This window comes from Pseudorca crassidens, chromosome 2 (genome assembly GCF_039906515.1).
Source record: "Pseudorca crassidens isolate mPseCra1 chromosome 2, mPseCra1.hap1, whole genome shotgun sequence".
NCBI lineage: Eukaryota > Metazoa > Chordata > Mammalia > Artiodactyla > Delphinidae > Pseudorca > Pseudorca crassidens.
Window position 1 is genome coordinate 119,918,125 of NC_090297.1, and position 256,607 is coordinate 120,174,731.

General features: G+C 45.5%; 2 protein-coding genes, 1 non-coding gene and 1 pseudogene across 3 annotated transcripts; 2 read left to right on the forward strand and 2 right to left on the reverse strand.

Moving 5' to 3' along the window:
- Positions 1–57,738: 57,738 nt before the first annotated feature.
- On the reverse strand, positions 57,739–68,897 carry LOC137211629 (LIM homeobox transcription factor 1-alpha). Its single transcript, XM_067714191.1, has 5 exons — positions 68,737–68,897; positions 65,754–65,831; positions 64,252–64,321; positions 62,141–62,311; positions 57,739–60,176 (listed from the first exon to the last, which is right to left on the reverse strand). The coding sequence occupies exons 3-5, from the start codon at positions 64,319–64,321 to the stop codon at positions 60,016–60,018; spliced, it is 402 nt and encodes a 133-aa protein (XP_067570292.1). The 5' UTR covers positions 65,754–65,831; positions 68,737–68,897; the 3' UTR covers positions 57,739–60,015.
- A 6,278-nt stretch (positions 68,898–75,175) lies between these two features.
- Positions 75,176–75,305, forward strand: LOC137220359 (small nucleolar RNA SNORA33). The gene has a single exon (XR_010941659.1). It is a non-coding gene; the product is annotated as a small nucleolar RNA SNORA33 (small nucleolar RNA).
- A 17,931-nt stretch (positions 75,306–93,236) lies between these two features.
- Positions 93,237–209,967, reverse strand: LOC137209286 (LIM homeobox transcription factor 1-alpha-like). The gene is made up of 4 exons (XM_067710793.1): positions 209,873–209,967; positions 207,433–207,619; positions 106,499–106,731; positions 93,237–93,352 (listed from the first exon to the last, which is right to left on the reverse strand). Exons 1-4 carry the CDS (start codon positions 209,946–209,948, stop codon positions 93,237–93,239), a joined length of 612 nt encoding a protein of 203 aa, XP_067566894.1. The 5' UTR covers positions 209,949–209,967.
- On the forward strand, positions 135,390–135,769 carry LOC137218477 (small ribosomal subunit protein uS10-like; annotated as a pseudogene).
- Positions 209,968–256,607: the final 46,640 nt, after the last annotated feature.

Consider the following 256,607-nt stretch of genomic DNA (forward strand, 5'->3'; position numbering starts at 1 on the left):
ACTAAGTGCCGAGGGTACAAGCATGAATAATAGACTTCAGCTGAACAGTTCAATACACTCTAAGTTCTATCTGGAACAAAATGGGATCAAATAAAGCCCAATGGTATCCAATAAACCCAACAGAGCATTTGGGGAATCAGTAGAGTGGGTTTGCAACTTTAACAAAAAGAAGTAAAGGTATCTTGTATCTATCATTAAGAATAGATGGAACATGCAGTTTACGAAGGGAATTTGGCAGAGAAAGGATTAGTCTGTTAAAAAACATTTTTTTAAGACAGAGGCAAAATGGCTGTGCATATCTAGAAGACACAATGTGGAATGGAAATCCATGAAACTGAGGGCGAGGAAGGGTGGATGAATATGAAAGGAAAGAGGGAAAGAAGTAGAGTCATTGTCAATGGCACAATTAGGTGGAGGAAATAGACAAAGTAATTCTGATTCCATTTTCCATTGGAGTCTGACTTAGGCACCTGTGAAAGAGAGAAGTCCCTGGGGGTCTTTCAAGCCTTCCTCTTCCACGCTGTTTCACCTTCTCTCACTTCCTCAGATACTCAACACACCGCTGTAGCTTCCGTAAGTTATCTAGGGCAGCTGAGGCAGAAGAGGAAAACTACTCTCAAACTGGAAATGACTTGATTGCTCCAAGTCTTCCTTTTCTGAGCTGGCCTCATTCATCATTCAGTAGCAGCCCTGAGCATCTCCTGAGTTCCCAGTAATGCGATGGGCTCAGAGTGGGTGAGCTCTACCCTCAAAAGCATGTGACATGATCGCTGTCTTCAGGAAGCTTCCAGGAGACAAGAAGGCACTCTTAAGAAGTTATTTTTCATTGACTAGCAATTTTAAAACTATTGTAAGAGATGCTACAAGCTATATGTGATTAAGGGCCCTGTGAGTAATTCAGAGTAGGAAAGTAGGGCTGTAGAAGACTGAACAGTCTCCACTAAGGAGCAAGATGGGAACTCAGAGTAAAACATGTGTAGATATTATACAGTTGGAGAGGGTAAAAGGGCAGAGAGAAAGAAAGGAAGAAAGAAAGAAAGAAAGAAAGAAAGAAAGAAAGAAAGAAAGAAAGAAAGAAAGAAAGAAAGAAAGAAAGAAAGAAAGAAAGAAAGAAAGGAAGAGAGAAAGAAAGGAAGAGAGAGAGAAAGAAAGTGGGAGGCAAGAAGGGGAGGGAGGAAAGGAGGGAGGGAGGGAGGGAGGGAGGGAGGGAGGAAGTAAAGGAGGTGGGAGTGTATATAGTACACTGAAGGGCAACACAGTTTATCTTGGCTGAATCAGAGGGTTTGTCTCAGGTTGAGAAGAGACCTAGCAAAGTACTGCAGGCTGTCCTAAGGAATTCTGACATTATTTTCCAGATAATAGGAGATCAGTCATGCATTTCATTCATTCATCTATCTAATCCACACTTATGGAGCCCATACTGTGGGCCAAGAACAGAGTTCACTTGCAGGCTTAGAAATCGGTAAGACTAATCCTTGCCCTTTAAGTGTTCACTGGCCAGTAGGGAGACTCCATGGAATAAGATAATAACACAAAGCAGCAGCTATAAGGAGGGAAGTTTGAACAAGGACAATGAAAATCAGAGGAGGCAGCAGGTGACTCTCCTTGGGAGCACTTCGGAGAAGCTTCTCAAGACCTAACTCCTTGAACTGGAACTTGAAAATGAACAGACAGCCTGAAGACGGGCAGCAAAAGCAATCATCACTTCTCATTGTGGTCATCTAAGTCTGCTTCCTACTTTTCTCACCCACCAATCCTGTGTCATGAGTGAATGAAGGAATAAATGAAGGAGGGAAGGAAGGGAGGGAATGAGGGAAGAAGGATGGCACAGGCTACAAGAGGGGAGGACAGCAGAAGGACATTTAGAAGGGGTGACAGGGATGTCAGCCGAACATCATGGTGTGCACGTGACAGCCCTAGAAGGAGCTCATGAGGGGTGCCCAGCACTGCAGCTATCAGGTGACAGCAGAAAGACATTCTTTCAGCGCAGGGAAAATTCCCATATTTTTCCAAGCACACCGTGTATGGCTGACCATCTGCCTGGTTCTCTTTCTACTCAGGGACAAATGTCCCCTAGTTGTGAGAGAGGATAGCTGATTGGTCTCTGCTCTGGCTTGAGGCACCCAAAGTCCCCTCATCTGTGCTGCCTCCACTCCACCAGGTTGGTGTGTGAATTCACTCCCATAACAGGCTTCGTGCATGGGTTAGGAAAAGATCAGAACTCCTTTTCAGAAGGCCACAATTAAGAGGAGAATGTGTCGGCCAGAAGCGCCGTCACCCCTTTTCCAGAGCTTATTAGCTAGCTTCTATAAAGTGAAAGGAAGGAGCTTTGAAAGGGGAGCCCCATAAGGAAATGGATCCTATCCTGCTATGAAAGCTAACCTAGGACCACCCTGCCAGTGAGTAACAGGAAGACTAATTTTTTCAAAGCACCACTGTCTCAAAGCCCAGCAAACAATCTATCTGAATAGATCATTTATGTGAAAAGCAAACTTTCAACAGCTAGAAGATCAAAGGAGTGATTCCAGTTCAGAAATGGATTTCAACTTTCTTTTGTCATTGGTTTATTCCATTAAGCATCATTCTTCAATCTCTTACGACCTTCAGTCTCTTACGACCCACTCCTCCCCCTTCCCTAAGTGGAATTCTACCTAAGAGAGGAGTTGTACTAGTCCGGGACTCTGAATTAAGGTAACTTGGGGGTTACGTGGCCTAAGCGCCCTCCACAAGCAATTTTCCCCGTCAGTCAATTTCTTCCTATTAGTGAGAAGGACCCCCAGTATGGCTGCTCCTGTGGTTGGATTCCAGGTCACTGCTGTGCCCCATGTAATTTAGGAACCTCTTTGATTATGCAGGTGAATAGCTCTACTTGTTTCCCCAGCAGATGTTTGGTTGAAGTTCCTTCCCTGTGATTATGATTTTCTTTGGTCAAAAGAAGAGTAACTTGAGAAAGCTGGTCCAGGAATGAAGGACAGGGAGGCAGCCACAAGATGAATTTTTGAACTCTCCAGACTGCATTTTTGACTATACAATCCCTGAACCAACCTTATTATTAAGTGTAATTACCAGCCCCAAGCACAAGCTCCAGGACCGCTACAGAGGATCTGAGCTTGCTGCTGTAGGTACCACCCAGGTAAGCTATACTCTTTCATGCACAATCATCTTACCAATTGAGGGATTATGAACTCGTGGGTGATCATTGGGTCAAGGAGGCTCCAAATGCCCAAAAACCCTGATAGGATCCTAAAGAATGTAAAAACATCCATCATTAGAACCTTAAAAGCTAAGCACACCCAGGCCCCACTTAAAAACACTAAAGATACGTTTAATGCAACATTCTTTCCCAATATTAATTATTGCAAAATAATTAAAGCTTCTCCCTGTCCCTAAAAAAAAAGACGTATATCAACTCCAGGCTTGTTCATTTGTTAATGCTCCTGGGAGATGGGAATAGGTGTTGGTTTAAGGATTACTAGGCCCTATTTCATAGGAGCCACAGTCACTAATCAAATAAATTGTTGGCAATGGGCCACTCTTTTTCACATTGTGATTGTGAAAAGCATGCAGATATCTACAGTAGCACATATTATCTCAATAATGCACCTCAGATTATTCCAGTGAAATATTCAAAGAGCAGAAGAGAGTGAGAACATGTACCTCTGGGGGACGAGAAGAATGCCAGGAGCCTGGGAATGTAGGCTGAGCCAGTCCCCACAAGTAAGACGTTTCTGTGAAGATTAATACTTGATCTTGAAAATTTATGAGGATATTACAGTCTACTTCTTAATATATCTGTGCTCCTCTTCCAACAATGACTTAAATTACTTATACCCCGAAAATTGATGCTCCAGGAAGGTTTGCAATGTTCATTCTGGAGCTAATCTTCTGTACCCCAGAGGACTGGTCCTCTGGCTCAGGAAACAAGGTCACGAAGGACACAATGTCTTGGTGAGAAGACGGGCCACCAGCCCCATTCTTCTTCGGGGTAAGAGACCAGCCCAGGAAACTTTGACCTACGGAGACCCCCTAGTAGATATCGTAGCTGATCTTAGACAATTGGGGCCCCAGTCACTGTCTATTGAGGACAGATCACCTAGCCTCATTCTTACTGTTTGGGGAGGCAGATGTAATAAAGTGATATTACCTTATTATATAAATCAGAGATGCAATGGGTTTTGGGGGGGGCGGTTTTTGTCTGCGCCAAGCGGCTCGCGGGATCTTTATTCCCCGACGAGGGACTATACCCTGGGTCGCAGCAGCGGAAACTCGGAGTCCTAACTCCTGGACTACCAGGGAACTCCCTCAATGGTTCTAAAGGGTGCTGAGAAGTTGAAAAGTTGAGAAGTGCGTGTGTATACTAAATATGAAATCAGTCCCAGCAGTGCATTAATGTACCACGTGGTAAGAAATCAGTGGAGAACCTGAAGGAACCAGGAATCCTGAGCAAAGCGGTGAAGGAACGAGGTGTAACCGAGGCGGAGTCAAGAGCGCCATCTAGAGGCAGAAAATGGCAGGTCAGACGGGTCAAGCTGGGTAGGAATGAAGTGGAAGGAATAAGGGTCAACAGTGCGTTTCCCGGGCTGAGATGACGCACAGAGCACAGGGGATGAGGCACGACCTCCAAAGGAAAAGTTATAACAAGAAGTTGTATTTACTGAGCACTTTTCAAATGAGATAGGTATGATTCTTAATCCCATTTTTCAGATGAGACAACTGGGATTTAAGGGAGATTAGCTCATTTGCCAAATTTCCTTTTTTTTCTTCCTCCCTTTCTTCTTCACTTCTTTTCTTTACATTCTGTGTGTCAGTCACTGTTCTAGGCACAACAGAAAACAAAAAGACAGTTCTGGCCCCTATGGAGCTCACAGTCTAGTGGAGTAATAATATAACTTTATATAGAAGGTAATATGTATAGCATACTTCCAGGTAATGAGAGCTATAGAGAGTCATAACGACTGAGAGAGGGAGAGAGAGCGATGATGGTGGTGAAAGAGCATCCATTAATACAGATGCTCAGGAGAAGCTTCTCTGATAAGGTGACATTTGAGCAGCGACCTGAATGAAGGGCAGGAGGGAATCATTAACATATATACACTACTATATGTAAAATAGATAACCATCAAAGACCTACTGTATAGCACAGAGAAATGTACTCGATATTTTGTAATAACCTATAAGGCAAAAGAATCTGAAAAGAATACATATACATATATAAAACACTGAATCACTGTGCTGTACACCTGAAAGTAACATATTGTAAATCCACTATACTTCAATAAAAAAAACTTTACAAAGAAAAGGTATCTTTGGAAAGAGTATCCTAGACAAAGAGGATAGCAAGTTCACAATGCACTTGTGGGTTGGAGGAAGACTGAAGAAGCTGCTGCATCTGGAGCAGAGAGCAGGAAGGATCAATGATAAGAGATGAGGATGGAGAGTAACCGGAGCACATACATACATTTGCCACATCCATGGCAACGACCTGGGAATTTAAGAGCAATGAGAATATATCAGGTTGCTGGGGCAGAATAGACTGCAAACGGACAATAGTGGAAAGTGATGGGGGTGTGATGGTGATTCAAGTGGAAAGCAGTATACTAGGCTTGGTAATGATGGAGGTAGAGAGGACTGGCTGGATCCAGGTTATATCTGAACGTAGGACCAATAGGATTGGCTTTAGGATACAGCGAAGTCTAGTTTTAAACCTAGGTAGGTGAGCCCACACCCAGAGCCCACACTCTGGCCAATACAGTAGGCCAGTCTCACTGCATCAACCACCTCCATCCTCCGTTTCCTCCTATTGCCTCCCTGCTCTCAGCTGCCATCCAGCATTCACATGCTGCCTCAGAAGCTCCCCAGCTTGCCCTGAGTGGGGTGCCCATCAAATGTTTATGAACAAAATGTCACCTCTCTGGGCCTCTGTTTCTTCATCTGTAACCTGCCAAGGCTGGGATAATTGTCCTCTAAGGTCACTTTCAATCCTGATTTTCTTTGACCTGTGATCTAATTCCCTATAATGCAGAGAGGACAGAAAAAGCTAAGATTGTGGATATTTATGGAATTTTTTTTCTCTGCATGAGTATGTTTTAAAATATTGCCTGGATAGTTCTTAAGCGTCCTGCTCTATTGCACAAAAAGAATCAAGGTGCTGTAGAATCATTAGGGCTTTTGAAAAGTTGGAATTGAAATGATTTAATTATTGTTTAATTAAAATGATATGAAACTAAAAGTTCACCTCTTAGAAAACAATTGGGTGGGTTCTCAAATAGTTAAATACAGGATTGCCATATGACCCAGCAATTCCACTCCTAAGTATGTATCCAAAGAAATTGAGAACAGGTATTTGAACAGATCCTTGTACACGAATATTCATAGAAGCACTGTTTACAATAGCTACAAGTTGGAGCAATACAAACATCCATCAATGGATGAAATGATAAATAAAATGTGGTACATACACTTAAAAGACTATTACTCACCCATCAAAAGGTTAGAGGTCCTGATGCACGCTACAACACGGACGAGCTTTAAAAACATGCTGAGTGAAAGAAGCCAGTCACACAAAGTCCTGTATCGTGGGATTCCTTTTCTATGGAATATCCAGATTAGATAATCCGTAGAGACAGAAAGCAGACTGGTGCTTGACAAGGACTGAGGGGAGGGTGGAAATGGAGAGCCACTGCTTAATACATACTGGATTGTCTTTTGAGGTGACGAAAATATTTTAGAACTAGATAGAGGTGGTGGTGGCACAGTGGACTAAAAGCCACTGAATTGCACAATTTAAAATTATTAATTTTATGTTATATGAATTTCACCTCAATAAAAAATAAAGCAGTTCCTCAAGTGCTCAGTAGCTACGTTCAAGGGCTCAGTAGCTAGGGGCTACCATGCTGGGCAGCCCAGCTAAACTGAATATTTCCATCACTGTAGAAAGTTCTATTGGACAGCTATGATTTAGACAATGCATGGTTTCTGAAACGATTGTGGAGAGACCGCAGGCGTGGAGAAGAATAGGGAGAGCTGGATCCCATTGTCTTTGGCCCCTGCTCTTCACACAAGTTCCATGCGTGTCTGTCCTCCATCGCAGAGCATCCTCAGCTCAACATTTCCAGCCAAATGCCCACCAGAGGGCACTCACATACCCCAGAAAACAAGGCTGAAAGAAGAACGCAAGGATCCAAGTATATTTTTAGCATCCAAGGCTGAGTCACTGAATGCTAAACAGGGAGTAACAGAAATGTGTGGAAACAAAGATTTATATGACAGATTCCATGTGAACTATCCTATTCCCACTTGTGAAATTGTTCATAATTGGGGGAAATTTCCCTTCTTGGTCATCTTGGATCTCAGCACATTTATGTGCGGATATATACAGGCACACACTTAAAGCAGATTAATGTGTATATACAGAGATATCATGCAAATGTAAAAGCTGACGTCCTATGGCACAGAAATTGTCCATCCCTGCCCTCCACCAGTAAATATAGTAAACCGAAACACCATGCTTCACAAGCATTTCAGAGAGATAACCCTCTAATTAAGGCAGCAGGCTCTTAGTGAACACATTATCCATCCGGGATAGGAACTATACCAAAAACATTTGAAAATCACCATCCCTTCTGGGACATTAGTCAGTGAGAGCATTTATGTTTCACTGTTTGAGCTTTCACGTGAATCCTCTCACATGAAAAGCTGTTGTAATCTGAAAGTTGACCATTATCGTAGTTGGGTGCAGGCATTGCTGTCATTTTGCAAATCTCAATGTGAGAAACCAATCTGTCAATTTTACACTTGCAGAATAACTTTGTACAGGACACATCTATTGCCTCTACCATTTGGCACTTGGAGGAACTAAGATAAAATCCCTCCATTCCTGAATGTGGAAATGTTTTGGGTTAAAGATATAAACTCACAGGCTTCTGGAAGTGGAAGCCCCTCAGGACAGGGGTGTAAGTGTAACTTGCCCTTACAGTGGTTGGTTGTTTTGTCCCATGATCATCAGTTTGGGTTTTCTTCCCTCCCGTCCTCCCATTCTCCTTCCCTTCTACTCTCTTTCCTTCAATCTGAGGTTGATTTCTCAAAATCGGAACAGTCTCTCCTAATTCTCAGCTCTCCAGAAAAAGTGGACAAAGCCAGACTTCAGCCTTGGATTAATGGCAGTCAGTGGTATAACAAAGAGAAAAAGTTACTAGACCTTCCTCAGCTGGATACTTAGAAATGAAAGATCTTTTAAATATCCTGTTATGTAGTACTTTATAATTTTTAATTTCGTGTATGTATAAAAATTTTATATCTACCTATTTTGTTGATACACATGTTCTTTAGGTCTTTGAAATCCAAGACCAAAATGCCATTGAAATTCCGCAGGACCATCACTCCCTCACTTTCCTCAGGTAACCTTAAATATCTTCCATCCTCAAAAGTATTCAATATTACCTAAAATCAACCACATGCAGGCTAATCAGTTGGAAAGTACTGTAAATTAGGGAATTATTGGCCAACCCAAACCTATTTACACAATCTTAATCTTATGTCTCCCTAAACCCTTAGAATTTGCAAGAGAGAGCAAAATGTAAGCAGCATTTCCCAAAGAATGTTTCACAGAAAACCAGTAAGAGAAGCACTGAGGAGAACAAAATGGACTTCCTGGCCAAATAAATTTGGAAAACATTGAGCGTTTGATCTTTCTCCTGACTTTTCACAATTTATATCAATGTACTACAGTAAAGGCTTTGAGGAGCTGCATTGTCAGTGCTCTATCCAGACCTCCAAGATTTCTTTACAGTACTTCATACTCATCGCCAGCCTCTGTGTCCCCCACAGGTTTCTTCAGAGAACTGATAGGGGCCCTGAGAGCTGGAGTACTGAGTTCACATTCCCCTGGGAGGCTCATGGCCAGTGATGACTGGGGCAGGAGTTTGGAAGCCTAGCTCCTTGCCTTGGAGTAGGACAAATTCTGCCAAGTAACGTAAGCCTCAGAGTTTCCTGGGGTTGAGACTGAGGCTGAGACATAATCTGAAACTATACTCTGCCTCACTTCTTCCACTTCTGTCCTGTCTCCTGTCTCACTTACTGCCTTCTGCAGGGAGCACTTCCTTCATAAATCCCTGCCCATATGGCCTCACCTCAGGGTCTGCTTCTGGGGCAACTGACCCACCATACCACTTAACTCTGTTTCGCTCAGGATTTTGTTTATTGATACATTCATTCAACAATATTTTACTGAGTTTCTATCATGTGTCACCATTTCCTAAAAGTCCTTGATCATGAGTGGCTGGCTAATGGTTGGCTGGTTTGTGTCACCAAGTACATAAGTGGGTGAGCTTTGCCATCCAAAAGAATGAAATAATGCCATTTGCAGCAACATGAATGGACCTACGGATTATCATACTAAGTGAAGTAAGTCAGACAGAGAAAGGCAAATAAATACCACATGATATCACTTATATGTGGAATCTAAAATACTCCACATAAAATACGAATCTAAAATGAACATATCTACAAAACAGGAACAGAATCACAGACATAGAGAACAGACTTGTAGTTGCCAACGGGGATGGAGGGTGGGGAGGGAAGTACTGGGAGTTTGGGATTAGCCAGAAGCAACCTATGATATATAGGATGGATAAGCAATAAGGTCCTACTGTATAGCGCAAGGAACTATATTTAATATCCTGTGACAAACCATAATGGAAGAGAATATATATGTATGTATATCTGAGTCACTTTGCTATACAGAAGAAATTAACACAGCATTGTAAATCAACTATACTTCAATAATTTTTTTTAAATGAATAAATGGGTGAGTTTTCCCTCCCATGTAGCATCTGTCAGATTTCTGGGAAATTAGAATGCCAAGGAACTTACTTTAGAAAATGCTGACACACAGAATTAGACATGGCACACACAAATCTCCCTCTCAAACAGCATTGTACATTCCTCAAGGCATAACTGTAGGGTATATTTCTTTGTATCCACGTTATTATTGTTCATTCTGCATTGTGCCCTGAAAATACTCTGGACATGGAGTCAGAAGCCCTGAATTCTTACTCATCCTCATGAAATGAGGAGAAGCAGGAGGAGACAACCTGTTGATAAGATGTAACACTGGTAAATATGGGGGCGGGGGGTTAACACCAATTTTGTAGGATGAATAAAATTTTGGGCACCTGGCAAATCTGGACAAGATTTTCAAAAGAGTGTTGGGTAATCATTTCTCCCAAGAAGCTCCAAGTTCATTCCCAGATAGGGTGTAATCTATCTCCAAACATCCCTAGGAAATAGGAAGTACTTCAGAAGCTCACAGTATAATTTTTAAAGTTATGTCTGCCCAGTATTGAAACATTTAATCAATTCATAGAACTCAGCATTCAATTTTGGTACTTGGCATCACAGAGGAAAATGATCCAGGTGTTCTGAGGCTGGACTGAATGAGTAGAAAAGAATCTGGTGGTGAAAATTGAGTCAGGAGACATGCTTTCTGTCTCTACCTTTTATCTGCCCACCTTTCTCAAGTGAACAAAGAATTCAATATTTCATAGAAGCCCAGTAGGATGGGATAGTGGCTAAACCAGGGTCCATCAAGAACGAAGCTTGGTCAGGGACAAGCAGAAGAGGGCGACCTGCTGGCTGCTTCTAGGGCGAACACAATGCACACGATGCCCAGTGCTGTGGCCTGAAGCCAAGCACTGGGATTCTTTGTACTTAGTCAGGTAAGATGGTTAAAAAAAACAAAAACAACAAACAAATCACCACCTGTGCCTAATACTCCTATTAGAACCGAGTAAGAAAAAGGAGGTGATTGAAATTACAAATAAAAAGGTATATGTGCGTGTCTGCATCCTGGTCACAGCCTCAAAGGTTAAGAAGGCTGGCTTCAGGTAAATGGTGGAGGAAAAAGCCTGGGAACAGGTAATAAGTGATCAGAATTAAATGAGGGGCTCAGACGATCAGAGGGTTAAATATTCAGAACAGGAAGACACCGTGGAACAGGCTGGACCATGAATGGCTATACAGAGAAATCAAGGCTTGCAATAAGCCTCAGTGGAGTTAAATCTGGGGAGTTTGGTTACAAGTTTATAAAGTCTTATCCCAGGACACTCCCTGCCTCCTTTAGAACTGAGAGAAAGCCCTTTGAAATTCTAATCTTGACTCTTCTGAACAAAAGAGTCTAGAACTATAGCATGAACATTTTCAAGACCTGCACTTTTAACCAATCCCCAAGGCCCATTGTTGACTTTTCCACTGGCTCACCTTCTGTCCATACTATAATACCTGTCCACATGCCTAGGACCCTTCCTCAGTGGCAGAGTTTTATTACTTGAGATCGAACAATTTGAAAGGAAGGAGCCATAGAATTTAAGAAGCTCAATGTATCCCAAGCTGCTAGTCTTTTACTTAATAGACAGCAAAAAGGTGTGGGCATGTATGAGGGGAAAGGGACCTGAATCTGTACGTATAGTAAAGTCCAGCCTCTGATACTGGTATGACCACCTACAAGACAATTATTAAATAGCACAATGCATATGACACTGTGCTACACTGTGGGAAGATCTCATCCAAGACAGATGCAGCGACACAGGGCAGAGTGTCCAAACATCATCACAGTCTAATCATTGCCCTCCATGCCTGATGGGTAGGGAGCATGCACGCTGCTGAGGTCAAAGGCATGACCTCGGTGCAGCGAGGAAAACTGGGTACTAAAAGTTAGAGTGCCTGGGTCCAACTTTGAGTTGGACCTCGGCACTTTCTAGTTCTGTGACGCTGAGAAACGCACTTAAGTTATCTAACTTGGGTTTCCTGTAAAATACCTGCCTTGCTTACTTCAAAAGACGGTTGTGAGGAAGTCAAATTTATCCCGTTTTGTCATAGCTCTAGGAAAAGGTTTACAGAAGAGTAAGGTAATTCAAGACTGACCAGAGGAAAGAGTTGAAAATCTGTGAGATGTTTCCTGTGGAAAATGCATACTTCAAAGGAAGTATGATTGGTTTACTGTTTTCATCTACCGTAAAAAAAAGTGACATTTATGCCTAGTTCAAGCATCATGTTTTTATATAATAACTACTAAGCAATCAAACCAGAAATCTCATCACTTATGTCAAAACCTTCATATCAAATTTATCACATTTATGTCAAAGAGACTACAAAATTCACATATAAAAGGATGCTGTTTTGCTAAAAACATAAAATAAAATTCAGTACCAGGACAAAAGACAAAAAAAAGACTGTTGAGAGAATCAGATGAAGGAACAAATGTGAAAGCATGTTGCACATGCAGAAATAGAATACAAATGGAAATTCTTTTAATGTAATCAATATTTAATTCTCCCCAAGCCAGTGCAAGATGGCGCAAGGATAATCATCATCATAATAGTTAAAATTTATCTCTTTTATGTCATAACTCTTTTATTTGATATAATTTCAAATTACAGAAAAGTTATAAGGAAGTACAAAGAAAGCTGTATGTCCTTTACCCAGATGTACAATTGGTAATAATTTGCCACATTTGCTTTCTCTCTCTCGTGTCTCTCTGTCTCTCTGTGTCTCTCTCGTTGCAGACATCATGTCCCTTTAGCCCTAAATAACTTACTGTATATTTCCCAAGAACATTCTCTTATATCACCCCAGTACAATAACCAAAATCAGCAGATTCAACCAACTGCAGATTGTATAGTTCTGTAGTATGTATTTATTGAAAAAAATCTGTATATAAGTGAACCTGCACAGTTCAAACCTGTGGTGTCCAAGGGTAAGCTGTGTATATATTAAGCATAGTATACATATAGAGAAAACATGAGTTTATACTGGTACTTCCATTCAAATCAATACTACCAGTGCATTCTAGCCCTTCCCCTGCCCATATTTGTAACTTTCTTCTCTGACAGTGAGTAACCTGGCTTCCATTCACAAAATACTTATTTGCCCAATCTTGAAACACTCACACAGTAGTTTCAAAATTGCTAACCCTGTGTTACTTCACTTAGTATGATAAATATCATATGATATCGCTTATATCTGGAATCTAAATAATCATACAAATGAACTTGTTTACAAAACAGAAATAGACCCACAGACATAGAAAACAAACTTATGGTTACCAAAGGGGGAAGGGAGGGGAGGGATAAATTAGGAGTTTGGGAGTAACATATACACACTACTATACATAAAATAGATAACCAGTATTATGTTAGTTTATACTGTATGGCAAAGTGAATCAGCTATACGTATACATATATCCCCTCTTTTTTGGATTTCCTTCTCATTTAGGTCACCACAGAGCACTGAGTAGAGTTCCCTGTGCTATACAGTAGGTTCTCATTAGTTATCTATTTTATACATAGTGTCAATAGTGTATATATGTCAATCCCAATCTCCCAATTCATTCCACCACCACCCCCTTTCCCCCTTGGTATTCATATGTTTGTTCTCTACGTCTGTGTCTCTATTTCTGCTTTGTAAATAAGATCGTCTACACCAGTTTTTCCAGATTCCACTTATATGCATTCATATACGATATTTGTTTTTCTCTTTCTGACTTACTTCACTCTGTATAAGAGTCTCTAGGTCCATCCATGTCTCTACAAAAAAGAAAAAAGAAAAAAAGGAAAAAAAATGGGCCTGAATATTTGTATTTGTGGATGTATTTGAGGCAAGAAATTTTGAAATTTTTGAGTACAGAATCAATTATCTTAAAGTAATTGCTTAATAAAAGCTTCAAACTCTTCGTGTTAAAAAAAAAGATACAATGGCATGCAACGAAACAAACAAATCTTGTGTGATAGTCTGATGCATTTTGACAAACATTCAAGACAAGGAACATTGCCGTAACTCTAGAAAGTTCCCTGAGCCCCTTTCCTGTTAATTGCCCTCCTCCACAAAAGCAACCATCATTCTGATATCTAACCCGATAGACTAGTTTTGCCTCTTCTTGAACTTCATAAATATGGAATCATACAGTATAAAAAAAATAGATAACCAACGAGGACCTACTATATAGCACAGGGAAATATACTCAAAATTTTGTAATAACCTATAAGGGAAAAGAATCTGAAAAAGAAGATATACACAACTGAATCACTTTGCTGTACACCTGAAACTAACACAGCATTGTAAATCAACTATACTTCAATTTTAAAAAAAGAAAAAAATTGCTAACCCACACCACTATGAAAAACAAACCTGCTAAGTAGAGTTCAATATTTATTTCTCATTCTTTTTTACTTTAGATTGAGGTTATATAGTGAAAATACTGTGGTCAAATGTCACTTGGATTAGTTTTATTTCCTCCTTTGGTGTGATTATGTTTTTCATACGAAATGTAAATAGACCCATTTGTTTCTGTTTGTATTCCATTTTATTCCGTTTCTTCTTCGTCCTTCCTGATTAACTTTTTTGCGTAGTAAAACGTTGACCTGGTTCCAAAAGTTATCATACAAAAAGGTATTTTTAAATTGTCCTTCCCCAATTCTTTGCACTCCATTCCCACCACTCCCTGCAAATAACTAATCTCATGAGTTTGAGGTTTACTCTTTCTGTGTTTCTTTTGGCAAAAAAATAAGCAGATGCATGTATATTTCCTTAGAAAAATTAATAGCAGGATTATTACTGGCTTACAGGAAAGACACAATCGGTACACACCATATAGTCAGTCCATCAGATCAGGTTGCATTTCCTACTGACTCAGAGGAACCTGCAGGGGTCAGCAGGGGACACAGAGCCAGCTCTCGTGAGCTGAGTGGATATTACAAGTTCACTGCAGTCTGAACCCACATCCATCAACTGGCTGCTAATCCTTCTTGACAGACATCCCAGAAGAAACTTGATGTGTTAACTAGTTCCAGAGTTTAACGAGTGTGAAAGCCAAGGTTTGTGTTTGAGAAGCTGGAAGTAAAGTGATTTATTTCTACATTTGACTGACCATGAGAAGTCACTCAGAAAGTGGCTAGACTCAGTTGTTTCAGTGCTCTTCCACCTCTCCACCCCAAGAAAAAGAGCCTACATTTTTAGGGTTCTCCATAGGGCTGTGCTTAGGAGACCCAAGAGTCTCAAGTCCCAAGCCCTTCTTAAGATGCATTTGATATACCACCCTGTGCAGGCGACAATAGCAGGTCTGTCTGCCCGCCTGTCAGTGGGGCCTCTCAGCCCCACAGGTGAAGAAAAAGGACGGTGGCTCCACCTGAGTGCACCTGTGCTCACCTGAGCGGAGTCAAGAATGTGAACAATTCAAGTATTCTCCAGCCGAGAAACTCAGCTGCGAGGCTGAGAGACTCTGGATGCACTTTTCTCTTGGGGAATTTCTCCTTTGCCACCATTGCTTTTCTCAGCAGGACACAGTCTGTGCTGCATGGCAGGCAGAGAGCCTCAGATGGCTGTCTTGGCTCAGGCAAGCAGCGCTACAGCAAAGGAGGCAGTTTCAGCTGTTCTGTACAGCCAGGAGCGATATAAGCCCACCTGGGCATGAGGGAACGCCCCCCCAGCTCTGCCGAGCGTGCAGAGGGGCAAAGCTTTCTCCTCCATCTCCAGCTCTCCTTGTTTTCTCATTCAGTCCATCTTACTTTCCCATTTCAGTACACTCAGTTGAGAAGTGTAAAGAGATACATACCCTTAGGGCACCGAAAAGATAAATCCTGCCCCTTCCTGATCCCATCGTAAACCCTCTTCAGGTTGACAGCAGCTCCCCTCTAGCCCCATGAGGCAGAGAATAGGGAATTATGTGTTGATGGATGGTAAGATATATGCTAGTACACTAATGTTCTACTACTGTGGCTCTTTCATAGAATCTTGGATTTGGAAGGACCTTGAGGTCACCCAGGCCAGTCGCCCACCTCCCCAGGAATCCCTCTGCAACACCTTTGACAGGCGGCCATTCAGTCTCTGTCTGAACCCTTCCAGTGATAAGGCACTCGGTACCACTGAATAGCAGACTGCTACTCATCCTTCAAGACCCTGATCAAGTGTCATCTGCTTGGTAAAACTTCTCCCAACTCCCCCAGGCAGATCAGTTACTTCATAATTTGTGATCCTTCAGCACTTTCCCTTCAGTCCATCAGAGCCTATTGCATTGGAATTTATCTGTTTACATTCATATCTGTCTCTCCTATTGGTCTCTGAGAGAGTGAGCTCTGCATATTATTCATCATTGTATCCTCAACTCTTAATACAACACCTGACACTTAGATGATGTTCCAGTAATTGTCGTTGACTATGAAGACGAATGCATTCCCCTAAAATAGCTCATACCATATTTAAACAGCTATAATTATTTAAAAATCCATCCTTATGTTGAGCCCATGTCTTCTTTCCTGCATTTTCCACGCAGTGATCCTTATTCTGCCCCTGGGCAAAGGGACAACAGGAAACTAGAGCTGATCAAATTTCCACTATTTGCTAGACGCTCTGCTGGACAACTTTAAGTAAAATCCATTTATTCTTTCATTAACCATCCTTCTGATATTTGCAGTCCTCATGGCTCCCGTGATGCTCTCCTGTTTAGGTTAACCCTCCCTGGTTAGCTGATGTGGCTTTAGGACATCAGCTCTCCATTTGCCCAGTTCTGCATAGATTTACTTTGGAGAAGCTAAGGAAACTCAGAACCATGTGGTGAGTTCTATTATCTGTCCTTGGAATGCAATGGCTCACCAGATAGCATGTGACAGCTGCTCAATCTTACAGAGGGCAGATACAGAGGCTTAGGAAAAGAGGTCAACACTTTTCCTAAGTGCCAGCCACAGTACTTTGGTAGGACGTCTGATTTTCCTTCAAGCCAATCTCAAGGGAAGATCTTATTTTCTCCCAGCTAATGAAACATTAAACCTCTTTTTAAGATTTCCTTTCCATTTAGGTCACCACAGAGCACTGAGTAGAGTTCCCTGCTCTATACAGTAGGTTCTCATTAGTTATCTATTTTATACATAGTAGTATATCTCTGTCAATCCCAATCTCCCAATTCATCCCACATATGTATACATGTAACTGATTCACTTTGCTGTACAGCAGAAACTAACACAACATTGTAAAGCAACTATACTCCAATAAAAATTAAAAAATAAATTAAAAAAAATTAACTCTGAGACCAAAGGGCCATACACCCCATCCTCAGAAGATTATTGTCACTAGTGTTGAATCCTCAGGCCCAGGTTTTTATTTGTAGGTCAATCAGCATTTTTTTCGAGTCCTGCCTGGATCTATGTTCTATTATGGTTTCAGTTATTTTCAAGTAGGAATCTTCTCTGCAAAATGCTGCCAGAACGTGAACATATCTGTGCATCTCTCGTATCAGGTCTCTTTGCTCTGCAGAACACCAAGAGATCTCCGGGGGGAGGTGGAATGGGAGGGGGAAATGACACAGAAAGCAAAGACATGCGTATCCAGATCAAACCTGATTTCGTGGATTCAGCCCCCTCTCCACTTCCACCAAAATGCACCGAAATAGCCAAGTGCTTCCCTTCCTTGCCATCTCCAAAGACAAATCTCTGAAGATGATGTATTTGATTTTAGTCACTCTCTTCAAAGCTGAAAATATAGTGCCCAGCCACCCCTTAACCATGTAACTTTCTTTTCAAAAACCACCCCAGGATTCCTTCCTCACTCCACATCATATTAGGCTCATTTTACTGATAACAGTTTTCAAAACACAATTGTTCCCCTCAGCTTAAATCACTTCTGTGCCTTACTGTACCCCAAGGGACCACCACTTCTACCCTGGGGTCTGCACTGCATCTTTGTAGAAGCTTCCAACCTAACACATGATTAAAGTTATTTGTTTATACAAATGTCTCCCACAGTAATCGTCTCTGAGCTTCCCGAGGGCAGGAACTCTGTCAGTCTTTGTGTTTCCAGGATCCAGCATAATCTCTGACATGTAGGAAGTACTCATTTGGCACTAATGAACTCTTTTGCAACAGTCCCCAAATTGCTGTGTCAGTGTGTGACCTTAATCACTCCTCACACTAGTGGCTTTGAATCCCAGCTGGAGAGTTTGTTAGAAATGCACACCACAGAGCTGTTGACTCTTTTATTGGTGGGGTCAGGAAACTTGCATTTTTAGATAAGCACCGCAGGTGAATCTGATGTTGGTGTTCCTCATACCACACTTTAATGAACAGTGACTAACCTGCAACCTTCTTTCCCGTCATGCTCTCCGTTCAGGGTAATTTGCCATTTCACACCCAGAAAATTATTAGCCTGGTAGATCAGTGACAAATTATAAATATCATATATCTGGTGTTCAGCAAGGCAAATGTCAAAATCTCTTATTAACACAACTAGGTAAATTAATAGCTGGTTAGACACTATCAGTCAACACAGGAGAGGGTAGACTCCAGTAACAATTAACCATGAAATCCCAGTGACTTAATGTTGCAGAAGTGTACTTCTTCCTCAATGGACTTGGCAGGGAACTTGGTTCATTTGTGCAGCCAGGCTGATAGAAGTTCTATATTAAAATATGCTTCCAGAGACCCACAGCAAGGAGAAAAGGTGGCAAGTCTTGCAGTGGTCCCATGGCTTTGGCCTAGCAGTGACACCTGATCACGTTTCATTAGGTGAAGCAAATCCAATGACCACACCCAAACTCCATGGGGACGTTTGATCCTACTATATGTTTGGGAGAAGAGGAGAACCTAAACATTAATGAATAGCAATAATGACTACCCAAATACTCACTCACACCTAATATCGAAGTAGGGAGAGGGTGTCAGAGAGGCTGGCACAAAGTACGTGCTCAATAAATATTTATCAGATAAATAAAATGAGAAAATGTAGCACCCATGTAGGGAAACTACTGTCATTATCTTTCTACTTGCAAAGCTAGTTATATTCTGGTTTAGTATATATTAAAATGCATGTTCTATGCTATTGAGTGGGGGACCAGTAGATTACAGAACATCTGTTTGGTATGATTATGATCTCATTACCCAAAGTTATGGATGTACACATCACACCAGATATAGTTATATGTTATACAATGAGAAATAAATGTCTGGAATGGTGTTCCACCAAAAGTTATTAGTGGGTGATTTCAGTCTGGTGAGTTTTTATGTTTTCAAATTTTATTTTCCTATTTTGTTTGACACATTTTCAGTAAGCATGAAAATCAGAAACAATAAAGCAACTTTTGTTCTGAAAGAAAAAACACAGATGCTCATTGTAAGGGAATGAAGTAGACAATACTAATAAAAAGCATGCATGGGAGAAAAATTAAAAGAAAATAGTCAGTATATGTTCTGAAATAAGAGCAAGTTTAACAAATGGCCTAAGATACAAAGACGTCTGTTCAAGGATAATCAGTAGAGCACTTATGATAGTGGACAATTGGAAATGTCCATTAGAAAATAAGTGCGAGCTCCAAGAATAGTATGGACTTGTGAAAAGGACACAGGGGCCAGCTGGAAGGGGCTCCCAATGGCCAAATCCAGGACAACATGAACCTTAAAATTAATAATAATAGTAATGAGTTATAATCCATTGAATAAACTAAGAACCAGAGAAGCTCTTGGAGGCTCCTTCACCCTCAGCACTCACTACAGCTGTAGGCACATGGTCAGTTCTCAGCCCTCATATTACTTGATTCAGAAGCAGCATTCAACACAGTTGATTCCTCCCTCCTCCTCTAAACATTTAAAACACTTTCTGACCTCCAGGACACAACACTCTCCTGGCTTTCCTTCTACTTCGTTGCTTCCTCCTTCTCAGGCTCCTTTATGCTTTCTTCCTCTTCTACCTCAAACTCTCAACATTGGAGTCCCCCAGGATTCAACCCTAGTTCTCTTCTCTACTTGTTGTACTTGCTCTCCTCTGGTGATCTCAGGCAGGTGCATCACTTTAAGTACCACGTATATGTTGATAACTCCCGTTGTCTGTCTCTCCCCCTGGCCCCACTCTCACTCCTGGACTACAGAGTGTACATCCAACATCTTCAGCTGGTTGCCCAGTAGACCATTGCAGATCCAATATGTCAGAAACTGACCACGGATCTTTCCCCCAGAACTTATTCTACCTCAACCTTCCCCCATTTCCGTTGATGTCTTCTCCAAACGTCCATTTGCTGACACCAAAACCCTGGGATCTTCCATGATGGCTTTTTTTCTCTCATGCCTCCCCGTTTGATCTGTCAGAAAATCCTGCTGGTTTTGCTTTCACACATATACAGAAACCAATCACGTTCTGCCCCTTCTTACGCCACCACTGATTGTTTTCCCCACCTGGAATGCTCAGACAGCCACAGTCTAAATCTCTCACCTCCTTCAAGTCTTTGCTCAAATGCCATCTTCTCAATAAGGTCTTTGGTTTAAAATGTAACCCAAATGCTGCTCTATTTTCTTTTTGAAGGCACATATCATCTTTTTAGAGACTATATGACTTGCTTTTCATTTTGCTTATTGTTGGTTGCATGGCACAACACAGTGTGAACTCCATAAGAAGTATGATTTTCATTTGTTTACGTCCATGATGTATCACGTGACACATAATAGATATTCAAGAAAATTTGTTGAATTAAAAATTGCCATTTAAATTTATTCATAATATATCGTTGTGGGAAAAAAGCCAGTTACAAAACCAGAAAAGCAACATGATGTTATTTGGGGGAAAATAGTGCATATATGTAATAAAATATACATAATAGAATGGAAGGGACATATAACAAAATGTTTACAATGGCTTTCTCTAGGAAATGGGTCTAAATAATTTCCATTTTCTTCTTCTGGCTTTTTAGATTTGCATTTTTTAAAAAACATAAATATTATGCATTTATTATTTTCATAATCAAAGAAAATTCTTTATTTTCCTTTTATGGAAAGAGTTGTAAAAATAAAATGTCACCCAGAAGCCTACAGAGGCGAAAAAGAAATCTAATGTATGTTTATGGCAAATTCCTAATGAGAGGGAGGGTAGTGAGGATGCCGTAGCATCATGGCTATGAATTTGGGGTTTACATCCAGATAAACCTAGGCATTATTCTGATCTTAAGTGGTTCCCTCATCCATAAAACTCAAATTCACAAGGTTAAATGAAAAACGCATGAAAACCATTTAACCCAGTACCTAAATTAGTACAGTAAGTACCAGCTGTTATCACTTATCTCATTTAATCCTCCCAACAAGCTAATTAGGAAGCATCATTATTCCCATTTCCTAGAAGACAAGTCTAAGAGGAGTTAAGTGCTTTTCCCCAGTAAGAGGTCAGTCCAAGATTTTCACCTGAGTTTGCCTGATAGGCGAGTCCACACTCACGGCACTACGCTGCACTTCAACTCAAATCTGCACAAACACTGCAAATGTCACTATTTCATTATTGGGTAAGGAAGAAGCAACAAAAATTAGAGCATTCCTTCTCTGCTTTTAATTTTAAGATTGATGAAGGGGATGTCTAGAATCACAGGAAGACAGAGCTGCAAGAGTGTTTAGAGACCTTAAAAATAAGGAAATCCAGATCTGGGAATGTTAACGGAAGTTGCCAATGTTCGGTGGCTGGAACTAGACCTGGCTGCCTGTCCAGCCTCATTTCCACCTCACCCACCAAGTCAAGGCCTCATCAGGTACCTTGCCATGCGCCTAGGCAGCCCTGTTGGATCGCCTCCTCCAGGCTCCCCTCTCCCTGGGGCAAAGTGCACCAATTCTTTCCATTTTCTTTTAGGGCGCTTATCCAAGCCTTTCATCATCTCCACAGGTCTCTCTGTATTTTTTTTGTTTTTTTATCTTTAGTCTCTGAAGCTCAACTAAGGAACAGTTTCATATAAAGAGTGATTCTTGAGTTAGGAGAGAAATAAACATGCATCTGCTCGTGGGCAGCTGTAGTGAGGGAAGAGGGAAACGCATGCTAGCTGCCTCCCTGCAGGTCATCTCTCCTGGTAAGGATCAGTGGGCATGAGGGCTGGCCAGCCAGGGGGAGTGAGAGAAGAAATGAAATCTTAATTTCCGAAGAGCCTGGGGAATAAAGCTGCTGGGAAGAAAAAAAATGTGATCCTTGCAAAGATAAGACAGGCAGGGAAGAATCAATAAAATTACCAGCTTAACTATGAAAACATTTGACTACTCTGTTCTCTATACTGTCTCCTCCCAACACACATTCATGTACCCCCCGCCCCTCCCCCCGACACACACCAGCAGCTGACATTACTGTCATCATAACAGCATGTTTCAACTCAAAGTATTTGAGGATCGCTCTCAGCATGCTGAGTTCCGCTTGGCATACGTTCGTGTCTGAAGGACACCTCTACACATATTTTCCCCCTATTCCTACAGTTTTCCTTATCTCACCCCCAGTGGAAAACCAATTGTTAATGAAGATGAAAAGTTAGGTTGAATTAAACCAAAGATAAATTGATGTAATGGTTGAATGGTTAGTAGAAAGATCCTTGAACTGGAAATCACAAGATTCAAGTTTTATTTCCTCATGTCCTAAAATACTGTGACCTCAAGACTCTACCATAAAATAAGGATCACACCTCTCCAGGTCTCACCTTCCTCTACCAGAAAATAAGGATGACAATGAAAATTATCCTATCTGATGGCAGGTGACTATGTCAAATAGATGGTTTTATGAATCCCTTCCAGTTCCACAGTTCATTTATTTCTTTCTATATCTAATTTTTATTCTTTTTAACAGGCTCATTGAGATATGACTGGCATACAATAAATTGTAGATATTTAAAGAAAACAATTTGATAAGTTTGACACATGCATACAGCCAAGAAACCAGCACCACCATTAACATAATGAACACATCCGACACCCTCAAACTTTCCTCTTCACACTTGGTAGTCTCTTCCTCCTGTCCCCATACATTATTTTACATTTCCTAGAACTTTCCATGATAGAACCACATAGTACATACTCATTATTGTCTGGACATAATTTATTTATTTAGTCACAAGTATTTCCCAAACTTCTATAGCTCCAGACAGTCTTATCCTCAAGGTGGTTGGTGAGTGCTAGAAGGAAAAAATGAGCAGGAAAGAGGATAAGGATGCTATTCTTGGTAAGGTGGTCACTCTAGAGCCACGTGGATGCCTGGGGGAAAGGCAATCCAGGAAGCAGGAAGAACAGTACTTTCTCTGAATCCATGAACTGCATTCTGTACACATTTCCAAAGGGGCTAAAAGTCCTCCCAAAGTCTGCTTCCTTCAGAAACGTTAGAAGTGTGAAGGCCTGGCCAGCTCTGTCTTGGAAAGGCCAAGTATTGAGAGTTAGGAAAACGGGACCCCTTTTCTTCTTCCTCATGCCTTCCAGGACCAGCTGGAACGTAGCCACCTGTCTGTGAGCAGCGATTTTTCAAGAGTACTGCTGCAAACAGGCCCTCAGTTCCAGCGGATCTCTCGTGCAGAGCCCTTGTTAACAGCCCCCCCGTCCCCTTCCAGCTCCTAGGAGGACAATGACACTTCTCCCAAAGCAATCTAGGAAAGCAAGCTTCCCGCTGGCTCCTCCCCTCTCGGTTCAGGGGCCACGTTCTCTCACTCTCAGGCAACCCTGAAGCTCTTCTCCTCAAGTGGCACTTATAAGGCAGAGCATTGGTGTGATGGGAGGAAATAAACAAGCAAAAAAACCTGCCCCGAACTACTGCACAGGCCTCCCTATGAGGATGCCGGAAATTTCCACCAGGTAGCATTCTTTCAAATTAAAATAGTAAAGTGTCACTTTAAAAAATGCAAACATGGCGCAGTGTTGATAACCCTTTAGTGTATTATCTGCTTTTTGCGCGTGTTGTGGGTTGAATCATGGCCCCCCAAAATGTACGTTCATGTCCTAACTCCAGAACTTGTGACTAGAACTAGTGCCCCTATAAGAGAGAGAAGGGGAGAAAACAAACACACAGGGGAGAAGGCCAGGTGAATACAAAGGCAGAGAGGGAGTGACACGGCCACAAAGCAAGGACTGCCCAGAGCCCCCAGACGCTGGAAGAGGCAAGGAAGGACCCTCCTCTGGAGCTTTGGGGAATGTCAGCCCCGGCCAGCACCTTGATTTTGGACTTCTGCCCTCCAGAATTGTGAGAGAATAGGATTTTTTTGTTTTAAACTACCGAGTTTGTGGTAATTTGTTTTGGCAATCCCGGGAAACTCACATGACGCCTCAGCATTAGATTTCATATTTAGCATTATATTTATTAGATTTGCTTCTTCTGGCCCTCAAAGCTCTGAGACGTGGGACATTTTCGTGTTTCACAGGGAAGGGAAATGGAGCATTAGGAAATGTTGGTGAAGGGGATTGTGACCAGCAGACCCGGGGAGGGCACAGAATGTGGCAGATGGGTCACACCAGAATACCCTGGGGAACAGGAGGACATGGGCACCTGGGGTGAGAGGTGACAAGAAGGGGTCGGCAGGGCCTGGGCCTTGAGGGGTGATGACAGCTAACCCCACAGCCTACACATTTTTTTTTTCACACTGAGGAAATGACAGCCTTTTTATTTTTATTTTCTTATTTATTTAATTTTTGCATTCCAAGAGACCCTGATGAATTTTACTAGTGTACAAAGCATATTGCGTGAATTTACCAGGGGTCTTTATTCAGACCTCACATATGTTCTACAAAGCTGGGTTTTTTTTGTTTCTACATACACGTATATCTATTCTTTTTCAAATTATTTTCTCATTTAGGTTATTACAGAATATTGAGCAGAGTTCCCTGTGCTATACAGTAGGTCCTTGTTGGTTATCTATTTTAAATATAGTAGTGTGTATAGTAGTCAGTCCCAGACTCCCAATTTATCTGCACTCCCCTTCCCCTTTTGTAACCATAAGTTTGTTTTCTAAGTCCCCATGGCCTGCACTCGATATTCCCGCAGTTTTATGTCACTGCAGCTTCTAGCCCAAAGCTCAGAGAATGGACCTCATTCCCAGGAAGGACTCCGGCTCTCCCCAAACGAGCTGTTGATCCAACTCAGTCTCCTTGGAATAGGCCCTGGGCTGAGCAAAATGATTTATGAAAAGCGTTCTCAGCCTGCATTCATCTGAAGTGAAAGCTTGAAGAACCATCTGACTGGTGCTCGAAGGCAAAAAAAAACGGCTGCTGGCTTCAGATGAAGAAGTCGCAGGCAACCCAACCCTAGTTTGGAAGCCAGTTCGCCTGTGATTTGTCACACGGAGAAGGCTCCAGGGACTAAGGAGAAGCGGCTGATTTAGCAAGCTGGCACACATCCAGCTGTGGGTAGGAGCACATGCACCCACCCAAAGCAGCTGACAGCTGAAACATCTTTGCCCAAATTCCTTTTCTCGGCTGAGTTTGATGGCAATGATCGAACAGCCTCCTTGGGAAGCACCTTGAGGATACAGAGGGGAAGAAAGCTTCCTTTGGGGTTTCCAAAACACTCCCCTTTCATGCTTGTTTTTACTTAGTCATTGCTTCCCTCCTGGCCTCCGGCACCGAGCCTGCATCCTGCCTGCCCCAGGTAACCAGAGCCCTGAAAATACACAAAGCTCCACTATGCCAGAGTGATGTTATCAGGCGGGCCTGGCCTGCTCCACACGCTAAGACAGCGGCCGAGCCAGGGTGGCCAGACCCGGAGCTGAAACAGGATTCCCATGCGGCCGGCCGAGGACAGAGTGGCCTTTGTGAGGGACAAATCATATTTAGGCTGGTTCCTTATTAACATTGCAGTCATTAGAGCATTTTCTTTCCTGACTTCCAGCGCCAAAACCCTGTATAGGCTTCTGTAGGATGAGGATCAACCCTGGAGTTGACATTGGACGGAAAAGATGATGTGGCTTTATTTGTCTTCAGTCTCTGTGGGCCCATCAGGACCCTTAGCACACCATAATCCGTGATGCAGAGCAAACCTTGTGTGGACGAACCACAGGACTGAAGGCTTGATAGAGCAGGGCTAGACCAGAAAAGATTTGGTCATCATAGAGGGAAATAGTGTCTTTTATAGGAAAGAGGGCAGATTTGGAACTATATAACCTTGGATTATTTAGCCTTAGACCACCTTTCCCACTTAAAGCAGCACTGAAGGTCCTACTGACAAAGATGACCAGCCGTTGGCTTCCATTCTATGTGTGAGGAAAGCCGAGACATTCACATGGCGTATGGATAAAAGACTCACTATCTCCTTATGGCTATGTTGGACTATGCTGGCTGTTTAGAATCCCCTTCTTTCTGTAGGATCCTCTTACGGTTCTACAAAATGGTCTCATGGCTAAAACTCACTGGTACATAACTGGTTAGGACATTTAACAGAAAATTTCATCCTTCATCAAAGCCCAGCTCAAACAACACCTCCTCAGCCAGAGCTTCAACTCCCCCGGACCATAATAGCCCAGTGTTTACACAATACATGTAGCCAGAGCAGATCAGATTATACGGTTTAGGATAGGTGGAGGGAAGGGAGGGGCTTTGTAAAAGAAAGAACACAAAATAATAATTCAAATTTGATAGGAAAGTAAATATTTATATAGAATGAAAAAAGAAATAACGAATTATAAAATTTTAAAAGCTGGCAGGTACAACAAACATTGCAAAATCCAGAAAAAAACGTATTTTTTGTGAATGAACTGCCTGATACATTTTTATATGTTCCCTACATTTTTAGCTACATACTATTTTGTATGCATACATATTTTTGTAACGTTTTCTACCAAACAGAATAAAAAGATACTTTCATCTTTCTTTTAACATGGTTAATTAAACTTTGTTACTATTGATAGGTGGGATGCATAAAACATAAACACACAGAGATTTACTCAGTATTGTACTACCACTACAGTTTGTTCCTACAAACACAGGAATCAGGAATTCTGATAGATTCTATATCATGTAATTCTCATTACACACCCACATACCCACGCACCCACACTTTCTACCTAGGTATGTATAACGGGTGTGGGTGTATTTATAATTGCATGTATTCCATCCTTAAGTATGTTCCTGACCTGAGGAAAATTACATTTTGATTAGTCATTGACGAAAACCAAATCCCCCACTTCCAATTTGATGTTTGGAAGGATTTTCCAAAGACTAGTTTCTGGGTCCATATATTTCAAGTCTTCTTTCACTCCTATGAGCTACACAGTTCTGGCGCCAGGTGTGATGTGATCTCTGGCCCTGCATCTTCATTTCATCAGTGAACTGGAATGTGGGTAGTAGGCGTATTAGTGGGAGCCATTTCTGTACCAGCTTGGCTAGAGTAACTGTACACAGAAGTGACCACAGAAAGAACTAATCCCCAAACAACTGTAATCCCAAATCCACTGCTCCTTAACCAAACCTCAAAATTGCTCTTGTAGCACCACCCAACACTGAGGGAGATGGGATGGAAAGAAAGGCAGAGAGAAGAGAAGGTCTTAACTGATTCCATTTAATTCCATTTCATTGTACAAATTTTACAAAAGCCCATGACCGGGCTTCCCTGGTGGCACAGTGGTTGAGAGCCCGCCTGCCGATGCAGGGGACACGGGTTCGTGCCCCCGTCCAGGAAGATCCCACATGCCGCAGAGCGGCTGGGCCCGTGAGCCATGGCTGCTGAGCCTGCGCGTCCGGAGCCTGTGCTCCGCAACGGGAGAGGCCACACAGTGAGAGGCCCGTGTACCGCAAAAAAAAAGAAAAAAGAAAAAAAAAAAGCCCATGACCACTTGAACACATTCCTAGAACTTCTCCAAGGCTCTTTGAAGGTGCCCATGGAAGTGAGCTGTATTAAGATTGCAGATTCATTAGTTTCACAGGAACTCTGCCCCCTTTATATTACCTTTCTTGATTAACCTATTATATTGTTGCTTACCATTATCCTGCATTTATGTCCTGTCTTTACCACTCACTACCTATGTGATTTGAGTCATGTCTATTAACCTTGCTGAGTTGCAGTTTGAAAATCTGTAAAGTGAGGGTGAAACAGAGAACGTTCCTGGGGCTCTTGGGAGAATGGTGTGAAGTGATGGCTGGGAAGGTTCTTGAAAACCAGCAAACAGTCGCCATGCCCATGGCAGATCTGGTGATGGAAGTGGCAGTGGATGTGTCCTTCACACTCATTGGTTATGACATAGGGGACAAAGAAGCAGGTGAGTCTCTGAACGGACCTTGGACCCTCAGAATAGCAGTCAATTTTTAAACAAACTTATGAGACCCTTTATGGGCTGGCCCTGCTTATCTCTCCCACCTTACTTCACCTCTAAAACTTTTCTCTCCAACACCCCCCCCACTCCATTCTTGCTGCTGAACCACTAGGGAATTTCTCCACCATGCAACACTTCTCTGGCCTTTGGGCCTTTTCTCATGCTAATCCCTCTGTCTGGAAGACTCCTATCCCCACAATCCCCCTGTTTGCTTCACTACCTTTTTTTTTTTTTTTTTAATTTTTTCCTTAAAGTTATTTTATTTATTTATTTTTGACTGCATTGGGTCTTCTTTGCTGCGCGTGGGCTTTCTCTAGTTGTGGCAAGTGGGGGGTACTCTTGGTTACGGTGTGCAGGCTTCTCGTTGCAGTGGCTTCTCTCATTGAGGACCATGGGCTCTAGGCGCACGGGCTTCAGTAGTTGTGGCACGTGGGCTCAGTAGTTGCAGCACACAGGCTTAGTTGCTCCGTGGTATGTGGGATCTTCCTGGACCAGGGCTCTAACCCGTGTCCCCTGCATTGGCAGGTGGATTCTTAACCACTGCGCCACCAGGGAAGCTCACTACGTTTTGATGGTCCTGCAGGATGCAGCTTAGCTGACGCCTCCTCCAGGACATTGTCTCTGAAGCCCTGGTCTGTGTCCTACGTGTTTCCTGGTCCCCAGTACACCTCACCCTGACATGTCCCAGCGCATCCTGCTCTTCCTCTACCTCTGCACTTGGCGCACTGATTATAACTTCCTGCTCGTTTATCTGTCTTCCCCCACTAGCAGGTGGGTTCCTCAAGGACTCAGTGTACTTAGTGCCATGACTAGCAAACACTAGGTGTTCAATAACTATTTGTCAATGAATATACAGGTGAAAATAAGAAAAAAAGCTGACCCTGCAATCCCTTAGTGGCATCTGGAAGAAGCAGCATAAGGCAGCATCCTCTGGGATGTAACTTTGGGCAGTCAGCTGGCTTAAGAGCAAAGTAAACTTTCTCCTATCAAATGACAGAGGGTGAAAGCCTCACTCCCTAAAAGCACCTCTTCAAGGAGCATGGATACCATTTGCTAGAGTCATTGATCCCAGACCTCAAAAGGTTTGCAGAAGTTGTTGGACTAAATGAAGGAACCTTCTACAGGTCAGGGACAGGTGCCCTGAAAACATAGGCCTCCCTGATTGCTGGGTAACCAGCCACATAAAGGAGTTGTTGGTGGCTGTATGAGGTGTGGTGCTCACTCAGTGGCCAGCCTAGGGCTACTCTGAACAGGAAGAAGGACTCTGCCTTGCTGTGGGAGCACAGGAATAGAAGTGGAGGAAAGAAATGGGTCATTAATCAGAAGATAATGGCCTGAGGTCAGGCTTCTTTCAACCCCAAAATTCATCTCTCAGGCTCAGGGTGTTGCCAACAAATCAACTTTTCTTTGGAGAAGTGTCTAACCTGTGCTTGAATAAAGCCCCGTTCTCCTATGCGTAGGCAGAAGCAGAGCAGGAAACCTCTGTCGTGGGATTTTTTCTTTTAGATGCAATGGGGAAGCCACTTTACTCGCTCCTAATTTTCCTTTATGGCCTGAAATTCCACAGTTAGACATGCATTCCTTTGGCTTAGTATTTCCTTCCTTGTTAAAATACAAATATCCTTGGCAGCCTGTGTTTTGAACCGTATCCATCATTTAATCCACTCCTGACCTCAGGATAATCCACTCCTGACCTCAGGATTTGCTACCTGAGTCAGGGGAGTTGGGAGTACTCTAACGAGGATTTCAAGCCCCAAAGTCAATGTCCCCTCCTTTTCAGTTTTTCCAAGTGCCTTTGTCCCTGCCCCAACTAGAAATATTAGTAATCCTATGATACTCTTCACCATGGATACTGTTTTCTTTCTCTGCATTTTCTACTTCTCTCCCTCCATTATTTCTCTTCTTTCATTCAATTTCTTCTCTTCTTTTCTCTCTAATCCATCTACCCCAAGCCTGGAGAAACATCCATACATATGTTCACGGGCATTCTTTAACATAGTGGCAGTGTGGTATATGAGGAAGAGCACAAAAGCTTTGTTTTTCTAGCTTCTATTGTTTAGTACATATGTGACTTTGGACAAGTCATTAGTCTTATTTTTTCCTTTGGAAAGTGGGAATAATAAGTTATATCAACCTAGCAGAGAGCTGTCAAGACTCAATGTAGCCTGGCTGATATGGTTGGGTCACAGCAAACCGTTTCTGCTTTCCCCTCTATCTCTATCTGGGCCTAACAAGAGCCCTCAGTGAACCCGTGGGCATCGCTCAGCTATGGGGACTGGAGATCATTAATCTCTCTTGTCAGCCACTTTTACTATTATCTTTTCATTTTCCCTTTACTCTTCCCCCTATAATAGTGTTCTTAATTAGGTTGCAATAAGTCTGTAACATGGCAGCCTGGTATTGTAAACACAGGTGCTTTTCCTGATCAATTTCAATGGAAATTCCACAACTTTAGAACAATGCTTCCAAAAGCATGGTATTCAGTCTAGCTGTATCAGAATCTCTAGGAGCGTTTGCTAAAACTGCAGATTCTTGGGCCCTATCCCAGAGTTCTTAAATAGAGATCTCTGGAAATGTGGTCTGGAAGCCAATGTTTGCCAAGCACTCCAGGTGATTCTCATGACAGCTATTGTCTTACAGGTTAAACTTAGTCTTACAGGTTAAGCTTAGTACCTACACTGACTATTGCAACAAAGGGAAAAGCATTCATAAGCTCTTACTGACTCTTCATAGCAGTAAGATAACCTTTTTCCGCCTGCCATTAAGACCCAAGAAATGACTTGCCAGGAGGCTCACAGCTGGTTAGTGACAGAGAAGGAAGGAAACCCAATTCCCTGCTAGGAGGTTCAGGTCTGTCTCTACTGCACCATGCTGTCTGACCCTCCAACCACCATCAATCCTTCTTTCAAAGAGTTCTCACCACTGAAGAAAATAGTTCCAGAATCTTCAGGGAAAAGAAGTAAAATAAGTGTGCATGTGTGTGTGTGTGTGTGAGAGAGAGAGATACAGAGACAGAGATAGACAGACACAGAGCACAGAGACAGAGAGACAGAAACAGAGAAAGAGAGGGAGAGAGAGAGATGTCTCTCTTTTACTACCTAGCTCATTACATTTTCTCTTATTTTCAAATTCATCATGAGGGTTAAATGCTTGATATGTTCTTTTTAAATTCTTGAAAATTCAATTTCAGGTGAGTATAATCATAATTAAATTTCATTATGGAGAAGGAATTTAGATGGCTAATGGCATTTTTGTCTTAATACTGAGATTTGATCTATATGTCCATTTAAGTATCTTATGTTCTTCCTTATAGTTGGGAGCTGTTCTATCAAGTTTCATGCTTCCACCTGATAAAAGATTTTTGGACTAAGGTAATCATTTAAAACATAGCTATTATCTGGCAGAGAAATTAATTTAATGATGTCTCAGGAAGAGTGAAGTTGAAAGAGCAATGGTCTGAATGTCAGCAGATTTGAGGTTCCAGCCCAAAGAATGAGATTGGAACCCTGGGTAAGTCACTCATCCTCCCAGGTCTCAGTTCCCTCATTGGAAAAATAAGATAGAAAATTTGAATGCTTCATGCACTGTGCTCTGCACAGTGATGTGCCTTGATATGTTAATGATCATTCATGGGAAATGCTGCCATACACCACATCCCATCCCAGAGAACCTTGACATATATTCTTGTAATACAGGCTGTGAGAAATTCTGAAGGAAAGAATTTAGTCTAACTTTTCTCAACCCAACTTTTCCCAAGCCCATTTCATTCTCCATTCAAAAATTATTGATTGTGTATCTACTTTGTATAAGGCAGTGTTCCAGGAGCTAGGGATTAAGCAGGAAAAAAAACACACTGAAATGCCTTCCCGCAAGAAACTTACATTTTAATGGGGGAGACACTAAAAGCAACATAAAAAATTGAAAAGTATATAGGATATTAGATGATGAAAGTGTTATGAAATAAAATAAACCAGGGAAGAGAGTTGGTAGAAGGGAGGTATGAGTGACCAATATTCTTTAAGAATAATTCTTATTAATATCTCTGGACCTGATGTTGTGCAAAAATATAACCTGGGCGCCCCTCTACTGGAAAGTGTCTAAAGGCTTATCTGCTCTTAAAGTCATCTGTTTTGCTATGAAAGATCATACTGAGAATCTCGCTGGTACGTAGGGAAAGATAGAGTTGGTCTTTGGCACCATAACTGATTATATAGTCAGATAACTCCCATGATGTCACCTAGAGAGTAACTCAGTCCACCTACCCTTTGTTCGCCTAGCACTACACTGGGTGCTATTAGGAGACACTAAAGTAGAAACCATTGCCCTGACCCTAAGGCAGTTGAGCGTCTTACTGGATAAAATAACTGAGAGAGTAATTCCAGGTCAATGTCTGCAGTGCAGTTGAATACAGGGAAAGATATTAGACAGAGAATCATGAGGTTTGTTACCTACAGGACATTCTGCCCCTAGTCAGTGGTTTTGTACCGTCACTTCACCAATCTCGGCTCAATTTTGTTACATTTAAAATGCAGATGTTGGACCAGATGACCTCCAAGTTGCTTATACTGGTGAAATGTTATTTTATATACTTGTATGAGGTAGATTTATGCATTCACTTAATAAACATCTATTGAGTTCCCAGTGATACTTGGCTCTGGAGTCAAGGTAAATGATGCAAGAAACCTTCTTTGAAAAACTCTCACATTTAGTAATGCTTTTTTGACTAACGTTTGCTGAGCACTTACTATGTGCCAAGAACTATTCTGAATGCTTTTCATATATAATTCACAACCTTTTGAGGAAGATACTGTTTTTTGCCCCATTGTGGGAAGCAGAATTCTAAGAGAACCCCAATGACTCTTGACCTTGTAGGATGCCCTCCTGTTGAATGTGGGTGGAACCTGTGAATCTGATGAGATGTCACTTCTGTGATTAAGTTATATTATATGACAAAAGGGATTTGCAGATGGAGTCAAAGTCCCTAATCAGAAGAAGGGGTGATGTATTTTATATGTAGCAGTGTGTATGTGTCAATCCCAATCTTCCAATTTATCCCTCCCCTGCCCTTACCCCCAGTAACCATAAGTTGGTACTCCTTAAACTAACACAACATTGTAAATCAACTATACTCCAATGAAATTTTTAAAAAAATAAAAATGAAAAAATAAATTAGAAAAAGAAGGAGTAATGTCAACAAGATGGAGATATAGGAGTTTCCACATTCATCTTCTCACAAAAACATCAGTTTGAACAACTAACCATGCCCAAAAATATCGTCACAAGAGCTAAGGATTCCAGATGAGGGATTACAGCACATGGGTGGAGCACAGAAATAAGAAAAGACAATTCAAGAGGTTAGAAAGGACAGTATCACATTACACTCATCACCCCTCCTGCAAGCCTGGGCAGTGCACTACAGAGACAGACACCCACCCCATGGGAGAAAGAGAGTGCAGTGAGCACCCAACTTCACTGGGGACCCCAGCATGAGGTCCCCATCACCCCAGGCACCCACAGACCCAGTCTCCAGACCCACCCCTGCATCAGGACAGACTCTGCAGTTCCAGGCTCTAGGCTAGCCCCAGCACCAGGCTGGTTCCCATGGATCCAAGCTCCAGGCAAGTTCCCATGGCTCCAGGCTCCTTTCCTGCCCAAGTATCAGTCCAGCACTCACAGACCATGCCTCCAAGCCAGCCCCTGTGGCCCCAGGGTCTAGGCCTTCCCTAGTGCCAGACCTTCCCCTGCACTCTCAGGCTCTAGGGGAACAAGGGTCCAGGCATGCCCCAGCAGACCTCAAGGCTAGGCTGGTCCCCACTGACCCAGGCTCCAGGCCTGCCCAGGACCAGGCCAGCCCTCATGAACCCAGGCTCCAGGTCAGCCCACATAGACATAGGCTTCAGGCCTACCTCCACAGACCCAGGGTCCAGACCTGCCTCGGTGGGCCCAGTCTCCAGGCTCACCCCAGTACTCCCTGGTGCCTAGTTGCCCCCTGCAGACCCAGGCACCAGACTGGCCCATTTGAGAACTTCAAGCGGCAAGCACGTCATGGATACCACCAGGTGAACATCTGGACAGGCTGACTGGTAAAGGGATTTCCCTGCCAAAGACAGTGTGTAAAGACCGGAAGAGATGCCTACTTCTTCAAAAGCACAGACCTCAACGCAAGGCTATGAGTCATGAAAAATCAAGGAATTAGGTCACCACCAAGGGAATCAAATAAAGCACAAGTAACCAGCCCTAAAAACGTGGAGATCTACAAACTGCCTCACAATTCAAAATAATTAGTTTGAAGATCAGTGATGCAGACAGTTAAACGAAATCAGGAAAACAATATATAAACAAAATGAGAAGTTTAACAATGAGATATAAACCATAAAAAGAACCAAATAGAAATTCTGGTGGTGAAGAACACATATGGTGGGACTGAAACATTTCATGGAGAACCTCAATAGCGACTCAATTATCAGAATAGATAGAGCTCAAAACATTACATTTGAAATTACTCAACAAGAAAAACGAAAAGAAAAAAGAATGAAAAAGAATAAAGAAAGCCTATGGAAATCATGGCGTATGATCAAGCAAAACAGTGTACTCATTCTGGAAACCCCAGGGGAGCAGTGGGCAGAAAGCTTATTTAAGGAAATAATGACAGAAAACTTTCCTAATCTGAAAAGGGAGAAAAGCATCCAGATCTGTGAAACCCAAAACCTCAAATAGATTAAATATAAAGAGAACATTGCCAAGAAACTTTAAAATCAAATTCTCAAAAGTCAAAGACAAAGAGAGAATTCTGTCGAGAGCCCGTGGTAAGATATTCAGGACTTTTGCTACCTGGTTGTTATACTATCGGCAGCTTGAAGGGCCATAATGGAAGTATTTACCTCATGGAAATCAGCAAGCACTACAAATCAGGGTTTTCTGTTTGTTTGTTTGTTTTTTTAAAGGGACAGTAGGTTAACCAGCTTTACGACTGAACTGATGGTTCCTCAGACACAGTATAGAGACCGAACATCTATCAAGTATGGCCGGTATTCAGAGAAAAGGAAGAATCATTGCATGATGAGGTCCGAGTAGGACAGCATCATGAAAAGTAAGAGTCTGTAGGTGGTTCAGGAAATACGGCAGAGACTGTGGGAAGCGCATTTCAAATGGAGGGGCAGCACATTTGAAGCGCGGCACAGAGGTGGCAAGGAATGTCGTGTGTGCGCACCTGGAACGGAGGGCCATGCTGGGCACATCATTCTCCATCATGAGAGGCTGGCACGGGATGGCATCCTGAGAGCAAAGTGTGCTCTGCAAGGGAGGGGTCTGGATGGATCCCAGCAACCTACCAGATGGGCTGGGGGTGGGGCACTCACAACTGTCCATCAGGCACGACCCAGAGGCCCAGGGCACAGTATACTGGAATGGGAAGGCGGAGACCAGGGCCCCATCAAGAAAGAAGAGTGCTAATATGAACCCAGCGTGAAACCAACTCAAATCAGCTGGCGCTGCACTGGGTGTAGCCACTTAATAGAACAGACACATTCACTGGACAATAGAGGCAAGAATGGCCTTAAGGAGTTTGATTTAGTTTCAGTACTAAGTAAAAAAAATACAAATGTATCAACATTTAGTTGCGTACATTTTCTCAGAGCCCTACTATGCAGTGTCAAAAGAACTGGTTGAAAAGAAAACATTCCATCCTTTTAACCCAGATGCCTTGCGGTCCTGGGTACAATAAAAACATTTACTGGTATGTGTGTTTAATGCCCTCTGTTGGACACCCCCTTTAGCCTCTCTTCAGACCCTCTTCCCTAACTGCTGCAACCGGCTTCATGGAGGTCTGACTGGACAGCCCTCACCTCAGACTTCACCACTCACCTCCCAGCTCCTTCTTTGTTGATGCTGTGCTTTGGGTCACCTGTATTGGTGACCAGCTGACTCCACTCGTGCTTAACTCTGCTTGTGCTTCACTCCTGCTTCCTGCTTCTTTTCTTCTCCTCTGTTAAATCTTTCACTCAGTTCTGCTGTCTGAGGAAACCAAGAGGAGACTGTACTAACCGAATGACTTAGTATCTTGTAGACGTAAATAAGAACAACAGAGATCTTAATGACTGACCTACCTACCAGGAATAGATTGATGGATAGAAAACTTTCTTAGTGAAAAGCCACAAGTAGTAGGTTTGTTCTGATCCTCAGATTTCCAAATTCCCCCAACCCAGACCTATGTGCTAAAGTTTGGATAACATGCAACATACTCACCATAATTTGGAAGAGAGAAAATTTCAAAGTTTGTTGGTTAAGATGTACAAGATGTTGGTTAAGATGTTTTAGTGGGTATAAAAAATATCTTGTTTGGGGTATATTGGTAACAATTTGCTCAGAGCTGAGGCACAAATACCATTGGAAGGAGGAAAATAGTTACATCACCAAACACAATGCCTGGAAATCTCTGACATCACTAGTCTAAGTAAGTCTAAGAATTACTTGCTTATTTTCTATTGAATTTCATGGGTAACTCTTTTTCCACACTGCTTCAGAAGTATACACATTTAAAGTTTAATAAGTAACTTTTTGGAGGGTATTTTTTAATGCTCTCTGCACAATTTAAAGTGCTTTAACGGATTGTCAGTTTTAAGGTTCACAACTCTGATGTGAGTACAGTATTATTACTATTACCCATTTTATAGTTAAGAAAGCTGATATCCAGAGACATAAAATAACTTCCTGAAGGTCATACAGCCCTTTAACAATATAGAATAGAGCTGGGAATTTAGGTCCAGTGGGGGCTGACTCCAAAGCTTGACTCCTAACCCAGTCAACACACTGTCCCACATTTTGATGCCCTGCTATGTTCAGATAGAAAAGTGAAAGATTGTGCAAATATTTGGTGAGTTGGGAATGTGGTAAAACATCAACGGATAGCTCAGAGCCTTACTGCACTTGGGCCAACGTGACACCAAGTTAATGGATGAAAGTGAGGAATAAAATCCAAACAGGGCACTGTTTGGTACCCAGATGGGCTTCCCACTGAGTTAAGGTGAATCAGTTTGACTTCGTTTTGTTTCTCATGGATTGAAACAATCAACCAGTTGTCAGGGTTTATACTGATACCAATCAATTTGATTTTAAAATGCACTAAGTCCATTTATGAATGTTCCTAACCAAACTTTTGGCATTTTAATCAATTATTTGACCTGATTAGGATGCAGAAAGAAACCAATTACTATTTATAATTTATCTCAGCTTCTTGTCTAAACTGTTCTAAAATGGTTACTTGATGGCAAGAGCTGCACAGAACTGAGAAAAGGGTCCAGTAACTTATGCCTAAATCACATTAATTTGAGTATTCTTACTTTTGGAAATTATTTTGTTTCTGTCTAAAAAATTGAGTTCCTAGGCAGATCGTGTTCTACTTCTGCAACTGAACTGCCTCTACGTAGGACCATGTACGTACGGAAAGTTCAAAGACTAGATCTAGAGAATGTTAGAAAAAATTAATCTCTCTCCATTTGTAAGAGTAGGAGAACTGAGGAATCTCACAATCCCTTTTTCTTAATCTTCTCAAAGAGCTGAGATTCAAGAACCTGTGGTTTTTCTTAGTTCTGAGAACACCTAACATTTGAACACCGGGCCTCTTATGTCACAGATCTAGTGAGGGGAGGGGGCCCCAGCTGTAAACCTAATTGCTCAATAAAATGTAGAAGAAAGGGCTGCAAGATTCCTGACTTTATGACGTGACAATGAGCAAACCACGTAACTTCCCTGAGCATCACTTCTCCTCATGTATGAAGTGACACAAGGTTGTCGTGGAGATGGAATGAGATGATACATGTGAACACTGTCCAGGGCTGTACACCTGCAAGAGGAAGATTTTATGTTATCCTCCTGTGCCCAGGAGAGGTGATGTACCCAGATAGGAGGCACTTTGGAGGGCACAGTATGCTGAATAATGGCCCCAAATATATCCACACCCTAAGTACCTGGAACCCGTAAATGTTACCATATATGGCAAAAGAGCCTTTGTTTAAGGTCAGGATCTTGAGATGGGAAGATTGTCCTCTATAACCAGGTGGATCCTAAATGTAAATCATAAGGTCCTTACAAGAGGGAGCAAAGGGAAACTTGGCTACCTACATAAGAGATGTGACAAGGGAAGTGATGGACTGGAGTGATGTGATGAATAAAGGATCGCCAAGGAATCATGGCAGCCTCTAGAAGGTGGAATGAGGCAAGAGACAGATTCTCTCCTGGAGCCTCCTGGAAGGAAGCATCCCTGCTGATGCCTTGATTTTAGCCCTAGAAGACTCATTTCAGACTTCTGACTGCCAGAACTGCTAGAGAATAAACTTGTGTAGTTTTAAGCCACTAAGTTTGTGATCAATGGTTACAGAAGCAACAGGAAACTAATACAGGAACCAGGGATCTGGTTCCCTGTCGCTATTGCTGCTTTCCTGCCTGCCTGCCAAAATGGGATACCCTGCTCTCACGTGCCTTCCAAACATGGAGCTCATGTCATGCTTCCAAGCACACCTTTCTGGATATTGTAGGGTTTTTCTAAGGAAAGTCATTATTCCATTTAACACTAACAGTGCATACAAGAATCCAGCCCAGTTTCTCTCAGGCAAAGGGAATTTACAACAGGTGTAAAGAGGAGACACAGTTAAGAAAAATCCTAAAGTGCTGCCTGTAATACAGGTGGCCGGACCAAACAAATATTCAACCAATTACCCATCCATTGGTCAACATGTTTGAGCAGTTGTATGTGTAGACAGTCACCGTGCAAGTTAACAAAAGAGAGCACAGGTTTTCTGAAGAAGGAAGTAGTGTGGGTTAACAGGAAAAATATAGCGAAAAGAAGTCTTGCCTCTAACCCATCAGGAGGCTTTAACTAGTCACAACCTCTCTGAATCTTGGTTTCCTCTTAAGAGTAGGGGTTACACTGTAGGCAATGTTTGTGCTTTTTAAGTGCCTTGCTTGCTATATGAACTTCCCTGAATACCCACAACAATACTATAAGTGAAGTATTGCTATTTCCATTTCAGTGTGAAGAGCCAAGCCCTAAGTTCACCACACCCTCCAACATCGGTACAAGTCTGACGGCAGACGCCACGCTCCTCTCACTGCATCACGGTGCAAAACCATACTCAGCCTTCAAGCTCCCTCTCACCTTTAATGTTCTGCACCTGTCCCTGCCTTTGCCCAAGTAGTTTGTTCCCTCTGCCTAAAATGTACTTACCGGGCTTCCCTGGTGGGCAGTGGTTGAGAGTCCGCCTGCCGATACAGGGGACACGGGTTCGTGCCCCGGTCCGGGAGGATCCCACATGCTGCGGAGCGGCTGGGCCCGTGAGCCATGGCCGCTGAGCCTGCGCGTCCGGAGCCTGTGCTCCGCAACGCAACGGGAGAGGCCACAACAGTGAGAGGCCCGCGTACCGCAAAAAAATAATAATAATAAATAAAATAAAATGTACTTACCTAACCATTGTTTATCGAAACCCATCATTTAAGACCCAGTTGAAATACCATCCTGTCACTTGGAATGAATTCTCCCTTTGTCACATCTCATAAAAACTTGCATGACGTTTGTGACAACATGGATGGACCTGGAGGACATTGTGCTAAATGAAATAAGTCAGATGGAAAAAGACAAATATCATATGATCTCACTTATATGTAGAAATAAATAATAAACACAACAGCAAACCAAGTTCATAGATAGAGAACATATTGGTGGTTGTCAGAAGTGGGGAGAGGGGGTGGGAGAAATGGGTGAAGGAGGGTCCAAAGGCCCAGACTTCCAGTTATAAAATAATTAAGGTATGGGGATGTAATGTACAGTGTGGTGGCTATAGTTATAATAATGTATTGCGTATTTGAAAATTGCTAAGAGATTAGATCTTAAAAGTCTTCATCACAAGAAAAAAATGTTTTGTAACTATGTATGATGATGGATGTTAACTAGACTTACTGTGGTGATCATTCTGCAATATATAGAAATACTGAATCATTATGTTGTACCCTGAAACTCATATAATGTTATATGTCAATAGTATCTCAAATTTTGAAAAGCGTGTCAACATTTTCCATTTTGTGCTCTTTATGAACAAAAGCAATGGTGAGAGCCTTGTTCACCATTGAGAAGTCTGGAAAACTAAAATGTGATTGTATGTTATAAAGATGGAGATATTCTGAAAAGTGAGGCAAAGCAAGAATTTTGACAAGGGACAGTGTCTCTGGGAGGGTGAAATGATGTTAACTGAGAACTCAAGGGAAACCTTGAGGAGAGCCACCTTGCGTTCTGACTCAATTTCTCCCGCACTCTTGGTGGGAATGTAGAACGGTAGAGCCACTATAGAAGACAATTTCAAGGCGCCTCAAAAACTTAAAAATAGAACTACCCATATGACAGCAATCCTGCTTCTGGGTGTGTATCCAAAAGAATTGAAATTGAGATCTTAAGAAATATTTGTACTCCCAAGTTCATTGCAGCATTATTCACAATTGCCGAGAGATGTAAAGAACCCAAATGTCCATCAACAGATAAATGGATAAAGAAAATGTAGTATATATATATATATATATATATATATATATATATATATATATATATATATATATATATATATATACACACACACGCACACAATGGAATATTATTCAGCCTTAAAAATTAAGGAAATTCTACCTTTTGCAACAATGTGGATGAAACTGGAGGACATTATGCTCAGTGAAATAAGCCAGTAACAGAAGGACAAATACTGCATGATTCCACTTATATGAGTTATCTAAAATAGTCAAAAGTATAGAAGTAGAAAATAGAAAGGTGGTTACCAGGAGCGGGGCTGGGGAGAATAAGGAGTTGTGCAGTGGATGTAAGGCTAAAGTTACACAAGATGAAGAAGTTCGAGAGATCTGCCTTATAACATAGTATCTCTAGCTGACAATACAGGGTTGTGCGCCAAAAAAATTTAAGAGGGTAAATCCCATGTTGAATGTTCTTACAACACACACACACACACACACACACACACACACACAAAGGGGCACAAGGAAACTTTTAGAGGTGATAGATGTTTATTACCTTGATTCTGGTAATGATGTCTGGTGGTGTGTACAAATGTCCAACCTCATTAAGTTGTATACATTAAATATGTGTGTTTTTTTTGGTTTTCAGTTATACCTCAATAAAGCTGTAGAATAATTAAAAATTTTTGTTCATCTGTAGGATTGAGAGTGAAAAGAAAACCACAAAACTGGGAGAATATATTTGCAATGTATATAAGCAAAGGATTATATCCAGATGACTAACAGTACTCTATATATCAGTACAAAACAATCTTTAAAAAGGATCACTCACCTGGGCACTTCACAGATGAAACAGAAACAGCTGACACACACGTGAACATTATGCTTAAGCACATTAGTGATCAGAGAAATGCAAATGAAAATCACAACCAAAAACTCCAATTTTTAAAAAAATTAGCATTCTGAATAAGATACATGTAACTTGTAAAATGCAAATGGCATGTATAATTATGTTGGGAAATACTTTTACTTTCCCAAATGGAATTCTCAAGGGGTTCCCTGCCACCACTGAGAACTTCTACACAGTAAACTCCATGAAAGGGATGGTGGTTTTTTTCTCCTCATTATATTCTCAGCACCTATAATGCCTGGCACTTAGCATATACTCATTAAATATTTGATGGAAGGGAGAGAGAAAGGAAGGGAGGAAGGGAGGAAAGACTGAGAGCACAGATTATGTCCTAGGTGCTTGCACGTTTAGGGCCTTAAATCTCAAATCTGTAGTTTGTGGAGATGAAATCCTGAGACTAAGTCCAGGCCCTAAATTTCAGAACCTTCGGCAAGTCAATTAAGCAGCGGGAATCCATTTCCCCAGTTTAAAGGGAACAGGCCCCATCACATGGTGGTGGTGAGGATCAAGGGCAGCTTTGCTTGGAAAGCGGCTGGTCACCTACTAAAGGTCCCCAAATGCTTTGGCCCCAAGGTCTTAGACCTCCCTGTAAACATGTTTCTGGATCATTTGCCTCTGGAGGCCTCTAGGGCTATAAACCCCTCCCCTCCTTCTGGCTACTGTCTGTACCTCTTGAATGGCAGACAAAATCTTTCTCCTGCAAAGATAAGGATGCAGAAAGGGTGTTGACAATAAGCTTCACCGGCCTCATGGGAGCAGGCAGGTCCTGTATCGCTGAATGAACGTGAATGAAGACTGTGATGGGGCAGAGATACCTGTTTCCCTTGGGGGCAGAGTCAGGTCATGCACGGGCCCAGGTCAAGAAACTGAGAGGGCCTTCGGGGCTGGGGGTGGGCTGCAATCTAAACCCATTGTTCACCTTAGGGGAAAGGCCTTCCCTTTCTGACTCTCCCCCTCCCAACCCAGTCTAAAAGGTTGGAGGTTTAGGAATGTTATCCAACCTGGGCTTAGCTACAGTAGCAGGCAGCTGGACCACTAGGGACACAAGGACAGGAAGATGGCCTTTCCATCCATACATGTCAGAAGAATTGGGGCAGCCCTCCCAGGGCCACAACAGCAGGAGAAGCCCACATGCCCCAAGGCGGTCTACCTGAGACCAGTGGCTGGCAGAGACACTGCTGGAACACCGGTCCCACCACCCCTCCGCGCTAGCAGGCGGCACCTGTCCCAGGTCAGCACGTGTGCTTCAGACCCAAAGGGCCGGGAACTGGGACAGGGCTGAGAGACTTTTAGGATCAATCGGACTCAGGCTGCCGTGGGTGGCACAGCAACAACTGCTGTAGCCAAAAGTCCCCAGGAGGGTGGGATATAGTGACACTTAGAGGGGGGAGTCAGCCATTGAGTGCACTGAAGGGTCAAAAAGAGATAGCAGTGACGGATAATAACAAAAAGATGAGAACCACACTTTCTTGGACGATCATTATGTGCCTGGCATGTTACATGCTTGTGTTCTTAATCCTTGCAGTCACCTTAGGTACAGAAACTGGCATTATGACCGCTCTGCTGAGGCCTAGTCTCACAAGGTCACACGAGAGTCCAGTCCAGAGCCAGTCTTATGAGCTCAGGCTGTCTGACTCTCTACTGCTCACTCCCTACTGCTCTTATGCCCACTGAGAACAGAAATCTGTTTCTGTGGTTGGTTTTCTGATCTGAGACCACTGTGTGTCAGGCCCTGAGCTCTTACGAAGCCAAGGCCAAGGCAGAGCTGGAAGAGAGACAGGCCAAACCCTTTCATTTTGGCATATATTAACCCCTATAAGTCCTGGCACCAGCTAGGGGTCAGACGTACAAAAGTGGAGGACAGACCGGGTCGCACCTCCTGTAGCCCATGACGCAGTCCAGTGGAGGCTCCAAGAGCCTGAAAAAGGGCAGAGGCCTGGATGTGGAAGGAGGGGCAGTGGACCTCCTGGAGGACATGATATCTAATTTGAAACCTGAAGGATGAGTAAGTTAGTCAGGTGTGCGGTGGTGGTAGGATGCTGTACGACAAATAACCTAGGCCAAAACCTGGAGACGGGAGAAGGTGCAGCAGGCTGGGTGATTGGAGGTCTGGGGACGAGAACTTGGAGGGCACAGGGAAGGGGGAGAAGACAAGGCTGTGGATGCTGAAAGCCACAGCGATGGTGTCCAGTTTGCCTTTAGAAAGATCACTCTGGCTTCAGGGCACACATAGGGAAAGAGCAGCCTTCCCTGCTTGCATGGACAGTGGGATAAACACCATTGTTATTATGGATGCAGGGGTGGGGCTTAAAAGTAGAGTCTGGGAAGGGTCTAGAACAGCAGTCCCCAACCTTTTTGCCATCAGCGACTGGTTTTGTGGAAGACAATTCTTCCACGGACGGTGGGGTGCGGGGGGAATTGTTCAGGCCGTAATGAGAACGATGGGGAGCGATGGGGAGCGGCAGATGAAGCTATGCTCGCTCGCCCAACACTCACCTCCTGCTGTGTGGCCTGGTGCCTAACAGAGGGGCTGGGGACCCCCTGCTCTAGAGAAGCCTGACAGAGCCTCCTTCTACTGCACTGCAGGACGCACCAAGGCCCTAGAGCACACTGCTTGGAGAAAGATGGACCAGGGCTTTTGGCTAGAGGCGCAAGGGGCAAGAACCCACAACCTGCCTTGTATTGACCCATGTGCCCTTGACAGAAGCATCCACAGGCAGACACCACCCTGGGGCTGGCAGGTCCAACCAGGGCAGGGGGCAAGCCCGGAGCAGTTGTTGGGACAGCTGTGTCTCGTGTCACTTTCCCTCCAATCCATCCTCCCCACTGCTGTCAGAGGTATCTGGTATAAAACATAGCCCCTTATGTCACTGGTCTGCTTAGTGCTCTTAAAGAAATGGTTGGTAACACCGCTGAAGCCTTCACCTGATTCAAGGAAGTAGCCCCACATTGAACTAGTAGTCATTGCATTCTTCACTTCCTCACACTCCCATTTATTTAAAAGCCACTTTCATTTAAGAACGTTATAGATGAGGGACTTCCCTGGTGGCACAGGGGTTAAGAATCCGCCTGCCAATGCAGGAGACACGCGCTCAAGCCCTGGTCTGGGAGAATCCACGTGTCGTGGAGCAACAAAGCCCTGCGCCACAACTACTGAGCCTGTGACCTAGAGCCCGCGAGCCACAACTACTGAGCCCGCATACCTAGAGCCCATGCTCTGCAACAAGAGAAGCCACCGCAATGAGAAGCCTGCGCACCACAACGAGTAGCCCCCGCTCGCCGCAACTAAAATCGTACATGCAGCCACGAAGACCCAACGCAGCCAAAAATAAATAAATAAACTAATTAATTTTTTTAAAAAAGTTGATGATTTCATCTAACAGATATTTAACAACAAAAAAAAAGGATGTAATAGATGAGCCAGTAAAAATGGTTAATTTTATTAAATCTCAGCCCTTGAATACAGGTCTTTTTAAAGATTTGGTGTGATGCTATGGGAAGTACACACAAAGTGCTGCAGCTGCTTACTGATGGATGACGTTGCATCGCACAAAGCTCTTATGTGATTGTTCAAGGTGCGAGCTGAACAAGCTGCTCTTCCTGCAGGATACCATTTTTACTTGAAAAAGTGACTGACAAACAATGGTTATGCCAATTTAGGTATTTGTTAGACATTTTCTCAAAAATGAGCAAAGTGAATTTTTCAATTCAAGGGGAACAAACTGACAATTTTTGTTGCCAATAATAAAATTCGAGCGTTCAAAAGAAAATGAGACCCTTGAAAACTCCCATGTACTTGAGAGCTTGACAGCTCCCCAGTCCTCAAAGACTGCTCTGATGAGATCGGTGGTGATGTTAACAAAGGTGATGTTGAGTATGGTGTAATGAAATGTGTCAACGCTGGAAAGAGTTGTCTTGCTCAGAGAATCAATAGTTTCCAAAAGACCAAGGAACGATGTCACAAAATGAACCATGGATTTAAAAAATCTATTCAAAGTGCAAGATTGACCCTTGAATTTTTAAAAATAAACTTTTTTTTTTAAAGTTTGTTTCCCTGAAGTATAGTTGATTTACAGTGTTGTGTTAGTTTATGCTATAGAACAAATTGATTCAGTTATATATATATATATATATATATATTTCATATTCTTTTCCATTATGGCTTATTACAGGATACTGAATATAGTTCCCTGTGCTATATAGTAGGACCTTGTTGTTTATCCATTCTATATATAATAGTTTGCATCTGCTAATCCCAAACTCCCAATCCATCCCTCCCCCACCCCCTCTCTCCCTTGGCAACCACAAGTCTGTTCTCTATGTCTAAAAAAAAACTTCATTTTTGATAACAGTTTTAGATTTAAAGAAAAATTATGAACTCAGCGAGTTCCTATATAACCTGTGCCCAATTTCCCCTATTATTAACATCTTGTATTAGCATAGTACATTTGTTGTGATTAATGAACCAATATAGACACATGATTATCAACTAAAGTCCATTCTTTATTCAGATTTCTAGAGTTTTCACCTAATTAACTTTTTCCGTTCCAGGACCCCATGCAGGATATCACATTACATTTCATCACTACGGCTCCCCTTGCTCTGACGACTCCTCAGACTCGCCTTGTTTTTGATGACGTTGATAGTTTTGAAGAACATCGGTCAGGTATTTTGCAGAATGTTCCTCAGTTAATTTGTCTGACATTTTTCTCATGATTCGACTGGGGTTATGGGTTTGGGGATAAAGACCACAGAAGTGGTATTTTCATCACATCATATCAAAGGTGTATACTGTCAACCTGATGTGTGACTGTTAGGTTCGTTTTAGTCACCTGGCTGAGGTAGTGTTTGTAAGGTTTCTCCACCATTGAGTTACTCTTTTCTCTATTTTCATACTGTACTTATTGGAAGGAAATCGTTAACTGCAGCCCACACTTAAGGAGTGGGGAGTTAAGTTCCCCCTCCCAGCAGGCAGGGTACGCATATAAATTATTTGAAATTGTTCACACGGGAGATTTCTCTTTTCTCCTCCATTTATTTGTTTATTCAATCATTCGTGTATATATATCAATATGGATTCATACTTATTTTATACTTTGGGTTATAATCCAATACTTCTTTATTAACTTTGCTGCTTAAGTTTTTCTAGCTTTGGCCACTGGCAGCTCTTTCAGTTGACTCCCGTGTCCCTTTGATGTACCCCCATCATTGTGTGTGTGTGTGTGTATGTGTTAAGTAAGGATCATCTTGTAGATATCCTGCCCCAGTCCTACTAGAATCGGTCATTTCTCCTAGGATCCCCAGTTCCTTGTATTAGAGAATGGTATTAGAAACCAAGATCTAGGTCCTAGGTACTAATGGATTTTAACGTAACAGACAGCATGGTTTCAGATTCAAATAACCTTTAAGGAACTACAACTTGTCAAGTTTGGGAGTAACAGGAAAGAAGAATAGCCACATAATCTTAAAAAGGCTATTAAAATACTCCTCCCTACAAACACATATTGATGTATCTGCATGAAGCCAGATTTAACAGACTGAATGCAGAAGCAGATATGAGAGTCCAGCTGTCACTGTGAAGCCAGACGTTAAAGAGATGTGAAGAGTGTAAAACAAAGGTAACGGCAAATTATTTTTCTTTTGGAAAATATAGTTATTTATTTTTGTGGTATTTATGTTAACGTGTAATAGTTTATTATGATTATTTTAAAGCAGCTAATAAATATGTTACATTTTTCTTGGTTTAAATTTCTAAGATGGTAAATCCCAATACATACAGTCACATAAACAAAAGTTCTTTGAGTTTCTTAATAATTTTTAAAAGTGTAAATGGGCTCTGAGACAAAAAGGTTTGAAAGCTGCTGGCCTAGCCACAGCAGATAATTGTCATCTCTCTCGAGCCTCTTTCACCTTCCCTGCACCCTTGCCTACCTCTGATCACGCTGGTGCTTAAACCCAGAACACCATTCCTCTCCTGGTCTCCAGGCCAACTCCCTCTCACCTCCCAAGACACAGCTTGAATATCTTATGCAAAGCATTCTCCGAGTCCCCAAGCAGATTTAAGTCTGCCCTCTCCTATATTCCCACGCTCCTTGGTACAAATTTCTATTTCAATGTGTGTCTTGTACTGATTGTAATTTTGTGTACCCGCTTCTCTTTTGAACAAGGGCAGGGGCTCATGTGATTCATCATTATACACTGATGCAGAATGTAATGCCAGGCACATATTTGGAGCTCAGATATGTTTGCTGAAGGAATAAATGAACAGCTGACCCAGTGACACCCATCTCTTCTGGTGACTGAGCAGGCCCCCCTGCTGGCTTTACATCTGAATGAAATATATCTTTCCCCATTTTTCTAGGGCAAAGGCCAAGTGTTTACATCTTGCAAATTTCATTTAATTCAGCGAATAGTTTTCAAATGTCTGGTGTATTCCAGGCACTGTGCTAGGAATTAGAGGTAAGAGGTGTGGAGATGATGTCTAGCAGGAAATAACTGGTCATTTTGATGTTTGTCCCTGATATGTCTTCCCTAGTTAAGGGCATCCAGGACCAGTTGACATAGAACAGTCAGCTGCATAAATAGGCCAAGGAGCAAGCAATTACCCAGTCAATTCAAAAACTGTAGGTGGCTACCCTAAGGAGGGAAGTGTAGAAAAGATTTTATACCGGCTGGCGGTCACATTTATCCAGATTCAACAACTGTGTGCTATGATTCCTCTTGAATAATGATACACAAACATGACCAAGTCCTTGTTCTCTCAATATTTTAGCATTTTCTTTTTGGCAAATATGGGGTAAAAGGAGGTAGAAAGAAGAAAAGAGAGAGATGATGCAAGAAAATTAGAGAATTCAACTGACGGTGCCCTTAGCCAGTAACACGAGGGAAATGCTAACACGTTGCATTTGCAATGGAACAGCATTTTCAGATATTTCAAGCTAGAACTGCAGCATCTTCCTTTTTGCCACTCACTGGGTATTAGAAATTTTTTTGGCCCAAATTATCTACATGTGTGTTGTCTGATACAGTAGACACTACCCACATGTGGCTATCAACGAGCCGAAACGTGGCTAGTGGGACATGTTGAAAAATAATATTTTGAATATATGGGATTTAATAAAATATATGATTAAAATTAATATCACCCATTACTTCTTACTTTTCTTTTAAACATGGCTAATGGAAAATTTTAAAACCCACGAGTGGCTCATATTATATTCCTAGTGGACACTGCAGTATACTGTAGCCTCACTTCACCGTCTGATGTTCAGGTTAGCAGAGGCCCTGGTTCGAGTCATTTCTCTGCCCCATAATGACTGTTCACTTGGCTAGAAACCCCTCCATTTAACTCCAAGCCAAGGTCTCTGCCTGCCTTTGCAAAGTGAGGTAATTAACATAAGATCACTCAGAGCAGACTCTTGCCCTCTCCTGATAATATCACGTGGAACTCCCCACCTGAAAGATAATCTCCCAGCAAATCTCAGCCTGGCCATCGGGCAAGATCTGAGGACAAAAGAGGGGTTGTTGATGGAATGTCCCAATCCCCAGAGGAAGGTCAATTCCGAATTCATCCTTTCTCCTCGCTGCACCCTCCTGCACCTGAGGAGACCTTCATTTCCCTTGGAATCTCCCCCCAGAAGACCCCCACCTCTGAGCCTGTCCAGCTTACTGCTCTGCAGTAACAGTTGTCAGCGGCAGCCCTGGAATCACGGCAGGCATGGAGCAGCCTCCCTGGAGAAACTCCCTCTGAGCCGTTCCCCTGGCCGGGCTGGATCCCAGACGTGAGCCTGACATCTCACAAAGGCTGGTTCGAACCCAGTTCCGTGTTCTGTGTTTGTATTCATCAAAGGCAATCTTCCTCCACAAAGGAAGATGGGACGTGGTAAGATCTACTTGGTGTTGCCGATTTTAAAAGGCATCCCCATGTTTCTAGTCACTCAGGTCCAAAAGGTGTTTAATCTCTCTCTCTTCTTCCCTTGTCTGATCAGTGATCAAGTCCTGTGACGTCCGCCACGAAATCCTTCCCCCGATTAGTACCCTTTCTGCCCTTTCCCATCCCCCTACACCAGGCCATTACTTTGCCCAGAGTGACCACAATAATTGCCCCCAGATTAAATGCTGCTACTGATCTCATGCTTCTACGCCTCATACCAATCTGGCAACCGGGCATCTTTATCCCCATTGAGTGATAAGAAACAGGTTTGAGGGGGAAAACGTGTGGCTGAAAGTGGCAGAATGACAAAGCAAGCATATCTGAATCCAAAGTGCTCTTGTGCTCTTTCTACACTGGTTTCCCCATCACCGTGGAATGAGAAAGAGAGAACCGAGGTCATATCTGTCTAAGTTGTGTCTGTTTCTCCATTGGTCAATGTCTGAATGAAAAGTGAAAAGTTCAATCCATCACCCTAGGTCTTCCGAACATCTGACTGTTGGGGGTTGTAGGGACCCAGCTGGCTGACATGTTTGGAGTCCTGACTTGTTGGGATCTATACTTTAGGTCTCTGTTTTGTATTGCTGACTGTATTTTGTTTTGTATCTATTTGTCTCATATAGATTGTTAAATAAACTGTCAAATATTTTCCTAAATAAATATACTAAAAATACTTAATAATATGCCATGCCTCCTTACTAACCTTTAAACTTTATGAGAATGGAAGCTGTGTCTATCTTTATGGCATCCCATAGCAGTGTCTCTTTCTCGTAGATGCTCAGGAGATGTTTGTTTGAATTGAAAAATTTCTAATGCCTGGTAGATGAGGTCCCAACCGCTAAGGAAGCATCTGAGGTCCTTCCCAGCCCGCAAGGCCATAATTTAATTTCACAGCCTTGGGTCAGCCATTCCCCAACCCCTCTTCCCCTGCCTGCAGTGTTCTAGCCACAATAGAGTTCCCCCCAACACTGTATTCTGCTCTTTCTGGATTGTCCTCCCCTCTATTCCTGGCATTCCCCTCATCTTCCAAGGTCCCAATTAGATATCACCTCCACCGTGATGTCATTGCTAACCCTCCTTCTTCACTTTGCCTCTGTGGAACTCTGCACACACCCTTGCGAAAAGTCCAATTATATCATACGGATTTATTTACAAACCTTTTCTCACCAGCTAGAATTATGCTCTGTGGGGAAGGATTAATTATTTCCAGAACCTAGTGAGGCAGGAAAATATGTGACTCTAAAATATTATTTTATTCTATTGCAGCAGAATTAAATAAAGGCAAATGAGTAAGGATTCAGGACATGGGGGGGAAATGTCTTGATTGAAAACATAATGAAGAAAAGCTTTTTCTCATATTAAAAAGGGATCCCTGAGAGAGAGGCGAGAGGGAGGAGATACAGGCATGTATGTATATGTATAGCTGATTCACTTTGTTATACAGCAGAAACTAACACATCCTTGTAAAGCAATTATACTCCAATAAAGATGTTAAAAAAAAAAAAAAGGGATCCCTGGCTTGATTAGGAGAAGGAAAAGGGTGGGATACCACATAGGTTTCCTAGTAATGTTATCAGAAGACCCAACAGAAATCACTGCAAGGTGGGTCAGGACCCTGACAGCTATGAAAAAGGTAGATGGCATTGACCATGGTGATGGGCGCCTTGGGATGACAGCCAACACCAGATGGGCCCCTTTCTCTTAATCTTTGGCTACACTGACCCTGCCCAAGACACAAGACTATAATATGGCCAAGGAGAGGGAAACCCAACCTAGAGGAAAAGGGATTGAAGCTAGACTAGGTTGCCATATAGAAAATAAGACAGATATTCTTCTTATAAAGCTGAGTTTTCAAATTAAAATTCATACTCACTATTCTAGCCTAGTGACTGGCACAGAGATAGCTCTGAAAAAGTTTGCCTAAAATGTTGAGTGGATGAATGAATAAATTTATTTAAATTTGCCATGCAATTGCTAAACTTTTATGGTAGGTCTAATGGGTATTTAATTGTTGGAGTTTGGGGGAATAATAAATAACATGATTGGTTCTGTTTCCCAAGTTTGTGACTAACCAGCAAATATTACAAAGGAATCCGCCAAATGGAGATTTTTTTTAAAATCAGCTTTATTAGTAAATCTAATTAAAGGATGAAGTTTAGATCTGCAGCCACATTCAAGATCCATAACACAATCGCCTTAAATGGAACTGTTCCCCCAACTGCATTTCTGTCCCAGGAACCTTCCACATGGATGAACCAGGAATACCTAATGCTGAGTCCAGGCCACAGAGAGACGCCAAAGACTCACAGACTCAGCAGGGCTGGGCCATGCATGCTCAGCTCCTTTCCCCAAACCACCATTCAGATATTTATGCAACTCCTTCAGGGAGAAGGAAGTTAGAGGGGAGGAGAGAGGCCAGAAGTGTTTCTCCAGTGGAATTCTCCTCACAGAAACATGAGACAAAGGGAGCAAAGTTTCCTCTCTAAAATCAATAAATTGTTTGTTATTGGCATGATGTATGATTTGTGATCAATCAACTCCACTTGGCCTCCCAAGTGCCTTAATTCTCTTCCAATCATATTAGATTGGTCCTCCACCCAGGCCTATCTGTTCAAGGCAGAATAAGGTAGACCAGATGCCTTAGGTGTCTTTACGTCCTTTTTCCTACTTCAGAGTAGGAGCAAATTTCCTTAGACTAATTAGTTCAGCCTCCTGTTTTCTGCTTTCTCACCCAGATTATAGCAGATGGTTGGAGGAAGCAGTTTGTGTATCACAGGAAATTAAAAGAGCATTTTGCTTCTTTTCAACTCTCACGTCTTCTGGGTCCCCAATACACACAGATATAACCATTCTTAGGATTTGTCCAAATTCTAGTTTAGGGCTAGGATTAAGAGAAAATACCTGGCCAGCCACGAGAGTGTGTGATTTCTGGCCAAATCTCCTCATAAATATGTGTTATATGTGTGTGTGTATACATATTATGTACATACATATGCATATGTAAATACAGGTATTTATACATATATATGCATGTATGTATACACATATATGTGAATAATTTAAATCATGAATACGAATGTATATAAATGATTTTTACAGCTACACTGGTGGCTAAAACTGGGGTATGTAGGAAACAGTGTATAGAATTGCCTGTTCATTCTCTTTCAGGAGGCTGGGTAATCTGAACAAGTTCCACATTGGTTGTAGATGCCCAAATATATGTAAGATATTTAGAGAAATTTGTGATGAGGTGAGCAGATAAAAAAGCCACCGTGACATCCCTTTCTTCAAGGGACAAGAAGACCCAGCTCTAAAGTCTCTGCTTTTTAGATCATCTGTATATTCTAAAATCATAAGACTATCATTCCACCATCTATTTGCCTTGCCTCAGTTGACTCCCATTACCTAGGAATATATTGTCTGGACATTTCACTTTTTATCTACAGAAGGGGAACAAAATGAGCCTAGATTTCTTCCTAAATGGGTTAGGATTAGACTTAACTATGAGTCAAAGAAACACAAAACAACAGTAACTTAAAAAAAGAAAGTTTATTTTTCTCTCATATATACGTGAGAACATAGATAGTTCAGGGTTAGAATGGCAGTGTGTCTCTCAGAAGTCCTCAGGAATCCAGGTTCTTTCTACCTTGTTGTGTCACCATGTGTGGCCTCCATTCACAAATTCATCTCACAACCTCAAGACAGTTGCTCCAGTTCCAGCCATTATATCTGCATTCCAGGCAGGAAGAAGACAGTGACACAGAAGAAGAGGGGAAGGGCACATACCAGTTGTCTTTTAAGAAAGTTACCTCAAAGATGCCATATGACACTTCTGCCTATCTCACTGGTCAAGACTTAACCAAATGAACACACTTAACTGAACTGGATTTTGAGAAATGTAGGCTTTATTCCAAGTTACCTTGTACCAGCTAGAAATGGAAGGTATTGCTTTAGGAGAGAATAGATGAAGGGAAATGACTAGCAGCCCCAGCCACACCTTGAAATGGGATATCTTTGATCTGTGTTAGTAAATCACTGGCAACAAGCTCCTGTCACCAACAGCTTCACCATCAACCTCATTCAATGCCTCAAATTCCACCATCAGTCACCCCTCCACTCCAACCAGAATGGCCTCTATGCATCTGTACTTGAACACACCTTGCATCCTTTCCTCTGTACTAGTACCCACTCTGGTCCTTTTGTTTAGAATGTCCTCCCTCTTTCTTGCTACCTTTCTAAATTCTATCCATCTTTGAAGGCTCAGTGCAAGCCCTACCTTCTTGGTAAAGCCTCTTCTCTCCTTACCTTTTCCCAATAACTTCTCTCTTTTCAGAATGCCCAAAGCACACATTACCTATGCCAGTAACCTGACACCTGGAATATATAGGCATATATGTTGAGTTTGTTTGCACATCTTTTACTTTCAACTAGATTGTAGGCTCCTTGTAGGAGGAAAGGTATCATAACTTCTCTGTACCTCTCACCATCCCTGGCATGCATGTGCTTCTAAACTTCTGAGTATCTTGACACTTAGAAGTCAGGGCTGGGGGAACAACAGAAAACTGAAATCTTGGAGAAATAAATTAGAAAATGCACTCCGACCCTAACTAGCTCTACAACCTTGGACTTAATTTCTCTGAGCTACAGGTTTCTCATCTATAAAAGGAAGGAAGTAACACCAGCCCAGGCTAATCCAGAGGGTTGTGGTAAGGACCTCACACACACACACCCTTTGTACAAGGCAAAACACCACACAAATTGTAGGTATGCAGCTTTGTCAGGGCTTTTTGACTGCAAGCAACTGAAACCAACTCAGGCTAACCTGGGCAAAAAGGGTCTTTATTGGAAGAGCAGGAAAGATTGTTCACAGAATCATAAGGTATCTGGAACTCAGTCTCGGCAACTGTTGGGGAGCAGGGCAACTCTGGGAACCAGACAACAGGAACTGTTTGGCCATCTCATCAGGAGCACCTTCAGAAATGAACTAACTCCAAACAAGTTTCCAACTCTGTGCCACTCTCTCAGATGTCAATCCTGGGAGGAAACTGTTGGCTTAGCTTTGATTATATGTCCCTGCTTCTTGGTTACAGCAACCCAAGTCACCCTGATGGAGAAAGGTCAAAGTCCTGAAGGAAATCAGTGATGTTATCAGTAGAGTGAATGGAGGCTGGATAGCCAAAAAGCAGCAAATGTCCACCATCAGCTTAATAACAGTGTTGATTGAGTGACAGTGGTCCATTCCTTTGACTCTGAAGACATTTTGCATTAAAGATACCATAAGCAACTTCTTTAGGCCTTATCAGTGAACACCTTGGAGGGCATTAGTTCATCAGATTCTTTCCACGCATGGTAGTTAGAATAAGACCTTACAGAAAGGAGATGCAGAACTACATACTTGATGGGGGGAAGGCGCTAGGAGAGATGAAAAAAGACTCAGCTCTATCATCACTGGCTCACAGAAGCCTTCTCTGACCTTCCTGACTAGGTCACACCTCCCTGCATTCTGCTCTCTTATAGCTCTTAGTGTTCTTGGTAGCTCCTGATACTATGCAAGTTAAATTTATTAGCATTTTTGATTATTGATTCTTTCCTCCACTAAGCTGTAAGCTCCACGAGGGCAGGGCCAATGTCTCTTTCTGCTCACCTCTATTTCTATGACCCATCCCAGAGCCTGGCACATTCTAGATGCTCAGTAAATACTTACTGAAGGAATTAAATACATGAATAAATAAGGTGCTAAAAAGGCCAGAGTGATCAGCTGCACAACTATCTAGGGAGGGTCATTCCCACCACAAATCAGGGGAGGTTCCATCTTTCCCGTCCTAGGCACACGGGGTGATGGGGGGGGAGATTAAAAATAGTGACAGATTAGCTAATGCACCATCCATTAGGGGCTGGGCCACCCTAGTTTTTTTTTTTTTCCAGAATCCACCCTTGGAGGGGAGAAGGCCCATCAGGCAGTGGCAGAGGTAATCCACAGCTTCTGAGAGAGGAAATAAGATATTCTCACTCTGATCCTACATTCACTGTCTGATAACATCACCCTGATTTCCTTCCGGGCCATTTCACAAGCAGAAGCACTGCTCCCCTGGATGCCATGATCCCCAGGTGGTCCATCTGCAGGTGCCTCCTGAGACAAGATATTAAGAAGCCCTCCTGTTTGTACAGCACTGTGGTCTACAAAGAGCTTTCGTAATTACTTCCTTTGATGCTCACCGTGACCAACCTGTAAGACAGGCAAGTGTCACTGGCGCTATTTTACAGATGAAGAAATGCAGGCTCAGAGCCCCGCTCAAGGTTATTTAGGGAACTTCAAATATGGCATAAACTTCAAGGTTAGGGAATCGCCCATTGTCCACATCATCCACGTGTAGAGGGACTGTATTTTTAGCAAAAATGTCTCAAGGCCTTTTTCTTGAGCCCTAAAGATAGCTCTCCCCTTCTTGTCATTGAACAGAATGTTGCAACATGGAAAACAAAGGGATGCAGGAAAACAAGGTATTAACTTGGTTTTTATTCTAGTGAAATCATGTCAGTTTGCAGGTCAACTTGGATTGACTGGATATATTTGGATTTGTATGTGAGGAGATGGGAGAGGGGAGAGAAGGAGAGAAGTACTTTGATTTTACTGGAGGTTCAGTTAAAAATTTATTTTGTCTTTGAGTTTGGAATTGACAAATTCATTCCACTTTCTTCTCATTTTCACTCATGCTAGGTCAACTCAGAACTCTCTTATTCAGCCTGTGGCTCTGGGCTCTCGCTCACATCTCAGCCCTAATGTCTAAGGAAGGCCCCAGGTGACAGATGGCTGGAGAAATCACCTATGACCTGACTGCTTCTCCTTGGGGGTCAGAGTTCTTAATGTGTCTTTGGAATTGGAATTTTATCCTCACGCTTCGAAAAAACAAAACAAAACAAAACAAAACAACAAACCACTCCCCGACAACCGTAAGTCAGGCTATAGAAGACCCACACTGAGATTTTTGTGTGTGTGTGTGGTACGCGGGCCTCTCACTGTTGTGGCCTCTGCCGTTGTGGCGCACAGGCTCCGGACGCACAGGCTCAGCGGCCATGGCTCACGGGCCCAGCTGCTCCATGGCATGTGGGATCCTCCCAGACTGGGGCACGAACCCGTGTCCCCTGAATCGGCAGGCGGACTCCCAACCACCGCGCCACCAGGGACGCCCCCACACTGAGATTTAAAGGAGCTCCGGTGAGGCTTGACTAGGAGCCTTCCTCTCAAGTGAAACTGGATGTGTTCTTCTTCTTCCTCAAATGTGGTCTGAGACTCCCAGAAGCCTTTCATCAGTGACCAAACCCCGAGTGCAGAGTCTGGTCCCTGGCACAGCAGCTAACACGTGGGGCACTCACCATGGGCCCAGTGCAAGGCTAAGTGCTTTGCGTGTGTTTTCTCACTCGTCCTCAACACCCCTCTGAGGTAGCTAGTGACAAGGACCCTGCCTGTCCTTTGGATGAGCAGTCAGAGGCTCAGCAAGGGGAAGTAACTTGCCCAAAGCCACGCAGTTAGTAAGGGGACGAGCTGGATTTGGATCTAGACACACCCACTTTCAGCTGGAAGGGGAGAGAAAAGAAGAACGGAAACAACCATTCCCCAGCGAAATCCTGGATGGAAGAAAGGTGGCCTTCTCACACGAACTCCCTCCCAGGCCTTTCATGTGAGCACAAATAGAAATTTCTCTTGTGTTGGAGCTATTATAAAATTGGGAGGAGTGATCACAGCAGGTAGCATCAGCCCGGTTCCTCCACACAGGTACTGAACCCAGCCCTGCAGACTCCTTTGAGAAGTCTGTCAAGTCTAGGCTGATGCTAAAGGAGAAGTAGTTGTCAGGTAGGCACATATGAGGGGTGAAGGTCTCATCCCTAAGCTCTGTCTGGAAAGCTGGAGATGAAACCAGGGCTGGCCTAGTGGAGGTCAGTCTGAGAGAGAGGCCTCCTAAGTGGGTTCCACCTGCCCACATCTCTCTCCTTCCAGGCCCTCGTGAGAAGCAGGGCCAGCTTCTACCATGGGGTGGATGAGCCAGGGACAGGGGTGGAAGGGCTGAACAACTGCAGGCGGGTGACCGAACATGCTGGTGCCTCCCCTCTGAGTGTGTCTTCTGGTCTTCCAGCCACACTGTTTCCTGACTCCTTTCCTCCATGAGCATAATCTTTGCCTATCCACACATCGCACTGAAACTTGTTGAGAATGTTGGGAGAATCTATCAGGGGAGCACACTGTCTGTTGCTCTGACCCTGTCCCTGGCAAGGCACCTGCCTTCAGTCCTGTGTGGAGAATCTTTCTCCTGCCCCGTGACTCTGCTCTGACTTCCAAGTAAATGCTCCCACAATGCGAACCACAGCTGCTCTGCCTCGAGTGAACTTGCTGGTGAGGGTGGAGTGTTGCCAGTGCCTCCTTCTGGAGGGGTGTCTGTAAAGAGTGAGGTCTCTGAGTCCATCTTGGCAGGAGGGTAAAAGCCGCTTTCTCCTTCTGTTTTGCTGTCGTCACTTAGTCACGCTTTCCTTTCATGCAAAGCTTCCCCCGCTGTTGACAAAACATCCTGGTCCCCCAACCCCCAGCCCATCACCCCTGCCCCTGAATAAACACCAGCTCATTTGTAAGAGGTTTTTAATTTCACCTTGGTATGCCATTAAGGAGTGGAATAAGGATCTCTATTCATTTTCCCTCACAAAATATCTGCTACTTTTCTCCAACTGATCCTCTCACCATGGAAGCCTGCGGAGCCATATAGCATCTGCATGATTTTCACTCAACAGACTGGTTTGGGTTTCTGGGTGGTTTGCATAAATTATAAAAAAGAGCACAAAAATCATACAACATCGACTCTACCATAAGGGGGCGTGTTCCCTCTGGCCGTGCAGAGAGTGATGGAGACAAGTAGCTGTGTCCGAAGCTCTGATGACTGGTGACATCTCTAGGAGTGAGGCCAAACCTGTCCCAGCCTCTCTTGGAGGAGTCCTCCGTCTTCCCCATCAACTCATTCTGGTTTCTCAGGAAGCCTCCTATCACAGAAGTAGCCCATCCTAGCACCACAATTGGAGGACAGGGTGTGGAACTGTCCCTGTGTACAATGGCAACTGGGTCTTCTGTGCTCGGCGGCCCGGAAAGTGAGCCGGAAGGAGGAGCCCTGTCTTTCCAACTGGACCCCCTCCGCCTCTGCGAACTCCAAGAGGTTGTTAGCAAACAGAGCGTCTGGAAAAGGAGTCAGCACAACTTCTTATGAAAAGAGCCAGACAGGACAGATAGGAACTATTTCAGGCTTTCTGGTCCACATACAGTCTATTGCATATTCTTCTCCTCTTTGCTTTTTACAACCCTTTAAAAATGTAAAAACTCTTCTTAGGAGGCAGGCCATAAAACACAGGCCTGCGGGCTGTGGTTTGCCAGCTCCTGGTCTAGAACATGACGATGCCCTGTCCAACCCATCCGTCACAGCCTCCTTCCCATCGAAGGCCTCTGGCATCCCCCCAAGCTGCCCTGAGCTGGTATCTGCAGTGCAGCCTTTGCAGAAGGGACCGTGGCAGGCAGAGTTGCCCTCAGGTTCCTGCTCTGCAGCCCCAGGTATCCTCCTTTGCCAAGTGGCTGGTCTGGTTGTATTTTAAGCAAATATCAGATATTAGTCTCAGCCCTGCTCATGTGTCCTGGGGTTGAATGAAGCCTCAGCGTCCCCAGTGAGGTAGGTACATACTATCAGCCTCGTCTCACACTTGCAGATGGTGAAGTTCAAGAGCAGAAGTGACTTTCCCAGCACTGCCCATCAGCCACATGTCTGAATTTCAAAGAAAGCCGAAGAATCTAGGCTTTACATTTTCTAAGGACATGATCAGGGATTGTTCTGTCCCACCCAAGCCCAGTGATTCCACCACAAACAGCGCAAGTCCAGAATCCACCAGTGAATACTGTCAGCCACACAGAGCTGCTCTCCAGACCTCAGTGACACTCTCTGAAAACAGAACGAACTCAAGCACTCAAAGCTACGGGGCCTCGGTGGAGCAGCGCTCTCTGCCCTGCCTACAAGTCTCTTCAAACTCAAAATAAAGTTTATAAAAGTAAATTATCTCATTTTATAACTTAAGTGCATCAAGCATTTCCTTAAATATAGTTCACACTGAAAATAAAGTTACTTTTTGCTGTACAGTTGGTGTCTGTTATAATTAGGAATAAACTTTGATGATAAAGTATGAAAGGTTACACACTCACGCACACATCTATCTACCTGTCTGTCTGTCTGTCTGTGGGTGTGTGGATGGGTAGACATATGCACCTCTTGAAAAGAGCTTCCCCAAAAATGGCGGGAAGTTGTTAGGGGTCTCTAGGTATCTAGTTTGCATGAAAATGCCTATATTTAAAATCCCTGTCCTTAACGATAAACACATCTTCATACCTAACACTAAGACTCTTATTAGAAACATTAAACTATGCAATCCGTAATGTATTCAGTCTTTGGAAATGCCGAGCTACACCATATCATTATACAACAGCATCCCGGACAAAACTCCCTCCCCAACCCACCTCTTCCCTGCCTCCCCATCCTAAAGCCAGCTGACCCCTCATGTAATGCGGTTGTTCCAGAATGGGAGCCTAGCCGGAGAACTCGAGGGGTGAACTCAAGAGGTGAAGTAAGAATTCTGCATGGAATACAGGTGGTCAATGGGGTTTCCCACTCTGGACTGCAGGGGCCCGGCTTCTGAGGTTGCTAGGAAGCAGTCACCCAGGTTACTGAGAGAGGTGTCATCACTGTCCAGGTCGTGGAAAAGGGGCTCAGCACCTGAAATGGAGAGGAAACACTGGCATGAGGGTCTGGAAGGAGGGACTCATTCAGTGCTGGGAAATTCAGCGGAATTCAGCCAGCGTGGTCTGAGCACGTCCCCCAGGGGGCGCTTTCTACTGGGTGCTGGGGAGGGGGTGGGGGAGGGTAGAGCTACATAGAAGAGTAGGAGCGGGCATAATCCCTGTCCACAAAAGATCTCCTTAGGGGGGCTCACGTCTACAACCGAAAATAATATGAACTAGGATATAACAAAGTGCTAAACTGAGTGCAGCATAAGCAAATGTCAGAATGTCTAGACGGTGAGGGTGGGAAGTGGGCAAGACATAGCACCACAGGCTGGAGAGACAGGGGCAAGGGCTTCTGGAGGACTTTGGCCACAAAACTGGTTCTTGAAGGAGGGATGGTAAGAAAACAAACATCAGCTCTGAGAGTGATGCACACGAAATCTCCGGTGATAACACCTGTCCTTTCAGATAGCACAAGTATACTGAGTGCCGGCTGTTTCCCCAGATTTGTACTGCAAAGGAAAGGGAGGTTAGGTGCCCAGACTCAACTAATTTACATCTTTGACCAAAAAAAAAAAAAAAAAAAAACAGGAGGGCAAACTGAGCAACAGCTGGGGGACCACTGTGACCGGAACCTTGAGGATGTATGTTTCACCTCTACTTCAAGTAAACGGGAAAGATGAAAACTGCAGTTTATAAAAATGGTCATGTGGCTTTACTTATTCATTTTACGGAAGGATTCATCACAGGAGTCCTTTATGTAACAAGACCCCCAGGACTCTGAAAATGTAAGAATTTGCAAAAAAACCCAAAAAGTCATTTGCCCTGATTTTGCATAGTGGTGAAGACAGGTACAGACCTTACCTGAGTCTTCTAAGGGAGCAAAGAGAATGGTGGTCACTGGAGCATGCATATACATATATCTATGTGTGTATGAATGAATGAGGTTGGTCAATGACGTTCCTGCACATGGCTGGATCTTGATAAGTGTTTGCTGAATGCATCACATGGGAAGATAGGGCTGATTTTAACATTATAGATAATTTTTTTTTAATGAAGGCAAAAAAGAAGTTGATAATCTGTGCACTGAGGCATATATCTCTGATACTAATGTTTTGAAGGCTTGCGGAATAAAACATTATTTTTAGCTATCAGGGTTAACAATTGCAGATTTCACAGTACAGATGAATGTATTACATAGGCCACTTACCTTCTCTGTATAAAAATGCAGTGGCCTATGTTTGGCACTGAGATTGAACTTCAGCCTTCCACTCCAGAGCTTGCCCATCCCATCAGGGTGCCCAGGCCCCAGCTTCTGTACATCAGCTTAAGCAGCAAACTGGGAAAATGGGGGAGTCTCAGCTGTCCCCATTCCCTGTGTTTAAAGCAGCTCTGTTTTGGCTGGGGTGAGACCGGGAGGAGATATTTTTCACTTCACAAGTCAGTTTATGTTTCAGGAATTACATTAGAACACCTACTAGTATCTATAATAGGAGAGTCCAATTCAAACATCTGTTTTCTGTGCTTTTCAATATATTTTTTTCTTATGTGAGAGTTCTCATAATTAAGGCCTCTGCCTATATCACTGCTGATAATGCTTATGAACATGTAAGTGTGGTACCTGGCATGAAATGAAAGACTTGGGAAGTTCAATCCCAACAAACAGGTCTACAATGAAAACCCAACCTCCTATTCAAACTAACAAATAAGAAGCTTCGGGGAAAAAAAAAGAAGCTTTGAAAAGGAGAATAAATGGAAGCGTGACTAATGTGTACATGTGCTGGTCTTTCTTCTGGAGCCATCAGTTGGGTGATTCTAGCAGTATTTTGTGGGACACTCCTTCTGCTTTGGAACTTTAATGAGCATCTAGGAACTGTGTAGAGGTGTCTGGGAGGGGATGAAAAACTCACGCAAGCAAGTTGTGTGAGGTCCCTGCACGGCTTGAGTCCCTCTTACCATAGGGGTGCATGTGGTCTCCAGGCATCTGGGGTGGGGTGAGACCCTGTCGGAAGGGATCTGAGCTGTAGACGCTCTGCTCGATGGCCAGGAGCTGCTGTGGGGTGGGCAGAGCGGTGTAGGGGTTCATGATCCCTTCCATCCCAGCGCTCCCGCCACCATTTGTCTGAGCTGTGGGACAAAGAAGAAGACAGATGATTCTCCATGTGCAGGCCAGCATCACACGCTGGGAGGGAGGGAGGGCCACAGAACAAGCTCTGAACTTCACATGCCCCACTGGCTTGTGACCACACAAGTTGTCTGACCATGGCTACATCATTTTACTTCCTGGATCTTGGTTTCCTCATTTATAGAACGGAAGGGTTGAGGTGACATCAGTGGCTCCCAGTCTGTGCCCTGCCAAGGGCCATCAGGGATTGCCTTGAAGGATAGGCATGGCGGGTGTTGTACTTGGAGAGCTTCCTTGAACTCCATCACTAAAACAAAGGCGTTTGATGCTACACACAGGCTTGGCAGCCAATGGAGTGGATGCATCTAAAGAGGCTTCCAGCATTACCCCACTAGGAGTCCGTCCGTCAAGTGGGGTTCACGACACCGGCCCAGCGGACCTCGTGTAGCTGATACAAAGACTCCATGAGATCGTGTGTATGTGCTTTGGAATGACAACTCGCTACACTCGTGGACAGAATTTTATCAGAAAAGGAGGACTCTGTTCCGGCCTCCACATCCTGCTGTGGTTCTCTGAACACAGTGCCATTAACTCTCAGGGACTCAATCTGCCACCTTCTTAAGTCTACCCTAGGAGCTGCCCATAGAATTCTTCAAAGTTCCAAGCACTAGGAGTTTGTGTTCTCATAATGCCTTGATGAGTTCTCCTCCCTTTGAGCGTGTTGACCTATATGGAGTCAACTTACATGGGTCCTCTTAAAGCCCTCTGACACCTGTGACCCTTTCTGAGGTGCACAGTGCCGTGTGATAGGACTAGCAGGCCCCATTCCCCTACCCTAGGGATGTGAGCCTGAGGTGCAAAGAGACAGAAAGACAGGTCCCAGATCTCCAAACAGCATTGGGAGGTGGAACTGGGGCAGATTCAGGTCTTCTGACCAGCTCGCGGCTCCACCCTGCCCCAGGGCCCATGCCCTTGCTTCACTTCTCTCCCAGAGCATCTATCTTGCCATTAAGATACTGTCTGGCCTAGAAGGTCAAAAGCAAAAAGAACCCTTGACTGCAAGAGTCAAATTCTCGTTGGAGCCTAGCCCAGGTATCAAGCACAGGTAAGGTCCGTGCAAGGACAAGGGGCTCTGTTTAGAGGTCAGACAACCAATGTCACATTCCACAGCCTTCCAAGTGTGGTCCAAGGCTGGCAGCAATGAGAGCTTGTTAAACACGCAGACTCTCTGGGCCCACCAAGACCTTAAGAATCAGAACCTACACATTACCAAATACCAGGTGATTTAGGTGCATGTTAAAGGGTGAGAATCCTTGCTCTAGGGTACAAAGAGACCACTCAGGTAACGCTGCTGGACAGCTGAGATGGGGAGGGGGCAGCGCATATCCCTTTAAGAATGACATTGTTCTAATATAGTTATTCTTGCTTTTTTTCTCTTAACTTCCTTGAAGGGTCCCACAACCTGTCCCTCTTCACACCCTCCTCAGTCCCCACACCACCCCTATTAAAAACAACAACAACAAATGGAGGTAAGTGTGAGTTAAGGCAGCGTGGCCGAGCAGAACTCAGAATCAGAGAGACAGGTTCCAGCCCCAGTTCCATCTCTCATTGGTCTAGGACCGTGGTTGCCTGGAAGGAGGAGGGCCACGTGGGATGAGAAACTGGGCATGTCTTTGACCCTGTAGGTAGGCCTGACACAGTGCCCTGACACTGCAGCAGGGCCGGGCAAAGGGGCTTTGCATGAGGGTAGGGCCACCTCCAATCCGCAGTTCTGGACCTGCAGAACCCTCTCACAGTCCTGATGGTTTGGTCCTCCCTGGAAGGTCCCATCTCCCAAGCAGGTGTGGACTGGGCTTCACGGAGCTCAGAAATGTCACTCCGAGGGCTGAGTGGTTGGAGGCGTCTGGCAGGAGAGGCCTGGCCGGGAGAGGCTCCAGCTTACCGGAGCTCAGCCTCTGGGTGTTCTGTTGATCTTGCTGTTGCTGCTGCTGCCGCCGGGCCAGCTTCTTCATCTGATGAGGGGAGGACCACAGGATTAGAAGTCAGGGGGCCTGCAGCAGGTTCCTGCGGCTAGGCCAGGGGGAAATGGCTCGTGGGTAAAGCAGAGGGACCCCTTCCCCTGCTTTTACTCAGGAAAGGAGCCACACTTCAGGAACAGCGCCTGGAGCCCGCCCGATGCGTGGTGGCTGAGGGCTTTTTACACCGCAGCCGTGGAAAGACAGCTGGCTGGGAAGCAACAGTGTGGCTGGTCTTAGCAGGAAGAGGGATTTCCTCTCAGTGCTTATGTTGTGACAGTTATATGTGAGGGGATGTAGGGTCTTCAGCCCAGCTTAGATGTGCAGCAAGGGCCTGCTGACAGGGTATGATTTGGGATGAGGCTGGTCCCCCTAGTCCCCTATCTGCTGGTCCTTGTGGCAGAGACTCCTACCAGGAGATGCACGCCTCTAGGTAAGGAGCTTGACTCCCAAAGCAACCTGTTAACACACAGACTTCCCAGAAGGAACAATGTAACCCAATGTTTCTCAAACATTGGAACATTAGGGTTCCATGAGACATTAGCATACATTTTGAGTGAGTGTGTGTGTGTGTGTGTGTGTGTGTGTGTGTAGGGAACACTAGATTTTTTTAAATCTAGTGTTGTTGTTTTTTTTTTAAATTCTTTACTGTGAGATTTCTCAGACCTTCAAATATGCTCTCTGCTTATGAATCCATAGGCTATAGGTCCTCTCAAACCTACGGAACCATGAAATCCTCTCATAGAAAGGACCATGGACTACACACCAGCAGCCCTGGTGTGAGGAATTCAGTGAGGGAAATGATATCTTAACCAATCATTTCACCCACTAAAGATCAGGGCTGTAGAGAACTGGGCCACTAACTCATGCATGTACACAGGTAGGAGAATAAATAAGTAAAGGTCTAAAATAAGTAAAAGACCACGGCAGGGGGATGCAGACCTTGGTAGGATCCAGCAGACAATAGGATGGTTTGGGCCTATATCAGGGAAGGGTGGGGCACTGGGAAAGGTGAGTCAGGGCGTCCATTCCATGCGCCATAATGTTGTCTTAGACCTATCATGTGGGTGCTATGTAGGTTTCCCTCTGAAGCTTCAAAGGAACTCTGGTATCTGTGTTAAATGAATGGGAATTAAAGAACCTGCTTTTACCAAAAGACACAGAAAGGCATTTCTTCATGCAGATGGCTGTCCAGATTCACAGTCACAGCCACTAGGAAAATAAAGGCCATCTCACTAAAACAACTGCCCCGTCTCTCCCCCTTCTGCAGGGCTGCTATAGCTGAAATGACTGCTGAGCACAAAATTTCTGAATCAAGAGAACTATTCTATCCAATGAGTTGAGGTTAGAAAATCTGCTGGCAAAAACAATGTCCTACTATTGTTTCAGGAAACCGGCCCCACAGAGACAGAAGTAAGAAGCAGATTACCTTAGCTCTCTGGTTCTGGAACCACACCTGAACGACACGGACGCTCAGCCCTGTCTCTGCAGCCAGAGTCTCCCTCACCTTGAAAAAATGGAACGTTAGAAATATAGAAACATTGGCACCTCAGAGTAGAAAGCAGAACGTTCCCTACGTGGTGCACGAGGAGGCCAACAGGCTGCATCTTCCGTAGGAGCTGGCGAGTGTTCAGTGTTCAGCGAAATCCCAAACACAAGAACATTGCTCTCCTTCAGGCGGACAGAAGGTCCTTACCCAGGTAAATGAAGAGAAGAATAAGCATTAATTTTGATGTGCATTCCAAGAGGTGTTCCTGGGTTTCTCTTCCTCTGGAAACTAGGCCTTCAGGTGGTTCTTAGATATTAGCAAAATCTATTGCTGTGTTTTTAGCTGTATGCCAGGCATATGCATTAACCTACTTAAGGAGAACTGAGGGTGAAAACGACTTTGCAAAAACAAATGGTTCTCTCTTGCTCTCTTCTCCTGTCTACATTCAGACTTAAATTTTTGGTTTTGTCTCTCATAGCTTTAGGTCACTTTGGGTGTTTCATGAATATTCATATTCACTGTGAGCCTTGCCCGAAGGAAGTAAGTCAAGAGCCATCTGGGATCCGACAGAGCAAGAGAGACAGTGCTGATGCGGGGACATGTCCTGGGACTGTGAAGAGACAGGACCATCAGGGTCCCTATTATGAAGACTCGTGTTTCAACATCTGCCCTCTATACAGGCATTTGGTGAGGGGCTGGCAGAGTGGCTAGAAGGGAAGGGGGAAGAAGCACAGATTTCCCAAGAGTGGTCCTGAGAGACACCGCCCCCTCTTGGTTAGATTCTGAGGAGATGAGATGGTAGGAGCTCCTTGAATAAACACAGAAGTCGAGCAAGCTGGAGCCCTTGGGAAGTGCTCATCTTTATCATGCCACTGGGGGTGAGGCTTAGAAGCAGGATAATTAGAGAAGATTTTACAGGCACATCCTTCTGCAACGCCAACTGAAACAGCAGTATGCCCAGGGGCCCACGTCCACCTGCTGAAACCCTATCCATCCTTCAGAGGCCCAGCTCAAAACCCACCTGTTCCACAAAGCCTTGCCTGACCCCCCAGACAGAGGCGGCCTTTCTCTTCTGGCAGCTCCTGGCTGCCCCTCTGTTCTGGTCCTCAGAGCGTTCTCCCCAGTGTTCCAGTGTACACATCTCCTCCCCTCTGGTGGCCTAGACGCTGCCCGGGAACAAGCACTGGGCACAGGCCATACAGAGGCTAGGAGTCCAGTACATGTAGAACAAGTAAACCAACGAGGAAGTGGGAACTGGTCCTTGCGCAGGTCTACCTTGGAGCTGTTGCCACTTTCTACCAGCTCTTCTCCCAGAGCTTAGAGGGCGGTGAGGGCAGGGAAAGGAAGTCTTCTGCAGGTGGGAGAACATTTTTCAAAAGGCAGAAGTGGTGGGAGACTGTATTATCGTTCCTCCCCGCCCCTCCTCCATGGAGGGGTGTACGCCTCCCCCTGTACTCACAGTGGCTTAGCCACATGACTTGCTTTGGCCCATGGAATGTAAGTGGATGTGAAGTTGGTGATATTCAAGGAGAGCCATTCAGTGGGACTGCCCACTGTGACTTGGCCTCTTGCTTTCTGCCGTCGTCATGAGACCCGTGTGCCCCAGGTGGCCACTGCCCTGGACTCTTTAATGAGAGACCGGTGGGGCAGGCCTGAACCTGAGCCCAGCTGGGTCACAGCCAACCCACAGCCCAGGGGCAGGAAATAAATGTTTGCCGGGAGCCGCTAAGATTTTGTTTGTTATTGCAGCAAAAGCCCATTCATACAGAGAGGGAGGCGTGCTAAGGGATGGGATGCTAGCGATGGATGCTAAGAAATTTAAAATGTCTTTCTTCTATGAATTTCAATTCAATTTCAAGAAAGCTTTCTTTTCTTATTTTTATTGCATAAAAGACAGTACCCAGCATACGGCAGGGAGTCCATAAATGGTGGGTACTTAATAAGCGGACACAGTTATTTGTGGCAGAGACTACTAATTGTCTCCAATATCCATTCTCTCCTTCCTCCTCTTAGCAATGTTATCCCCAAGTTTTAGCAAGGCACACGGACACCCAGATAGACTCATTTCCCAAGTCCCCTTGCAAGAAGTACAACCTCAGGATTAAACCCTAGCCAACACACATGAGTGAACGTGATGCAAAAAATCCCAGGGTATGTCCCTAAAAGGGCAGCTGCTTGCCCCGACTTTCTCTTTCTCCACCATGGTAGCTGGAAGAAATGGTGACACCTGGAGCAGCCCCTTGGACCCATGGGATGGATAACAGAGCTTCTCGGCCAGTCTTGGATTGCTTATCTCTGGACTGTGATGTAAGAAAGACATACACTCCTATCTCATTAAGTCACTGTATTATTATTATTTTTTTACGTAACTCTTCACAGCAGCCCTATCTGTAACAGCCCCGAGCTGGAAACAACTCACATGCCCATCAACAGGTGAATGGTCAAACAGCCCATGGTATAGCCATGGAATACTATGCAACAACAAAAATGGATGAACCACAACACAGATGAATGTCACAATCACCACCTCAAGCAGAACAAACTGGACCGAAAAAGAATACATGCTACAAGCCACTGTATTTTTACTGTGTTGTAACATTTCGATCTATATCCCAACTGGAACCTCTTATTGTTATTCTCCCCATTGCTCTCCATGAAATGAAAGGTATGAGCAAGTAGCCAGTTGGAGTGGGTATGCATACCCCAAAGCACAGGGAGATTCTACCATGACCCCGGCCACAGCTGCAGTGATCCCTGGAGTCTCCAACGGGGCTCAAGGCCACATGCCCAGACTCTGTCTGAACAGCATCTCCCACCCTGACCCCCAGGTGCACAGTGACACCCCAGAGGAGTCCAGGGTGCACACAGAGAAGAGGAGCCTCGTCCCCTTTCCTCCCTTCTTCCCCCCTCCCCACAACCATACCTTCCTGCACGGCTTGGAGGATACTTCAAACGAGGCCTTGAATGCTCTCCTCTGTTGGGTTGTCAAGATGGTTCTGGGACGTTTAGGGCGCTTATGGTCCTTGCCATCCTCAGTGGCTCCTTTCCCTGCCCCATGGGCTGACTTGCAAAGACTTTCTTCATCATCACTTTTGCCTGAAAGAAGCAGAAAATAACGTGTTGAGTCCCTTAAGGCCACTTCCTGGAGTTGTCTGTTATTCCATAACAAGACACTTGGGTCCACGTTCCAAGGATGACTTAAGACATGAATGCAACACCCTGTGTGATACTGATCCCAAAGCCCCCAGGAAGGGCTAAGGAAAAACTTCTAAAACGTGGAGACAGGAACCAGGAAGTCCACGATCACAGCTCAGGATTTTCTCTCGGGAGGCTCTCCTAGCTCCACGTTTACTAGTTGTGTGACCTTGGGCAAGTGACTTAACTCTCTGTGGCTCAATTTCCTTATCTGCAAAATTGAGATATAGGAGTACCTACTTCATTGGGGTTGTTGTGAGGATTAAATGAGTTTATCAAGAAGGCACTTAGAAGGCTGCTTAGCATATAATAAATGCCCAGTAAGTGTTGGTGGTTAATATTTCTTAAATGTCATTTTTCAACTCTAGACCTGGATAAGTTATATATAACTTCCTAGATACTATGTCTGAAATTCTAGCCACTGCCAGGATGTAGAAAACAATACTGTTTAAAAGGCCACAGAAGACCAACATTAGACTACGTGCAGGTACAGATAACACAGACAGTTAGTCAAAACTGCCTGTCTATAAAATAAATAACTCTCTATTAAAGTGACTGTATTTATCTATATTTACGTGAATTATTTCAACTCTATAAGCAGTGATCAATACAAGCAGTAACTTGAAGGAAATAAAGCCTTCAGTATATATGACATTCTTTCTCAGGCTACCTCTTGTATCCCACAGACTTCACACTCCTAAGAAGGTGCTTCTAGGATCTGGGAAATACCCATGTGAGAGAGACTCCTTACTACTTTCAGCATTAAAAGTCATAGGCAGTTGTGTGCCCACATTACCCTAATGAGACCCTCATTTCTCTCTGGGTCTTTACAGAGCTCAGCTGCCCTCTTTCCTCCAGTAAAAACCTTTGTCCCAAGAGCTTCCCCAGCTCCAGTCCCCTGATTCTGATCCCCTTCTGGACACTTCAAGAAATCCAAGATGGGCTTCCCTGGTGGCGCAGTGGTTGAGAGTCCGCCTGCCGATGCAGGGGACACGGGTTCGTGCCCCAGTCCGGGAGGATCCCACATGCCGCGGAGTGGCTGGGCCCGTGAGCCATGGCTGCTGGGCCTGCGCGTCCGGAGCCTGTGCTCCGCAACGGGAGAGGCCACAGCAGTGAGAGGCCCACGTACCGCAAAAAAAAAAAAAAAAAAAAAATTCTTCATCCCACCCTCCTCTGGAAAGATGCTCTTTGCATATAATGTTTTAGTTTAGACTTTAGTTGAGTTCTAATTTTTGGCTCTACCAGAGACAAAAAACCTTGTTTTATCTGAAAAAACAATGGCTAAGATTCTTTTCTCTATGAACTTTTAGGCATACAATTTGAACGTGAAGGAAGACGAACCTCTGAGTTCCTTGAGGGCACAAGCCTTGCAATATAATTGAACAGGGTCTGACATAGGCAGACCTAGGTCTCCATCCAGCTCTATCCCTTGTTTTAAGTACAGCCCTGTGCAAGGGACATCCTGCACTGAGCCTGCACTGGAGACAAGAATACCCACCAGCGGGTGGCATAGGAGTAGTGCTGCTGTGTGCAAAGCAACTAACACAGAGGCACAGAGGAGGCTCTTATTAGATGTTGTGGGAAGGATGTCTTTTCCCCTCTGCCTCACTCCCCTTGAGAGTACAGACAAAAAAACCCACAAGATGAATGAAGAAGAGATTAAAGAAGAATCCTCCTGACAAGGAGTGGCCACTCTGGCATCTTCAATTCTTAGGCTGCTCTGTCCTTGATGGGAGTGGGGGGGATTCAGTAAGCTGATCTCAGTCAGACCTCCGTATTGAAGGGTATTTAGGATCTTTCTAGAGGGAGGTTTTCAGAATGGCAAGGAAAGAATAAGCATGTAAGAACTAAAGCCTTAGGGAACTAAGAAGACCCCACAAGAGAAGAAAGGTAGAAAAAAGGAGGCCATTGACTATGCAGATTCATCCTTGCTGGGCCCTACCTCATGCTGCTCAGAGAACCCCCCACCCCCAGAGCCCAGTCTTTAGTGACGTCAGTAATTCTCTCTGTTGGTGGATTCTTTGGGGTCAAAAGGATGCTCCTCTGGTACTGGTGATGCCTTCAGTAATATTTCTGAGGAAACGTGGCTGACACCCCATGCCAAGGATTGTGTAGATCTCCTGCAAGGCAGGTGATTACAAGGAACTGAGTCTAGAACAAATAAGTGAGAAGTCCAAAGCACAGAATTTACTTTAAAATGCAATTGTGGGCTTCCCTGGTGGCGCAGTGGTTGAGAGTCCGCCTGCCGATGCAGGGGATGCGGGTTCGTGCCCCGGTCCGGGAAGATCCCACATGCCGCGGAGCGACTGGGCCCGTGAGCCATGGCCACTGAGCCTGCGCGTCCGGAGCCTGTGCTCCGCAACGGGAGAGGCCACAACAGTGAGAGGCCCACGTACCGCAAAAAAAAAAAAGTGCAATTGTATCATCTTCAGAAACCACTTGTCTTATACCAGTTTTGTCCTTGAAATGGTATCTGCAAACATCTCACGGGGTCAGTCTGATTCTTTTACAGTCACATAGCTTGATGCAAATGTATATTGATGACTAGGGTGATGTAACTAATGAAAATGCAAAATCTAAAATAATGTGGATTCCATGGTAATGGCTCATATATGTTGACGACATTCAGGAAAACAAGATGGCACAGTGTCCACAGCATGGGCTCTGGAGCCGTACTAACTCGGGTTTCAATTCTGGCCTTGCCGGTTATGATGTGTGATTCTGAACAAATCCCCAAGACTCAATTTTCTCATCGGAGAAAGTAACAGTGTTGTTGGAATTACATCAGATGATGCATGGAAAGGGTTCAGCGCTGTCTAGAGTGTGATAGATGTTTATTAAATCATCATCATCATCATTTCAAAAGAAGGCATCTTAATCTGAGACCCATGTTTTCTGTTATTAACAGTTGCACATTGATGGGGGTTGGAGTTAAGGTTTTACACTACAAGCGTTCATTCCTCTCTCTTTGCAGATATGACCCTAGCTCACACTAAGGGTTGGTTTTATAGAAAGTGTGTGTGTGAGTGCTTGTGGGAAAGAAGGGGGGGTGGTAGTCGGGGGGCTGGTTCCAGAAGGAAGATGTGATTGCTGAAGTTTGGTCGGAGCCCTAGAAGTGGATGGCTGAGGTCCCTGATGTCTTCGTACTGCCTCTGGACTTACCCCAGCCTAAGATACATGCACATTCCCCAAGACCTGCTATCCCATCCTAGAACAGCAGAAAGGACCAGTGGGGGAAAGAGCCATCTCCTAGGGCAGCCCTTGGTGCCCATCTTGGGAGGATGTAAAGAGCATCACAGGCGACTGCTCATTCATTCTCTCTACATCCCTGTGAGAAGAGACAAAAACATCTGTTTTCAGAAGAAGAGGGAGGGGCGGAAGTGGGAGCAGAGGGAGGACGAGATTAAGATTTGTCTCTGGAGTGTTTCTATCGTTTTTGGGGGTGCATTTTCTTCTTCTGATTCCTCCTTTTTGCTGTTCAATATCTCTCTCTTCTGTCTGCTAAGGGCCCCATGTTGCCTTCCAAGAAGCCCTAGATGCTCTAGACCAGGCATCTACAAACTTGTTTTGTAAAAGGCCAGAGAGTAAAATATTTTACTCTTTGCAGGCCTTATGGCCTCTAGGGCAACCACTCAACTCTGCCACTGTAGTACGGAAGCAGCCGCAGACAGGACGAATAGGTATGGCTGGGCTCCAGTAAAACTCTATTTCACAAGCAGGCACCAGGCCGGATTTGGCCTGCATACCATAGTTTGCCGGCCCCTGCCCTAGACCTCTCCTGACCCGTTCTCCATCAAAACTTACATATCCTGTGTTCCAGGCTTTCACGCTCTGACTCTGGGGCAGGAAGCACTGCTCATCTGCTACACTGAGTCAGGGATTAGCAGGGTCTGAAGTGTCCTCTCCCACAGTCAATAACACATAGACATGGAATGCCTCCAACCAAACAGTCACCACCATGGAATTTCAGGTGTCCTGGCAGATCTGAGCAAGAGAAACTCTGAAGACAGAGGAATGGAAGGCCTTTGGGCATTTCCCAAAGTGCAGACAGATGTCACGACCCAGCTGCCAAGGGGAATGCAGACCATCGCTAACCGTCACCCAGCTTCCGTCTGCCGGGTCGTAAATATTACGAGCATAGCAGTGCCCTCTGACTCCCTCGGGGAACTTCCAGACTGTTCAGGGAGGCTCCCATCTCCTCGTTCGGCAGGGGCAGGGCTGCCTGACTCTGATGCCAACTTCTCCATGAAAGCAGGCAGTGCCTGAAATATACACTTACTGATTTGTCCAAGAGAAAGGAAAGTTCTAAACGAGCCAGGAGATCTCTCCCAGGGCCAGCAGGAGTACTGGTGAGCAGGAGATGCAGAAAAACCTTCCAACAGCAGAGACATCTCGGAAGCGGAAGGAGGGGCAGCCCCTCGGCATTGCCAGAGGCTCCCACACCCAGATGCAGGCCAGAGCGATCCCTCATAATTTAAGCTGACACCCCTCAGCGGAGATGAAAGGAACACCACTTGCTGTCTCCAGCAACAAATGTCAGCATCCCTGGAGGCCATTTAGACACAAACGCAGCATAAATCTGACTCCTAGAGGGGAAGTCCAGAGATTAAGTCTCCACGCACAGCCTACCAGGGTGAAATGAATTTGCTTGGCACAAAGTTGGAACATGTTTCTCAGGGCCTTTCTTTCCCATCTCTTGTAAAAAAAAAAATCTGGAATGGCTCGGGGGCTGTTGCTTCCCGCTTGCCTGGTCCCCCCACTCATTTATGACATAAGCAATGGCAGATGAAAGACCCAGCCATGGTTTATGGCCCCGAGACAGGCTGTACTACCTGTGGGGCCTCACAGATTCATTTCAGGTTGTTGGAAAAATCCCAACAGCTCATAAACAGGGCAAGAGATATCAGAGCTTGGCCCAGGAGGCGACGGTGAAGGAGGAGGGCCAGAGACCCTCGTGCTAGGAAAGGGAGAGGCAGGAACAGGCCTCACATGCTTCCCACGTGATGGGCCTCATAAATGTCCTTCAGGCCGGGGGAGTAAGAGGAAGGGTCTGGGACTTGTGGTGGGTGGAGGGGGGAGGGAAAGAAGTAAGGGAGGAATTTATGAAGACAGAATATGTAGGAAACTATTTCAGTCGCTGCCCTGCACTGAATGGATCAGAATTCCATTCTCCCGGAGCATAACTGGATGCAAGGCAGCATTTCACATTCAAGAGGCAGTAGGTAAAGTTCCCTAGAATAGCAAAGTCCCTGCAGCTACTGTTTTGAAACTGCCTCACACAGAGTTCTTCAAGGAGGTCTCAACTCAGACCCAAATCAAGTTCCCGGAAAAGATTTGCCTTGCACCTGTTCACGTAATCACCCGTTCAGTAAGCATTTATCGTGGGCTCGTGTATCACGCACTGAACAAGGACAGTTCTGGGCTACAGAGATGATTAAGACTTGCCCTCTGTTCTCACAGATCCCAGATTAATAGGGGAGAAGGCTACAATGCCAAAATAATAGCTCTGCTTAGAGGACTTGGAGGAGGGAACTGGGAAGGTGACACAGTACAGGTGTCACTCGAGGTGAAAATGAATGACAATGAACAGAAGTTGCCAGGCAGGAAAGGGCAGAGAGGGCGTTTTAGGTCCAGAGAGAACTTCTAACAGCATGGGAGCAAGACCTTGACCCGGGAAGCGAGGCTCATCCAATAGATGAGGTACATCCAATAGTACCTTGCATGTCATTAGGTACTCAGCACCCTGCACTGCATCGCAAGGGGATGAGTGAGATCTGAGATGACCCCTTGCTCTCAAGGAACAGAAAACTGTGTTAGAGTTAGCACGTGTGAAACAATAAATATAAAATAGTATTTGGTTATGCTCTTTAGGCACGGTATATATAGACAGGGAAAGGGGGGCAAGGATAAATTAGGAGTTAGGGATTAGCAGATACGCACTACTATATATAAAAGAGATAAACAACAAGGTCTTACTATATGGCACAAAGAACTATAAATTCAATATCTTGTAATAACCTACAATGGAAATGAATCTGTAGAAGTATATATATATATATATATATATATATATATATATATATAAAACACTGAATCACTTTGCTATACACCTGAAACTAACACAACATTTTAAATCAACTATACTTCAATTTAAAAATGTAGGCATAAAGCCAGCCAATGAATCTGCTTACCTGAATGTGTTTCTGCAGAAATTTAGAAAATGCTGGCAATAGGAAAGCCGTGTTACGAGCCTTAAAGACACTGACGTCTTTAAGGTCCCTGAAAATGGCTACAAGACAAAAAAAAAAAAAAAAAAAAAAAATGTAGGCATATAGGAAAGAGAGGTGTCAAAGTGCCAGAGGAGCTAGTAAAGGCAGGAGCCTACATGCAAGGCAGGAGGGAGGCGTGGATCTGGAAAAGCAGAGGGGAGAGGGCAGGGGTTCTGAGAATGGCTCAGCCTTGAACTGGAGAAAAGGGGAGAGAATGGGCATGAGGGAGACCTCAAGGCCCTGGCAGAGGGTGCACTTCTGAGGGGAGAAGAAATGCAAGGTGGAGAGGCCACGTGGAGCTTACTGAAGGGGTCCTGATGTTCCAGAGCCGATGCTGTTAGCAATGGTGAGACATGGGGGGAGTTCTGTGTCTGGAGCTACACAGGAAAATTGTGGACCCAGAGCGCAGGGCACCATGGACCGGGAAAGCACAGACACCAGCTGCTAGACTGCTGTGTCCATGTGTGGGTGACACCACCAGGCCACCAGGTCCACTTTGCAGACTGGGGTGAGGGAGTCTCTCAGGTCTCAGCGCTAGACAAGGGCCCTGAAAAAGAAGAAGCAAATGCCCACATCCCAACCACGAGCTGTGTGCCAGGCCCCGTGTCCAGGGTAAACATTTCATCTCATCTCTGTGGCAACACAGCATGGCAGGCACTGGCGGAACTCCTCTCCTACCTAAGGAATAAACACAGTCTCAGAGAGTTTCAGGAACCTCCCCCAACACACAGGGCCTAGGTGGGATGGCCAGGTTTCACGCAAAGCTTGTCTGCTTCCAAGCCCAGGCCTGAGACACTCCTACAGGGAGCAGAGAAACAGGCTTTTTAACCAGCAAACCAGGCATAAGCAAATGACAGTCACCTGTGCACGTCCCAGCCCAAGAGTGGAGGCAATCTAGATGCTAGGTTGCCAAAGACCACGAAAAGATCACTCTTTATATCCAAAGAACATATGGAGTGGTGGAAAGTAACTTTAGCCATGAAATACGAGACTTGGACCCTAGTTCTAATTTTGCTACTAAGCTGTATACCCCTAAATGAAATTCCTCACGTTTCTGAGACTCAATTTCTTCATCTACAAGATGAAATAAAAAGCCCTTTCCCTTAGCTAATAGTTGACTGGGCTTCTTCACTTTACAATTGCATTATTTCATTGTTTCTATTCGAACAGTAGGAGGCAGGAAATGTGTTATTATGCAACCCCCCCCCTTTTTTTTTTTACCACAGATGAGAGATGAGTCAACCAGGCCCCACGGACATGGGTGATGTTTGCCCAAGGGCACACAGCTGGGATGCTCCGTCTTCCACTCCCACTTCCCCTCTCCTGCCTAAGCTGCCTCTGGGGTTGCTGGATCTGAAGATCCAAGGATACCTGTGACTTGCAGAACATCAGGTGAGGCCCAACGGCAGGCAGCATCACTGTTATTAAAGAGTGAGGAAAGAAAAGGGAAGGCTTTCTGAGGGGTACGGATCATCCACTCACACTCTTGAGCTCCTGCTGGAAAAGCCATTCTTTTCAGTCCAAAAGGGACAGAGCTTAGTTTAAATCCAGGTTCCCCCCACTCCTACCCACCCTCCCCAGGCACCCCCTGCCACTGCGACCCCACTCAGGGACAGGGCACTAGGCATTTCAAGAGCAGGGCAGACAGAAGCCGAGCTGCTCTCCTGAGTCAGGCTGTGGGTAAAGGGTCCCAAGAAAGACACCTTTGTTCAGCGATGCCCACTGTGGATGGAGACTCCTGTGCCAGGCAGAGGGAGGGGAAGGCAGGTCAGAGCAAGGGCATCCAGCTCCGACATCCAGGCAGCCCCTCGAGGGGAGCTGGGTCTTCACTCTGGGAGTGCTGGCGCCTGCCACAGCCTGGACCCCTCTCCTTTCGCTTTTCTCTGCTGGCTGGTGCTCCTGAAAGGGAAACCTTGTGCCTGGGAGGTTTGTAGGGAAAAGAGACAGTATTGGTACTGACTGGTGGAATTACTGTGAATTTGCATCAGTTTGGGGTCTTTTCGCATTCAAAAAGGATTTGTGCTGGCATCTGCCGTGCCTCACTCCCTCCCCCCTTCTACACAGACACACACACTCTGCATCTTTTCTTCTCTTAGTTTTTCCGTCTCTTTCTCCTCCCCTTCCTAAGGAAAACGTGGCCACGTGCAACCCAAACTGCTAAGCAGAGGTGTACATGCTCAAAGCACCTATGCATAGATAGCTTTGTCATATACTGGAAATCCTGGTAATCGAGATATCAGCAGACACCTCTACCCCTACATCACTGTATTCCAATCAAGCATGGACGCATATACTAAATAAAAACCATAACTTGTTCGTTTGGATTCGGCCAGCCCCAGAGAAGGAGACTGGGAATCTCATAACAAGATGAATCAGACGTTCGGGGCTCTGCTCTCAGGCTCAATAAAAGCTCATTAATCCGCCAGCCCGATGGTTCACTAGGCACGGGTGTGACATGCATGACATTATATTCAGTTCATATTAATGAGGTTGGAGTGTGTTTGCTCCGATTTACGAACTGACTTAAGTGGATCAATACCATATCTCTTTGGAATAGTCCAATTTTGCTGCATTAATCACTAGTCTTCAGGAGGATAAAATGATCTGGGATGGGAGACAAAGGGTTAATTTTCTTTCCCAAGTAAAAAAGACCCAAACGAACAATCTTCTAGGTCAGCAGCAGTCCCCAGCCTTTTTGGCATCACGGACCAGTTTCGGGGAAGACAACTTTTGCACGGACGGGGCGGGGGTGGGGGGTGGGGGGAGTGTGTTGGGGGGAGAGCAGGATGGTTCAGGCGGTATGAGCGACGGGGAGTGGCAGACGGCTCCTTGCCCGCTCACCTCCTGCTGTGCAGCCTGGTTCCTAACAGGCCCCGGACCGGCCTGGGTCTTGGGGACCCCCTGCTCTAGGTTACTGCGGAGCTGGGGTGAATTGGCTCACACTCTAAATGTTATCACAGAAGTGAGTCCTCCCTGGACAAATTCACTTTGGACTTGACCACAGAGAGAATTTGCCCAGAGGACCACAGCTGATCTGAATGCCTGCCCCCTTGGTGGAGACGTCCTGGTTCTGCAGGCCCTCTGCTGGTTTGGAACGGCAGCCGAGGCCAATACCCAGCCAAGTCTGTGCCTTCAGACTCTAGACCATTCCACAAACTGCTGATAGGCTCAAAAGAGAAGGGAAAAGTGAAGTCAGACACCTAGTGAAGTCAGACACCTAGCCTCTGTTCTTATGTCCACCACTCACTCACCTGCTGTGTGACCTAAAGCAAATGACCTAACCTCTCTGAACCCCACCTTCCTAATTTGTAAAATCAGGGGAATAAAGATCTGCCAAGCTACCCTGATAGGATTATGAACTCAATAGTAGGAGTAAGTAAAAGCACTTTGAAAAAATTTTGTAAAATAGCATAAAAATGTAAGATTTTTAAATATTTTTATTCTCTTTATGCATCTTGAGTGTTCATGAACTTACTGTATGTTTCCACTGACTGTGAAACTCACACTCCTCATACGGAACCCCTGTCATTCAACAACTACATCATGAGTGTGCCTACTACGTACAGGCACCTTTCTAGACACAGGATAAGGAGTGAACAAGGTCCAGACAGCCTCTGCTCTCCTACCTCTAGCGGGAGAAGAGAGACAAGGAATAAAGAAACACATAATTTATTCTTTAACAATGTTAAATGCTAATAAAATAAAATCGAGCAATGTGTCAAAGAATGATTGGGGGCAGTGGGAGAAGCTTCTTTCGGTTCCATAATTCTGTACCACCAAGAAGATCCAAATCTATCTTCTCCTGAAGCCTCCGTCAACTCCTTCGCATGTCAATTTCTTCCCTTTCCACACACCTGGAGCACGTGTTTGTCTACCTCCACTGTTTTCATTACTCAAGTATATGCAAATTAGAAGACAATTTTATATGTTGCCTTACATTATTCTCCAACTATTTTAGCCAAAGACAATATTGCAAGTGCTAAGATTTTTTGAAAAAAAAAATTGCACTGGACTAATATAGAAATTCCGTTATGACGTACTCCCGGAGGCGCTACAGCAGAGTGGTTAAGAGCAGTGCTTTGGGCTTAAATATCAACATTTGCTCCATCACTTATTAGCTAGTAGTCTGGGCCAAGTTGCCTCTGCATTAAGTCTTGGTTTCCCATCTGTCCAATGGGGTTAATAGCACCTACCCAATAGGATAATTATAATAATGATATAGACAATTTATGTGCAGTATTTATGGCACTAAGCTCATGATAAGAACTTCACAAATGCTGTCTAACTATCATCATTATAATTTTGTGTACCTTCTATATAACCAGAATAAGCTTCTAGAAAACAAAGATCAAATCTAAATCATCTTTGTATCCTCCACATACAATACCATGCTGAACACTCAGGAGATTAATAGTTTTAGTAGTTGGTGTCCAGTTAATACAGAATGAAGTGACGCACTGCACTAACAGGCGTGCTGCAGAGTCTTCCCTGTGTTTCCATTTTTCACAGATTTGTCAATGCCAACCAACTTCCAGGGGTTACAGAAATTATTATAGAATTACAAGCTACTTCCATACTTGGGGCTCAGCTGGAATGAAATTTACTTCCCTTAAACTACAATCTGTATTTCTCTTTCATGTTGATATTGATTCCACTGATGGCCCAGTTTCATCAGTACCCATCCAGTTATGCTTCCACAAGGAGAACAGGAAAGTGAGCCATGAAAAAGAAAAACCCAAAATACAATAACGAAGGATAGAAAGGGGAAGGAAGGAAACTAAAGAAAAGAAAATGGAAATGGGACAGAGGGAGGACAACGCTGTGGGGCAGGTACCATGCAATTTGTCCTCCCGCCATTCCTTAGGGGACCGGAAGGCACAGTCTCCAAGGGCAGCTGTGGGAAGGATGGGGCCCTAGGGCAGGAGGCCCTCAGCCCCTTCCAGCTGGGCTGTCTTTCCTAACTGAGAGAGCTTCAACAGACATTTCCATAGCCGTGATTTTTCACGGGTAAGAACACAGATTGGGTGAGGAAAACAAATATTTATCACAGGAAGAGCTTTCCCTAAATTAACTATCAACTGAGTATAACTGTGTGCAGTGAACTCCATTACAACAATCTGCAGAGTAGTTATGATTATTACCCGTAAGTGACGTTGTGTGTCCCAAGATGGTTTTGATATTGATGAAATCATTGCTAATAGCACCATCACGAATGCTTCGTGTAATTAGTTAGCCTTGAATTTCTTTTTTTTTTTTTAAAGAAGATGTTGGGGGTAGGAGTTTATTTATTTATTTTTGCTGTGTTGGGTCTTTGTTTCTGTGCCAGGGCTTTCTCTAGTTGTGGCAAGCGGGGGCCACTCTTCATCGCAGTGCGCGGGCCTCTCACTATCACGGCCTCTCTTGTTGCGGAGCACAGGCTCCAGACGCGGAGGCTCAGTAGTTGTGGCTCACGGGCCTAGTTGCTCCGTGGCCTGTGGGATCCTCCCAGACCAGGGCTCGAACCTGTGTTCCCTGCATTAGCAGGCAGATTCTCAACCACTGCGCCACCAGGGAAGCCCCAGCCTTGAATTTCTAACCCTAAAAACTCTTTTTGCAATCCCGTCATTACTTGTAAAGTATGGAGTTTACTGTTGATATGAGGATGGGAGGAAGAATACTGTTATTCTGAACCTAAGACCACTGGAATTCAAGTCTAAACTTGGTTCTCAAATCTGAGCACACCTCAGAATCATCTGGAAGGCTGGTTAGACGCAGACTGCTGGCTCCACACCCAGAGTCTCTGATTCAGTAGGTCTGGGATGGAGTCTGTGACTTTTCATTTCTAATGATTTCCCAGGTGATGCTGATACTTCTGGTCCAGGAATCACACTTTGAAAATCACTGATCTAGAACATTCCTCCTTACCCCTACCCCTACCCTTGCACGCATACACAGGGAGGTCTGGCAATCATAACACATTCTTACTTTCAGCTAACGGAGGCCTTCAAATCTTTTCAATTACTCCAAATCTTCAGAGTAATTCCTGCCAGTTTTGATAATTAGGGGAGAATAAAATTATGATTAAAAATGTTTCCCTCTTTAAAAATAATGGTGTGCGAGTGTAAACCAGAAGTTGCAAACTAGCTACTTCGGCCTTGACAGTGTTGGCCCTCAAAGTATTTTTGCTTTTAAGTTGTTACATGAATTGGCAACATTAAGAACGACCAGATATTCAAATAGGGAGTAGAAAAGTGGTTGCCAAGGGGCTGGGAGTGGGGGAAATAGGGTGAGCCCCGTAAAAGGGTAGAAACTTCCAGATGAATAAGGTTTGAGGATCTAACATATAACATGGTGACTAGAGTTAATAACACAGTATTTTATAACTGAATCTTGCTAAGAGAGTTAAACTTAAACGATCTCACAAAAACAAATTTTTAAAATAATAATGGTGCACACAGAGGAAAGGTGGGGTTGAGTGTGCAGTGACTTAAGGTTGACATGAGCAGGGACAGCCCTTGGTATGCATCGTCTTGAAGTACCCTACCAAGCGTGGGGGTCAGATCTGCCTCTTTGTCAAGTGTCACGGCCACTAAACACCAAAGCCAGGGACACCTAAGCTGGTAAGAGAGCAGTGAGCCCCTACAAGGACTCGGGGATGATTCAGCTCTCCCTCACCCTCGTGTGGAGTTGCTCTCTTCCGCTCTATTTAGGATCGCCTCTTCCAGGATTGAAGCAAAGGGTCGGGCGGCCCTTCTTCTTGCCTCACCCAAATGATTGAAAGCTATGCACTGCTCACAAAAACACGGATGTCATCAGATGTGTCCATTTAGCTTAGTGTCCTAGACCAAGTCTTAAAATGAGTCTTCCCTTGCAGTCAGCTGTTTCATCTCTACTGATGCCAGTGAGAGCCGGGGCAAGAGGTTATCAGGAAGCTTGGCAATGTGGAAATACCCTACCATTACAGATACAGCTGAGCTTCAGGAAAATGTAGGTGGCTAATGGGCTGTAAAAGCAGCTGCAGTTTAACCTTGCTATCGGGTTCTAAGCTAATATAGCTCCTCTTTATATCACACATCTTGTTCTACAGAATGAATGCACACCTAAGAAGTTGTGCATGGATCAAACTCTTTATGCAAAGCTGAATTTTATCCTCTCAGTGAAGAAGAGTTCTTAGTTTCATAGATTCTTTATTTTAAGGAATAAATATTTTTCAATATACAGGGGGATCCTAATACTTCAATCATTCATGCATTCACCTAAAAATTTTAATTAAAAAATTTTTAATTGAAATATAATTGACATACAACACTGTGTAAATTTAAGGTGCACAAAAATATGAGTACCACAGTAGCATTAGCTGACACCTCTATCATGTTGCATAACTATCATTTCTTTTTTGTGGTGGAAACAAGATGCAGTCTGTGAGCAACTCTGAAGTTTATGATACAGTGTTGTTGTCTATAATCACTATGCTGGGCATTCCACCTCCAGGATTTATTTATCTCCTAGTTCCCAGTTTGTACCCTTAAATGATATCTCCCCAAATCCCCCACCACCCAGCCTCTGGTAACCAGCATTCTACTCTCTATTTTTAAAATATTTACTTTGCAAAGTACTTAGCATACATCCATGAACAAGACAGAGTCCTGGCTCAAAAAATGTACAGGCTAGTGGAGGAGACAGCGGGTGAGCAGGCATTTACAAAGCAGCAGGAGAAGTGTTTTGATGGGGAGAATTCCCCATCACAGTGTGATGCTGGGAAGAATTCCGTGGAGGGGCAGCAAATGTGGTCACTGGGGATCAGGGTGGGATTACTCAAGAAGACTGTGGAAAGAATAGGCTGGATTTAACAAAAATAAATTTAAAATAAAAGAGGAAGAGGCAAGGATATTCTAGACACAAGAGAGAGAGCAGAGCATGGACAGTGAAGGAGTAAGTGGAGCTGATCAAGAAGGCTCTTGCATTTTAGTTTTCTAAAACGTAGAAGCAACACAGTGAAATGATTCAGAGTAGGGGCTTTGAAATCAAAGAGACCTAGGTTCAATGCTGGCTCCTTTGGAAGCAAATTACTTAATTTCTCCAAATCTCAGTTTTCTGTACTGGGCACAGAATAAACATTTAAGAAATTTAAAATGTTAATTTTCTCAGTTACAACTACGTAATCATAAAGTAATATCATATACTCTATCCAAGAGGGTCTTACTAACATGAGGAATGGCCAAAATTTTTTGCTGTTTTAAAAACAAAAAAAAAGGAAGGAAGAATGGGCTTCCCTGGTGGCACAGTGGTTGAGAGTCCGCCTGCCGATGCAGGGGACACAGGTTCATGCCCCGGTCCGGGAGGATCCCACATGCCGCAGAGCGGCTGTGCCCGTGAGCCATGGCCGCTGAGCCTGTGCGTCCGGAGCCTGTGCGTCCGAAGCCTGTGCGTCCGGAGCCTGTGCTCCGCAACGGGAGAGGCCGCAGTGGTGAGAGGCCCGCGTACCACAAAAAAAAAAAAAAAAAAAAAAAAAGGAAGGAAGGAAAGGGGAAAAACACTTTAGTCTCAAACTAAGGAGACCGTCATACAAGCAGCTAATTTCAATGTCATTTAAAGGCATTCTTTGGTTCACTACTCCGGCAAACATGTATTGACGCCACACAATGTTTTGGCCACTGTTGTTCTAGGTTTGGGGACTACAGTGGGGACGAAGACAGATGAGACTCCTTCCTTTTGGGGAACCTACCTATCTTTGGGGAAAACATATCAAATCAGAATGAAATAGATCATTCCAGAATTTAAATAGTGAAAAGTAATGAAAAGAGATTTACAACAGGGTGACTGTGATGGAGAAGTCCACGGTTAAGGATGACATTTTAGATAGAGTGGTCCTGGACATTTAGATAGAGGAGCTCCTGCTGAGAAAGTGACATTTGAAGGTGACAAGAAAGAGCAAGCCACGTGAGAGCTCAGGGCAGAATGTCCCCAGCAGAGGAGCAGAATGGGCCAGGTGGACTCAGCTGTTAGGGCCATGTCCTAGTCCCTGAAGAGGAGAGAGGTAGAAGATGAGGTGAGGAAGCAGGGGCAGGCCAGGTTAGGGTACACAGGCCATGACGGAGACTCTGGATTTGTTCTCAGTACTATGGGAAGCCAAAGCAAGTCAGTGGCAAAGGCTGAAGTAGAGTTACCGTCCCCATCCCTTACCTTCCTAGTTCAGGGCTTTTTTCTATACTTTGCTCCCTGTCTCTAGGAAGTCAAGGACATGCCTTTCCTCAACACAAAAGAAGGCCTCCACTTTTGTGAACACATACTTATTTTTAAATTTTCTTTCCACCATTTTAGATGTCTCTAATTTTCTTCTTCATCTGTTTTACACAGGTTAAGTGCAATTCCTTGGCACTCAGATTTCTTCCTTGCCTCTCCTCTATGTCCTATGTATCACCTGGGGGCTGACCCTTGCAGGCTGCTACATCTGCCTGGGTCCAGCCAACGGGAGGCATTTACAAGGAAAACAGAGGAAAGGGAGAAACCAAGGTGTTCCCTCAACCCCCTTCTGCCTTGGGTGGTTTCTGGTAGCTATTGCATCTCCTGCACGGCTCCAAGGCACACCTAAGAATCCCACTGTAGTTTTTGTTTCCACCAGATGTCCACAGAAGTCACATCACCTGTCACTCTGAGGCTTCTCTCCTTTGCAAATTTGTAGATTGTCTCACCACCCCGAACTGTTTGCATCCCAGCAATCTCATCACCGTGTAACCAATTCTCTGTATTAAACTCTGTTTGAAATGCTGACAGTTGGTTCTGTCCTCCTGGCTGGTCCCTGGCTGATACAGATCTCGAGATTGACGAGGGATTTCACAGGTTTGGCAACTGTCCCTCCATCTGCCAGGTGAGTATCTCCAGACACTCGATTTCACTAGCCATACTGAAACCTAAGGTAGCTCAAATCACCCTCTCACTTCCTTTGTTATTTTCCTTGGAACTACTTTTGAAGGCTTTTGCCAAAGTAGAATTAAGTAACAAGACATGGCAATTATTTGCCCCAGGATTTAGATTTTAGGTACAGGATTTGCTGGAAATCAGTAGTAAAGGTCTATGAGCAGTCAGCACCATGGCCAGATCCAAAAGGCCACAGACAAAAACTGGAGGCCAGAAATGACTTCAATGGAACTTTATTCCAGGGACAAGAGAGAGAAATTGGGCAGCTTATCATTTTTACTGGTAGAGCCTCCCTTCAGTTTGTCTCCAATACCTGTACCACTGTGTCACATTGAGACCAAGTAATTAAAAGGACAGGTTTTGCCACATGCTGCAACACCTTTAGGGATAGATAAAACTGAAATGATCTCTACAACCTGTCCTGGAAGTTATCTACCATATTTCATCAAATATAAGATGCTTTTAATCAGAAAACATGTCATTGTTTTATGGACCACCAAGGAAGAAAATGTGACAAATGAAACTTTGATACAATGCTTTCTCATCACATCAACTGTGAGTCACGTCCCAATTAGGGATATGTTAAAATGCAGCCAGTAAAAGTGTCTTAGAATATGAAATACAGCATTGGCCCTCCTTAGACACCTAAGTTTTCTTACCAGATAAACTGGTTAAAGAACTGGTTATTCTTGAAAACCCTCAGGCTCAGGACTTTGAGGAGGGCATCCATTAATAGAAGTTATAGACAGCCCTCCAGTCATTTCAATTATTGGTCCCAAACATCTCTTTGACCATGTCAATGGGTGAACCCTGCAGTGGGTGAGAGACAGCCTAATACTAAACATGCCTCCTTCAATAATTACAGTGCCTTGGATGAGTCACTTAACCTCAGTTTCCTCAACTATGAAGTGATGTCTTAGATTCCTTTCAACACAATCTTCTCTGTTTTTAAACGAAAAAGAAAATATTAGCAAACCTGCTATCTGGTTATGATCACTCAACTGACCAGTGGTTCTCAATCAGGAATGTTTGGTCCCACAGTGTCATCTGCAAATGTACAGTTTTTTCCTGGTTGTGACAACTGGTGGCCTTATTGGCATTTAAGGCATGGAGGTCATAGATGCAAAATAGTAAACGGTCACACCCAAAATGCCAATAGAGCTCACATCGAAAAATGCTGACTGAGACCTTCTGAGATGGTGTTTATGATGGTGAAAAAAACCTCTGTGCTTATGTTCTGTTTCCATTGTGATTTTTTTCTAATTTTATTATAATGACTTAATATCAATAGCTATAGAAGGGAGAAAGCAAGACTGTCACTTAGGCAATGCCTAAGGACTACACCCGCCAATTTTCTCTCTAGATGACAATCTAAATCTTAACATTCTCCCACGAACTTTTCAAGTTTCACTTTCCCTGGTGATGGGATCAGCCCTACATATAAGGCGATAAGTCCCTGCATGAGTTAAGTGAAATCAACAGGTTTCCACTGCCATGTCACATTGTTCACAATTCAGCACATAAACACAGCTTTATCACTTACCTTCCAGCTGCCCCTTGTTGGAACATGCTGAGAAACAGGTCGTCATCAAAGAATAAAGGAACCTGGAGAACATCCAGATCAATGACTTCACATTACAGCTGAAGAAACTGAGCCCCAGTTAGGTGAAGGAGCGTGTCCAAGATCATACACCTAGTAGGAGCAGCCCGCATTACAGGCTCCCAGTCTCCTGGCTCAGTCTTCCTCACACCAAGTATCCATCATAGGTAGTGAGAGGAGCAAAGTCCTCGACAGTTCTGAGTCAGGCTCCTGCTCAGCTGATAAGGTGAACACCTCAGCATAAAACTTTGTTGACCCACTGCCCAGGGAATGGGCTACTGTTTTTTTCCCCCTCTAAATACTTAAATATTTCCTAAGAATCGTGATATCTTTGCATAACCACAGTACAATTGTCAGAATTAGAAAGTGACATTAATGCAATACAAATTTGAATCTTCATTCAAATTTTGCTAATTGTCCTTCTGACGGCCTCCTGCTGGTCCACAACCCAACCCAGGAAGCCACACTGAAATTGGTTGCTGTGCTGCCATAACCTTTCCCAATCTGGGACAGCTCCTCAACCCTTGACTTTCGTGAGGCTCCACTCGTGAAAAGTACAGGCCAGATATTCTATAGAAAGTCTATCAGTTTGAGTTTGGCTGCTGTTTCCTCATTATTTGTTTTAAATTGTGGATTTGGGGGCAGGAACCCCAGGACTGATGTTGTAGAAAAGTGCTATTCTTGTTAACGCCATGTGCTCAGACTGAAGGGTTGAGCACCAACACGCCTAACATCTGTTGATATAAAGTTTTCTAATGTAAATTATTCCATCTTTCTGCTTCACTAAGGTTATAGACCGAATTAGTCTTTTCTGTATGGTTCTCAATTTTTGAGTAAGTCCTGAAGGATACTGTTTTAAGCATAAACAATTGCTTTATACACCTGCAAGGGTAGAAAGTCTAGAAGATTGGGCTGAGTGGGGACTAACTCTGGAAAAACACTTTTTCAAGGTTGTTGCTTGACATAAATCTTTAATATCCATTTATTTTCTGATTGATTCACTCTTTATACCACAGGAGGACTTCAAATGACATTCTGCTTCATTGAGAGTTCAAGTTAGTTGGGTGACATGAACCTATGTTTGATGCAAAATTTTAACCATTGTTATTATATCTGAATAATCCTTCCCCCCCTACTTACACTAATGTAATAGGCATTTTAACCTGTTCTGAAAATCATAAATTCTAGAGCTTATAACTTGAGAATTCTAGCCTTTGAGATACAAGTTTCACCCAACTTTCTGGAACCTTAAGGATTATAGATCTGTTGTTATAGGGAACTTGCCCACATAGACTATCCAAATGCATTAGGGCATTACAGTGACTGAAACCAGTCTGTCGTATGCATTTGACTAAGTACTCTCAAGGACAAGCTCTCAAACAAGGAGAAGGAAAAACCTCCTTCTGGCCCTTGGGCACACCCAAAGTCAAAGAAAATGAACACCGTGGGGAACACTCTGTAAAACCTGCCTCCATGGTTCATGGTGTAGGGACAGCTGGGGGAATGCCCCTGTGCTAGGGCAGCAAAGGCTCCAGCTGAGGGTGTGCAGAGGCCTGTGGGAGCCTTGACACTCTGGGGAGAGGTCCAGCCCTGCACTGAGCCCTTCGCATTGGCAATTACTGTGTCCTGGCTCAAAGACCCAGGGTTCATCAAAGAGAGGGAGGCCTTTCCGTTCCCTTTCTCAACCCAGGAAAAGCACCGGAAAAATTCCAGTGCATGGTTCTACCAGCCTTTTGGAGGGAAAACCCAGTCTCCATGGATCTCTCTTACAGGTAGTATGGAGTAGGCTTACAGCATCCCAGAGAACCAGGAGACACGAGCAAAGGAAGGAGTGATGGAGAGTGAACACTTCCCTGTACTTTTTTCAGGGTAGGAAACGTCTGATATCATTGCCTCATCTGCGCTGGGGGAGGCACATACTTCTGCAAAGGTGAGAAGCTTCCCAAGTTGTAGTTCGTTTATGAAGAAAATCAACACTATTCAAACCAGACTGCCCCATATACATGAATCTAAACGAATTCTTGGGGAAAGTGCTAGAATCAATGTCACACTCCCTTTGGCACGTTCCACTTTGCAGGGATCATGTCTGGTGTCCTTTGTCCCTCCTTTGAGGGCCTGAATTCCCTCTCATCACACCCCAGCTGTTAGATGAGGTAATGCCAGCTGTGGTTCCTCGAATCACTGTCAGGCCGCCTAACACACAGCTTCTCAACCATGTGAAAAGGGCACCGTGGTGAGTCGGAAGATGTCCTTGGAATGTTATCACTTCTTGGATTTCCTCACTCTCCTTTGCCAGTGTATGAATAGGATGTCAAAACGACAAGCAAAAGTCCCCCGTGCATATATACAACGACACATTCTCTTTATTGAGCACTTACTGTGTGCCAGACACCCCAATAAACACTTTATACATATTATCCTGTACAAGCCTCACAACAGCCCATTTTACAAGCCAGGAAAGGGAAGCTCCCACTGCTTACCCCAGGTCACCAGCTAGCAAGTGGAAGAACTAGAAATTAAATCCAGGTGTGCACAGCCTCTGTTTTAAAACAATGCATTAACTGGATCACTGACTACTCCCGTCCTCATCAACTTCTCTCTTCTCTAAAATCATTCAAACCCCTAGAACATACATCAAATCACTGTCAATTTATTCAGACGATAATGTATTATTTGCTGGTCAGTTCGAGTGTGTTGAGGCCCATCTGGACCACGGAGGTGGTGGTTTTTGAATCTTTTATGTTCCCTGAGTGACCAGTCTGAGGCTGGTCACAGAGGATGGGTTCAAGTGTTGCCTGAATGAATCACATTGGAGGTGACGGTAATAAAGAGGGACTTGTAGAATGGTTGTGTGTGTGTGTGTGTGTGTGTGTGTGTGTGTGTGTGTGAGCATCATTCATACCATAGAATCAGAGTTAAAAGGAATTTCAGAAACGGTTTTGTCAAGCCTTATCTGATGCCTAGGTCCTTTCATTCATAGTATGGTTGAGGATATAATAAAAACATGGACAAACAGAAGACTGCATTCATCAGAATCTGAGGTGAATGAGACAGGGTAGAAGCCCCACAATACCACAGATTACACTAGAATGAAAAAAGAAGCTGGAATCAAGGCATAACACTTCAGGATGTAAATTAACATCTGTGTCCACATGTTCCCTGGGGGAATCAGAACAACCCACAGGTGTCCTGGATGTAGACGCATCCGTTTCTGTAGACAGTAGTCCTAACAAGTACTGCTCATGCGTGAGCTACAGTCATCATGGCTTGTATCTGGTAGGCTGTATGGGCTGCTCTAGTTCAGTAGTTCTCAAATTTTACAGGGCAACAGCCTCACAGATTTCTGACCCCACCCCTAGGGCGTCTGATTCAGGAGGTCTGAGTAGGGTCTAAGAATTCACATTTCTGACAAGTTCCCAGGAGATGCTGATGCAGCTGGTCCTGGGATATATTTACTTTGAGAACCACTGTTGTACTTGATGTCTGTTGTTATTGTTTTGTTGTTTGTTTTCCCATAGCCATGCAGACTCAAACAACTGCATCGGTGGAGACACTGGTGAAAAACTACCTAGTTTTAAACCCTCAGCTTTTCTGTGATCCTCAAATCCACACCTGACCTCCCTCTTGAATCCCAGAGATGTGTTCAACTGCCCACATGCACGTGGTCCACAAAAACCTTCAAATTCAACACGACCCACCTGAGTTCACTACCTAGATCTTTCCTTCTTTTCTGAACTTTCTAGCTCTGCTTGTGATAACAACATTCCTTCAATTTAGAAACCTCAAAGTCACCCTCAACTTCAGCTTTTCTTCCTATACTTAACATCATTTAATTCTAGAATTTAAGCTCCCCAATGGTGGATATTGGCCTGTTTTGTTTACCATTATGTCCCCAGCACTTAGAATGATGCCTGGCACATAGTAGAGATTCACTTGGTATTGAATAAATAAATGAAGGAAAGAATTCTCTGAAACCTCTCTCTAATCTGTGCCTTGGTTCAAGCCTTATCCCTCACCTGTAACATGGTAATAACCTCCTGCCCAGCTTCCCTGACTGCAGTCATACCTCAACTCCAACCCACCCTCCATACTTCTATGTTGAAAGCACAGATTGAGTAACGTCACTGCTGTGTTTACAAAGTTCTGATCAGACTTTAAATGACCATCAGGATAAGATAAGATGCTACACAAAACACTTCACATTTTGGCATCACTCTTGCCATTCACCAACACCAGGATCTCAGACCCCCAGAGCAGGGGTCCCCAACCCCTGGGCTTTGGACCACTGCTGGTCAGAGGCCTGTCAGGAACCAGGCCACACCTGTCAGGAACCAGGCCAAGACTCCCCATCACTCCCCCTTGCTCACATTACCTCCTGAACCATCCCCCCGCCCCCCACCGCTGCCCTGTCCGTGGAAAAATTGTCTTCCACAAAACCAGTCCCTGGTGCCAAAAAGGCTGGGGACCACTACCACAGAGGAACCCTACATTCCAGCCCTCCTCTCATGCCAGATACATTCCTATTTCTGCAACTCTGTACGTGCAAAGCTATACCATTCTAACAATGTACTCATCTGCCTTTCATCACCTGAAAATGACGTACTCTGTCAAAACCACTCTACTATGTCACATCCATTGTGAGCATTTTTAAAAACAGTCCCCTGGGGCTTCCTTGGTGGCGCAGTGGTTGAGAGTCCACCTGCCGATGCAAGGGACACAGGTTCGTGCCCCGGTCCGGGAAGATCCCATATGCCATGCCGCGGAGCGGCTGCGCCCGTGAGCCATGGCCGCTGAGCCTGCGCGTCCGGAGCCTGTGCTCCGCAAGGCAACGGGAGAGGCCACAACAGTGAGAGGCCGCGTACCGCAAATAAACAAACAAAAAACAGTCCCCTGATCCCTCTGCCCCAATAACGTATAAACACTCCAAGAGGAATTACTGATCCCATCTCTACGATCACAGCACTTTGTACCTCCACTATAACATACACACATATTATATTTTACTGTAATTATTTTGTTACTGGAGTTTCTTATCCACAGAGGAACCTGAGAGCTTGCAACACAGAGGTTGTTTCCCTTCCTCTTGTAATCACTAGTATCTAACCCAGAGTCTGACAGATAGATAGGTCCTCAAAATGTTTGCTGAACTGGCCTCAATTTAATTTAGTTAGCATCAATCAGAGAGTAAGGAATAAACAAACAGTCATGGACTTAGCTAGACTAATTCTCTGAGGTCTTCACCACCAAGGCCAAGCTGAAAACTAAAGTAATTACTTGGGTCGTTAATTCATGAAAGAAGGAAAACCATTTGCATTTGAATGATCTACTGAGGCTTTTCTGCTTGTTGATGTTTCTGGAATTTTTCAGATAATGGTTTCAATTCTTTGATTCTTTCATGGCATAGAGAGCAGGCCAGAAAGTTAATCTAGCAATCACTCTCCCATCTGAAACCAGGCAACTTTCAACCAGTTGTGCTGAACAGAAAGCATCCATAGAGACCAGGTTTTTAGAATGCCGTGATGTAGAGGCTGAAGGACCTGCAAGGTTCAGATTCAGCACTCCAAAGAGCTCCTAAAGAAGGCCAGTTGGTGTTAAGTTGCTTTCCTGCTATTTAAATAAGCTCAGATCTGGCCACCATTTATTTATGCTCTTAGAATTCTCAAGGTTGGGGCATGAAAGGGGTGGGGGGAGACAAATCAGTAAGTGATATCTGCAGCCCAGTGTGCAGGAGTCCTGAGTCCCAGGAACAAAATCCAATCCAGGATGCGTAGGTCCCCTGGGAGCCAAAAGGAAAGCCCAGTTCAGGTGGCATGTGTCTGTGCCTCTGTCTGTCCCCATCCGAGTGCACGTGCAGGGGTGGAGGCACGGGGTGAGGGGGGAAAGGTCATCTCAGCCTCCAAAACTCAACAACACGTCCCTCCCTCTTAAAACAAACACACACACACACACACTCACGCACGCAAATCCCCAGCACCTGCTTCGGAAAGCCCTCCCTCCAAGGCTGGCCCGCGGGCGAAGGCGGCTCCACCAGAAGAGAGCGGTGGATTTACCGTGGCATTACTTTTAATTAACTCTGCGGCGGGCGCGGGGAGCGCAGGGTGGGCCCTAATCCCGGGCCCGCCTGACGTCACCTGGGAACGCGGTGGCGCGGGGCGGCGGGGACCGGCGACGACCTCGCCGCGACCCGGGCGCGCCTCCGCCCGCGCGGGGCTTTGCTCGGCGGGAATTAAGGGAAGGAGAAATGTTAGTACACTTTTAATTGGAAACCGAGTTCTGCTTTCAGAGCGGCTTGTTTACTCAGGACCGGGCATTAGAACTCAGGGGAGGCTCTAATTGAAGTGACGGCTTTGGAGATTATGGGGAACATATGGCCCTACCGCCGGGCTCTTTATCTGCATTTTTCTCATAAAACTGCCGTCCGTGTGTGTTTCTGCGCTCGTCCTTGTATATTTCTAAAGGGCCTCAGAGGAGCGGGTGAATGCGGTGCCCGGATGTGCTGGGGCGCCCGGCACCTCGCTCTCCCTCCCGGCCTGATGGCACGGGGAGCCCCGCCTCGGCTCGCTGGCTCAGCCTGAGCGCTGGGAGCGAAAACGAGAGCGAGAAAGAAAAGAAATCGGACTGGTGAGCGCCTAGCAGGAGCGTCATTCAAAGGGTTGTGAACTGACTGCAGGAGGGAGTTGCCAAGGTAACGGGAGATTCCCACTCGCCGCCTTTCTCTAAGGCCCAAGAGAGGGAGCCTCCTCGTGCCTGTCTGGGGCCAAACCCGCACACGTAAGGGAAATGGGAACTCGGGTGTCTTGAGACAGGATTACATTTCTCCCTATCTAGCTAGCATCAACCAACCAGTCAATCAATCATCTGTTTATACACCTGTGCAGGCTCCAGCACCAATCACCACCCTATTGGTTACACCCGCTCCCCACTAGATGCTCACTGTATCTACAGGTGCCAGATAAAATACAGGACACAGAGTTGAATTTGAATTTCTGGTAAACAATAACTTTGTATGGCATAGGATATAGTTATACCAAAAAAATTATTCACTATTTATGGGAAATTCAAATTTAACCGGATTTTTCTTTGCTAAATCTCACCACCCTTCTCACTCTAATGAAAAAGCTGCCTTCTGTCTTAATTCTAGAATCTCTTTGGTTCAGCACCAAAGCTCTGCAGTTGGGAAAAACAGCTGATTGAGGTGCCCCAACTCTGTCCCCCTGAGCTTCACCTTCGACTAGATCAGTGGTTTTCAACCCTGGCTGCACATCAGAGTCAACCACGGATCTTCCAAAGAATCCCTGAAGCCCAGGCTGTACCCCCAGACCCATTAAATCCTCAAGGCCCATTCCACAGGAGTCCACAGTATTTTTTAAAATACATACGTAGAATAAGTTTTATAGGGTGACTACTTTGAAGAGTAACTCTCATTTGAACATACAATCTCATTTATCTATTTATTTGGCCATTGACTGTCTCCCTCCATTAGAGTATGTTTCATAAGAGCAGAGCTTTCACTCAACCACCTATAATAGGCCAGCTACACAGTCTGTGCTCTAAAATATTTGCTCATCAGCCAAACCTCATATACTTCTACTTGTTCCCCCCCATGCCCCAAACCCAGTCCTTGCCCGATGCAGGCACTCAGCAAATTTCTATGGATGGAACGAATGTTGAGTTGGTTCAGTCACTGCTTCCACCCCGCCCCCACTTATGATTCCTAAGAAGGAATACCTGGACATTCACTTCGAACACCAGCTTGGTCCACTGATCCTACCCAATGCACACATGCACATGCTACTCAAATCCCCAAGAAGAGAAAAGCACAGCTCTGGATCCCAATGTGCAAACCTGGATTTGGACCACTAAGAATCCAAATGGTTCTTAAATTACTCAGTCTTCCATATACTCTTACAGCATCAAATATCAAAGTGCTCAGAGGAAGCCAGAACCTGGTTTGCCACCAATCCTTAGTAAACTGGACTTTGGGTTTTTCCTAGGTCACTGACACCAGGACACAGGGAACTACTGGGGGTGATTCTTCCTTTTGCTCCATATACTGTCTAAAGTTCTTTAGACCCATCATGAAAACTCTTGGTAGGAAATCTAAAAGTTGATAGACTTGGCTGGAAAGTCTATGTAAGAAAACTGGCGTCTTTTCTGCACCTCCTACCCCATCTTTACTACATGATAGTAAAGGAAAGTGAGTCTCTGATTATTTAGCTCAGGTCATGAAAGGTCAAAGTCATGGGTTGGCTCTGCATGGCCAGAGACTTCACTCCTAACACTCACCAGTCACACTGCAAAGCCCTGCCCTTGTACCCAAAGAGGATCCGATACGAAGATGGATAGACAGAAGCACAAATTTCATCACCGCCGCCGGAAAAACTAATCTGAGTGCATTTCTCCTGAGAGTGGGGTTATAGCAGACGGCAGGACATTCCAGGTCAGCCTGTTAGAAAAAGTTTTTATAGGTACTGATTTACTCCACCGTTGTACTTTTATCCATTTAATTAACGAGGACTGTGGTTTGGATGGCTCTACCTCTCATCTGGACAAAGAGAGCAACTGTTTTTTCCTGGTGCCATCAAATAAGCCATAGGGAGCAGAACAGAAGTTTGTTGAGTAGTTGTAAAAACAAAACAAAACAACAAAAAACAATAATAGTACCTTATGCATACTTTTAAAGTACTTTCACATTCATACATCATGTCGGCTTTGGACCCTTGAAAGCCTCCTACTTCCTTATAAAAGGTGTGCATGTGAAGTATAGTGATAGTTATTAATTATATTAATTATTAAGGAGAAACCTTAAGGAGGTTAGAACAGAAGGCAAACTTGTGATTGATTTGAAAGGGAGTGGAGACTCAGTTCAAATCACCTTGTTTTCATTGCTTTAATTGTACGTGAAAAGATTTTTCAGTTGGGGTCTCTCAGGTAGTAAGTCTGACAGAGTACCTGGAGCCCTGCCATAACTAGCAGGGAGAGCTGTCAGTGAAATACGAGAACAAAACGTGAGGTCAATTTTTTTTTTTTTTTTTTTTTTTTGCGGTAAGCGGGCCTCTCACTGTTGTGGCCTCTCCCGTTGCGGGGAACAGGCTCCAGATGCGCAGGCCCAGCGGCCATGGCTCACGGGCCCAGCCGCTCCGCGGCATGTGGGATCCTCCCAGACCAGGGCACGAACCCGTGTCCCCTGCATCGGCAGGCGGACCCTCAACCACTGCGCCACCAGGGAAGCCCCGTGAGGTCAATTTTAATACACGTGTACATTTTTATCAACTAGGCAATACAGCCTAGTTATTAACGAATCAGACTGCAGCTGAACTGCCTGCGTTTGAATGCTGGCTCTTTTCATTACTAGCTGTAGGACTTTAAGCAAATTAATACTTTGTCCATGTTCATCTTCCTAATCTGTAGAATGGGAATTATCATAACGTTGCCTTCCTCACCAGCTTGATATAAAGGTTAAGTTAGTTCACTCATGTAAAGTGCTTAAGGCAATGCTTTGTGCAGAGTGAGGGCTCCATAATTGTTAACATCATCTTCATCATGCAAAGATCACAATGATCAATTGTCCACTTGACCAATTTTTTTTTTCTTACAGGTATTGTGCAAAGAAATGAACGCACACAACACACTATTATAGATTAAATATGCTCTGAAGCCGTTGCACTAGTTTTAAATTTTGGTTTTTATCAAAATTAAGTGTGAGCACATATCCAAAATTAAATTACAGTTCAGCAGAAAAGAGATAATGCATAATCTGTATTTTGCCTGTAACATTTCAAGCACCAAAGATAAACTCTACCCAACTCATAATTACAGCAAAGGCTGAGTATCAAGTATCCTGACTCGGTAATTGGTAGAATTAAGTTCTTATTCTGGCTTATCCCCGACTCAAGTATCCTGTGTCCTTATTTTTCCATCTATAACACGAAGACAAAACAAATACACTAGAAGACAAAGGTTCAGAAGAGACAAGAAGCTCTGAGCCTCAGGCTGAGGGCAACAAATAATTCTGGGCATCAATTTCATGGCTGTGATACTAACAAAAGACAAAACTTGATTTTGGAAAAAAACTTTTGAGAGGCTCAGGCAATTATAACTGCCTCTTGCCTACTATCCAGAGATGCCAGATTAGTAAATCAAAAAATGTCCACAAAGACCTTTGTGCTAGTCATGATATAAATATGTGTGCTCTTCATGTCTCCTTAATAATACCAACAAAGATGAGAACAGATAACAGTAATTGCGTGTTTACGCACGGCATTGAGCCAAGTCTTTGGGGCCAGACGATATCTTCTGAGTCTTTGGTGTTAGTCGCAGCACCTGACACAGTGTGGGTATATGCAGAAGATTAGAACATATTCATTAGCTTGAAATTTGAGGAATTTATAATTCCAAAACCTGGGGATAGGGTTGAAAGTAACTGCCCTTTGAAGCAGTATTTTTCAAACTTTAGGCCATGATCCACCAATGGATTATGAAATTAATAGAGTGGCTAAGACTAGAATTAAAAAATAAATATAATGGATAATATCAGCATGTAGATTAAGCAGTAAATCAATATAACTGTTGAAGTTTTTTTCATATACACATATAAATGTGTATGCTAGGGCATAATTTAAAAAACATATTTTTACTGAGCTGCAGTTAAAATTTTCTGGACAATGCTCTTGTAGAGGAGTCTTGAACACACTGCTTTAGAAGAAAATATAAAATAGAATTTAAATGGTTTCTTAACAACTATAATGTTTATCTAAGTATTTTAATATCTACTCAAGGTTTTTTGTTTTTGTATTTGTTTTTATAATAGCTCACCCCCTTGTTTCTTAAAGGAAAGGATGACAAGGCTGATCTCCAGGCTATGTCTCTTTTCCTAGCTCTCAGCCCCTTTATATCAACTAGGTTGGCCTCACTGTTCCCCCTGATATTAGGAGGCTGGCTTTGTGATGTTTTTCTGATCTGAGTTGCTCAGTATTCTCTAACTCCTCTGCCCTTCTTTTTCTGCAACTAAAACACAGCATTTAGCACAGAGCCTGACACGGGGTAGGCGTCTGTAAGAAATATCTCTCGGATTAAAGGTTGGTTAGGTGGCTGCTTGGAAGGACAGAAATAGATCATGGCATGTGACAGAGCAATGCTGAGGCCTCTGCTGGAATACAGTGCATTATCTAACAGGTAACTGTCAGGTTCAGTGTCCTTCCTGAACTCAAAGATGAGTGTTGCAGAAGAGAACAGCAGCTAAGTTCAACACATCCTTTCCATTCTTGCTTGAAATTCCTATTGAGTCCCAGAAGCGACTGCAAGACCTCCTGGTCTTCTGCACTGACTTTCCAGGGCGCAATGCTAGCTCTAATGTTCAAAGCCTGGAGAGTACCTTTGAGACACGCAGGCCCATGGAGTGAATCGACCCCTCTCCAGCCCATCATCCTAGCCACCCCAAATGAGAGGCCCTCTGTACTACCCTGAGATGCCCTCGGGTCAGCTATCCAGAAGCATCTAAAATAGAAGCACAAAGACAGAAGATGAGATGTCTGTGAAATGATAGATCTTTGGAGAAATAAGCTTATGAGCCATGAGCTATCCAGAAGTATGCTAGCCTCTGCACCAGGAGATAATAATGACACCTGCCATTCACTGGGCATCCAACAAATTTCAGGCCCTTGATACGCATTACCTCTCTGCATTCTTACAGCAACCCACAAAAGAAGTGTTATGATCCACTCTTTACGGATTAAGAAAGAGAGTCCTGGAGATGAGAAGTACAGGCAGACCTCATTCCATTGTGTACCACTTTACTGCGCTTTGCAGATGCTGCATTTTTTTTTACAGATGGAAGGTTTGTGGCAACCCTGCACTGAGCAAGTCTGTCGGCGCTGTATTGGCCATAGCATTTGCTCCCTTCATGTCTCTGTCACGTTTTGGTACTTCTCGCAATATTTCAAATTTTTGCATCATTATTATATTTGTTATGCTGATCTGGGATCAGTGATCTTTGATGTTACTATTGTAACTGTTTTGGCATTTTTTTAAAGCAGTAAAGTATTTTTTAATTAAGGTATGTATATTGTGTTTTTAGATATAATGCCATTGCACACTTAATAGACTAGAGTGTAGCGTGAACATAACTTTTATACCCATTAAGAGACTAAAAATGGCTTCCCTGGTGGCGCAGTGGTTGAGAGTCCGCCTGCCGATGCAGGGGACATGGGTTCGTGCCCCAGTCCGGGAGGATCCCACATGCCGCAGAGCGACTGGGCCCGTGAGCCATGGCCGCTGAGCTGTGCGTCCGGAGCCTGTGCTCTGCAACGGGAGAGGCCACAGCAGTGAGAGGCCCGCGTACCGCAAAAAAAGAAAAAAAAAAAAAAAAAGAGAGAGACTAAAAAATCCTTGTGAGTTGCTTTATAGAGATAGTCTCTCTGTTAAGGTGGTCTGGAACCAAACCCAACATCTCCAAGGTGTGCCTGTAACTTTTCCCAAGATCACGCTGCTTCTGAGTGCAGGCAAGACTCAAGTTCAGATCTGTCTAACTTTAGATCCCAAGCCCTTTGTACTACCAGGTGGAGAATAAGACTTCCTCATACCTCCTGCTGACTTCTCCTTGCATTTTAAAATTCATGACTATGAGCTGACAAGATAATCCCGCAGGACAGTCAACTATTTTCCAGAGCTCATGAGGTAACTGCTGCCTCTCTATTCTAATTTATCGAAGAACAAGAAGAGTTCCAAGATAGGCTGAATTATTTCTGTAATGAATACAAAAAAATCAGTTCCAAGGTTGTAGAAGGAAATGAAAACCAGTATCTAAATATCAGTGGTAATGAAAAGAGGAGGAGAGAGAGATGTATTACACAAGGAGAACAAGAGAGTCATCTGGATCGTTCAAAGCAGCAATATCCCACATCCTAAGAAAAATTAAGAAGGAAGAAGGATTCGTAAACTCTGGGATGTGTGAATAATCTTCATTCCTGCTCCGGTAAGAAGAAAGTCATACTTCTGGTTGGTGTTTCTCTGCTGAGGACCACAGAGGCTAACGTGAACAGGTATTCACACAATCAGCAAACATTTACTGAGTGCCTACTGCATGCCAGACACTGTGCGAGGGCCAGGGGAGTGCAGACCATTAGGAGAGAAGCAGCATAAGCCTTTCAGTGCTGTCCAGACAACCCGATAAACAGAGGCCACCAAATTGCTGTAGTCATCCAAAACATAATACCTCCTTTGCAGAAAGGCTACTCACGATGGGACTTCATGACCCAGGTCCTTCTGGGAAAATCCCTCTACAAAAGCAGAGCATCAGAAAGAATCCTGCCTTAGGCTGCTGACAGTTTTAACTCTAAGAAGATAAAGGAAGAAATGCAAGACCAGCTATTCTTGGACTTTGGTCTGACCAAGGAAGAGCTGGTACCAGAGGATGTAACCCTGGGAGAAGATCATAGCCAAGGAATACACCCTGGGCACGATCTAAAATGCATTCCCTTCTTCAGTTAAGAAAATCTTAAAATGATAAACAAACGAACCCCAAAACAAATAAGCAAAAAACAGATGGATCCTATGGTGAGAGATGCTAAAAGGAAATAAAACATAACAGATACTGCTGGGGGAGAGGCAAAAATGAAATTCTGACTAGGCATTTCTAGTGATCCCAAAAATGAAGAAAAAAGGCAATTTAACATAAATATAACATAAAACTAAATGCAACATGGTATCCTAGATTGGATCCTGGAATGGATAGAGATATTAGTAGAAAATCTCCTGAAACTGAATAAAGTCTATAGTTTGGTTAACAGAGCTGTACCAATGTTAATTTGGTACGTTTATCAAAATGTATATTTAAATGTAAAATGTTGACATTAGGAGGAGCTGAGTGAAGGGTATATGGGAAAGTCTGTCCCACTTTGCACCTGCTCTATAAATCTAAAATTTTATTTCAAAATTTTAAAAGTTTTTTTTATTTTTTAAAATTTTTTTTAGCTGTACGCGGGCCTCTCACTGTTGTGGCCTCTCCCGTTGCGGAGCACAGGCTCCGGACGCGCATGCTCAGCGGCCATAGCTCACGGACCCAGCTGCTCCGTGGCATGTGGGATCTTCCCGGACCAGGGCACGAACCCGTGTCCCCTGCATCGGCAAGCGGACTCCCAACCACTGCACCACCAGGGAAGCCCAAAATTTTAAAAGTTTTTAAAAATCACTACACAAGACATTCTTAGACAAACTCTGATGTTAAAAGAAAATGTGAAAATAAGAGGGCTAGGTAATTAAGAAATGCAACATGGACGAGCCAGAAGCCCTGATGGCCTATAGTCAGCCCCCAAGTCTCCACCCCCTTCCCCAGGTCAAAAAAGCTAATGACATCAATAGAATACGATGTCCATGACAGGTAGTAATAATAACATGGTGCTAGTTCAGACCACATATGGAAGATTTTATCCCCTTCTGGGTGGTACATTCTAAAGAGAATATAGGATTTTTGTAGATAGAGCAAAGAGTCTCTTCTAAGGAATAGCTGGAGGAAAGAGGAAGAACTAGAAAGGAAAAGAGAAGACTTAGGGAGCATAAGGGATTCTGTCTCTAACTCGAAGGGCTACCACATGTCAGGGAGACGGATATATTTTGTGAGTTCCTGAAAGCTGAACCAAGGCCAAGGCTGAGGTTACACATGGAAATAGATATTGGGGCTCAATTCAACAGTTCTGACAATCCACACTCAGAATGTGAGGTCAAGAGCTCCCCATGGTCAGACAGGTTCAAACAGAGGCTGGATGAGCTCCTGGTGGGAGTCTGAACCAGATAACCTCTAATGTGCCTACCAATTATTGTCAGAGCCCAGGATTCTCTGATCAAGAAAGCACAGGCATGAATGTTGCCAGGTCTATACTGGAGGCCCTCGGCATCCAAGTTGCCCAATAAACCCAAAGAAAACGGTCTGACTCTGGCTACAAATACAATTCCACTGCTTGGGAGGGTCCTTCAAGGCCACTGGCAAAGCAGGAACCAGGACAAAGGAGGATTTTCTGGCCACACAAGAAAAGAACATCCAGCACCCGAGTATCTCCTGAGTTCGGTGTCCCATATAGCTCTAAACATGTCACATGCTTTTGTGTAAGTTGGAACAGTCAGCAGCATATATTCTAAAATCCTAGATTTAAGCAGCCCTAGAGGTCACTAACCCAGTCACCCACCCACTGTAATTAAAATGTTAAAAGACAAGCAGGTTTATTCCCCATGAAGGGAGTCTAGTCTGCACCCTTTTTGGACACAGTTCTATCCTATATTGAACCAAAATCTGTCATTTCACTCCCAGTACATGGGTCTACACCCTTGGGTGTGACTCTCATATCTCCTTAGTCTTATTTTTACAAAACTAAATATACTGAGTTTCTTTAGATATGTATCATTTAACGAGCCAATCGCTCTCCTCAAGACTTTCTCTAATTGGTTTGTGACCTCCTAAAATGCATCGTTTAAACCTAGACCAAAAATCCTAAACGTACTCTGACCAATGCAAAAAAAAAAAAAAAAAAAAAAAATGGAACTGTAATTACATGTTAGGGACATCACAGTTCTAGTAATGCAGTATATGGCCTTTTGGTTCCTACTGACTTTATGATCAACTAAAACCCCACGTGAAATTCCATGAAAAGAGGCCCCACTGCATATAATTACTGTTGAATTTGGGAACCCAATGGCTAGATCTCATCTTGCTGACTTTGTACTGTTCTGTTAGCTTGTCAAAATCTTATTGAACATCGCGAATATCAGCGGCCACACCAGCACTCCCTGCCAGGTTTGTGTCATCTGCAAATCGAATAATCCTGCTTTCGGTGTCTTCATCCAAACCATTGATAAAAACGTTAAAGATGACAAGTCATTCAATCATTCACTCAACAAATATTTAATCAAGCACCTACAATATGTAAAACACTCAGGACAGAAATGAGAGGAAAAATTGTATCTGTATTGGGACAGATCCTAAAATTGTTTGCTTTCTGTAAATATGAGGTGGACTTCTTTTCTTGAAGATTTAACTCAACTCATTAGGTACTTATTGATCACTTACTCTTCTCTTGGCATCATGCTAAGCTTTGTTAAAGGAACAAAGGAATTAAAAGCTACAACCCTATTCTCTAGAAGCTGTTCCTCTCATTAGTGACAATGGCACACAAAACATTTCATGTTGCAACATTTATGTAATTGACAAAATTAGTGATACAGACAACATATTTGATTCTGATTGAGACTTTGTCATTTCGTTTAAAGCTGCAAAAACAATGATAGATTTTAGAGCTGAAGGGGGCAACAGAGGTCTTCTGGCACCATCCTCCCCTCCCACCTCGCCAATATTACTTACAACAATTGGGTATCTCCTGAGTAGTTACACTGTGTTAGACCTTATAATTAGAATAACATCGTAACATCCCCTATGTTGAGTCAAAATTACTTCCCTTTGCCTTTTCATCTATAGTATAAATACTCAATGATTTTGTTAAAGAATTGAATGAATTCTAATTCTTCTCTCTGAAGCTAGAAAAAAAAACAGGTCGGGTCCAACCATTTGAAGGCAATAATTATGTCCTTATTTAGTCTTTACTTTTCTAGCCTAAATATCTCCAGTTCCTTCATCTGACGTGGGTTGGAGACCTCCCCACCCCCATGCCATTCTTGTCATTCATAGCCTGACACCATGCCTGGCATAAAGCAAGCACTCAAGATACGTCTACTGAACAAATGAATACATGAATAAGCGAACTGGAAAGCTCCAGTTTGTGAATATCAGCCTCAGAAAGAAATGCCTGGAACTACAAAACGTATCGCTGAAAATGTGGTTGGAAAAGTGGACCCACTGCAGTTTGCTTACTCTGAACATTATACTTTTTTTAAAATTGAAGTATAGTAGATTTACAATGTTGTGTTAATTTCTGCTGTACAACAAAGTGATTCAGTTATACATATACATACATTCTTTTAAAAATTCTTTTCCATTATAGTTTATCACAGGATATTGAATACAGTTCCCTGTGCTATACAGTAGGACCTTGTTGTTTATCCATTCTATATATAATAGTTTCTGGGTTTTTTTGTTTGTTGGTTTGGTTTTTTTTTGCAGTATGCGGGCCTCTCACCGTTGTGGCCTCTCCCGTTGCAGAGCACAGGCTCCGGCCGCGCAGGCTCAGTGGCCATGGCTCACGGGCCCAGCCGCTCCGCAGCATTTGGGATCTTCCCGGACCGGGGCACGAACCTGTGTCCCCTGCATCGGCAGGCGGACTCTCAACCACTGCGCCACCAGGGAAGCCCAATATATATAATAGTTTGTATCTGCTAATCTCAAACTCCCAATCCCTCCGTTCTCCAGTCCCCACCCCCTTGGCAACAACAAGTCTTTGAACATTATACTTTTAACACTCCTTAGATCCAACTTCTTTTTGTCTTTGCACATGGGGAGAGGGCAATACACTAGTGACTCATACTGTCTGTAGCCAATTAAAATCTGTAACTGGAAAACACTGGTCAAGACCCACACAATTTCTAGCAAGAAAAACTAGACCACAGCATTTATTTCCATGTGAGAAAGAATGGTATGTCCTTCTGTGTCTGCATGTCTTTCTGAGGTCATGCTGGTATTTTGATCACCGTAGCACCTAAGCCCCTCGGGAATTTGAAGATTGCGCAATATTCTGCAGAAGAGACCTAGTGAGTGGGTACAGCATGACACCGAAAGGAAAAGTAGGATGAGATAACCTACTAAGTGGAGGCCATGAAGCTCAGTTTAGGATGGGCCCAGTTACCCAAGAGTGAGACGTTGAATATTTCAGTGGCAGTGTAACCGACAAGGAGAAATTTCCCTCAGATTAAAACATCCAGGAAAATTTAAGTCTAATGAATCCAATAGAAGTTGGGATTGCCCTGGTGTCAGCTTACTTGTGGCTGCAAGCGGAGTCAGGCAAGAAGAACCAGCTGGGAGGTAAAGGAAGCAAAACACAACTGCGATGAAGATGCCAACACCAGCAGGCACTTGGTAAATAAGCACCAGCACTTACATACATTTATCTTTTATTGCCCCAAATAAAATGATTAGGTGGGCACAATGTTCACCATTTTACAGCCGTGGAGGCTGAGGCTGAGAGAGGTTCCGAAACATGCCCAAAGTCACACAGATCTAAGTGGTGCAGTCAGAATGCCCACCTGACTACCTCCAAAGCTCTCGGACTCAAGCATCGCGCCGTAGGACTTCCGTTCCATGTGTTTATTCATCCTTTAACACAGATTTTGTCAAGCACCCTCAGCGTTCCAGGCGTGTGCTAAGCCCCGTGGATACAGTGGTAAAAAAGACACACACGGTCCCTCATGGGGCTTAGCACTCCGGCAAGGACAACAAACAGCTAGGCAAGCGACTCCAATCAAGTAGGATCCATCTCACGGCAGGAGAGGTGAAGGGTAAACTCACCCGGCACATGGGAATAGCAGTCTTCCTCGATGAAGCAGGCCTTAGAAAGAGGCTTAAAAGATATGCAAGCAAGACAAAAGAGTGAGGGAAAGAGGCAGAGAGGGAAGAAACGTTTACGATGTGGAAGTGAGTGGAGACACTGATGTCTGCTGAGTGTAGAGGGGAGGGCTCAGGGGCTCCCACGAGGTTGGAGAGCTGGGCAGAGTGAGATTCCAGGGGCCTTGTAAGCCATAGGAAGGTGTTTGGAACTGGACTGTAATTGGCAGTGGCAAAAACCAGTAAGTTTACATGGATATCACCTAATTGGATCTCCAGATTCTTCCAGGAAAACGGAGGCCAGGCTAAGACACACGCTGCCCTGTGGGACAGACACCCTGGGAAGGCATTCCATGCTTCACCTGGGCCGTTTTAATTTCTCTGGCCTTGTAATACCTGCTCTAAAAGGACTCTGAACCTCTGCCATCTCCTCTCTTTTCCCTCTCCAGGGAGGGTGGGTGGGTCTTGGGTGAGTGGAACAAGTGTCTTCTAGATGCTTTCTTTATGTGACCCACCAAGCCTTAGAGATTCCAGCTTTCCCACTTGACAGATGAGGAAACAAAGGCGAGAGTAGTTCAGTGACTGCGGCAGATGGAATTATTGGTTCCAATCCATCATTCTCTTTAATAGTTTTAATGAATCTTTACCCTGTCAGGGCCTCGCAGTATATGCAGTGTATTTCCCCTCCCTGGACTTTGGGTTTCATCTTCTGATTTGATTTGGCCAGTGAAATATTAGCAGCCATGATATGAGCAGAGGTTTGAAATGTGCTTGCATGGTTGAGCATGCCTTCCTGCACTTTTGCCACTGCCAGGAAATTATGCCCCAGCATAGCTGCTGTTTCTCAAGCCTGGACCCCAGCATGAACCACACAGAGTAGACTTGAACCTGGTCTACAGCCTAGAGCTAAGCTCGGCTGAGATCAGCAGATCCCAGGTGACGTGAAGACCTTCAGTGTGAAGCAAGGTCACTTCCATTAACCCAGAGACTTGTGGATGTGTGAATAAGTATTTCTGGTCATACACCATAGAATTCGGGGGTAATTTGTTATGCAGCATCATCATGGCAATAGCTGACTGATAAGAGCTTACTCCAAGCTCACAAAGAAACTTCCTGGAATGCACAGCACTGCTCTGCCATGGGACCAGGGTGCCCTGGTGGCTGGCCCTCTAAAAGAGAAAGCAATGCAGACTGCCACCGCACCCCACTCTCCCACACCGCCCCCTGCCCACCGCACGGCACTCACCTGAGTCTGAGGCTGCCGGGCTCACCAGGCTGAGCAGCTCCCTCTCCTTCTCATAGTCCCCTTTGCAGAGCAGCTGCCCCTCCTTCAGGACAAACTCATCGCCCTTCTGGAGCTGCCGCTCGCAGACACAACAGCAGAAGCAGCTCAGGTGGTACACGCTCTTCTGGGCCCGCATCACAAACTCGTTGGGCGCGATGGCCTCAAAGCAGCCCCCGCATTTGACAGCAAACAGCCTGGCATCATGGGAGAAAGCAAAGCAAGGTCGGTGAGAAAGGTGGCTGGGTCCCAGGTCTCCTCTCAAGTCAACAGCGAAAGGAACTTCAAGAGCTGGGACAAAGAGGCTTGGAATGGAATAGGTTTTAAATCCAGATGATTTCTTCCCTGAGGAGGTTGCACCAAAGAATTCAGTTAAGTTACTCTCTCAAAGGCTTAAGAAAAGCAGGCTGAGAGGTGCTGGAAGAAGGGTGAGCTGAAGCCCAGCGTGTATTTGGTGTGGTCCATGGCCCAGTGTTCCCAAAGGATGCCCTACAGGCTGGTGTCAGGCAGGCTGCCCAGAATCCCCAGGGGGGTGATTATGGAAACAAAATAACAATAACAAAAAGGTCCAGGCCCACTCCAATCAGTATGCAAAAGGATGGGCCCCAGAATGTGAATTTTTAACAAGCTCCCCAGGGCATTCTGAGGTGTAATCTAGTTGAGAGATAAACTACATCCCAACTTCCCAGCCTGACGTTCAGTGCATTCAGCCCAGCTCTCGGGACTTAACTCTCATCTCATTTCACTTACTTTCAACCAATCACGAAGAGGGTGTCTATCTATGCCAGGCGGATGCAGTAGGTACTAGTGATATTAAGGTGAATAAAAGAAAATCCCTTCCAGAAATGAGCTCAGGCTAATGGGAGAGACAAACATGTGCAAATAACTAGAGGGTCCCGGGAACACAGAAGAGAGGACAACTGTCAGGGAGTCAGCAGGGGGATTTGCATTTTATTACCCATTCAATAAATCTTGGTCAAACGGAAGACAGGAAGGTGGGCAGGCAGTAGGCCTGAAGGGGTTGGGGAGTGGATTCCCCACAGAAGGAACAGCCTGGGCAAAGGCCTGACGTCCTGCAAGTACATGCTGTGGTGGGAGCATGCTGTGTCCTCCACCAGGTTGGAGGCTGGGGGCCTGGAGAAGGGTGACAGGTGAGGCAAGTCATGACCGAATTGCACACTGGGGCTGGACAGCATCTGACAAGCAACCAGAAGCCTTTGAACAATTTTAACATGCTAAGAGCCTGTTTTAGAAAAGGAGCTCTTTGCATTGTGAAAGGTGGAGGGGAATTGGGGTTGGAGAGATGAGTGAGGGAGAGCAGCTGAGTGGTGACAAGGGGCGGCACTAAGGCAGCAGCAGGGAAGCCAGACAGGAGGGGACAGATCCAGGGCTTGGAGACTGGGAAGTGTGGGGTCGGCTCCCAGGCTCCTGGCGGCCAGAGCTGGAGGATGGTGATATGTCACCACACCTGCGCACAACGTTCCTGATTTCCTACCTCTGGGCCTTGTTATGCCTTGCCGCCCTCCTGCAAAGCCCTTTCTTCTCTGTTTAATCTACCTGAATACAACACACCCTTCAGGACACAACTGCTCCCACCTTCTCCCTGAATCCTGCCCGGACCTCCCCTACACCCCTCCGGAGTGACCGCACCTCCTCTGAACACTTTCACCATGACCTGTCTGTGCTGGTCACTGGGCAGTTATCTGGAGATGCTTCAAGACACAAGAATAGCCGATCTGGAAGCCTGGGCTCTGCCGCCCGCTCTGCAGACAGCTGTCTGCAAAACCTTGCTATTGTTAAAGATGTGAGGCCACACAATCTCTTCCAGCTCCCAAAGTCCCAAGAGCATTGCTTCCTAATGCTGACTTAAAATATCTTAATCTTGCCTTATTATTTAATTTTCCCATGTTTATAACTTATCTTGCCAACAGCCTGTATTCCAAGAACTAGGCCTATGGAATATTTATATGCCCTACAACCTCTTGCACATGGTGGGTACTCAATAAAAGTTGATTTGATTTGACCTGTTGATTTCACCTGCTCACCCTCTTCTGAAATAAGATGTGCAAAGAGCCTGGCCTCAGAGCTGACCCACAGTAGGTTCCCAGTAAAGGTGGCCCATCTCTTCCCAGTCACCCCAGATCAGTAAGAGTTCAGGGCAGTCTATGAAAGATTAAAATCTAAAGTAGATTTCTCCGTTTCTCTTTCTCTTTTTTAAATTGCCTCATGATAACATAATTGCCTTTGTCAAAGCCTTGGGTATAAGCACAGAGATAACAGACGCTAAAAATATCTCTGGGATTCATTCATTATAGCATTCATTTTTCTATTTCCAAAATAAAGAGTTATTTTCTTTTTTAAAGTAGTAGCGCAATGCGGGGGGGGGGGGAATCTCTCTCAAAAACACTGTTTGTCTCCACATACCAGAGGGGTCACTAGACATGGGAAGGTCAGATGGTATAAGGGAGAGGATGGTGCCAAGCGGAGACAAAATGGGCAGAGTGAATTCACAGAACTCCAAACACCCCTCCTCTCATCACAAAGGCAGACACAAGCTGACTCAGAGGATATCAGGGGGCTGAAGACACCCTGCTCTGCTCATGAGCCCTACCTCGGCAGGAGACAAGGAAACATAAATAACTGAAGAGCATTTTTCTATAGACAGGCCATCCGCCATGATGGCTTAAGTATGGCCAATCCCATCTCAAAAGCTCATTCATACATTCACTCGCTCATTTAGTCTTCATTCATTCTCTCATTGATTCAGAAGCAACCACTGTGCACTACACAAGACACTGTGTCTTAACAGGGAGGTGGGGAAAGAAAGCCCCACCCAGCAACATTCATGTTCATAAACCAGCCTACGTGGAGTGTCTGTTACACGTCAGGCACTATCGTGGGCACAGATGATAGAAAACAAAGTCGCCGTACTCCATGGAGCTCATATGATAGTGAGAGAAACAGCAAACAAAGAAACAAACAGATAAATAATGTCTACCCAGAGGGACTGACCTTTGGGAAACAGAATATAAGAATGATACAAAGCAATGTTTCATGAATACAAAACAGAGTGGCATAAAGCCATAGTCTGTTTATAATATTTAATCACTTCTCAGCTCTAAAGCTGTACTAGTTGATGCCTAAGTCTATACACGTGCGTTTATCTTGGAAGCTTCCTGGATGAAGGAAAGAGTTTTGAGGGTAGAGTGGAAAAGCAGGTAAGGAGGAATTCCCAAGGAGGGAACTGGTACAAGAAAGAGGGAGGCCATTCAAACTCTTTGAGTGAAGGAAGCCAAGGCTTGGAGAAGGGATTGAAGCCGCCTCCCATGAATCTACTAGGGAACAGCCTCCCTGGACAGAGGCCAGCTTGCAGGTGACTCCAGCACAGCTCGGGATGAGAAGTGCATGTGTGGTCTCACTCTTAACCCGGACCTTGGGCCCCAACACCCATCCTCCCTGCCCTTGGCCATCAGAAACACATTAGAAACACCCATCCTGATATACCCTCCCTCTGCCTCTCAGCTTCAGAAAGGGGGATGAGGTTGGGAGACAGTTCAAGGGCTGGTGCGGCTCTTTCACCACCACCAAGGTATGTGACAGCCCCCAAAACAGAAGTCCAGGTACCAGCAGTCCTGCCCCTGCCCCCTCCCTTCCCCCAGCTGCCTGGGGTGGTTTTGCTCTCCGTGTGTGAACCTCAGGGCGCCTCAGGCCCTTGAACAACTGCCTTTACTCCCCTCCCCCCATGCTGGATGTTGTGCATCGGACAGAAAACCCACCCGGTTCATCCCTGGCCCGGAGTCCCTAGACACTGTTTGCCAACCTGAGCAAACGAATCAGTACTTTAACAGGAGCCGGTCAAAGGCCCTTTGTCCCCAAGCCCTCCTTCCTTCTCCTCCCCTTCCCCAGGAATGAACTGTTAAACAGACTCAAGGCAAACGCTCCCAGGAGTCAACAAGCTCTTGAGAATCCACAGCCGCAGGTGGTGGCATCTGTGCTTGTCTAACTTCCACCCTGTTAATCTCCTCCTCCCTTCTTAATTTCATCCCCCACTCCAAAAATTTCCCCCAAGTTGGAGAAGGGAGGGTTAGGGTGAGCTCAACAAAGAAATCCCACCATGTTGACTCAGGAACGGCCAGAGGAAGTGGCAGGATTGTCTGGGCTCAGATTGTGAAATGGTCATGATTGCGCGAGGGGTGGGATACAGACCCAGAAGAGGGGGGCAGTCCCATTTCTCTCCATTCTCTGCATTGGCTGCCCCGTTCTGGGTAAAGACCAGGTTGACCTCACCTTACTGCTCTGGCTCTTGTTACCCTCACTAACCCCAGGGCAACCCAAGGAGAAAAGGCACACGCAGTCCACCACCTGTGTGCCAGATGTGTACACAGCTGTATGGGTACCACTGTGGACCCAGCTGCCGACTACACACTTCCCACAAGTTGTTTTCTCTAAGGCTCAGACAAGCAGAGAAAAGGATTTGTTCAAAAGTCCAGGTCGTAATTAAAACACAGCCTGTCTCTTCCCAATGCCCTGGATGGCGGCCCCCACAGTGACTTTGGCCTCTGAATGCTAATGAGACCTCTCTCTGGGTTCAGAGCCTGGCAGCCTGCCTGTGCCCTAGAAAGCTAAGCAGGGTTTCCAGAAATGCCCAGCTCTTCTGGGCATACACAACAACTCTCAACTTTGCCCACTGTTAGAAATTCACCCACCCCTGAAATCTCTCCAGATGATTCTTTATCTCTTTGCTGCATCTGATCCCCTCACCTGTAAAATGGGGATAACAGGATCCAGCGGGGGGAGAAGCGTCCAGAGCCCAAGCTCCCTAATACTGCTCTCCTTCCTCTGCCGAGCAGTCTCCGTGGGGCAGGCGTAGGGATGGAGTGCTAGACAAGGCTGCCCTGTCCTCAGGGAGCTCACATTCTCCAACAGGCAGCGGGCTTTCAGCCAATGACCATAGGAGGGTGTGTTTGGGGTACGTAGCAGAGGATTAGCCAGAATGGCCCAAAGCAGAGCCCCATCCCCCTGGCTTGGGCTAGAGGTGACCGAATCTTCTTTCTCTTCCTTCCCTCCCTCCCTCTACACCTATTTATTCTCTTCTTCCCTCTGGCCCTTCCCCACTCCCTCTACCAGGCAGAGAAACAGAGGCTGGCTGAAATTCCATTCTATGCCTTGCCTACGTCTCTCCCAGTACAGCCACAAGCTCTAAGATGCACAACTTGTAGTTTTGGTGAGAGAGCCGGAATCGGCAGGCTCTGCCACTTCCAAGCGGTCAGTGGGACTCGGAGCTCATCACTTAATCTTTGGCAGTCTCAGTCTGCTCAGATGGAAGAGGCAATGATGACGCTGACACTCCTGGATTACTGAGGACTAAATGAAAACAGGTATAAGGACTTTGTGACCTATAAGGAAGAGCACAATTTTTAGTTCTTTTTATTTGCCCGGCCTCTGTCTTTTGACCTTTGTGGATTGTGTTTTTTTTTTTTTTTTTTTTAACCCCGAAGGTGGCTCTCTGTGCTCAAAAGTTTCCTGAGCCCTACACTGAGAGAACACTTCTTCCTCAGCAGCCGGAGTCCTGCTGACTTCTCCCAGCTTTGACATTGGCATGACTTCCTCTCCAAAGAGTGTGGCACTGACCCAGGAGATGGACCCGGGGATGCCCAGCTGGCAGGGCTGCCACACAGAGCACACGCCTTAGACAAGGCACAACCTCCCACCACAATGTGCCAAGACAATGCAAGGGAAACAGTGTTTCTTGTATTAGGGGCCACGGAGGGTAGCAAAGAAGAAAAGAAAAGGTGACCTGATTCATGGAAAGAGCACAGGATTTGATGTAGGAAGATCTGGGCTCACGGGTTCTTCTTTTACCAAGAGGCCTCAGAAAAGCCACCATCTTTTCCTGGGCCGCAGTTTTCTTATCTTTTTTTTTTTTTTTTTTTTGAGAAGGGGCAGACAGCTTATTTATTTATTTATTTTTGGCTGTGTTGGGTCTTCGTTTCTGTGCGAGGGCTTTCTCTAGTTGCGGCGAGCGGGGGCCTCTCTTCATCGTGGTGCGCTGGCCTCTCACTATCGTGGCCTCTCTTGTTGCAGAGCACAGGCTCCAGACGCGCAGGCTCAGTAGTTGTGGCTCACAGGCCCAGTTGCTCCGCGGCATGTGGGATCTTCCCAGACCAGGGCTCGAACCCGTGTCCCCTGCATTGGCAGGCAGATTCTCAACCACGGCGCCACCAGGGAAGCCCCAGTTTTCTTATCTTTAATGGAAAAGTACTGCCCTAGATCAGTGTGTTACGTCAAGAATTTAGAGGCTGTGGAAGGGGAGAGTCTTTATTCCGCGTACCTCCTTTCAACCAGAGAAGCCCACTCTGCCGCACCTAAATCCAGGTCTCCAGATGGTGTTTCAGCATGACAGGGCCTTGCTATGGTAATTCTCCAAACAAGGTATTTTCCAGAACCATATCATTCACAGATACACCTATATATATATATGCATATATATACATATATGGAACAGGTAAGGCCAAATGAGGTTATGTATGAATGGACACACAAACACACAAAACATACATACACACACACCAGCTAAAACCAACAACTCATTCCCATAGTCTCTTTCTTCCTATCTGTATGGTACAAATATATACGTACTTCCAGAAAGGATTTATATTACATACGTATATAGATATATGTATATATAGATATATTTTATATAAATATACAAGAAGAAATCAATTTGCTCCTAAGGCGTGTTTGAAACCCATTAGGCGGGATAATTTCTTTTTATTTTTTTTAATTTTTTTTTTTTTTTTTGCGGTACGCGGGCCTCTCACTGTTGCGGCCTCTCCCGTTGAGGAGCACAGGCTCTGGACACGCAGGCTCAGCGGCCATGGCTCACGGGCCCAACCGCTCCGCGGCATGTGGGATCTTCCCAGGCCGGGGCACGAACCCATATCCCCTGCATTGGCAGGCGGACTCTCAACCAATGCACCACCAGGGAAGCCCTCTTTTTTTAAAAAAAACTAATTTATTTATTTATTTTTGGCTGCGTTGGGTCTTCGTTGCTGTACGTGGGCTTTCTCTAGTGGTGGCGAGCAGGGGCTACTCTTTGTTGCAGTGCGCAGGCTTCTCATTGCGGTGGCTTCTTTTGTTGCGGACCATGGGCTCTACGGTGCGCGGGCTTCAGTAGTTGTGGTGCACGGGCTCAGTAGTTGTGGCTTGCAGGCTCTAGAGTGCAGGCTCAGTAGTTGTGCACACGGGCTTAGTTGCGCCGTGGCATGTGGGCTCTTCCTGGACCAGGGCTCGAACCAGTGTCCCCTGCATTGGCAGGTGGATTCTTAACCACTGCACCACCACGGAAGCCCATAGGCTGCATACTTTTTAAATTCACTCCCATTTTTATGATTCATGCTTTTATTATAGGGTTGGGGATCCTGCTCTGTAGCTAAGGAGATAAGAATGTTTCCAAAGCAGATATGAAGGCTTGACACTTGAGAAACTCCTAGAGAACATGTCTAAGGCAATCAAGACAGAGGCCAGACCTCTGGGAAGCAACAGCACACCCTGCGCACTGTAGGAGTTACAGCAGAAAGACGACCACGTGCCAGGACCCCTTGTGGACACCTGGACTTTGATGCTGGTTACATGAGCTAAAGAAAATCATTCCACATTCAGAATATTGGGGTCCTAATGGCTAGAATATATTTCATCCCCCAAATTATTTTACTACAAAGAAAAAGCAGCTTGTAGAAGATAGGAAAAAAGGAAATTGGTCTTCATTGAATAGTCACTTGTTGCCAAGAACTCTGGTGCTTCTTATATTCATTACCTCACTAAATTTATGGGGGAAGAGCAAACAGGACTATTTTATGAACTCAGAGAGAGCTTGTCATATTTCAGCTCAGCTTGGTTCACGATGCCTCTCTTCCACAAGACAGACAGACTCTGGGAGGGCCGATCCATAGGTCCTTCTCTATACATTCTCTCTAGCACTCTTTTCACAGGAGAAATAAGTGAAAAGATCAAGCAGCTCAGACGGAGGCCTGAGCTCCCGCCAAGTTTCCTGGGTGGGCCCATGGCTTTGTGGGAGGTCCTGAGACCCTGCTGCCCACATGCAGGTGAAAGGCAGGAGTTAGGAACCAACTTGATTCCTTCAAGCTACTCATCTCTTGGGCCCCAAAGTATCTGAAGGGATCCCCCAAAGAGCTCTCTCCTCTGTGGATTTACGTTAAGAACAAACAGTGTCCAGTAGATGCTTAGACCCAACACCACCACGCCCAAGAGTCTACTCTGATTGCAAAAAGATGGGGAAACAAGAGAATTCCTGTTGGAATCCCAGTCACTGGGGGATTTGGTGGGTCACTGTTTTCAGAATACAGGCAGAAATGTAGGCCATGGGGGTTGGACCCAGAAAGACCCAAGAAAGCCCAGCCAGAAAGACTGAGCTGTAGAAATAGCAGGACAAGGAGGCAACATGGTATTCATCAAATAAACTTAGGTCCAAGTCCCTGCTCCTCCACTTATTAGCTATGTGATCTTGATCAGGCTATGGCGGCATTAGTTTACTCATCTATAAAATGGAAATAATAAAGGGACTTACCTCAGAGAGACACGATAAGAATTAATTGAACGGACACATTAGAACTGCTTAGCAGAGTGCTTGGCACATGGTAAATCCTCAGTAAAAGGGTAACCCTTGGGCTTCCCTGGTGGCGCAGTGGTTGAGAGTCCACCTGCCGATGCAGGGGATGCGGGTTCGTGCCCCGGTCCGGGAAGATCCCACATGCAGCGGAGCGGCTGGGCCCGTGAGTCATGGCCGCTGAGCCTGCGCGTCCGGAGCCTGTGCTCCGCAACGGGAGAGGCCGCAACAGTGAGAGGCCCGCGTACGGAATACTAAAGAACATGGCAGCCTCATGCAAACCCAGATCTATCCCAGGGTAAGGGCTTTGAGACTCATGAAGGCTGAGCAGAAATATAAGGGGAGCCCCCATTATGATACTGTAGAAGGTTCCTAAATCAAGAGTACGTTTGGAAAGACTGAGACCTTCATTAACCTTGACCCAGAGTACTGCATACCTCAAAGGGAGCCTCTCAAAGCCTCCGCACCATAGACAATTAAGTGGAAGGATGGAAAACAAAATAAATACACGAAAAACCCTAATGCCAACTTAAGGCCAACTGACGGGATACTGTTTTTTCCCACCAAAATAAGAAATCAGAGCCACTTTTAGCCTTGGACAGCAGACAACTACAGATCATGCAGCCTTTCCACAGACAGACACTGACAACACTATTTTTAATCAGATATATGAACACTTTGGTCTAGAAAGTAGGAGGGGGTTTTTGTACAGCTCTTTAACAAGAACACAATAATCTGCCTATCACTCAGTTTCCACCCTCTCCACCAGGGGGCAGCATAGCAGCATGCATTAACTGCCATGTTGACTTGGTAACTGAGGTCATCCAGGCACCGAGACAGCGATTGGCCATATGCCAAAACTGTCTGTCGGGAAAATCTGCCGCTGGGAGTCTGGGAGACCATGTGGCTAAAAAGAAGGAGAGATGGTGAGAGAGAAGAGTATTCAAAAGTACTGGGAACCAAAAGCATGGCTTGTGGCCTTAGAAGTAGTGACACAAGCAACCTTGTCAGCTGGCTCAAGGTCTCTGTCCTTGAGGCTGAGCCAACACCACCACAATAAGCAATGGAGCCCGTGGTCCTGGGGCGGTGGGAAAGTCTGCAGGGACAATAGGAGTGGCAGGATCTTCTATAGGAGACAGTCTCAAGACTCTGCAGTGGGGAGAAAATGGAAAACAATAAGTGGCCGGCAGAGCCAATCAGAGTCTCTGTCTCCCTGGGGCTCCTGGGGAGCTGTAAGAAGGACCATACAATGGGATGAGAACTGCTAAGTGTGATGTCTGCACGTCCCAGAGGCTCCGTGAGGCTCTGGCTTCACCGAGAAGTGCAGGATAACACAAACAGCTCATCACTGATGGCAAATGTTGCTGGCAATGGGCAGCTTTTACCTCGAAATGGTGGACGGAGTACTTTTCTTGTTCTCACAAAGCATCTGTTCCAGAACCAGCCAGGCAGAGTGGGAAGAGCCTGGCTTTTGAAGTCTGATAGAACCTGGATTCAAGTCTTGATTCCACCTTTGAGAACTTGAGCAAGCTACAGACTCCTTCGGAGCCTCAGTTTCTTTATCTATAAAATGAGATCATAACTATCCCACAAGATGTTCTGGAGCTTAAATAAGATAATGTATCAGAAGGATCTGATACACACTAGCTGCTCTCAGTAAGTGGCAGCTCTTAACTCCCTTTACTGAAATCAATTTAACATATCTGCCCATGTACGTATTTGTATAAGATCATTTATTTCAAGACAGCCAACGGAGCCAAAAATAGAACTTCATGAGCATCTCAAGGCTCTGTTCTTCATTACTATAACAAATTAAATCAAACTTCAACAAGCCTTTCATATGTTATCAGAGAAAAGACAAACGGACAAATATGAAAGGACAAATACTCGAGAGGAAACAGGGTGCATTTCATTCAGGCAACCATGGCTATGGTCTACCCTAACCCAAAGTCAATATTGACATTAGCCAACCAGTGGCGACCAACACCCACTTTCATTGCCCAACACCCAACATATGTTCAGGAAGTTGGCAGCTCCATGTTTGACCAACCAGAGCCAACAGTTGCTATTTGGTTAATGCTGACATTATCTGACAAATGTTTGGAACAGACCCTTTGCCTGTATCACTTCAGTTCTCAGATGACTGCCTCTCATGGAGGCTGCTGACCACTGTATGGACCTACACTGAGATGCCCATATTCTTGCCTTGTGCCCCTAACTGTCAGACCCCCCACCCCAAGATTAGTCCACCTCCCCCCTCATTTTATAAATGGAAAGAAAGCAAGGCCAGAGAAGGAGCAGTGACTACCCCTGACCACAGAGAAAGTTCAGATTATTGACGCTCGGTTAACAATCAAGAAATAAGAGAGGTTATAACATGGCCCAGCTAGGGATGGAAACGTGTCCCCCAGGCTCTTAAGCAGTGCCCTAACCAGCTGAATGAGCAGACAGTGTACGTCAGTGAGCCTCTCCTGCTTAGAAGCTCTCGCTTTCCCCTCTCCCTCGTCTTTGCCGAAACCTGGGAAGCTGACTACCAGTCAGGCCATGGAGCAAAAGACTGCGGTGAAAGCATGGATTCCAATAACCCAAGCCAAGGTGGCACGATTTATATTACAGACTTTCCATATTGTCACACAGACATGCAAAATGGCAAGAAACATAAAACAGACATACAGAAAATACATGTTTCCTTTTTAGGGAATTAAAGGTTTGGTTTCCTTTGAAAAATGTCAGTTTTCCTTTCCCTTCATCCTCATTAGCCTCCTGGGACACTCTTAAACATACCCAGCAAAGAACAGAGCAGAGGGAATGAGGTATTTTTAGCTGATATTCTGGGCACAGATTCCTATTGTTCCACAATTTTTGGCTTGACTGGATGGCACGTGGCCAATATAATGTATACGCTTACAAAGAATGTATGTTTCCTGGGCTCTGTGTGTGTGTGTGTGTGTGTGTGTGTGTGTGTGTGTGTGTGTGTGTGTGTGTATTAATAGTAAGAAGGACAAGGACATTATTGATGATGTTTTGATGGGAAATATTCTGAGATCCCAGCAGGGGTAACACCGAGCTCTCCATGAATCCCATTTGCTTTTTGTCACCATCACTTTTCATTATTACCGCTGTGCTATATGTCCAAAAAAAAAAGAAAAAGCCATGTTGTCACAATCCAAAGCTCCTCACAGAACCAACTGATATCAACTGCACTATATTAGGAACTAGATGGATTCTGAAGACGAGTGATGACTCGTTCTAAATCATCTGGTGCAGTGACCAGCACACGATAATGTTTAAAACCGTGGTCCCCAACCTTTTTGGCACCAGGGACCAGTTTCATGGAAGACAATTTTTCCTCGGACGGGGTTGGGGGGGATAGGGTTCAGGCGGTGATGTGAGCAATGGGGGCAATGGCGAGCGGCAGGTGATGCTTCGCTCACTTACCCGTCGCTCACCTCCTGTTGTGTGGCATGGTTCCTAACGGGCCGGGGACCAGCACTGATCCGTGGTCCGGGGATTGGGGGTGACCCCTGGTTTAAAACATTACCAGTCACTACTATCCTTCTCCTCAGTTGTAATACTTCTCCTCAAGGATCACCCACTCTTGGGCGAAGGGGAGACAAGGAAAGACAAACACTGACTGACCATCTGAGTAAAAATCTCCCACTGTGGCATAAAAGCCAAAGGGAGCACCACGTAGGACTTTCCCTTTCCATGTGAGGGGTGGAAAATATCTCCGGATAATCTGAATTTCCAGAATGCCTTTAGTTCAAAGATCTCAAAGCATGTACAATCTTATGTAACATCTCAGCTCTGAAGTAAAGGGGGGTATGTGTCAAATTTTATTATCTAGTATCTTCATCACACAGAAAACTGGCATCACAGCAGGGTGTGGCATTTTTGGTGTATAACAGCACCAAAATTCAGCAGTGGTGGAGCCCAGAGTAAAAAAAAAAAAAAACGTGTCCTGAACCTCTGACGCAGCCTCTTTCCCATAACATTGCATTGCTTTCCTTTTGACTTAGACTCCATATGTCTTGAGAGCTCCAGAAGAAAGGTTTCAACAAAGTATGACCCAATGGAAGGGAGACAGTTTTTATCTCTCTATTTTATTTTTTTTATTCTATTTTATTTTTTCTTTTTACCCTTCAACATTTTACCTTTTTTTATCCTTCATCTCTCTCCTCACCCATTAAAAACTGGAAGACACCACACCCATCAGGGGGGCTACTATCAAACGTGGAAAATAACAAGTTTGGTGAGGAGAAATTGGAACGCTTGTGCACTATGGACTGCAAAATGGTGCAGCTGCTACAGAAAACAGTATGGTAGTTCCACAAAAAGTTAAAAATACAATGACCATATGATCCAACAATTCTACTTCTAGGTATATACCCAAAATAATTTAAAGCAGAGACTCAGATGTCTGTATATTCATATTCAAACCAGCATTATTTATAATAGCCAAAAAGGGAAAGCAACCCATGTGTCCATCAACAGATGAATGGATAAACATACTTTGGAATGTATTGGAATATTATTCAGCATTAAAAAGGAAGGAAATTCTGATACATATTACAACATAATAAGGATATTATGCTAAATGAAATAAGCCACTCACAAAAGGACAAATATTATATGATTTCACTCAGATAACCTCAGTAGGCAAATTCATGAAGACAGAAAGTAAAATAGTGGTTGTCAGTGGGTAGAGAAAGGAGGAATTGGGAAGTTATGGTTTAATGGGTAAAAAGTTTCAGTTTTGAAAGATGAAAAGAATTCTGTGGTTGGATGGTAGTAACGGTTGCCCAACAATGTGATGTACTTAATGCCACTGAACTGTACACTTAAAAATGGTTGAGATGGTAAATTTTATGTCATGTGTATTTTACCACAATTTTTAAAAAATTAATTAAAAAAACTGGAAGACACAATGATTGTTCATACTCTACCTCCCGTAACCAAAATCTAAGTGACTGTGTTCCCAGGTGAAAATCTCACCTGCCCAGGCTCCCTTGCAGCTAGGAGTGGCCATGTGAAGCAGTACATGGGGTTCTACTGGGGGTGGAGGTATGAGCAGGAAGTTCTGGAAAAGCTATTGTTCTCTTGATGAAATGAGACAGCCTCAGCGGGTGCGTACATTTTGCTCTTCACTCTTTCCCTATTTCTGTCCGGAACTAAAATATAACATCTGGAGATGAAACAGCCATTATGGTACCAAAAGGATGAAAGCTGTCTGTTAAGGATGCAAAGCAAGAGAAGAGAAGCCTGGATCCTTGAAGACTTTTATGAGCAGTTGCACCATCCTTGGACTCCCTACTTCTTGACTCCCTTTCAGTGAGAAAAATAAAATCCCTTTTTAATTAACCCACTGTAGTCAGGATACAGTTATATAAAGCCAAGTATTTTGAAGGACTTCCTCATCCCATCCAAGCTCTATCTAGGGCAACTTCTCCACTTAGACACTAGACTTCACCACTTCCAGCTTACTCAAAAGCTATGTCATATATTTTCCCTCTCTGTAAACATTTTAATATATTTTTTAAATTTCTCCAGTGTTTGGAAAAAAATTATCCTTCTTTTGATCCTACTTCCTCTACCAACTATGTCCTAATTTGTTGACAAACTTCATAGAAAAAATTCAAAAAGAAATTACTTCTGTTTTCTTTTTTTTAAAAACAAATTTATTTATTTTATTTATTTATTTTTGGCTGTGTTGGGTCTTCGTTGCTGCGTATGGGCTTTCTCTAGTTGCAGTAGGGTGGGCTATTCTTCGTTGCAGTGCATGGGCTTCTCATTGCAGTGGCTTCTCTTGTGGAGCAGGGGCCCTAGGCTTGTGGGCTTCAGTGGCTGTGGCACGCAGGCTCAGTAGTTGTGGCATGCAGGCTCTAGAGCGCAGGCTCAGTAGTTGTGGCGCATGGGCTTAGTTGCTCTGTGGCATGTGGGTTCTTCCCGGACCAGGGCTCGAACCCGTGTCCCCTGCATTGGCAGGCAGATTCTTAACCACTGCGCCACCAGGAAAGCCCCTACTTCTGTTTTCTATCTCCAGTTCCTCTCCTTCTACTCTCTCTTATGGCCAATCCAATCAGGCACTTATTCTACTCTTACTAACAAAACTTTCCTGTAAAAGTCGCTCATGGCCTCCATATTTCTCAGTCCTCATCTCACTCAGCCCATCAGCAGCATTTGACACTGGGATCACTTGGCTTTCAGGACCATTCACTCTCTGGTTTTCTTCCTATCTCACTGGTCACTCCTTCTTGGTCTTCTTTCTAGTTTCCCTCATCTCCCTAACCTAGAAATATTTCATCCCCTTCTCTGTCTAGACTCATTGTCCTTGGTGATCTTATCCAATCTCATTACTTTAAGTATCATGTATCTGCTAAATTACTTTGAAATTTCTATCTCCACCCCAGATCACTCTCCTAAATCGAACTTATATATCCACTCAATATCTTCACTTGGATTTCCAATTTCTAAATCTCAAACTTCAAACTAAAGTAGAATTCCTGATCTTTTCCCACCTACCTCACCCTGACTCAAATCTGCTCCAACCAACCACAGTCTCCACTCTTCTGTTGATGAACGGCACCTACATCTTTCCTGTTGCTCAAGACAAATATCTCGTAATCATTCTTGACTCCTCTCTCCCACACGCCTCATATTCAAACTGTCAACAAGCCATTTCTGCTCCACCTTGAAAGTATAACCAGAATCTGATCACTTATCTCCATTACTCCCTCTGTGGGCCGTGCTTCCATCATATTTTCCCTGGATTACCTCAACAGCTTCCTAAATGGACCACCTGCTTCTTCTTGCCACCTGCCAGGTTGATTTTCAACCCAGAAATCAGGGCGATCCCATTAAGAACTAAATTAGAGCATGTCACTCATCTGCTCAAAACTTATTCCCATTTTATAGATGAGAAAATAGAAGCTTGTGAAGGTTTAAGTAATTTGCCCAACTTTACACAGATAATCTTTGGGGGCAGGGGGCAGGATTCAAATCAAGTCTGCCAAGGCTAAAACCCACCAAAGATCCATTGTGTCATTGTTTAACTTAGCTCTGAGGGCTGCCTCATCAAATGGTAGGATGGTACCTTACAAATGTAGTCTATGTGACTACAAAGCAATGCTTATCAACCACCGTTACCAACCCAAGCTCCAGATAAGGTAGAGGTAGATGAATGAGGTTCACCTACACCTATATTGCAATATCAGTCAACTCTACTGAAATATTATACCTAGAAAGGAAAGGCCAGATGTTGCCCTCCACTTCTTGAGAGAGAGAGCCCAGGCTCTGAGATCAAAGGCCCAGGCCAGGTCTAACCCAGAAGAGCATCAGCCTTGGAACTTGTGTGAGAAACAAGCGAGTGGGAATTGGGGAAAAACAGAAAAGCCAGGAGGAACAGTGGCGAGTGTGAAGCACCAGCCAACAAACCTCCACCCAACCACAATATTCGTGTGCAAGTCTGGGATATAATTTTCATCTTGGATGCCTTTCATATGGCTCTGCTCCCCACAGCCAGCCCCATTCAGAGGATTAGAGAACAGGGACAGACATGAGGAGCTAAAGAACCACAAAAATCTCTGTGAAACAGGATTCCTGGCTTGGAATCACAGTGACCAGTTATGTGTACAAGTTATGTGGACAGATGTGAGTGCATACACACACACTCCCTTAGATTGGGGATCCAGTTCGGTTTCATAGCAGACTACGGCCAGAAGTTAAAAAAACATAATTTATAACAACCCCTCCCTACCATGGGAATAAATAATGACCAGCTAGGGTGTCCCCAAGCCAGAGGAAGTCTTGAAGGGAACGTGAGCTTTTAGGGGTGTCTCCGTTCCACTTAGGGCAGTGAGCTCTCAGAGTCTATAAGAAGGGATCAAAGGGAGGATGGTAATAAAGTAGGCCACCACTTCCCTGCTTCTCAGAGACTCCGGGTTCCCAGGTAGAATTTTAAGGACAGTTAGGAATTTGAAGACCAGTTCTTCCAAGCCAAAACCTAAGGCTGGAGGGACCTCGTGCCGGTGACAGGAGAAATGCCTGCCTTCAGTACTGGGTGCTAGGCAGATTACTTCAACCAGGCACAAAGACAGGGGTTTGTGTTTCATTCGGGCAAGGGAGTAGGCAGAGGAGCTTTCGCGAAGATGCCTCTCAAAAGGCCTGTAGACCTTGCCCCAGTCCACCAGGAAGAAGGGACTTCTAAGGAAAAGGCAAGAATTATTTTGCACTTGAACATGAGTGTTTCTCCGAGCCCTGCTTATTTCTCCACTGTGAGGAAGGAGCTGCATATACTGGCATCAATCTCCATCCCAACTGTACCAAGAAGAGCCGCACGGGAAGAACATTTGGTAATTGTTATTGTCACTGAAACATATTGCTACCTAGACTATAGTCGTGGGCTGAATCCCTCTAAGAACAGGTCAGTAGCCCCGCGAAAAAAGAGTTCTTTGTCCAAACTGCAGCCATGGGAGGGGAAGAGAAAAAGAGGGGGAACATACACCACAACACATCTTCACCAACCAGAAAACAACATAAAGGTCATGACCAACTCATTTATGGCCACGCCTGGGGAAAAAATAATGAATTTTGCAGCATTCCTCACAAAGGGACACAAGGTCTTCACAACTTGCAAATATTGAAAAGGAAGTTGGGAAACTCGAATTATAGATCCTTATGGAAAAGGTTTTATTCACACATATAACAAATAACTGTGTAGTGCCTACGATTCTAGCTGCGGATATCGAGGCACCATTCTAGGTGCTAGAAATATAACAGTGAACAAACCAGGCAAAATCCCAGCCCTTGGAGTTTACATTTGATTGAGAACAAACAGACGCCAAATAGAATGTCAGATGAGTGCAGTAGATTAAAAGGAAGGCATACAAGAGGATGGGAAGCGTGCCAGGGTGAGGAGTTGTAATTTTCACTGAGTAGCTGACGTTTGAGCAAAAATCTGAAGGAGCTGGTGAAGTAAGTGAGCCTTACCACTACCTGTGGGAAGAACCTTCCCCGCAGAGAGAACAGCAGGTGCAGAGGCCCTGGGGTAGAAGCAGGAAACAGCATGGAGTCCAGTGTGGCTGGATGATGTGGGCAAGGGGTAGAGTGGTAAGAGCTGTGACTGGAGAAGTTACGGGGGAGAGGCTAGATAGGCCACAGAGAACCTTGCAGATGAGAGTGGGGACTTCAACTTTTCCTGCAGAAGCCAGTGGAGGGTGTTTTGCAGAGGAGTGATTTGCCGGATGAAGTTTTTCTTTTCCTTTTTAATTTATTGAGGTAAAATTCACGTAACATATTTCAAAGGGAACTATTCAGGGGCATTCAGTACCTTCACAGTGTTGTAGAAGCACCACCTCTATCTCATTCCAAAACATTTCCATGACTCCAAAATAAAACCCCTTAACACACTACTCAGTTTCTCCTCCCTCCATTCTCCCCTGCCCCTAAACGTGGGCAACCACTAATCTGTGTTTTGTCTCTACTGATACCTATTTTGGATATTGCATACAAATAGAATCATACAGTATGTGTCCTTTTGTGCCTGGCTTCTTTCACTTAGCATGTTTACTAGGTTCATCCACGTTGAAGCATGTGTCAGTATTCCATTCCTTTTATGGCTAAGTAATATTCCATTGAATGGCTATACCACACTTATTTATCCATTCATCTACTGATGGACGTTTGGGCTGTTTCCACGTTTTGGCTACTGGGGATGATGCTGCTATGAACATGCATGTCCATGAACTTGACTGGGTTCCTGTTTTCAATTCTTTGGGGTATAAGGATGAAGTTTTAATGGGATAAAGTTTTAATGGGATCACTGTCAGTGCTGTGTTGAGAGCTATGTGTAGGGAGGGGAAGGTCAAAAGGAGGAAAGCCAATAGGAGGTTTTTTAAATACTCCAGGTAAGAAGAGACAGACACTGAGAAGTGACCAGGAGACAGGGGAAAGAACAGGAAAGTGCAGTGGACGCCAAGTGAAGGGAATGTTTCAAGGAAACAGGTGGGATGAAACCCATCCAGTGCTGCTGACAAGTCCAGGAAGATGAGGACTGAGCACTGACCACCTGGCTTAGCAATGTGGTGAGGGAGGGTGGATGGCTGGGGGAGGGGTGCAGTGGAGTGGGGGACATGGGGACACAGGGGTAAACAGCTCTTTCAAGGAGTTTTGTGAAATAGCACAGAGAAAGGGAGTGATAGCTGGAGGGGGATATAGGGTCCAGGATGGTTTCAGGGGTAGTAATTACGGAATGTTTGCCCACAGGAATTATGTGATATGAGGGGAATCTTCAGGATGGACGTCAGAGGTAGGGGAGACATGCTGGAGCAACATCCAGCTGAAGGAGTGGGTATCCCATGGGACCCAGCACACACATGGAGTAAGAACTGGCCTTAACTTAGAGCGAGGTGAGCCTCCTGGGTGCTATAGGTAGAATTCTCGCAAAGTCATACTGAAAGGAGCCCAAGTCTGGACCACTCTGGATTGTTTGATCTAATCAAAAGCAGAGCCAAGCTTAAGTCAAAACCACATAAATCAAAGCACTAATATTTGGCAATGAATATGCCAAGTAATTTTCCTTTTTTTTTCTTAAATGGGACTTTTGAGGTAACTTTTATTTTGACTGATTGCTTGGTTGATTAAATGACAATTGATAAAAATTGGCCTTTATTAATTTTTTTTGCAATTGTAGTTTCTTTTTTTAATCTAATTTAATTTAATTTTTATACAGCAGGTTCTTATTAGTTATCTATTTTATACATATTAGTGTATATATGTCAATCGCAACCTCCAAATTCATCCCACCACCACCACCATCCCCCCTCCCCACTTTCCCCTCTTGGTATCCCTACATGTGTTGTCTACATCCATGTCTCTATTTCTGCCTTCCAAACCAGTTCATCTGGACCATTTTTCTAGATTCCACATATATGTGTTAATATACAATATTTGTTTTTCTCTCTCTGTATGACAGTCTCTAGGTCCATCCATGTCTCTACAAATGACCCAATTTCGTTCCTTTTTATGGCTAATATTCCATTATATATATGTACCATATCTCCTTTATCCATTCATCTGTCGATGGGCATTTAGGTTGCTTCCATGACCTGGCTATTGTAAACAGTGCTGCAATGAACACTGGGGTGCATGTGTCTTTTTGAATTATGGTCTTCTCTGGGTATATGCCCAGTAGTGGGATTGCTGGGTCATATGGTAATTCTATCCAAGTAATTTTCCTTTGCCTCAGATCTACACTTCTTGTGATGCTCTTGGGCTAACGTTAAAGCCACAGTCATGAATGGTGGAGCAGCTGGCTCAAGAGCGAGTGCAGAGACTGGATAAACCAAGCCCTGCACCTCACACAACATGCAAAATACTGAGGCCTTAGGAATGGCTTTGAGAGAGATTGTTACTGTCTCAGTAGGATTGCTAGTAAATATTCCCACATCTACTGCAATATGTACAAATAGGAAGTAAGGTGGAAGGGATGCTAAATGTCTTTTTATAATATAATTTAAAGGGAAATGATAGTGTAGTGGGAAGAGCACTGAAAGGCATGAGTTTGAGATCCCACTCTACCACTTACTATCCGTGTGACCTCAGTCAAGCTAACTAATTCTCTGAGCCTGAATCTCTCAACTGTAAAATGGGGTTAATGAAAACCACGTCACCAGTTTTCAGCAGCAAATGAGGGGATATCACTAAAAACAGTCTGCAAAACAGTCCACGTACCAGGTTTTATGTACATGTACATAGCCTGGTTTGAGCTATCTAGATGTGCTTCATATTTTTATGAAAATTTTTCAAAGCTATTGCAAAGGCCCTATGACAGGCAACAAGAATCTCTAGAAGGGAGCCGTGCTTTCTATATACTGGACCCAAAGTCGAAGAACAGGACAGAGAGAAATCCCCAACAGCTCAGGTGTGTGGCTTCTTCAAGAGCCTAGACTCATCACCTCATCCCTGGCTAAGCCACCAGAGGCTCACAAAGAGCTACCCAGGGATGGATCTCCTGTTTCATCATTTACCCCCATTACCTCTTTAAGCACACTTCAGTCCCTTGGAGGGTTTGAGACAAAAGAGGGTGAGATACTCTGGACTCTCAATTTGGAGACTGGCTCCAGAGGGTGTTACCTGTCCCAGTGCTGAGAGCAGGGCTACATGGGAATACCCTGCTGAGAACCAGCTTCTCAAAGGCCTGCTTGTATGTCCATCCCCACACTAGAGACTGCCGGGTCAGAGTTCAGCAAACTAATAGAATAAACGTGGGAACTGTCCCGCACCGAAGGACATCAGGATTTCAGCCCCACTAGACACCTCCCCGGGCGACCCTCCAGGTCAGCACTGCCCAACAGAACTTTCTGCAATGATATAAATGCCCTATATATGTGCTATCCAGTATGGTGGCCAGGAGCCAATTTCACATGCTCCTAGAGAAAGTATTAAGATGCTTGAAGGTGAGGCAAAAGCAGGAATGTGAAGACCCTGGTGTGTTCTTAGTCACAGTTGCATCCTGCCCCCTCAACTACGTGGCATGGCTTCTGTCTTCTCAGCAAACGAAAACCTGCCCGGCCTTTAAGGGTCAGCTCATGCCTCAAGCACCGCTGTGAAGTCATCCTTGCCCATTCGGCGCTCTCTGTGGCTCATGTGGGTACACTGAAAACAAGAGCTACAGAAACTCACAGAAGACTCAGGAAACTTCCAGTTGGGGACGATCAAGGCAGTATTCTCCAAAGAAATGATGACTTAAACGAGAACCTTAAATAATCAGTAGAAAACCTGAACGGCCTGTCACAGTGTCATACGTGCCAAATGGAGACTCTAGAGTGAGCTGGGATGCAGAGACAAAAAGCCCAAGGTGAGGTAAGCAGGTAAAAAAGTAGACTAGCTTGACTGCTACCTGCTTGGCACAGAGGAGTATCAAGAGATAAAAGATGAAATGTGTGTTTCCTGCGAGATGGGAGGCCGTCTCGAGCCAGAGAGAGAGGGCCTTGAATGCTAAGGAGAGTCTGACCTCTATTTCATAGGAAATGGGAGTCCACACGTTTCTGAGCAGAGACAAGCAGCGCCGTAGGAGGAACTCTGTCAGGCCAGTATGCAGGACAGATGCAAAAGAATCCTGGGGAGGCGTGGACTACTGCCATCTCATATCCCACACACTTCTGTTTCCCAGGAGTGACTTCTCCCCTTCCAGCAGTTTTGAGCCCAGTGACCCTTACCATTTCTGCCAGTGGAGGAACACCACAGCAGACACCGTTGGTTGCCTTCCCAGTCACCACTTCTACCTCACTAAGGGAACCCCAATGTTGATGGGCAGCAATGTACCCCGTTCCAGGGATAAGTCGCGAGTAATCTTAGCCAGGCAGACCAATCTCTCCCCATTTGCCGGTGACCAACCTGGGGGTGGGTGGGTATGTGGCCGAAGAGATATAAGGGGAAGTCTGCTGGGGACTTCAAAGAAAGATTTTCCTCTCAGAAGCAGACAACGAAGAAAGCTCTAGTCCCAGCCCTTTCCTTCTCACTCTGGGCCCTATCTTATGAGGATGTGAAGCTACCTTGCAGGCACTGGGTGACAAGCAGGACAATGAAGTCAACACACGGAGGACAGAGGGTAGGAATTTGGAGAGAGGTTGGATCCAAACCGTGGATGACACAGTTGAACTGCCAAACCAACACAGAAATGCATCCCTCCCAATTTCTGGTTAAGAAAAAATCACTCTCCCTTTGGTTTAAACCTACGATCATTCATTTTCACATTACTTGCAGCCCAATACCTACTAAGTCATAGAGTTCACCTGGGATTTGGTCCCAAAGCTGACCTATGTTTTCTATCGCATGCCGATCAAAGCCTGTGGATCCCGGCAGGACGGCCAGACGGCAGAAGGCACAGTGTTCCAAGAGCACAGGAACCGGACAGTGGCCAACACTGAGAAGCAAGGGTCACTAAGACCAGCGGCTGCTGACCCCGTCGTAAAAAGGAAGAGAACCACACTTTACCCTGCTGCTGGGCAGGTAGAAACACCTGGAAGGAAGAGGCTGCACCAAGCCAGAGGGAGGGCTCAGGGCCCCGGCTGACCCATCGATGACCACTCAGTTCACCAAGCGACTCCGTGCTGTAAACCGAGTGGAAAGATTCCACCCACCAGCTCGGCCCGGGGCGTGACAAGCTGGGTGCGTTCCCTGCCAGACCCTCACTGCCTATCATGCTTTACGGACGCAAAAACAAATTCCACATATGTTAAAGTTAATTGCAAACATTTGCTGCTGAAGAGGACTCCATTTTTCAAGAGTCCTGGGAGATGTGGTTACACCGGTGGCTGAAGCGTCAACCAGCCTCATTCACTCATCAGAAGCAGCAGGGCCAACGTGAGGGTGGCAACCAAACTGTGGAAAGGATCCTCACCCACTCCTCCCTCCCCTGCCATCCAGCCTGTCCCCGCCTCCGCTGGGCTCAAACAAGTGCATACCCCAGGCCCAAGAATGTGCAACAACGCTCACCTCCATCAGCACAGATGGAAAACCACTGTGGGGGAGTTGGAAGGACTGGGGCTGCGTGGGTGGGGAGAGGTGATGGCAGGAAGGGGCGGAAGGATGAGGATGGCCTGGGAAGTGAGCTGGCTGTGTTCCATCGTTCGGTGAGCGATGAAATAAGAGGCACAGAGAAACGCAGAAGCCCCCAGGAGGCCCAGAGCAGTCAGGCTAGCTTGTTAGGGGCCCGCCTGGGGATATGATCCATAGTTATTGATGGTGTGGTTCAGGAAGACGCTAGTGAGGGTGACCCTGGGGCTGACAAGGCCCTCAGCAGTGAATGCAGCCTGGGGAACTCCCCAGAGTGATGGCTGTGAACAAGGCAGGACTTAGGTCTTCCGTGAACATTCTTCTATGGCCCACGGAGAGGTATTTATAAGCACATCCCTGGCGGCACGGGGAGAGGAAATAGAGGACTTTCTACAGCTCAGCCTATGCACGGCACCCACATTCCCATCTGTCCAGGGAGAAGCACTTCGTGGTTTGGACTTGCACCAGCCCAGCTGGAGACACGAGGTGGGAGGAGCCACAGCACTAACTGCTCTGGCGCAGGTAAGAGCACCCCTGAGGGTGTGTGGGGAGGATTCTGTGCACTAGCCACCCAGGCAAGTCCAAATGTGCTGTGTCCCGCTGATGGAGAACCCTTTGTGAGCAAGCTCTTGGAGGAGGGATGTGCAAAGCCATCACCATCCCTGAGTGACCTGTCATGCCTAGGGACTCCTTCCCCCGCCCTTTACAAAGGATGAGTAGCATGTGTGGTCTAACGAAGGGAGCCTGCTTGACGGCTTCCTAGGAACCCAATACCACCCAGAAGCCCCTCCTAACAGCAAGTCCTGAGATAATCTGTGTCCATACAAAGACCATTCATCCAGCAGACACAAACGTGCCATCGACTCAAAGGGGCGAAATTTTTCACGAAAGGCAGGTCAACCCATCAGGGATCCTTCGGACCCTGTCCACTGAGGCAAATCTCACCTTCCCATCTGGGCTCCCATACAATGAGCTCCTAATTCTGCTATCTTGTCTCTCCTGATATGAACGTTGCCCCCACCAAACACATTGCATCTTATTACGTACATTATCGTATTTGTAATAAATATGCATTTATTAAGCACCCACTGTATTGAGTCACTCCATGTGATGAGTATCACAAAAACACAGATTGTTCTTACACAGGGAAGTCTAACATCTAGTTGGAGGTTCAGAGCACAAGCATGAGCAAAGCTAAGTGATGATACAAGAGTTAAATAAGATGAGGGTGCAAGAAGACGTTCAATGGATTGCTGAGCACACATCTGGCACCTCTGGGAGAACACACAGGACCACAGAGCGATGCCACAAGGTAGCACCACGTGAAGACAAACAAGCACTAGCAAGTCATGCTCGCTGAAGCTTTACACGCCCAAGACACTCCTCAAGGCACTAGATGAAGTCATTTATTCATCATCACCACCCTGAGTCAGACACAGTGATCGTCCCCATCTTACAGACTAAGCAACCGGGCACAGAGAGGCTAAGTGAGCGTAATCTCATCCTAGCCTGACGGTGACGTACCTGCCCTGAGTCCTGGGCAGTGCACACCTGCCTGGTTTCCTGGAATGACTTTTTCTCTCTTCTCTACTTTTCAGGTCCAATTGTGGCCTCCCCTGGCCATCCTCCATTCCCATCCTCAGGACCTCTACACACATATGTATTTATACTCTCATCTTCATGGTCTAAGAACACTTTACGCATCTACTTTGGTCTATGTCACTGAATTTATAACTATCAGCTTATATCTGTCTCCCTCACTACACTGTGTCCCTAGAGGAACAATATTCCTTTTTTTTTTTTTAATCCCCTGTACATAGCATAGTACCTAGCCATGTACAGTACAGTAGGTACTTAACTGTTTGTCAGACTGAATTAAAATGAATTGAATTGAACTAACATGGGATTTTGGTTTTGGGGCATAGAAGTCAGGGCTGACTGCTGATTCTCTCTAAGAACTGAGAAATGACCACGCTGCCCTTAGCTAATCCACCTTCCCAGAGCTGGACTCCAGGGGTGAGTATTTACTGCAGAAATCAGAAGTGGCAGCAGGACTGATGGATGGCCACCACCCTCATAAAGAGCTGTGGGACGCAGTCTCCAGCCACAGCCTCAGGGCTGCTAAGTCCCTTGAAACTTTATAGCATTGTTGCCATGGCGGTCACGGACGTAACGTGCCATGGAGGCAAAAAACTGAAATTCCCCTAGAGGTGAAACACTGGTGGGAACCCATTCACAGGCAAGAGTGCGTTACTTAACCTCTCTGAGCCTCAGTTTCCCTATCTGTAACGTGGAGATGGTAACCTGCCTCATAAGCTTGTTGGCAGGATTTAATACAACAATAGAGAGAGAGCACACTAGCTGAAGCATAGTAGGCCTTCAATAATTGATAGCAATTCTCATTTCCTTACCTGTTGTTAGGAGTTCTAGTATCCTTTCACCTTGCCAGAGTGAAGCGTCTTGGGTCTCAGTTCAGTTTTTAATTTAAACACACTAGACCAGGGTTTGTAGGAACTCTGGGGTTAATGGTGGAAGGAACCCTATGGTTTCCAATCAGCGAGCCTCCGCATGGATCAAACACAGCCAGACTGACATCTGAAACTGCCACTGAAGAGCTACAGGACTCAAGTCCTCCCAATCTCAGTCCCAGGCTGGGCCTCTACCAGGCAAGTAATTTGCTTCTAGGTGCCCACAGTCACTTGTTTGACTTGGTTGGTGAATACACTAAGGGAAGTTATTCATTAGCAAGTGTGAATAACAGTCCCAACCCCCCACCCCACCCCCCCCTCCCGGAACAAGCAGCAGTCTGGGCTCTGCTAGAGAGAGCCCAATGCAACCGCCCATTAGCATTTGTGAGCAATACCCCAGGAAAAAAACGCCAAAGGATGTCACACTAAACCTGACGGGGGTGACAGCGGTCTCCTCACTTACAGGTGACTTCTAACCACATCGAAGTACCTTCCTTCACATATACCCCTGCTAAGGCCCCTCCTCTGCGCTCAGTATCACGCCCTGAGAATGCATTTTCTGATTCTCCTCGCCAAACTTCAACTCCCCGGTCACAGTCTATCTTGGAAAACCCTCTCTGCCTTTTCCTGCCCTTCAAGAGGTCTTTAATGCTAAGACAAGTCCCTCTTTTTCTGATAACAAGAGCCTGCCGGCATTTTAAAATCAGACCCTTGCTGATGAAGAGCTCTTGAAACATAAAAAGATTCCAGCCAGACTGTGCTGCCCAAGAGGCAGCTGCCCTCCGCCCTCCCCCATGCAGTCTTTGGCAAAGCCTGGCCCCAGCATGCAGCCGTGGGTCCCAGGAAGAATCAGCACTTGTAACTTGATGGGTAACTTAAAGAGGATGAATGGCCAGTGGTCCCACAACCATATGCTCGAAGCCAGGGTGAACACAGGACTCAGAACTGGAGGGTATAACCACTCTCTCCTGACTTCGGCTGCTCAAATCACCTCGGACAATGTTATTCTACATTTGTCATGAAAAGCAAAAAGATTTTTAAAGTGTGACTGATGACAGGCTTCCTTGGTTGAAATAAACTCCTCAGCTCTTAAGAGAGTGGTTGGAAAAAAGCATTTACTCATGATTGAAAACGGAGGATGATATTAGTAAGATATCGCATGTGAGCGCACTTTACAAAGGACGTGGGAACTCCATACACATCATTTGGTGCCATGAGTGTTCTTGTTGGTAACTCCAACTGACAGCAGGAGAAACAGGGCACTGAGCAGTAGAGAGATATAGAAAGGTAGAGGTAAGGGCCTCCACTGAGCCCAAGATGTGGGAACTAAAATCTTTAATCGGCCAAATTCAAGGCATGCCACAACTGTGTTCATGATTCCTAGCAATGTACGGTGAGGGTACGAATGAGCTGCAAGTAGGGTGCAATCGTGCAACAGCTCTGGGACCCATATTCGACTGTTTGGGACAGGAATGGGGGGTGCCGGGGGAGGGACCTGCAGGGCTCATTGGTGAGAGCTGCAAGTCAAGTCGGGGTGGAGTGGCCAGTTTGCTGGGGCCGTTGGAATCCCAAATGCTGGGCAGGGCTGAGTGGCAAGACGCTGGCGACAGGAGGAGGTGGGGGTCAGAAAGGCTCTGTGGGTGGCACGTCCACTCGATGAAGTTGTCTTGGCATCTGCCCATCCCTCCACTCTCCGCCAGGGCTCAGAACCAGGAGTGCCAGCTTCGTTCGAGAGGGCATCTCTGCCGAATCTTCCGCTCAGGAAGGGGCATTCCAGGGCCGTGGCAGCGTCTGGGAGACTGTTCAGGGGCTGCAAACAGGGTAACCACACCTGGGATAACGTCACTCATTGGGTCTTCTTCATCTCACACTCCCTCTCACCGTGGGCAGGTGTATGTTCGGATCAGAGACGGATCTAACGTGGGTCGTCACTGCTCCACGGGAATCTTTCAAAGCACCCGGCTGCCAGGAATACCCAAGTCCTCCTTTGCTCCACCAGCCCTCTTTGGGCTTCAGATTCCTGGAATCTGCCTCCCTCCGTCCACTGTGGCCACAGGAAGGTCTCATCCTTCTGCTGCGTGCACCCTACATCCACCCTCCACGGCACCCCACAGCACCTAAAATGCTTCCTGCTAGAATGGCAGAGAAAGAATGGGATCTGTTGTTCTTCAGGGCAAGAATCCAGCTTCTTCTGATTGGTTGGGTGACATAAGTGAAGAAATAACTAGGATTCTTAGTCAGGGGTCTATGACTGGGCATCAGGAGGTCTAGGAACCCCCCAGAAATTGTATGGTTTTGTGTGTAGGTGCTTAATGCGAATTTCTGGGAATAACTACCATACCCAATGTCAGTTACCATGCACGAGTTGCTATTCTAAAGGCTTAACCCAGAGCAGCTAATTTAGTCCTTACATAGGAGATACAAATTGCTTTCATCCTCCATTTAAAGATGGGGAAACAGAAGTACCAAGAGGCTAAAAAACTTGCCAAAGTCACAGAACCAACCAGCGGTGGAGCCGGGATTCAAACCCAGGGCTCTAGCTGCAGAGCTCCCGCTCACGAAACCACCTTGCCTTACTGTCCCAGTTTACATCACATTCTCAGAGAGGTCCATAACCTCACCACGCTTAACTGTCTTGGAGGCATCTAGCTATCAACATCTAGCATGTGGCTGTGCCCTATTAGTTTTTGTACGCCGAGAATCTAGCACGGCGCCTGGAACCCAGGAGACACTCGGCAGCCACGCTATGAGAGAAGGAAAAGTGACGATCATCCAGGCTCTCCTTCAGGAGGTTTCTCCTGCCTTTCAGAGCAACCTTTCTCACATCCCCTCACTTCTTCCCGGCACCTCCATCACGCCAAGCCCTTCATCAAACACAGGAGTTTCCCTGCCACAGGTGTTCTCTCTCTGCCCGCTTGCTGCATCCTCTCTCTTGCTGTCCTCCCTCTTCACCCGCAGTCTCTCCAAACCTCGCTGTTTCCATATGCCCAGGGGCTAGCCCATACCACCCGATTCTGGACTACCTCCTGGTTTGACTGGCATTTGGATGGGAGGTGGCAGGACCAGATGAAATTCAGTACACAGGCTCTTTGAAGAAGAGGCAGTCGCCACTGCAGCGGAGCCTCGGGCCACCCGCTCCTGTCCCTGCCTCACCGCTGTTCACCCCCACCGACGAACAAGTCGGTCAGGAAGCCGCGCCACAGCCATGGCTTTTAAAGATACCAGAAAGACTTCTGTGGAGCCAGAGGTGGTGTGGTGATTCACCATGTTAGAATCACCCTCACCGGCCGCAACGTGAAGTCTTTGGAGAAGGTATGTGTTGACCAGATCAGAGGCGCGAAGGAAAAGAATCCCAAAGTGAAAAGACCGGTTCGGATGCCTACCAAGACTCTGAGAATAACTACAAGGAAAACTCCTGGTGGTGAAGGTTCTAAGACTTGGGATCGTTTCCAGATGAGGATCCACAGGCGACTCACTGACCTGCACAGGCCTCCTGAGATTGTCCAGCAGGTCACTTCCATCAGTCTTGAGCCAGGAGTCGAGGTTGAAGTCACCATTTGCAGATGCGCAAATCAACATTTTTAATAAACTGATAATCAGTTGTTTTAAAAAAAAATTCAGTACACAGGCCCTCAGTGGGGAGCACAGCATTAAAAAGCCTTCACCCAGAGAAAACTCACCTGCAGGCCAAGAGGAAGGCATCAGAGCGTTAAAGGGGACCCAGTACCAAGGGTCCTGAAGGTGAGGCATGAGTCTTTTTATCGGAGGCCCACAGGGAACCTCAGCCCCGAGAGCACCAGGCAGGAGGCAAAGGAGGCAGCCTCCTCTCTGTTTGTGAGGACCTCTTCTGGAATTCAGGCTTGAGCTCAGAAGTTAAATGTCCACCACCAGCTGGACATCCTATGGGCATTCAGCACGTTTTCCTGTGTCAGTGAGTTCCAGGCCAGAACTAGTAGCCTTTCCACTGTGGGTCGCAAACTCACCAGACTTGTCCAGTCATGGCTGAAATCGGTTCTTCCCTGACGGGAACTCCACGGTCTGTGAAAAATAAACGGGTGTGGACTTCATCCAGTGGGCAGAGGTCTTGTCCCTGAAAAGTAGCACTGCAGTCAGCAAGCACTGGCCCGAGTCTGCTTCCTGTTCCAGCGGAGACTTGGAAGAAGAGACAGAGGGCCTATCTCAGCGCCCTCTTCTTAATATCAGTCACAGAGACGTATTTCCAGGACTGAAGGGCGTCTCTCCTGCAGCCTCATGCACCGCAGCGAGACTGGAGAGAAGATGTCAGAGAGAAGATACACGAACTCCACCTGCAATGCTGCCCTCCCTTGAGGGGAACGAGATGCTGCTGTTTGATTCGTCTATTCCCTCAGTGCAAGAAACTCAGCTGCTTCATGCCTCACTTGGCCCTTTCGTGAAATGGGGTCCGTGCTGCGTATGCAGAACCACGTCAGTCAAATGAGTATATCTAACACCCTCCAGAAGCAGCAGAGGGCAAACTTATCCTCTGATTAGCATCTCTACAATAATAAAAATAATTTGTAGTATTAGTTCTGACAAACGACCACAGTTTGGGCCTATGCAGCAGTGTCTCTCCACATCGATAAACATATCAACTGCCCCAAAGACTCTCAAGCGGAGATTTAGGGGGAGGGTTCGAGTGAGCCGTTTACATGACCCCTTTCCATCTCGCGGTCCCCCTCTCCCTGGGGCAGGCAAGTGCTCGTTTTACTGCCTGGCAACCAGACTGGGACTAAGCTTGCTAAAATATGAGTGTTTTTTTGGCTGGAGTACCAGAGCGCCTGCAGCCCTACGGAGAGAGAAAAATTGAACACACCAGGCCGTGGCTCCAGAAAGGGGAAGAATTAGACTTCACACCGAGCAGGCTGAACCATGGCATTCTTTAGATAATGCTTAACAAACCCCCAAACAAAGGCAGCCAACTTAGCTGCATGTTCGTAAAATGTATTCTCAGCAGATTCGGGCTTATTGAAGCACTGAGTTGCTTTGCAGCCAGGGTCCCCATCCTAAGCTTCCCGTTTTTCCGTGCTGTTCCCCTTGTCTAAATTCCTACAGATTCTGCCAATCAGAATTCCTCACTTCGGGCTCAGGAGGGCTTAGCAACCAAGGTAAATGGTGGTGCTTTTAAATTTGATCCTAACCCTGAAGAACAACTGCCCCCCACCCCAAAGCCCCCTGCTCTGACGAGCCATCTTCTGAGGCCGGTCCTCAGCGGTTTGCAGGCTGACCGCTTAGAGATGAAGGGTGTGGAGTTCTGGGATTCACCTCCCCGTCTCACCATTCCACCTCAAATGACACCTCTCACATTTATTCAATGCTGTCGTAGACTTTCTATGACCGGGATCGTGAAAGTTCAAACTTGAGGTTATTTTAATTTTTGGAGATGCCACTGTCAGTGTTATTTTTAAAGCCATGGCTATCATTAGTATTACTAGCATTTGTGTACCCAGGTAGAAAGCCAGCTTGATAAACTAGTAGGCATGTTTTTGTGGTCCAGTCCATTTTTTGCTGCAGAATGTATAAGGCTAGGTAGAAAGGGCAAAAGGTATGGAAGCAGGCTTATAGATCTCAGATCAAACGTAAACGTCATTGAACTCCACTGCTACTTAGTACAGCTTTCACTCCTTCCTCCCTCTCCCGCCTCCATGTTACCCCATTTATCCTGTACCCAAATACCCCAGGATTCGTGTATTAGTTGGACCCTTTTGTAACAGTTGGTGGAGAACAGGAATTTAAGGTCCGGAAACTAGACTGGAGTCCTTACATATGGACTCTGCAAATTTCATGAGAGCAATACTTTTCCTGTAGGAGAAAGCACCTCTTCACTCCAAGATATGGAGAACTGGCCCTGGTGGCTAGAGTCCCACCAGCATCCCCTGCTAACTCTGGGACCTCACACGGGATTCTTTGTTAAGGGCCTTCTCCATAAACTCAGAATAACAATTCTTACTCTCACTGAACTTCCGGGGCTCTGTCAGGGGTGAATGGGATAAGGAGTAGAAAATATTTTCATTGCTTCTGAGAAAGATGTGTTGACTGAAAAATAAAAATGCACAACCTAAAATTTAAATTATGTTTTATTCGGAAAACTTGCTGAGGACCTACGCCCGGGAGGCAGTCTCTCAGATAGCTCTGAGGGACTGCTCTGAAGAGGTAAGGGAGGGGCCAGGATATATAGGAGTTTTTGCAACAAAAATCAGGTGGTCGGAAAATCAAAAGATTACTATTAATTAAAGAGAAAATAGACATCTCAAGTTAATGAATTAAGCGCTTTCCTATGTATGGGAAGATGCAAAAGTCTGGGCTTATGAAAATCACTCCTTTGCTATGCACCTTAACTATCTAGGGCCAGCATCCTGCTTTTCTCTCCATCCTGAACCCCCTCACAGTGCATAGCTGGGGGTGGCTACAGTGGCTAATGGTTTGATGGCTGCAACATCCTTTGTTTACTGATACAGCAGGTGACATTTTTCATCCACAAATGCCAGATATTAAACTTCCTAAAAAATTTCCAAGACTCTAGTTCTTGAAGATTCTTGCATGTGGCTTCCCTGAACCCTCATCTCCACTGAAAAGTTGCAGCTGAGAAACTACACCCAACCCCAAAGCACAGACCAGCACCTCCAACCAGTTTGTGAGCTGAAGTCTGCTTGGACCGGTGACCTAAATGTTCATGGATTCAGGTCTGCAGATTTAAGAGGTGATCACAGCAAACGTGGAAGCCAGGAAACATGTCAAACACAGAGCTTAACAACAGAGTCCAGCTCCATCCCCAGGAGACAGAAGAGACTCTAGGATTGCTGGAGGTGAGGACAAGGGAACTTTCAGGGGGGCTCCACACAGAGCAGAAAGCAGGCTTTACGGATGATGGCTGCACCTGTGCATTTTTGCATTTATGTGTATACAGTGATCGTCTGTTACAGAACGCCCACTCAAGCACACGGACCCACAAGTAATAATACCACACACATATGTGTGTAAATGTGTATGTGTGTGTGTGAAGCCACAATGCACTGTCCTCTGAAAATGAAGCTATATTGCCCAGGATACCACCTAACCAATAGTGTATGTTCAGTAAGTTACCTGTTGACTGATAAGTGATTCTACAGACTTTTAAACTATCCACATAATTTAAGGGTCTTCCCCCAAGAGATCGCAATGGGTTTTCACTGATAAATCAACCTCTCACTCAGGCCATGGTGATCAATAGCCCACAGTGTGAAACCGCTGAGTGGGGTTCCGGCAGTGGATAGAAGGAAGCTCATAGCGTGTTCTACCCCCAGCCCCCTGCCTTGACACTCCTGCTTCTTGCTGGAGACTAAACCCCGCGTCTTGGGCCTCTGCTTCCTCTCCCTCCACACACTCTACCCAATTCATCCATCCATCCCCATGGTTTTCAATACCATCTACAGGCTGATGAATCCCAAAGCCCTATCTCTGACCCTTTTCCAAACTCCAAACTCATATTTGACATCTCCACTTGGATGTAAAACACACATCTCAAATTTCACATGGCCAAGCAGAACTCTTCGCCCCCGTCTACTCCCCAAATTGTCCACGTGGCAGTTAGTGGGGTCTCCACCCACCTAGGAGTCACTTTATCCTCCACACCCTGCCATCTAAGTCAACCAGTCCCGTGAGGCCTCTGAATCATGTCCAGAGCTCTTCCCTTTCTCACTGTCTCCACTAGCACCTCCACTTCTTGCCCTCCTAAACTCTGCCACAGGGCAGGCAGAGGGTCTTTTTGAAAATGTAAATCAGAGCTCACTCCCCTGTGTAAAGCCCTCCAAGGATTTCCCATTGGATTTGGAATAAAATCCAAAATCCCTACTCTGATTTACTAAACTTCCAGTCTGATCCTTGCCACCAACTCCAACCCCATATCATGCCACTCTCCCCTCCTTCACTCAGCTCCAGCCTCACTGCCTTCTTTCTGGGCTCAAATAGGTCAAGCTTGTTCCCAATACAGGGCCTTTTCACTGGCCATATTTTCTGCCTGGAACAACCAGCACCACTGCCACCTCTGCCTCCCCTCCCCCTCCCCCTCCCCTTCCCCTCCCCCTCCTCTTCCCCCTCCCCTTTCCTCCTCCTCCTCCTCCCCTCCCCCTCCTCTCCCCCTCCCCCTTCCCTTTCCTCCTCCCCCTCCCTTTCCCCCTCCCCATCCCCTCCCCTCCCCCTCCTCCCCCATTCCCTCCCCCTCCTCTCCCTCCTCCTCCTCCTGCTCCTCCCCTCCTCCCCCTCCTCCTCCTCCCCTCCCCCTCCCCTCCTCCTCGCCATCCCCCTCCCCTTCCCCTCCCCCTCCTCTTCCCCCTCCCCTTTCCTCCTCCTCCTCCTCCCCTCCCCCTCCTCTCCCCCTCCCCCTTTCCTCCTCCTCCTCCTCCCCTCCCCCTCCTCTCCCCCTCCCCCTTCCCTTTCCTCCTCCCCCTCCCCTCCCCCTCCTCCCCTCCCCCTCCTCCCCCCTCCTCCCCTCCCCCTCCTCCCCCCTCCTCCCCTCCCCCTCCTCCCCCCTCCCCTCCTCCTCCTCCCCTCCCCCTCCCTCTTCACCCTCCCCCTCCCCTTTCCTCCTCCTCCCTTACATGGATGGCTCCCTCTGGCATTCAGATCTCAGCCCCAATAGGCCCCCTGATCACCCACCCTAAAGTACCCATCTGGTTACTCTATACATCACCCTACATAGCACTGTTTTTCTTATTTGCATCTTTATTCCTGGTTTGTCTCCTCCAGCTCTAATGTAACTCAATGAACAGAGATATCACATCTGAGTGGCCAGAACAGAGCCCAGCATGTAGCAGGTTCTCAGAACATTTTCAAATGTATGGCTCTTCTAACCAATAAAATATACACAAACACACATTCATGGTCACAGACGTTTAGGTAGAATTTTCTCATCATTCTCTTTGTCCACAAGATATTACACACCACAAGCCCATGCTTACTTTATGTCTAATATCCTTCTGTTGCCAGGAGGCAGAAGAAAGAAATTGCTGAATAATTATTGCCTCAACTGGCAGGAAGTAAGGAAAAGACCAAATTCGCTCCCCCTCACCCCAACCTCCATCATGACAAACTATCTCTATGGTCCATCTGAACACCAGTATTTAAGGAACAGTTTTGAGATCGAAAGACCTAAGTTTGAATCAGGGGCTCAGCCACTCACTACACAGGCGATGCCAAACACCCGTCCCCCTCTCTGGCCTTTGTTTTTTTCTCATCTGGTGGATGAACATACTACCAGCCCTGCCCACCTGAAAGGACTGTAATGAGGAACAATGAAATATATAAAATCACTTTGCACACTGCAAAGTATAAGCTATAAATGTAGGGATTATTGGCATTATTGAGATAAATGGAATTTTCAATGACTGCAAAGATCTACCTGATTATTGATTTCATTTGATACCATCGATCACCTTAGCTCAGGGTGTGTGTGTGTATTTTGGGTCAGGATGGGAGCGAAAGAAGGGCTGCTAACCATGAATTTTAAAGAACGCATCCCAACAACAAACACTGAAGGCTCATTCTGGGAGTCAAAGCTAATATTAAGAGCCAGGAGCCGGCAGGCGGAGGAGGTCAGAGTTAATTACAGCTGGCGGCATTTTACATGGTGCCTACCCAGGCCCCCTCCACTGGGAACACCACATTCTAAATCCGAGCTGGCTGATATTAGCGAGCACTGATTAGAATATGCCCACAGGGCCTCTTAAACTTTCCTCCTCTTTTAAAGCGTTTGTTTTCAGCAAGATTTATGGGCACCTCTGCTGAGCGCAAGCAGGTTTGCCAGAGCAGGCAAGTCCTTCCCTTTATAAAGCCTTGGCCGCACAGTGCCCGCCTGGGCACCCAGGTGGGAAGAAAGGCAGGCTCCATCTGGGTGATCTTCCTTCCCGCAGAGAAGAGCGTGTAGGGACCTGGCAGAAAGTGTTCAGATTTCTGACCGGCCTGCAATGGCCCCCAGCACCACGAGCTACCGAAGGGGGTAAACAGCCATGGCCTTCAGGAGAACCAGAGGGTCTCAGTCTCTCCATCTGTGAAATGGGTTGACAGGAAAAATGGAAGTTGACCTTGCCAAGCTCTGACAGGTAAGAAGGGCTTGCTGTTTGGAAGAATGTCCTTTAAACCTTAGCCACACACCCAGAGTACTCCTCTTAAAAAGAATAAATGTATTTCTCAGATTTAAATGTTCATGTGGAATGCGCAGCAGGATCTCCAGCCAGGATGCAGGGATCCAGTGAGGAAAATGAAAGAATTCTCATCTCCACTTCACAGTTATGGCCCATCCCACACCTGGAAGGAAATCCTCAGGGAGAGAAAGTTCTGCAAGAACTCTATTCCCTATTTACTACCCAAGCTGAGTGAGTCTGGACCTGTGGGATGAGGTCCCTCTGTAAAACGAGATGTGGATGAGATAGCATGTCACATTCCTTCCAGTCTAAACACTATCACTCTATAATTCTTCTTGTCCCTTCCCATGACGCCCACAAAACCAGGGACCATTCTGAAAAGAAATAAGGGACAGGTCTGAGATGCCGCAGGCCTTTTCTGCTCAAGAGTTGCTCTGTGTCTCAGGGCTGCCAGGGAGGACAGTCTTCTTGCCCAGAAGACAAGAGAAGGCTGAAATCTCCAAGGTGAATGCATGCATATGGGCTTCCCCATGAAGGATTAGTAAGGAGCCCGTGAGGACCAGCTGTTCAGCATCTCCATCCAGGACCAAATGAAAGGGAACGGGCTCCGCCTGACGGGCTGGGCTTAGGCTGCAAGTAGGGAAGTGTTTCTAGCCAGGACGGGTTGTTAAACACGGCAACGGGTTACTAACAGAAGCGTTGTAAGCTTCTTTTTCAAACTCCTCCTCTGGCCCGATGGGCCCTTGTATGTCTGAGGTGGCTCAGTAGTCTGGAGTGAAACTGGGAGGAAGGGCAGGGGCTATGCGATGTCCCACCTTTCCCAGCCATGCGATGCTCTCTGGAGTCCGTCAGAGTGTGACTAGCTGATTACAGAAATGGCAGCCCCTCTCCTTGGCCAGTTAAAAAAAAACAAAAACAGGACTTATACAGACTCAAAGGCTCAGTCCAAGAGGAGGCAGGACCCCTGAGCAGTCGCTGTGCAGGGGGAGGTGAGGTTGGCAGCAGGGCTGTTGTCTCAAGTCCAGGGGGTTGAGTTGACCCCTCCCATCACCACTTTCACTACTTCTGTGACTATGGACAAACTACCTAAAACCCCCGAACCTTAATATCCTCATCTATAAAATTAGGTTCAATAATTCCCACCCTGGAAGGTTCTTGTATTAGATGAGTTAACTTATGTAAAGCACCCGTTACGTGGACACTCAGTAAATGTAAGTGTCCTTCTTTTCCTCCTGGCAGGCTCTGGATCTGTGCAGGAAGTGCCCTGATGGACCTCAGAGGTCACACCAGGAAGACAGGAGCCAGGGAAGCGCCAGAGTGGGTCGGCCTGCCAGTTCCTTTGACTCATTTCGTGAAGGACCCTCAACAGGTCTAAATTACCCCAACGCCGTGTACCTGGGCGATGGAAGCACACAGCTTCAAAAACCAGAATCTGAGGATTCCACACTCGGCTTTGCCTTGATCAAGTTCCCCCTTGGCTTCTCTGTGCCTCAGTTTCCCTTGATTCAGTAAAGATGGAACGAGAGTACCTAGGGTGGAGGGGAGAGTACCCACCATGTACCAGGAGCTAAACTTAGCACTTTCCATACTTTCCTTTAATCCTCAAGAATCCTGCAGGGTTATTACTGTAGAGTCATTTTACAGGTAAGGAAACTGAGGTTTACAAAAGCACATTGCCAGAGACCAAAACAGATCACGTGTGGCACCAGGATTCAACTGCAGCCTATCCAGCTCTGAAGACAACCCCTTTTGCATTTTTAAATACCTCTAAGAGGTGTTCTGAGCATTTGCAAGATTGTGTCTACAAAGAATATTTGACGCTGGAAGGGAACCAGCAGTTCTTAAGTACTGCAGATTCCAAGGTGTATCTACCTCAAATTCTCCATCTCTCTGCCCTCTCCTATCACCCAACTAGGTTAAAATCCAGGAGATACATACAATGGGAATTAATAGTAAGACTAGGTTAATAGGAAAAATAAAAGAATGTCCCATTGTATTTGTCTTGATAATAGGAAGCACAGAAACTTTAAAAATGCAAACTACTAATTGTCTAAATGACCTCCTACTCCCTGCCTAGCCAGCTGCCTCAGGTAGTGTGGGCCAGGCTGCCTCCGTAAAATCCATCTGATTCGGCCCAATTCATCAGACCCTAAAGACTGTTCCAGTGGCAGAACATGATCAGTGACTTGAGAATTCCTCTTCACATACAAGGGAATTCATTTCTCCCTGGGGCCTGAAGCACTGAAGTCCTTCTCACTCCACTCCCAGTAGGTAAATTGGAGCATGGACTACCCCTCTCCTTAAAGAGAGAAGCCCAAATTCAGAAACTAATTTGCCAAAAATGAGGCAGTGACAAGATTTAGTTGGAACTGGGCCCTCAGTGAGTTACGTCTGATAACTCTTTTGTTCCTTTGCGTTCTAGAGCTCGGGTAGACTCCAGTTATTTGTCCAGGAAGAGTGAAGCTGGGTCTTCCCACCCAGGTCTCCCATCCTAAAATTCTAGACGCTAACGGTATTGTTTCCTCCACCTCCCAGGCAACACCTCCTACAAGGGCCACACCTGCCACCTGAGTCTTGAAAATACAAGAGTCTTGTTGAGGAATACTCTATTCCCAACAAATCTGTAGAAGTCAATTAGGGAAAAGTTATCCATGGTCTCGGTTCTACTAAACAACAACAAACAAGTAACAATAACAACAAACCGACTGACCACTAAAATCCTCTAAAAACTCTTTTATTTCAAATATCTGACGTAGAGCCAATTTCCCAAGAATGCCACTGTTGTGTAAATCGAGGTATGCCTGTCCTGAGAATGAACTCCCAGCCAGGGTCCCTTGTTTGGTTGTATAGCCATAGAGCCAGACTGAGTTATTCATTAACTTCCTGTATGAAAACCGAATAATAAAACTGAAGTGTGTTAAACAAATACAGATGAGGGGGTTTAAATCACCTCCAAGTCACTAGGCTTAAAAGCGCTGTCATTTCCCCTGGAACAAGTACGCTGTAGCACCGCATTAGTAAATGGAGATAACAATATTTATGCCCATCCCAGGCTGGGGCCTGGGCGGACAGCTCTCCCGGGCCGGGCCAACACAGAGGAAGAATTGACAGGCACTGGGGGAATGGGTAGGTGGTCCCCACCCCCCGAATCCCCTTCCAGTCCTGTGATTCCAAAATATGCTCAGAGGTGAGGGGCAGAAAGGTGTCTTGGAATGAGCAGTGCCTGCCGTGTGTTAGAGCCAGAAACGTTTCTGTGACTAGCCGTGGGAGTCGAAGCCTTCGCCCCTTTGTAACAACCACTTAGCTCTTATTTCTCCCCAGGGATTTATGTGTGAGCGAACAGCAGGCAGCTGCCACCGGGAACTACAAGGCAATGGGACGCCTGCAGGAGGAAAGGCCCTCCTGGGCTGCTCCTGCAAGCAGCCAAGATGCGGTTAGATTCCATCTCTGGTGGGATCCCATGTCTCCTAGGTTACAGCTGAGGACTGTGTTTTCCTTTATTACAACACAAAATGTGTGTTCTCCAGGGACTGTTCAAACATCTGTACGAGGTACACCGTGCCTGCGTGTGTGTGTGTGTGTGTGTGCGTGCGCGCGCGCTCACACACGCTCAGACAGCAGCGGCAGTCATGACCCAGCTCTTCAAATAAACCTCTCCAGATATTTAAAATTCATGGGGCCTCAGTGCTGGCCCAGCAGCCGGTCTGCTACAGATGTGCAGTGGTGCAGTCTCAGAACTCTAATTAAAACAGAGGAAGTGATCTCTTCCTCAAATTTCCTTTAGCTTGAACTCCATAAAAATCACTAAGTAATATCCGATTGGCAGAGTGAATCATAGGAGCTGGCAGCTGGGCCAAGTGGACAGAGCAAACAGACCTCTGGCCCCCTGCAGGGGGTGTCTTTCAAAACACCCACACCAGAGACTCTGGCCTCCTTGCCCTGTGCCTTCATCTAATCTTTTGTGGTTACATTTATGAAGTTATGATTAGGTGTCCATCTGGAGTTAGGGGAGGGGTACTGTTGATACACCTTAAACACCACGGACCCAAAGTCCCTAAAAAGTGTGGTCGACTACTTTTCTCTGATCGTTGATGGAAAACGAGAGCCAGCAGCCCTGATATTTATACGAACAGAAAGGCACTGCGGATCGAGTTGTCCCCAGATGGGCTCCTAGGGCTGATGAGCACGCTAACACATATTTGGGGCCACTGGGCACCCCAGCCTGGCCAAAGAGTCAGATGCAAAGTGCCCCAGGAACTGATGTGGGATGAATTGGAAATGCCTTCTGAAGAAATGTCACTACGTTTCCCTAGCCTCAAAGCTCACCGACCGTTTCTCCCATCACACATTTTAAGTGATTCAATATATAAAAGTGTTCCTGTTTCCAATGTCCAGAATCTCAGGACCAGCAATCCACGCACATGTCATTAGGTGCACACAGTCACAAATTACTGCTTGGGCTGGTGACGTGCCACACGGTACGAGCAGCGCTGGGTGTGGGTCAGAGGGCTGAGTCTGGGTGGAGGACCAGCCACTCTGCATCATCTAACTTCTCCTTGGCCTCATAATTCATCTGGAAAAAGAGGACGGCACCCACCCTGCCTGCCTCAGAGGGCCGCGGTGGAGGTTAAATTTTATAGGAGTACTTTGCAGACTCAAAGCCTCCCTTAAGAGTCATGGAGAGGATCAGCCAGATTCTATGACGAGCCTGGTCTCGGCCATTTCAACCCTGGCTGTAGATTAGAATTACTTGAGGAACTTTAAAAAAAATAACAAAGCATAGGCCCCATGGCCAGGGGTTCAAATTTAAGTTGTGCTAATGTGCAACTGGGGGTGAAAACCACCAGGCTGGTGGAATGGAAACTGAAGTAAGTGACAGATCTGGGTCTCCCTTGCAGTAAACATGTACAGTACTTGGATCAGATACATCAAGCCCTCAGTTTATGTATCAGTTAAATGGGCATCCTAATACCTGCATCTAGATTCATTTCATCGATGTTTACTGAATACTTACTATACTCATTTCCTATGGCCACTGTGAAAAATTAGCACAAACTTGATGACTTAAAACAGCAGAAATTTATTCTCACATAGTTCTGGAGGCCAGAAGTATGAAATCTGTTTCACTAGGCTGAAATGAAGGTATCAGCAGAGCCACACTGCCTCCAGAGACTCAAGGGAAAAAGTTTCTTCTAGCTCTGGTGGTTACTGACATTCCTTGGCTTATGGCTGCATTACTCCAATCTCTGCCTCTGTCTTCACATCATCTCTCTCTCTGTGTGTGTGTGTGTGTGTGTGTGTGTGTGTGTAATCTCCTTCTGTCTCTTTTTTTAAATTTTTATTTATTTATTTTATTTTTGGCTGTGTTGGGTCTTCGTTCTTACATGTGGGCTTTCTCTAGTTGCAGCGAGCGGGGGCTACTCTTTGTTGTGGTGCGCGGGCTTCTCATTGCAGTGGCTTCTCTTGCGGAGCACAGGCTCTAGGCGTGTGGGCTTTAGTAGCTGTAGCAAGCTGGCTCCGTAGTTGTGGCTCGCGGGCTCTAGAGCGTAGGCTCAGTAGTTGTGGCGCACGGGCTTGGTTGCTCCGTGGCATGTGGGATCTCCCCGGTCCAGGGCTCGAACTCATGTCCCCTGCACTGGCAGGCGGATTCTTAACCACTGCGCCACCAGGGAAGCCCTTTCGCTGTCTCTTATGAGGACACTTGTGATGGCATTTAGGGTCCATCTGGATAATCCAGGATAATCTCCTCATCTCAGATCCTTATCTTAAATCACATCTGCAAAGACCCTTTTTCCATATAAGATCACACTGGCGGGCTGCAAGGTTTAGGACCTGACGTGTTTGTGGAGACATCTTCAGCCCACTACACCTACTATGGGTCAGACATTGTGCTAGGTGCTGAGAACACAGCAGACAACAAAAGCCTCTCAAGGAGTGTTAAGGATTACAGACTCTCAGACTTAAGAGACGTTAGAGCAGAGATTCTCAAAGTGTGGTCCGCAGCCCATCAGCATCACCTGGGAACTTGTTAGAAAACTAAATTCTTGCCTTTCCTCTCTTCTGAATAAGAAACTCAGGGGTGAAGCCCAGCAATCCATGTTTTATCAAGCCTGTTTTAACAAGGTGATTCTGATGCATGGTAATGCCTGAGAACCACTGGACTAAAGGTTATGGAGTTCCTTTATTCTAGCCTTCTTTTTCCAATATCTCTGCTAAATTTATAACCAGCTTCTGCTTAAATACCACCACTTTAACTGCATCTCATGGGAAGATTTCCAGGGCTCCTGCTGACAGACGCCGTGTGGCTGGATGGAGGCTGGTTGCACTGAGGTTTTTGACTTCTACAGTAGAGGGTTGGAGGCTGGCAAAGGGCACTCTTACCCAGATCAGATGATGACCAGGACTCCTTGCTTACCTTACCTTTTGTGAGAGAAACAGCTAGCAAAATTTATAAAAATCTACAATAATTAAGAAAGTGTGGCATTAGCATAGAGTTGGAAAAATAGAAAAATGAACAAAAAAGTCTCAAAAATAGACCAATGTCGACATTGGGACGTTATATGTGATAGAAAGAGCAGTGCAAATCAGTGAGGAAAGACTAGATGGACTAAATATTCAAAAATAAATTCCAGATGAATTAAAGACATACATAATAAATGTGAAAAAGGAAAATGTTTTTAAAAGAAACCATTATTTAAAATACACAAATTCAGTGCAGCATGACGTTCCCTGCGGTACTGCAGTAAGCAGGATTCCACAAGAGATCGGTTAAGAATCTGCCTGCCAATGCAGGGGACACAGGTTCGAGCCCTGGTCTGGGAAGATCCCACATGCCGCGGAGCGGCTAGGCCCATGAGCCACAACTACTGAGCCTGTGTGTCTGGAGCCTGTGCTCCGCAACGGGAGAGGCCCACGCACCGAGATGAAGAATGGCCCCCACTTGCCGCAACTGGAGAAAGCCCTCACACAGAAACGAAGACCCAACACAGCCAAAAAATAAATAAATAAATAAATAAAATAATATTAGATAAAGTAAAAAAAAATAATACACAAATTCATTATGGATCAAACAGAAAAATAAACTCTTAGAAAACAAAACAAAAAAACCCTACCATTTCATATAACTGCCCATTCCATTGCTCACAGTTAAAATGGTTAGAAATGGTTTAAAGTTACTAATACAAGATCTAAGAATTTTATTATCGTTCCCCTACACACTCCAGACGTTGCTAATACTCCCCATCTCAGCAATAACTCCAATTTACACAGCCCCGTGCTTGAGTAACCCAGCAGCCAGCTACTGCTCAATGCCAACTTCTGGTCTACAGCACGGTCCTAGGCACTGATGGAGATATAATGCACAGGTGGTGGCTTTAAAGATGTGACCATCAGCATGGAGACACCGATCAAAGGTATGTGAAACACTAATGTAAAGTAGTAGCAGATCTCTGTCCCTAGCTTAGAGGTGAAGAGGAGGGTTCAGGGCCTGGACTTGCCTCTTTCCATGTATGTGATGTACCAGCTGACTGAGTCTCGGCCCAACACTCATTTAAAAAATGAGGCAAGTGAACTGGACAATATCTAATCGTCTACGACTTTTAGTGTGGCCAAGTGTGCTTCTCTTATTATTATTAAAAATAATGATGATGCCTAATCCTGAATGCTTACTTGCGGCAAGTACTGTTTTAAACATTTTGGTCTTCATTTCAACCCCACAAGGTCAGTTCTGTCATCGTCTCCATTTTATACATGAGAAACTGGCTAGAGAGGAGAAATAACTTTCCTAATATCACACAGCTAGTAAGTGGCGGAACTGGGATTTGAACCTGTACTCCCAACCACTCTTCTGTACGGCTGCTCACAGCTGACTAAGATGGGCAGGGATGCCTTGCAAAGGCAGTCACACTTCCTTTTGGCTTTGAAAGACGACCAACATAAACCAACTATAAAAAGCAGGATTTGGCATCATGTTTCTGCAGGATTCTGGGGGTTTTCTTTTCTTTTTCTTTTTTAAAAATAGATCTTTATTGGAGTATAATTGCTTCACAATACTGTGTTAGTTTCTGTTGTACACCAAAGTGAATCAGCCATACGCACACATATGTCCCTATATCCCCCCCATCTTGAGCCTCCCTCCCACCCTCCCTATCCCTCCCCTCTAGGTCATCGCAAAGCACTGAGCTGATCTCCCTGTGCTATGCTGCTGCTTCCCACTAGCTAATTATTTTACATTCGGTAGTGTATATATGTCAATGCCACTCTCTCTTCGCCCCAGCTTCCCCATCCCACCCCATGTCCTCAAGTCCATTCTCTATATCTGTATCTTTATTCCTGCCCTGCAACTAGGTTCATCGGTACCTTTTTTTTTTTTTTTTTTTAGATTCCATATATATGCGTTAGCATACGGTAGTTATTTTTCTCTTTCTGACTTACTTCACTCTGTATGACAGACTCTAGGTCCATCCACCTCACTACAAATAACTCAATTTCGTTTCTTTTTATGGCTGAGTAATATTCCATTGTATATATGTGCCACATCTTCTTTATCCATTCATCTGTCAATGGACATATAGGTTGGTTCCATGTCCTGTCTATTGTAAACAGTGCTGCAATGAACACTGTGGAGTGAATCAAAATGAGCACAGCTACCGGAAACATCTCTCTCACAGCAGCTCTAAATCATAGTTGCCCATTCTGGAAACATTGTTTTCATATTGACATATATACACTACCATGTGTAAAACGGATAGCTACTGGGAACCTGCTATATAGCACAGGGAGCCCAGCTCGGTGCTCTGTGATGACCTAGATGGGTGGGCTGGCAGGGGTTGGGAGGAAGGTCCAAGAGGGAGGGGATATATGTATACATATAACTGATTCAATTCGTTGTACAGCAGAAACTAACACAACATTGTAAAGCAACTATACTCCAATAAAAATAAAAATTAAAAATAAACCAAAGCTCTGAGAACCGCACTGAGGGGTCTGTGTTAAAAGTTGGAAGCCAGGCTCAGGAAAGTGAATCAGCGGTAGGATTAGTTGTTATACACCAAAAGGCAGAGAGGGAAGTAAAAGACAGGTTAGACAAGTGAGGGGGTTCTGAGGCCCATACAGAGTAGAGCAGGCAGCCTCTCACCTGGAAGGCCACCTGTGCAGCAGGAGTGCTCAGACTGTGGCATCAATCCACACCTACCAGATAACAGGTCTGATTGATTTGTACTTTAAAAAACACCTGATGATGAAAATCATTCCCCTTTATTTCTTCTAGATATATAATCATTTGTTTGCTCATTCCCTCAAAATGTGTGCAAACTGTTGGTTCTCAGAGATGAACAAGACCCAGGAACTTACACAGGCAAGCAAATACAACCCAGGGATAGAGATGACCCTCTACACCAGCCTGGTGTCTTGGGATTTACGCCCTGTTCACACTCATTGGCAATATCAAAAACACTTATTGGGTCAAAGCTATATGCAGATGTCCTCAGGGGAACAAAGGGCTTAAAGGAGTGTCCATTTAACCAATTAGAGTTCCATTTAGCCAATTTCTATTGAGTTTTATTTTTTTCAGGGGCCATACAGACAGTGCATGATTAATTAACATCGGATTAATGTGTAGGAGTTTAAAAGAACTTCACACTCAATATTTGGTCCTCTGAACCCTCTGAACAAGGAGGCATGATCACCCCTGTTTCAATGTGGGCAAGTCACATCACCACGCCTAACCCAGTTGTCTCATCTGTAAAGTAAGAGATGTGGGCTGAAGATCAGTAAGACCTTTTCCAGCTCTAAAAGGCTATGATTCTCAACATCAGCGCTAAGACTCAGAGAGAGGAAATGACCTGAAGAATGGTCCACCCCACATGATCGGTAATGAATGTTGAGCACGCGCTATGCACTAGACACGAAGCTAATGCCATACAAGGGTTTTCTTGTTGGTCTTCGCTACAGCCCTGCAAGTGAAATGGGCACTAATGTTAGACCCTTATTCTATAAATGAGGGAACTGTGACACAGAGTGCTTACACACCCTGTGCAGGAGAACACAGCTGGAAGCAGAGGCACCAGGTGGAAACACAATCAAGTCTGAACCTAGCGACCAAGTTCCTACCCACCACACTGTCTGGCCCACCCAGCAAGGGAAGTGGCCACGATGACACAGAACACAAACCCAGATCTTCTAGTTACAAACCCAGGCTCTCTCAGCTGAACCTCGGCAAACACCTCAGTATTTTGGGGTGCTTGTGACTCCAACTGCAGCACTAACTCAACAATGCTTGAGGGTAAATTACAAGTAAAGAGTCAGTACAACGAGTAATAACCTGATGATAAATCTCAATGGGGTAATGCCGAGGGCTGGTCCTGGTTGGTCAGGGCTGGCCAGGGTGCAGGGAAACAAGCACCCTTAGCTACTGCTGGTGGTAGTGTACAGACCATTTAGACCCAGTAATTTCCCTTCTAGGAATCTGACTTAAGTAAATGTCTCCTCCATTTTTGACCCTTCAGCAATTAAGCCTTTGACTCTCTAATAAAAGATATGGTCCTTCTCCCCACAAAAATCAAATGCGCGTGAATGTTTGCATGCAATTACAGAGGATGCATGGATGCCAATCTGAAACCTGTCCGTGAGTTTCAGCTCCGAATCCCTAAAGAAAAGAAAATCAGTGATGTCCAACACCTGGATAATATGGTACATAAATTCCATTTAATATTATGCAGCCATTTAAACAATGTTGGAAATGTGAAAGAACTTTTAATGACACGAGAAAGTGCTCGTGATAAATTGTCAAACGTGGAAGCAGATTATAAAATGTTATAATATGATCCCTACAAAAATACATAGGCAGAGGGAAAAAAAAACATGGGAGATGGGAGGCTGGAATCCAAACATTAACAGAGATTTCTGGACAGTGAGATGATAGATGATTTTAGTTTCTTCTTCATGATGTTTTACGTGTTCTGAATTCTTTATAATAAATATGAAGCCCTTTTATAATCAAATATAATGATTTTTTAAAAAGAAATAATCTAATGATATCACCTAAACAAGCATGAAGTTTCACTTTTCTCCCACTGCCAAATATAAGCTCCCAGGCCTCCCAAGGGAAAGGGCATCCACGTCAAAACCAAAATCAGAAGTTGACCTGTGAACTTATAGTTCCCGCTTCTCCATTCTTTGGCCACTGAATAAAGCTTGTGCTGTGTTGGAAAAAAAAAAAAAAATCGAGGTGCATGATCAGTGGATAATAGTAAATTCCACCTACTTGTATGTAAAAATGAAGACACTTTTCTCCTCAAGAGAGAGAGGGTGAAACACTGCATATCAAATCCATAAATGAAAAGGCAAGGGTTTCCAGCTCTTTAAGGCAAACACTCTCCAAGTGGCGGTTCTCAGCCACGAGCCCTGGAGAAAACTCCCTCCCCAGGGGCAGATGGGAGGAGAGCCGGGATAAACATAAAGTTCACGTGGCTGGTAGAAGCGAATCGAACATATGGGCCTGGAATCTGCACACCAAGTCTGGGGCACCACCCTGAACAACAGGAGAAAATATTGAACGTTTATTCTTCTCTCCACCTAAATATTTCTTTGGCTAGAAAAGTCTGGTTGGAAATAGTTGAAACCTTGAGAGAATTGACTAAAAATCCAGTTTAGCAATCCCACTCAAAATACATACATAAATAGATACTGATAAAATCTAACTTGCTTGTGAGTTCTTTTAAATTGCTTAAATACACACACACACAGGACACACATTTGAAAAATTTGGCCTCTTCTCTTTATTTTTAATTAGTTCCAAAATGGCTTTCCAATCGAGATTTGTTGAAGCAATCAGATGCTTCCATGTTGCCATCGAAAGTGCAGTTTTTCTCTTCTAAAATAGATTTGATCACATCATAGTACTGCTGAAAACCCCACACCAGAGCCCCAGGTCCAAGTTTAGCCTGTTAAAACCCCTATCCCAGCCTCATACACCACCCTGACCGAGCCCTATGCCCTGAGGCCCGCCGGGGCTTGCCAGTCCTTGAGAAAACTCTGTCCTCTGTTGCTTACACCGTTCCCCTTTGCTGAATGCTATTTCCCAACCTCCTTCACCTCCTCCTGTCAAATTCTGTCCATCCTTAGACGTCTCTCTTCAAAAGAAACAGTGAAACAGAGAGCGTCAAACTTGTATAGGATGTTCATCAACTAGAGCAAAATCTTGGTGCAAAAGGAGTCTGACAACAAACAGGTGTCAGTCAGTTGAGAAAAAGTGGGAAGGGCATCACAGACAGGGAAGAGCATACACCAGGTACAGAGAGGCACACCAGAGCACAAACAGTGAGGCGGGGAATGGCAGGAGAGGAAACTGGGAAGGTCTTGGAGGGCACGCTAGCGTTTGCCACCTCAAAGGAGAGGTATCTGCAAAACGCAAACGTCATGTCCGGTCAAGCGCCATAATACATGTGTGTGGCTCAGCGGAGAAGAGCCTGGTTCTTAGACAGCCAGCTCCAGACATCACCTTGACCGCGAACCCTTCTTCCCTGCCGCCATTCAGAACTAACTGTTTCTTCTCCACGCGCCCTTAGAGCATTCTCTTTACACCTTGAATGCAGGATAAACAGCCGATGCCTGCCACCCATCACAAAGTTACTAAATCAGATCTCGTACAGCGGGGTCCAGGCCTTGGACATTTTTCCCTCTCACACATATTCTTTCTTGTATGAATGAGTAGACATCTCAAAGATTTACGGCCAGCGAGGGCCTCCATCACTTGAAGACTGAAATGACTCTGGAGGCTCAAGTGCAACTTTCAGCTGAAAGGCGTGTAGCCCAGGGGCTGAGGCTGCTGTCAGTGGGGTCAAAGGGAGGAATTCTGTACAGTCAGCCAAAGGGCTCTAAATAGACAGCAGGATGTCTGTGCTGCTGCAGCCCGGGGCTCCCACACATACAGTCCGAAGGCTCAGCTGTAGGATGTGGGGCCCAAAGGGCTGGGAATGACATTCCAAGTGCCATTCTGGACTTTGGTGGCTGACCTCTGACCAGAGTGTGATGTGGCTGAGGTGTGTGTGAAACGCTTCCACGCCAGCTAAGATCACCTCTCTTCCCCGTGTTCCAAAGTAAAGTGAGGCAGCACTTTGTGTTATGAATCCCCACGAGGTTGAATCGTCGCTGAAGAGGGAGGCTCCAAAGCCCACAGAAGGGACTGCAGCTTTTAGAAACAGCCAAATTAGCCAACAGTAATGAGTCTAGCAAATTACCATACATAATATTGCACCGCGACTCACAATGAAAAAGAGAGGGACTACAGAATCAAAAGAGGTGCGTGTTTTGTAAGGCTGATATGTAAAGTGATGCCAACACTCTGATTTCAGCTATGTGAACTGTGTCTGCACATGGGAAGGGAATATTGAGCATCTATTCTCTGCTGATCTCGTTACAAGAATAATTTTAACTAATCCCTACAACTCCAAGAGATTTTTATTTTTCCCATTTTGTAGATGAAAAAAAAAAAAAGAGACCCAAAGAGTCTCATGTTTCAGACTCATGATTTTTAGAAAGCCAGTGTCCTTCTGGTATATCTCAACCCCAGACACCCTATCCTTCCTCTTCCCTTCAATATCTGCTCTCTGACCAGAATGCGGTAATGGACATTTACATATCCATATGAATTTAAGCCATTATTTCTCTCTGGGCATTTAAGAGTAAAATGTAAAGGTGAGTCCCCTTGTTAATGGATCCAGTCTTTAAAAAGCAGCTGGAGGAGACACCTACCAAACAGAGAGTCTGGCACCCACTCCATCCTTGCAATCCTAGCTGCTTGGCTGTCAGGAGGTCAGGCAGCGAGGGCACCAAAGTCCTCTGACTTCCTGCCTAGCCACTGGCCATGGGGCCAGGCTCTCCATCATAGAAAGCCCTTAATACCACAGGATGGAAGGTATTCTCTGCCTGAAAGATATCATTATTGAATAAAAGGGGAGGGAGGACAGAAAAAGGGCATCAAAGCCTAAACAAATAACATCAGCATGAAATCTTTAATGAATGGCTCATCCAATGCGATCTACTAAAATCCACAAGGTTTAGCAAAAGATGCCTTAAACCCAGTTTATACTGCAAATCAGCCATGAAGAAAAGTCAACACCAAGTTAATCCCCATTTAATAATTCAGTTTCAGGATGTTAAAACATATTTCTCTTGGAGCTCCTGCACGTATGACTGATAATGGGGCAACGAAGAAACACGCTGAAAAAAAAAAAAAAAGAAATAAAAGTATTCTTTTTGGAACTATACTATTAGTAGCTTCCAAGAGGTGGCAGCTAGCTCTTCATGACTGACGCCTGACTTTGTCTCCCCAATCCTTTCTTTTCCCCCTTAGACCTCCTCCCAGGCAGGAAAATTTTAAGTCCTACTTAGGGGCCTGGCCTTGACCAAGCATGACTGTCAGATCACTGGTTTACACATCAAGGACAGGCTGCCCTAGAACCTTCTGTGGGACAAAGGTCATTGCAATAGAAGACTCTTCCCTCAGGCCCCTTTGGGAAGAGTCAGTCATGCAGTAATTCCGATTCACCAGAAGGCTTGCGGAGCCTGACACCAAGAGATGGGAGCAGGCCAGCGCCTCACCGATCCGACCTTCCCAACCCATACCATTCTCAGCTGACATCCTGAGTTCTCAAATCATTCTGAGCTCAGAGCCGATCAGAGGCTGCCATCAACTAAAATGTACTCACAACCTTAGGCCTGACGCAGCACTGTCTTAACTCTCCCACTGACCTTCTAGAAAGGACTTGCCCATCACTGATGTTCTCTTGGATCAGGCAGCTTCCAGGGCCTTCCTCAGTGGAGTTCTCCAGACATGCGAGAAATGCCCAACACAACCTTCTTCCCCATTGGAACCTTGACCTGACCCCAATTAAGTCCTCTCCTCCCTTCTCCCAAGCCTCACTCATTTCTAAGTACAGAGAAAACTCCAGGGTGAAAGCAGTTCTCATAAGCTCTTCTCAGAAGAGCTGCACTTTATACTTTACTCAAGCATCAAACAGGAAGACCCACTGTCAAGTCCACCACTGACCCCAAAGCAGCCTCAGCTTCTCCCTGCCGTTCCCTGCTTCCCCCGCCCCACAAGTGCTCCACGGGTGCGTCCACGATGCTCGCAACTGCACAGAAGAGAAATTAAAAGCAAATCTGCATCACCTTTGCGCAGTGCTAGAGCACTCGGTTTTAATTTGCATTTTATTTGCACAGCACTTGCATATAATATCATAGAAATGCCCAGAACTCTCCCTTCCCCCTCCCCACCCCACCTGCTTCTCTGCATCCACGAATCCCAGGACGCCTGTGGACCCAGGCAAATTACAGAGGGACTTAGCATCCTGGGGAACTGAACCAGAGAAGCTCCTGGGTGGCATCTAAGGGCAAGAGAATCTGAGGATCAAGAGTTTGATGGCAGTAGGTTCTGACCCTCGAATAAATTAGAGCCCAGTTATCTGTTTTCCTTACATTTGAAATCATGGTAAAATTCTCCTCACCGCCCACTGTGCAAATATGCACGATGCTGACTCAAAACCGCCAACTCTCAGGACCGGCTTAACACAATCCCAAACCTGGTGAGAAGCCGTGGGACAGCTACCTTGTGCCATCTGTGGAAGCCCCCGACGGGCCATTTAATATCCCTTTCCCTTTAACAAGTGAACTTTCTACGGTTTGGGTTCTATCGGGTGTTATACCCACCCGCCTGTCATCCCACCTGGCGCCTGTATGATTGAATACTGCCACCCCAGAGGTCCCCCACCTAAATACATGCACATACACATACCCCAAAACTAGCCTGGGTCCAACACACACTTGCCTCAAGCATACACTCTTCTGCCAGTGCAATACTATAACATACTATGGTTTCTGTAAGACCTGAAGTTTACATAAACATGCCCACACAGAGGACAAGAAGGAGCTGGGAAATGTACCGCATCGCTTCACGTAACCGAAGTACTGCCCTCCTCCCTGTTTACACAGACAAGCAGTTTCCAACCTGATGGAATTCAGCATCAAAAGGAAAAAAAAAAGGTGAGAACGCTTTGCTAAATACGCTCCCCCAGTGTCAAAACTGACAGCCAGGTTCCAAGAGGTACTTAAAGAAGAAAACAGAATCAGGAGCAAAAGCGACGGGATAGTGAAAACAGAAAGGACTGAAAAAGAAAGAGCACGGATTAAATCCGTTCTTTTTCTTTCTCCTTTGTTTTCAGCTGTTGCCGAGTTATTTATCCCTGGAAAGCCACTTGCTTTTTCAAGGTGAAGTATTTCTTTGTGGGATGACTTCTTTCACTGGGTTCCAGTTTATGGCTCTCAGGGAAGGGGAAAAAATACCAAATCATAGAAGGCTGGGGTACAAAGGGAGCTTCAGGGCATCATTTGTCTTCTCATTTTATAGAAGAGGGGGACTGCAAGGCCCACATTTTGCTGGACCACAGTTAAGTGACTTTCCCAACACCACAGAGACAGACAGTCTGACAGCAGAGACAAGAGGAAACCCTCAACCCCTCCCCGCCTTTCTCGTGTTCCCTCGCACTGGCGTACCGAAAGAAGAGAATGTTCTGAGATGTCCGCGATGCTGGTCTCACCTTTCCTCCTCACTCCCTGACTACCCTGGACAGTGATATTGCATGTCCTTGCCTTCAGTGTCCTCTATCGCCCAACAAAAATGTCTGTGCCCTGTTCCTTTTGACTTTACCTGAGTGCCATGAAGATGGATAAGGTAGCAGTTCTTACTGAATTTGTGGCAAAGGTATTTTCACAAAATCACTGCCCACCGAGTTGCCCAGTGACCCTGGGATAATCGTCCCTACGATTCCTCCTCCTTAGAGAAAAGTGCCAGGGGAAGTTTCTCTCTCCAGATGCCCAGGGAGGCTGCCAATTGCTAGCAATTGGGCCCTATGTAACTCAGAACAGTTGCTTTCTCCGCTGGCTTCCAATGTTCAGAACTAAGTTTCATGTGTCCACCTGAAGGACTCCTCTGAGCCTGTGTTTTATGGAATACCTCTTGCTCCACACCACCCTTGTTCTCCTTCTTTTATTCTTATTTCAATCATTTTATTGAATCATTATCCTAGTCATTTCAGACTCTATAACAAATACCACAGACTGAGTGGCTTAAATAACAAACATTTGTTTCCTACAGCTCTGGAAGCTGGGAAGTCCAAGATCAAGGTGCTGGCAGATCTGATTTCTAGTGAGAAACTGCTGCCTGGTTTGCAGATGGAGACTTCTTGCTGTGTCCTCACATGGCAGAGAGAGAGTTCAGGTCTCCTCCTTTTCTTATAAGGGCACTAATCCCACCATGCGGTCCCCACTCTCATGACTTTATCTAATCCTAATTACCTCCCAAAGTCCCCATCCCCAAATACCATCACGTCGGGGATTAAGGTTCAACATATAACTGTCCCTTCCCCCAAATTCGTTCGGTCCATAGCATTTGATATTATTATAAATGCCTCAAATCATCTTTGGAAGGGTATCATATAAATAATATTAATGAAACTCTCAAGATTTGAGGAGAAAGATAATGTATAATTTTCATACATCTTGGGCCAAAACCAGGAATGCAGAGCTGGTGAGAACATTCCTTTTGTGCTGAGATTACAATAGCAGACAGACAGACAGAGAACTCCAAGAGGATCCCAGATGTGAAGGTAAATCTGGGACAGGCTCCCCGTGCACCCATCTTTCCATGGCCCTGTGGCATTTATCCACACACGTGATCACCTCTTTTACGGCTCACAAGTGGCATCTGACTTGCTCCAAATGTGCTGGGGGCTGGGAATGCTTTGTGGTTGGCTGACCTTGTACCCACTCTGGAGCTTTGGGTTGTTCGTGGATCCTCGTCAACATTTACAAAAGCACAAGACAGATGAGAAGGGGGAAGCACATTCCTCAGCTGGAAGAGTGGCCAAGTAACCACAAACTGCTGACCCTCCTGGGATCCTGCTGGTCACGGACTTGGCTTCAGCAGCCCAATGACTTGTTCCTCCAGACAGCGCCTACGCCCAAGCCTTCTCCCCTCCAACAGCCAGCCCTCCAGGTCCCGAGGAGGGAAAGCATGATGGGAAGCAGACAGGTACCAGAAAGGAATGTAAGGAGCCAAGGTTAAGACTGAGAAAGAAGCCACTTCCTCCACACTCGGTGTTCTGCCAGATTCTAAGACCCCTCTGCCTAACAATTCTCTCTCTAAGTAGCCTTTGGTCCAAGCTCTGGAGCTCAGGGGGGATTCCAAGGCAGTAGCTACAGAACATAAAACTTTCCATGTCTTCTACACAGGATGTCCTGTCTGGTATCTCTGTGGGATTATCCTAGACCAGATGTTATTTTCTTAAAATGCAGAGTTTATCACACCCTCCATCCAAGTTGTACAGACTCTGGGCCTGGAGGGAGAAGAGGGTGACAGGTAGACCCTGTGCCACATACTGGTTTGAAGCTCAGGTCTGGAGGTAGGGTCAGAACTGAGGTGGTGAAGCCAGGCTCCACTCTTTCCTAACTAGGTCACTCTGGCAAAGTTACTTAACCTCTCCATGCCTTGGTTTCCTCATCTGTAAAATGGGAACAATAATGGAAACTACCTCATGGGATTGAGAGGACCATGGGATGTGCTGGGTTCAGGGCAAGTGCCATGTAAGTTTTAGCCTCTCCTTCTCAAAAAAGTCTTGTCCTCCAAGATAACAGCTCAGTCTCAGAAAGAAAAAGGAACACAGTTCCACTAGAGTTAGTTCAGCCTTCTCTCCATTATTTGCAAAAACATTACGTTTCCTGTTGTGGGATCATCTCACCAAGATATGCCTCCTCTAAACTTGGGCATCTGAGGTATGCAGGACTGGTTTGGATGTACAGTGAAAGATGGAAATTATTTGCTATTGAGTCTATGACTTATTTCTACCTCCCAAACCAAGATAATTATAACTAATTGTACGTGGTTAACACTCTTTTATATACCATGTCACTCCCCTGTTTCAAATGCCACTTTCAATGGGTCCCCAAACAGAGCTCGTTCCATGACATCCAAGGATTGTGATCTGCCGTCAGCCTTCCCCACCTCTTCACCTGCCCGTCCCCACCTTTCTTGACATCTGTAATCCAGCACTGCTGAACTGTTGCTTCCTTCTTGGTGCTTGGCATACTCCTCCTGCCTGATGCCTCAACTTACATTGTCCCACCAGCCCGCAAAGTTTCTCCTCTCCTTTTGGCCAATTCTTTTCAGTCATTACCTCCTCCCGGACACCTTCCACGCAATACTACCCCCCACCAAACCCCACCAGCAGGCTGAGGTACATCTAATTCAAGTTCCAGTTGTGATCTGTACATTGTTTCACAACTACACTTACCACTCTGAATTATATTGATCTTTATTCCTTGTCTCATGGACCCTCCGGAGTATGGGTCTCCCAAGAGCAAGGAGTGTGTCTTGTGTGTGCGACACAGGTACCAGCACAAAGCAGGTGTTCGTGGAAAGGAGGACAGGAAGGAAGGAGATAGAAACATGCAGTTGGATTGGTCTACAGGTAGGAGGGACTCAGATAAATAGCACACTGCCCAAGTAACGGGATCTGATGGACTCATTGCCACCCAGCAGTGACAGGGCCCTGGAGAAAGGGTCCCTCTGCTAGAAATTCATGACTGAGCAAGCGAGAGAGGAGAAGGGGAAAAACTTCTGACTGTGGCACTATCTGGGATGGAGTGTTCTAGAAAACTAGCACGAGGGAAAAAAAAAAGACTCCAAGAGGAAAACCTTGAGGCTTAAGTTTGAAAGGACCTAGTAGGCCAAATATCGCACCTAAAATGAAACCCCTCCATTCAGGGCTGAGGCAAGACCGGGTTGCTGGGTAAGTGTCGGGAAGCAGATAAGACCCTACAACCACTCTTCTTCCTGACACGGCTCCTGGGTGGAGCTGGCCAAATACACATTCCACAGCAGAAAGGTCAAATTGGATACCCATTGGTAGTTCAAAAGAAATACAGTCATTCCTCGGTACCCGCGGGGGATTGGTTCCAGCCTCCCGCCCGCTGCAGCTACCAAAATCTGCAGATGCTCAAGACTCTTATATGAAATGCTGCAGCACAGTTGGCCTTCGGTATCCTCAGCGTTGAGTCCCCAGATGCAGAACCTACGGACACAGAGGTCCAACTGTACAAAGATGCAGAAATCGAACCCAAGTGCTGGCAGCATCCAACTCAAACCTGGTTTCTACCTTTATTACTGGTCTCAATGACAGGCATAAAGCCCATAATGGCAGCTCCTTGAAAACTACAGCAGGGTGAGCACGAAGACTAGATTTTGGGCCTAAGAGATAAGGTGCAGCGTGGAGGACGAGGACTGATCTGCCAAGAGCCACGGCACATGGGAAACCAGCGCAGCCCTCACACCCGGATGTGCATACAAAGGAGCTAACTTCCTCATTGCCCAAATTCTGCCTGGACCTGTACCCCGGCTACACACAATAAATATTCACTCCCCTCCCACCACTTCCCTTTGAGATTGAGTAAATTTCCCTCCCCCACTGACTTTGGGCTTCACCATAAGACTTGTTTGGCCAATGGAATGTGAGTAAATGTGGTTTGGCTGCTATCATCCTCCACGGGAACATGGCTCAGTGCCTGCTGATCCAAAGGGAATGTAGACAAGACCCGAACCCAAACTGACACCTGGAGCCAAGTCCACATGGCCCACAGCCTGAAACGGATTAATCATGCCAACCCAGAGACCCATGAGGGAGAAAATAAACGTCTGTTTTTTTAAGCCCCTGAGTTTCAGGATGCTTTGTTATGCTGCGTTCCTGTGGCCATAGCTAACCAATACACTCTCTAAAAGCTAAACGTGATCATCTGCTTGTTCTTCCCCCATTTATCTACATCACACGGTGATGGCTCCTTCCCAAGTGCAGTCTGCGCAGATGGCCTCTGAACCTCACCGCTAGCCCGCCGGTGGCTCTCACACCATCTCACACCCAGGATACAGCTCCTGATACTGCCCAGAGATAAGGTGGATGGTGGCGGCTGCTTCTGCCCGACTTCCCACCATCAGCAGGATTTCCACTCCAGTCCTTACTGGAAGCTGTGTGGACCACGCCACCTTCCTCCTTCTCCTCTCTGTCCCCCTGCCCGGGCAGCATGCAGAGTGAAGTGGTCAGCAGGAGATGGGGCTCAGGCCTGAGCTGCTGGCAGCCACTCTCCCTGTGTCCTCCCGGGCAGAAGACAGATGCTGTGTCTGTGCATATGGGCAGTGGTAATGAGAACTCCCTGTGGCTTCATGCAAGGGAATCAGGCGGTGTAGGCAAGGCAAGCCAAACTTCCCTTCTCGTTCCAGAAATGACAGTGAAACAAATGGCAGGAAATTCATTCTGCTGACCAACACAGGAAGCAATGCCAGGGCACAGATCTGGAAGTGGTGAGAAAGCAAGAGGAAAGATAATAGGGAACAAGAGACAAAGAAAGTGAGAGAGGAGCTCTAACTTTTGTGTGAAAATCAATCTATATTACATCATTGGCCCTCATAACTCTGTCCATCCAAACCTCACCGAATCTAGTTCCAAAAAGGCTTAAATCTGACAGATATCTGCTGTTCAGAAAACTGGACTGCCATTCCACAAGAATTTTGGATAGCACAGGTGCCAGATAGAAATGAAAAAGGGGTGGGGGGAGGGGCTGGTTTGAACAAGCCCAAGGCCATAGTACAACTCGAGACAGTTATTAGCCACAAACATGCCTGTGCCACAGACAGAATAAAGAAGGTTATCAGGACCTGCATCCCCAGGGTCATGCTACGCACAGAAGGAACTCTGGGGTGATACGCAGTGCAGTGTGTACATACTTAATAAAGATGCTGGTGAGGTACTAGGCGATTTGCCTGTGACCTCTGGACCTCAATAATACCCTTCTGACAGATCCTTCTGAGTCTGCAACTAAGCAGCCACCCTCTGCTAGGTCAGCTGGTCCTCTGTACATACCTCCTGGGAATTTCCACCCAGAGGAGCCTGGCCCATGCATGGAAGGACCTAGAAGAAGTACAGTGAGTTAACAGCATGTACCTCATTCCACCGTTGGTATTTGGACTCAGGCCTTAAATGAAAATAGTCCCTGAGCAACAGCACATTTAAAATTTTAACTTTCAAACAAAGACAGTGAAGACCACTAACCATGGTGAGGAACGCTACTTCCCCTTTCCTCCTTAATAAAGGTTGAGACACAGAACCATTTCTGGAGGTTGAGCAGCCGGAGGAGGACTTCTGAAGACTGCTTGCCAACGTGAGGGGAAAAGAAAGAAAGGATCACCCACAGAAGAAAGAGTTCTGAGGAAAAACCAGTCAGCATATTAATGAAGAAAGGATTAGTCCAAGTGTGAAATACATGCATCTAACACATCCTCACTGCGGGAGGCCAGGCCGGTGGCCGTTCGTGGGTTCTCAGTGGACCCCAGAGAACCCAGGGTCAGCCCTCTGAGGACCCATGGCTGGGAGGAGAGCTGGGAACACCCAGGATACCCTACCCATGAGCCACGTGGCCAAATCCCTCCAGCTCCTCTCGTCTCCTCGCCGCAGATGGAAGTGATGAGGGTTGTGGCAGGAAACAGGAAATAGTGTTGAATGCAAGAAAGCCCCAGACAGGTTTTGGACCTGACGTTCACGTGCGACACTGCCGAACACCCAGCAGGCACTGCAGGCAGCAAGGTGTACAAGGTAAAGCATTGAGAAAGGCACTGAATCTCCCATAGCAGGTTTGGAAGCTATGCTAAGCACGCACTTGGTGAGTTGCACTTTCTGCCAAGTGTTGTTACCGAGTCCTGGCAACAATTCTACCGAACAGACATTATACTCCCTACTTTACAGGTAAGAAGAATCGAGGCATCGAAAGGTTACGTGACTCGGTTAAAATCACATAGCTAGTAAGGAACAGTGCAGGTCTGGTCACCCAGATAGGTGATTTGGACGCCCTTGCACCATGTTCTCCAGCTCTGGTCCGTAGTGTATGACGGGTGACTTTTACAGCACCTGTCTATCATGTAGAGACAGAGTCTGTGTCTGTGCACACACTCTTACAATCTCCACCCGGAAGACGCTCAAGACGTAGTGGTCGTTTCTAGAGGGGTGAGCTGCTCATCCTGAAAGCACCTCCCAGGTCAGATGATGGGACCTGACACTACCCTCGCTGAGCGTTCCCTCCCCCTTCGTTCTGTTCACATGGAGAGTATTCTAGATGACACTGAGAGAGGCTCACAGGCGTCTCATATTCTACCCTCCGTCCCCTTTGGAAAGAGGAGCTGCTTATGGAAAACCTCCCTTTCCGTCCTGAGTCAAGGCATTCCTTGGGTGATTGGAGGGGAGCCCCCTCCCCACCCCACAGCCATTTGGAAGTGATTACCACCGAGATACCCTGACAGAGTGAATGATGCTGAGGGCTCGCTCCTGGATGCTGAGTGGAGAGCTCGCCGCACGTCCCCACCCCCAGCCCTTGGCACACGCTGCTATAGAGAGCCTCGAATCCCACTTGGATGCTGACTTCCAAGGCCTGCTTTCCACTCTCTGATACATGGGATCAACTTTAATAACAAAAACCTGGCAGGGAAGGAATCGCTGCCTAGCAAGAGCTCCCAGTGGCAAAACCAAGAAGTCCTGGTGGGGGGCTGGAGGGCAGACTGTCAGCTCATTTGTTACCTCTCAGTCCAAGATGCAAGGGCACCCTGTGATCTTCTCCCAGTCCTTCTGCCTTGGATCTAACAATAGCAACAATGGTCTGCATGATGGCTTCTTCCCTTTCCCTGGAGGAACCCTCCCCCCCAGCACTGCCCGCCCCCCCCCCCCCCCCCCCCCGCCTCTAGCCAAGTTCCACCCAATTCTTCCTGTAGGTTCATCTCCTGCTATAAACTCTCAGGGTAATTTGCACTCCCTGCATGGCTCTCAGAAGCCTCCCCAGGGAAGAATTCAAAACTGCTGGGCATCTGACATTGCCAGGTGCTCAAGAAGACCAGTGAACGATCCACCTTCCCCATGACCCATGGGAACCATCACTTCTTTGTGTCTGGAGCTAGAAACTTGGTGGTAGGGGGCTGGTCTTGGCAAACCAAACCACAGCATCCAACCTCTGCAAAAATCACCACATTGTAAAGGCCCAGAGAGAAGACATATCCGATCTTGCTGCCTCAATGAGAGAAAAGAAACACAAGTGAGAAGAATGCTTGTCTACCTACACTGAATGGTCATTTCTCAAAGATGTGTCATATATTCCCAACACTCTCATGGCACAAATACTCTCCCCATTTTACAGATGAACAAAAGCCTCAGGAATACAAGACGTTGCCCAAAGCTCTACTACCTGTAAGTGGCAGTGATCATATGAATCCTGGTCTGGTGACCAAAGGCTATTGTTCTCTGCCTGGTTCACAGAGTTTCAGGCTCTCTAGACTCTTGTCCCTTACAGTGGCCTGTTAGTTCCTTGAAGGCAAGGACCCTTGACACCCCACTGATTCATCCTAGCTTTATGCAGTATAAACTCAAATTCTTCACCAGTGATGGGTGACTATGATACTTGCTTTCCAACGCAGACTCAGTCTCTTGCTCATCCTCACTTTGTTCCCCACCCAAGCTCTCTTCCAGGATGGGAAGAGTTGGCATGCTTCAAGTTATAAAATAAATGAGGAGGGCAAGAGGATAAGAAGCACCTCCTGTGCCTGTTCCTTTTGTTTCTTACTTAATAGAAAGTCACCAGATGGAGCATTTAAAACTCAAAGCTGCCTCCATCCAAATCCACAGGGTACCCAAGATGGAGCAGTACATCAAAGTGAGTTATCAAGGGTACCTGGACATCATCACAACCCCGAGGGAACTGGAGACAACGCAGATCAGTGCCTGTGTAAAATGAACAATTAATGGAGGGGCCCTGCAACCAACAGGGCAGAGGTGCAGATGTGGCCCACACACCTTCCCTCTCCCGCCCTTCCTTCTCTCTGCCCTTGTAGTTTTGGTCTTGTCACATCCTAGTGAATGATTTGGGGAGTCATGCAGGTATGCGGTGTGGGTCACTGAGGTCGGCTGGAAAGTAATTACAACTGAATGGCAGAACCAAGAGTTGGGAGAGCTCAGCGCATTTCATCTGCACAGACTTAGGTACTTGGTAATACAGAGGGGATGCTATGTGAACGAGGACTTGGGAAAGGATATTGTATTTGATGATGACTCTTAGAATAATCTTGGGTAAATCTAATCAGCCACAGGACAGGGAGAGAACTCTTTATACAAAAGCTGCCATTTTGACATTATTTGCTATAATGTCCCCCAAATCTGGGAGTCTCTTTCTATTCCGACTTTCCCACTTCCTCTGACATTCTAGGAGTTTAAGACTTATCTGGAATCTCCTCCGCAGATGTAATGGAATCCCAAGAACTAAGCATTGCAATCAACAGGATTCACATTTTTTCTTTCCCCGGGGTCCCTTACTCTTCCCTAGGAATGCCTGGCTGGAATCAGTGTGGTCAGGATAAAAGTGCCTCTATTCATCTGAGTTTTTCAACATGAGAGGCACATAGGCCTGAAGTGATAAGCACTTTATCAGAGGTTCATAATCACATGCAAAGTACCTCTATGTGTAAAGAGTCTTGGGCCCAGTCATGCTTATATCACATTCCCAGCTTCATGTGGATTTGTGTGGCAAGAAACCTATACTCAACTGGATTCTGAAACCAATGGAAGCTCCCAAGCCCATTCTGCTTCCACCTAAGAGATGGCAGGACAGGAGTACCCTGTCCCTCAGAACCCCAGGTACTATAACTGACAGATGTGGAGGTCCACTAGCTAGCTCTTAACTGCTTCATGTCCCTGCAGTTACTCCATAGACATGCCTGAAGATAGAAAAGGTATCCCAAGTACTACAACAAAGGGCCGTACACTCCAGAGTTTGGAGATCATCAATCTCTTTCCCAGAATTGTCATCAAAGATTAAGGGCTATCATCCTGGGCTGGGAAAGTTCTAATCTGTAGACCCTGCACTGAGGGAGAAGGATAAAGGTATGCTTGCCCCGGAGGCTCCTGGGAAAGTGAGCTCTTCATCTTTGGGCTCCATCAGCACAAAGGTACCCAAGCTCTTTGAAAGAGGATGGGAGGCAACTGTTGCCATAAGGCCTGACTCCCCCAGGAGCTTCTCAGAGGGCACAGTGTGTGGCACGCCATTCATGAGGCCTGAGAGCTCCCCAAGAGCCTTTAATCTTAACTTATAGCTTCAAGTGACCCACAAGGGGCCTCCTAGTACCATCATGGACATTCAAGCAGGTGGTCCTGGGCTACCCACTCTGCTGCTGTAACATGAGGTTACCATGTGCCGTTACATCCTCCCCACATCACCTAATCAACCAAGACAAAGGAGAACTGCTTCTATTTTTATGGTTTTGGTGTTTTCCTTTGTTTTCTAAATGCCTAGACTCTGTTTCAGCACTTCAACAAAAGTACTGGAATATCTTCCTTACTACTATTCTAATGCGCTTTGAGGTTGAAAAATGGGGCCATAAGGACAGAGAAGAGTTATTACCGTTTATTAGATTATGCAAAATAGCAGTGTGATATGCTAGAGAGAGCACAGTCTGGGAAATCAGGAGCTTACAGGCACTGAGTCCAGCTCTGCCCCAGATTTGCAGTTGTCCTGAGAAAGATTTCATTGCATTGTTGCCTTGAATTTTTTCATATATAAAATAAGTATGCTTACTGTGGAAGATTAAAGATATCTGATCGTAAATTCTTTGACTCTCTTCCTATCAAGAGCTGGGACTGTATCTTCTCACCATGGATCCGGGTGGGCACTGTGACAGGAAAAGTGACCATGGGAGTCACACCATGCCAGTTTCTGGGTACAGATTTTAAGATTGGCAGCTTCTACTTCCTGTTTCTTGGATCATTCACTCTTGGAAACCAGCCACCATGCTGTAAGGAAGCCCAAGCAACCCTGTGTGGAGAGGCCCACGTGGAGAGGAATCAGGCCCCCTAGCCAACAGCCCCAGCTGAGCCCCCAGGCAAGAGCCAGCACCAACCTGCCAGCCATATGTGTGAGCCATCTTGGAAACAGGTCCTCTGTCTCCAGCTGAGCCATCCCAGCCGACAGACATCGCATCCAACAGCAACAAGCCATCCTTGCTGAGCCCTACCCAAATTGCAAATTCATTAGCAAAACAAACAGCTATAGTTTCAAGCCATTAACTTTTGGGGTGATTTGCTATGCAGCAATAAATAATGGGAACGTATACTCAGACTTTTAAGTGGAGAAAAGGAGACTGAACAAAATACAGAGGAATCATCTTTCAATGGTTGCTCTATCTCAAAGAGGCTACATACCAGCGGGGGGAATAAAAAAGTCTTCTGAAGAAATGACACTCTAGTTGCAGTCTTATATCCCCATGGCTGGCAGCGGATGAGTCATGCTCAACTTATGCCAGTTGGAGACAAGATAGAGTCCATAGGCAAGTTTATACCAGCAGGACCAGCATAATTTATGGGGTCCCATGATAGAGTGAAAATGCAAGGATTATAAAAATTAAGAATTATAATTATAGACAATTATTAAGAATTTCAAGATGGGACAGCAAAGAGTTAAACCAAATGTGGGACCCTTCTGAACACAGGGCTCTGCGTGACTGCACGGGTCCCACACCCATGAAGCTGGCCCTGCATCCCAGCTGAATGGCCCAGCAGGTTGACATCAGAGGTACACATATCCTAAACTCTAGAAACCCACCTCCTCCGTTCCTTACCCCAACTCATGCGTAAATTTTCATTTAGAAAAGGCCGGACAAAACTGACAGAAGAAGCTGCCTAGTGTCAGGAACCATTTTAGAAATGATTGACCAACTTCATACTTGGGCAAACACACATACCCTCTCCTCTTTGTTGTTGTTGGGTTAGGTAACAGAGAAGAGTTTTTAGAAGGACTATTTACAATGGTGTGGGATAGGGTTTAAGGAGAGCAACCAAGGATGGCCCAGTAGCCCAGGGCTGGGAGCTTCAGGGAGCATGCCCATCCCTAGGCCTGGGGGTTGGGGTCGGGTAGAGGGGAGGAAGCAGTTACAGGCACCCAGAAAGCGGTGTGAAAAGCACATCTGACAGCAGCTATGGCTTTGGTGAAAGGACAGAGCCAACATGTCAGGACTGTAGAAGGATGGAGTCAGGGGAATAAATACCCAGCCTCCTCCTTTTGGCCTCAGTTCTTCTATCATCGCCTATTTCTGGTCAAACCCAAGAGAAGCCATTGGCCAGGTGAGTCCACAGAGGCAGAGCACACAAGTCAGTCTCATGGGAGCATACATGACAGCTAAGTCTTATTTATTAGGAAGCTGGAAAAGCCGTCTTTAGAAAATCTCACCATTTTCCCTTTTCTTTTTTTTTTCATCTAAGATAAAAGAAAAAGATCACTGGAGGAATCCTTTGATTGCCATCTCTGCCCTCAGAAGCCAGGGCTGGACTGTGCAGTGAGGCGATGCAGGCAGTGAGGGGTTAAGCCAGAACTGGCCGGGGCCAGCCCTCAGCCCACAGCCACGAGAGGGAGGGTTAACAGCAAACAGAGAGAGGACACAGCCAGCGCCTAAACGAGGCAGCAAACATCTCCACAAGCTGACACCTCCATGAGAAATAAATACTGTCTCAGCCATTTGTGTGGGAGATGCCTTGGGGGGTGGGGGTCAGGAACAGACACCACATGCTTTTTTCTGAGCTTCAGAACACACTGTCAGCTTGTCCCTCGGAGGCCAAAGTAGTGAGCACGGCCAAAGGGATACAGGGCTTCGTTGAGTCAGCCTCTAAGAATCCAACGGCCCAGGATGCTTTAAATGGGCTCCAGCAGCCCTGGTTTTGTGCTTGCATTTTAAGTGCAGGGTACCTCCGGGTCAGTGGTAGCTTTTTCCTAAGTCACCCTCTCCTGGTTTGATGATCCGACAAGAGACAGGGTACAGTAACCGAAGGTTAGAGAACAGACCGGCCCCCTTACTAGCTAGTCCTGCATCTTGTTTTCCTCCCTTGCCTCTCAGCTTCTCTTTCTCTTCATTTACTTCTTCTAGGTTTTGCTCTACCTTTAAAAAATATTTTTTTCTCCCAATACCTTTATTCTTCTGTTTTACCTCCCGTTCTGAGATTCACTCCCTCTTCTCTTTTCTTTAGCCTCTCAGTGATTGACCAAAGAGCACAGAGGCCCATGCTTTCCAGACCCACAAGACCTCTAGGACCTCCCCCCTTTATACAAGACTGGCAGTTTCTCTCCTCTCCAGTGGCCAAGCCTGTTGCCTTTCCCCGCAGCAAGCACCCAATCATTACAAGCATGATTGAACTAAGGGCAGAGCCGGCAGATAACAGTCCATGGCGTCCATCTCACGCCAGCTAGTGGCACAGTGACCACAGGCAGTTTCCCCTCCTCCCAGACAGAAGCCCTGGACACCAGCACCCCGGAGGCTCCTGATGGACTGGCTACACAGCTCCCTTTTCTGTCACCCATCCCCCAGGTTAAGTGACTGATCAGAAATCCTGCCCTGGAAAGGACAGCCAGGAGTCCCACTGTTCGCCGCTCTTGACATGTCCAACAAGACATGTCTATCAATTAATTGTCTCTTAATAGCCCTGTTTTCTTTCTTCATCTTCGCCTTTCATGGTGCTCTCTACCCCTCCCTGTTTAGTGAAAATCAGGGTTCTAGTAAACCACAGCCTTTATGTTTAGGAAGGCGATGTCACCCCAGGCCACATCCACAACTCCTGACTGGCCCTGCCTCTGGCCACACCCTCTTTGGGCTGGCTCTACCCACCCTCCCTAAGCTCCCCCAACTTCCACACTAACCAAAGAACACTGAGGAAAAGCCCCACTCCCTTTCATCTCCACCAACTTCAACCTTGGTTTAAAGCCCCCTGGGATATCAGAGCAGGAAATCCTAACCATAGCTTTGTATTTTGAATCCTGCCTTTGAAGTATGTGCTAACAGCTGTAATTGGCATTATGGAAGAAGGTTAGAATAAATTACTTGTAGCTAAGGAGCCAGCAAGGAGAAAATTATCCAAGTCAACTTGTATTTGGTCCTTAATCCAACACTGTAAAACTAAATCCTTGTCACCCTGACTCTGTGTTAGTCTGAAGCCCAGAGCAGGGTTTCCCCATCCTGTACTTACTCGCTTGATAGCGTCGAGATCTGGCCCCTCTGGCTGGCAGGGGCCCTTGGCGGAAACTCAAAACCACTAAGGAGGCACAAGAGGCTCTGCAGAGTCCCGTGCACTCCTGACACATCTCCTGACACGTGTGACCCCCCAAGGACCTCTGCCCCTCTCCTAGAAAACCTTGACTCTAGCAGCTGAGAGTTAATCCTCACCACGATATTGCCTAAAAAGTATTCAAGGAGTGCCCCTCTCAGCAGTAGTGGGTTTAAATCAAGAGTTCTGAAAATGGAAATTCTTACAGGGCTATTCTCCACGGTAGTGCCTCAGATACACTCGCAGGAGGCAGATGAGAGCTGTTCAGGTGAGGACCCGCTGTCTGTCTCTCAAAGCAGGGCCAGAATCAGTCAGGCTGTTATGACCAGACACCCGTCACCCACAGTCTATTTGTGTGGCACGGCGGCATGGGGTGTTTCGTTTCCTGATTAAAAAAAGGAAGGTTTTTCTTTTCTAGTTGTGTGGCTTAGTCATTGATGGTGGGTTTTTTGCCTTGTGTATGTACAAGTGTGTGTGTGACAGAGAGAAAGAGACAGAGAGACCACACACAGGTCTGAGAGAGAGACAGGCAGACACCAGGCGACAGAAGAGGGTCACACAGTGCCTGCCCCTTCCCAGCCCCAAGAACTTCTTTTGAGAGCTGACGGGGAGATGGGTAAGGACAGAGTGGAGAGGGCTGCGAGCACGAGTGTTGCTGCCTCAGGGCTCAGGGACAAAGCACAACACCCGCTTCCGCGTGAAACCATCACCCCACATCACCTTGAGGACTGGCACCGCCTCTTGGGACCCACACCAGCAGCCTCCCAGTAGACACCCTTGGCAGTAGGGCCTGTGACTCTCCCTCAAGATGCTTCGTGCAGGGAGGAGCTGGAACAGGACAGAAAGGTCGGGAGAACTCTGCTTGGAGGCTGGGGCTGACAGGCGGTAGAGCCACAGGCAGAGATACTTTGGAGTGTGTGCCTTGGGGATGCGGAGGGGCCTGAGGAGAGTTGCAGGCTCCTAAAGGTCCCACATGGGTACTGGAGCCAGAGGAAGGAATCTTTAATGTTAATCTGCCCCCATTGGCATGCACATGCAGGTGGGGCTCCCAGGGACACCTGAGTTCCACACATGCAGCTGGCAGTGGAGCCAGATGTGTCTGTCCTTTTACAGCACAAGGAAAAATGGACGTGCAGAAGGTAGAGGCTGAGGGAAGTCCAGCAGCCGGCAGGAGTCTGCACCTGGGTCCCAAGGTGCACCCGGGACCCAGGCAAGGCTTCTACCTTCCCTCCTGCTACCCTCCACAGGACTGAGGTGCCCCTTCCCCTTTGGCATATTTACATTCCTGATCAGGATCTGGTTCAGGGAAAGTGAGTTTAGAAAAACCAGAAGAAGAAAAAAACTCAAGAAAAAACTACGCTGATAGGATCATTTATGGAATGGACGCTTGTAAATGCCCAAGAAGAAAGTGACCTCTCTGCTATATTTCTGACCCCACCCCCCTCATCACCACGTACTCAGCATATACATCACACACAGCCCTCAACCATTGTTAATTATTCTGTTCCTCGAGTGTGCTCTGACTTTGTGGAACCCAGGCAGAGTGAGGAGAGTCAAGAGATGAAACCCCCAAACAGCTCCAATTCTAGCTTTTTTTTTTTTTTTTTTTTGCGGTACGCGGGCCTCTCACTGTTGGGGCCTCTCCTGTTGCGGAGCACAGGCTCTGGACGCGCAGGCTCAGCGACCATGGCTCACGGGCCCAGCCGCTCTGCGGCATGTGGAATCTTCCTGGACCGGGGCACGAACCCGTGTCCCCTGCATTGGCAGGCGGACTCTCAACCACTGCGCCACCAGGGAAGCCCTCCAATTCTAGTTTTTAAGACTTATATAAATACAAATACCCAGAAATACAATTAATACACACACTCCAACTATTCCGACTATGTTTTAGCTACCCGGGGAATGAAATCTTGCGTATTCTTACAGGAGAAAGCCACAAAGAAGGCAGGAGGATGGATAAACTTACATATTAAACGTACCCTTCTCTTTGTATTGGTTAAAATCTTGGGCTTCAGAATAAGACAAAATTGGAATTTACTTATTAATACAAAATAACTATAAAAACAGGGGCACAGAGAACACCGACAGAGCAAGGCATTTCAGATGCGTCAGTTCTGAGTTTCACCATGTGGGAGAAAATCAAGCCATTCTGGGAGACACTGGGACACAGGTATAGTCCTAAAATGTGAAGTATGATAATACAAGAGGATAAAATCCTTCTGAGTGGGGCCCCAGGCCCAGAAGATTTCTGCAAACTATTATCTAATTTGATTCCCCTCATTGCATTACAGAGGGATTTAAAACACATCACCTCCAGCTGAAATGGGTTCTGGTAAATTTCCTGAGAGCTCTTGTAGATCTCACGTCATCCTCCAGGTTCAGGGTCAACACTACATTAATGACCCACCATTTATCCGCTGGGTAATTCACTCCCTGGCAACCTACTTTATTTATGCTGTCTGAATTCAGGAAGCAATTAATAGTTGCCACAAAGCAACATGATTGAGGGTGCTTTTCCCAATAAAACTGTGAAGCAAGGCACTTCTCTTACCCCAAGGCAGAGAAGGGTGGCAAAGCAGATTGGGGCAAAGTACTAAATAGCTTTGTTAATGTTCTATCCGCCTCCTTCCCCTGGTTCGGCAGAAGTTGAGATGACTTTCTGGCTTTTTCTCTTAGCACCTTATTTCCACTCCATTTCAAAGGAATCATCCCTGTTGCTAACAGCTGTCCATGTTACCTTTTTTGACATCCTGTTCACCTTTCGGCTCAGTTCAGACAAAAGTAATTTAATAATACCATAAAAATCAGGAAGAAAGAGAAGCGTACTCATTCACACAAAAAAATTTATCCTAATGCAAAAAAAGAATGAAAATAGGGGCACTCTTAGGATTTGACTTCACCTGCACTTCACAGGCAGCCTCCTAGATAGCCAAGGCAGACATCACCCCATGAACAGAGAGGTTAAGTAACTTAACCGTTCTGGCACAGAGGGTCAGAGGAGAAGTTCAAAATCACACAAAAGCCAATGACCCCCGGTTCAGAGTATTGAATGCTAAGGCATTCTATTACTTCTCTTCTCTAGGGTCTCCAAGCCATTTGCTTCCAAGCTGCCGCACTGCTGTTGCTTGGTTGACCCAACCCACGTGCTCATGCCCCTTCTCCCAATTTGTACTGTTAAGGGTTATCCATCTGACTTAATGAGATAAAGTGAAAGCCCCTGGGTGGCTCCTAGGAGAAAAGACTCAGCTGGTTTGACTCTTTGGCCTTTTACCCTTCCCTTTTTAGCCCTATCCTCTTCTTCTTCCTGCCTTGAATGTGATTGTGAGGCTGAGCTGGGCAGCCTTTCTTGGCCGTGAGGATAAAGGTCTATGAGCTAAGGATGGAAAGAAGAAATAGAGAAAGAGCCTGATGGCATTGATGAGCCGCGGCACAGTCTCAGTACTGCCTACCCCCAGACTTCTTATAATGTGGAAAAAAACAAATTCCACTTCCATTTAAGCCAGGTTAATTGGGTTTCTGATATTTGAAGCTGAAAGTAATTTAGCTGAGATCTCTCTCTCTCTCTCTCTCTCTCTCTCCCCCACCGCTTATCTCCCTCTCTCCCTCTCGCAAACACACACATACACACACACACACCAGTGCCCACCAACCTTTTCATAGAAAATAAAACTATTCCTTACCATGATAAAGAATGTCGGGGGGGGGGGGGCTTCCCTGGTGGCGCAGTGGTTGAGAGTCCGCCTGCCAATGCAGGGGACACGGGTTCGTGCCCCGGTCCGGGAAGATCCCACATGCCGTGGAGCGGCTGGGCCCGTGAGCCATGGCCGCTGAGCATGCGCGTCCGGAGCCTGTGCTCCGCAACGGGAGAGGCCACAATAGTGAGAGGCCCGCGTACCGCAAAAAAAAAAAAAAAAAAAGAATGTCAGGGGACTTCCCTGGTGGTGCAGTGGTTAAGAATCCGCCTGCCAATGCAGGGGACACACGTTCGAGCCCTGGTCCAGGAAGATCCTGCATGCTGCGGAGCAACTAAGCCCGTGTGCCACAACTACTGAGCCTGTGCTCTAGAGCCCGTGACCCACAACTACTGAGCCCGCACACCTAGAGCCTGTGCTCCACAACAAGAGAAGCCACTGCAACGAGAAGCCCGCACACCGCAACGAAGAGTAGCCCCTCCTCGCTGCAACTAGAGAAAGCCCACACAGCAAGGAGACCCAATGCGGCCAAAAATAAATAAATAAATAATATAAATTAGGAAAAAAAAAAGAATGTCAACCTTACACCTACAGCCAACACCATACTTCAAAAATCAAAAGGCATTCATTTCCCCTTAAAATCCAGGGAAAAGGCAAGAATATTCCCTATTACCACCACTAAAGAAGTTCTGTCTAAAAAGCAGATAAAACAGACACAGAGACATACAACAGCTGGAATTAAGAAGATACTACAGGGGCTTCCCTGGTGGCGCAGTGGTTGAGAGTCCGCCTGCTGATGCAGGGGACATGGGTTCGTGCCCCGGTCCAGGAAGATCCCACATGCCGCAGAGCGGCTGGGCCCGTGAGCCATGGCCGCTGAGCCTGCATGTCCAGAGCCTGTGCTCCTCAACGGGAGAGGCCACAACAGTGAGAGGCCTGCGTACCGCAAAAACCAAAAAACAAAACAAAAAAACATACAGCATAAAGAATGAATCAAGGAAAACCAAAAAGTCTTTATTAAAAAAAAAAAATTATGGTGACAAGGGCAGTCTTGCTCTATTAAGTTATTAAAACATATATTATAAAGCTACATAAGTTAAAATAGTATGACACTGGCAGATCTAGAATTGATAGACAAATAAATGAAACAATTTAAGTCGCCTTGAAAAATTCCCTCATGGCTATGAATTCAACTGATGATAACAGAAGCATCATAAACAAATGGAGAAGCGAGAAGCTTTTCTACAAAAGATGTCAGGAAAACTGGATATTGGAGAAAAGTAATTTCTTCACTTCACAATATACAGTAATATAATTCTAGATGGATGGAAGAGTTAAATGTAAGAAATGAAACCCTAAAGGCAAGAATTAAGTATAAGTGATCTCAGGAGCTCCAAGCTCCATGAAGACAGGCACTGCATCTGACTTTCACTATAATTTCTCGAGTGCTTGGCACAGTTCTTGGCATAGAGAAGGGCTTCCAAACATATTTGTTTACTAACTAGTTGGCAGTAATGCCATGAAAGAAATCACAAAAGAAAATGAATATTTCATTATAAGATAAAATGTATATAATAAAAATTTTAAAGCAAATTACAAACTGGGGAAAATATATCCACTAAATACAATAAAAGGGTTAATTTATATATACACATGAAAGAGAGTGAAAAGTATGTTATAAAAGAATAAGAAAAGCAGAAAAGTACAAAGGGCCATTAAACATTTGAAAAATTCTTCAAATACATATGTAATCTAAAAATGCAATGTAACACTATCAATCATCACATATTTGTAAATAAAAACTGGTCAATGAAAAACAACAATGAGAATGTCACTGCATATCTATTAGAATGACCGGAATCCAAACACTGACAACGCCAGATGCTGGCAAGGATGTGGAGCAACAGGAACTCTCATTGGAGTGCCTGAATAATAATTCCATCGGATTAGTCAAAGACACCATAAGGAAAGATAAAGGTAGAAAGTGGTGACAAAATACTATTGAGTATGTAATATGAGTATCACATAAAAGCTAAACATTACATCCACACTAGAACTTCTACATGAATGGTTATAGCAGCATTACTTAGAATAGCCAAAAACTGAGCATAACCCAAATGGGCACCGACTGAACAAAACAAAATGTGGTCTATCCGTGCCATTGAATATTATTCACCATACACAGGAATGAAGTACTGATACTTGCTATAACATGGATAAACTCTGGATGCTTAGTGAAAGAAGCCAAACGCAAAAAACCTCATATTTTATGATTCCATTTATTAGAACTGTCTGCAACAGGGCACGCCCACAGAAACAGAAAGGAGGTTAGTGCTTTCCATGGTCCGGGGGGTTGTGGATAGGTAGTAACTACCAATAGGTACAGGGTTCCTTTGGAGGATGACGCAAATGTTCTAAAATGAAAGTGGGAGTGATAGTTGCCCAACACTACGAATACACTAAAAATCACTGAATCGTATACTTTAAAAGAGCGTATCTTATGGTAAGTGAATTGTACCTCACTAAAACTGCTACTTTAAAAATAAACCACATGGTTTGAATGCTCTGTCCTCCACAACAGCTTCCTTGTTTTCCTCCCAGTTTTTCTATTTCATTCGAAAAATAACTGTCAGAATAATCTTCCCTATACGACTGCTGGGTAACGTTTTGTAGTCAAGAACCCAATCATGCCTCACTTTACATCATATACAAGACATTCACTCAAAATAGACCCAGAGGCCCAATCATAAGAGCTAAAACTATAACACTTCTTCAAGAAAACATAGGAGTAAATCTTAATGGCCTTGGATTTGGCAATAGATTCTTGAATACAACACCAAAGGAACAAGCAACAAAAGAAAAAACTGGGAATTGGATTTCATCAAAATTAAAAACTTCTGTGCATCAAAAGACATGTTCAAGAACATGAAAAGACAACCCACAGAATGCAATATTTACAAACCATATAACTTATAAGGATCTAGTATCCACAATATATAAAGCTTCTTAACAATTCAATAAAAAAAGACAAAAAACACAATTCAAAAAGGTCTTGAATAGGCATTTCTTCAAAGAAAACATACAGATGGCTAATAAGTACGGTTGACCCTTGAACAATGCAGGGTTTAGGGGACCCAACCCTCCAGATGGTCGAAAATACACTTATAACTTAGAGTCGGCCCTCCCTCCCTATGGGCAGTTACTCCACATCCACTGTTCTACATCCTCAGATTCAAGCAACTGAGGGTCATGTAGTACTGTAGTATTTACTATTGAAAAAAGTCCACGTATAAAGTGGACCTGTGCAGTTCACACCCATGTTGTTCAAGGGTCAACTGTGTATAAAAATATTACCATCAGGAAAATACAAATCAAAACCATGAGATACCACTCCACACCCACTAGGATGACTATAATTTAAAAAAAAAAAAGGAAAATAACAAGTGTTGGTGAGGATGTGGACAAACTGGAACCCTCATACACTGCTGGTGGGAATAAAAAACGGTGTAGCTGCTGTGGAAAACAGTTTGACAATTCCTCAAAAAGTTAAATAGAGAAATACCATATGACCCAGCAATTTCACCCCTAGGTATATACCCAAGAGAACTGAAAACAGGTGTTCAGACAAAACTTGTACGTGCATGTTCCCAGCGGTATTATTCACAGCAGCCAAAAGATTGAAACAACCTAAATGTCCATCAACTGATGAATGAATGACAAACAAAATGTGGTATGTCATACAATGAAATATTATTTATCCATAAAAAGGATTAATGTACTGATACAGGCTATGGCATGGACGAACCTTGAAAATATTATGCTAAGTGAAAGAAGCCCTATTGTATGATTCAATTGATATGAAATAGACAGAGTAGGCAAATCCATAGAAACAGAAGGCAGAGCAGTGTTTGCCAGGGGCTGGGGAAGGAGAGAAAGAGGAATATCTGCTTAAGGGGTACAAGGTTTCTTTTGGGGATGATGGGAAAGTGCTGGAATTAGATATTGGGAATGTACTAAAAGCCACTGAATGGTATATGTTAAAATGGTAAATTTTATGTTATGTGACTTTTACCACAATAGTAATAATAACAGTAACCCACCACGTTTCCTTAACACCTAGTCTTTGAAAACTCTTCTCCAATTTTTCCCATCCTTATCTTTCCAGATTTTTCAATGCATGTGTGATCGTGCCCTAATTCAGTACACCCGTGTCTTGCTGTACCCATGATGTCAGACCACAATTTGCTAATACTAACTCCATTTCTTCAAATGCCATCCCCTTTACCTGGAATACCTCCCTTACTCTTCTGCCATGGAGTAACTGTTTCAGAACCAAAAGGCTCAGGATCTGATCCCAGTTCACTACTTACTAGGTGTCTCACCTTGGGTAAGTCAACCTCTCCAAGCTTCATTTCCTTCCATGTAAATGGCTAGTCAAAATTCAATTAATAAACATACATATTAAAATTCTACTTTGTGCCAGGGTAACATTACCTGCCCAGTCAGTGGACTGGACTATTAGGGCAGTTATGACGATACATCACATAAAATATATGAAAATGTTTTGTGAACTGTAAAGCACTAAACCTATGTAAGGTGATAATATCATCTCTGCCAGTGTTTCCTAAGCTCCAAGAATTTTCATGCCACAGACATGGTTTACACCAAGCCTCTCACCACCTGTACTACTGTAACCCTTTATTTGTAATCAATTCACTTATTTTACTTAAACAGATGTATTTTAAAACAGAAACCTTATATCACTACCATGACATCCTTGGTTTGATGTTACCATCTTTCTATACACATTAAAAGTAAAAACAGTCCTATTGCAATACAAAATGTGCACCTGCGTGCCAGGTAAACTCACCGTTTGTACCACCACTGGCAGCAAAGCTGGGAAGCACTGGTCTCGGCCAACTGCCTTCTTAAAGACATAAGTCAAAACTTACCTCCTCTAGAAGACCTTCCCTGACTTATTTTTCAGTCCGTTTTAGTGACTCCTTTGCTCCTAAATGATAAGGCCTTGCATGTTTAATTTATACTCCATCACTTTTGCACTTGTTGATTTCACTGTTCCCAATACTTTCCCATCTGTGCTTTCAACTCCTTCACTGGATCATAAAATACTGAAAGGCAAGGATCTTGTCTTGTTTCTTTTATTCCCTCCCATAAGCCCAACAACAGTACAGCAAACATTTGCTGAATGGATCAGGTTTAAATGAATGAAAAGTGCCCACTAAATACTTGTAGTTATCTTTTTATCGACTCTCTTTTAGAGACAGAGCAAAATTCACCCACATCATTTCCTAGTCTATAGTGTGGTCGCATCAACAGCCTAACTCAGACACCAATCAGTGAGAAGGATGGTTTGTTAAAATAAGACTCAAGCCTGGCACATAACAGGCATTCAGTAGGTTTGGGGGAATAAATGCTGAATAAGTGGGATGAATAGTCAGAAAGCCCTGCCTTCTCGGACAGACCACCTGCAGAAGGTAAGAGAGATGAGCACAGACTAGTCAGCGTGGGAAGACGAAGGCCCACCTGGGGCTGAATGTCTGGGCTTAATGGGAGCCTGGACCACACAGCTCAACCCAGGGCTCTAGCTTAAGCCTCCTTCCACCAGCCCAAGAGTGGCTCTACCCTGATGAGGGGCCCAGTTCTCAACTTGATACTCTCCTAATTAGAAGTAAATCCCTATAATACAGGAGAGACTTTGCATGTCCACAGTGTATTTTGGCCATGAGTCTCAAAGCATTGACAAAGGAAGCTGCAAGCAAAATTACCGATTGAATACATCCAGACACAGAGCAATCCCTGTGTCAATGTTGACAGAGCAGCTCCTTACCGTCCAGCTCCAGGACGGTGAACATAAAGCAAAACCACCAGAGATGCTGGGAGAAAAAGAGTATTTGCAACTAGAACCATGGAACCTCACATTCATAAAACAATACCTAGTAATAATAACAATCACTGTTTCTAATCTTAAAGGTGTATAGCTCTTTACAGCCTACAAAGCGTTATTCAGATTTCATTACCTCCTGCGATCCTTACACCAACCCTGCCAGAGACGTAATTTGCCCCGTTTTTACACATGAAGAAACTGAGGTTCAAAGGGTGTCTTTAAACCTGGCTTTTCTGTCTCCAAATCCAGTGCTCTTTTGATCTCAAACTCATCTAGTTAAGCCAGTTTTCTTTTTTGTACTGAAAGACAGTAGATAATAAATATATATTCAATATAAGGATTTTGTAGTGCCTTCTATGCCACCATCATAATAAAGGGCTGACTCTAAGTTCAAAAGCAATGTTAGAAAGTCTTCCTTAGGTTAAGCTGAACCGTCTCTCCAAGGAGCCCATCCCACTCGTTAGCGCCGATGGCCACCACCCCTTCATCTCCAAAACCCTCCAAAGGCAACTGCACAGCCCGCAAAGGGAACCCAAGGAAATGCAACCTTCTGGATTCCTAATGCCAACACCATGATGTCAGTTTCAAAATACTGAAATTTCCCCCCCAAGATCCCACTCCTCACCGTACTTCTCATCAAAAGTTTTCTATCTGACCTTCCCAGATCTGTCTAATCAGTTTCTTCCCTTATTTAGTGAGTCTTGGATTATTCGTAGGAGTGAATAACTTCTGGGACGGAACTTGAATTTCCAATTAAACCATTCTATCTTTTTTATTTTACTTTTACTTTTTTGACATGTTGTACCAATGGTAACTAGAGGAGGAAAAGTATGCTTCCTTCCTGCTCTGTTCAATTTAGATCTCTGTTTTGTTTTTTTTTAAGTATATTTTCCAGCGCTGCCTTTTCACAATCTCTCCAGTGCCCCCAAGATGCGGATTATCTATGACAGCCCCACGGTCCTTGGATGAAAGAGAACAGAGCATCCTCTTCCCTCAGTTAATTACCATTTCTTGCCTGTGCATTTGATTTCAATAAAGTCTCTCTAATTACTTCAAATATCACTGCTCCCGCATCCTTCCCTCTCTCCTGTGCCCCTCTTTCTCTTGGATTGCCTGAGACGGATGAACTCAAACACACCCACAAGCCTCAGGCATCTGCAGCAACCAGCATAGACTTCTCCAAGTTATTAAGCCAGGAGAGTTAATCAACCAGACTTCCCAAAGTTAATAAACCCGGAAAACACAATTATTACTATTTTTACTATTATTCAAATATCGCCGTTATCTGTGTTGTTGTTGTTCTCTGCCTCGGCAGCAGCCCTCCTAAGCCCCTCCCCCACGCCTGCCTGCCTCCCCTTCCTCCCTCCACCCTCATCGGTGGCAGTAATATCGTGTGAGTAATCCCAGAGGGGCTCCCCAGCACTGCCCTGGTGGAGGAAGCAATATTGGAGCTCGGGCAGCCCCCAGTCCCTTCAGGCTCAGCGCTGCCCTTTCATATTACACACTGTTCAGTCAAATCCATCACCGGCCTCCCAGATCTTTCCAATAGGCTGGAGGAGGCTGGATGGAAATGATGATTAAAGGAGTTGGGGAGAGGGAGGAGGGGAAGTGGGCAGATGAGATAGGAGGGAAGATATTTGGGTTTTGGACATGCCTGAGCTGTCAGGAGTCCAATTTCCATATCATGGCTTCTGAGGCTCAGTATTTCGCTGCACCCTCTAGGCAATGTGTGGTTCTCTTAGGATCAACTAGGAATACCTGCAAATAAGGGCAATATTAACCACAGTGCCTTCCAGCCCCCAGCAAGTGGGTTCCTCCCTCACCTGTTTTCTTTCCCTTTGAAGGAATCGCTCCATCCATCAAGAAGGCAGCCTTTTCGAATCGGTCAATGGAATGAAACAAGTGGAGAAAAGAGTCCCCGGGCAGCAGAACCTGAACATTCCTCTAGGCCAACTCCTCGTTTTATGGATAAAGAAACGGAGGCTCAACTAAGTCAAGCGACTAGGCTGGCTGCTTAAGAGAAGCACCCAGTCTGGACCCTGGCCTTTTGACCTCTTTCTGCAAGTGACCGCATCCTTCTTCCCCAGCTCTCCCTAGGCCTTCCTCATCCTGTCTGCCACCAACACCCTTGCTATCATATCTCTAAAACCTAACCCATCTATTTCCCCAAACCTGCTTAGTTCCATGTGGTCCCCATTTCAGTGACTAGTAACACTACACCCCAGTGGATCTCACCGTGGGGAGATTTTGCCCCCCAGGGGAGACACGGCAATGGTTACAGATGTTCTGATTGTCACAGTTGAGATTGGCATCTAGTGGGGAGAGGTCAGGGAAGCTGCTAAACACCCTACAGTGCACAGGGCAGTGCCCCGCAACAAAGAATTATCCAGCCCGAAATGTCAACAGGGCCGAGATGAAGCAACCCTACTGAACTCACTGGTTCAACAACTTGGTTTCAATCTCCTGGCTAGAAATTTGAAAACATGGGTCCAGAAACTAAGGCAGAGGTAAGCTTTTAGGCTTGGGATTCAAAAATCACTCTCCAAGGGATGCCAGCTGCAATTAGGGGAGTGGATGCTTTCACCAGCTGGGAGAAGGCGTGCGAGAGAGAGAAAGAGAGGACTATGGGAAAGGACCACAGAGGGACCAAGAGGAGAAAGAAGCAGCACCCCAAGGAGAGAAAAGACCCCAATGCAGCCCAAACCCTGGGTTAACTCGACCTTTGCACATGATCCAGAAACAGCTACAGGCCCAGGCCATGTTCAAGGGGCTGTGACAGCAGATATAGACACCCAGAAAAAGCCCCAGGTCTTCCTGACCTCAACAGAACCAAGCCTGGCTTCAGAGAGAGAGCCATGGACTGTCACGCCAGCCCTCTGAGTGTGCGGGGCAACCAAGGTGCTGCTGAATCTCAGAGCGTAGCAGCAAACTCCAAATCCTATCCCAGCGTCCACCTCAAAGGACATGGAGGGAAATTCCCTGGAGGTCCAGTGGTTAGGACTCCACGCTTCCACTGCAGGGGGCACGGGTTCAATCCCTGGTCAGGGAACTAAGATCCCACAAGCTATGCGGCACGGCCAAAACAAACAAACAAAAAGGACACAGGACACGAGGGCAGCCCTCCTCAGCTGCTCTGAACACTCCACCCTTAGGGCTCACCTCCCCACGGACAGCCTCGGGTTTCTCTCCCCGAAGCCCTCCACCGCCAGGGAGAGAAACTCAGATGGATGGCAGGGGCCACTCAGGGTCTGGACACACGGCCCAGCCAGGGAGGGCCTCCCACACTGCTCTCAGCCCAAATCCAGGCCCTTTTCAACAAGGTAGCTACTGCCAGCAGGAGGCTTTGGAAGGAGTCAAGTGTAATTAAAAGCTGTGAAAGCCGCATTGTCTCAATTGTAAATCCTTCTCCCTAAGAGGCCATGACTGGGCAATTCTCAAAGGTGGGGAGAGGCCAAAGCTGCCTGCAGCCACCATCTCTACTTAGCGAGTCCAACAAGGAACTTTAATGGAAAAATATTTCCATCAAACATGGAGGCCTGGAAAATGCATGGCTTCATTCATTCTGGCTCTGAGGTGGAAACTAGGGGAGAGGAAGAGCAATGAGAGGAAGGAGAGAGGAAAGCATGAGACACAAACTGGAAGAAAGGAAAACTCATTAACCAAAATACCAAGCTGCGCCCCCATTCAGCTCTTACGAGTTCTCACAGAAGCGTCTGTATTGTGACCAGGTGCCTACCGGGCCAAGTATCTGCTCCTGTGATTAGTGCTGGGGACTGTGGGTTCACCGCCTTGATGTCAATCCCAACTACAGCAACAGCCTGTCAGCATGTGGACGCAGAGGGATGTGCACGGCTGTCATCCTGTCGCTGGGCACAGGGCTATCTCCCACATGTGGACAAGTGGGTACAAGTGAGGCCAACATACAAGCCCCGCAGGCTGGAAAGCAAGCTCTCCATTATACCTCCACGGTGCCCTCACCCCACTGCAAGTCTGTCCCAGCAGCTGGCCAGGAACCCAGCAAAGACAAACAGGTGATTCGCCTGGCAGGGCCAGCTCTAGGGCTTGTGCACCCATGCCCATGATGGCCGGCATCCTGCTGGAGGCCCAACTGTGAGAATGAGGCTCTGAAAGTGACTGAGTTTATGCAATTCAGTCATACTCACAGAGACAATTAGGGCAGACTCCACCTTTCCAATGTGTTCTAGGTTTCCAATGTGTTTCCAGTGTGTACTAGGTTTCCTGCTGCATAACAAAGGGAAACGCATACTGTATTCCCCAACTCTCTTGGGTCTTCTGTTTTATCTCAAGCCCACGTGGAAAGAATATGGCTTCCGAGGACAACCTCAGCTCATGGTACAATTGCCAGGAGAGAAGAAATGTATTTCTCTGGGGCAGAAATTTCAAAATACAAAACGGTGGGCATGACTGTATCAACGTACATCAGGGAAGACCTTACCCCATGGTAAAAGAGAGCCCTGAGCTAATAGCTGGATATGCAAAGACCTGGCTTGATCTCTAAGCAAGACTGGGCTTCTCTGACCCTAAAACAGGTCAGCAACCTGAAGGCCATTCAGTGAAAGGCAATGAGCATGACATGGGTCTGGGAAGATTAATTCATGCACAAAGTAAAGAGAGTGGAATTGAACAGTCCCATTAAACAGGAAAAGAAAACAGAACAATGTAGTTGAAGGTAGTAAGTGCCCATATGCCAGAATAACTCCCCCCAAAAAGCCTCCCAGTGATGTAGGTGAATAAAGGGTAGCAAAACAGGGAACAAAATGGGAAACAAAGTTTTTGTGGAGTCTAACAGAAAAGGCTATTAGTACTAGGATCTGTCAGACTGGCCTTTCACCCACCCCTCAAAAGAATCATTCCCGTGGAAACACCTCTCAAAAAAAATCATTCCCATGGAAACAAAATAATTTATAGAGTTATAACACACTGAATAATTAAAAAATGTTACTGATGGGCAAATGGTTATCTTTAAGACTGCTGTATTTCTTGTGTATGTACATGGAGTGTACGTGCAGCCCAGCTGGAGATTAGGGCTCCAGTGCTGTCTCTGTCACCGATCAGCTAGATGATTTCCACAGATGCTAAATGAGAAGGCGGGACTCGTAATATTAACAGCAGCTAACATGGAGCAATGTCTCTATGCCAGAAATAACTCTAAGTGCCCTTACTGCACTTATTTCATCTTACAAAGTAGGTAGTATGATTCCCATTTTACAAACAAGAGAACTGAAGCATAAAAGGTAGTAACAAGGTCATATGGTAAGTGGCTGATTCAAAATCTGAAATAAGGTTCCTCTTCAGCAATGACTAAGTAGATCCCATCAAACCAGCTCTCCCACAGATAACTAGGAACTCTAGGCAAAATATAGGAAACAACTATGTGAAGACACCAGATGATGACCCAAAGCAGGCAGACATTGAAGAGGAATCAGTGCATGGAGGAATTGACTAGAACTGGGTAATTTTCCTGTTTTTACAGCTTTTAGTCACACAGAGTGACTCAGAAACTCAGATGAAAAAGCCACAGTCTTACTGGCCAAAAGGACCAAAGGACAGAATTTAGGGCAACCACAGCGGCTAAAAGTGAGAAAAGAAACCTGGAACTACCCAGAGAGGGGGAGCCCCAAATCTCTAGCTGGTCCCTGAACCCCATGTGTGCTGGGTAGACTCCAAGTTGCCAATTAAGGATCAGAGAACTGAACTGAGATTCCATGTGTGGCCCACCAAAGGGAAGACAGAGTTTACAGTTTGAGTTGATCCAAGTTAACTACCAACTGGAAATTTCTTAAAATAAAATACAAATACTCTTTGAGGGAACATAAGGATTCAGGTTATCTATAATGTATCATGTCCAGGATACAATATAAAATTATTAATATGACCCACACTCGAGAGAAAAGAAAATCAACAGAGATCACCCCCAAAATGATCCAGATTTTAGAATTAGCTCATAGGGATTTTAAAGCATCTATTATAACTATGATCAAGGACATAAAGAAAAATATGCTTAAAGAGAATGAAAAGATAGGAACTAACATCACAGAAATTCAAACCATAAAAAAGAATCAAATGGAGATTTTTAACAGCATTGTCCAATACAACTTTCTGTAACAATAGAAATGTTTTATATCTTTTCTGTCCAAAACAATGTGTCACTACCTACATATGGCCATTGAGTTCTTACAATGTGACTACTGCAACTGAAGAACTAAATTTTTAAACTGTATTTAATTTTAATGAATTAGATTTAAATAGCTACATGTTGCTAGTGGCTACTGTACTGGGCAGAGCAGCTCTAGAACTAAAAAGTACACTATCTGAAATAAAAATTCACTGGATTGGCCTAACAGCAGATTGGAGATGACGAAGAAAGTGTTAATGAACTTAAATATAGGTAAGTAGAAGTTATCCAATCTGACAAACAGAAAGAAAAAAATAAAAAAGACTAACAACTATAGCAAAAAAGAACAGGGTAAAAGAGTAAATAGATGTATACAGCAGTTCCAAGATTCTTGCATGTTATGTGTAGTGGTACAATATTAACTCTAAGGACATCGTGAATAGTTATGTATGCATACTGTAATCCTGGGAGCAACCACCAAGAAAAAGTTAATAATAATCTAAGGAGGTATAATTAAAAAGCCAATAAGTAAATAAAAATGAAATTCTAAAAAAAAATTCCATTAACCAAAAGAAAGCACGAAAGGAGAAATGGAGAACAAAAAACAGAGTGCATAAATAGAAAGTAAATAATAATAGCAAAATGGTAGACTGAAATCCAACTATATCAATAATTACATTAAATGCTAATGGGATAAACAGTTCAATCAAAAGAAAGAGATTATCAGAATGGATAAAAAAGCAAGATTCAGCTAAATGCTGTCCACAGGAGTGGTACTTTAAAAACAAAGATTGAAAATCAGGAAATCTGTTGGGAGTCTTCTTTTCTTAACTATTATACTATCCATGACCTATGAAGTACCTTCCATCTCTAAAATCCAATGATTCCACATGTATAAGTATATATGCATATATACATAAGTTCATATACAATACATATAATTTTTTTTGACACTCAGGATACATAAAGGTCAAATCTATACATGCACCCAAACCCAGAAGAAATGATGGAAAGGACAATTTTCCAAGTTAACACAGCATCATTGCTGGTTTTGTTTCTCAATCGATGCTCACTGTGTCAGGTAATCAGATGGAATTTTTGCATTACTGTGTCCAGAAAAATCACTTCACTTATTCTTGGAGAGCAACTTAAACCTATCTGCTCAGCAACAGAACTGTCCCAGAACTGCTTGAATTTAAACCTTCACAGAAGAAATTGGCATGACCTTTCCACACAGCCTGATGATTAGAACAGGCAGCATCTCTAGGGCTTTGCCACACAGACAAAGCAGCTGTGACATGGCAAAGAGCACTGGACTTGCCATTAGAAAGCCTGAGCCTGCTTCCCATCTACACGGCTCAGAACCCATGTAACACTGGGACCATCATTTAGCCTCTTTGAGCCTCAATTTCCTCATCTCAAATGAGACTGTGGTGATGATCACATGATATAGTGTCTGTTTTCACAGACTCTCTAGGCTTTTCTCTCTTTTAGGCTCTCAAAGCCCAGTGTCACTAGTTTTGCATGGTAGATTCCAAGTAAATATTAGAAAGGTTGAGAGAAATCATATGGGATGTTTTAAATACAATACAAATTCAAAGATTTTGGACTCTCTCATAAAAGCTAAAACACACGGCATATGCATAAATTAATTAGTGCCATAGATACATTTGAAAATTGGCGTATACGCCCATTCACAAAATTACTATTAGCAAACTGATGAACTACGGTTTATTCTATGGCCTTGTTTAAAAAGGATGATCAATAAGTTGATAAGTCTTGTCATTACAGGTACCTTCTGAGAAACACTGAGCCTCTGTTAAATATCATACCAGACCTGGAAAGTTCACAGGTTTGTGAAATTCAAATGCATTATTTCCTCCTGACAGCTGTAATCAAGTCCGTAGAACTCAGTTCAACCTTCAGTCGCCAACAAATGATCATAATTGTTGGCAAGGAAGAGTAAACATAAGAGTAAACATACTTAACAAATTTGCTAATTATCTTTCAGTTTAGGATTAATGTAACAAATAAATACTGGATGCCTGCAGCTTAAGTTTATCAGTCAGTTCATATGAACCCACAAGGGTAAGTAGATTTTATCTGTTTTAAAGCTTGTTCTCAAACCAAGTACTTCTTGCTCTTGATTTTTCCTTCTGAAATCTGATGTGTGTCTTTACTTCACAAGGCAATCCGTCTGCCTTTATATCTTTTTAAAATATTAGGTATATCCACTGAGAATTCTTAGAAAAGTAATGCTGAGGTTTAAAAGTAATGAAAGAAACAAACCACTGGTTTCAGAATAAAACTGCCCATATGGGCATAATCTACGATTGGCTGGCAGTGCTAAACATTAGTGAGTAAATTATTAGTATAATTAACAGCCATCTAATGAGGATCTTTACTAGATGCTGGATAGACATGCGTAATTTTTAATCCCTATAACATAGGTAAAGAGATAGTTTCTGCCTTTTACCAATAAAGAGGAAGATTTCTCAGAGGTTAATTTGCCAAGTAACAGAGCTGGGATTTGAACCCTTGTCCGTGTGGGGAAGCAGGGGGTCTTTCTGCCGCCCATTCTTAAGATGCTGCAATCTCCATGTAAGAATCTTCCTAAAACTTTCCTTTTCTTCCAGATTACTAACTCTTAACCATTTGGGGACCACAAGAAGATTCCAGGATCTGACGAAAATCTACGGACCCTCTCCCCCAGAAACAGACACACAAAGACACACACAGTCTCTCTCTCTCTCTCTCTCTCTCTCTCTCTCTCTCTCTCTCTCCTGGGAAAATAAGGCAAGGGATTCATGAATATCCTGACACAAAACCTGGGTTTAAAAACCTCTATTCCAAACAGGGTTTCCAAACATCAACACTGCTGGGTTTTTCACTCACCTCCTTTACATTTCCCCCTCCTTTTTGGTTTCTATGTAAGTTTTTAAGGAATAAAATAATGGAGCTAAGAAGTAGATGTGTTATCTTGTCCACACACAAGAAAAGTCTGGCCTCCCCAACTGTTGCCTCTCCCCTACTCTCCTCACATCTTGGCCATCTCAGTAAAGGTACTCAGCTCAGGTGGAATATCTTGGAATCATCCTCTTGCCTTCACTTTTGTCCACCATGGGTCTAAGACAGCTTTACTGATGAATCAAATTACTCCAAGCGTTCCACAACGATCACTGGCTACCTATTATGTTCCAGGCATCAGACTAGTAAACAAAACTATGTTCCAGGCTCTCATCAGTGAACAAAATAAATACAGACACACCTCAGAGATATTGCAGGTTCAGTTCCAGACCACCACAATAAAGCGATTGGCACGACAGAGTGAGTCACACAAATTTTTTGGCTTCCCAGTACATATACAAGTTACGTATACACTATACTGTAGTCTATTAAGTGTGCAATAGCATTATGTCTAAAAGAATGTGCATACCTTAATTTAAAAATACTTTATTGCTAAAAAACCCTAACCATTATCTGAGCCTTCAGTGAGTCGTAATCTTTTTGCAATAGTAACATCAGAGATCACTGATTACAGATCACCATAACAAATCTAAAATTAGCGGAAAAGTTTGAAATATCGCGAGAATTACCAAAATGTGACACAGAGACACAAAGTGAGCAAATGCTGTCGGAAAAATGGCACGAACAGACTTGCTCGATGCAGGGTTGCCACAAACCAATTTGTAAAAAAACACAATCTCTGCGGAGCACAATAAAGCAAAGTGTTTTATTAAATGAGGCATAACCTGTATCACTGTTCTCATGGGCTTAGAGTCTAATGGGGGGAACAATATATTGGCATAATAAAGCAATATATTACAGGGTAACCTAGAAGGTGATTAGCAGCTGGAAAAAGGAAATATATAGAAGTTATAGGAGAATGAAGAGTGTCAAGGTGGGTTGTAATATTAAATACCTGGATATCTGAGTAAACACATGAAGGAGTCAAACCTGGGGGGATCTGGGGGGAGACATATTTTATTTGTTTGTTTATTGGCTTTCCTCCCCTCTAGACGGTAAGCTCCATGAAGTCAGGAATTCTCTTATTGTTCACTGCTCTACCCCAAGTGCCTATAACAATGCCCACAGCAGGTGTTCAACAAATATTAGCTGAATAAGTAAAGTAAATGAAAGTTAAAATTTACTTTCAGGCTGACCAAAACTGAGGGATGGGCCACAATCCTAAATCTTACCCTGAATATATCAACCTCCTTAATTAAACGGTAAATTCAAAGCAAAGAGAAAAGAAACCGAGTCAAGTTGGGGTCACCTTTCAGAAGGGAAAACTGAAAACTGACCTTACATGAAAAATGATAATAATCTGAATTCCCACTTTTAAAAAGCCAAATAAGAAATGGGCTTTTAAAAAAGCCCCAGGATATCCGATATCCAATAGGCTTTTAAAATTAGAAATGACCCTTGAAATACAGGACTCCTAAATGCTGAAGGATCCCTCAGTTAGGCTCTCAGTGAGGTACATGGAGACGTGCCACGGAAGACAGAAGCCACGAACCTGGGAAGTACCAGCCACTGTGCCACACCTTCCTCACCCCCAGCTGTACTCCCCATTACAGACCTGCATATGCAGATCACTCACTGTGTACTGACGCCCTTGGAGTTTAAGCGTGGTTGTGGCCGATTAGCTCATTTACTTATCCCTTGGTGCTGGTAAGTCTGAAGACATGGGTTGGGTCTCCATGGAAACCAAGAGACATTGACTCAGTTATCTGGCCACAAGTTACAACTCTGACCTTGCCCAGTGATCCCACTTATGTACGTCCTCAGTTACACAAAGGGACAGAATATGGTCTGTGCGTGTTTGTGTTACTACCCGCAAAAAGAGCAACTCAAAGCACATGCTTCATGTTCAAGAAGGCTACAGGTGGCTGTTGAGGACTGACCGACCTCCTCAGGCACAATTACAACATCAAACCAAGGCCCTGGATACAAATCTCTCCATTAGCTTCTCCTAAAAACACTAGTCAATTCTAAGAATAAGTGCTATCTGGACGAAAGCCACAAACAATTGGAGGGCCACAGGCAGGACATATTCTCCCTCCATCTTGTCCCCAGAATTAGCTCAATCTGGTAAAAAGGCAGGAATATGAGCTCCCTGGATTCCATGGCATGTGACTTTATTGATGGTGGGTCTTACCACGTTACAGGTAATATGAGCTTCAGAACCTTCTTTCCTCTCTAATTAACCAGCAACGTCAGGGTAAAGCCGAAATCACCTCATCGTAACAGTTCAACCTCTGCAATACCGTACATACATCATTAAAATTTTAAAGGAGTTCATTGGGGAACTCCCTTAATAATTGAGTTGGAGAAAAGGGGCCAGTGATGAAGAGCATTTACCTGAGCTGATATTAACTGGGTTTGGCTACTAACGGCTTTCCAGCAATCCCACTGTGTCCATATTGCCATTTAAAAGAGTACATTCCATTCGGCCCTTGCCCTTTCACTGTCAAGAGGGAAACTGAAAAATAATACATCATGAAGTATTGCAGTTTGTATTACAGTTCTCCACCCAATTCTCCCTTCCAGCACTACTGAGCTCGGTCTAAATGGAGCTCTTACAGCCAGGTGACAAGCAGAAAAATTCATCCCATGAATCGGTTGGGTGTCTATGATATCAAATAACATATCACTGAATGATATATTTTCCACTGAATTTACTGGCCACAGAGGCAGAGCCATTGGAAAATACTCAGCTTCCTTGATAGCACCAATTTTAGTTTAATTTCCTTCTAAGTTAGGTGGCCAGGCCCCTTATGACCCTGTCACCTTTCCTCTCCTAGGGTCACACAGATACGACAGCCCTAGACCTAAGGAAGGATTCCCACCCAACCATACACTGCTCTCCCGCTCCTCGTCAAAAACATTCCCATTCCCCCACTGTACACATCAGGCAGTTTGTGATCAGGCTCCAGACCTCAGAGAGCTCGAGGTAAAGGCGCTGAGGCTAATGGGAGAATCTCAAGGAGGTTAAACGATTTGCCTGGGCCCACCCAGATAAAGCAGAGGCAAAGGAATTACTGAAGCTCAAGGATTCTGAAAACCCACGGTTCTCCACTATAGGTCACTCTAGCCTCCAGTCTGGGAAAGTAAATATACGAACCAACCATATGAATAAGACTGTAAAACAGAGTGATAGTGGGTTAAGAGACCAAGCCACTGCGGTCTGGTCAATAAGGAGGATGGTGTCCCCATCCTGGACTCCCCTCTCTTGAATATTCTCCTGAGAATCACGGGAAGCAAAAGCCTACCAATGGACAGGTGTATGGATGGTCTAGTTGCCAAGCACAACTGACTAGTTCCTGGCCTGGGGAGATGTGAACACGTGTCCTGGGGAGTCAGCCACATACTCTACACCTTGGACTACGCTGTAACCAAATAGAGATCTTCACGAACGAGGAGCAGAAACAGGAAGATGATAAGTAAGTTTTACACCCAGACAACTGGATCTGAAGAAGGACTCAAGCTTGAAGCCCCACTCTGCTGTCACCCCCCGGCCCATGAACCAGGGTGACCTCGAGAAAGAAGCTACGTGGGAAGCTGCAGTAGCCACCTTACAAGAGATCCTGAGGAGAGATGGGAAATGGACCCACCTTCTGCTGGCCTCTGTTCAGTGATGATCAGCTCTGGCTAATCCACAGAGAAATGCACAAAAGAACAAAGGGAATGAATGGTTAGGAAAGACCAAAGCAGGAGTTCAACATGCACCCTAGATGTATCCCTGACCCTCCCCAAGCTTCTCCTCTGTGAACTGGAGGCCCCTCTCTCTCCCAGATCCTCAGCCTCTTTCCTTTCCTGGCAAAACTCACCCTAGCCATCATAGAGCCTCAAAACCACCCCATCCTAAAACATCTTCCCTTTATTCTACCTCTAGCCCAGGTACTGTTTTCCCTCCCATCTTTCTTCCACTACCCATCTTCTCAAAAAAGTTGGCCATATCACTCCATTTCTTCTTTCTTTTATTGTAAAACCCATTAAAATGCTGTCCTGATCCCTCCAAGCTTCTGACAAAGCTATTCTTGATAAGGTTACCACTGACTAACTGCCAATTCCAAGAGCAAATAGGTGGCCCTACATTATAAAATTCCCCACCTCTGCCCTGTCCTCCGGAAGCCCACTCACCCTGGCGTTTTCTCCTGCATCCGTGCCATTTCATCACAGCCTCTCCCAGGGCTCCCCAAAGCTACACCCTTGAGCCTCTTCTCACTCTGTGTAGGATCCCCTTGGGCACTTCTCATATTTATATGATAACATATCCTAAAGCTTCTTGTCCAGGATAGTTTCTAGATCTTCTTTTACAACTGCCTCCTGGACATCTCCACCTGAATGGTTCACATTCCCATCCACGCTCCAAGAGCCAATTAACATATCACCTCTTCCATGAAGCCTTTTCAACAACCCCAAGTCATTCATTGATGCATTTATCCATTCAGCCATCATGTCTAATGCCTATTATCTGTCGAGAACCATGCAAGATGCTGGAGATACAGGAGTTAAAAAACAAAGCGAGGGGGCTTCCCTGGTGGCGCAGTGGTTGAGAGTCCGCCTGCCGATGCAGGGGACACGGGTTCGTGCCCCGGTCCGGGAAGATCCCACATGCCGCGGAGCGGCTGGGCCCGTGAGCCATGGCCGCTGAGCCTGCGCGTCCGGAGCCTGTGCTCCGCAACGGGAGAGGCCACAACAGTGAGAGGCCCGCGTACCGCAACAACAAAAAAAAAAACAGAAAGAGGAAGGTCCCTGTCCTCACTGAGCTTATGATCTTGTGACACAGACAGATAGTAAACCAACAAATAAATATGTACTTCAAATTATGATAGGCACTATAAAGATAATGAATAGCACATAGCAATAGGGAACCAAGGGATTTAGACAAGCTGGTACTCAGTCCCAGTGGCCATGCCTCTCTTAAAACAAGTTTACTCTTCTTTCAAGCCTCTGTTTAATTTATGTCTCTAAGCAATCTCTGCTAGACTGTTAATACATCAGTGCTTTGTTTTATTCATTTTTACATATCTGTCACATACAGGAATTTAATAAGTCTGATGATTAAAGGAATGCATGAGTAATTTAATTAATGAACCAACTGTTTATAAGATTCCATTTAGTTCTAAATTTGAGAAATGCACATACAACTAGGTAAAGTGCATTCCAATTGCTGGTGTATTACCTGAAATCTCTAGTTTCATTAAACGCCAGTTTACAGAGATTAAATTCAAATGTACATTTCATCTCTCTAAAATTGACTGGACCTACCTTTAAGAGAACCAAGTGTCGGCAGTGGTGAGAGAAATAATACAATACAGGAATACTTAATTTCCTCAAAACCCAAGATTCCATTATCCCTTTTTCGATACAGCCAGGCCAAGTAATAAACAAGAGGGAGCGAATAGTTTGGGAAATCAGCCTCACACGGGGGCACAGTGGGATCTTTCCTAGCTGAGGCTGAGGCTTGTTTGAAAATACAGCACAGTTCAGAAGAAAACTTGGAAAGGGGTTATCTGAGGAATGGATGGACAGCTGCTGGCTAGTCCCAATGGAAGTATGCCTAGAAGGCTCCAGATCTGATAGTTAACAGTTCTGCTGCCAAATGTGCAGACAGGCTCCCAGAACAAAAGTCACCAATCGCAAACTCTGGGAGCTGGAGAGGAGGTAAACGGATGCTTGTCTCCCTTTGTGTCATTCTTCTGGTGTGGAAGAACAGCGATGCTGGCAGACAGTGGAGACCAATGCAGATGGGATGGGATAGGAGGGATGGGTAGGACAGCTTTGCACTTGCGGAGGAGTTTGATAAACAGTGATGAGTGTACACTAGCAGCTTTCACACACACACACACACACACACACACACACACGCACACACACTCACTGACTCAGGCATTCCCCAAATCCAAAAAACTTCCTTTAAAACCACAGAATATATAAACAGCTGACCGTCGGAAGGCTGCCGGAAAGCTCAAGTATCTAGCAGGTGGGGACTTGTTTTCCAAGAGCTAGTTCAATAGGACAGACTGAGAATTGTGATCTCACTGGGGTGTGAACACCAGAATTCAAGGAGCAGATGGTGTGATTTAGTGGAAAGGCCATTGGACCAGGAGTCAGAGGCTTCGGATAGCATCCCAGCTTCTCTCTCAGCTACAAAATGCAAGGGGAAAAAAAAAAACAACACCTCTCCTTATCTAACTTTTTAAATTGTTGTAAGGTCCAATAAAGATAATATCTGTGAAGGCTCTCTGAAGATTCAAAAAGATACATTCTTTTTCAACACATCCTTTGATGGCATTTTCTATGAGTCAATCGTTGATCTGCATGCTTTAAAAATATTAACCCAAAATGATCCTATGAGGTTGGTTAGTACAATTTTTTTATTCTAGTTTTATTGAGATATAATTAACATATAGCACTGCATAAGTTTGAGGTGTACAACATAATGACTTGACTTACATACATCACGAAACGATTACCACAGTAAGTTTAATGAATATCCATCATTTCATATAGACACAAACTTTTTATAAATAGGAAAAAAATATTTTTCCTTGTGACGAGGATTCTTAGGATTACTCTCTTAATAATGTTCATATATGACATACAGCTCTGTTAATTATATTTATCATATTGTGCATTACATCCCTAGTACTTATTTAGGTTATAAGTGGAAGTTTCTGAGGTTGGTACTATTCTTATCCCCATTTTAGAGAGAGGAAACAGGCACAGAGAAAGCATGACCTTCACCCAAGGTAACACAGCTAGTGAGCAGCAGAGCAAGGATTTGGTCCCAGACACTCTGGCTCCAGAGTTTATGCTCTTAACCACTAGACTGTGTTATTGTACACAGCTTCTAAGAATATGTATTCTTTTACTCATATTAAAAAACCAACAATAATAATACCCAAGCCTGTATAGTTCTCCACATTTTACCAAAAGGCTTTTCAAGTTCATTACCTTATTTAATCCTCACAATAACCCTATGAGGCTGTTATTATTCTATTCCTTTGTATAGATGAGGAAATTGTGGCTTGGATATCTCTTGACAGTAGGACATGTGTTTCATATTATTTTTCCAGTAATGCAGAGAGCTGTGGAGTGCCCAAACCATTCATATCCACCTGTCCAACCCCTTCCATCTATGGACGTGGACTTTTAAAATAGAAGAACCCAACCAATAACAGAACACAAAGAAAATAATTTGACTGAACACCCTTCCAGTTAAAAAGTATCTTTGGAAGAATATCACAGTACATCCCAATGTGAATTATTTCATAACATCCTCTCCATTTTGACAGCTAGCGGAGAGCAGGCTCTAGCCTGCACACAGCATAATTTGAAAATTAAAAGGTCATAAGATAGGTTCTGCGCATAAGACACGCAAGAAGGCAAGGCTGAGCTGAGATTCTGAAAATGGGGTTGGAAAACCCATGCTGTGGTTGAACTCAGGGCTTCCAGGTGCATAGAGCCCCAGGGGAAAGATAGTTGCAGAGACCAAGCAACACTCCCACCAAAGACACGCAGGGAAGGGTCTCCTGGGATGTTCTTCCCCTTTGGATTTCCAGTGTCTACTTCATGGTACCGCCCATGAGGCACTAGCATGGCATGGCTTATGTCTCTGAAGAGCTGAGCCCTTATCCCTGTGAAGACGGTATCCGTCACTGCGCGTGGTACTGGGGAATACGTGCGCAACAGGAATCCCTGCTACAATGTGAGGAGGGACAGGAGGAGAAGGGGGGAGGGGGAGCCAGCAGCAGGGGAGGAAACTCTCGATGGTTATGTTAAAAAGGATTTGTTCCACTGTCAAAACCAGAAAGCTCTCCCCAAGAGCCAGCTTTAAGGAAGGAAGCCTGAAATGACAGAGACCGGGGTGGGATGTATTAAGGAGGCCCTCTGGAAAAGAGGCTGCAATAAAAGAGAGAGCATCAGGCAAAAGGCAGGTGTAGCTGTAAAAATCCACCTCTGGACGATGACGACCAGCAATGCCTGGCAGCTGAACAGAAATTGGGCTCTAGTGTTTCTGTTGGGTCCTAGTCAAAAGGGATCCCGAAGCCATGCTGCCTCTCTAGGGCAAGGACCATCCTTTAAATCTCGCCCATCACTGGGTCTCCACGGCGACTGGGAGAGGGCTCAATGACTACCAAACTCCTGAAAACTGTATGAGCCACACTTTGTCCACTCACCTCCCCTTCCCTTTTCCGGGCCCCACCCTGTCCCCAGTGACATCAACCCCTTCTCTACCCTGGAGCTGGGGGCCCCAGGCCAAGTCGGCATCAGCTTCCACTCAGGTTTAGGCTGTTGAGTACTCACACAAAGACATATTTGGACCCTCCTACAGAGAGAGAGGGGACTGTTTATGGGCCCAGAGGGAGCTGGCCCTAATCTGCTGCACACCAAATGATGACAACATGTTAAGAATGAAAATATGGTTTGGGGGGAGAGTCCCCAGGAGCCCAACATTTTGGTATTTAAAGGAACTTTAATGAGCTTAAGAGGCTAATCTGGAGTTCAGGAGGGGGTGTTTTGTTTTGTTTTGTTTTGAAAAATCCTTTTAAAAGTTCCTGAGGCTTGACAGGGAGCAGGCAAGAGAACTGTGAGTCAAGGAGTGGCTACCGTGTAACTGAAGGGGCCCCATGGAACTAGGAGAGGAGGCTGCTCCAGAGATCCCTTCTCACTGCAGCAGCAGACCCTGCTGCTCAAGAGATAAAGGATGGTTCTTCCCAGGTTGGAGAAGTGTGACACCCAAGGAAGCAGCAAAAAAAAGTTGAGAGTGAGTACACACTATCAGAGCGCTAGCCAGGCTTCTCACCAAACGACTCCTCGTCCCGGTTTACCGGTGACAACATCAGACTCAGGCACTTCTCCGACCCACTGAAAAACATAACCCAGCATCCATGAAGGTGCCAGGCACACTCAGAAAGATGTCCAGGGGCCCCAGTTGGTCACCCAAAGAGTGTGATCATGGGATCATGCAAACCTGAGTGTTTTAATGCCCCTCACCAGGTATTGTAGCTGAGCTCTGCTCCACAACTGGGTGGATCATTATGCTGTGTATCTAAAAGATGAATTTGTTTCCTCCAAGTGAGAAAAATTAAAAGAGGACCAACAGTCCATAAACTTGGCATGGGGGAGAAATGAGGCAGTTGATGAGACGGTGTTAAGTAATATCATGTGCTTGCAAGAGTCAAGTTAGTAGAATTCTACAGGACATAGGGGAGTGAGGGGGAGGCAGAACGGGATGGGGCTAGATGTGAAGTCAGATATGGCATGTGGCCCATTCCTAGCACTGCTGGATGTCAAAGATCTTTTTTAATATGAAGAGTTTAACTGGCCCATGAGACAAGGCAGTCCGATCCACAGTGGCCAGATACCTACCAGGGTTTGTCCATTATAGGGTAATGATGATAAAATACAAATCCATCAGGGTAGAAAGCCACTGGAGGCCTAGAGAGTCTGAAAAGCCAGACATATTTACTGTTATCCAAAAATAGGATCCCCCAACTGGAATCTTGAAAGGCTAGAAGAGACCAAACTCTTTCATGTGACTTCAGCTAAGGACTAAGAGAAGCACAGTCCATTTTGTATTTTTAGTTGTTATGACATTATGGTGCAATAATGGGGGATCTGGCAAGGGTTCCATTAAATTCTAGCGAACCCGAGCACGGCAGCCAGGTGACAAGCTCTACAGATGATCTGGTTGCCTTGGTTCGCGACTGAAAAGTACAGCACGGAAGTAGGTTTTAAAAATCCTCTTTTAACTGCCCAGATGGGGCTATTTGCAATGGGACCAAGTCTACCAGAAATTGGTAGGAAACCAGTGTTGGGCCACAGTTTTATTCCTCTGATAATGTCTTCACTAATACTTCACTGTTTCTGCTGCATTCCAATTGCATCTGCTGTCTAATGCCCAAAGAAACTTAATCCCCAACCTAAGTCTCATTTTATTTATTTTCAGTAGTGTGAAAACAAACATGCAGCAAGATTATAGTGTTTACACCTCCTTTTTAGCTGATATAGCTCTAATCCTCCTGCTAATTAATGCCAGGGCCACAGCAATTTTATTAATTTCATCTTGGTTAAAAATATAGAGACAGATAATTGTGCTTGACTAAAATAACAATTTGACATTTGGAAGGTGTTTGCTTCATTTCAGCAAGACAGTTGGCTGGGTTTCATTTAATATACGACAAAGAGACACAAAGCTGCGGCTGACATTGGTCAATGATAACATAACTAATTCTAATTGTCATAAATTGACTAAACTGTCCCACATCGCACTAGTCAAGGAGACGAAGGAGAAAATGTACATCGTGAGGCGTACCAAGTTTTTCTGTGGGTTCCAGAAAACAGGCGCAAAGGAGAAAAGGGCCTCTTTTCTCCAGAACCTTTTCTACATTTTGTTCCTAAAATTACCAACTTCCCCAAACTGAATCTGAAAAGGCTGCTGGCAACGCTGATCTACACACTGCTAAGAAACTTTCAGAAAAACATACAGGGCATTCATTCCTAGGGGGAAGCCTCAGGCATGCTGGAAACTGCACAGGGTTCTCCCACATAGGACCCTTTCTGCTTCTGTGCAGGGTGGGGTGAGGGGTGGCACTGCCCATCCCATACAGCCCCCAGTCCTCCATACCCCACCCTGCAAGTGGCTTACCAAGAACTCCCATCTGAAGATATGGGCATTTAAATTTCCATGTTAGAAAGGTATAAAAAAAAATTGCAAAGCATTAAAGTAAAGCTAAGATTTCATAGTTAAGGCGGAAATTACTTTTAAACCTTTCTTTAGTGGATGTGATCGCACTTTTTCCCCCATAGTTCATTTCCCAGTATTGTACAACTATAGTTAACGATCAAATTAACGTGATTCAATACGGGTTGAATCTTCGATCTTGATATAAAGCAACAATGACATTTTGTATATCAATTTAAGAAGCTTTAATAAATTCCCGGCAATATAATGAGTATTTTAAATCCTTGTCTATTTTCTCACTTCTGAACAGTAGGATCCAAATAATTTCTTTGACCATAAAAATTAATTAGCTGATAATTTAATGAATGGAACTGTTCTCATTAGAGAAACAGTACCTACTCATTAATTCCAAAAAACATTCCCAGAATTAAAAAACAACAATAAAGAGGGCTCTCAAAAATTAGTAACAGTATTTTAGGTCACACAAAAGTTATAAATAAGAAAAATGAAACTAAAAAGCAAGACAAACAATGAACTATCAGAAAAGCTCTTGTCACTGAAATCTGAACAGCAAAAGCAACTCCTTAGCCAGGTGGATGACAAAATCCCAGAACTCTACAATATGTAAAACTGGATCGGATAAATAAGTTTTTTAATGTGCTCCATTTACGTGAAGGATCAAAAGAATCCCACAAGTCTACTCTGAAAGGCAATGTTCATATCTAATCCCCAGAATACTATTAATATCTACTCCTGCTCTCTAATTTTATTTCAACATTTTAAGTCTGAGATTCAGAAAGTCCTACCTACGGACCAATACATATAAAAAGAGAAAACACCTCTGAACAAGGAGGGTTTCCAATCACCCTCTAAATAAAAAAAGAGATAAGTCAGCCCGCACAAACACAGCCACAGCCCATGGACAGTGCTTATCCCAAGCTAAGCCCCCCTGCAATTTAATGCAGACATCAATTCATTACCTAGCTGTGTCTGATTTTTATATTCCTAACTTTTATTATGCCAGGAGTGAGGCCAACAAAAGATAGAGTAAAAATCTAACAACTGCCTCTGTAATTTCATCTGTGGGCTTCTTTTATGAGGAACTGATGCCCAATTTTGATCTCCAAGTAATGTCACAGTAATAAAACCAAACTAACCATCCTCCCTACACATACAGCCTACACTACCTTGATAAAATGCAGCATTAGTTCATTACTGATCCTAAAAGAAACCATTACCTCAGCCATCCTCTCCTCGGGGCTGCCAATCACCAGGTCGAAAGAAAAATACAGAGAAAGCTCTAAGTGAGGGATATGTACTCTGCTTCACTGGAGTCCCTTCCTTCAGAAAAACTGGTCTGCTCCAAAAGAAAGGGGAGAAAACATGGACTGGCCCTCTGAGAGAAGGTTTCCCAAGGCCTGCCCTTTGCTGACATGTGGGGAGTTATGATGTTATAAGAGCAGCCCTGATGACAGCAGTACTATCCCACACTGCTCCTAGGATGTCCAGAACAATCTAAGGGGTAATGATAAACTTCATATGTGAGGCGAGAGGGCCCCGCCTGACACAGAGCCGCCAGGCACATGAAAGAAACAATATAAACTTGATTTAAATGTGGGATCCCTTCCAGAAGGCTTAATTATCTATTGTATTACCACATTCCTGTTATTCAGCAGCCTCTTCTTTCTCCAACGTAAGTCCAACTACAGTATTTGTTTGGAACAAATTCAGGGAAAACTCCAAACTAACCAGATCCTAGAGGACTCAGTTAAATAGGGAACAAGAGTTATGTAAGTAGAAGTTCCCCAGGCTGGAAAATACTTCCGCTGTCTGCTAACTTTCGGGAACACTGAAGACGGCTGAGTCCAACGTTTAAACACCCACACCTATAGCATCCTGATGTTTTATGTGACATGATGCCCCTTCATCAATTCTGTGCGTGTACCATCCCACCGAACTAGTTATTTTTCTTTGACGGCACGTCACGAACAATAAAGGTCACCTCCAGTTCTTAATTTCTGGACGTTCATAAATCAGTTTTCCGCACTCCAGCCTTAAATGCTTATTTGTTTTGGATGCTGAGGAGATAAATTATTCCTAAGAGTGTCACAGTGTATGAGACAAGTATTTAACAAAATACCCTGAAGTCTTCAAATGAACGGCTGTACGCCTAAGATGCCACTGTCAATTCAGTTCTTTAAAATTAGACAAATATGGTGTTTGACATCAAGAAGGTGTAACAACTAGTTGACAGAGTAGAATTTTCACTTTTTAACTGGCTGCCTGACACCATAAATAGGCAGCTAATAATTCAAATGCAACAGTGCTCAATGGCCAGAAATGCACATACAAATGGCTAACATAAATAGGATAAGTCCACTTGGTTAATATTATGTTTATGAACTTCACTGAAGACTGTACATTAGCTATATGTTCTTTTATTTTGATGTGTAAAAACAGCATTTGAACTCCATGAATTTTGGAGACAAGGGCACTGCCTGAATATTCATTTTCGATGAACTGTTCCATCATTCACCACCACCATTGTCCGATCACTTTAACTTCCATCTTAATTTCCTTTCCGCTTGCCTTGGCTGGGTCTCAAATTTTTAAAAAGATCCGAAGAAAGCAAGCAAAAATTATGTTTACAAATGTATTTGTTAAAGAGGAAATGTGCTCTCTGTGACTGTTTCGTGACTATTATCTAAAATTGAATTGCATCCTCCTGGAGGATAAATTTCTGGTCATTCCAGACAGCTTCTATTCAATACTTAGTCCTGCAGTCTCAGTAGAGGTTTTCAAGAAATATTCAATAGTTAGGATAATATAGATGGAAAAAAGTGCTAGGCTATAATATAAGCCTCTTGAAGGCAGGCTCCAAGACTTTTTCTCAGTATCCTCCTATCCCCTAGCCTAGTGCCTTGCCTGTAGGAGCTCAAAGAGCTTGTTGAATAAAGGAATTTGTCTTGAGCCTAATTTTAAAACAAACAAACAAACAAACCACGCTTTCTTCTCTTATAGCAACTACCACGCAGATGAATGCCATTAAGATTATTAAATATATTACAGCCCTGCTTGGTTAAAGAAGAACGGGATTGGGATGGGGGACAGAGGAGAGAAAAACGGAATAAAATTAATCAGAAAAAAACAGTGGAGGCTCTGGGCACAGACAAGTGCTGACAGTGAACTAAAGAGACAAGCAACTCCATTTTGGCCATCTGTGTTTCCAAAATATATGTTAAAATCAAAATTAAAAACCCTCACTGTAGCATCAACACCTCTCCAAACAATGTAGCTCACACTACTCTGTAAAATCTGCTTGGTTCTGGCCAACAGCTGGCAAGTTGATCCCTGCAATTTTCCCTTTGCAGAAATAGCTTTGTGCGGGGAGAACTGACCCTAGTGGGCTAATAAGCCCAAACCGCTCCAAACCTGGGAGGCTGAAATGGAGGGGACATTGTTGTGTTAAGTACTTTACAACAACTGTTTCTTCTCCTCTTGACACAGCCTGACTTCCTTAAAGAAGATTTGACTGGCCAGACAGCTGTGTTGACCCTTAAGCCTTCTTTGATTCGTGATTTTTTTTTTCACAAACAATAGAAATTCACCACCCAAATCCTTTCCTAAGCTCCCATACTTTTGAATTTGCCAGTGTTGTGCCTGAAGGATGTGGACATTTCAGTCATCTATAAGCACAAAGATAAAGATTGGGACTACACAATCCCAAAACCTTCAGACGAAAAGCAACAGGGGAAAAAAAGAAAAAAGAAAAAAAAAAAGAGCAATCAACCAGAAGCTTTATCCAAAGGTGGTACTTGAAGTTGTGTGCACAGAAACAGCTGAATTACCTAAAAACGGCACTTTTCGCTCAGACACTAGAGCACTGAACAATCAAGAACAGATACAACCACATCTTCTTTTTTCAAAAATTGAAACCGTAATCACCACTTTGGGTAATGGCGATGCATTTTCACTTCTTTATATATTTCTGTATTGCCCAACGCATCCAAAATCAAACACCTATTTTTTTGTGTGCTGAAAAGTGTAAAATGATCTTTTCAAAACAAAACAAAATGCCCAGTACTCTATCCACATGGGGGTAAAATTCAAGCTTGCTATAGCAAGGGAGTTTGAGCAGCAGAAAGAATTTTTGTGTGTGTGGTCACTGGATCTGATTGCTTTGTCAGTCTGTAGTAAACCTCAGAGCCCAGGCAAATCAGACAAGAAGATATTTCTGTTCTCTCCCAGAGCTTTCTGTTATATTGAGACTTCTCCTGGACACCTCCTTTCATGGTGTGTTTTTAATAACATGATAGGAACTGCTTTTCAGGAACACTAACCCTCCCTCGATTATCCTCATATAGTGCTGTCCCTTTCATTCACCAGTGACAAATGCAGAATTCTCCTGCCCATGCCCCGAGGGCACTCCGTCACTTATCCAGTCCTCGGGTACAAAAACAGAGGCCTCCGTTTCAGCCACTTTTCTTTGCTTCAATACCCCGCACAGCTCAGTGAAGTCAGTGTCCCTGTTGCTGAACTCTTTTGACCAGGAAGGGCAGTCCCCCCACCCCCACCCCCACCCCAGACTACCCCCCAGCTCAGCTCTACTAAGCAACTCCGGGCCTGCCTGGCCGGAACCAGGAAGTCCTTCAAACTCCCACTCCCCAGCCTCGTCCAGGCTTTAGACATTATGGAGATCTAGAATCGAAAAAATCCACTTTCTTAAATACCTGTCTCCTAGGTCTCCTCAAAACACACCAGAACGTTCGCGTTGACGGGAGGGAACTGAACCTGCGGCGTGGCAGAAACGCATGCCCACATGGGAATTAGGGAGGAGGCGGAGGATGGAGGACCTGGCCTAACTGCTCCTATGGCCCGAGGGTTTTGCAGACAACGGGGAAGGGGCTGGGGAGAATACAGTGAGAGAAAAAGCAAAAGGGGTGTGCGCTGCCGCGGAGCTCAGAGGGGCAGCAGCGGTGTTTCCGAGCCCAATCTGTTGGGGACCCCAGTGGACAAAGCCAAGCGAGGTAGGAGCACAGGGGACCCAAGCTATGGAATCAGGACCACCTCAGCTCTGCGCATAAGCGCGTGGGTGGCGCAGACAGGTGGGTAAGGTAGAGGGGGAGCCGGCGAGCAGAGGTGGGCCACTGGCCGCCCCCAAGGGCACCCCCGTGAAGCAGGGAGGGGAGAAACAACGTTGATGGGGTGGGAGTACCCACAAAGGAGTGTCCTCGGGGAATGGCCAGGTCGGGAAAACTGGGCGAGCAGACCACAACGGGAGCCATCCCTTGGGCTTCTGCGGGGCCTGGGCCGTGGCTGCGTGCACCCGCGCAGTCCCTCTGCCGCCCTGGGGAGCGTGGCGCATCTTGCTCCTTCCAGAAGCATATGAGGGGGTGAAGAAGGAGAAAGGCTCCCTCGCTCGCTGATCCAGTGTGTGGGGCGCGCTCCGAGGCGCGGGCACTTACTTCTCGTAGTCATACTTGCAGTAGAGCTTCTTGTCCCGGTAGAAGCAGGTGGTCTCCAGGGGCTCTTTGCAGGAGGTACACTGCACGCACTGCTCATGCCAGAAGCTGTCGTTGAGCCGCAGCAGAAACCTGTCCGAGATGACCCGTTGACAGCCCTCGCAGACAGACTTGGGGCTCACCGCTCTGCCTACAGCAGCAACAGACGTCCGCCCGTGAGCCGAGCCGGCCCAGCATCCCGGCCAAAGCCGGCCCGGACCAGCTACGGATCACTCCACACCCACGGATTTACCCCCGCGTCCTCCCACCCTGGGAAGCCCCCCGCAAAACATCCAAGCTTAGATTTGGAGAGCAGAGCAAAATCAAACCAAATGGCATTTCTAATAAACAGGGACTATGTGGGAAGGTTTCAGTTCTACCAGGGGAGGGGGCAGAAATCAATAATAAGTGGCCTTTAATTATCAAACCTACCCTGGTATGCGCGCAAACGTGCGCACATCCTGTAAAATCGGCCTGCAAATAAATTTGTGCTCCCAGGTTTATCACATAATCACTAAATCACTCACTATGCTTGTCTCTATTGTCTATTATTAAAACTGTGAGTGTGTAAAAAGGATTTTCTACTTTGTTGTTTGGTTTTGTCTTTTGCTAAAACGCAATTCTGCTCTATTTTTTGAAGGAAAACTTTACATTTTCTTTGCTTCCTAAAAAGTCCTGTGCGTGCAGAAAAATACCGTTCTCGCCCTAAGCAAACTAAGTATTGTTCAAACCAATGAACCCCAAACTGCTGGCTGGAGCGCAAATTACAGATGGGTTTTTTTCATAATTAAGAAGCATCAAAATGGAGGGAAGAAAGAAAAAAAAAAAACAGGGAAGAAGCAGGATTCGGAGACGCCGCGGAGTGTCCGGCCAGGATTCCAGGAATCAGGCGAGCTCAGCAGCCACGCGTGAGGGCGAAAACGCACCCAAAGCGACTCAGCGCGAAAGGGACTCCTCTCTGTCCCAACCCTTGCACTTGTGTCACTTTTGTCCCTTTAGTTTGCGGGTGCGGGGGGGCGGCTTTTTTTTTTTTTTTTTGAGGGTAGTGGGATGCTCAGCCACCTTTGTCGCTATGTCGGCACGTTTCACAGCTATTTAAAGAAGGCCTATTCCCCCGGGTAACAATACCTTTGCGCGTGGTGTCCCAAAGGGCCTGACCCTTCCCAGTTTCCCTGCTACTCGGTCGCCTTCCCCTCAGGAGACGCAGCCACCGGCTCAGGAGCGGGGCCGGTCCCCTTGGCGCTCAGGCAGGGAGGTCTAGAAGTAGCGAGATCTTTAAAATATTCCCTATTCTTTCTGCCCTGTCTCGGCGTCTAGGGCCACGAGCCGGGCGCAGAGAGCGGACGTGGGCCGGGCAGGGAGTACCGGGCGAGCCGCGACGCCCGCTGAACGCAAGAAGTTCGAGCGCGCCCTGCGCCAGGTCTGGGCCAGCTCTGACGCCCTGGATCTTCCGAGGCTGTATGGAGTCGGTAAGTTTCCGAAAGGGCGGTTGAAAAAGGGGAACGCGGTGCACGCGATTTCGTTTCATCTGGGGAGTTGAGGGGGGCATTCCTCCCTCAGTCTGGTTTCTCTAGCCGAACAGCCTCATCCTCCGCCTCCACCCCGCTCTAGCGGTTCCGAGTTAGGGAAAGAGGCAAGAGGTTTAACTGACAAAACGAAAACCCCTCCCGCTAAAAAATTTTAAAACACCCATTCACCAAACTTGAAAAGCATCGAGGGCGGGGTGCGGGGTGGAGGGTGGGAATCCCTGGCCTCAGCTCGGTTAGACCCGCGTGTGGGTCGAAGCCCTGGGTTCGCCGCTCCTCCGTGGTCGCTGCAAAGAGATTGGGGAGACCCGGGAGGGAGGGCGACACGCCGGACCCGAGATCCGGCTCCAGTTAATTAAAGCCGAGGCAAAGGCCCTGCCGCGCGGGCTAATCCCCGCGCTGCGCTGCCCACCGGCCCGGAAAAGCCTCTCCGCGGTGCTTGAGGCTGAGATTGGGGCTGGAGTTGGTGGAGGCGAGATGCCGCCTCGAACTTGGGTGCTCCGTGACTGGGGTTTGTGTGCTCGTCCTTAAGCCTCAGAGAAGACGGCGGCATTTATGAGACGTCGATCAGCTCTGTGATTAAAAATCCAGTCCTGGGTATTTTTAATCATTTGCCATTCAAACGCCTGCAAGCAATCTCGCCCGCCCCTCGCGGCTCTGGGGAGTTCGGTGCCCGATGCGTGAGGCCTGGGGTGGCTTGTCGGTTAAGGGTAGGAAGGACCCACAGAGACTGACGGCTAGACAGGGAGTGGGCTCAACTGAGTGCATGAAGCGGGCCGCTAGCTCCCCTATTGCCGACCGGGTCCAAGCAAGCTGGGCTCCAGAGCTGGGGCCTGGCGGAAAGACGGTGCGCCCAGGCGCATGGCCTGAGTACTCACCCAGCAGCGAGGAGAAGGAGGCCGACGTCTCAATGGCGCTTTGGAAGTTCTCCTCCATCTTCAGGCCGTCCAGCATGTTCGGGCCGGGCCGGGAGGACCTGTAGAGGAGAGGAGACGACGCTTTAGGCGTCTGTGCCCTCTGGGACGCGGCGCCCGTAGCCGCCGCACTCTTGGGAAAAGACGGAGGGAGTGTCCAGGGTGACCAGAATGAGCTGGGAGGGTAGAGTCCAGCCAAGAGAAATGTGGGGTGGGAGGAGAGAAACGAGTCACAGCGAACTGCTCTGACTGATCTGATTTCACTCGAAGTCAACGCGTTAAGTACTTAGGCCTCCGCCCCCCAACTGCGTTTCTCCTTCCCCTGCCCCCCAACCCCCTCCACCCGGTCCCCAGCCCAGGTTTCCCATCCCGAGTCCGACTCCGCCCCAACCTATACTAGTGGGGGCCCTAGGGACGCCTCTGCGGGAACCCAACTACTGGGGTAAGATGGAGATTAAAAAGAGTGGGTGTTTTCCCTCGCGGGGCCCGGCCCAGGCACGCGGAACTACGAGGTCTATAGCCCGCGCCCAGACCGGCCGCGTTGCGTCCCTCACCTGCCCCGACCGAGGAGGGGCAGAGTAAGCGACCCGGAGAGCGTCCCGCCAGCTCCCAGACTCAGGGCACTGGCATCTGCTGGGGGCGCGCAGGAGCGGGCGTGCTGGGCGCGCGGGGAGGTCCTCCCGCCGGTCGGCCGGTGCCGGGAATGTCTGCAGGAGCAAAGAAGTCGCCTCGGGGAGGAGCCGCGGCTGGCCCTGCTCACTCTTGGATGCATTTCAAATCAACTTTCAGAAACACGCCCGCCCGAGCTGGAGCCTAGGAGCAGGCAGCCTTCCTTACCTGATGGGTGAGCTCGCTCCCGGTGGCAGGAGCCGAATGAAGTTGCCGAGCGCCGCGGGAAGCTTCGGCCGGGGGAGGCGTAGGCCCTCGAGGCTGCAGCCAGAGCGGCCGCCCCCGGCTCCGGCGCGCCCGGGAGGGAGCCGGAGCGAGCGCCGGCCCCTGGCTCCGCTCCTCGGCGCGCCCGGGCCGGGCCGGGACGTGGCCGCGGGCGGCCGGCCTTCTCGGGACGTCCTGCCCGCCCGCGTCGCTCCTCGGGAGGAGGGGAGGGCCCGATGCTTCTCCCAGGCTAGAGGGAAGGCGGAGGCCCACGGTCCTGGGTGCGAGTCGGGCCCTGCTTGGCTGGGGCGGATCCGGTCGCTTCTGACAGGGGCCGCGGCGCTGCGTGCGCGGCGGAGGGAAGGGGGTGGGGTGCGCAGGGAGGGGGCTGGGAGCGCGTCCCGTGGAGGGCCCGTGGTGCTCGCTTCCCAGCCTGGCTGAGCAGCCCAACCTCGCGGCCACCGCCGGGTGCGCCCCTCGGCCGCTGCAACCTCCCGGGCACGCAAAGTTTCCTCCCCTCCACGTGTAATCGCTACCTCCGGGAGCGCTGGCCCCAGTGCCGCCCGCGGCCCCGAGCCCCCGCTGCGCCTTCGCAGAGATCTCCACGCCACCTGGACCGCGGCGCCGGCACGCTGGTTCCCTGGCCGCTCTCCAACTACTGCGAGTGATAAAAGCACCGCAAACTTCACCCGGGCAGCCGGAAAGGCCAAGAAGCTATTTGCCGCGCGTGGCTGCGGGACCCTGCAGCTCCGAGCTACTCAAACCCCTTCTTGGTCACCCAGGGCTCCCGCAAGTTCCCAACTTCCGTTGGCCTCAAAACCCCGTTCACCGTTTCAGTTTGAAAGCCGTTCGAACACAGATGCAGATGCCGAGGATCCAAGGCCAGAGCTTGAATCAGGCTCCTGGTAGCGACTAGGTGGGATCTGACCCCCAGGAGGTGAGCTCGGAATAACACTGCGCTGGAAGTCAGCTAAGGGGACATTCTAAGGGGAGCAAAGTATCTGGGGGGAAATGTTAACTCACTACACCTCCTAACCCTAGCCTCCAGTGATAGAGCATTCGCCCCTGCAGGAGCAGAAACTGGGTCTCCTGTGTATCCCAGGAGGTTACGACTGTCCTGGGCTTCAAGTGGAGGCTCAATAAAAAAAATCATGACACTGGCTAACGTTTATGGAACATTTATTTTGTTCCAGGCTTGGTTACATAGTTAACTCATTTAATCTTTACAGCAACCCTATGAGGTGGAGACATTATCCCAATATTACAGGTGAGGCAAACAGAGCACAGAGGGCACCTGAATACTACGGGGAGTTTCAGTTCTCTGGGGTTCTCTGGGGGCCCCTCAGTTCCTGAACCGAACAGAAGTGAATTGGAATTCCCACGCACTTTGGCAAGGTGAACCTGAGCAGAGGACATGCCACAGAGCAAGCGTTTTCTATTACCTGCTCCAAGGACAGGACCACTTGCTTATTTTTAAAGAAAAAGTACTGGCAGCACTTGCTGCAATGTGCTTAGGGGCAGTGACCCCATTTTCAGTACTTTATGCCAGCAAGCACAAGCCAAACACTGAATATCACTTCAGAGAAACAAGGGAAAAGGGCAAAGAGTTTAATGCTTTACATTTGAACGCTGCTTTATACTGTTCAGGCTACTTTCACATACATGGTTTTGCTTGATCTTTACAATAAACCCGTGAGGTAGGCAGAACAAATAGTTTTATCCATTGTTTCAGATGATTTTGGGGGGCTTAGCAGGGCTGCGAGATTTCTCTGATGTTGACCAGATGGCTAGTGGCATGTCCCCTGACACCTGTCCTTTGTCCTTTCTGCCACCCCAGATAGAGCAGGGTGTGAAGAAAATGTATATGAATGACAAGTATTCTTAAGAGAATACATAAAATAGAAGTTAGGCAAGAAAAAAAGAGTTAGGCAAATACAATCATAAAGAATTTTTTAAATGTCCAGCGGAGTTTTGGTTTCACTGAAGGTCTTGAATTTATGAAATATGTTAACTAGTAGTGAGAATGTTTCTTTTAGAGAATATCCTGAAAGTGGGTAGATTCTCATTGGATCTGGGACCCAACTTTTTCCAGTGGTCCTTGCATCTGGAAGGCAGCCTGACTAGTGTAGATTACACAAGGGTTTTGGTAGGAATGTCTTTCCCCAGCTGGCCCTTGGGCACCTCCAGGACAGAGTTGTATCTCATGATACATTATAAGTCGTAGGGTCCTCGGTGCAGAGCTAGGCACATATATGTGATCAACAAGTACCCTTTACTTAACTGATGGATGAGGGATGCACTCACTGGGGGGGAGGGGGGAAGCACTGCAGTAAAGGTGAAAACACAGTGTGTCAGGAATCAAAAGACCTCGGTTTCATTCCCATCTCTGCCACTGGGTCAGTCAGGCCATCCGTTCACCTCTCTGGGCAGCAATACTTCCTCTCTGAAATGACGGGGCTATACTATATGGTCCGTAAGGCCCCCCACAGTCTAAAGTTTGTAGAACCAGACTTCCTTTGGACAATGGGATAGCCAGTAGAACCAGGGGATCCTTATGTACTTTGCAACATTTGTCTAGGTGTGGACTAGCTGATGTGTCCAAGTGATGCGTCTAAACCAATATAGATACACCTTGTTTATTCAGAGTTTTATCTTCTGTGATTTATTTTACCCTTACCAATGAATTAGGGATCATGAATCCCATTCCTACCCCTTATTGTTTCACTTTGGCCCTTAGTCAACTCAGTGACATGAATGAGTGAACAGGCGTATTTCCACCTGTGAACAGTCCTCCTAATCATGCCTCATGGTTTTCCATTTTTAACTCAAACACCATTATTTTACCTTTTTAATGAAAAAAAGTTACCACAGAGCCACCGTCCAGAAGCTCTTTATCAAAAATAAGCCGTGTTCTCCCTTTTATCAGAAAGAAGTATTTTTTCCCAAGAATTTGTGGAAGCGAGGTAAACAGGCTGCAGGAGAGACTTCCCAAATTACAGACTTTCAGAATTGGAAGTGACCTTAAAGCTCATCTGGTACAACTATTTTATTTATATGGTCAAGTTCATTCCCCTAGAATTGCCACCTCAGGTCCATTGATTGCTCAGGGCTGGGCACTCACAATGTCAAATCCTAGTTCCAAGATCTGTCAGATGTGGGCAGAGCGGCCTCCCCCATCCTGTTCACTTTTCTCTGAACCCGCTCCAGTTTTTCTCTATCTCTCATAAATTATGGCAGCCAGACCTGTTGCAACTTTCCAGTGATCCTATGTTCAGGGCCTCCTCTCCTTTCTCTGGCCATAAAACACTCATTAGCATGGTCTGATTTTATGTTAGCGTTTTCGGTGGCTGGCCGCTGTTGACTCACATTGTACATGTTGTTAACAAAACCTGCTCAGTCCTTCTTCACACGGGCTGCCGGTAGGCCACATCTCCCCCAGATCGCAATTATACAGTTGGTGTTTGGCCTCAAGTGTGGAAACTTCCATTTATCCCTGGTAAGAAACGTCAGGAATCTTGCAACTTCAAGCAGATTCCAAGAGATCCAGGGACTGTGTCTTAAGCCTAGTACTCCGCTTTAAGGAGAAAATGTGGAGTCCTTGTCAGGCTGGTCCAGGGGTTGCCATCATGGGAGGACAGGCAAGGGCAATGAATGAGGAGTAACCGTGGGGCCCCAAGAGGGTGCGCAGGAACCTCGTAACCCGGGGTGGGGGTGGGGGTTCTCCTTCAAGCGGGAGGCGCCCTGATCCCGTTCAAGTTCTTTCCCATCATCTGTCTCCAGTCAAGTAGCATATCTGTGGAAGATGCAGGCGAGACATAAAGACCAGCTGTGGAGCTACCCCTTTTCTATGGCAGAAAACGGAGAGGCGACACCATCAGACTCGTGAATCTTTGTGGCTGAGATGTGGGGAGAGGGGTGGGAAGACGGATGCTTGGTGGGAGGGAGACAGAAAGTGAGGGAGAAGGACGTCCTGCTACAGAGTGGAGATGACAGGAACATGTTTTTTTACTTTCCTTTTCTTGCTCTCATTTCTGTGTTTTATTAAGGGAAACACAAAGGGAAAATTGTGTTATTTGTTAAAAAATGTCAAAGTGCATTTCAAGCGAGAGGAAAAAAAGCAGACACATTACTGCCTAGACAGAGAAGGCAGTACGCTAACGGGGGCGGCTAAAGACTCGTGTGGCGGGGGACACACTGGGAATACAAACTCTCCTGACCTCTGGATTCTTTTCCCGGGAACCTCCTGGCCCTGCGTTGACATTCAGATCTCTCGAAGGAACTGGAGGACAAGGTGCCTTGGGGACTTCTGGGGTGAAAGGGGGTATCCCAAACCAGCTGCTTGAAAAGGAGGGAAATCAGGCGATGCCTAAGCCAGATTCTCCCACCAACATGACAAGCACAGCCCGAGGCACGGAGGAGACTTATCCTGCCTAACAAAGGCACCATTTAAAACACCGCATTCTTTGGATCTTGTAGTCGAATCATCTATGTGCCCACTTCATCTCCCTCTTGGACTGGGAGCTCCTTCGGGAAAGGATCCATGTCGGATTCATCTGGGATTCTCCTGCGCCCAGCAAGATGCTTTACATACCAAAGAGACCCAATGAATATGTGTTGACTCCATGGAGAATGCCCTGAAGTTTTAGTCTACTCCATGGCATAACTGGGTGTATGGAATGCCCTAAAGTTTTAGTCTATTCCATGGCATAACTGGGTGTACTGGAATGAACATGCCGGGGCTTTGAGAATAGAGAGGTCTGAGTGCAAATCCCCGCTGGGACATTTGTAAATGGTTTAATCTTAAATCACCCAACCTCTCCATTTTCCAGTTTCTTTACCTGTACAAGGAAAGGAATAAAATATTCCTCAAGAGTTAATAGAGATGATGGATGTGAAGCGTCTAACTCTCTGTCTGGTTAACCGGAAGTTCAGATATCCTCTCTGTCTCACTTTAACCTCCCCATGAGTGAGCAGATATAGTTTCTCAAGGAAAATTATCTTACCTTCGCCCTGTTCTCATGAGCAAACAGGAGCCGTGCCAGATTTAGACAGAGCCCATGTGTCTAATGACAACAGTTGCCACTGGGTAATTGAGGCATTTCTGTGCCTGGGGTAGGCTGTGCCCTCTGGTTGGGAGGATGCAAGGGTGGTTACAGGATGAGTCCCGGGGTCACACAGACCTGAGACTGAGCCTTGATTCTGCCACTTGGGATGACCTTGGGCAAAGTTTCTTCATCTCTCCAATCCTCAGTTTCCCCATGTAATAAACTGATAAAATAATTGAGTTGTTTCTCTGTGTGTTAAATGAAAACTACATACAACCTAAGTAATAGGCACGTAGTAAGAGTTCAGTGACTTTCAGTTGCCATCATTATCACCATCATCAGACAATAAGCATCTCTAGGACTGTGTTTTATATACATCTGTGGCCCTAGTACCTAGCACTTAGGCAGCGGTATCCAAAGAATATGACTGGAATTAAACTGAACTGAATACTGAATTCAACTGAAGACAGTCTTTGGCACTGAGGGAAGTTCAGGTGCTGTCTGGCTCTCAGTTCCACCTACAGTCTGAGAAGGGATTTTGTTTGGAACAATCCCACGTGCTCCTAACAAGCCCCCAGACTGCAGGCTTCCTGCATAAGCCTCTCACTCCTGGGCTCTGACAAGCCCCCTCTTGACGTCTACATGTGCTACTTCACACTAGGTACCAGGAACTTGGATGTAACGGGGGACGGGTTACAAGGAGTAAACTCCCCAGGCACCTAAATAGAGAAGGATCTGTGAAGAGACAGGTCTGTTAGCATTCTGCGCCTGGTTCCCCTGCCCACCTCCCCTCAGTTGTGTGCAGTGAATGGCGAATGTGTATGTGGATTGGGAGGACAGCCCTGGACTCAAGGCCCGGGGGAAGAGTTGGGGGGCCTGGCTAAAGCCTTTTGCAGCACTGGGGTGTCCAGTGCTAGGGTACAACAGCTCTGAACAAGCCCCTCAGTCAGGCAATGCCCAGAGGCAGCTCTGCAATAAGCAGCTGCAGAGACCGCCTCCACCAAGCCCGGAGTAAGACCCCAGCTACTTACAGGTATTTTCAGCAAGGAAGGGACCCCACCTGTATCTTCACCCATCAAGGACATGAAGCTAGAGTGGCTGCTGCCAGAACACTGAAGACACCCCTTACCCCTTAGCCTACATACCCTCTCATTTCTTCTGATGAATATGCCCTGTTTATGGAACTGTTAATTTATTTACATAATATATACCATGTGGCTTCCAAAAACAATTTGAGGTTGCATATGAATACTATCAATATTGAAATGGATTTTATAAAAATCAAAATTATATACTGGGAACAGAAAAACAAATCACCCCCCAAATAATAACCCAGGGCTAATATTTTGATCGTGATAGAATGTTAAATGTCACTCTGAGTTTACAAGGCGAAACAGAGAAAAGTAAAGCCCTACAAAATTGCTCTGATCACATCTAACTGTGTATCAATTATATTTATATGTCTAGTTGGCTTTAGGAGAAAGTCTATAATAAAAGAACAAAACTATATAGCTCATGGCAATAGAGATCAAATCTGTGACCTCATGAACAGTGCTGGAACATTTTTACCTTTATATACTGATTGTATCTCTCTTTTTCCGAAAAGAATTTAACATAAAACTGAAGCTGTATACAACAGACAAATAAAATAGAACCACAAGACTGGGGATAGAGAAAATGGATAATGCAGATGTTCTGGGTATGAGTTAATGGCCACATCTTGCCGGCAGCAGCCGTGTCTATGTGTGGCTCACCTAGTTTGATCTAACATTGTTCTGAGTACATTCTTGCCACCTGTTATGTGTGACCGTCTGAATGAGCAAATGAACATTGAGAGTCAAATTTGCCTTTGAGCTTCCCGGTAGCTAGAGCAAAAAAGGGAAGCAGCTACTCTACAGATATTTTTGCACCAGTATTAGAGTTGTGATTGTGGGTTTGTTTGTAACCTTAATCCTCATAGCTCTAGATCCCTGTGCCCAAGTGGGTAAACAGTGAAACTTTCCACCCCAATCTTCAGCAGAGTTTCTTGCACAAAATGAATATTTCCTGCATGAATACGTTAACAAGACCATTAAAAAGAAAGATTCTTTGATGCATCTAAAATATAGTCATTGCCACCTTTCTTATCCCATAAATAATTTATCTACAATCCCTTTTGAACCTTAAAGAGTGGAGGGGAAATTTGTCAGGAGGTTATTGAAAATGAATGCATTCCAGGCAGATGGCAGGGCTTGAGTGAAAGCACAAAGGCCAAAAAGCCAAGGTAAGTTGGAAGATCTCTGTGAACACAGGCAAGTGAGGCAAGCCAGGAGGCTGAATACCGGACCTTAGCATTTCTTACTCTGTAGGTAATCGCCTTTGAAAGTTTGGGACTGGAGGAGGAAAATACTTAGGCATATGGTCAAAGATGAGTAAATCTGGTAGCAGTGTGGCTGATAATTCAAAGGAAGAAGAAAAGGGAGGTAGACAGATACACTTTACTACTCTAGTATAAGTAAGAAATCCAGGGTGTGGACCGGGGCTGCAGACATGAAATCAAAGTGGGGTGGGGGTGGATGTAAAAGACATCCCAGAAGCCAAGTCAGAAAAGCTCAGTGTCTGTTTAATTGTGAGGTGAGGAGGAAGGAAGGAGAAAAGGAATCGAAGAAGCTTGGGGTAATGGTGAGACAGAAGTGGGAAATGCAGGAGGAAAACCAGCTGGATGGGGTGCAGTAAGAAGTTTGGTGACTTTTCAAAATGTTTTCACATTCATTATCTCATTGATTTCATATGTAAGTGGAGTAAGACCCACCCTAAACGTCAGCCTGAAAAATAACGCTGCCCCTGTTTGGAGCTGCCAAGTTTCAAGGACAAACCTTGGCCTCGGATCCTTGCGGCGACAGCCGGGCACCTACCTGCAGGTGCCGGACACATTCCAGGCAGCCCAGTGTCCTCACCAGGACTAAGCCACCCTGTCCTGGTTCGGGGCCAGCAGCAGCTCCCAGCCAGGTAGTGCAAACACCCCGGGCTGCCATGCTTGCCAGGAACATGGATGGGTGTGCCCCAAAGTTCAGCCAGCGTCTCCCAGAACATCTGGGCAGGGTGGGGAGGGCGGAGCACAGCCATCAGAGTTTGGAGTTTCTTCAGCGTCTCATCTTTCTTCCCACTGGGTAGTGGGCTTCGGTTGCATCACTGACTCACTCCCAGGCACAAGAAAGTGGCTTCACCCCGGGCTGCATCTTCTCCTCGGAGCCCCAGGGCAGATAGTATTTCTCACGCCCTGCGAAGGTAGGGCATTAACAAGAGGGCTCTGCGTGCACCTGGCAGAGCCTCAGCTGACAGGGTTGGCAATCACAGAAACAGAAGAAGCACTGACCTAGTCATGAAAAGCCAGCCCTGGAAGGAAGGGTCTCCGGGCTCAGCGAGTCCCACCTCCCACCTCAAAGACGAGGGCACCTCCGGGCTGCGGCTGCTGCCCCATGCCGTCATCACTGGGGTTTAGACATACACGTGGAGTCCTCTGATGCATCCCCCATGCCAAGAAAAGTCTCAAGTTTTTTCTTCTCTGGCCCCAATCAACTTTTCTAGCATCATCTCTCCCTCTCCCCTGCTCTCTTCTCTCCTCTCCCACTGGACTCCATGCATTAACTCTCTGCTTCCACCAGTGCCTCAGACAGACATTGCCCGGACATCACCCCAGCACATCCCTGTGCTTGGGTGCAGGCTGTGTCCTCAGTCAGGAGCACCTCCGCCCAACTTTCTTCTCTGGCCTGTTGAATAGCTACTTCTGATGCTCTCCGACAGGTAATTAGCACTTCCTCTGGGTCCCTTCACAGGCTGTTTCCCGTTTATCATATGACATGACCAGTTTTTCTTTAGATGCCTGCCTCCTTCACTGGAAACACACACATCTGTGTCCTATGGAGCTCTGAGTCCTCAGAGCCTGGCAGTCAGGCCCTGCTGACAGGTGGGGAGGAAGAATGGAAAAGGCAGATGTTGATGGGGTTCAAAAATCAGGGAATAAAAACAGATGCAGGGAGGCTGCCCTTCCACACCCTTCCCACAGTTCTCCCCAACATCTACCAGATATTCAGTTTTTCTGTGTCCTTCCAGAGTTGCTTTACGTAAGTACATCAAAGAAAACACAAATACAGATCCTTTACTCCGCCTTTTGTTACCTAAAAGGTAACACTGCTCGAAACTTTTTTTTCCACCAAGAAATCCTCTTAAACCCTTCAAAGCTCTTAATATTCATCCTGTCTCCATTTAAATCTCCAACTTGTAGGTTTCAATAGCCACGAAACAAAACCACACATTCAATGCAAGTTACAGTACAGGTGCAGTTTGCTTTTCCAAAGGATTGAGTTCCTGGTAAACCATATAAAAATCACATTGTCATTAAACCCATATTTTTGGTTAAGGGGTATTTTGTTGAAAGATATCCAGGTGTGATTCTTCTTATCAATGAGGAAATTGAATACTGTGGCACTCCTCAAACTACATTAGGTTCCGCTTTGTTAGAACCCAGAGACACATTTCAATGAGAATGAGGATCTCAGTCTAGTTAGGAAAAGGGTAAAATTCAGAGTCTCTCCCATGGACACCCCCTCAAACCTTTCAACAGGGGACCAAGAGATGGCTGGCCCCGTGGCCCACGGGACCGCAGGAGCCGGATCCTGTTGGCACACAGCTACTTCCTAGAATCGCAAGGTAACACAGAAGCTGCTTCAGTGAGTTTAGCTCACGGTGGCACCACCCAATGACTGACTTGTGACTGTGAATCAAGGGCCCATCAGCTCTAGCCATGGGCCCAACCCAGCTCACTGCCTATTTCTGTAAGCCTTGCAAACTAAGAATGGTTTTAACATTTTTAAATAATTTCATAAAATCAAAAGGAGAATAATATTTTGTGGCATGTGAAAATTATGTGAAACTTAAATTTCAGTTTCCCTAATAAAATTGTATCAGAACACAATCTGCTCTCTCATTTGGTGACTGGCAATGCCTGCTCTCACAGTACGATGGTGGAAGTGAGTAGCTGAGACAGAGACAGTATAGTCGCAAGCCTGAAGTATTTACTATCTGGCCCTTTAGAGAAAAAGCTTGCCAACCTCTGTTTTAAAAGATGCTCCAAGACCCAAAGCAGACGTCTGTGTGAGATGGCCTTGTCTCTCAGTTTTGAGTGTCTATACCTGGACAAACAGGCCATTAGGTTCTTTGGGCAGTAGATCCAGATCTCAGTGATAAGACTTTTATTCCTCTTGAAGGAAGGCATCGTCACCATGAATCAGTGGTGAGCACTCCTCTCATCTGCATCAGGGGATCAAATTGACCTTTCCCAGCTGGTCCTTCCTGGAGTCCAAGATGGGAAGGTGAAGTCGCCAGCCGACCACAGGTCACAACACCCTCCTGCAGAACCACAGGTTTCCACAAGAGGGCGGCCCTCTCCTGTCTGCAGTATTTCCCATGGCCTTCCCAGCTTTGGAGAGCAGCCCTCAGAGACCTCAATGCCTTGCCAGCTTCCACGGAACTTTCTCTAGGTTGATGGTCAAGAATGGGGCCGTCGGGCTTCGCTGGTGTCGCAGTGGTTGAGAGTCCGCCTGCCGATGCAGGGGACACGGGTTCGTGCCCCAGTCTGGGAAGATCCCACATGCCGCGGAGCGGCTGGGCCCGTGAGCCATGGCCGCTGAGCCTGCGCGTCCGGAGCCTGTGCTCCACCACGGGAGAGGCCACAGCAGTGAGAGGCCCGCGTACCAAAAAAAAAAAAAAAAAAGAATGGGGCCTTCTTACAGCGCAGGAACCCACATAAGCCTCCTGGCCCCAGGCAGCCAGTCTGACATCTTAGTGGTTGATCATCAAACCTGTTGGTCTTGAAGTGTCAGCAATAAAAAAAGGAAACGAAAAAAAAAATTCTGGTTGAGTCCCTCTCCCATCTTGCCCACTCCTGACCCCCCTCTGCTATTCCAGCCACTGTACCCGTTTTTAGGCTGTTCTCTCTGAGCTCTAAACTCAGCCTTGTCATGCTGGGGCCAGGACTCTGTGAACCACATTTCTGTTTTCCAGATGCTTCCATGTTAGGCTCTGCTAGGTCAGGAGAGTAGAAGAAGGGATTCACCTCGTCCTAGAAGTTGGCTTCTTTGGGCTTCTTTACTCCTCCGTGTTGCTCTAAGGGATGCCCCTGCAATGCTTCCTCACCCTGGCAGTAATGATGCCTTCCCCTGAGAGCAGCAGAATCCACTTTGCATCTTCTCCACACCACAGAGCCAGCTACCCGTGTCCACTTCAGAGACACTCAAACCAGCTCGCCGTGCCCCATCCTCCAAGGTCAGGGGCCTGGGTTCCCTCGGCCTCTCCTCCAAGGTTCTAATTTTTATAGTTCCAACTTCTTCCCTTTGTCCCCAGAGTCCTATGGGCGGTAGAGCTTCTTGCAACTGCTACCTATGTGATAACCTAGTGTCCTCTTCCTGCCTCTTCAGTGATGTAATTAGCAATGTGATGCCTAGCTAACTATTCTTTATATTAAATTCTCACTGTTCAAGTAACTGGGGTGGCTTCTGTGTCCTAACTGACTCTGACTGATACATAACTCTTCTCAGGTCTAAAACTAACAAGACATTTAACTGTGATTATCAGATCACAGATGTTCCTAAGGCCCACCTGAAAAATTAAGTCTACAAATGCCTAACAGGCAGCTACATGGGAAAGACACTGGGCCTGAAGCTGAGAAATGGGCACCACAAGGTGTCCGAGGTCTCATACTCTTGGGACCCCACACGGCCTGGGAACCTAGCTCTCTCTGCCCTTGTCCAGCAGGGCGGCTCTGTGACTGTGCCGCGGGGGTGGAGGAGATAAAGAATGCAGGTTAGCTGGCCTTTGAGCTCACCCAGGCCACCCAACCCCACCATCCTGACAAAGGAACCCAGAAAAATAAAAGTACCCGGTGCCCCACAATGGCCTGGTGCGAGAGAGTCGAACTTTCGCTTTGAAATTGTTTCCGGTCTGGCAGGGAGCCCTAATTCTCAGACATGGTTCCTTCCAGGCAGCACCATAACTGAGGAAAGAGCACGCAGCCACCTTGGGCAGGGGAGAAGGGGGCACAGAGCTCTCTACCTGCTCAAACCTGACTAAACCTGTCAGTGGTTACTATTTAAGAAAGACCAGACTACAAAGGAAGGAGGAGCTTAACGCCAGGAGCAGATTTTAGAGCTGATAGGATCTCAATTAAAAATTATTTTCCAGTGAAAAATAAAACTTGAAATAACAATGCCTGGCAGCAGATTGGGATCAGTGCCGGGGGAAGAGTGGGAAAAGGAGGTCGGCAGGGTAGAGCAGGAAAGGGAGGTCATGGTCGATGTGTCTCCACTTAAAACCCAGCTGGGCTCTTTGCAGATCAACGCCACCAGTGTAGTCAAACCCTCTCTTCAGGAGCCACTGAAAAGTCAAACAGTGTTGCCAATGGCATTTAGAAAACAGAACCTCCTCGCTGGGAAGCACAGACTCAACCAAAGTACTTTACTGGGTTCTTTTTAATGAAGTCTTTGCCCCTCCTTTCCCAGAATGCCTCCCACCCAGGTTCTAGCAGCACTGGACATTGCTGTGAACTAGAGCGCCCCCTGGTGGCAGATCTCTGCAAAGGCATGAGGGCCATCTTCCCAGCCTCCATGCCCACTGGAGCACTCAGCTGCGCTGAAGATGAAAGTTACTTTACCCAAATCTTTATGTTCTTTTCCCACATTCCTATGGACTTAAGCAAATTTTAGCATCTTCGTCTCCCTCTTCTTTCTGATTTTTCTATCCAGCTCTTTCTCCATCTGGCCACTGCCTTGCTTGACCCACCTCAGTCCCCTTTTTGTTTGAAGGCTGAGTACTCAACCCAACCAAGCCTTGGCTCCTAAAACTACCAAGAGTAGCTTTTGGGTCATGGATGGGAGGGGTTTTATTATTGGAGGTTTTAGAGGCCTGTAAGAAGAAAACCAACCCTAGTGACTAGGGCACTGAAACTACATTGGGTAAATCATCCCAGGCCCACTCTTCAGCTGACCTCAGCCTCCAAGATCCTAGGACCGACCAGAGAAGCTAACTGGTCAACCACTCTTACCTCTTCTCAAGAGGTGTGTGCCTGGGTGAACACAGCCCATCCCCAGCAGACTTAGGTATGGATCCCTGTTTCAAGAATCCACTTCATTTTCTAATGAACAATAAGAATTCAACTTTCTCGCTTGAGTCTCCTTCCCAAGAAATTTCGGGGGAGGCAAATATTTCTTGATCACCTCTCTGATCTTCCTCTGCCCTTTTTTCTCCCTCTTCACTCTGGCTGTCCAATTAGAGGGCGCAGGTGTGTGTGGTGGCCAGATCAGGGTGGGGTGGACACAGTCAGGGCTGAAAGGACAGGAATAACTGTAGGTACTTATCTCCCCCCAGCTCATATTCCAGTGTCAGCTAACAAAGAGATCTCTTGGAAGCCTGAATATAACATAAATGCCTTCTCTTGAGACCATCCTACTTCCAGGATGGCACATACGAGGTCTCCCTTCCATCCTACTCACCCACATACAGACACACAACTAAATGATCACAGCACTCAGCTGACGTGCACTCGCTGCTCCACAGCTAGCTCCAAACAGCCACTTCAAATCAGCTGGATTTGACGAATGAGATAAAACCTTCTCGCTGACCTTGGCCGATTTTAAAACATAAATGTAAACAAAAATGTGTGATTTATTGTCACCTGGAACATTCACTCTTCCAAATCTGAGCTCCAAATCTGCTTAACTATGGCCTTGTAGATATCTCAAATCCCTCCCCATCCTTTTGAAAATGTGGGTGTCTTAGTTCTTCCCATATGTTCTTGAACATAATCTCACCTCAGGGCCCTTGCACTTGCTTCCCTTCATGCCTGTCCCATTCTTACCCTGGAAATGAGGCAAAAGTGAATTACTGGAAAGTCCAGACTATTAAAATTCTTAATGAAATATACTTTTATTATTATTTTCAAATTCAGGGACACTCTCGTTATTCAGCACTCAGACACTTAATCTCTCAATTCAATTTAATTCAATTCAACTGCCAAGAAAACCCACAAACCTAGAAGTAATCAGAGAGCCCTTCAGGCATCAGCAGCAATGAAAATATCCCCAAATAGCCAAAATGAGGAAATTCGCTGCGATTTGGTTATCTTGCTAACCAAAAGAAAGGGGGGCTTCACTGTCAGTGCCTATAAAGTGAAACTCTGCCAGCATCCAAATCTAGAAGAGCAGGAGTAAATAGATATCCTAATAATTATAGACTAGTAACATCAAACAACATTGACAACTAATATTTATTGAGAACTTATCAAATGACAGCCCCTACTCCAACTGCCTTACAGTTTATATAAGTAATCCATGTAACAACCACATCAGATAGGTGTTACTATTGTCCCCATTTTACAGATGAGGAGACTGAAGCACAAAATACAGCAATTAAGGGGGAAAAAAAGAGAAAACAAAGGAACCAAATTTTAGATAGTTATGACTACAAAGGTTGAAATGACAATTTAGATTAGAAACACATTGTCAATCAAAGGAAATGGCAACGGAGAACAGAGGGGACCAAGAGGGGAAGAAAATTGAACACATCGACTACACAGAAAGCTCAGAGGAGGGGCATTCAGTGTCCGGCCCCCTCAGTAATTCTAAGGGCATTGCTATTCTGTTGGACAGGTCAGTAATGAGTCTCTAAGTCAGCCCTCTCCCATAAAACCTCCGGAGTGATTACTAAGGTGAGAGGGTACTCAATTTGTTTGAATTTTCATAAACCAGTTATCCAGAATATCACTTGTCTAGGATTTCTCCGCGAGATGTGTTGACAACTCAAGTCATTGAGGAGCTGCTTTAAACTTTTGAATTCTTGTAACCAGTACATTTTATTTTATGCAAAGAATATCCTTAAAATGCCTTGAATGTCACTTGCTCTCAAGTAGTTTAAGCAACCTCCATAATGTTATTCTCGCCATTAACCTGCATTTCCTTTTCTTTTTTCAGTGTGAAGGTGGATTTCACATGGGAACATTTCTGTGTGATCACCAGTTCAGAATGCAGGAGACTCTGGGTGTGTGTGTGTGTGTGTGTGTGTGTGTGTGTGTGTGTGTGTTTCTCCTGCAAACCCGGGCTGTCCAGAATCCTCTGACAAAAGCTGATATCAGCTCTTGCAAGCAGGAACCACCCTCAAAAGTGAATTTCCCCATTGCTCGGGAGAAAGCAGAGGCAGGGGGAGGGTGGTAATTTGGAGGTTTAGGGCGTGACAAGTGGACTTTTGCCACTCCTACATAAAATCTATCAACGCTCAGCCTGGAATTGTAAGCAGGACAAGTGAAATTTTCTAGGTTGCCATGGTTCTTTCCAAGTTGTGCATACGGAGCTTATGGGATGCACAGGCTACAATTCCTGGGAAGCGTCCTAAACGATCCCTAAAAGAAATTCTTTTAGCCCTTACATCTGGTCCACGGCATGTTGAACATTCTTGCCCAGGACTGCATTTTTCCCCTCCAGATTTCTTTGAGTAACTTGTGAAGCAACTCTCAGTTATTATTTCTATTCATAAATTAGTCTCAGTTCTTCCCTTAATTTCTAGTGTGGCCCCAAAGTACCCTATGTAAGCCAAGCCTCTCACCCACACATGTCACGAGTACTTCAATGTCAGGGCAGACCCCAAGCCTGAAATGTATCCATTTGCTCTTGGAGAACAAGGGTAAGAGCAAACAGGGTCTGCAGTAAGACAGGATCTCTAAGGGCTGCAGGGGACCAGCTGGGCCTCTTCACTTTCATAGCACACTGAAGTCTCCTCTCCAATCACAAGCCAGGATTTAGGATTGGCCCTCCCACCATCACCACCCCATTGGAGCCAAATCAACTCATGGATATTCAAAGTCTCAGTTGCCTCGTGGTGCCCATGTACACTGATGTTTCCAGTGGCTTATGCCCTCTTTTCAAACCCCCTTCCCCTTAAGGACTGGAACTTGGGGTGTCACCATCCCTTCCAGTAGCAGATGGCCTTTGCCCTCAAACCTGTTTGTCCTCATCAGGAGGCCTAACAGAGACCAGAGAATCTAGCTCATTCTCCAGAGTGCGGCTGGCTCGGCTGGGGACCCCCAAAGAATTCCAGCCTCCAAAAGACAGAGCCAGATGAAGTCCTGTGCTCAGGCTTGGTTTAGAGATCACGCCGGTGATGTTTCTGCAGCATTCCAACACTTTTGCATATGACTTTGGTTGCCTAAGGTTAACAGTGGTTAAAGTTTGAGTTAGACGACTTAGGATGGATTTTTTTCCCCTTCCATTTACTTTTCTGTGAACACGAATTTTTCATGTGTACATATTACCTTCAGAAAGAAAAACAACTTTCCTTAGTAAAAAGAAATATATAGAGTTTAGATTTGCTATGAACCGATTCCCTGTGTGTTTTAAAGAGATGTTCAACGTTTTATTCCAAGTCTGTGCTATTTAAGAGTAGATATTTATATTTCAAACATTGACCTATTTACTTGGAAGATCCGTGATTCAGCTCTGCGCATGTCCATCATCAGACTTGCTCCCCTCCATCCACCTAAGTAGGAGGGGCGGCACCTTCTCTCCTGTTCCTGGCCGGCTGTCTGTCACCGGCAGGGCAGAGCACACAGGCCTCAGACTTGGCATGTTCTGTCCATAAAGCTCCCCAGGGGAAACTCTGTAAGTTCATATTTTCCCTCATCCTGAGGGATGCACAAAGGCCAGACGCAGTAGTTTCAGTTTTCCAGGTGAGAAAACTCAGCTACTGGGCGTGAAATCCCCTTGGATTTCCCAGTTCATGAAGTACTGACAGCAGGTTTTGTGTTCCCATCTTTTAAGGCGGATCCCCCTGGGCTGTGATCATCTGATATGTTTCCCAAACTCCCTTGAGAGTCATCAAGGGTGGGCTCCATCAGCCGATAGGAGAGGGGCTGAAAACATATTTCATGAACGCTCGCAAGTTAATCACCTTCCAAAAGGAAATTAGCCAAATGGATCACAAGATAAGCCTGGCAACAATTAGAGCTTGTTTCCTTCTGAGTCAATCACACTAGCAAACATCTCACCTTTATTGTACTTACCTGATGTGGCTGGGATGTTGCGGCCATCCTGCGTGTTGAGAGAAGAAAGGAGAGGAGAGGGGACCTTTTGGGTAAGAGCTCCCCTCATCCCACCCACCTCCACAATGTGCCCCACCCCCACTGTACTCACTGGCCACGCCTATCTACCCATTCAGTATGCAAACGATCTCTGGTGGGGCACTTTCTGTGGCTCCCAGCTGGCTGCAAGGTTGCCTCCTGCCAGCCCCTCCCTGCCCCCAAGCAGCCCACAGACTGCTGGAGGAGCTGCCAGGGAAAGCCAAGGTTTCAGAACGGGGCAGTGGGTGCTTCAAGATAGACACAGGTGTGGTGGGAGCATAGGGTGATGCCTCCAAGTAAGACCCAGCCAGCTGTGCTTTCCAGTCATCCCGAAGTGGCATGGAATGACACCCTCAAAAAATTGTTCATGGAATCCTGGAAGCATGGCTTCGCCTTCTAGCATTTTGTGTTAAATCCCCTTCCTTGGTATTATAGCTCCATTTTTCAACTGTCCCATATGTCTATTGAGTTAAATTTGATAAGCCCATGAAGCAAGGCTTTCTAAGTTTATGGGTTTTTATTGTGCTTTGAATGTGATTGCTTTTTAAAACATGAAACATTTTATTTGATCGGTCCATAATAGTGCATAAATAATCAATGGAAAACATCAGCGTAAAAAGTTCTAAGACATGGGGGCATGCAGGCCCGTTGTCAGGACAAGCCAGCACAGCATTACAAGAATGGATGAGAAGAAAATCACCCGTTGCACCCCTCATATTACCTTTCAAGGTAGTGCTTGAGCACACTCCCACTTATAATTCATAATATTAAAAACTAGTACTTGTTTAATACAAATCACAGTACTCAGAGCGCTTACGAGAAGTCTTCCTGCATCGGAGTTTGACAGCAAACCTGTAAGTAGGCCGGGTTCTATCACTCACATTTTACAGATCAAGAAACTGAGGCTTGGATGAGCTGTCGATGAGCTGCCTTTGGTGGGCTGAGCCCCGCCCCTCCCCTCTGCTCAGGGCGGCTGGCGCTCAGTGGCCAGTGCAGGAAGCCCAGCTTCTCCCGCTGCGCTGGGCCCGGAACGCTACAGGGAGGAGTCGCCCCGTGGAGGGCAGGCGCTGGCGAGACTCGGGGCTCCCCGGGGGCGCTCGGGCCCCGCCCCGCAGGCTCAGCCGCTCAGCCCTTAGCACGCGGCGTTAGATAATCTCCGGGACAGCCAAGGCGCTTTTCCTGCCAAACCACAGGGAGGGACGAGGCCGATGGAGGGAGGGCGCTGGGAACTGTTTGTTGTTGCTTTTTCTGAATTAAAAGAAAACCGGGGAACAGAGCAAGAGAGGGAGCAAAGTTCAAGGGAGAATCTGGCGAGTCACCTTGGGCAGACCCCTGGACCACTTCCAGAACTCTCTCTTGGAAAGGGTGAGGCTGCAGAGTGTGTGATGAGCGCTCAGTGAGTATTCATTGTGGATGATGGATGACTGGCCTGGAATCCTTCCACACCACAAATTTGTTCCTCTGTACACCCAGGCAACCGAGAAGCCAAAAGAGGTGGGGGGATCGGGGTGCTGCCTAAACGGCACTTTCACTCTGCTGCTGGCACCGGAGCTTCTCCAGCTCTGAGCCCCGCCCTCCCACATCCTCTTGGACTCTTCCTTCCCCCGCTCAGACCGACGGGTCCCGAGAAGCAGAGCTCAGAGTGAAATTTCCTCTCCATGCACGCTCTCACAGTCCCAGTCCCAGCCCAACCTCCCCAGGCAGTGATCTGGGCAAGAGTCTTCTGGCTAGAACTAGCGAGGACAGCCTCTTTGCCTCCCTGCCTCCAGCCTCGTTCCCTCTGCTGCTCCCCTTCCCCCGCCAGCCACGGCACAGCTGCCAGAATCGCGTTTCCGTTGCCTGATTTTGATCTTGTAACATCCCCACGTGGAAGATCGGATTCAGTCCCAGTGGCCTTATATGTCAAGTCTCAATCTTTAACCATGCATTCAGATCCTCCTCCACAGCTGCCCATCTTGCCTGCCCCACCTCTAGGCCCTCTCTCCAAACTCTTCCAATGCAGAACCGCTCCGATTATGCAAAACTTTATAGCCACTTCCTTCCCTGTCCCACCACTTAGTCATTTGGGCAGTATTTATTGAGCATCTACAAAGTGACAACGCTGAACTATGGGCTCCAAATACAATAAAGAACAAGAAGAAAAAATCACCTCCGCCCTCACAGACTGTAGGGTCAATTGAGCAAGACAGTTAAGAAAGAACATTTTCTAGGACTTGCCTGGTGGCTCAGTGGTTAAGAATCCACCTGCCAATGCAGGGGACACGGGTTCGGGAAGATCCCACGTGCTGCGGAGCAGCTAAACCCACACACCACGACTACTGAGCCTGCGCTCTAGAGCCCGTGTGCTACAACTACTGAGCCTGTGTGCCGCAACTACTGAAGCCTGCGCCCTAGAGCCTGTGCTCCGCAATAAGAGAAGCCACCGCAATGAGAAGTCTGCACAACGAAGAATAGCCCCAGCTCGCTGCAACTAGAGTAAGCCCGTGTGCACCGATGAAGACCCAACGCAGCCTATATATATATATGTCACTACAGAGTTTTAAAAAAAATGAAATTTTCTTGCTCCCAATTGCTACTGAAACGACATAGCTCATATTTAAACCTGAGCACAGCTATGTAAAATAAACCATTAAACAGACATGCACAGATGAATGACTGAAAGGAAATACACCAATATAGTTGTCCCTAGACAGCTAAGTATCCAGATTAGGGTAACTATCTCCTTCCTCTGCTTTTAGGTAGTTTCCAAGATTTTAATACTGATCGCATATTCATTTTATAATAAAGAAACAAACTGTTTTGTGATAACAGTTATCAAAAAGTAAAACATAAAGGTAAAAAATTACCTTTTCTGTCATTTCTTTTAGGAAAGTTTTGCAACTACAGAAAGTATAAATAAGAAAATAAAAATCATCCCCAATTCCAATATTAACATATAATAAATATCATTTTATTTTATTATGATCTAACCACTGTTCTGTTTGTTCCAAAAATTAGACTCACATTGTGCACGATGTCTCATAACCTATTTTTTACTTAGTGTAACATATTATACATTGTTTTCCATGACATCGAAGTGTTCCACAACGTTGTTTTTCACGTCTTTATAATATATGACATATGAACCGTAATTGGTTTAATCAATCCTTGTACATAAATCATGGTGTTTGTCCCTAAAAAAGGAGAAAATTGTGAAGGTTGGAAATAGGCTTTTGGATCGCTCAGATGTGGATTCAAATCCTGGCTTTGCCACTTGTTCACTATAACTTTAGGCAAATTAACTAACTTTTCATAGATGTCATTCTTCTCACACACAGCATGGTGATAATAGTATCTTCCATATAGGGTTATTGTGAGAACAAAATAAAAGTTATTATTTAAATAAAGAATAAATTATAATAAAATAATTGCTTTGATCATGCCTGCACCTAGGTAGTTGTTAGCTCTGATTATTTCCTTGGAATACATTCCTAGAAGTAGAACTTTCCGGCGAAGTGGTTTGACCATTTTGAAGTTTTATGAGGCTACTGCCAGGTTGCACTTTTTTTAAAAAAAGAAGTGTATCCATTTCATTCAAAGGAAGGAGGAGGCACGGAGAAATTTTTAAAAATTGAACTTGCCTTGAGCCCTGTGTGCCAGTGCTGTCACAGGCACATTCAGGAACAGGAACAGAAGTGAACCCTCCCAACCTTTCAAATGTTATCATCTGGCCGCTCCCCAGCCTTCTCTCCACAAGCTCCCTCCCTCTCCTAAAACTTTCCTCCTCCGTGGAGTATTCCTAGACAGATCCTCTACGGCTTCCTCCAGGGAACCCTTCTTGAAGACCCTTCTCTACTGAACGCTTTGCTTCTTCACCGTGTGTTGCTTGAGATTTTTGCAACCTCTGCCACAGGCTCCCACCGTCTCCTCCATCAGACTGGAAACTTCTGAGGCCCGAGACCAAAACTAAGCTAGGAAAATGAACTCGCTTTGAGCGCTTTGGTTAACGATTTGCTGTTTTGGAAGAGAATAAATTGTCCCCAAGTCAGAAGTATTCAAGAAGGTCTGAATACACGAAAATGCCATACTTAAAGATGCTACTTCACAGGTAGAAAATGGGGGCTGCAGCAGGGGCTGGGCCCTTCCAGAGGTCACACATAAGCCATAGAGCCCCCTCTATCGACATTCCCAGTCCCTCTGCATTCCTCCTACCATGGGCCACCTCCCACCAGTTTGCATGCTTTATGGCTCAGCCTGAGCCCTGTGTTATCCACCGCGCTATCTCAATTTGAAAAATCTTGCCCTTGACTCTTGCTTTCATGCAGCCTGCTGCCCTGCTATCTGTCCAGATCGTTTCTCCCCTTGGACACCACACTCCCACCCACCGCCCTTCCTTGAACTGGGGGAGATAACAGAATCTGTGCCCACCCCGGCATTCCTGCGCATCCCAGACATGAAAGCAGTTGTGAAGCATGCGGAATCCTCCCCGATTTATTTCTTTTTACCTTACATCCCTTCCACTTTGATGTCAGGAGAATATCTGAAAGAAAAGAATCTAACCTGACCTACTACCCCAGGATGCCAAGATAAACAATTACCGGGCCGCCGGTGGAGCGCAGTCAGCAGATGGTGGACGAGGATGTGCTGGACAAGGATATGGGATTGTTTTCTGAACTCCCATTCCACCTCAGGGCTGACCAGCAGGACCTTTGGCTGGAAGCTCCCAGAGCTCCCCATTTACTGAGGTCCAGGGTCCTGCAATCCATCCAAAGAGGGAGAGCGCACAGGAGTTGCGCTCCAAAGAGCGCACGGACCTGTCTTTCCCTCAGATCCTCAAGCTCTTAGCAGGGCTCAGTAAGAGCCCTGGAAACTTCCCAGAAGTAAAGTAGATTAAAAAACACGGAGAACTGTAAGGCTGGGTGGTGGAGTGGGGTGGGCAGAAGTGAGGAGAGTGGGGAGGCGATCTGCCCTCCTCCCACGCCAGCCACTGAGTCATGCTAAAATGCCTCCGGGTGACACTGAGGGTCTTCGTGGAGCTCCGCTATCTCCTGCCGGAACCCCAGGGCCTGCCATGACCAGAATCTCCCCAGTTGCTTCTGGCAACCGTGCTCCTTTGTACAGCAGAGTGGTGTTGGATGAGGAAAGTCCGTGTGGGCTTTGAAAAGGGCTATATTTTGGTGCATCAGAATTTGAGCCTCACCACGGACAACAGGCTCCCCTCAATGTGGCCCTTCATCCCCTCCCTCTCCTCCTCTTGTTCACCAGGTCACTGAGTCACTGTTACCTTCTTGTTGCTCTGCAAACAAGCCAAGCTACTTCCTGCCTCAGGGCCTTGACACTTGCTGTCACCCCTGTCTATATGGCAGGTACAACTTAGTGCCCCAAGAATGTGCCAACCTGCACAAAATAGGATGGCTTATAACCTGCCCTGCCTGTGACCACTGCTACTTATACACACACTCACACACACATCCTCTGAAAGGAATACTCTTTCATATCTTAGCATCCCTGGCAGTTCTCTTCATTCACCTCTCTGATCAGTCGTCTCCTCTTCAGGAGGCCTTTCCTAGCCACTCTGTCTAGATAGCACTACCCTCCCCCAGCACAGGTCATGCTCTCTTCCCTTACCTTGCACTATCGTCTTCCTCATGGACTCTACATAGAATAGAATTCTTTACCTATGGGTCCCCTTGTTTGTTTTTCTATTCTTTTCTCAGGATTTAAACTCCACGAGAGCAGACAATTGTTTCACTCACTGGCACATCCTGAAATCTAAATCAAAAGCTGACTTATAGCAGGAGCAGAATATAATATGCACATATAATCAGTCACTAAAAGAACTTCCAGGTATGTTCGTGACTCCTAGGGAAGAATCTTATGTAAGCTGGGAGAGTCCCGCTTGCTGAATCTCTCCCCTCTTCCCCCTGAGATTTTCGATTTTATTTTAATTCATCAGTGTTTCAGTGGACCTGCTGTCAGAGCAGCTTCTGCAGAGCTGGGACACCCCCCAAAATTCAGGGCTCCCCCAGTGAGAATGATGACAATTCTTCTGGAGGAGGCTGGCTGTAAGAGGAAGTCTTTGCAAATGACTGCTCAGGGACCCATAATGTAAACTTACACCCCAAGTCAAAAGCATGTATTGAAAAACGATATATCTTTTGTAAGCCATACCTCAAATTCCATTGTTTACAGAGGAAGGACTATTACTGACAAGCATAAGCCATTTAGAAATATGACAGGAGTTATGAACCCTGCAAGATGGAGCAATCCTTGAACTGGAAGGCTTGACAGTGGAATTTCATTCTATTTGCTCAGACATTTTGGTAACGCATTGGAAATGTTTCTCTTTGGCATTTGACTAGTGGAGAAGCAAATGGCTCAGAAGGGAGAGGAGTTCGTGCAACAGAAAACTGCCCATCGACAGCTGCATGATGCTAGGAATGAGATTCAGCCTCTGAAGAGAGTCCTGGAGGCTGGGCTCTAGCCTCAGTGTGGTCATGTCTCTTTCTGCTACCTGGACAATAATAAGTCCTTCCATACAGGGGTGGGCATTACTAGTGCTCATCAAGGTTTCAGATTCTCTTCTCCTTCTGAGCACATGTCCCTCAACGTTAGATGTGTTTCTGCAGCTGGCTTTGGCCAATGACATGTGAATGGAATGACGTATGTTAATTCTAGGGGAGAACTTTTGAGAGCTCGTGTGTGATTCTCCGTGTTTTGTTTCCCTGCCACTGTGAACCCCAAAGCTTGATGTTGAGCTGGTTGTGGAGACCCTGCCAGTTTGGGTCCCAGAGTGCCTACCATCAACAGAGTCCCACCATCTACCACCCCTTCCTCGAGCAGGTAGTGTGTGAGAGAAACAAAGCCTTGTCTTGCGCGCTGAGATTTTGTTGTAGCAGCAAATCTAGCCTATCCTGACCCATATTGTATACCTAGTAAGTCAGGTGCTTCCACCTACGTTAATTCCTGTGATGGTACCGTAACCCTCTGAGCCTCATTTTACACTTGAGGAAACTGAAGCTCAGCAAGGCCGGGATTCAAAGCTCAGATTCAGAAACTGATTCCAAAGCTGATTCCCCCTCCACGATACTATGACGTCTCCTCCTCTGGAGGGGAGTCAACTTTTCTATTTCTCCAGACCCCATGGGGTCCTCAGCCCTTGTTCTGGAACAATGACTTAGAGCTTGATTTGTTGTGGCCTGTGGCCTCACGGACTTTATGATTTAATGAGGGAATCAGAGAGACAAGTAAACACATTTTTTTTCCTAAAAAGCAGGTTAAAGGGCAGGCACAGCATGAACCCATGGAAGAGCACGGCTGTGCGACTGAGTGGGGTTGGGGGGTTGGTCGGGGGGGACCCTGGGGGTGCAGTGCGGGTGGGCGTGCAGGCTTCAGCCAGGGCAGCCTGAGAGTCACGGGTGATGTAAGACCGGCCTGGGTGCTGGAAGTCTCGGGCTCCAGGCCTGGCCCCTCCAGTCTCGGTGAGTCACCTTTCTGGGCCCATTGCCCAGAAGTGGAAGAAGCATCTTGGATTTGAACATGGCCTACACATGAGCATCACCTGGGGAGCTTTAAACAGACAAATATCCAGCCACCCTCAGAGATTATGATTCAGTGGCTCGGGCAGCACACGGGGACTACATAGTTTTCAAAGGCTTTTTTTTTTTTTTTTTAAAGGACTTGATACATGGGCAGATTTGGGTATCATTGGACTAGATCATTCCAGGACACCTTTCTGTTATTTCAGAAAGGCCACCGGACCAGCACTGCTGGGGTCTGTTTTTGGTCAAGTGTGTTCCAGCCATTTCCAGAGTCCACCTCAGACCTCTGCGAGAAACAGGTCCATCAGAACTCTGGGGGCTACTCAAAGTCAGAGGCTCCAGAGGGGCAGTGGGTTCCTAGGGGCTCCAAACCCACTTCTCAAGCGATACCATTGTGAATAAGGCCTCCTTTTCTGGGTACAAAGAGCTGGTGGGGCTAGGAAGGTTAGTACGCACAAGGCTTTCTGGGGACAGCACCTAAACATGCATGGTAGGTGATGCTTCTGGACCAGAGAGATTTCATCATGAAGATGGTCCTCGCACTCCTGCCTTGGACATCACTCTCACGCTCAAGTCCCATCTTCCAGGCCATGTTTTCCTGACCCACACAGAACTAGCAGCCGACCTCCAAGCTGCTTCAGATCTGGCTCTCGATAGAGCCCTGCTCCAGGGCCTCCTTGCATTTACAACTGTCCTGCCGACACCCGGGGCATTAGCTGTGGGGTTCATTGGAGGAGAAACCACAGCAGTGCCAGAGAGCCAGCAGAGACGACCTCCAGTTCCCCGCAGCCTCTTGGCAGAGCTCAGGGTGGCCTCTCGGCTGACATGCCGCAGCCCAGCCGCTGGGTACTTGCCCGGCCCTAGTACCAGACCCCACAGTGGAGGGCAGAGTGTGTGGCTGCTCTGATGTGCGAGTATATTCTGGTTCCTAGGAGTCTAGTAGGATCATGCGGCGAATGAGCCATCCAATTAAGGCAACCAAAGGCTAACACCTACTTCATCATCAGCACAGGCGGTGCTGCATAATATAACAGAGGAAAAGCCTCACCTGGCCCCACGTCCCTCCCTGTGGCTCCCGAGCCACACCGGGAACATCAGGGTGGTATCAGCAGTGTGGTCTTTCTCTCCGAGGCCAGTCTCTCTTGCCTGAAGGTGCTTAGGGCATCCATCGCCTGCCTTTGCTCCCCTTGTTGGCATAGCAACCTCATGCAACCTCCATCTCCTCCATGCTACACAGTGCCAGGGAGGTTCATGTTTTGGGCACAGTTCTGGTGCCACAAGCCACACCTATATCTTGGCCACTGCCTCTGTGGTGTGACTTGAGAAGTGTTGACGAAGGCCGAGATCCCAAATAACACAGTTATCTGCCCATCATGGTACCAAAACTTCACTTCATCACCCACTCAATTAGTTTCTACATCTTGCCAACCTCCAAAAAGAATTTGAAGAGATGTACCATAAATGACATTTTTACTCATCAAACTATTAAGGAAGGAGGCCAAGGGACAGGTATTGAAGAAGGCTGGGGTGAAGGGGGGGAGATAAGAAGAGTGATGGTACCAGAAGACCAAATGGAAGGTGTTCCCACAGTTGACCGTAAGCATCCTGATGGACAACATAAAAAATAGGAATGAGGATACATTACAATGTCCTTAGTTTTCTATAAGAGAAAGTATAAGAGATGGTGTGGAAAGGCAAGCATTTCCTAGCTCTGAAATGATGAGAATATTTTATTTTCAAGATCTTTGTATAAATATCACTGAACGATGAAATAGTATCTCCCAAATTAGTTTCACCAGAAGGGACCTGTCTAGAAAGAACAATGATAAATTGTCATTTTGTGGTGATATTTCTACAAGAAGCTAGAGTACTATATATATATATTTTCAATTTTATCTTATTTTTTTACATCTTTATTGGAGTATAATTGCTTTACGACGTTGTGTTAGTTTCTGCTGTATAACGAAGTGAATCAGCTATATGTATACGTATATCCCCATATCCCCTCCCTCTTGCATCTCCCTTCCACTCTCCCTATCCCACCCCTCTAGGTGGTCACAAAGCACCGAGCTCATCTCCCTGTACTATGCGGCTGCTTCCCACTAGCTATCTATTTTATCACATTTAGACTTCTTCAATACCTGTAGTGTATATAGGTCAATGCTACTCTCTCACTTCGTCCCAGCTTACGCATCCCCCTCCCCGTGTCCTCAAGTCCATTCTCTACGTCTGTGTCTTTATTCCTGTCCTGCCCCTACGTTCATCAGAACCTTTTTTTTTTTTAAGATTCCATATGTAGAGTAATATATTTTAGGATTATAGTTTGTGGTGATTGGGCTGGGTACCTGTTCTTATGGATATATATTTATGGCTTCTTTGGGGCCTGAAATGGCTTCTAGGGGGTCAAACCAAGGATGGCAATCTGGGTTTCAAATTGCACGAACCCTCAAAAGCAGGAAGGTGCAAATAGGTAAAGTATAGTAGAGAATAGATGAGGGTGGTTGAGGGATGAGAGTTCAAGAACCAGGTTGCAAGTTGGTGCAGCCACTGTGGAAAGCAGTTTGGAGGGTCCTCAGAAAACTAAAAATAGAATTACCATATGATCTATCAATCCCACTCCTGGGCATATATCTGGAGAAAACCATACTTTCAAAAGATACATGCACCCCAGTGTTCATTGCAGCACTATTTACAATAGCCAAGACATCGAAGCAACCTAAGTGTCCATCAACAGGTGAATGAATAAAGAAGATGTGGTACATATGTACAATGGAATACTACTCAGCCATGAAAAAGAATGAAATAATGCCATTTGCAGCAACATGGATGCAACTAGAGATTATTATAATAAGTGAAGTAAGTCACAGAGAGAAAGACAAATACCATATGATATCACTTATATATGGAATCTAAAGTATGACACAAATGAACCTATCTATGAAACAGAAACAGAATCACGGACATAGAGAACAGACTTGTGGTTACTAAGGGGGTGGGGGTGGGGGTAGAGAGAGAGTGGGAGTTTGGGGTCAGCAGACGCAAACTAGTATACATGGAATGGATAAACAACAAGGTCCTACTGTATAGCACAGGGAAGTATACTCAATCTCCTATGATAAACCATAATGGAAAAGAATACATTAAAAAAATAATGTATAACTGAATCACTTTGTTATACAGAAGTAATTAACACAACATTGTAAATCAGCTACACTTCAATAAAAAAACAAAGAGCCAGGTCCCACTCTAATCAGGGACACACCATTTTGTTCTTCTTGAGAAAAATTGCTAGCACACAAGCACATACAGAGACACAGCCACAGCCATCCTGGTTCCCACTGTAGCATCTGACTCTCTCACTCAGCTTCCCCTTTGGACTTCCTTGGCTGTATATGCTCTTTCTTCACCTCTTTCACTGGTTATTTCTCCTCAAAGGTGCAAATTCCCCAAAGTTCTGTCCTGAGCCTCCGTTCTCATCCTGGGGGAGACCTTAAACTACCATGTCCTCTCTTCTTCCTTGGGTACAAGGATGCCCCATCGGCATCTCAAACTCACCATCGTCTCACTGCAATCCTTGTCCTGCCCCGCATGCCCCGTGATGGTCAAAACCACCACCGCCAGTGGCTTAGGCTCGGAATCTCAACGTCACCTTATAGCCTCTATCCAGTTAACCGCCCTCACCTGCCAATTCTGCCTCTAATTGTTTTTCCTGTTCTCTCCCTTTTCCTGCCAACATCCTACTGCAGGTCCTTAGGTCCTCTGATGGGATCCCAAGTGACCTTCCTGCCCCTGCTCTCTCCTCTTCCAACTAATCCTATGTGCTTCTGCCAAGATGATCTCCGCAATTTACAACTCTCAGGCTGCCACCCCTAAATTAAAAACGAAAACAAAATTCCCAGTTGCTCCTGTTGTAGGTTAGGTCCTCTTGAAAAGCTTTAAATGGGAGAAATGCATGCAGAAGGTTTACTGGGGAGTCCTCTTAGGAGACAGACCTGTAAGGAAGTGAGGGCGGGATGGGCCAGAGGTTGGGGAGTGGGAAAGCTGGACCACATGCGATGGCAACAGAAGCCTCTGCTGATCTGATGGGGCGTTCTGGATCTGGGATGGCTCTGCAGAGTGGTCTCAAATTAAGACAAGAGTTCAGACGTCAGTCAGTTACTGGTCACAGTCTGCCATCTGGAAGCGGGCATACCTCTAGGCAAGGCGGCCCCCTCCAGTGCAGGGAGAGATGCAGTTCTGAGACATCCATGCCTGATATTCCCAGCATCGGGGAGATGGCTGTGTGGACCCTGAGGAAGCCTCTAGGCAGGGAACCCCTTTTCCACTCCATTCCCTCAGCCTGGTATGCATGCCCCCATCCCACTCACCCATAAGACCCACTCTTTCCTTTCTTTTCTTTCTCTTAATTGTGGTAAAATTTGTATAACATAAAATGTGCCATTGTACCCTTTTAAGAACAGACTTTATTTTTCAGAGCAATTTTAGGTTCCAAACAAAATTGAGCAGAAGGTACCAAGATATCCCATATACCCCCTGCTCCCTCACATTCATAGCCTCCCTCATTATCAACATCCTCGACTAAAGTGGTATCTTTGCTACAGTTGATAAACCTACACCCACACAGCATTATACGTCCATTCTGTGTCCCGGAGTCCACAGTTTACATGAGGGCTCGCTCTTGGTCTTGACAAATGTATGTACATTGTAACCATTTTTTAAGTGTACAATTCAGTGGCATTAATTATATTCACCATATTGTGCAACCATCACCACTGTTTCCAAAATGATATCACCCCAAATAGAAACTCTATGATAATTAAGGAATAACTCCCCATCCCCCAATTCCCCCAGCCCTGTAATCTCTCATCTTTCTGTCTCGATCGATTTGCCTATTCTAGGGAGTGCATATGTGTGGAAACATACAGTATTTTCCCTTTTGTGTCTGGTTTCTTTCACTGAGCACAATATTTTCAAGGTTCATCATGTTTTAGTCATGTATCAGAGCTTCATTCCTTCTTAGAGCTAGATAATACTCCTTTCTATGGATATACCATGTTTCGTTTACTCATTTATTTGTCAATGGACATGAGTTGTTGCTACCTTTTGGCTATTGCGAATAACGTTGCAATGTACACTGGCATACACATATTTGCTTGAGTCGCTGTTTTCAAATTCCTGGGGGTGTACACAGTCATTCCTCAATATCCGAGGCGGGTTGGTTCCAGGACTGCTCGCAGATATAAAAAGACAAGATGCTCAAGTCTCTTATATAAAATGGTATCGTATTTGCATAAAACCTGTGCACGTCCTCCCATGTACTTTAAATCATCTCTAGATTACCTATAATAACTAAAATAAATATTATGTAAATAGTTGCTGGCATAGGACAAATTCAAGTTTTCTTTTTTGGAACTTTCTGGAATATTTTTTCAGTATTTTCAATGCACCGTTGGTAGAATCTGTGGATGTGGAACCCACAGATATGGAGGGTGGACTGTGCTAAGACATGGGATTGCCCACTCTTCCCTTTCACACACCTAGGTTTACAATGAACAAACCACCTACCAGTCCTTGAACATCACTCGTGATTTCCTGTTCCCAGAGCCCCGTATATACTGATCTCTCCACCTAGAACACCTTTCTTCTCTCCTCCACATCGCGAAGTCCTCTCCATCCATGTTTGGTAGAAAAATCCACCCCCCACCCCGCCAAAGATATAGCCATTTCCTAATCTCCAGAACGTTGAATATTACCTTATATGGCAAAAGAAGTGATGAATAATAATCTTGAGAGGAGCACTTTATCTTGGATTGTCTGGGTGGGCCCTGAATGCAATTACATGTATCCTTGCAAGAGGGACGCAGAGAAATATTAGACAGACAAGCATGGAGGAGAAGGTGATGTAAAGACAGAGGCAGAGATCAGAGAGATGCAGCCACAAGCCAGGAAATGTCAAGGCATCCACAAGCAGCTAGAAGAGCGATGAGTGGGGTCTCCCGGAGCCTTTGGAGAAAGCACAGCCCTGTCAACACCTTGATGTGGGTCTTCTGGCCTCCAGAACTGCAAGAAAATTAATTTCTAGTGTTTTAAGCCCTAAGTTTGTAGTAATTTGTATGGCAGACCCGGGAACTATGATATCATCTTTCAAGTCCTTCTCAGACCTCACCTTCTCCATGAAGCCTGCTCTGATTACCTCTGCTGGAAACTGCAGCTCCCTTTTCTGAGCCCATTTACTCTTTGCCTGTACCTCTTTATGAGACTTGTCATAATCTGTTTCGTAACGTGCTTATAAATGTGGATGTCTGGATTTTAAAATCTCTAAGAGCAGGCACCAAGCCTTCTATACCAAAGTGTTTAATTTAAATTCACACATTACTTACTTAGCATAAGCCAGGCTCTGTTCCAGAGACTTAAGCCCTCCATTTGGAGCACATATGTTTTTTGAATTTTTTTATTTTATAAATCATTCATTCATTTAATCAATAAATACATATTTAACACTCACTGTGCACCAGAAACTGTTTGGGGTTCTGGGGGTTCAAAGGTAAACAAAATAGATGTTTCTGGTCCTTCACATCCCCTAAATAGTTTTCACGTCTTCATGAGGGAGACAGAAAATAAACAAATATGTATACATTTGTAAGTATTTAATGACAAGAAATGAAAAATGTCTTGGAGAATTTCAGAAGTGATATATAAATACATGCTCATTGTGAAAAGAAGTAGAGAAGATGATTATAAAGTAAAAGTATACTTTAGTACCACCTCTAACTCCACTCTGCTCCCAGAAGTAACCATCATTAATAATGTACGTCCTTTCTTTTTCCATGCATTTACCTATACCATACAAGCCCATAGACAGTTATTTTTTCATAAATAGAATAGTACTTTATGCATCACCCTGTTACTTGGCATAGAATTTCACATAGAGTGAACGTCTGTTCTACATATAGTGGCTGTTTGATGAGTATTACATTTCTTAAACTTCTCCAAAGGCCCCCCTAAGGCTGAGCATCAGGGCTAGGTCTTTCTGGCTCCTCTGTTAACGGGCATGTGCTCTGGCGAGCCCCTTGGGTACAAAGAAGGGGTGTTGAACAAGGCAGCAGTCAGCTGCCTAGGAGAGGTCTGGGTGGCTCCTCCTGAAAGGGCACCCGGACTTCAATGTGTAGAGTCTTTTCTGCCCACCCCCCACAGCTCTGCCCTGGCTCCAGCACTCCATCACTCAGTACTCCCTGGAGATGCAGACGACTCTGTGTTCAAGATTTGGGATGGCCCCAGACCAGCTCTTAGTCCTGTTCTGAGAAGTGTCATTTATTCCCTTAACAGACATTTGCACAGTAGGTTATATATTGGGTTGGCCAAAAAGTTTGTTTGGGTTTTTCCATAAGATGTTACAGAAAAACCCGAAAGAACTTTCTGGCCACTTGGCACTAGCAGTGTGCCAAGCTCTGGTCGTGTCTGCTTACAGAATATTCCTAAGAACGGAGCAGAGTGGCATACGAGACAGATAAAGATCCAGGAGTCTGCATCCTACTTGTTACATGGTTTCATCTGCCCTGCACAGACTCAGACAGAAAACAGTGGCTGCGACATCTGCAGTTGCTACAAATGATGCACTCCTACATGGGTGGAAAACCCGAGCCAGGCCTGCTCCACGCTGTGGGAAATGTTCCTATTTCCACCGAAGCCTCTCGTTCTCTCTTCTACTGCATCCTGCGGCACTGCCTAAATGATTACATTCTGCGTGTGCCTGTGTGCCTATGTACGTGTGAGTGAGTGCTTGTGCACAGACTCTCCACACGCTCCATGCTGTGGCACCCATGAGAAGGTGGAAAGGCCCTGAAGAATCATTGAGTTGGAAGGGACCCCCCAAAAAGCATTCCTCTGCTTCCAGGAAGACTGTGTCTAGGTCATGGACAATAGCTGGGTGTTTTCCAGTTTTTAAAGCTCTTTGAGGAAATGGAAACATGCCTGATCCCATCCTGGACCAGATTTTAACATACATTTTTGCAGACAAATCAACATCCTAGTGTGTCACCTGACTTTCTCCTAAACCCCGCCGCCTCCCTGCACTGACCATGTGCCCCCAATAGAAGATTTTGCCTTCTCGTCATTACTGAAAAATTTTCAACTTTGCTTCCAGCTCATTCCTCATATAGGACTAATTTACTCTAGACATTCGACAATTCAATTTTGAAAGGAGAGCTGCAAGTCACTTTAAAAATATATAGGAAATATTGGTTCATTTTTGTTCAACTTTCATCTTTGCACATTTCCATACTTTTTCTCTTTCTTTTTTTCGTATGTGAATTGGTGCTCTGCAACCCAACTGATGCGCTCCTGAGTCAGCGTCCCTGTTTCTAATTATTGAACATCTAGAAGCAGTTCCAGACAACTGCTCGGCATTACGTTCCCACCACCAAAACCTGAGGGACAGAATTCTTGGTTACAAAATGCCGGAGTTAAGGGTTGAAAGACAACATCCATTATAACCTTCTGTTTTCACTCACTCATAACTGTCCCCAAATTGTCCTTTTGCTCCAAATCATTCTATGCTCTGTTTCCACCCCAGGGATGAAATTGCTTGGAAAGGCTGAACAAAAGTGGTTTAGCCAGTTTGGAACCAGGCAGCTTGGGGGGAGAATATTTTTCTTCAGCTTTAAAACAAAGTGTGTCTCCGGCCACGGACAACCCCCAAACAGCTGTCCCCTTATAACATCGGCTCTCCCACGTGGGTGGTCAGTTTTTCCAAGGGAGGAAGTGTCTGTGAGTGGAGAGGAAATCCAGAATTTCAAGACAGAAATCATAGGCAATGAAAGTATGGATTTGTGCTTTCTGTTCTACAATTTGGCAATGGTGGGGCGGGGGGAGGCCTTATGTTATATTATCCGCCGAATGCAGGCAGTCCTCTTTCCCTGGGATTAGCTGTCTTATTTCAACAGTGTCTACGTAGCGGTGAATGGTATGTAATTTAAGCGGAGGCGTTCCTGAGTTTGAGTTTGGGTTCTGTCCCTTACTAGCTATGTGACCTTGAGTTAGTAATATAGCTTCCCTGAGCTTTGCTATCCTCATCATTAAAATGAGGCTCATGGTGGTACCCACCTCACAGGAGTGCATGGAGGATAGAGTGAGGTCATGTATGTAAAACCCTGAGCCCAGTGTCTTGCATGCCGTGTGTGTGCAGCATAGATGCCTGGGAGTACAGCAGAGGCAGTCACAGAGAAATAACATAGGTGACTGCAGTTTGCATTTGCCAGTTTTGTTGACATCTTTCTCTTTTGGCCTCTCAGCATCCATTCCCACCTCTTCTGGTGACCATACCTCATTTTCCATTTCAGCTTAGAAAACCACCACTATACATTCTCAACCCCTGTGATTCAGGTGTCGCTGTTCCTACCGCCCTCCCCATGTGTTGTTCTGGAACTCGATCCCAACCAATTAGAGGTTGTGAACGCCTGCTCCAGGATTTCTGCTGGAATAGGGGAAGAGAGAAATACTCTTCTCTTTCTGCCAGGGTCGCTGGTCTGCCAGGATGCCCACTTAGAGCTCCTGGTGAGTCCTCTTTGGTCAAACTTACCAAGAATGGCTCTAATAGAGTGAAAGGCAGACCCAAGAGATGGCACGTGAAATTCAAAAGGCACCATCCAGGTGCATGGATCCTGCTGTGCCTAGAGCTGGACCTGCCTTTAGACGTTTCTGTTTGGGGAGACAATACATTCCATTTCTTTGCTTAAGTCAGTTTGAGTTGGGTCTCTGTTGTTTACATTGGTCTCATTGGAACGGAAGCTCAAGGCTAAAAGCATCCAGCAATTAGGCAGAACGCTTCATGACATGTTTGGAAGACACACATCCTCTGCCTCTGATTTGCTGGCAGCTTCAGACAAGTCCCTTTACTCTCTAGGTTCTCAGCAGTAAGATCAGGCCACTGTGACAAGTGACCACCGAGGCTCCAGTATCCTGGGAGGCAATGTTTTGAGGAAGATGGAGCATGGAGGGGATCAGAGTCCATCCCTCTGTTTGGGGTCACAGAGGGGAAATTAAGAGCTAGTTTTGAACTCTGGCTGTACTATTACTGTGTGACCATGGACAAGTTATCAACCTCTCTGAGCCTCATTCTCTTCAACTGTAATATGAAGATATTCAGACTACCTAATGAGAGGAATTGTTACACTTCCCTTCTCTTCCTCACGTTGCCATCTCAGCCCAAAGCTGAAAGGCTTCTGCTTCTCGACTGGAGATAGAAGTACTGGAAAAGCCATTCAGCTTCCCTCTCTGTCCTGTCACTTGTTCCTCCTCATGGAAGGGAAAGCGACTAGTCTGACTGGTGGGAATGGAGCGAGCAGGCAATCGCTCAGCCATGTTACCCTTCCGGCAAAGTGGGTCAGCACAGCCCTGACTTGCTGCCCAGTCCTGTGTGTGTTCAAGTGCATGAGCCACGTGCTCCAGGGACCCATGGGATGAACCCTCGAGCAGAGCCACTCACGCCACTTCAGGTGCCCATTCTCCAGCTTCTCCACCCGGGAAGGGGCTGGGGTGAATCAAGTCAGCCTGCACTGCAGATCTGGACATCTTTAATTCCGGAAGAAAGGCCTGTCATGTCTCCAGTCTAAATCTACCCCTTACAAAGCAGACACTTGGACCCTCGCTTGACTCCTGGAGTCTGTGGTGAGTTTAATTTACTACATACTTTAGAATGAGAACATGTTTCTAAAACTTTGGGACAAAAGAGATTTCTCCCACAAGACTCCAGATTTGCACACCATAAAATGGGAAATGGATGGATTTGACTGCATCAAAATTAAAGATTCTATTCAAGATAATAAATGATATTAGATTGGGAGAACACACTTGTAACATCTACGGTTTTCAAAGGTATAACACATAAATTATTTAAGGAACTCCTGCCACTCTGTAAGTAAAGGTCAAGAAACACAATAGAAAGCTGGACAAGGGACGTATATATTGGGCACTTGCCAAAACAGAGCAACACCTGCCCCCCACAGGCCAGGCCTAATTTTTTTTTCTCCTTTTTTTTTTTTTTGCGGTACGCGGGCCTTTCACTGCTGTGGCCTCTCCCGTCGCGGAGCACAGGCTCCGGACGCGCAGGCTCAGCGGCCATGGCTCACGGGCCCAGCCGCTCCGCGACATGTGGGATCTTCCCGGACCGGGGCTCGAACCCGTGTCCCCTGCATCGGCAGGCGGACTCTCAACCCCTGCGCCACCAGGGAAGCCCCAGGCCTAATTTTTAATTAAAATAGGCAACAAAGTGGAAACTTTGAGATCCTTTCAAATTTTAATTGAGTTTCCTCTTTAGTCACTACCCAACACATCCTTCAACCCAGAGGTTTACCATTTGTATTTCAGTCCTCGTCTTGAGATTTACTTTTTCTTGTGCCCAAGCAAACCTGGACCCTTCCCCCAAACAGTTTTAGGGGCCTTACCTGTACTTATGTGTCTGCTTCAGAATGTGAGAGATGGTTATTCCAGCACCCTCTTAGGCTGGCAATGACTGGCAGTGGTAACAATTAGTCAGAATGCAATTGGTCACCTGAGGCTCATTAAACAAGCAGCCTCCTCTCTGTTCTTTAGCAGCTGCAATGAACAGCAAGCTGGTCCACATTCTGAACAAAATTTCTCGTAGGATCTTTGCATGCGTGATGTATTCCGTTTGTTGCCAAGACGTGAAATTTATCTCTTGGAGGAAGCATATAAATCTTGCTGTAGTCTATTTAAGTAAAGAGATAACAGGGACAGCTTACTGAGCCCATTGGTTTCCGGTGAGAAAGAAAAAAATCATTTGGGGAATGTTGGGGGGCTTTGGGTCACTAAAGAGCATTTGGTTGAGTCCCTTAGAACACTGTAAATAGGAAATTCGTGGAAGAGGAAATCTGAATGGCTAAGAAGAACACTGAATGAAGCCCAACTTTTTCAGTAGTAAGAGAAAGGAAATTCAGAGAATTAAGACAAAATTAAGAATTTGACCAAATGCAAGGAAGGATGTGTAGAAATGGGCCGCTCAAGCACCGGTGGTAGCATATATTGGTGAAATTCTTAGAGAGCAGTGTGGAAATATGAGTGAAATGAACATGTGACTACTCTACAATTAGGCAAGTACTGCCTCTGGAATACGCCCCAGAGAAACTCCCATACAGGTAAACAAGGAAACTCTAAGCAAGAGTGCCTGTCATAGGGCTTCCCTGGTGATGCAGTGGTTGGGAGTCCGCCTGCCAATGCAGGGGACACGGTTCCGTGCCCCGATCTGGGAAGATCCCATATGCCTTGGAGCGGCTGGGCCCGTGAGCCACGGCCGCTGAGCCTGCGCGTCCAGAGCCTGTGCTCCACAACGGGAGGGGCCACAACAGTGAGAGGCCCGCGTACCGCAAAAAAAAAAAAAAAAGAGTGCCTGTCATGGGAAAGGATTCTAGACCACTGAGGACTCTGATGGAATAGTGTGCAGCAATCAGAATGAATTGGCTAGAGTTACACAGAGCATCATTGATGGGTCTCAAAGCATAATGCTGAGTAAAACAAAGAAGAAGGAATCTAAAGGAGATTGATAGCAAAAACATCATTCATGTACATTTAAAAAAACTTTATTGAAGTATAGTTGATTTTCAATGTTGCAGTAATTTCTGCTGTACAGCAAAGTGACTCAGTTATACATATATATATATTCTTTTCCATTATGGTTTATCACAGGATATTGAATATATTTCTCTGTGCTATACAGTAGGGACTTGTTGTTTATCCATGTACATTTTTAAAACATACAAAACAATACTATATATTTCCCATAGACGTCATATATAGACATAACAACTGGAAGGTGGATTTTCAAGGACCTACTATAAATACATAAGAAGAGGGTACCTTTGGGAGGATTTCGATTTGAGATAGCAGATGAAGGGGAAAAAGAAACAAAAGAAGGGCCTTGAGTGGTCTTCTTTGCCATCTATTGAGAAGGATAAACTCATTTATGTCCACTGGGGTTAGAAACCAGCTATATAGCTCTACCATTTGACAGAACACTAACCCATAGCATAGTAGGTGCAGGTGCTCAAAAAACAATTTTTAATCTATTTGTTTTATCCTTTAAATTCGGGACTTTCTAATATATAGGATCTTTCAGGATTTTCTCTGGAATCAGTGCTGAGAGCTCAGGGTGATCCCCTGGTCCTTATAATGTCATGGAATAAAACATCAATCAATTTCTAAAAGACATTATTGATTCAGTGAGGTAGAGAGAACCTTAGAGATCTTCTTGTCAGAATCTTTGACCCTGCCGAGGAGGGATATGAAGTCCTGAGGGGTCCAGTAACTGCCCAAGGTCAGACACGAAGCCTGCTGCCTGTGACCAGAGAGGGACCCCAGTCTTCTGACTCCTTTTCCTTTGCTTTTTCCACCAGGTAGCCTGACATTAGCATTGCTACCTCCAAGTGTGCCACGACTTCCGCTTGCTCTGAATGTCCATATCTGTCTCTGCACATTTGGGAAGGGTTGATCTAGCACTTTAACACTCTACACTGCAATCGGCACGTGGCCTCTACAGGAAAAGAGCAACAGACCCTATAACACAGTCCCATTGAAAACTCACATTCAGTCACTCTCAAAAGTCCCCAGTTCTACCTCTGAGAAAGAAGTCTAATTGTCAGTGTTGCCATGGAAACGTCCCTTGTTGCACTGAACCAGTCCTGATGTGGCCTTTTCCTTGGACTCCATATGTAATATTGGTGGTTTAACAGTTACAGGTCTGTGTTTCCTTTACCCAGAAGATTGTTCCTTCCCAGCTTAGATGGACTCCTGTTTCTAAGCATACTCCATGAGATTCTCCATTCTTTCTTCTCTGAGATTCCTCTTCTGAGCCCATTTCTCCGGAAGCTAAACCTCCATTGAGTGAGTACCTATTTGATCTTCTGAGTCTATTTGAGGTTCATTTTTCAAACTATTATTTGTTTTCCATTTTAAAAATCCCGCCCCTCCTGGAAGCCGCTTTCTCCGGAAAGTGACTGTGATGCTCCGAGCCGGCAGCAGAGGGCGCCCATGCCTAACAATCTTGGCACTGAACGTCCAGCTGGGGCTGAGCGGGTTACAAGCATCCCGCAGCTGCGCTGACCGAGAAGATCCTCCCCTGGGGGCCTGGACCTGGGCCAGCTCAGTGTGGTCAGAGATGGCTGTGCGCTCCAAAACTGTCACGAGAGACATTTCCATGGAGTTTTCCATGGAGAGGGATGAGGGTCCTTTCCCAGATTCTCCTTCCCTGCCTGCCTTGGGGAAAGGGGGAGGGGAGTGCTTTCTATTCTCTTCCCTGCTCAGTCCCTCCCAGGAACGCCCTAAATTAATCCTGTATCAGGGGCCCCAATCTTTCTCCATGGGGGGAAGGCATTATTGGTTTTTTGCCTGAAGCCTTGAGATCATTTAGGGGAAGCATCCTCCAGGGCCTGAGTCCCAGTCTTTTGAATTACATCAGTGGTGACAAATTAGTACTCACATAGGGTATATTTGATTTTTTTGGAAGCAGCCAAATCTATTAAATAAGGGATGAAATAAAGCTGGAGGTACAAAAGTACAGAGCCCAGAACCTAGTGTAGAGTGGGTTCTGGGTAGATGGGGGTGATGTGAATCTGGGTCCGCTGGTAGTTATTGCAGTTGTCATTTAATGAGTTTTTGATTTAGAACCATGAGATCATTTTTCTTAGGTGACCTCTAAACCAGTTCTGAAGACAAATGTAAAAGAGAAATACCCAAAGGATATATCATTGCAGCAAAAGTTTCGCAGATTTCAAACATAAATGTGATTTGTTAGCCCAAGTTCCACATTTATTTTAAAAAAAACCTTATTATTTTATATTTGCTTATTGTATGTATCAATCCCTTAATCTACGTGTATTTCTTGGGCAGCAGATACAAAGGTAGTGCTGAAGATATAGGACCAGAGAGCTTGGAGTTCAGTGGCACTTGCTCTGCATTGGCAGTGAGGGTGGCTGAGGTCCTTATACTGCCCACCTGGAGGTCCTGGGGCAAGTCATGTATCTCTAGGGTCTCAGTTTCTTCATCGTTAAGATGGAGATAACAAGAGCTCCCCTGCCTGTTTCTCCAAGGCCAGATTACAACTGTAGACCTTTACGTGCTTTGTGAACTCCAGAAAGCTATAGACATTTCATTCCTTAGTATCCCGTGATCCTTGTGCTTTCTATTTTCTCAATTATAAGTTCCTGGAAGGCAAAGAATGTGCCTCAACTTCCTGGTCACTGCCCACCATGCCATGAAGAGTAACTCGGAAGACAGTGGGGACCTTATACCTTCTGTTAACAGTCTACCCAAGGCTGGTTTTCTGACTCGTGGCTCCAGTGGGGAGGCTCCTGGGCTTGCTACGGGACTTCTACTTGCAACGGGCTGCCATCTATTGGGAATGAAGCCAAAGGTACCAATCTCACTAAACGTGCTTTGAACACTACCTTGCACTCTGCTCAGAGTTGTTGTGGATACACAGTTGAATCAGACATGATCTCTGCTCTCAAAGAGTTTACAAGTAAAGTAGATAGTACCTACAAATGGCCAATAATGCAGAACGCCATGTTATTATAATCAAAATGGAGGCCCCAAATAACAGTAAAATTACAAAGACAGAGAGACCAGGACAAGCTTCCTAGGGATGTTGCGTTTGAGCTGGCCTTAGAGGATGAGTAGGCCTTGGATAAGTGCAACTGGTGCAGAAGTCGTGCCAGGCAGAGAAGACAGTCTGAGCAAAGACATAGTCAGCAGGTTGTTGGAGAAAGATTACACTGGGGGGAAGTGAGCGCTGGGCGACATGTAAGAAAGAGAAAGCTGGCAAGTTTTGCCTTGGGACCTAGCCTTGGGGAGCCTTGATTGTCCTGCCAGAAAGCCTGGGCTCATCTCAGAAGCGAAATGACATCATTACAGCTGATGCACTCGGCCGAAGGGCTCAAATGGGCCATCTGGGCTGACTCCGAGGGGAAAGTGGGCATGGCATTGCCAAGGCAACCAAAGAAGGCAGAGTCAAGGTGGTGCAGGCCTGGCCCCAGTTTTGACCAGTGCAGTGGTACTGTGAAGCCTCTAACGTCAGTGGGATATAGACAGGAAAGGGCCTTCTTTCTTCCAGTCACAGCCTCCAAACTGCCCTGTGGTATCTCCTTTCTTTGCCCATTGATGGTGCCTCAGGCAATGCTTAGAATATTTCACTTTGGTCATTAAAACATCCAGTCGAATCTGAACTTCAGTCTTACACTGAATTCAAAGTCCCTTCCCATTGGCCCGGCCGCTGGCCCAGGGACCTGCTCTGGGAGCAAGGTGAGGACTATTCCTTCACTCTTCCTCCACCTTTCTCCCTCCTTCCTCTCCTGAGTCTTCCTTCCCTCTCTCCACCAGGGACTCGGGGCCCTGGAGGAAGGATGGGAAGACAGGGCAAGTTCTTAAGAAAGTTCTTAAGGATGGAGTGCTATCAGTGCCTTCGTGTAGCAAGTCCCCGCCAGATGTCTCTTGTTAGGGGCATATGTGAGTTCTTCAAGAGCCCCCACTGCGATGTTACGCTGCCCAGTAACCAGGTATGGCCAATGCATGCTCAGCTTGACCTCCAGTTTGAGACGATGTCAATCTCTGACCCCTAGTCACTGCCCATAGGAGTTCAACCAGTGGCCTCTTATTAAGGGGGGTCCCTTGAAATTGACTGGCCGTTCCTTTGAACTTGGTACCTTTAGGGTATTCTAAGCATGACTTTCTTCCAGGATATTCACTTGACTGAAAGAAAATAACGCATCCTGACCATACCAAGTATGGGGGGTAAGGCATGCACTGCTGCCCTCTCTCTCTACTCCACCATCATCCTCCAGAGGGACTCCTGTCTTCAGAGTGCTCTAGTCAAGAAGAAGGCATCAGTCTGTATGTTCACAGGTATCTCCTCTCCAAGCACTCTCTCACCCCCATCAAGGTGGCTCTGTGTTTCTGCCACTCAGCAACCATCCAGCCAGGAGCGAGGGACCAGCCTCCCCTTCTCATAGGTACCTGCATCCAGTCTCAGTGAAGGGGTTCTTTTCTGTCCTCTTCACTTGGCTTGGATATGGGGGTCCCTTCCCTCTCCTGGGCACCCTGAAGTGGTGGGGTAAAGCCACAGCATTGCCCCCGAGTACCCCTTATTCTTAAATTTCAATCCTCTATGAATATTGGCTCAAGAAATATAGGGTAAAAGTCACAGAATCAGCTCAACATTTTTTTTCTTTTATGAAAGTATAGTTGCTGTACAATATTATGTAAGTTACATGTGTAAAATATAGTGTTTCACGAATTTTAAAGGTTATACTCCATTTATAGTTATTGTAAAATATTGGCTCTATTCCCTGTGCTGTACAATTAATATTTGTAGCTTATTTTATACCCGATAGTTTGCATCTCTTAATCCCTTACCCCTGTATTGCCCCGCTCCCTGCCACAGCCACTGGTAGCCACTAGTTTGTTCCCTATATCTGTGAGTCTGCTCCTTTTTTGTTATATCCACTAGTTTGTTTTATTTTAGATTCCACATGTAAGTGATATCATACAATATTTGTCTTTTTCTGTCTGACTTATTTCACTTAGCATAGTGCCCTCCAAGTCCATCCATGTTGCTTCATATGCAAAATTTCATTCCTTTGTATGGCCAGTAGTATTCCATTGTGTATATACCACACCTTCTTTAACCATTCATCCGTTCATGGACACTTGGGTTGCTTCCATACCTTGGCTGTTGTAAATAATGCTGCCATGAACACTGGGGTGCATATATCTTTTCAAATTAGTGTTTTTGTTTTTTACGGATATATACCCAGGAGTGGAATTGCTGGGTCATATGGTAGTTCTATCTTTAAATTTTTGAGGAACCTCCATACTGTTTTCCACAGTGGCTGCACCAATTTGCATTCCCACAAATAGCATACATCAGCTCATCTATCTTAATAAGTCCTGTGTGGAAGCATCTAGTAGTTCCTCTTTAGACTCTGAGGGGACCTCCTGGCCTCACCTTGGGGCTTGAGCCAAAATTGTAAAACAATAGGAAAATTCCATTCAGTTTTCTGTTCCATTAGTGATACCTGAGGGCAGAGTCCCACTGTCCGCACGACTGACATTTTGGGGCTGATAGTTCTTTGTTGTAGGGGGCTGCCCCGTGTGTCAGAGATGTTTAGCAGCATCCCTGGCATCTACCCAATAGATCTCCCCCCCCCCCACCGTTGTGACAATCTCTTCAGACATTGCTAAACCTCCCATCCCCTGGGGGGCAGGGAGGTAGCAAAATTGCCTCCTGATGAGAACTAGTGCCTAACAGAAAAAAAGAAGTCATTGAAAGTTTTTGAGCAAGGAAGTAACATAAGATTATCATCAAATATCATTTGATTAGTTTCACTGAATGATATGAACAGGAGTGGCCAAGGCCAAGAAATGCTTGCTGTGCAAGTAACACCTTTTTAATAATCCCTTATAATGTACAACATTACATACATTACATCATCTCACTCGTTTCCACAGCCTCCATCTGAGGAAGGTAGGGGACTGTGTTCCACTGATGAAGTGTAAACACAGAGAAGGAGGCTAGTATGGAGGGCCATCAGGCTGAAGAATAAGTGTGCGGAGGAGAGACGTGGAGAGGGGGTTTTCCATGGGGTCTAGGACTTTCTTTTCAGAGCAGGAATCCTGTAGAAAATATCTGGATCGGTCATAATAGGTACTGTAGCTGAAATTAATTGAGAGCCGACCATGTGCTGTGTGTCTCATAGATCCCCTCACTTAAGTCTCTCAATAAGCCCCATGGGGAGGTAATATTACTATTCCCAGTTTCCAAAGTCTAAGTTTGCAAAGACTAAGTTCCAGGAGGTTAAGTCATGTGCCGAAGGTCACTCAGTGATCAGAGATGGGATTTTAACGGAAGCCGCTGGGCTGACTCCAGAGCCCTTGTTTATAACCACGGCAACATCCTAAACTAGTTTCCAGCGTGTAACTCAGAACATAGTCTCTACAGTTTCCAAACCTTTTCCACTTGTGTCGCCTTCGCAGCTCACACAAGGCTCTCCCATGTGATGTGTAGTGTCAGCACTGATAGGTAAGTGGAACTTTAGTCCCATTTTGCTGATGAAGATACAAACTAGAATACAGGTGTTAAACCAAAACTAGAAACCAGAATGGTTTGATTCTTTGCCCAGTACGTTGGATGATACTGACCAGAATGTGGAATAGAATGTTCTGTAATCTCAGAACCAGAGATTAAGTTTTAACTACACTTCAGAAGAAAATTCACTAACACTTTTGCCCATCTTCTATGGCAGATACTGTGATAAAAGCTTTGCACACATTATCTGTATCATCTTGGCAAGAATCCTAGGGCAAAGAGTATAATTATCCCAATTTACAGATCAGGTCATTGAGGCCTGGCAAGACTGATATCCACGACGAATGGCAAAGTCAGGACTCCAACTCAAGTATGTCTCGTGCCAAGGTACATACATGCTCTTACACTGGGCTTCCTGCATCTTTTTACCTTTTATCCTTATGAGGTGGGTATTATTATCTGATGTTTGCAAATAAGGGAAAGAAAGAAGAGCCAGAAAGGTGAAACAACTTCCCCCCAAACACAAGACCTCCAGCAGGTGGATCCAGGAGCCAGGCTCTGGCTGGCTGTGTCCAGAATCCATACTCTTCACCCTGGAGCCTTGGGTCCCGGCTCCATGAGAACTCTTGGGAACACAAGACTGACTCCCCTGCTTTTGTTATCTGTGTAAGTCAGCCTGGGGAGTATGGGGCTGTGAGTCTCAGGTAACATTAATCAGCATTGTTGGGACAATCTGTTCTCTCCACGAGCCGACTCCTCTAGTTGGTGACGTGAGCTGAATGAGGAAGTTCTCTCTTCAGGGGTGTAGGCTCTAGAAGCTTCTCATGGCCGCTGTGGTTCAGAGCCTTCAAGGATATTGAACATTCACTCAGTTGCTCATCCTGGGATGTGAGGGGGACCAGGTCAGGAAGGAGGTGGCCTTAGGGACCCCGAATGTCATGGGACCAGCCTGGGGAGAGATGCCTGCCCAGCTCCTGCCTAGCTCAGCGGGTTCTGTGGCAACAATTCCAGGAGACACCACATGATCTATGTTCAGACACCCTGCTGGGCATTCATCAGCCTGAATTTTACTCCAGGCAAGAGTTAGGGTTCAGTGAGGAAGGGATCAAATATTGGAATGGAACTCGGGTTACCACACCTGGGGCATGATGGGTTTCCATGGAAGCCCCATGTTACCTATAAGGCAGCTGAAGGTGTCCAGTGAGTTATGCTGGCAGAGGGAAGAGGTCAGGGAGCCCAGCATTAAATTCTAGTCTCCTCCCACCCCAATCATTTTCATCATGGTTCACAAATAAATGCAGATGAAAAACAAAAGGAAAAAAACAGCATAATTGATTTTAATTCCATTGCTTAATGTCCAAGTCTAAAGGATCCCTAAACTTTTCTTTCCCAGGAATAACGCAATTTTTATTTCTCAAAAATTGCATGATCACTGTTGAATATATTTGGACTGGAGAGTTAGCCCTGGGGTTTTTCTGAGAGGAGAACTTGCTGCCGTGGAATGACGCATCTGCCATCACAGAAACCTTTAGGGAATTCTTTCTAGTTGTGTGGAACCCAATTCAACAACACGCTTTTACTATGTGCCTACTGCATGCCAGACCCCAGGTCAAGTTCTGGTGGTATGAAGAAGGTAAGCCATGTGCAGCTGTTCAGGTTGTATACTCTACCCTAAGGGGCATAGAATTGTGTATCCATTAAGTCCTGTTTCTGCAGATGGCAGGAAGGTGACTTGAACAAGATGGGCTGTATAGGCTGGTTGTGATGTCACTTAGACACCGTTTCTACCCTCAAGGAGCTCACTGTCCAGCAGACAGCAGGGCTCTAAGACACTAGGTGATCATAGGCTAGAAGCTGGAAGAGCTTTTCTCTCTTCCCCCCTCCCCTTTTTTTTTTCTTTGCGGTACGCGGGCCTCTCACCGTTGCGGCCTCTCCCGTTGCGGAGCACAGGCTCCGGAGGCTCAGGCTCAGCGGCCATGGCTCATGGGCCCAGCCGCTCCGCGGCATGTGGGATCTTCCCGGACCGGAGCAC

What these genes read in the sequence shown, in the direction of transcription:
- LOC137209286 (XM_067710793.1), bottom strand. Translation starts at nt 209,948, where the DNA reads ATGCTGGACGGCCTGAAGATGGAGGAGAACTTCCAAAGCGCCATTGAG. An exon ending in TGCAAGTATGACTACGAGAA is followed by an intron (nt 106,732 to 207,432) that starts GTAAGTGCCCGC and finishes CCATGATGCCAG; the next exon opens with GCTGTTTGCTGTCAAATGCG. An exon ending in CCCGGCAGCCTCAGACTCAG is followed by an intron (nt 93,353 to 106,498) that starts GTGAGTGCCGTG and finishes TTTCGCTCCCAG; the next exon opens with CGCTCAGGCTGAGCCAGCGA.
- LOC137211629 (XM_067714191.1), bottom strand. Translation starts at nt 64,321, where the DNA reads ATGAAGAAGCTGGCCCGGCGGCAGCAGCAGCAACAGCAAGATCAACAG. An exon ending in CACCCAGAGGCTGAGCTCCG is followed by an intron (nt 62,312 to 64,251) that starts GTAAGCTGGAGC and finishes TTTGTCCCACAG; the next exon opens with CTCAGACAAATGGTGGCGGG. An exon ending in AGACCACATGCACCCCTATG is followed by an intron (nt 60,177 to 62,140) that starts GTAAGAGGGACT and finishes TCTCCATTTCAG; the next exon opens with GTGCTGAGCCCCTTTTCCAC.